The following is a 288,358-nucleotide window of genomic DNA, read 5'->3' on the forward strand; positions in this document are numbered from 1 at the left end:
AAAGGGTTTATTCAGCTTACACTTTCCACACTGCTGTTCATCAACAAAGAAAGTCAGGACTGGAACCCAAGAAGGTCAGGAAGCAGGAGCTGATGCAGAGGCCATGGAGGGATGGATGCTGCTTACTGGCTTGTTTCCCCTGGATTGCTCAGCCTGCTTTCTTATAGACCCAGGTCTACCAGCCTAGGGATGGCACCACCCACAATGGGCTGGGCCCTCCCCCCTTGATCCTAGTTGAGAAAATGCTTTACAGCTGGATCTCATGGAGGCATTTCCTCAACTGAGGCTCCTTTCTCTGTGATAACTCCAGCTTGTGTCAAGTTGACACAAAACCAGTCAGTACACTTTGTTAGAAGGGAACTTGAGAAGTCTGGCACCAGGAATATTGAGCCTGTATCCTTCTACTTTCTGTCCATGGAAATTTAAATGGACCCAACTACTTTAGACAGCAGCTCACCACTGCATTTCCCACAATGTATTTTGATCATATTCCTTCCCCTTCCTCAGACCCTCACCAACTTCATGTTATTTCTCTTTCTTAAATCCCCCAACCTGAACCAAACCACCACTGACAATAACAACAACACAACAGCAAAACACACACTCGTACACATAGATGCTCTGTCTTTCTTGAGATGGCCAGCTACTCTTGAACATGAGGTCTGCCCTAGAGTATGGTTGATCTTCCCAGTGTCGCTCCACTGAAGTAAACGGATTTTACTTTCCCCAGCATCTATCAGCTACATATAGCCTCTTGGTTAGGGGATGAACTATGCAGCCACTTTCCATTTCCTGTGCTTATATGTTATGTCTTGCACATGTATAGTTCTTATGCACGCTATCACAGTCTCTGTGAGTTCAGATGTTGTATCTGAAAATGCTATGTCCTTAGGGTCATCTATCATGACCGTTTGCTCCTTCTCTTTCCTCTTCTGCATTGGACCCAGAGCCTTGAGGGGAGGGGTTTGAAAATGACATCCCATTTAGGTCTGAGTGATGCAAAGTCTCTCACTGTTTGAACACTGTCTAGTTGTGGGTCTCTGTGTTAATCACCACCTACTGAAAGAAGAAGCGTTCCTGATGAGAACTGAATGAGTCTCTTACTTATTACTGTAGCAATATGTCGCCTTATTGGTGTGCTTGCTTAACAAAATCGTAGCAGGTTTTCCCCTAGGCCCTATGACCTATCTAGTCTTAGGTTCTCGGTCTCATCTTCAATGTCAGGGATGGGCTCCATATAACAGTCCGATCTCATACACAGTTCCATCTTACGGCCTAACAAAAACTGGTTGCATATTTTTATGACATTTGTGCCACTCCTGGGGCAGTCATTTTTGTAGCTCAGTGGATTTCTAGCTGGGTGATATTGATGTTTACTTTCCCCCCTTGATAGCATGTATAGAATCTCCCTGACACTATAAATCCTAGTTGGTAAGAGTGAAATTTCTAGTGGAGTGGCAGCTGTTTCTCCATTCTTTGATGTTTGATGTCAGAAGTATGTGGTAGCTTCAGCAATAGAGTCGGGTTTTATATAGTAACCAATAGCTTTGGCAAGAGTGCATGATGTTTTGTATATGCACTGCTCTGCAAGGCAGTGCCCCACCATTACCCCGGCCCTAGGCTGCAGGTGAGCACCAAGTCACCTCGGTGTAGATGGTTTTGTCAATGTCTGCCAAGTATAGTCAGTCTCTGGTTTGTAAAGTGGAGGAGTCTTTTCTTTTGCTAGTTTCCCTGAGAGAACCCCTGAATATTAGATGTTAGGTAGTGGTAGATCAACTGTTCAGCCTTCTTGCCTTTATATTTCTGAGTTTTATAATGTTGCCATCAGATTTATTTTCAATAGCAATTCACGGATACACCATTCAGGGGCATTCCTTCCTTTCCCACCCTACTCTGCTCACTGCTTTCTCACTGTGCTTCATAAACTCATGTACTCAAGTCTTTGTCTCAGAATCTGGATTTTGCAGGATATAAAGTAAAAATACCTTATGATTGAGCAGCTCCACCCCCAGATAAATACTCTTGTGAAAAGCTTGTATTAATAGCTAGGCATGCTGGCACTTGCGTGTCATATCAATATTTGGGAGACAGAGGCAGAAGGACCAGGAGTTTAAGGCAATCTTGATTGCTTAGTGAACTCAAGGTCAGCAGAGCTATGGGAGATCTTGTTTCAAAAAGCCTCCTCTCCCCAGCCCCCAATGGGGAATTTATCTTCAACTATAAACAAACAAACAAACAATGTCTGATTTGGTTTATAGGAGAATTTGATAAGAAAATGTTCATGAACAACTTTTAGTTGCAGAAGAATAGTTGTTTTCATTTGGACACTAATGTCCTTCATAGGCTAATATACACTGCTAGGCCTGTAGTTGATAAGACTGCTTGGGAAGGATTAGGAGGTGTGGCCTTGTTGAAGAAGGCAAGTCAGTGCAGAAGGATTTGAGGTTATAAAAGCTCAAGCTATTTCTAGGTAGGTCCTTCTTTCTGCTCATAGTTGCCATAACTTGTAAGCTCTCAGTTACTGCTCTAGTACCTTCTTTACCTGCCTGCAGTTACAGCCCTCATCATAGTGGTCATGGATTAACCTTCTGGAACCATGAGCCTCAAATTAAACACTTTCTTCTACAACTTGCCTTGGTTGTGGTGTTATGTCATGGCAATAGAAGAATGTCCAAGATAATGTTTGTAGTGACAATGGTTTTAGTTAAATACTGTGCACAAATAAAAAATAAGTTATCCTCAAATATTAGCCTCAAGTTTTGGAATCATAATATTGACTAGAGAAAAAACAGAGAATCCACACAGTAGGTTGATTGATTTTAGCAACATGCAAGGATATTTATTACCAAGAATTGGTAAATATATGTAGTAGATTTTTGAAGCAAGGATGTTGGTTATGTTTTATTCCTTGGTGAAATGGTAGGTCTCTGGACACTTGGTGTGACATCATGATTTATAGCTAATATGTTTATAAATGAAAATGAGAAAAGTAACTGACTTGTAAGAGACTATACAATTGTTTATTAAATCTGTTTTATGCTATAAAATGTGCATGATATCATATGCCACAGTGCATTAATTACTTGCTTATTACACCTAACAGCATTCCACATTTTTATAAGTTTTTGGGCTCATGGTTTCATATTGAAGCATATGCAAGATTTATAAAAAATGCCCCCTGTGGGAAACTCTCCAGTGAACATTTCTACTGATGTCATAGAAAAATCTTCAAATGGCATTCAGTATAGTGACTTAGATTGTCCTGATATATATTTTGTTAAGTGATAATATGTCTAGTATATCCAAATAAGTGATTTTTGAAAATTATTTCTTTTAATGCTTCAGTTTTACACAGTCCTGAATTGCATTTAGAAGTCAGCTTAAATTTCTCAATGGTAAGCAATAATCCATTTCATGTTAGGAGTGCAGCTAAAGTCCTGCAGAACACAATTACTTAAAAGGTACACCTTGACATTGGTTTTCTTTTTGTGCTACTCGAATGTATATAGTATTAGAATAAGTGCTTATATGGGAATATAGTCTTTTATAATAGTTATAAATTACTAAATTATATTCTGTAAAAAGATTGGTCTAAATTTCTAACAATAAATCATGTTTAAAAATCTGCATATATATATATATATATACACACAGAGATGATGATGATGATGATGATGATGATGATGATGATGATGATGATGATGATGAAGAAACTGAACATTACCACTATCCAAACCTGTGTGGCTGAAGCTACAAGGGAATTGCATGAAAACAGTAAATAAGTAGAAGAGAGTCTTTATTTGTTATCTGCTGCCAAAATACTCTTGCAAATCACACAAGGAAAAGGTCATTGCGCAAGTGTACTGTCTGGTTTTGTGTCAACTTGACACAGTCTAGAGTCATCAGAGAAAGGAGCCTCTATTGAGGAAATGCCTCCAGGAGACCCAGCTGTAAGGTTTTCTCTCAAATAGTGGTTAATGGGGGAAGGCCCAGCCCACTATGGATGGTACCACCCCTGGACTGGTGGTCCTGGATTCTATAAGAAAGAGAGCTGAGCAAGCCATGGGAAGTAAGCCAGTAGGCACCATCCCTCCATGGGCTCTTTGTGAGCTCCTGCTTCCATGTTTCTGACCTATTTGGGTCATTATCCTGACGTCCTTCAGTGATGAACTGCAGCAATGTAGAAGTTTATGATAAACACTTGCTCTTTGGTCATGCTGTTTCTTAGCAGCAATAGAAATCTTAACTAAGCAAGCCAATAAGAAAATAATAGCTAGCTTGAAAAATGGGTTTTACAAGGATAAAATAAAAAGTACACAAAGTAAAGACATGTAGTCTGAATATCTACCTATATAGATAACCCTGTCAGTATGTCGACACAATTAATTTAAAGTGAATTAGTCAGGAATTATAACCAGTTGGAAATCTTTTGTGTGTGATTTTAAGAGTGGTAATGAAACCAGGAGGAACCAGGAAGAGCAGGAAAAACTTCATGGTCCAGATGAGAATAACTTTCATTTGAATTCCAGAAGTATATAGATGCCCCTTATTTTTTTCTAAGCATAGAGGAGTTTACAGAAATTTACTAATTTCTATCATGTTTATGAGATTTCAAAAATAGTTGTTATTTTGATGTTAGAAAAGAAATATAAAACAGAAGAATTGCTTTGAGGCAAGAGTGCCCTTTGTTTGACATGGCGGACTTGTGCTAAGACAAAAAGTTTAGAACAGGGAGAGATAAATGACTTCCATTGTGTGCCTAAATCAAGGCAGGCACTATAAGACAATTTCTACATTTCTTTCCAATTTTCAATACAGCTGTGTAAAAATATGAACTTGAAGTGACATGCTATTAATGAGGATACCTGGTGTGCACATAAAACTTCGTAATTTATGAGGCAGCCCTTATCTGTGGGGAAGAATACTACCATTTATCCAATGCAGACACACTATGTGTAATATTCAGGATCATGAACATTTTCAGCATTAACAATGCATTCATGGTGTATGAAATAGAGCAGTGCTGTTTCTTCCATGTTTCAGATGAGAAAACAAAGATGTCAGAGAATGTGAGTGGTCTGCTGGAAGCTCTACCTGGGAAGCGTGGAAAGTTCTGAATCTGAATTTGTAACTGGGTAACTTCTCTGTAGACTGCCACTGAAGCTAGTAGGTTGGTATTAAGCCACCTAACATATGTTAATATACAAAAAGACCACAGGAGATTGTTGTCTGAGTCTCTGTGCTTTGTTTCCCAAAGATGCAAGACAAGTGCTTCACTCAATTTCATGAACACCTACAAAAAATGCATTAATAAAACCCACAATTCTGGATCCTGAAAAGGAAATATCCCTCACTTTCAATTTTGCAGATGAGATTCCAGTCTCTTTAGGGAAGATCAATGACTCATAATAGACTCACTCAAACCAGTTAGAAACACATAACAGTAGAGACAGACCTAACGGATTTGTCCCAAGGGAGGAAAAAGCCCATAGTACAGAAATAAACGGGCAAAACCTGTCACTGAGAATACTGAAGAATTTGAGAGAAAATGGGATGCAGTGTTCTGCTATAAATAATATTTGAAAACTGATTCATTAAAACTTAAGCACCAAATGTTGGCATTTTAGCATCTGTGCCCCTTATCTTGACAGTAGTGAATGCTTTGCTAGCATATACCCCAACTTGTAGTTCCAAATATTAATTACGTCAAACTTAAGGACTCACCCTATTGCAGAACCACTATCTGCACCCCATATAACTTAACACAATTCAAAATCTACTTACTGTATAAAAATGAGACAAGGTATGGTTTGAGTGTGTACTCCCCTGCACAGAGGCATACACAGGAGCCATGTCTTTAAATACTTACTCCCCAGCCCATGTCTGCACTTTAGCAAGTTTCTGGAATATTTAAGAGGAGGAGCCTCACCGAAGTAAGTAGATTACAAGATGGTGGGACGTGAGACTTTTTTAGCCCTGCACTACTTCCTGTTTCCTGCCTACTTTCTGTGTATGGATGTACTGTGGTCAACCAGCTTCCTGCTGCCAAATTATTCCAGTCTTGGGGTAAAGGTAGCTCAGGAACTAAAAGCTAGAATAAATCCTGAGTCCTGTAGGACACTTGGTCCCAGCCACAGTAAAGTAACTAAACAGATGATGTATCTCCTGTAAACAGACTCTTCTGGTAAAATATTTTGGAGAAAGTCTGTCATAATGTCTCCATATTTGCTGATGTATCTGGTCTTTCCAGTTAGAGTCCCTTCACTTTTATCATGTGGATTTACCTAGCAAAGAGGTTTTTTAAAAAAAAGTCTCCTCACTCTGATTAGAAATCATTCACTTCCATATTTGCCCAAAATTTAAGCCTAGGACATACAGGACTGAGGCGTACAATTTAAATTCCCATAGGTAAGTATCTGAATGCTACCTGCTTTGTCATGTGTATACATCACCTTGAAAGGAAATGTAGGCATGCTACTTTGTGTTTGATGAGCCAGCCATGCTTCAGTGGTAGAGGACCAGGCCACTGTAAAGTGACAGATACTCGAACCAGAGAGGCTGAAGGGTGACCTAGAAATCTTAATATCAGCAATCATAGCTGTAGCTGAATGCAAGTTTACAGCAGCAGGGGCAAAATTATAGTACAAATTACCGTGGTAGGCCCAGGAAATTATTCTCTGCTGCATGGTTATTAACTGATAGATAAATAAATAACACTCTAGGGCTGATTGACAAAAGAAGAGTGACCTAAAAGCTAACAGGGGCACCATGCAAATAGTAGTGTGTAATCACTAGGCATTTTGAATCTGAAATGGGGTTTGGCATAGCAGAGAAATCTAATGCTATCTGTGCTATCTGGTGAAGCTATGAGTAAAGCGATTTACTGGGAGTCCACAATCCCAAGGAGTGAGCCACCCAATGCCACATATTTATTGTTATTATTATTATTGTTGTTGTTGTTGTTGTTGTTTTAATTTTGTAAAATACAACTGAAGACCTAGGGCAGTGCTTCCATCAGAGTTGTTCAGAATGATGATACTTTCGTGAGGTGGAATTGGTTTCCCTTTCCTTCACAACTTACTTCCACATGGTGATTTCCTGGATTTGATGAAGTCGGGTTCCAGCAACAGATATTTATATATTCATAAGTATCTTTTGCTGTTCCAGCTAGAAGTACAAAGTTCTACTTAGCCCTGAATGTAATATTTGTACTATGAATGAAACTGTGTCTTTGTGTTTGAAACTAACCTCCAGGGACTTTGGTAGCCACCAGAGCCCTCTGCCTCCAGACAGCCTTAGAAAACAATGGCACAATGATCTGCGGTAGACTATGGGACCAGGAATGTCATGCCACAGGGCATCAAAGATAACTTCTTGAAAGAGCACCCAGCTACTGCCCACTTGTACTTCTTAAGTTTATCAGTATTTGATGTTATCCAGTGATATCAGAATTATTTTGTATCAATTATCTGAGCTCTGGGTATTACCAGAAAATTGCTGATTGCTCTTATTAACACACAAGTGTTTGGATATTTGGACAATGTTAATAACCCCTGCCTCTCCATCTCAATGATATAGTCGGAAATACAGAACAGACTTTTGTGACATCTACAGAGGCTCAATTAGGGGTCAGCATATCAAAGATGAGTCCTATGGTCCAGAGATATTCATCAAAGCAATAGTTCTAGATTAGCTTTCTCTGAGAGAAAACACATTCATTCTTCTGCAAGAGTTGGGTCTCATGGCCTGGCCCTACAGTAACAAGAGCAATAGGAAATGAATGGTTCATTAATTTGTCCAAAATAGGGAGGCTCTGAAAGGTCAGAATTACTAGCTGTATCTACTGTAATATAATATCAATCTTGGATTTAAAACATATCTGAAGGTCAAAGCACGCCATAAAATCATGTTTATTGAAACTTCCTCAATGCTACTGACTGCAGATTATCTTCCACAGACTAGCAAACGGTTTCAGGCTCTGCATCAAGGAGATAAGCACATCTGGAAAGCAGGAAGGAATGTTGTGGAATTAAATGATACGCTCAGCTACAAGGCCACAAGACAACTTGGGGGTGGGACAAGGGGGTCTCTCCTATGCCAAGATTTGGATAAGCACATAATAGAGTTGAAAAATCTACTTCAGTGCTTTTAAAGGACTCTGTGTGTGTGTGTGTGTGTCTTTGTGTGTGTGTATCTGTGTGTATACGTGTATGTGTGTATTGTGTGTGGCTCTATGTGTGTGTGTGTGTGTATGTATGTGTGTGTCTGTGTCTCTGTGTCTCTGTGTATATGTGTGTGTATGTGTTTGTGTCTATATGTGTATATGTGTCTGTGTGTGTATGTGTGTGTGTTATATTTTCTGTGTGGATTTATATGGCTGCACATACACACAGAGGCCCAAATGGGAGGCTGAATTTCTTGCTCTCTCATTCTCCTTATCTGTTTAAGACAGGGTGGCTCACTGTTCCTGAAGCTAGGTTGGCAGCCCACAAACCAGAAAAAAGAGGAACTGAGAGAGAGAGAGTGAGTGAGAGAGAGAGAGAGAGAGAGACAGACAGGCAGACAGACAGACAGACACAGAGAGGCACAGAGACAGAGAGGGACAGAGAGAAATAGAAAGGCACAGAGACAGAGAAAGAGAGACACAGAGACAGAGAGATACAGAGACATGGAGAGATACTGACAAACACACACACACACACACACACACACACACACACACACACACGTCTTTGCTCCACCATTTTCCAGTTTCAGGCCCTAATTTCAAGCTGCTATTAGTCTGCTGGTTCATAATTTTATTCTATCTATTTATCTGCCTGTCTATCTATCTGTCTATCTATCTATCTATCTATCTATCTATCTATCTATCTATCTACCTATCTCTCTATCATCTATCTACCTATCAATCTACCAATCATCTACCAATCATCTATCAATCACAATCATCTATCTATCTATCATCTATCTATCTATCATCTATCTATCTATCTATCTATATATCTATCTATATCAACCTACCTACCGACCTACCTACCTATCTATCACTATTTGTTTATCTATTTTTAGCTCACTTTCTTTCTTTGTATTCAGTTTCGCACCCAACCCATGAGATGATGATACTCACATTTAAGGTGGGTCTATTTATCTTAATTAACCCAAAGTAGAAACTCTCAGATACTCAGAAACATCATTTAAAATCTCGATTAATGAGATTTTATTCAGACAACAAAAGGAAAGTATCTTCCCTTCTGTTACCTGACTGTTCCTTCAACAGTCAGCATTACCATTTTTTTTGTATGTCTAAAATGTGGTCTTCAAGATTTGATTGATTTTGCGTTGAAACATTGATTACTGTTGAATACTGCTTCTCCCTTCACATCCTGTCTGGCTCTTTCTCTTTCCTTTCTCCATGGTCTTCCTAGGTCCATTTTTATCTGCTACATTTTCCTTCTTCCGATGAATCTGTAGTTGATAGGTGCTGGGCTTTCTGGGCTTTGCCCTTCTTCTCTTTTTTACCTGTAGAGCCTTTATTGAGTGTATCTAGTAAAGAAGAAGTAAGACTTTTCTCAGAGAATTGATTACAACAAGCTTGCTTTTTTAAAAAAAAAATTATTACATTTTTACATTTTATTGTATATTTTATATATTTACATTTAAAATGTTACCCTTTTCCCAGTTTCCTCTCAAGAAACCCCCTATCCAATCACCCCTCTCCCTGCTTCAATGAGGATGCTCCCCCACCTACCTACTGGAATCTCCTCACCTTTATCTTCACCTGTGTCTATTTTGTTCCCCCTTCTAAGAAGGACTGAAACATCCACACTTTGGTCTTTCTTCTTCTTGAACTTCATGTGGTCTTTGAATAGTATCTTGGGTATTTTGAGTGTAGGGGTTAATATCCACTTATCTGTGAGTGCATACCATGTGTGTTCTTTGGTAACTGACTGGGTCACCTCAGTCAGGATGATAGGAACTAACATGTGTGTTCTTTCTATTCCAGCATTTGATGTGTGTTTATACCTTCTCACAGCATGGAGTCTATTTCTTGAATCTTGACAGAATGTGTTCAGTGTACTCTCCTTCCATCCTGGAGCCTATCCTGTAAGTCAGGATGATCTAGACTGTTCTTCAGATTGAGAAATAAGCACAGAGAAGGTAGATGAATGAGCCTGCTCACATGGACACATGGACAGAGCTGTGCTCTAGAGTGGGGGAGAGAGAGAGAGAGAGAGAGAGAGAGAGAGAGAGAGAGAGAGAGAGAGAGAGAGAGAGAGAGAGGAAATATAAGCTGGAATTATTTTTCATGTATGCGTGAAATGCTGATTTCTATGGATCTATTTTGGGACAATTCAGCTTCTCCCACTACAAAACCTCCCACAGGCCTGTCAGTTCTCATTGCAGACTCCAGATAGATCAAAAAAAAATCCTTTCAGAGAACAAATCAATGGGCTGCTGTGAGGTCCAGGAAATGCTGTGTGGTGGAGGAGGGGGGACAAGAATCTGAAGGTTCCACATGTGGACACTGATAGGAATCCCTCTGTGGTCTTTCTGGAGCCTTAAGTCACCAGATTATCCCAGCATGTGGCTTTCTCTGTGGCCTGAAAGAGTGAACTGGTTGTTTTTGGTGATGGTAGTGATGGTGGTGGTGGTGTTGGTTTGGGATTGTTTTTTGTTGTTGTTGTTGTTTATTTCTGCTGCATGCAAATCACTATTCATCAGTGAACCTTTTTATTCTTCCTTCAAAATTTGGGATTTGTTGTCCCTGTTTAAGATTTATTTATTTATTTTATGTATATGAGTACTGTAGCTATCTTCAGACACACCAGAAGAGAGCATCAGATCCCATTACAGATGGGTGTGAGCCACTATGTGGTCGCTGGGATGAACTCAGGACCTCTGGAAGAGCAGTCAGTGCTCTTAACCGCTGAGCATCTGTTCGGATACTTGGTTTTATTTCTTAAAGATGTTTGTCTCCTGGTGAATTTTCTTTGCTCCCCTGAGTTTATAAGGGAGAAAAGAAAAGGAATGGGAACCATCTTCTTGGCTTAGTGACATTCTAAAGAGAAGTATTTACTGAGCCATGACCTACTGAGGGCCTCTCCTGGAAACCTCCGGATAGGAGTGTAGTTCCTGCAGTAGCCTAGGGTCATGACTGTTCATGATTCCATGTCACCATAGTATTATACTGGCCTGTGGGCAGATGGTGAGTTAGCTGTCTGGGGCATGACATAGAATTATGCACAAATATTAAATTGCATGTTAAACTTAAGTGCATTGGCATTTTAAAGAACTAAAGTAAAGTCTGAAGGTTCTTAGTGGGAGAAAGTTGTTCACTTATGTATAGTTTAGATTTGGGCTTATTTTCATTTAAGTATACTCTGAAATCAGAAGACAGCCTATTTAAAGAACAAAATAGGTTACCACCTACAAGTTCTAATTAATTAATGCAAATGACAATCATCTCTCATGCTGCACAACTAAAAATTGCACAAATAAACAGGAAAGAAGATCCAAGTCATTTATAAATATAGGAAGTAAAACATGGTTCTGTATTATAAATATGTATATAGAAAGGTATATGCCTATTGGCATTCATAATCAATTTCAAATTCTCGATTTGTTAAGGAACCCTCATGTCTTTTCTATTATCATCAATTTAAAGAGAAGCATCTTATCCATGTGAATTAAAAGTCAGTATTAAAGACGGCTCCTTGATCTGTCTTATGGACACTCTAGCGGTAACAGTGTTTTTCTTGGCCAGATAGAAGGAGAAGGAGGAGGAAGGGAGGGGAGGGGGCTGGGATAGGGGACCAAATCTCTTACAAATTAAATGATGATCTTTGATCTTCTTTCCGCTCTGCAATTTTATCATTGTAAGTCTCTCACCTCACTCTGTCTCACCTCATCTGTAAAATTGATATAATAATCCCTGAGCTTGGAGAATTATGAGTTTCAAAAACTAGGTGTTGTGTGAGGAGGCATACGTTTCTTTTTGATATATGATTTATTATTATTAATCAAATCTGAGGGCACATTTTATAAAGGGGAAGATCCACAGAGTTAGCCTCCCCCCGGTTCTGTCTCTTTTCTCTGGTAACATTTATGTGTTTCATGGCATCTGCATATCTTCCTGTATCTTTGAGTCTTAGCTCCTCTTGGAAGTTGATTCCCTCAATTGCTGATCCACACGTTGCTTTCCCCTAGGAGAAGCTCCTGGGTTAGAATTATGCAGTTGTTGAATTTCTCAGGTGTTCTCCCTCTTCCCACAAAGCTGGCAAAGAAAACCCAGTGGGGGGGGACTGCTTATGGTTCCTACTAGCTCCTGCTTCACGTTAACTGTCCTATAGGTGTATTTGGGTGCTAAGAACGGTCATCTAAGCTTGTCCCAAATATTCATGGGACATAACTTCTCATTTCACTCTAGTCCAGCCTATTGAGTCATAGCTGAACCTTTAAAACCTTCCCCACCGGTGATATGGGAATCAGAAGTTTTTGTTTCATATGGTTTTGTGACTTTTAATGGACCTGCAAGAGAGTCTTGTGGGTTTTAATGCAAAAAAAAAAAAACAAAAAAACAAAAAAACAAAAAACCCCAAAGGTCTCTCCTTTGTTTTTTTTTTTTTTTTTTTTTTTTTTTTTTTTTGTCCCAGGAGGGTTCAGAAGTGATTTGCTAGCAGAAGAAAAACCAGTGAGAGAAATCTTCCCTTCCCTTCTAGAAGTCCGTTAAAAACAAACACAAATGTTGCCAGTTACAGGGAAACAGTCACAGTGCAGTAGCCCAAATAGCCAAACACTCCAAAATTTACCATTTATTTTCCAGGAAAACATCCTGCATGGCATCCCTCTTGGTCTGGGTAGCTTCCCAAAGTCTGCATCCACGTTGTCATGGTGATGTCCATCCTGGATCCATCACTAGCCTAATGATATTTTGCTCATCCATCCATTTGAGGTGTGTTTACACTGTGGAATGTAATGTTAGCAGATGGCTCTCTGCCTTCATTCCTGATGGTGTGGCAAGGTTGAGAACTCTTCAGAGAACTGCAGTGCTTAAACACTAGGAACCTCTCTGTGTGTAAGAAACATGTCCAATATGCAAATGATGGCTGTTGGCATGTCTCATTTAGGGAAAACATTATGACTCCCATAGGCAGCTTCCTTTTAAGAAAGTCAAGTAACAACAAAACCACAGGAAACCTGATTACTGTGTCACAGAATGAAATATTGGATTCTAGGGCTGGAGAGATGGTTCTGAGGTTTAGACCACTGGCACCTCTTACAGAAGACCCAGGCTTGGTTCCCAGCATCTGCATGGCAGCTCACAACTGTCTATAAGTCCAATTTCTGTGGATCGGAGGCATTCTTCTGACCTACGTGGGCAGTACATGCATATGATACATCAACAGTGTGAGCCAAGCACCCAGACACAATCAAAATAAACAACAACAACAACAACAACAACAACAACAACAAAACATCTATGTTCCTTGATCCAGTTTTTAGGGACAGTATCCAATGAGATAAGCACATTGACCCCATGAGCCCAATATTACTCTTGAGAACAGAGGTGTCGGATACACAGGTCACTCCGACAGCAGTTGGATGCATGGTGACCACGCCTGCTCTTCAGATACGAACCAGATGGCTTCACCAACCACAAAGCCTCTGCGTTGTCTGGGAATCCTGGGTACTCTGCTTCAACTTCCATATTAATCGAGGAAAAATCCTCCACTTGACATTTTGCTGGGGCGCTATATTTTAATTCCATAAAATATTAAAAGATATTCAAAACAATTGACAATATTTTATATTTAGAGATTTTGGAAGTGGGAGTTATGGTTCTCAAGGCTCCCCATGGGTTCTTTATAGGCTCTTAACACACTTCCTTATATACAGAGGTTGAGAAGGTAGCTATCACCAGGTCTGATAATCTTACATATCGAGAATTAAAAATTACATGTGGAAGGCATGTCTCACCACAGGATATCATGAGTAACAGAGATGGAATTAGTGTAATTCCTGCTCAAATGCGCCCTAAGTATTAGTCTTAACTGATAGACAAATGGGCAGGTGCCTAATGCTCATTTGGGTACCACCACATGGTGTTGACAGTAGCTCTCTGAGTGTCATGATAACATATGGGACACTTCCCAGCTTGGGTCATTCAAAATTCATTCTTTCTATTGAAAGGCTCCTGAGAGTCTTAGTGTGCCCCCCCCACCCTGTCTTCCTATTCTAATCTTTTACAGGCAACCGGATATTAAATGGTTACCAGATTTTCTGGTAGATAAGGAACTCAGTAAGGAAGAGAAGAAAATGTGGGAAAGGAGAGAAAAAGCAGACCTTGTGGCCATGTCAGCAAAACAAAGCAGAGTGTGAGGATGAGATCACACTTGCTCTCAGGATGCTGTCCCTGTCCCGTAGCTCTTGTCCTTCCAAAACTAGTAGGGAATGTTGATGGTTTATTTCAGTCACACTGTACAGACTGAAAGGAGGCTGAAAGAATCTGATCTCAAGCCTGAACAGCTGATGCTTCATCTAACCTTTCATCTACCTATAGGTCTCACAGAATAAAGCAAAGTCAGTAAGTGCTATGGAACAACAGGCGTGTTCTGTGTTATTCCATTACTGGGCCTCAATGTCATCAGTGACATAGAGGGCCAGCTAAGCACACTTTATGCTTGTTGGAAGACATGGCTGAGCAGCTGCTCAGAGCACAGACCTCTGCAGCACACCAACTCAGGGAGTCAGTACTTCCAGACAGATGCCTTTGTGTCCCTTGCTGATAGGTTTTGAGAAAGTAAACTGTATCTCAAGTCATTCTGTAGGGATTCTGAGAAGGGCCAGGTTCGGGGGATGTTGGTCCTGAGTATCATATTTCTGAGAATAGTTTCAAGAGCTAGATAGTCAGTCTGCAATTTGTAGAACTATCTTCACATATAGTTTTCTATTGGTTTGTGTCTTAAATAGGGTTTCTATTGCTTGCTAGGAAGAGACACTATGACTAAGTCAACTCTTGTAAAGGACAACGCTTAACTGGGGCTGGCTTACAGGTTCAGAGATTCAGTCCATTATCATCATGGTGAGAAGCATGGCAGCATCTAGGCAGGCATGGTGCAGGAGGAGGTGAGAGTTCTACATCTTGTTCTGAATTCAAACAGTCGAAGGTTGGCTTCTAGGCAGGTAGCATATGGGTCTTAAACTCCATGCCCACAATGACACACTTTCTCCAACATGGCTACACCTACTCCAACAAGGACATACCTCCTAATTATGGCACTCAGTGGACCAAACACCTACAAATCATCACAGTTTGCAACTTTGAGGAAATATGCTGAACTTATATCAGGTGCTACGAGACCTTAGATACATTCATTTATTCAAAGCTCCATGCTTATTCTCAGCAGCATTAATACCACAATAATACCTACATGTTATGAACTAGCCATAAATCAGCTCATATAATCTGGATTGAGAAGGGTCAGGTTAGTCCAGAGAACATGGCATTGAGGAATCTAGGTTCAATATGTAGTTTCAAATGGATATAAAAAATTAAAAAGCCCCAATAGCCCTCTTGCCCTCTCAAATAGAAAGACAGAGACAAAGAGAAAATATAGTAAGATAAGTAAGATAAGATATGCACACACATAGAGAGAGAGACAGAGAGAGAGAGAGAAAGAGAGAGAGAGAGAGAGAGAGAGAGAGAGAGAGAGAGAGAGAGACTGAGACAGAGAGAGAGAGAGAGAGAGGGGGAGAAGGAGGAGGAGGAGGAGGGGGACGAGGAGGAGGAGGAGGAGGAGGAGGATCAGGGGCTTGTCTAAAGCTAGATAACATAGAAAAGCAAACAATATACTGACTCATGTGATGAGAAACCTAGGCCCTTTCTCTAACACCCTGTCAGGAACTGGGGATGGCCTGCACCATAGGCATAGCTTTAAACAGATCTTTAAACTTCAATGCATGCTATCAAACCCCTAAGAAAATTAAGTACTAACAAAAATATATTCATATTTATGCCAAAATGCCTTTAAAAATCTGTATATGTATCCCTCTTTTTTAAAAATAAAGTTGTAAGAGAGAGAAGAAAAAACACTTCAACAGAAAAAGGTGATGTATTAGGAAGCTCTTGAGTCAGAATATTCTACTAAATTAGCAAAATGCTGATTATAAGAAATAATAATGTTAAACTCATTTAATTTAATCTACATGAGTAAATATTTAAATTATATGCAATAGTCTAAGAACACCAAAATACAGACAAAAATGGGTAAAAGAATTATTTAAGTAGATAGTACCTACCATAAACCCATTTGAAACATAAAAGCATAAGTAGATATATTGTAAAGGAATAGAAAAGATGCCCCATATAGATGTTAATGAAAAGAAAAGGTTAGATGGTAACATTAATTTCAGACAGTAGGTTTCACAGCAAAAAAATTGCCAGAGATAGAATTATTTAATGATAATAGCGATTTAACAAAGCTGTGTAACATTCCTCCATAGGCCTACAACTGACAGTACATATAATAATACAGGAAGCAAAAAAAGACAGAATTTAATGGAGAAATTGATAAGGTCACAATTATGGATTATAGACACAATTCTACTCATATTTCTCAACAGAAGTAGAAGATAGGAAATCAACAGGAGCACAACATATGGATCAACATCTTCAACCAGTGGGCCTGAGTTTTACAAAATGTCACCTAATAGCAGAAAAATATAGATTGTTTTATCACATGTACTATGGTCTCCCATAAAGATAAATCTCATGTATGAAGGGAGGGAGGGTAGGGGTTGAGAAGACATCTTAAGAGGACTGCCTCTTCTATGAAAGTAAAGTAAGAGCTATACCAAGGGATGTAAAGAGTATCTTCAAGTCTTTGCAAACTGACAAAATCTTTGCCAAATAATCCACAAGTCAAGTAAGAATTAAGGAAACTAGGAAATGCACTGAGCTGAAACAGTTGTGTGAAAATTTGAAGGCTAGAGCTAGAGAAATGTTAATGAAATAAAGACACAAAACCAATAGGGGAATCAGTGAAAATTGACTCTTTAAAAGACCTGCAAGATAGGAAAATTTCAGTAATACTGGCAAATTATGAAGGAGAGAAGAGAAAAACTGCTTAGGCTGGGAATATATAAAAAGATAATTCTATACTCGGTGGTCACTAAAGTAATTATGAGAAAACAGCAAATCTGAAACACACCAAGTTGTTGACCACAAGGAATTTAGGTTAGATAGATCAATCGCTTTAAAAGCCACTGGTTTCTAAAACTCATCAAAGTTAGAATTACTCTTATTGTCCTATCCCAACTAAGGTAACTTAATTCATAACTTAAAAATATTAAGTAACACATTCCCACATACATGTGGCTAATTCTACCAAATATCTAACAAATAAATAATATCCACGTCATTTAGACAAAACAGGAGATATTTAATAACTCACTGAATGAAAATAATGTTACTCAGATAACAAGCCAGCCAGACGCATTACAAAAAAAAAAAAAAAAAAAAAAAAAATACTTGGAGGTCAGGGGTGTCTGCATCCAGTCCTCTCCATTATCTTTGAGACTACATTTTTTTTATGGAACCTGGATCTTGACAATTCAGCTAGAGCAGCTGGCCAGCAAGATCTTAGGATCCTAGGGTCTGTCTTTCTCTGATAATACCACCACCACCATGCACTGGGGTCAGGGGATGAGCCACATGAATCCACAGTCTATGTTGGTACTAGGGATTTGAACTCATGATCTCATGCTTGTATGTCAAGTACTTTATTGACTGGACATCAGTCTTTCTCTTTACTAGGATTGTGTGTGTGTGTGTGTGCACGAGTTTGCATGTGTTTGTACGTGCGTGTGTGCACATATACAATAAAATTGATTGTGAAATTTGTGGGTAAAGGAAGAAGGTAGAACAGCTAATATGGTATTTAAAACAGATAAAGTTTTGAGAATGAAATTACCCTTTACAGCTTGAAGTGACACTTCTGTAAAGCAGACTAGGACACTGGAGAAGGTATACCTGCCCCGATCGATGGAACAGATGGGAGTTTAGATGGAAATACACCCCAGTATGACCAGTTCACTTTTCAAAAGTATATAAAGGTTATTTAGTAAAAATTATAGTAGTTTTAATAAATTAAATTGGAAAGTTAGACACCCAAATGTGGACACAAAACAGTAAATCTTCATGTACATCCATACCACAGGTAAGAGCTGATGTGTACTAGTCAACTATAGAGCCTAATAGTATAAAATATGTAGAACAAGGCAAGAAATTATTTTTGATTTTGAAGCAGATGATAAATTTGTAAAGTGAAACAAAAACCTCATAAACCATGATAAAATCAACACAATGGAATTTATTGAAATTGAATGGTTTTGCTGTGCCTAGAGCAACAGGAGAGAAAATTTCAAATAGCCTGTTTACTGGGAGAAGATAGCTCCAAATCATATGTCCAATAAAGTCCTTGAGATGTGTGAGTGTGTGTGTGTGTGTGTGTGTGTGTGTGTGTGTGTGTGTGTGTTTGTGTGTGTGTGTGTGTGTGTGTGCAGTTGCTTGAGACGCTAAGGCAGGGTATTTATGTCTAAGGCAATACTGGACAATTTGGAGAGACCCTGGTCTCACAATAAGAAAATTACACGGAGGAGAGAGCAATGGCTCAGTGATTAAGAGCTGATGCCATTCTTATAGAGGACCCAAGTGCAAATGCCAGCATCCATATCAGACAACTCACAACCACCTGAAATTCCGGCTCTGGTGGATGTGATTCACACTTCTGGCTTATCTCAGGTGCCTACACTCAAGTACACACACACACACACACACACACACACACACAAACGCACACCATATATATATATGTATAATGGAAAAATGTAAGTAAGTAAAAAAGAGGGCCCAGAAATTGCAATCATCATCTCCTAACTCAGAGGATGCTCTGGGCTTTGTCCTTGGTTATGCAAAACAAGTAAACAAGCAAATTAAATAAGAAACAACCCAACTTAAAAAAATGGTCAAAGTATTTGAATGTGATACAGCAAACATCATGAAATTTAACTACACTCCTATGACAAGGTCTTAAAATAAAAGTGGAAATCTGAGACATGACTGGGAGAAGGTATAAACTCGCACACCCACAGAAGGAGCACAATTGGGAAGTTTCTCATAAAAATTAAATTTATGCTTATTCAGCCATTCCATTCTGTGTTGTGTACACTGAAGATTGAAAATAATGTTTATAGCTGCCCTATTCATAGCTGTCTAAAAATGAAGGAACAGAATTTCCAGTGGATGAATAGATGTACTATGGCACATGACCACAGATATAAACCATAGAAGACCTCCTGGGGAGTCTGTACAGTAGGTAAAGTGTTTACATTGCAGATCCCTAGAGCACACCAACAACCTGGCATGCTGATGGCTTCTATAACCCCAGCACTTAGGAAGTGGAGACAGGAAGATTCTCAAGGCTTGCGGGCTTGTCAAATCTGTGACCTCTGAGTTCAGTGAGAGATGTTGTCCCAAATATCACCATCAATAATAACAATGTGGAGAAGTGACTGAAGAAGATCCCTGTGTTAATTGCTCACCTCCATATGCACACAGGTTCACATACATATGTACCTAAACACACAAGCACACCTACCATCAGGAGCACACACACACATTCACATGCTCACACACAGACAGATACAGAGACACAGGGACACACAGACAGCCAGATACACACATGCACACACACAGACACACACACACACACATACAGATGCATGTATACACACATGCATATGTACACATACATGCACATGCACAAACACAGGCTACACACATACACACATGCATACACACAGACACATGCACATACATGCATGCACACATGCACATGTACCCATACATGCACATGCAGACACACAGGCATATACAAAAATACGCACATGTGTGCACGTGCAAGACTATTGACACTAAGTTATTTTTGAGTGGTATGTTACGAAAAGCCAAACACCCCATGCTGAATGTCTCCAGGATTTGACAGATTTAGGAAGGTGAACTCCAGAGATGGGGATGACATCATTTGCAATGGCTTAGAGACTTCCCAGAGAATATAACGTAAGGCCACATCCACACATCTACACACACACACACACACACACACACAGTCACGAACCAGTTTTGTTTTCATATTGTGATACTTATTTGACCCTATATCACCATTAAAAATCTCTAGGCCTACCCAAGCAAAACTTTTTACTGTTCTTCAGTCTTTGAAGTAAAACGGAAATTAAGGTAAAAGCTACATCCTGTGTAAGAACATATATTTTAAAATTAAAAATGGGCATGATCCTTTGGTCTAATGATGCTTGAAAACTCAACAACAACAACAAATCCTTGCTGAAAACCCAGCGACACTGAGGACTCTGATGAAAGAAAGCTGCTGAGCCGTGGCCCTTGTTCTTTGTACTTACCTGAGCTCGATGACATTCCTGGCACCGGTGGATGGGAGCACAGTGTCAATGGGTTGTGAATATGACAGGGCAGGTCTAATGCAAAGAGCTGCACAGCAGAAGGTCAGCAGGTGCTCTTGGGGTTGGCTCCTCTGCAGAACATGGCTGACCATGACGAAAACAAGAAGCTCTGGGCTTTGCACAGGTAGATCAGTAGACTCCAAAAGGCTTGGTCCGCTCATTTTAAAATTAGGAAATAATCTGTGGACAATACTGCTCTTCCCTGGCTCTCTGCAGATCAGGGTCTGGAGTAAAGGGGTCTAAAGACACCCCCAGAGCTTTTATGTAGGATGTGTGCATTTTAAAATAGCTCATAACTAACAGAAAGTCTAGCCCATATTATTCATCAAAGGGAGAAAAATACTTGCAAAGATATTGGTGGTGTGGACAGCCATATCCAGGGAGTTTAAATAAAAGAGACATATCTTTATACAAAATACATAACTTGGAGGCATACTTTAATTTATAAAATGTATACTGTGCAGTCATTATAGCAAATGAGACAGTTCTTTGTGTAGTGCCATGGAGATTTATGCTGCCTAGACAGGTCTGAAAACTCATTCCTGTTACAAACAATTTCACACAAGCCTATCCATAAATGTGTGCACTATTCTCTATAGGTAGTTCAGATGCTTGTGTGGGTGGGAGGTGAGCAGGGGATGGTAATAGGATGATCTCAGAGGTGGGCTTCCTTAGCGAAGAAAATAAACGGTGGAGAGGAGATCTTCTGCGCCTTATAATTTAAGAAATTACTCTCTCGTCCTAAATTTGAATAGCACACTTATAATTTCTTTGAAATGAGGGAAAAGACAAATGGATGGCCATCGGATGATAGCTGGTTAGCTTTGCCTCTCTTAGTCTGGTGAAATGAGCCGGAAACTTTTTCTTCTGTGATTTTCTGCATTGCCAACATTTCTGTAGTAAGTCTAAACGCTTTAGAAAACTAAAGCATTGTTTAAATTACCATCCAGTAGAACAAAAACCACACCGAGCTATATCAGTCCTTCATAGAACACCTCTGCTGTAATTAAGGATTGTATGTGCCTTCCTAATTCGACCCTAAAGATGTCTTCCTCCTTAACTTTTTTCAGTTTCAAAGGAGGCAAGCCCTCATGTTCTCAAACTCTGGAAGAATTTATTAAAATGGTAGAGGATGCACTAAAATCCGTGAATCAAGTAGAAAGTGTTCTCCAGCATCCGGAAGTCAGTTGACCCACTATGTCCCCGCCACCCTGTACTATAGGAGCCATATTCCTTCCCAACTCTGTGATTGGCTGACTCGTGGCTACTGATCATACATTTTGATAATTTGATCACTTCATAAGGAGCGCTGTGTCTGGTTGTATCCTGGCCATATGTCTCAGTATTTAAGACTTTAAACATTTATTTATTATGTAGAGGGGAGGAATAGGTGGGCCCACCACAGTGCATGCATAGAAGTCAGAGGAGAGCATGCTGGAACTGGTTCTCTTTGTCTACCCTGTAGGTGTTAAGAATAGAACTCGGGTTGTCAGGTTTGGAGGCAAAAGCTTTCCTCACTAAGCCATCACATCTCTCCCATCTTGAATATCTTAAAAGTTTGACTATCTACTCTGCACTCAGTACAAACATGGCTGAGGTCTTCATCCTTCCTGGGACTGTGCTATGATGTACATTTTTTCCTTTGGAATCTAGGCTGAGGGACATGTTTCTCTTTGTTTCTATATTGCAGAGATGGCACAGAGGAAACATGATCCCTCTCAGGGCTGGTGAAAGATATTCAGTGTCACACGTTGTGGGAGCTCTAGTCCTCTGTGTGTCAAAGGAGGTAAGACAACCACAAGCCACAAAAAAAGGTTGAAAATTAAATCCAACCATTTCTTTGGGAGAAAGACTGAAGAACCATTTTTGAAAACTAAATTAACCAGGTCAAAATTATATTGACAAGGGGTTGGAGAAATGGCTGCTGATCTTGCAGAGGACCCGGGCTTGGTTTCCAGCATTCACACAGTAGCTCACAACCGTCTATAACTCCAATGCCAGAGGATCAGGTGCCTTTCTCTGACCTCTTTGGGCATTGCACAGGTGTTGTATATATACATACATCCAGCCAAATCAACCATATTTATACATATAAAATAAAAGCAAACAAATCTTCTTAAAAATACCCTGCAATAAACCATTATGACTCCAGCAAAGTCCCAAGGAAGTCAGCCTATCACACCTGTTTGGCACATTACTGATTGGTTTCACATTGCATTAAAAATATTCACACTTTATCTATTGTTCTAAAATTGTTTTTCCTCCCAAAGAGAAATTTGACAGATAATGTTTCATTACTCTATATAGAAAAACCATTAAGCCAATTGACCATTTTCAGATAATAGCAATCCTAAGTCAATCTAGAAAAATATTAGAAGGATTATTTGTTTGCTAGATAATTAGAATTACTGTAATTAGCAACACATTTTGAATATTTGTATCGGTACCATTCATTGACCAAGCTATGTACTTTTCTCAAGCATTTTTTGAATGTCCCCTAAGAGCTATAAGCCAGGCATTTGAGATGGACTTTGTCTATTTGTCACTAATTCTGACATTTAAGCAGCAGAAGTAAAGGCTAACCCTGGTTTTTCTGTAAATAAGCAGAAGGTGGTTTCTGGATTGCCTTAGCCTGGGGCTTGTGGCTTAAGCAGAGCTCTCTGAATTTTAACACTGGAACTTAGCCAGAAGCTTAAAATTCTGCACAAATATGAAAATGTATGTGCTCATGGAAGTCAAGAAATTATGACTTGAGAGCTAATTCTACCTTCCTATAAAATATTGATAAGGTGTTATACATTCCTTTTCTGCCTGTCTATTCAAGAGAGACCTCACCAACTTATAAACTATGCTACTGTACACCTTCTTGTGGTCACCTCAGTTTTCTCTGGAGAGGTGTCCCTTGGTTCAGATGTGAGGGAACTGTTATATGATCCCTAAGGATTTGTCAAAGACTGGAGAGCTTCATTTATTCCAGATGCAAAGGAGCTGGAACTGGAGAGATGGCTCAGTCAGTAAAGTGCTTGCCAAACAAGTATTATGACCTAAGTCTACTTTTCAGCACCAATATAAAAAGCTGAGCATAGAAGCAGGGACACATAATGCTTTCTTTAGGGAGCGAGAGACAGGAGATTCTTCCAGGTTTAAGAACAAATGTCCAGCATCAATGTCTGCTTTCTCTATGCTTGTACATGCATGCTTATGTGCACCAGCATACACATGTATACACACACAAAACAGGTACAGGCATCACACTCAAGTGTACACACACATACACAGGCACCCAAACATACGAATATGCACACACACAATGTATGAGCATCCTGCACATAAACATTACAGTAACCAATTTCCCAAGAGCTTTTTTGGGTAGGTGATACTGTTGTTGTGTAGAGTCACGAATTTTAGTTTTAATTAGACCACTCCTAAAATGTTCCAGAGTCCAGTCTTGAAATCAATCATCAAACAATAGACCCTATTATTTGGGAATAATTTTTCTTTAAAAAAAGAACATCCACTGAATTAAAAAAAGAAATAATGGGAAATAATGTGTATCTAATTATTAATGTACTATAGAAATTAGCTTTTATATTGCAATTTATATTGCAATTACCTTCTTTGTGTTATAAAGCAGAACAATGCCAATGAAAAACTTCTTTATTAATGCTTAATAGCATGGCAATTTAAAATATTCAAGTTTCTTTAATAAGGTAGTATATGAAATGTTACTTAATTTGACAAGATTAATTATACAATTAATTTAAGACTGCTCTCAATTAAATTAGTAAAACTTCTTAAGCTTGCTGCTTTTGAAAAGAGTTCTGGAATCTAGCATGAAGTGAGATACCTATTAAATATGATATTAATTAGGCTGAGATAGAATAATGCATGTTTGCTTAGGATAAAGGGCATTGTCAGCGAGTTAGTAAAGAGCATTGTCTTATTACTATAATAGTAACAATGCCTTGGCTCTCTCTCAACAATACAGAAGTTTCCATATCAATACTGAACCACACAATGGCTCAGGAAGGAGAACTTTCAGAAGTACTCAAAGTAAAAGATATGAACAAAATGTACTTGCAAACTTGACCACCTGCATTTGAGGTTTCTGTTCAGATAAAGGTATGACCGAGGTACCCCAACTGCCCAATTATCTCACCAGATACCTTGCTGAATTTACCATGGGCCCTGATCTACACCTTAGGGTTTTAGGTCCATAGCTATAAGCTCATCAAGCCTCTATAGATGCTTTAATCCAAGTCTACCAAGAGATGCTGATTAAAATATTTAATTTACTGATTGCAATCACAGAATCCTCATTTGCTCATTGATAATGGACAGATCTGACCAACCTTTGTGAGAGTCAGAAGTTCTGATTTTCTAGGTTCATACTGAGAGTTTTCATGGCCGCAGATTACCTTAAAGTCCCTTCATTGACAATATCTTTGCCAAACAAAGCAGCATCAAGCGCAACTCAGCCAGGCGAGGGCAGAGCCCAGGTCCATTTCTATCTGAGCCCAGAAAACCTGTCTGGTTACCATGCTGTTCTTTCGCTCTTTCTCACCCTGTACCTGCCTGCAGGGGATGTGCTGTGGCAAGCAGACAAACTCCTGAATGGATGGGTGTTATTGATATGAACATACACATATGAAAGACTCTAGTGCCTCAGACCCACAAGGATGCAAAACTTTATCCAGGTCAGACTGAGAGGAATGGCAAGCCCTTCTGCTGGTCCAAGTGTGGATGCTGTGAATGACTGACCATTATCTCAAGCCAGTGTGTGCTGGAACTATCAACCTTAGCTTTCTTCTCTTGGATGCCTATAACCTGAAACGATTCCCCCTACAGAGACCTCCTATTGAAATTAGCTAAGCCCCTTGTTTTCATTCCACTATATACAATAAATCTGTTCTGATATATCAAACAAATACACTGAGTTTTGGGGCTACTGCTGGAGTATATCAATCAAAGAGCACTTCCCACCAGATCCCAGCTTTTCTGTACTGGTTCCTGTAGTTTCTTCATGTCCTTGTCACCACAGGCAGGATAAATGCCTAAGGTCAGAGGGATCTCAGCACAATGTTGCAACCCTTTGGCTGAAGGACAAAAGCTATGTCAGAAGTGGATGTGTTTGCTTGTCTACACTGAGAAATCAGAAAAGCAAAGGAGGGTTAAGAAACTTCTGGGCTAGGTATATTTCTAACAGTCTCATCAAATTCTGCTTGGGTTTTATGGCACACAATGGGTTCCTTTATCAGGTTTTATACTAGTAGGGAGACCCAGGGCACCACCATTTTGAACCTAGTGATATCTTGAGGTTCAGTTTGAGTGTGGGGAAGACACTGGATTCTCACTTGCTTCTGTACAGAGGACACTCTTAAGAGTGATAAAATGCTCATTCTGTAATCAGGTTATATACAGGTGGCAGACTAGGTTCATTCCCCAGACTTCTTGAATTTTAATTCTTCCTTAGGTATTGGTAAAAAAGTTTCTGTCCATGCCCAGGGAACAGAGACTAACACCCAGGACATCAGCTCACTGGAAAAAGGGTCGAGCAGGAGAGACTTACTACCATCACTGCCTCACAATGAATTCACCAGAGATAGCTCTTAAGAACAACAGCTAACACAGAGAAAGAAAATCACTATATATATATATATATATATATATATATATATATATATATATATATATATGTATATATATATATATATACCTTCTCATCAGTACTCTAATGCTCTGCTAAATGTATCAGCCTTTGAATGCAGGTTGCTCTCCATTGGTCAACTGTAATCAATAGTTCAGGAGAAAACACCTACAAACATCTCGTCTTTTCTAATTTCACGGTTTTTAACGACGAGGAAAATGACGTGCCAGTGGAGCTCACAGAACAGGGGTATAAGTGGGACTCGCACCAAGGCTTTCTGACACGTTTCCATAAGTATCATAACAGGGCCTATCATTAGCTGTACACCATGTAAACAATGACAGGTAGATAACCAACCCCCAGTTGCAAAAATTACTGGAAAATGTTTTTGTTGACATTATGCTCGCTGAAAGAGTAGTTGTCCCAAAATGGTGGTCATTGTGGAAAGAGATTCCAGTCATTGGGAGTCACTGTGTGTCTTTTTCCTGGGACCGATGCTTTGCTGTTGATGTCGCCTACTAACTGAGGCCAGGTTTCTTTCAAGACAAGTCATGAAGCTAAAATGTTTTTCCCCTTAAATGAAATTCTTAACATGTAGTAGAAAGAGCACCTCATTAGTATTTGCAGTCTACATACATTTAACTCTTCTATCCAGCCACTTCACGGGTGTTTAAAAGCAGACTGATTAAAATGCACCACACAGACACGTTAAATTTCCATCCTACAAGGAGGCTTCTCTGTCTTTACCTGAGCTGAATGCTTAAGTAAAAATAATATAATCAGCCTCAGTAAGAACTCAAATTGAAATAAATGGAGATGAATTATCTGTTATCCATCTGTAATCTATCTCTCATATTATCTGAATATATCATCTATTCATCCATTCTATCTACCTATCTACCTACCTACCTACTTATCTGTCTGTCTATCTATCTGTCTATCTATCATCCATCCATCCATCTATCTATTATCTATCTATCTATCATTTATCTATCTATCTATCTATCTATCTATCTATCTATCTATCCATCCATCCATCCATCCATCCATCCATCCATCCATCCATCCATCTATCTATCTATCTCTATCTATCTATCATCTATCTACCTGTCTGTCTATCTATCTATCTATCTATCTATCTATTATCTATCTATCTATCTATCTATCTATCTATCTATCTATCTACCTACCTACCTACCTACCTATCTATCTACCTATCTGTCTATCCATCCATCCATCCATCCATCCATCCATCCATCCATCCATCCATCCACCCAACCACCCACCCATCCATCCATCTATTCATATATCATCTTCTAACTTTACTGTTTGAAATAGAAATAAACACACACACACACACACACACACACACACACACACACACACACACACACACACATTGAATATTAATTTGGGGAACCTCAGTGTTTAAGAAAAATCCTATTACTCCACCACCAAAACTACTTGTCAGAGTCAGACTCAAAGATACACTATTTATACATATGAAAGGAAGACAATAACTCAAGTGCCCCTCAGCAAGGTGCTGACACACAATAATTCTGGGCAAACACAGAACTGACGAGTGAAAACCTATAGAAGCTGATGACATGATCTATCTTTTGGGTGGTCTGCTATATAAGAAAAAGAAAGACGAAAAGGAGATGCTCAAGTGTAAGATGGTTTTTTGGGGTTAAGATAGTGAAACACACACATCTCCTTAAAGTCAAGCTAAGTAGTATTGGAGAGGTACATAAAACGCTGTACAGAACATGGATAAGGAGCTAGGCCTGGTGGCATAGGCCTGTGATCCCAAATCTCAACTCTCTGTGAAGATGAGATAGGAAAATCCCAGTTCATGCCACCATGAACTACAAAGTAAGTTCAAGGCCAACCTGAGCACTAAGTGAGATTTCACTCACATGACTGAAAAAGAATTATAACATAAAATGAAAGCGGTTTGTACAGAACTGAGGCTCATAAAAAAACACATTGGAATTCTTTTAGATGTAAAACTAGTTGCCAAAAATTAATGAGCATATGCAAAAACACATGAATTTAATGCACGATTAGACACGTTGTGTTTATGAAATATACCCACCCATGCAATCACCTCTGTACATAGAATAACCTATGTCCATCAGCATAACCTTTTCTCTTGCTCCCTGTGCCTCTGACCTTTGCCATTCCAGGTCCCCAGTCCCCTAGTTTGCTTTGCACCCTTGTGACATTGTATTTTCTTTGCATATCATTATAACCCTACCATAGGCATTCATGTTGGGCTTCTTTCCCTCAGCATATTTGCCTTGAGATTTGCGTCTATCTTTGCATGGATTGATATTTCACATCTTTTTATTGCAGAGTAGTGTTATACTGTCTAATGACAACTTCCTGTTCGCCCATTCACCGAGAGCCTGAGGTCTCCTGCATCTCTCCATTCCTATATATTGACAGTCACAAACAATGGCGAGTGCAGCCATGATTATCAGTGTATAAGCATTGTTTACATACATCCATTGATTTTTTCAGCATAAATATGAAGGAGTAGACTCTAGGTCATATGATAGGTCATATGTCATGCTCAATAATTTTAAAAAATGAGAAGTTGAACCAAGTGATTTTGTTGCTTTAATTGTATGATCATTGTGCATGAGAGCTTCTATTGCATCCTGCCGCATGGGGAAGGTCAGTGAGCTTAGATTCAATTATTGAAGTAGGCATTATACAGAATCTCATTCTGACTCTACCTTGCATTTTCCAAATAACTAGTGATGATCATGTTTCTATATGCTTATTTAATGCATCTTTCTCTTTGGTGAAGTGTCTAGCCCTCAATTGGATTTCAATAACACTTAATGGGGGCTGGAGGCATAGTTCTGCAATGAAAAGGACTCAGGTTCAGTTCTCTGCACCTATGATGGCTTACATCCATCTTTAACTGCAGTTTCAGGGGATCTGATGCTCTCTTCTGGCCTCTACAGGTACTGCATGCATGTGATGCTCACTTATACATACAGGCAAACACACGATCACAGAATAAAAACAAATGAAACTGTTTTCTCAAAAACAAACTACTCCTTATTCTTGATACCACACTTTCATTAGATTCCTGACACACCCTTGCTTTCTCAGTACTTTTGTATTACATTTTGCCAATTATTAGGAATCCCACATAATACTATTATCATTTCTGTTAAACAGTAAAGGACCCTGAAAAAATAAGATACTTTCACTTTTTATACTTTATTGTATATGATTATACGGATACATCATTTTAAATGTAGAGTCACCATTTCTAGTGTTCTTTGATCTTTTCTGTAGATTCTTGTTTGTTTCCACACTCATGTTCCTTCTGTTTGATGTATTCACACCTAACCACTCGACATAGCAATAAGGCAAGGCAATATACAAACTTTAAGTTTCAGAAGTCCATAATGAAATCACAAAAATCATTTGAAAATACAAATAATGTCTTAAATAAGTGTATAACTTTTGTGTTTGGTCTCCATAAGCTCTCCTTGGCTGAATGTAGCCCAGAGGTGGGCCACAAGTTCATATACCCGATGGATGTCTTTGAACATTACTTGGAGAGCATTTGATTGTAAATAAACTAGAAATATACTTAATTAAAACAAAAATTTATTTCTGTTACCTAGTGTATGTCTTTGAACATTTCTTATAGAACATTTATTGAAAATGGACTCAAAATTCAATCAATTAAAACAAAGCCTCTATTTCTCTTGGGTTTTTGAAGGATACATTTGCTGGATATAAAATTTTGGATTGGCAGGTTCATCTCCACCCTACTGTTCCTGTTTAAAAGCCATGTTTAAGGTGTTAAATGCATTTTCATGCTTTTTCTGACCTCTTTCTTACAATGTCTTTTTTTCTTTTTATTTTCTATGATGTGGTTTTATGCAGTTTAGTTACACTAAGTTTTGATGTAGATTTATTTCTGGTCTCTGTGCTTGTGGCTTATTCTGCTTCCTGGATCTACATCTTATAACTTTCATAATCTTAAAACTTATTTATTTAATATTTCCTCAGCTACTTTTGTCTGAAACCCCACCACTACCATCTCCTTGGAGAACTTAACTGTATCTCTGTCTCCTGGTAGCAATTCCAGAGTTGGCTGAGGCTCTTTGTGTCTGTTTATGTGTTTATTATGGTTTTCTCTGCTTGTTTTGTTTTGTATAGCTTCTGATGCTGTGTCTACACCATCCTCTTTTACAACTTTTACAAATTAATATTTGTCATTTATCCCACTTAATATTTTAAATATCAAACCCTGTCCTAGACACTCAGTCTGGATCTATGTGTGTGTGTGTGTGTGTGTGTGTGTGTGTGTGTGTGTGCATGTGTGTGTTTCATATCTTTTATTAACTACTTCAACCTGCTATAAAACACAATTTAAAAAAAAGTCATAGGCCTTGGTTGTTAATTTTAATGCACTTGCCATTTCTATATCAGTTATAATTGTTTCTCTCCCCTCTGAAAATGCTTACTCTCCTCCTCCTCTTATTTTGAAAGCCTGGTAGCTCTTTGTTAGATACAGGAGATTTGGGCAGTTTGCTCTTCTGTGTGCCTCATAGTTTTGCATCCTCACCAATCGTGTGGAGTGTTACTCTGGGGTGCAGTTAAATTTCTTGGCAGCAGTCTTATGCTGCTGGATCTTGCTTTTAAGATCATGACATGGCTATAAAGTGTTTAGTTGTAAACTAAACACTTAATAGGATGTCATGTCCAGCTAAAAATCAAGGGAAGATCTTTCTGCAAACTGCACTGCTCTGGGAATTATGGAGCCTTGTAGGCTGGATGAGAGCCATCCCTCTGTGCACACTGATTGTACTTACTTCTAACTCGAAGAAGTGCTCCCAAGACCCTGCACTGTTCTCTGTCTCTCCTGTAAATCAGCCTAACGTTTGCAGGAGGAGCTGTGGGCGTCCACAGCCCTTGTGTGCATCTCTCTCTGCCTATGTGCTTTCCTTGCAGCTTTGCTGGGTTCATGGCTCTTGTTCACCAACTCATAGATTCTATCACACACTGCCTGGATTTCCCTCCTTAGGTAGTAAATTTGGTCAATCACTTCCCAAGTTTCCTTGCTATCTGTCTCTCCAAGATAGCAGGGATCTTTAAGATGTCCAGTATCTGTGGGGCAGTCATCATGTGCACCTTTAATCTCTGCTCTTGGGAGGCAGAGGCTGTGGGATATCTGTGAGTTCAAGGCTAGTCAGGTCTACAGAGAAAGTTCCAGGATAGCCAGGACTACATAGAGAAACCCTGTCTTGAGACACCAAAAAAAGTGAGGGGTAAGAAAGATATTGAGTATCTGAACAGCATCACTTCATGACTTTGTATATTTTGCCTATTGTCTAAAGGTTTCAGGAAACTCAAGTCCCTTTTTTTCCTTCACTTAAGTAGAATTATTATGTTACTTTGTTAATTAAAACTTAACCCAAAAGAAAAAAATCATTCCTAAAAGCTAATAGAGACTAAAATAAATGATCATAATTTCACACCAAGTGAAGGTCATCACAGTACAGAATAATTGTAGCAAGTATAAGAAATGACCAGTTGTGCCCTTCAGTTCTATATGGATGCAAGAAAACCTCAAAATCGTACTGAAGTAGAATTGTGAATGGCTGATAGTAATCCTATTTTAATCTAGCCAAATGTTTTAACATAGCACGAAGTAAAATATATGTTAATATGATTAGAGATCAAAATTTCTGGCATAAAAATTATAACAGCAAAGGGTTAATTTAGGAATAGTTTGACCAGAAATAAAAATATTAATAAGAATCTGAAATTATTTTTTTCCAAACATACATTTCTCCTATCTTTGTCTTGTTTTGAGGCCTAAGAGCAAATAGCAACCTATTTGTATTTCATGTTCCAAGGGCTCATATTTTGGATTCAGAAAGCCTTGGAGAAAAAGCTGATTCCCTGGGGTCTGGCCAGGTAAACAACAATAAAAAGAAGGGGCTTTGTTAGATAGGAATGAAACTCATGATAAGAACACCCAGGCCCCCCACTGGCCCATAATGAGATAAGTTGAGCATAAGAAAATGAATATGCCTGTCTGAGGTATAGTACCAACCCAAAGCCTATCTACTCATAATCAAGAAGCAAAAGAAGTCGATAGATTGATGGATTAATTAATTAAAATCCATAAAGAAGATAATTGTACTTTAATAAAAAGTATCGACCTCTTTCCCTTTAGAAATCTAGCAACAAAAGTGGATAGAATTAAGCATTTAAGAAATGGTATACAAACTATAATGTTCAGAGAAAATGCAAAATAAGGTAATAATGTCAGAATTCCCTCAAAGAAATGATTAAGTTCTTTATTTTCCCCACTGCTAACATTTTAAGAAAGGGTCTTTCTATACATCCCAGCATGACCTCAAACACGGACCCTTCCTGCCTCAGCCTCCTGAACTGCAGGTGTGTGTCATCACTGACTCCACAAGCTCTTAGTTGCTAAAGCCAGGACATTATACATGATAATTAGGTCTTGGCTACTTGAATGATAGTTGTCAGTGTACACGTTTACAGGATAAAGGGATATACAAGCCTTCACATACTCTTATGCAAATGCCACATTTACATAAGTTACAGCATCTATGTTACACACACACATACATACACTATGTAAAAATCTTTAAATTGTATTATTGAGACTCTCTTGTTTTAATTATTTATGTGCACCACTTTATTTATATTTCTGTATAGCTCTATTTTATGACCCTATGTTATAGAAAAGAAAATTGATGCCTAGAAATGTTTAAGTAACTTTTCCAAATTAGTCTCAAACCAGTCCTCAGCTGGCCTCCCAAGAGTCCTGTGCCTGAAACAGTATAATTGTCTGACCTCAAAGATCTTTTTAGGAAAGAAAATGTGTCTGATGTTTTGTTCTTTCTAGTCTTTTAGAGTTGTTCACCTTATTATATATATTTTTCATGTCTGGCTCTTACTTTATAAAGAACTTGGCTATTGGAATTTATCAAAATGTGACAGAGTTATATGCAAAACTATTTCTCTCATTTTTTTTTTCTTATACGCTCTTTGTGTATCTGCCTTGTGTTGGGCCACTGTTACCTTAAAGTCTATGGTGGACTGTTCAGATTGCTCAGACCCTCCAAAGGAGTGTTAGTTTCTGTGTGTTAGGATGCTTTTCTTTGCTACTGGTCTGCTTATCAGGCAGAGAGGATATTATATGGAGCCATGAATGGTTATCAAAGCAGAGAGAGAGTAGAATCCTAGATTTAAAGTAACCTCACCTTGGAAGAAGGAGCACCTTCATGATATCAATTGAGGGGGAGGAGGGAGGGGAAGAGGAAGGGTATAACATTTGAAATGTAAATAGAGAATATCTAATAAAATTAAAAAAATAACCTCACTCTAGTTCCCTGCAAGAGAAGGAAACCCTCTTAACTACTGAGCCTTCTCTCCAACTCCTCTCCCCATGTTATATACACTTTAGAATATGGTAACTTAGATATGGTTGCAGCTGTAGCTGGGACCATGAAGTGTTGTTCATTCATAACTTAAGGATTCTATTATGCAATCAGAGAAACCGAGTCTGCAGGTGAGCTGAAGCTCCTTCAAGAAGGAAAGTGTGGGATAAGGAGGGATTGCCACTGAGAGTGATGACGTATTTTCGTTGAAGATTGGAATGGCCTACGAGATAATTATTACTGTTGTCTTCTCTCATCAGTTTTCATATAAGACACTCTTCAATAGAGAGATCAAAAATAAACAAGAGAAAGAGTTCCTGGTCATGGCCAGATCCTGGCTCAGTAACCAGAATATGGAAGAAATTCTTTTCCTGCCCTCACTAGAGGGTCTTAGCGCCTTGTCTTTGATGATGATTCTTATTCACTTCTGTTTTCTGAGAAAGAGGTCAAGCCTGAGTCAAGGTCCCATTTCCCATTTCATGTGACTAGTACTCCCAACCCAACCCTCCATTATTTCCGCCAAGGTGTATGAAAGAATGAACGCCTTCATGATCTGACACCTTCAAGTTAAATCATTGACATCATGAAATTCCCTCAAGTAAGGATTGCAAAGGACTGTGGCTACTGCTCGTGTTGGTGACAACTTTGGTGGGTTTGAATTCCACCTGAACAGATATTGAGAACTCACAGGAGGATGATGGGCAGAAATATATGTATGTGGAGTCAAGAGCAGAGGCTAGATTGGTAACTGGTCATCAAAGAATTCTAAGACTCAGTAGAAACCATCATGATTCTATGAGCTAATAATTCTAAAAATTCCGAATTAAATATCTTAGGCTAAGAAAATGGTGCTATCCTGCACATTTGGTTCCACACTTAAAGCAAGAGAAGCCAAATCATTATTGACTAATAATTTCTAGACTGAAGGGCTGCATAATAAATCATTCCCAAAATCAATTTAAAGACATCTACAAAAGAACAGGTCACTGGCGTCCTTACAAATAGGTCAAGACTGATCTAATCTTCCAAGACAGGATGACAGGGCTGCTGGATTGAGGAGAAAAAGTGGAGACAATCTATCTTGAGCTCATTGAGAAATAGGTCCTACTTCATATGACATCCTCATTAAGAATGCCATCATGAAACCATCCATCTCTGCTTTCTGCTACACTGCTAACAGGTGTCTTCTGGTTCCTGTAGCTCTCTAGAGTGGTCCATTCCCCATGGTTCACGAATCCAGATGAGTCCAAAGGGTCCCTGCAGTTGATCGGGCTGCACCCCCTACAGGGAGGGTCCTGACTCACTTCACTTCCTTGGGCAGCGACAAAATTGCCAAGCTCCAGGAAGGGAGTCACTAAGGTTGATTGAGTATTATCCCTCTTTATTCCTTTATCCTATAGCTCTCTTCCTAGCTCTGTACTCAATGATAGACATATAGGCTCTTGACCACCATGTTTAAAAGCCATGGTACTGAAAGGGAAATAATGAATGTATTGGTTTTTGGCTCGAAGCTCTGTATTTATAGGTGAATTCCTGGATTGTGACTTAATGATATTCTGAAATGCTCTCAGCCCTATGTGAGGAAATATGTAAGAGATGAGGAATGTAACATGTGGTAGCACTGAGTTCATACACATAGATGCCGCCTAGATTTGGGGTGGCTAAGAGCTTGCACTCTGAACCCTGCATTATTGGGTCTGACTCCTCAAGCTACTTTACTAGCTCTGTGCTCTTGAGTACCTCACTCAACTTCTGTGGTCCCAGTTTTCTTTCACAGCCCCTGTTTCTAACCTTTATTTATACAGTGCAGCCCCTGAAGGACTGTCAGCTCCATTGGATTGACCCCGGAAGCAAGAACTACTGGATGAAGATAGAAAGCTATAGTCAGTGGTCTCAGCCATGATATTGCATCCTGAAGATCTTCTGTTGGTTAAGCTGGCACTATTAGAACTCTGTTATTAAACGATCTGGATTTATGCATTCCTGCCAGCAATGAACATCGTCTGTAATAGTATTTAAACAGTGAAATGGTAGCAATTTTTAGAACTTTCTTTCTCCTGAGGTGAAGTCTGCCATTGTAGCTGAGTCTCAGTGAGGTTAGAGATGTCACTTGAGGCAGAGATGATATGTCCTCAAGGGAAATCTTGTTCGGGACTGTTTTATCCCATGTGCAATTAAAAGCAGCTTTCACTAAGTAAATGGACCAGGTGTGCCTATTTTTAAAGGCCCCCACTTGGTTCTACTTTATTTCTTTTGGAGGTACAAAGTATGGTTTTCATAAACATGGAGCACCCTACACTCCTGTAGATGTGCAATGCTGATACCTCCAGCACACTCATCAGTCTTTGTGGTTCTGATCTCTACTGATTTGAAGTCTGACTGTATGCTTCCTACAGCCCTGCCCTGATGACAGAAGTCTTTCTCTGGCTAAGCCTAACTTCACCTTGACCTCATAGAACACCCTCTGTTTACTTGGAGCACTAGGGTGGAATCTGGATGCTGGCAAGTCTAACATCGAGGAATCATAGGTGTTATATTTGCTGCCAGTCTTTTCTTCCTTCCTTTCTTTCTTCCTTCCTTCCTTCCTTCCTTCCTTCCTTCCTCCCTCCCTCCCTCCCTCCCTCTCTCTACCTCCTTCCCTTCCTTCCTTCCTTCTTTTTTTCCTTCCTCCCTCACTTCCTTCCTTCCTTCTTTTCTTCCTCCCTCCCTCACTTCCTTCCTTCCTTCCTTTTTTTTCCTTCCCTCCTTCCTTCTGCTGCTTTTTGAGACAGTATCTTGCTATGTAGGTCAGGCTGACCTTGAACTTGTAACAGTCCTAAAGTATTACAGGCCTTCTGGGCTAGTGTGTGTGTGTGCATGTACATATACACAAGGGTATAGGTTTGTGAATGGATGCACATGTTGAGGCTAGAGTTCAATGTTCTGTGTCTTCCTCAATTACTCTCTAATCCTTTATTTATTTATTTCCTGGCATAGGTCTTAGAGTGAACCTAGAGTTTTCCAACTCAGGCCTCCAGCACCTTCTCAACACTGGGATTATAGATGCTAATGCTTGGCCTGGGTTTTTACATGTGTGATGGGGATCTGACTTCAGGTCCTCGTGATTTTGTGCAAAACAATCTTCTGACATCTCCCAAAGTTCTTCTACTTTTCTTTTAAATGTAAATTTCCTCTTTTAGAAGGAGTCTAGCTTTTCTTAGGAGTTTACTCTCGGTGGAAGGAAGTCTGTAGGTATTGATGATCTAGACACTGGGGGTTGGTGGGATTCTCTGGGGGCTTATTGGTTTTCTAGACTGGCCAGAAAATCAAAAGAATGGGCTAAGAAGTAGGACTTGGGAGGCAAGGTTGTGATATAGTGTACTGGTCTTGGAAGGAAGATAGAGGCAAAGGAAGGGAGAAAGTGCTGAGATCCATCTCAAAGACTGAAGCATCCCTGAAGGGCAATATTTCTCAGATCTTCGCTAATTAGCAGTGCATTCAGCTTTGTTCTGACTACAAGGTTTTGACCAAACATCTTAGCCTTTGGTTTTGAGAAGCCTATATGTAAACATTCAGAACAATTAATATTTTCCAAATACCTTAGCAGAAGTGATGTGCCCTAACCTTGGATGAATCTGATCTTCTGTTTACCACACCAAGGAGCATGCCACTGTTCCCACACACTGTGTTATACTCTTCCTGGTTAGTCTTGAATTTCCCTCTGCATGCCTAACCCACAGCAGGCCTGCTTCCCTTCATGTCCTGATGACCAGTGACATCATGAAATATCCCACAGGTGGACTGTGGCAGATGGTCACACTTTAATAGTTTTGGTGAGTTCCCATATGGCCCTGGATCCAGCAGCATAATACATTTCGAGTCTTGTGGTTGCTGGAATGCAACCAGCTAAGAGGAAGAACTAACAGTCACTGGTCAAGAAGAATACCACCACTCACTGGCAGTGGTTTCAGGAAAAGGATGAGTCTTCTAATACTTGAGGTACAATGATGGAACAGTTTCCATAATTCCAAGGCCTTCCAACAAGGTGAAGCAATGTTCATAAGTCTGGTCCCTCCATATGGTGAAGCAAGTGATCTTAAGCTCAATGCTTCCACATGGTCAGGCAAGATGGCCCCGTGGTATCTAGGATAAGTGAGTTCTCAATATCACCATTGATAAGACTTAAGTTGTCACTGGTAGTTTCAAAGTTTTCAAATGCGTTTTCAAATCATGTGATTTTTTAAAAATTCTTTGTTTGTTTATTGGATAGTTTATGTATTTATATTTCAAATGTTATCCCCTTTCCTGGTTCCCCCTTCTCACATCTCCCCTGCCCCTGCTTCTGTGAGGATGCCCCCCCACCCACTCCCAACTCAACACCCTGGCGTTACCCTACACTGGGGAAACAAGCCTTCACATGACCAAGGGCCTTTCCTTTCACTGATGCCCAATAAGGCCATCCTCTGCTACATATGCAGTTGGAGCCACAGGTCCCCTCATGTGTACATTTTTGTTGGTGGCTTAGTCCCTGGGAGCTCTCTTCTAAGAGGCTCTGCCAGTCTTACTGATACAGGTCAAGATGCTTACAGCTAACCATCAGACTGAGCACAGGGACCCCAATGGAGGGGTCAGATAAAGGACTGAAGGAGCTGAAGAGGTTTGCAATTTCATAGGAAGAACAACAATATCAAATGGGTTTTCATAACTTCATGCTTTATTCCTTTGTGTTTGTAAATGCACATCTACATCTACTTAAATAGTGCTCTCAATTCACGTGTTTATAAGCAAATATATTATCGAGTGAATATCCCTTACTAAAAATGCTTCAGACCAAAACTATTTTAAATTTTATTTTTTTTCAAATTTTGTGATATTTTCCTGAGATATAGTGGCAAGTGGGAAACAAATCTAAATATGAAATTTACTATGTTTAACATACTTCAAATGCACATATTTTCACATAACCTGAGGGTAATTTTACACATTTTTAGTGTACCTCTTTTTCTGACAGTAACCTTTCACACAAGGCCAGGTGTGAAGTTTTCTGCTTATGGTATTGTCCTGAAGCATAAACTCTTCCAAATATAGGAGCCCTTCAATTTTTGAGTCACTGAAGCCTAACTTGTGATATGATGAGCATCCTTCCTTTACTTTGAATGTGCTCCATCCCTAATTTATTATTTTACGCACATAATATGATTTAACAACTTCTGGCATCATGTCACCAATATAGAAAGACATATTGCTGGCAGAGGGAGACAATGAAAGAAGGTTTCTTATGAGAACTTCCTGTTCTTGTGCATTCATTAAAAGATGTTGTGGGCAAAACAATAATAATAACAATATAATAATAATAGTTATTATTATTATTATTATCCTAATCAATATTTAAAATTAAGTGTTTGCATAAATAATAAATAAAATAAGTAAAATTTGAATAAATAGTATTGTATCTAATTAACACTCATATTATGCGTATTAATGTATGCCAATTTGTAGACACATGCATGTGAGTACAGGCAGAGGCCTGAGGCATCAGATTCACCCCCCCCCCAGCCAGACTTATAAGTGGTGGGAGGAGCCTGATGCTAGGTATATGAGGACTCAACCACTGAGCCCCTTCTCCATCCTGCCCCGGGAACTTTTGTAAGATATACTGAAATGTAGCACAAAGGACCCATTTTTCCAAGTCACCTGTCTGGAAAAGGCCTTATTTAATTCTTCGAATTCTAAACAGGGAAATGTTGAATTGTTAGGACATTCCTTAAAGATCGGGATTTGATGTTTTTAAATAAAGCAAGCAGAACAGTTTACACGGAGGTTGTGTTTGTTTTTAGATAGTCCAGTTGCTTCAAAACTCGAATAAAAACCATGGTTTGGTTTTCCAGCCTTGCGCTTTGCTGTGATTTAGTTTGTAGCATAGACTGGGAGTAGTCGTCAGTTTCTCCTCTCTGAATCGGAAGAATCTCGCTGCAGAAGGTCACTGCAAACTGGTCTTCTGCTTTGAGGGCCTTCACTTTCTTCTACCACATCGGACCACATAAGATAAACTATTTATGGAAGACCTTGAATGTGAACATGTTTCAAAAGTGAAGAATAACTTTTTATTTCGGAACAACTACAGATTTCATCGGAATTTGGAAAGCTAAGACAGGAGGTCCAGTGTCCTGCTCTTTCTCATCGGCTACATGTGATTTCTGTAGACAGCATTAGCAAACAAATTTCAGTTTCTGCGGTGGCTTCCTAGAGAAATCTCAGATTGCCTTTCTTTTCACACATGCGCGCCCATGTCCTCGTGCACCCCATCCCCACACAAAGCACCGCAACGGCTCTCGTTGGAGGGCTTCAGCCTGGAGTTGTCTTCCATCAATAATAACAGCTTCCTCACGGAAGGAAGGAAGCTGGATCGCCTTTAATTGTGACAGCATTTCTCCTTGAAATGGAAGAGTAATTTGGAGTCACAGTTAAGACCCTTGATTTAATGCTTTCACTATCAATGGCCAAACAAAATGACCTGACAGATTGGACAATGTTTATGTGATGCATAGATTTTTGTTTTGTTTTGCCAGTATTCATTTCTACATTCACATTAAAAACAAAAAAGACAACACATAAACCAAAATATCTTTGAAGAGGCCTGGGTCCTTAGATTCCATTTGGAAATCAAGCAGTGACGCTGTCCTCCCCAGCCGGTTTGTACTGTGTCTGGGTTGCCTCTTCCATGGGGATTCTGGGAGAACAAGACAATTTTTAGGCCAGGATTTTAATGTTTTAATAAGACACAATCAGGAGCTACAGCTGGCTAGAGGGAACAGGATGCCATCCAGGGTGGTTAGTGCACTTCCTGACACATCTCCCTCCAGAGGCTTTACAGAGCATCACTAATCAAGTATGGGATTATTTCCCATTGAGCCAAATAATACCATCCTGCAACATGTCAAGCTTCTCCGACCAATTAATTTTACTTGTTAGAAATGAAACACTACGTGGATTCTAGAAGGCTTCCCTAAAATGTCTGGTTGGAAAATGCTTAGGAAAAGCGTCTGAAGAAAAAAGATGACGGAGAAAATTATTACTGTTACATGGGTGCATTGCAATGAATTAAATTTGACTGTTGCATGGGTGGAGCATTAATAATTCTGGGATGTTTCTTCATAGACCCATCTCTGGGTCCTGCTTTGGTAGGCATCACAGAATATTTTTTACTGAATTAACGAGCTGTTGACATGAGTTCATACTTGGTTTGGGTCTCATCTTTCTTCAACAGCATGCTATGGTATCAGAGAAGGAAGCCAGTTATGGGCTGGTTGCCCTTTCGGAGAAGGTGTAGACAGTGAGACACTGTCTGCATTCTCCAAGCTATAAAGTTCAGAAATATTTTGATTTGTCTTTGTATAAATACCTAATGGGAGACTAAGTCTGCCTCTCCACACATTTCATTTTTATCAATTCCATTTGTAGAGAAATTGCACAGGTAATGTCTTTATTACTGCACTAAACTCGTTAATTGTTAATCCAGTAGGTTTTTTTTTTTTGAAAACAGCACAGAACCTTAACAGAATATGAAATTATAAAACCAGTTTTTATCTACTAAAATAAGAGCATTTTAGGATTTTTGAAAATTTGAAATAATTATGAAAATTATTCTTTTAAAATACTTTTAATTTATTTTAAAATCATGGGCATTTATGTGGAAGTCTGCATGTGAATGCGTGACCTGTGGGGACCAAGAGAGGACACTGGTCAGATCCCTCCAGGGCTGAAGAGGAAGCAGTGAGCTGTCCCATGTAGGGTCACAGACCCAAACTCCACTGTATAGCTGCATGTGTTCTGATGCACTGAGCCATCTCTCCAGTCCCTAATATTATGCTTCATGAAATTACTAAATATGAAATTCTTCAGATTTCAGATTCAGAAACTGTGAATACCTTCTTTACTTTTACCAAAAGCAAAGACATGCTAAATAAAGGCAAATAGTTTAAAAAATATTAATCTCAGAAAGTTGGTGTATCCACACCTCAAGCACAAACAAGTGTCTCGTGAGTAAAATCGAGCATTATTTCAGGGGCCTGACATACAGGGTAGACTATAATATCTTCATGTAGATGTTTAAAGGGGGGAAGGTAGTTGGGAGACACCCATAATTCACAAAGTAAAATCTGTATTCTCAAACTAAGGCACTCATTTAATTTTTTTTTTCTTTAGAAACCCAATTTGAAGCAAACGTTTCTGTTAAATCTGGCGTGTATGCTACATGGTGGTCTGATAAACTGTTCTTGTATTTTGTTATATATTTTTGAACATGCCAAACTAAAAAAAAAAATAACATTTAAAAGAAAGCCCCTTTCTTGTCTGATTTACATAAGTTATATACATGTTTTTAAACAGGGTATATCAAACAGTTTGCTTCTGAAATACTACTTAGCCAACCCTTACGGATCTAACACAAATGACATCATTTTAAACATCATTTGGCTAAAGACCATGCTTTTCCATGATTGATACTCCATTCTTACAAAAGAAGTTTCAAATGTGGGTTTTGTACTGTCCTGAAGTATTTTGTTACCTTGGATGAAATGACTAACATTGGTCATCAGTTTGACCATATCTAGAGTCACCTAAGAGAGAAGCCTCTGAGCATCTTTATGAGGGATGTTCCAGATTAGGTTCTTTGAGGTGGGAAGAGATGCCCATTGTCATGGCATTGATTGGTGGGCTGAATAAAGAGGAGGAAGTGAGCTGAGACACAGCCCGCATTACTCTTTGATTCATTACTGAGAATACAATGTAACCAACTGGACCTCTGATCCTGCTACCCTGACTTCTTTGCCATGCTGAAACATGCTGGAGTAATAAAACAAGAAATGCTTCTCCCCTTAAATTGCTTCCGATGATGCATTTTGTCCCTTCAACAAGAAAAATAACTGATACAGAGACATGATATTGCTTAACATTTAAATAGTGCTTAGGAGACTCTGAGCACCCATTTCTACTGGGTGCTCCCTGAATAGAAACTGTGGTCAGCAGCTTTAAATCTCAGTTTTAACATTCGCTACTAAGTGGAAGATGGTACCTGTCCTGGGAGAACTTATTGTCCAGAATTTTCTAAATAATCCCACATGTTTATGAATTTAGAATTCACTCTAAGGAGGAAACTTAGAATAGACGGGAAGAGAGAGTTCAGGCTTTAGGAAAGAAAAACATCTCATTGTATAAAGTATAACACAGACTATGAGTCTCACTAATAGAAGAAGAAGAAAAAGAAAAAGAGGGGGAGGGAAAGAAAGGAGGAGAAGGGGAAGGAGAGGGAGACATACAGAAAGCCAACTGTAGAGGATGTTCACAAAGTATCTCAGAAGGAAATAATCCAGTAAGTTGAAGAAGATCAAAGCACAAGTTGGTCCATTCTGCTACACCTCAATATGACAGCAAGCATGCAGCCCAGTCATGGTGAATTCCACTCACTGGCTTCAGTGACATATGCAAGCTACAGAGGACAGATTTCTAACATCCTCTTAAAGTCCATTATAACTTTATCCTCCTGTTCTGGGCATGTGAAAGCTGGGTGTCCAGTCACGATGGAGTGTTGTTGCTAAGGAGGAGGACCATTTGAACTCAGCATCTGGGAGCTTGCTACAAAACAAGATGGAACACACTTCCTGAGAGGCTCATTTAAGGCTGGGTAACGGATGCTTCTCCAGGTCTAAAATATTGTAATTTATCATGTGTTTATCCCACAAAGAAATCTTCAATTAAATTCCAGTATTCAAGATAACTGCACTGTCATGCCCAAGGCAGTGATGAAGAGTTTTAGTTAAGTCTTCCCACAGACCGGAGCTTAAATATAGGCTCAGCATCTTGCCAAGACTTCATTCAGGCTGAGCCTCTCTCTGAGTTTCAATGTCCCCATCCATTAAGTATGGCTAATAATACATACTTGGATGGGTGGTTTGGTGGAAATAAATTATGTTGGGCAGGTAAGATTTTTTTTTACCCTGCAGAGATAGCATAAATCTACCCTCTGTAGCCTCATAATGGTGGCTGTTGCTCTGTCAGGCTGTAGTGGCGGTGACAACTGCCAGCCCTTATACTCCCAGCCTAACACTGAGACAGCAAGCCAGTTTCCTACAGATACTTCAGAGAAGGTTTCTCTGACCCACAGAGCCCATCTGCTCTGTCTACTATGAGCCCTCCATTCCATTTTATATTTAAATTTGGTTCATGGCGCTACCTGTCTACCGCTTCTAAGTGCTGGGTGCAGGGCACCGAGAGTGGACACTGGCAAAATGCTCATCCGGAAAAAGTGCTTTGAAGAGACATACAGAATGGTAATTTTCAAAATGCTGAAGGGACTATCATCATTAACAATGATCACATAAAATCCTGTGTGCATCTGTTCCCACAGTAGGAACACGCCAGGCAGTGGAAATTTGATGGTATTTGAATTGAATTTTAGCTTAGTGGATCATCCCGTTCTCTGAGATGGATATCTCAGATTCCACCCAGGCTGTGTTTATCTCAAAAAGAAAAAAAAAAAAAGCCAGGCAGAGAGGAACGGAGCACAGGGAGACCACCACGGCTCAGAAAAATGGAAGAAGCTGTGGGTATTCTCACTCATCCAGATTCTGGGCATCAGTACACCCACAGGAGAACCCTGTCTCTTATGCCACACTGATATTCTTGAAAGTGACATGGTGATGAGCTGTTGCTACAGCAACTGTGAGAGAGAATAGGATATGGGCTACGCTGTGAAGGCAGAAGTAGTCGGTTGTGACCACCGATTACCCAGGAGTAAATAATAGTCATGAGCAGAGCAAGGACAGAGCTTCTCCTCCATCCCAGCCCTGTATTCTCCTTTTACGAACTTACAGAGTGGGGACTGGGTATGACTATTAAACATGACACTGTAACAGTAAGGAAAAATGTCTTTATGCTAAATGAAAATACTGAAAAATCAAAACCCGAAACCTCTTTGGCTGGGGCTCTCAATCCTGGATTCCCAAAAGGATGTTTGTGACAGCTAACCTATGCTCGGGGTGTACCCAGAGAATTTCTGATCCTTCCTGCATGTCATTCTAAGATGAAGTAAGGCGTAAGAGTGACTATCTTCAGTCCTTTCAGGATAAACAATTAGTAACAATGAACTCATGAGACAATATATATTTTATGGTCTGTTAATAGATTTCCTTAATAATTTATGATGTAAACAACAAGAGGAAACGAGCCTTATCCTCACTCATCAAGATAAAGAGTCTTAAAGTACAAATTTCCCCTGGGGGTTCTATCACACACAAATGAGCATATAGGAGAAGAGAGAGCAGCATTAGAGTGACCATATTAGCAACCCCTACAGATCACATATTTGTGACATTTTGTTCTCCCCAACCCCATGACCAAGGTAGAGCTTGCCAGAGTCTACCATGTGTTGTACCTTGAAATCTCAGTCCTCACCTGCTCTCCTATCTCAATTCTTGGAAGATAAGGTGCGTCTCACACAGATCTTCCTAGGATGAAATGCCTAACAGTAGACTAGGAGAGCATAGATGGCTCTGTTCTACAGCGGACATCTAATCTACCATCTGGCACCATTTATGTCATACTGGGTCGATGCATGGTATCAGCTACTATCGGACCTTTGACGATGCCAGGACCGAAGAGCCCTGGAATTCCACAAGGAAGACAAAATCGGACTGAATTTGTCTTCCATCTGCCTTCTCAGACATCTGGGGTAATGCATGGGATCATTGTATGATTTACATCATACAGTCTTCTAAAAAGTAACCAGGCTGGTGATTTGCAAATTGAACTTGCCTTTTTTGTCGAGTCTAAATGGAATCTAAGATGTTCTGTGGGACGAAAGGATGACTTCTTTTGTATGTACCACAAGATCCTGATTCTTCACCTTACACTGGTCTTTTTCAGCTCTCCTTTGAAAGGACCATGGTGTCTTTCCTGTTTCCAAAATAGCTTTCCGTTGTTGGTTTTCTGTTGTTTAGTTTGTTGTTTGTGTGTGGGGGGTTGTTTGTTTGTTTTGTTTTGCCTATGAAGGATGTTTTCTTCAATGGTAATATTCTCTTTGTTGTTGTTGTTGTTAAGTTTGTTGTTGGTCAACTAACTAAAGCAGTACAATGTTTGTGTCAAGGTTGTAATCACCAGCATGCTATAGTTTATCAAAGATGGCCTGCTGCAGCAGTTACCAATAAAATACAAAGTGTAGGTCACTATCTCACCAAATAAAATTCTTTACTTTTTATCCATATGAGCCATACCTGAGGGAAATAGCCAAGTTTCAAGAGAGAAGACATTTCTGAATATATCTGAAACAGCTGCTGTTCTCAAATATCAAGAAGGCCAACATCTCAGCCTATGCAGAACTGAGGGTTCAAAAACCAGTAAAAAGACTTTCCATTTCAGCCCAGCAGGGCCACTAAAGTGACATTTCTGGGGAATAGAGTCAACTTCCAGTAAATTAGCAAACACACACCACAAATGGAGATATTCCATTGAATATTTATAAGAAATAAAAAATTGAAGGTATATTGAAAAAAATTTACTGTTGAAATGCCTTGTGTTTCAAGCTAATCATTTAAACTGAAAGGCAGGATGCTGTCCGGATGGAAGAATAATTAACATTTTATGAGGAACTGTGAGGAGGTGTTTGTTCATACAAAAAGAGAAAATAAAAGGAAATAACTCCCCAAGTTCACTCTGTTTATTTCATGTTTCAGAGGTGGATGTTTTAAGTGTGTTTGGTGGCAGAAGGACTTGGAGTCAGGACACCAGAATGTGACTAATGATCTTGTGGTCTTCCTTTCCTTCCTTCTTTTTAAAATGAGAATAAGGACTGAATTTAATGTCTTCTGCATGTGTTTGATTTTCATATGCAGCCTTTTCCTCAAATAGTCTGACTCAGTAGGTTTGAGGAAGGTAAAGTGTCTGGATATCCTATCCAAGAGACAATGGGAGGTATGTCAGAGCCCAGTTCACTATACATTTCTGAGGAGCTCTGGCCCATAACTTGAAAGGATCTCATGTGCTCCCAGGACATCATAGTAGGTAAGTCTATAATCTGCCTTCCATTATTCACCCAGTACATTTTAACCCATGAGTTTTAGAGTCCAGCTAGGGCCTATATTCTAAAGGATAAATAAATCTTTATTAATGAGATTTGCATACATAAAATGTTTGAAGACGATAACTTTATATGAAGAAAATGTTTACTTGTTTTAGATGCTGAAAGTCTGAACTTCAGAGCTAAGAATGAGTATCATTCCTTGGCTGCATGCATAGCTTCAGAATATGGGTAATGGTGGGAGCAGATATCAGGAGCCTAGGACTACATACAGAATGAGGAGGGAAGGAGAAAGGGGGCATCACATATTGCTTTAAAGACAATCCTTTCCAGAGAAATATCACCCAAAGGATTTACTACCTCCCCATAGCAACACTAGCCCAAACCATCAATCACAAAGAACTTTATTGAAAACTACCAGCCATATTTATAGCACAGGACTGCGTTTTCCCCCGTTTCTGTGTCCCCCAGTGTGCTGACTGTTCAGATTGCAAAGCTCACCTTTAGTCAGGACCTGTCAAATTTCATCTCAGGCTCCCACTGGTCATTCACCTGCCAACTGCCCCTCTTCACAGCCAAAGAAGGCTGTGTACTTTTGTCTAACCTAGGCTCCAGTTTGCTTTCCCTTTGAACATTTTAAAAATTAATTGATTATATGATGTGTGTGTGTGTGTGTGTGTGTGTGTGTGTGTTTTGTCTGCATGTATGTACATGCTTGGAGCCAAAGAAAGCCAGAAGAGGACATCAGAGTCTCTGGAACATAGCCACAGAAGCTTGTGAGCTGCCATGTTGGGGGGCTGGGGATCCAAGCTGCTCCTGTGCTAAAGCTCCAGGTGTTCTTAACCTGAGGCACAGTTGGCCTCAGTTTGCTTTTCAGTTCATCCTTTGGTGCATTTCGAATACAGGTCCCCGACTGACCACTTTCAGGTTCTTACCATGTTCTACATCACCACACTGCTGATCCATTACTTCCTCAAGAATGTCAACCATCCCTTCCAGCCAGGAAGGGCTCTCCAAGATTTGCTTCTATTCAGCATTGCTAATCAGTTCATTCAATTTTCTTCTCACGGCCTGTGACTGAGCCAAACAATAAATGCCCCATATCCAGAATTCTTCCCTCCGAGTCGTTCCATACTTTATCTACGCACTGGATTCCTCTTCCTCTTCACTGGCTCACAGAGTACAAGAGGTCAAACCATATAACCATAGTTTTCTAGCACAACTAATTTAACTTTTGTGTCCTCCCTTTACATGTGCTTTTTCTTCAAAATAGCCAGTTTTATATATGTCTACATTTTCATTGTAAACCCACTTGCTATATCATCTTGATAGATTTCATTTTTAATAGTTGTGTAACTCTCCATCTGATAGATGGGCCATGATTTACTGAAATGCATTCTCTGTGAATGGCTACTCATACCCTTTTTGGTTTTTTTTATTAGTCTTTTTTTTTTTAGCTGTTGTAAATATTATTGCAATTAATAGTACCGGGGACAATATTAGTTTTTGTCTTTATTACCTTTGGTTAACTTTCCAGGAGTGAAATTACTAATCTAAAGGTATAAAATTTTTATAGTCCTTAAAAGTATATTGACAAATTGTTTTTTAAAAATATACAAATATTTGTTGCCATTTCTAGCAAGCACACTCTTTTTTTTAAACTTCTGACTTAGAGGCTTAAAACAAAATAAAACTATGCCTCAATGCCATATTACGTTTTCAGTTTAGTAAATGTAATTCTGCTATACTCTCAGCACTATATTTTATGTAAATTGCATTTTGTTAGCTAAATGTATAAGTTTGAAAGGTCCACTGGCCATGTCAACTTATTGTCTACTTTATGGTACTTCAGCATATTAGTCTGTGGGGCATACTTAGTATTGGTATGCATTTTTGCTGTTCTAAATACTTATTTACTATTCGACTCTCTAATATTCTTGACTAATCTATGTGAACTTTTATAACTAGGAGTATTAATTTTGTCATCATTACAGCAAATGTTACCTTTTAATTTTTGCTTAATATTACCTTAGAAAACAAAAAAAATATATATGGAAAAAAACTATTGCTTTGGTTTTTGTTTGTTTGTTTGTTTGTTTTAACTACCTAAAAACTATAAACGTTCTATAAAAACACATGTAAAATTCATGCTGATATATACCTTCAGGTCTTTACCTATTGTGCCATCTTTTTACTATTTGAACCTTCTTTGGGAACAATTTTATAATCTTGAAGCAAGCCCTGCCCACTACGCTTTCCCCCACGTCTCGCTTGGTCACATGCTTGCTGAATCTACAGCCACTAAGGGCTCAGAAGCAAAGACTTTGATGTGGACTCCTGGAGCCTCAGCTTCCCTTCTATCCACGGGGGCTATATATATATTTTTCTCCTAGGCAGGAGGGATTTAAATTAACACAGCCAACACTCTGAGATTCAGGATTAAGTCACCATTGCTGTTATGTTGACCATAAGCCTCCTCATCAGCTTTAATGACAGAGCTCCTGCACAGGCTGGATGCTGAGAGCCTGATACTTTAATGTGATTATTTGAATAAAAGGATGCTTTGATGCAGACATTTTTATATGGCCTAGAAAAACAAGTCATTAGATTTTAGCTATATTTCCATCATTAAGAAAAAGTGTTCGATTGATACTTCATTCTGTCTCCTAGCTTCACTCCACCTGTCTGTCACCTTATTGATCACCTATGACCTTACCTGGGAGCAGAGCAAAATAAAAATAAAGATTCGGTTTTTAAAAACATCTTTGTAAGGTTCATCATAGACCTAGCTATTGAATTTCTGTTTTGTTTTCCATTACGGAATAATTTTAGTATCATAATTCACCAGTATTGGTTAAGGTTCTTCACAGAAGCAAAGGCTATAGAGAATAGAGACAGATTGATCCATAGAGAGATGATAGGTAGATAAATTTCAAGAAAGAGATGCATCATGGGAGTTGACTCTTGCAATTATGAAAACCAAGAAGCTCCATGTAGGCCGTGTGTAACCTGGAGAAGCAGAGGCTGTGGTGTGTTACCATCTGGGTATTAAACCTTGGGAATCAGGGTAGTGGATGGGGTAATTCCCATTCCACTTTGGGAGGGCTTTGGGAGATGTGGTAACTCTGAACGCTGGTGGCCTCACAGGTCTGCAGATAGAGAAGCACAAGTGGAGAAATTTTAAGCCAATCACTCCTATTGGGCCTTCTTGTACTTCTAGATGATCTCCAGTAGGTTCTATGATCCCTGGACAGATTGATGAGCAAGGATTTGATTGACTCAGCATACTTCTTCCTGAAGGCCCTCCCCCAGACACACCCAGCACCCAGCACAGACCTACACTGGCTCAGGTCATTCAGCACATAAACCAACTCTCCTATTGAATCTGTACAACCTTTCCTATCATTCCTATCCGAGTTGCTACCACACAAGCAGTGAGCCGACTCTGTGTCACAGTATCTTGTCCATTTCTAGCTGTCATTCTCAGCATCTTCTCTGACACCCGTTCTACTACCCGTTCCTTTGTGCAAGTCCATTGCACCATGTCTTACCTCTCTAAATTCCCAGGATAGCTGTATTTCAGCTATCCCTATACCAGAACACTGCTAGTTTTCTTGTGGAAATATTCTGGGCTTTTCTTAATCTAAGTGATTGGCCTTATTGTGCTTTATAATAAGGCACCAAAGCCCTAGTTCATTTCCATCTTTTGCCACCTGCTACCCCAACCAAAGCCACTTTGAGGTCATTTTTTTTTATGATCGTGATCTTATCTCCAATCTGCTGCAAAGACCTAGAAAGCAAGAGCTGAGACATTTTACATACGTGTTTTCCTAGGACGCATTAAAACACCTATGCTTTCATAAACAAAAACTGTTTCCATGAGTAATACATTAACTTTATCCCATCTTCCTTCCCTGAGCCTCCTCTCCCATCCTGAGTACTTCCCCACCACAGTCAAAAAGGCTGAATAGCCTGTAGTGAGAATTTTGGTTTCTTAAAATACCCAGCTAAGTTATGGGACTGTTATTTTTTCCCAGGTGTGGGATATGGGGCTGCTTCACATTGACTATAGCAGCTATGATTTGACTCATGCTCTGGCATGGGCGTGATTCTGCCAGTTGATGATAGTTTACCTCTGGAATTCTGGGCACTCTTAAGAGGGTATAAAAATGCCATACCTGAGAGAGGCTGTGCTTGCTGCTCTTCCTCCACCTCTTGCTTCTGCTGGCTGCTGTTGCTGCAGTTTGTCAAGGAGCCATGTGCAAAGTAAGGAGTAGAAGAAATCGGATATTCTGACAGCAAAGATCAAACTTACCCCCAAGGAATTCAACATCCTTAATTAGCAGGAAGTAGCCTCATAGTATTAATACCCCCTTCCCCTTTAACTTCCTTTCTCTTTTCATGTTGGGTGTGTGTGCATGTGTGTGTGGAAGGGATTGGGAAGAAGGGTGGTAGATTAAAGAACCCAATAAAGTAACCAAAAAGAATGGTTATACAGACTCCTTCCCCATCTTAGTTTATGTTGTTGATTCCAGGGAAAAAAGAACCAAGAGAGTGCAGAAAAGATAGCAACCTTTTTCCTCATTTCTGTGTGAGCAGAACACATCTCATCTCCCTTCAGGAGTGAGTGTCCCACCACCCTCTGAGCTTCAATTGACATCCGATTCAACTTTGCCTGCTGTTCATCATCAGGCTACATGTATCAGGCAATCCTCTGTCTATCCTCTTGTGCTCTGAAGAGTTGAAGGAGGTAGGCACAGGGCTGATACCTCCAGGCGGGTGTTGCTGTTGAGGGCAAGTTTTGCTTATCCTTGGTGGTTCATTTTCCTTTGTTAACAATAGTTTCCATGGCTTTGTTCCTGTTGCTTCCCAACACTTCCTCAGGTCAGGAATCTGACAAACCTCTGAGTAGAAGTGGGGCTTTAGGTAATAGATAAGGAAAGTCAGATGGCCCTTTGGGGGAAATAACTAAAGAATTACTGTAACACATCTTCCAAACTGACAGAAAAGTTCCTGTTCAACCACAGAAAATTCTCACCCATTAGTGGAACATCAGCCTCATGGTTACCAGGAGCCCTAACTGCAAATGATGACCAACCTGTGTGTTTTAGTTCCTAGCATTTGAGCATCAGAGATTTATTTATGAAATACTCTCTTGTTTCTTGTGCATCTTCTTTATAAACCCCAGAGGTTCTCAGTAGGCCCTGACTGGTAGTATTACATTATAGATTGCAATGGCCTGGGTATGCCGGCACATGCCTCTAATTTCAGCACTCAACTGAAGGGGTGAATTCAAGGCTATCCAGTTATGCAATGATTTTCAGACTAGCCTGCACTGCATAGTGAGAACCTATCACAAAATATCCATGTATGTGTGCACACATGTATGTATCAATCTACCTACTTATATACAGGTATATAGTTATTTTTCTTTCATGCTGGGTGCACAGTGCAGGGAAATGGAGAGACTTTCAAAACATAGAAAAACTGCTTTGCTTCCTGTATTCATGTGTTTACATTCCTTTTTTTTTAAAACATCTATTCAACTTGGGAGGAAGATGTTCTTGGTTTAATCAAAATTAGATGACACCCTCACAATGAACAGAAGATCACAGAGATTTCTCTTAGTCACTCTTCTGTTTCTATGGTCAAACACCATAGACAGAAGAGAGCCAAGAGTTTATTTTGGCTTATGGTTACAGAAGGATAAGAGTCTCTCATGGTGGGGAGCCATGTTGCAGACATGGGGAGAGGAGCAGGAAGCTGAGACCTGGCATCTTTCAGCATGCAGGAGAGACAGCAAACCAGAAGTAGGTGAGAGTTTATAGTCTCAAAGTCTGCCTGTGATGACATACTCCCTCCAGCAAGGCTGTTCCTCCTAAACCTCTCTTAACAGAGCCACCACCTGAAGACCAAGTATTCAAATACCAGGGCCTCCTGAGAAGCTCTCATCCCAACTACTATATTAGGCAAAGCAAAGTGGGGCAGGGAGTTGAAATAGATACATTCATCTTTGTTCTCTAGTGTCATGCTGGATTCAAGGGAAGTGTCAATCTTGTATTATAACTCTATTTGTGAAATGGCTGCCTGGTCTTAAACTGATTTGTTATGTAATATCAAGAAGGGAGGTTTAATGTCAGTAGAAAATCAGAACATACCAGATCCCAGGTAGTGAGTACCCACCACCAATGTGATCTTGAATGAAGAACTCATATCCCCAATCCTGATATATTCCAAGCTCTTCCTTAAAAATAAAACCTTCATACACTTGGTAATTTGTGTTTTCAAAAATCTCATTAGGGGTTTTAGAGATTTCTCAATAGTTAAAGTCATTGCTTACTACACAAACTTAAGTTGTAACCTGTTCTGATCCTCAGAATCCCCAAGATATTGGGTGGAAGGACAACCAACCTGTCATTCCATCCTTGGAAGGAAATGAGACAAAGGGACCACGGAGCATGAGATAAGGGAGACTGAACACGGGTGAATTCTGAGTTTGGTCAGAGGCTCAGCCTCAATGAATAAAGTGTAAGGTTGGCTGAGGATCTTCTGATATCCACCTCCAGCCTTCACGTGCAAAAAAGCACAGGGGCCCATGAGAACACATCACATGTGCCCACAAGCATGCACACACATGTGCAACACACATACACACACACACACACACATGAGAACCAAAACATTTCTACTAAGGTTCTCTCTTACTGAACTCTGGTATGTGTTTGTTAAGCAGTTCAGAGTTAATTTTTATATTTTAAAGCATTTTTTATATCATGTTGTTTCCTAAACACACTGCAGTATAAGCCAGCTGGATCATCAACCTTTCTTGAGAAGAAGGAGGGTGAGAGGCCAGGGTTTGGAGCAACTAAAATACCTGGAAAGAACCCGGGACTCTTACCAAAGCCTGACCACACTTCTATGTTCACTTTATTTTTTTCAGATTTTCCAGAATAGCCTTTGATTTCTGGGTAAACGCTGAAACAGCTCTACCTAGTCTACCTCACAACATTCTCTCATCCTGGAGATTTTGACATATCCTCCTTCTCAAAGGAATGTTGTTTTCTCCTGCTGAATGGGTTTCTTTAGGAATTAACATTTATATCCTCCCCACAAGACACTCCAGGGTGTGTATTGCAGACAAGCAATGATATGCCTTGCCAGTTAATGGCACTCAGTCAAAACTACCAGGGCATGTCATTATTAGGTCATAATACCCACCCTGGAGTGCCTTACAGCTTAATTGTTCCCTCTTCCATTCCAGAAACCAGCAAAAGACATATTTTGCTAATGTTTCTGCTTTGTTAATGAGTTCAGAATGGATGAACACATGTGTTCCGTGTCTCTCCTGCCTATCAAACTCATATTAGGAAATAAATGCAGGTCGCTCAATCCCCAATTCCAGCTTGCATATTTTACTACAATAAGTTTTGTCATGACTCTGATGCATTGGAAGGGAAGATTTAGTATGCAGAGTCTGTCTAAATATTCAGACATTTAAAACTCAGGAGGCGTCCCCTTCTGCTGATGTCCTTAGCATTTATCTCCCCGAAGCATCTGTTTTCCTGCTAAGAATTTCCATTAATAGAGTTATGTTTTAATCTGGATTAGAATCCACAATAGACTGCTCCCAATCTTTTTGCATACGGAGTTGGTGAAAGTCTGAATTAGGATGTAAGTGGAGGTGGTTTTCTATTCCTAACTTCTATTCTCTAAAGCTCTTCAAACAGAATGGGAAATTCAATACACACCTGAAAGGTACCATTCTTTTACCCTCGAGCCACAGCCTCCTGACAACAGCAGTTTAAAAGCCAAAGAGAAGGCTGAGAGGTTACAGAGAGAGAGAGAGAGAGAGAGAGAGAGAGAGAGGGAGGGAGGGAGGGAGGGAGGGAGGGAGGGAGGGAGAGGGAGGGAGGGAGGGAGGGAGGGACGGACAGACAGACAGACAAAGAGACAGAGAGAGAGGAAGAGGATAAGGAAGAGGAAGGGAGGGAGGAAGGGAGGGAGGGAGGGAGGGGGCATATGGCTGCCTAGGAATGGAAAGGCTCTGTGTTCTTCCCAGTAAGGACCAGCTACAGAGCAAAGGAACAACACTGAGAGGAGTTAGCCTGCAGCAACCATTCTTGGAAGGCTCAGAGTGAATAGAAAGCAAGTTTGGTTGAGTTTGTTCAATCTTTAATATAGAACAATCAATAACAAATAACAAAGAAAAAAGATTTACTTACCGTTTAAAACCTTCTACAAAGCCGGGTTTGGAAGACTGTTTCACTAGTGAATTCTTCCAAACATTAGAAACCTGGGACAATTTAGTCTATGGTCCTCTAGACCCAGAAAGAAGGGAAGTTCTTAATTTATCTTTGGAGGCCAGAAAGGTAGTTAGGAGCTGATATCGACACAGCTCTTATGGAGGACCAGAGTTTGGTTCCCATTACCTACAACCGTCAGTGTCTCCAGCTCCAGGATATCTGGTGCCCCCTTCAAGCCTCTGTGGTTACCTGAACTCAAGTGCACATAGCCACCTCTCCACCCTCACATGCACACAATTAAAAAGTAAATAAAATAAATGTTAAGATCAGGCAAAGTAAGGAATCACTGGACATGTGCTCTGTCTGGTAACAGCTGTGCACAGAAGCCAATGTAGCTGTAATAATACCATTTCTAATAGGGAAAGTGGATGATCCTCCCAGCCCTTGAAGCCTGGGAACAAGACAAAGACGTTTCTTATCACTTTTAGGTCACATTTACTGGAGATTCTTAGAAATCAGAAGTCTTAGCAAGAATACTATGTCAAAGTCTTCTACAAGCAAAGTATGGGGTTTGAGGAAACAGTTTTAAATGAAAGCAAAACAGGCCTCATCAGAAAACACGGAGGTGGTTCCTCATTGGTCATTCTTTGCTTCTATAGATCTTGATCTAAAGATTTCTTCTTGCAGTAGATCATCATTATACTCTAGGGTGGCCAAGATCATATCCCTCCTCCCCTAAAGGAGAGTCACTCATGGTGAGGTTCCTGGATCTTCTATTTCTAGGGCAGACCTTTTGGGGATCCTGGAGCCATCAACAAAAGCAAGCAACAGAGGCCAGGCAGTGGGTCCCAGCTCACTCTGTATGCATCCTAGAGTGACTTGGTTCTGCACTGAAATTCTCCCTTCATCAAGGTTATCCGTCCAGCATCAGTCACCAGCACTGAACCCTTTTATCAACCCCACTTGGTAATAATAACATATTTGCAATTAAACAATATGTTAATTCTCAGGCATCTACAAACAGCTTAATCAACTGAGCGCATTTTATTTTTTCTACTCTAAACATTATGGACTCACATGAAGTCTCGGAGATCAGTAAATTATCCTTGATGGTTAAACTGCTGCCAAACCAATCAGAAGTTTTATTCAAATCTATTAGACCTGCCACATTATTTAGCCAGTAAGATGGAGCAAAACAAGAAAAATAAAGAGGCAAGCTGGAGTCACACTGCGGAGCCTGCTAAGTTCCTGGGAATTATAAGCAAGAAAGCCATGTAAACTCAAGGAGAGCAAAAGTCACTGAAAACCTTTGCTGTTTAGTTGAAATTAATGTTAAGGTGGCCTTGGGAGGCATCTGGACATCACACCGCTTCTTTTCAGGCTGTGCTTGGCTTGTGTGTTCCCATATATGTGCATATGTGCACATATGGGCATGTCCTAGATGATTAGACCTGTGTTTTACATAGGCTTGCATATGCAAATGTTCTATTTTTATAGCAATGATATTGAAACGTTGGTTTTAAAATGCCCATTAAGACTTACTATATTCCCCAAAGAGAGCAAGAAATGATGTACCTTGACAGCATTTATCTCAGAATGTATCCAGTGACAGCCACAGGTTCCCGGTTACAAGGCAAACTTTTATGCACCTCAAGGCTCTTCCTTCCTCTGTTTTGAAGCTTTGTTTAATAATAATTTTAAAGTACCATTGAATATTCTGTCAGTGATTTATTTTTTTGTGACAACTGGATAAGGCTTGGAGAACACGTGCTACCTGTTTAGAATTTTATTTTTATTTTCTATGTATGAAGGTTTTGCCTATATGTATGCCTGTGGAGTGTGTGCATGCCTATTGCCCACAAAGCCAGAGAGAGCATTGAATCCTCTGGAAATGGAGGTGTAGTCATAAGCTACTATATGGATGCTAGTAATCTAATCTTTATTCTCTGAAAGACGGGCCAGTGTTTTTAACCACGGAGCCATCCCTCTAGCACCTAGAACATGTTGCTATGTACCTAGTTCAAAAAATCCTAGATCATGAAGCTCATCTGACTGAATAGGTTTAATCATGAACAGAAGATTAATGCAGATTTCTTGGTCTTTTCTTTCCCCTTTAGAGTTACAAGTTTCTAACTAGGAGGGCCACACATATTGGTTAGTAAGGTGAATTCTTCTTCTTTCTTTTTCTTGTTCTTCTTGTTCTTGTTCTTGTTCTTGTTCTTCTTGTTCTTGTTCTTGTTCTTGTTCTTCTTGTTCTTCTTGTTCTTGTTCTTGTTCTTGTTCTTGTTCTTGTTCTTGTTCTTGTTCTTGTTCTTGTTCTTGTTCTTGTTCTTGTTCTTGTTCTTCTTGTTCTTGTTCTTCTTGTTCTTCTTGTTCTTGTTCTTGTTCTTGTTCTTGTTCTTGTTCTTGTTCTTGTTCTTGTTCTTGTTCTTGTTCTTGTTCTTGTTCTTGTTCTTGTTCTTGTTCTTGTTCTTGTTCTTGATCTTGATCTTGTTCTTGTTCTTGTTCTTGTTCTTGTTCTTGTTCTCCTTGTTGTTCTTGTTCTTCTTCTTGTTGTTCTCCTTCTTCTTTTTCTTCTTCTTCTTCTTCTCCTTCTCCTTCTCCTTCTCCTTCTCCTTCTCCTCCTTCTCCTCCTCCTCCTCCTCCTCCTCCTCCACCTCCTCCTCCTCCACCTCCTCCTCCACCTCCTCCTCCTTCTTATTCTTCTTGTTCTTGTTCTTTTCTTCTTGTTGCTCTTCTCCTTCCTGTTTCTGTTCCTGTTCCTCCTCCTCTCCTTCCTCCTCTTCATCTAGAAACCCATTCAACTGTTACATTTAGCAGGGCATGAAAAAAATGATAATAGGGCTAAAGTTAGGGTTTTGCACATGCTAGGCAAGTGCTCTACCACTTCCATACATCTCCAGCCCTCCTTTCTTGTTTGTTAAGGAGTACTTTTTAGACAGGGTCACACTAGGTTGCCAAAGCTGGCACTACATTTCAAAATCTGATGTACCTGTCTCTGTCTCCAAAATAGCTGGAATTCTGGGCTTGTGTCACTAGACAGTACTATGAATATGTGCTAGGAGAAATGGAAAGTGCTTTTGAAAGTTCAGATGAAGGTACCAGTGACCAGAGATAAAACTGCTAGCATCAACACGATGTTTAAATTAAGACAATTTTATAAACCCCAACTTAGACACGCACATGGCAAGCTCTGCAGTGCTCCTGACTCTGCCTACTAACGTCCAGGTGTTCTGCTAACAAGTGTAACTCCTCATCTACAGTCTGGCATTTTCTGAGACTCGGTTGAGTGTTTTTCTGGCATGAAGGTCTATGCATCTGGCAGGTGCAGGGAATAAAAACATGATCCTCTGCAAGAATGACAAATGGTCCTAACAATTGAGTCAATTCTCCAATCTATCTTGTTTCCATACAGAATAGAAATCAAAGAGATCTGTGTGCAAGCACACGTTTGAAAGAGGGCCATGTGCAAGCACACTCTTGCGCACACAACCTCAAGTCAGACTTTCCAATGTGTAAATGTGACTAACAGGATGAGTTGAGAAGACTCTTGGATTCATTCCACATTTCTAGATGTTTGTATATAGTCAAGTTGTCTTAGAGTCTTTCTGTGTAGGATACAGGCAGATTGCTTTCTATTCATGGTCATGTGTATGGCATTTCTCCTGAAATTTTTTTTTGCTCTGTTTAGCAGATCTGAGAGACTTGGCCAAATTAGAATTTTCTTTGCAGATCAGTTATTTGAACTGGAAGAACATGAAAAATGTGTGCACTTCTTTTGGTCAGTGATTAAACAGAATGGGATTCCCAGCTGACTAAATCTCTGCCACAAAATGGGGGCGGAGGGAAAAACAGTGCTTTTTATTTTTTTTTAAATATCTAGGCAATGAGTTGTAGGCTACTGAAAGAAACACTGTGAATAGAAGACAGAGAAAGAGAAAGGTAAAGTTGTATAACCTCGAGACCAGATTTGAAGCAGGAGGCAGCCTGTGGCTGAGAAAGGAATGCTGGTTAACAAGGCTATTTTAAAGGAAGGCAAACAAGGAAATGACAGTCAAGTTCAAGTGAATAAAAGAGATGCCTTGCTAGTTTCATTTCAGTTAAATCCAATAAGTTTCAAAAAAGAAAGAAAAAACAAAAGACAGAAAAAAAACCCCTCTACACTTCTGCTAATATGAAGACAATATTAGGCTATCTATTGTGAGAAACACCTTTTAGCTCCTCTGTGTATTTTGTCCTAGGGACTTATTTCTAAGACCAATTTCATGCCATTAAACATTTTTACAGAATGGACTAGATGTGGCCAGTTGCTTGAATAACTATGTTAGGACTCAATATTTACATGAGAACCTAGAACGTGTGTTGTAACCCATGCAGGTTATTTTTATATACGTTATGAATAGACTAATTGGCCTAGTCATGGCATTAAAAACATCAAGAGAGCGCTATGGTATTGCATTTAATCTCAGCAATACAATCACCCTCCTGTTACAGAAAGAGTAAAAAATTTTGTATCATACCTTGAACCCTTAAAATTTTTCCATGAATGCAGGTGGAGAGATGACTCAGATATTAATAACATGGCTTGCTCACACAGAAGACACAGGTTCCATTCCCAGTACCCACACTGAGGTCTAACATCTACCTAGTGCCCGATGACCTGAGTGGCCAAAGAGGGGGGATTGATTCCTAGATCTGAACTACAGGCTGCAATAAGCAGCCTGATATGGGTGCTGGGAACAGAACTCAAGTCCTCTGTAAGAACATCAAATGTTCTGATCTGCTGTGTCTTCTCTCCAGCACGGCATACAAATGAACTTGCAATGGTCAAGCAATGAAGTATCTCATAACGTGGCTCAGAATTTACTGGATCACTCCTCAGTCTGTGTATGGTTAGTTATTTATGAGCTACGGTTAATGACATTTAGTTTTACCATCTAGTGTAGAATGAAGTCTCAGTCTTTCTTCTTATCATTCAAAATCCCCTAAATCTCAATACTTATTGATGCTTTGGGGACCCAAGACCCCGAGAAACAGTTAACATTGAAATGCTTGTTTCTACAGGCAGTTATCAGAGAGAGCACAAAGACTAAAGGATGTGGAATCTTCATCTTTGATACTATTGATGAGTTTGATTTAAAAGGCAGCGGCAGAGAGGCTTACAAAGTCAGACTCCTTAATATAATACTAGGAACAGGACAGTGTTCATAGACTTAAGTTCTTTGACAATACATAATAATAGAGTCTTAAAAGTGGATGTGCACTTTGGTTTAGTAATGATGATTCCAAGGATTATTCTAGTATAAAATTTGAATTATAAAACAAATGTATATACATATATAACTCAGGACTAAATGTCCAACAAATAATTAAGTGTTCAATAAGGAATGGTGTGACATAGTCTGCAGGTTTTCATTCTTTCCCAAATTTGAAATATTGAAACCTAATTGCCAATGTGATAGAATTAGAAAGTAGTGATTTGAGGAGGTGCTTAGGTCATGAGAAAGAGTACTTATAAATAGAACTTAAATAGAACTGGGGGTCCTCCTAAAAGAGAGTAAGATCAGCCCCAAATTCCAGTTTTCACCAGGTACTACATCTGGTGGCTACTTGATCTTGAATTCTCAGCCTCTAGGATCATAATTGTTCATAAGACAGGTAAGTCTATGCTTTCTTACAGCGGTGAGAATGGATGTAGATATTTTACACCTATAAAATAGACCACCTCATATTGATTATGCTTTTTAAATATACGAAGGGCCAGAGGAATGGTTCAGATAGTAAAGGCACTTGCCACTATCCTTATGACCTGAGTTTGACCCCTAGGATCCACATGGAAGGAGAGAACCACCCCTTCAGTCTTTCTCCTTAACTCCATATATGCACCTTGGCGCCTGGACATGCATACTTGTGTGTGTTCATGCATGCATGTGCGTGCTTGTTTGCACATGCTCACACACACAGACACACACACACACATCGAAGGAAAATAAATAAAAGTGAAACAAATATAATACTTTATAAAATAGAAACCTTAATGGTAGAAGGAAAACAAATTATGCATGCAAGTTAAATATTTCACTTACATATATATATTCATAATTACACCATTTATATAGAAACAGACTAAACAAACATATATTAACTTTTCTTCTTCTTCTGTGTTTTAATTCACAAGTTCTCTCTTTCAACATTGCCTCAGGAACACTACACTCAGAGAGCCCAGAGAAAGTACAACAGTAAAACACACTTTAAGTAAAGATTATATAGAGTATAATTTCTGGATGCTAAAGAGTTGAAATGTACCCATTACAGGTTGGATCCCAAATTAGACCAGCTGAGCATATAAACCCATAAGCAGGCATACCAAAAATTCAATAATATGCTTTTCAGTGAGGGTCTCTTTTTATCCTCATTAACAAACTGACTCAATGTTCACTCCTCTATCTAATAATTGATCTTGAATTCATAGATCAGATGTTTTATTATGTTAAAATAGCCAAATCAACGGACAATCATAGGAGAGGCTCTAAGAGAAGAGCTTGGCCCGTTCTCTGTCCTAGTTTCTTCAGTGTGATATCACTGGAACGCTGACCACGCTGCTCGGACGACTCACTACCTTCATGTTTGGCTCTGTGCACAATTGTTTCCCCCTAGGAGCACCGCAGTCATGTAGGCGCCATAACTTAAAGCCGCTTTTAAGAACTCGGCTTCAAATCTCACTTGCTGGTCTGACTCATAACAAGATGCTTATGGTGCGGTGCCGTTGCTTTCTGGAGAGATGGCAAAAGAACTATTAACGGCACTAATTAAGATGTGTGAACATCACTTAGATCCTCCTCCTTGCTACTTCCCCAAGTACAAGCTATGTTACCTAACACATTAATTGGTAATGATACAAGTGCATATCTCTCAACTACAAGGTCAGTTTTTAAAGCGTGGCTTTTATTATTAATGTGCTTTCCACTCCTACACAGGCCATGTAGAGATTCCATTAACAAACCTTACTGTGCTCCTCAAGCCCACTGTAGCCATAACTGCTTCTATTTACCCAGAATTCTTTGGTACTGTGGGCTCCACACCCCACACCTTTAAATGACCTTAAATGTAGACATTAAAGTACTCTATGTATGCCCAGAATCTCTTTGATTCATAGACTTTTGCTTTCTGCATTTTTAAATCTTCCCATTTCTTTGCAATTAGGAGCAGCCAAGAGAAAGTCAAAAGCTACTTCTTTGATGTACGCTACTTGTCTACCCGGAGTGAATTTTGTGTGTCCAAAGTAAAACTTAACACAGGTTTATAAAAATTAATGTATGGATTCTATTAAGTTAATACCCTGCTTGTAGATAGATACTGAGAATTCTCAATGACTTAATACAATAGAGTCAGAGGAAGATCCTGGGGAAAAAATAATAAAGGCTCCAAATGTCCAAGATCTCAGCCCAGGATGGTGCATCCCTTTCCTTTATTGAGATTTTTAAAATGTCATACACGGCGGTCCTGTGTTGTCTTTGTTTATGAAGCAGGATTTAGGTTAGTATAAAACCCATGAATACATTTTCCCTCTCCTTCCAAATATTGACTGTTTGCAGTAAGTGGAATAGCTCATTGTATCTCACAATGCATGCTTTCTGAGATGCCGTTGCTTACCACCATGTGGCTTGCTTTTGGGACATTTGTCTTTCTATCTGCATATTATTCTCACAAAAATCTGTTTCCGTTCATCCATTGAGTCTGAAAGACATAGGTCTTTACCCCCAAAATGTTCTTGTCAGTTAAACTTTATGATTGGCTTGCCCCCGCTCTGTCTCATCACCGTTCAGCTCATGTCAGCTTTTCCTCTAAATTTCACCTTTACCTTCATCCCCCACTTCTGTTTAACATTTATCACTCTAGTCTGCATCCTGGGGATGCTCAAAATTATAGTCCATATTAATGTTTCAATTTTCCAAAGCATCAGTTCCTTTCCTTACTGCTCCTGACATTACACTGAGTACCCACCCTTCACCCACTCCACCCCCTTTCAACACAGTTTTTCCTTACAGCTAAATTTTCCTATAGTTAAATCATAGAACTCATAATTTGTCTTTGAAAGTTATGGTATGAAGAAATTTGCTATATTTTTAGAATTTCTGTGAAGTTCTTTCCAGAACCTTCTCCCCAGTACAGAATCGTGTTATGATTATACCACATCAAGTCTTCACCATTCTTGTTTCTAAGAGAATGGGATACATCCACATTTGGGGGAATCTTTCCGAGGACAAGGCATGGAGCCTATTTTTGCTTTTCCTCCTCATTGTCAAATTGAAGGTGAATAAAATCCTACAGATTTCAGATTTTAGCCTTTAAGGACATGTTGTCAAGGTTGGTGCTTAACTCTGGTTTCTGGTCTAACTTTATATGTTTCATGCTTCATTATTGTTATAAAGTTAGGATAGAAGTCAAGTGTGTATGTGGGTTTTTTGTTTGTTTCTTTGTTTTGTATTTCTCAGAAAGACACATGTCATAGGTTTCTAATTTAATTATGCAGCCTGGATAATATTGGTGGAGGTAGATAGAAACAAACCGGGAGTACATTTAGGATGGGATGGATTATATATAGCACCTAGAAAACCTAAGAACACACAACTACAAATGGTTTTTAATGTGTCTCTCCCACATTTCTGAGCCATGAATTCTAAGTTTCCCTGGGTCTAGATGCTTCATACCATTTACCCAGAAGGCCACCAAATGACTTAACAGAGACTTGCGCAGATAGTATGTGAGCTGCAATGCAGGTGGCACCTGCATAGCTCCATGGGACAGCTTCGGTACATGCTACAGATTCTGAACTCTGCCTGGGACATAGGAAGCTCCCATCCTGCTCCTCAGAAAATAAGTTTGCCATTCCAAGCAGCAACCTTTGGGAATGAGAGAGTTTTCATAGATTCTTTTGCTTCTCTGGCTGTCAATACAAAGTTGATGTTGTTTTCTTTTCTTACTTACTTACTTACTTTATTTATTTATTTATTTATTTATTTATTTATTTATTTATTTGGAGAATTTTATTCCTTTGTGTACCTTCCTAAGTACTTTGGAAGGGGTGAGAAGCTGCCTCGGGAACTGTGAAGCACATGCCACATTGGTTCTAATTTTAGTCCCAAATCACTCAATTCTGTTGCACAGATAAATGAATTGTCACAAACTATTTACAGAAGCAAATTGAGAACACCCTCTCTCATCCTCACGGTTGTCTCCTGAATCAAATCTTTTGGGGGGCGGTGGGGGGGACGATAAATCTGGCTTTAGTCATTTCTTCCTCATTGTGTGAAATCATGTCAATATGTTGACTTTCTGCACATATTAGTCTAAAGCTTTCTTCTAATTAAGTGGTGGCTACAAATTAAAGGAACTCGAAGCGTTACTGCACAGACAGCGGAGACTTTATTCTAAGCTAGAATCCCAAGGGACACACAACCGAGGCTGCAACAGCAAGCCCTGCTTCCACGCTAGGTAGAAACCTTAGCTCTGTTGCTGTTTTAATAGGCAGGAGCTTTTATTCCGCATCCCAATGTTTCCAACTCTTGCATTCTTATAACAAGTAGCAAAAATAAATACGAAGCTCACCCACGGATTATACGACTAAAAACTGTGGGTTTCTAAATTTCCACCAAGCAGGTAAACCATTGTCCCAGATTATTCCAGAGATGGATGGGTCACAGATGACAGATTAATTTATGCCTAGCAGCCAGCCTGGCTCACGATACTCCCAGCAGCACCAGGAGAATCCAGCATGAAGACACTTTCCAAACGGATGGCTATCATGTTGCTGGGGGCGGGGGGGGGGGCAGGAAAACAACTTAATGACGTAGTCAACTTTTACATCTTTCTGAGGGAGTCCAATCAGATAAAAGACATTTTCCAAGCAACGTGGCAAACATAACCCGGTTCTCTGTATATTTTCTCTTAACTATAACATATCCCACAAACCTGTGTGTGTTTAACTTAGTTCACAGAGGATAAGCTTTGGGAAATTAGGGAAATTTGAACATGCTGAACACATCCAGCCCTCTGCAGATCTGCTTTAGTCATTTGATGGGAAGAGGTGCAAAGGAAGAGGTTGGGTTTGCCTGAGGAAGTAGGCTACTGAGACTGCGCCTGGAGGTCATAGCTTGCGTTGGTCCCTCCTCGTTCCGGTTTTCTGTTTGATGGAGACCACACTGTGAGCTGTTCTGTTTCACAGTGCTCCTCTGCCGCCATGATGTCTGAGAGACCCCGAACCTAAGAGCTAAAGTTGGTCCTCCTTTAAGTTGCATACTGTGGCGTTCAGTCACACGGAGGAGAGGAGTAAGGAATTGTACATTATGTTTACTGTGGCTGGAGGTTTGCAGAATGCATCTTCTCGGCTCCGCTATTTGATTTCCAGGCAAACATAAGTCCAGTTCGTAGAACAAAGGACATGATAAACTTGTTCTCTTCCCAGCTCTGGAGGACGAGGCTCACACTGGGTGCTGCTCAGAAGGCTGTCCCCCAGGTGAGAGCCCGGAACGGGTGTGGTCGGGAGCTGCCATGCTTGTAGGATAGGACATTCACACAGGGTTAATGAGAAGAGCCTCATTTCAGAGATGAGATAATCCCATCAAGGCTCCCCTTTAACTTGTAAACTAGCACACAAGAATTATCTGATTCAATAGGTTTTCTCTACTGTGCTTTCCAATAAATGGTATCTCTGAAAAGAAAATCCAAATAGTGGTTTTTAAAATGTAGTAATCTCTGCAAAGTTGTCAAAAATACAAAGGAGAAAAACGTTAACCTCTGTTCCAGAATTATCTGGCTGCAGACTCATGCCGCTGGAGGACTCCATCAGCTTTGTTAGAAGAGATGCTTTTCTGTTTATGGGGCATTTCATAAGTACAAAGAATATCAGTCGGCTTCCTTCTTCTTTTCTTCTTCCACAACCACAAAGAACTGACTCAAATCTTAGAAGTATTTTGTGGATGGTGCACATTTCTGCCATCCCATGAGCAGAAGAAATGTTGACATTAACATTTTAAACAGAAAAGAATGAAAGAAGAGAAACCGGAGACATGCCCCCACCCACCAAAGAAAAACAAAAAGAAAAGCATAGCTCCGGGCAGCTTCCTCAACCTGGAAAACAGTCCATAAGTCTGTCCCTTATATAGGATTTGCTCCTGGCAGAGAACCACTATTTCATTCAAAGGTTTTATTCTACAGAACTTACAATCATATTTGTGTTTAACCTTATACATCTCAGAGTAGTGATAATATTCACTGATAATCTACATAAATCAGAAGTTAAAGAAACCTGTATGCAGGTTTGCAGATGTGAGGGTGGGTGTATGTGAACATGTGCTATGTGTATATGGTAAGGTGTGGTGTGTGTGTCTGTATGTGCAGTGTGTGTGTACATGTGCTTGGCTGTATAAGTATGTGCTTGCATGTATGTGATTCCATCTGTGTTTGCATGCATGCTATGTATGTTTGTATGTGTGTGAGAATGTTTGTGGGATATGTGTACATGTGTTGTCATGTGTGTGGATGCATGTAAATATGTATGCACTGGGATTGCTGGCAGGAAATGTCTTCTATAGCTTTCCTAAATTTAGGCAATAAGAGAGAGGGTCCCTTACTTAATCAGGCATAAACAGGTTGAGATGAAACTAGAGAATCGACACCCTTCACAATAGTCACAAAGAATATAAAATACCTTGGGGTGACCCAAACCAAGCAAGTGAAGGATCTATATGACAAGAACTTCAAGTCTCTAAAGGAGAAAATTGAAGAAGATCTCAGAGTATGGAAAGATCTCCTATGCTCATGGATTGGCAGGATTGAAATAGTAAAAAATGTCCATCTTTCCAAAAGTAATCTACAGATTCAATGCAATCCCCATCAAAATTCCAACCCAATTCTTCATAGAGTTAGAAAGAGCAATTTTCAAATTTATTTGGAAAAACTAAAAACCCAGGATATCAAAAACTATTCTCAACAATAAAAGAACTACTGGAGGAATCACGATCCCTGACTTCAAGCTGCATCACAGAGCAATAGTGATTAAAAGTATGGTATTGGTACAGAGATAGAAAGGTAGATCAATGGAATAGAATTGAAGACCCAGAAATGAACCCACACACCTATGATCACTATTCTTTGACAAGGGAGTTAAAACCATCCAGTGGCAAAAAGATAGCATTTTCAACAAATGGTGCTGGTCTGCCTGGTGGTCAGCATGTAGAAGAATGCAAATCAATCCATTCTTATTGCCCTGTACAAAACCCAAGTCCAAGTAAAATCAAAAATCTCCACATAAAACCAGATACACTGAAACTAATAGAAGAGAAAGTGAGGAAGAGTCTTGAACACCTGGGCACTGGGGAAAATTTTCTGAACAGAACACCAATGGCTTATGCTCTAAGATCAAGAATCGACAAATGGGACACCATGACATTGCAAAGCTTCTGTAAGGCAAAGGACACTGTCAGTAGGACAAAACAGCAATCAATAGATTGGGAAAAGATCTTTACCAATCCTACATCCAATAAAGGGCTAATATCCAATATATACAAAGAACTCAAGAAGTTAGACTCCAGAGAATCAAATAACCCTATTAAAAAATGGGGTACAAAGCTAAACAAAGAATTTTCAACTGAGGAATATCAAATACCTGAAAAGCACCTAAAGAAATGCTCAACATTCTTAATCATCAGGGAAATACAAATCAAAACAACCCGGAGATTCAACTTCACACCAATCAGAATGGCTAAGATCAAAAACTCAGGTGACAGCAGATGCTGGCAAGGATATGGATAAAGAGGAACACTCCTCCACTGTTGGTGCTGTTGTAAGCTGGTACAACTGCTCTGGAAATCAATCTGGTTGTTCCTCAGAAAATGGGCCTAGCACTACCTGAGGACTCCTGGGCATATACCCATAAGATGCTCCAACATATAACAAGGACACATGCTCTACTATGTTCATAGCAGCCTTAATAGCAAGAAGCTGGAAAGAACCCAGATGTCCTTCAACAGAAGAATAGATACAGAAAATGTGGTCCATTTACACAATGGAGTACTACTCAGCTATTAAAAACAACGACTTCACGAAATTTCTAGGAAGATGAATGGAACTAGAAAATATCATCCTGAGTAAGGTAAACCAATCACAGAAACCACACATGGTATGTACTCAGTGATAAGTGGATATTAGCCTAAAAGCTCAGAATACCCAAGATACAATTCACACACCACAAGAAGCTCAAGAAGAAGGAAGACAAAATGCAGATGCTTCAGTCTTTCTTAAAAAGGGGAACAAAAATATTCATAGGAAGAAATATGGAGCCAAAGTTTGAAGCAGAGACTGAAGCAAAGGCCATCCACAGACTGTCCCCCCTCCCGGAGATCCAGCTCATATACAGCCACCAATCCCAGACAATATTGCTGATGCCAAGAAGTGCTTGCTGACAGGCAGTTGAGATAGCCATCACCTGAGAGGCTCTGCCAGAGCCTGACAAATACAGAGGGGCAGATGCTCACAGCCAACCACCGAACTGAGAATGCGGTTCCCAAGGAAGGAGTCAGGGAAAGGAATGAAAGAGCTGAAGGGGTTTACCCCATCCATAAGAACAACAATACCAACCAACTAGAGCTCCGAGGGACTAAACCACTATCCAAAGAGTACACATGGAGGGACCCATAGCTCCAGCTACATAAGTAGCAGAGGATGGCCTTGTTGGGCATCATTGGGAGAAGCACTTGGCCCTGCCAAGGTTAAATGCCTTAGTGTAGAGGAATGTCAGGGCAGGGAGGCAAGAGCAATTGAGTGGGTGTGGGAGTACCCTCAAAGAAGCAAGGGGATGGGAAGTGGGAAATGGGGTTTATGGAGGGGAAACTGGGAAAGGGGATAACATTTGAAATATAGATAAAATATATCCAATAAAGAAAGAGAAAGATATATTTATCTAATGATTCCCCTTCTCTGTAGATTGGGTAAAGACAAGATGAAAATAATAATATTAAAAAAAAAAAAAAAAAAAAAAACTCCATCAGAGCACTTAGCATAGTGAGAGAGATATATTTCAGCAAATTATTAAAATGTAAAATAAATATGAAGCTGTAGCTATTAGAAGATGGTAGTGACCCACAGAGATGAGAAATATGTTGTCTACCTGGGAATTAACTGGCCCTCTATAATCACAAGGTAACTTTGAGATGCTATTCTAGCTTGTCCACAGTCTCTTTGTTTTTTAAATGGTTTATTTGATTGCTGTTAGTCTGGTCAATGGGAGTCCTAATTAACATTGATTATGGACATTTTAACTTTGTCTCCTAGGGAGACAGGAGTCAGCAAAGAGGCAACAGGGGAGTGTTGGGAATATGTCCCTGCCACACCAAGAAGCTGCTCCCAGGTCTTCCAAAGTGCTGAACAATTGTCCTGCCGCCTGGGGTTGTTTTATTTTGATTTTTTTACTGTCCCTTCAAATGTTGTGTTTCTCAAATTGAGGAAATTGGACAGTGGGAGTTTGGGGGTGGTGTTGAGGGTAGGAAGGTAGATTCTTTTTTCTATGGGACATTTCACAATGCCTAGATTACATCCCCCAGGGGAGAAAAAAGGTTTGGCTTTCAGTTCCATATTACTGTCTATCATGAAAAAAAGTCAGGACAGGAACTCAAAGAGGGCGATAACCTGGAGCAGGAGCTGATGCAGAGGCCATGGAGGGGTGCTGCTGTCTGAATTGCTCCCCCTGGATTGCTCAGGCTGCTTTCTTAGAGAATCCAGGACCACAAGCCCAGTGATGGCTCCACCCACAATGTGCTGTGTCCTTCCTGAAAGGAGCCAGAGAGTCCAAAGACGCCACAAGAAAACATACAGAATCAACTAACCTGGGCACATAGGGGCTCACAAAGGCTGAACTATTAACCAGAGAGCATGCATGGAAGCAACCTACTCCACCTCACCCCCACATATGTACAGATGTATAACTTGGTCCTTGTACTGGCTGGTTTTGTGTCAACTTGACACAAGCTGGAGTTATCCCAGAGAAGGGAGCCTCAGTTGAGAAAGTGCCACCATGAGATCCAGCTGTAAGGCATTTTCTCAACTAGTGATCAAGGGGGGAGGGCCCAGCCCATTGTGGGTGGTGCCATCACTGGGCTGGTAGACCTGGGTTCTATAAGAAAGTAGGCTGAGCAAGCCAGGGGAAGCAAGCCAGTATGTAACATCCCTCCATGGCCTCTGTATCAGCTCCTTCCTGACCTGCTTGAGTTCCAGTCCTGACTCCCTTTGGTGATGAACAGCAATGTGGAAAGTGTAAGCTGAATAAACCCTTTCCTCCCCAACTTGCTTCCTGGTCATGATGTTTGTGCAGGAATAGAAACCCCGACTAAGACAGTCCTCATGTGGGATCTCTAACAGCAGAAGCAGGGGCTGTCTCTGGCTTTGTTGCCAGCTTTTGGATCCCTTTCCCCTAACTGGATGGCTCTGTCCAGCCTCAATAGAGGAAGATACACACAGTCCTAATACAACTTACTGTGCCAAGGAGGGTTGGTATCCATGGGTGACCTTCTTTTCTATGAGGAAGAAGGGAAGAAAATACAGGGTTATGGGGAGTAAACTGGATCATCTGGGAGAAGACCTGGGAGTGAAAGATCTGATCAGTAAATAGAGATTGCTTTTAATTGTCACACCCCAGGGACTGCTACCGTCACCTAGTGAGTAAAGGTCATTGATACCATCAAGTGTTTTTTTACAAATGCACAGGATAGTCTTACAGGAAGTATTTGTCCCAAATGCTAATAGTCTTGAGAGTGAGACACCCTTGCCATAGGTTGATACTACTCTAGGACAGAATTTATACTTGTATGTGTTGGTAAATGCATCTATTCAGTTACATATAGTTTGTGTTTTTATGGTAAGCCCATAAACCACCTAACCATTATCTTCTTAATGAGGAAAATCAAGACCAATTTCTCTGTATATTATATATAAAATGAACATTGTAACTTTGAGGAGATTTGTATGCTTGTGAGCATGTCACAGAGGTATTAGAACTTACTTTCAGTTTTTCTACTATCATCTCCTGGGAGAGATACTGAAAGCCTTAGGTACTCTGGATCTTGAGATCAACCCTCTGAAGAATTAAGTAAACACACTCTACAGAGAGGATATAGATGCCCCTCAGGCAGGAACCTGACCGACATTCAAGCCTAACTCACCTGCACAAAACTCAGCTTGGGACTTGTGTGACCCCAGCTTCTAGAACTTCCAAAACAATATTCAACCAAAGCCAAAAAAAAAAAAAAAAAAAAATCAGAATTCTTAGTTTTGAATTAAGAACTCAGTTCATGAAACTGGAGGGCTTGGTACCAACAGTCGTTTTCTTCTCTCTCTCTCTCTCTCTCTCTCTCTCTCTCTCTCTCTCTCTCTCTCTCTCTCTCTCTCTTTGTCTTCTTTTTCTTTGACACATGCTTAGTAAGCAGGCAAGCTTCGTTGGAATAAAGTTAAGTGAAATATGATCTGTGATAGATAAATGAGATTTCTGGTAATTATTCTGTGGCACATGTTCTCGGGTAATAAAGCCACCGTGCTCTGCATGGCTCTAGTCTTTAAGGCAGAGGAGGGAGGAGGAGAGGGAGGGGAGGAGGGAGAGGAAAAGGGAGATGGGAGGGGAAAGGGGGGAAGAGGAGTGGGGAGAGGGAGGGGGTTGCTCTATTTTGTGTTTAACTTTTTGATGAGCTTCTTTCCATTCTTGTAATGTTTTATGAATATTCTTGACCGTGACAATGGTGCTTTAGGCAGTCAGTAGCAATTCTACTTACTGAGAAGAACATATAATTCAAATTAGGCCAATATAGATTTTTCCCCATCACTTTTAATGTTCAGTTACCCAGTTAGATTTTAAACTGAGGATGTGACATTAAATAAATGATTTGTAGTAGATACTAGAATCGGAATTTTTTTTTTTTTTTTTTTTTTTTTTTTTTTTTTTTTTTTTTGCTGTTGCTTTTAATACAGAGGAACAACATAAAATGTGAATTCACTCAAAAGGTGCACTCAATTGAGATCACATACTTGAAGTTCATACACTGAGGTAGATTTCCATTTGTGCTCTGGAAATGTTAGGTTGGCACATTAGCCAGCAAATATGCAAGAAAAAAAATCACCAAGTAGTGAACAGTTAAGTAATTTGTCTTAATGAATAATAAATTCATGCACAGTTTAGGTTTGTAGCTGTCAATTTTAGTGATTTCAGAATGTAATTTTGAATACACATTATCTGTTATTTAGACATTTAAAACTGAAATAAGTAATTTTTTCACTTATAAAAGTCAAATGGAAGTTTATAGTGGCTGAGGAATGGTAAATTTGGACCTTCCCTCATGCATGTATTGAAGAGCTAACCCCGATAATGCTATATTTGGGAACAGGATCTTCAGAGACATAAATTAAAGTTAAACAGAGTTTCCACAGCCAAACTTTAATTCATGAGGAGAGGTACCCCTGAGAAGGGGAGGAGACACCAGCTCCCTGTACTTGCAGAGAGGAGAGATCATATAAGTTCTTAGAGAAAAAGAGACTGTTACAACAGACATCACTAGAGCTCAGCCCTGCCTGCCCTTGACCTTGAACTTCTGGCTTCAAGACCTGTGAGAAAAAGTTATTCATTTGGCCACCCAATCTGTAGATCTCTTCTCTGAAACTTGGGGGAGATTAGCCCAATGTGGCTTTCAATATACTCAGAAATGCCTCTTATCAAGCCACTACTAAGATCTACCAAATAGATTCTGTCACCATTCCTCAATCTAGGTAAATGATCAGTGACTTCCTAGAAACCCAGCAGGCATACCCCACCCTGAAGCCCCATAGGAAGGGCAGCAGCAATCAATTGAAGCTCAAGGCTCTCCAAGGTTCATCAGAAAAAAATATAGTGTCACCACAAAATTAATATGAACCATGTAACAAAAGCACTAGGGACCTTCTGGACTTTAATTGTAAACAAGCGGATAATATCAAAATTATCCTGTTTCCCCTTTCCCTTAGTGCCTTGGAATTGCTGGGTCTAATGATAGGGCCAATGAGATGTGTGGAACTCTGGCTGCATTGGTGAGCACGAGGCAATGAGGGCTGAGACAACTTCCTTGAATCTCAGTGTGCACTTCAAGGATGATAACAACAATAGCAGTGATGATGTTAGCCATTAATAACATCAAATGTTGATCAAATGGAGCCTTAAAGAAATTAGAGATAAGGACTAAAGACTAAGGGCAGTGCAATCATTTAAGAAAAATCAAAGGCTGTGATGGAATGCAAAGGACCAAAGCACTTAACTGTAGAAATTTATAATTGCAATTCAAGGTCAAAGTGTTAACCTTCTTGGCTACTGCTATCCTGATGATGTAGAATGACAGGCAGACATCTCTATGCCCAGTAAACTCAGATGACATAAAATTGCAAGGATTTCCAGCAGAACCCCTCAAAAGATACTCACCAAAATTTAGGGGTGATGACTAAAATTATGAGATCATTGAGAAGATTTTTGTCTAGCTCGAAGTCCTGATCATATCTTGACAAAATTCTTTTTGAATTTTGGCTGGCTTGGTGATGCTCTGGAGTTGAAATGGTAGGTCAATATGTGCTTATTTATCTGTTTGAGTTGAGCCTCACTGTGCATGTCTTAGGCAGTACAGATGGTGAGAGTTAGAGTCTGTGTTTATCTGGAAGACAATTCAAGTTTCTAGGTAGACTGGATGGGTATAGGCAAATGGGATTCGCAATGTGAAAAAAGACAGAGGCAAAGGATGACCCACATATTTGGTCAGAGTATCAGTAAGGAGGGTGACACAATGTGATAAATAAATATACATGTGAGAAAAATATATACATATAGATGTGTGTATATCAAATATATATCTGTATCAATCAAATCATGCTAATTAGCATTTCCATCTCCTTAGACATACATTATCTTTGGCCTGGTCAGACTACAGGATTCTTTCAATTTTCTCCTTTGCAGGATGTTACAAATTATCTCAGAGGGATATGGGAAGAATTAGATTTCTCAATTTCATAACTTCCTCTACCATTGCAAATGCATTCTTAACTACTAAGTGATAATAATTGCACTGGAATATCTGACCTAGTTATAGAAAAGGATCATAGAGAGGTGGACAGTGGCGTAGGGAGGAAAAAAGGAGAGTGATATGGGTTATATATCGCTTCCTAATGCCTAAATCCAAATGGGCTGGACAGAAGCTGACCTTTGAGATTGTGAGCAAGAGCCATCATAAATGTTGATATTTTCTCATATATCTTGGCAATTCTGATGTACTTTAAAGATATTAAAGATAAGAATATAATAATTTTATAACAGGCAGGCAGTTGGATGACTACTTGTCTTGGATCTTGGTCCTGGACAAGAGCCCTGATATATATATATATATATATATATATATATATATATATATATATATATATATATATGTGTGTGTGTGTGTGTGTGTGTGTGTGTGTGTGTGTGTGTGTGTGTGTGTGTGTGTGTATCTATACACACATATGTATATATATATATACATATATATAATTTTTTCTGGTGTTTATATGTATGCATGCATGCACACATATTCTCACGTGTATGTAGACACTGGAGGTCAAGTGTCTTCCTGGATTGTTCTCCATCTTATTTATTAAGGCTGGGTCTCTCATTGATTCTGGAGCTCTCTGATTCGGCAGGATAAGCTGGCCAGTGGGGTCTCTTTGTCTTCTTGTCTCTACTTTCCCAGTACAATAGTAATAGTTATGCTAGGTCTTGTTTATTTGTTTGTTTGTACACCTAAGGGTTGAGGGCTCTAAACCTAATCCTCATTCTCATTCAGCATTTTAAGGAACCAGCCATTTCTGTATCCTCCAGCCACTATGAATTTATGAAGAGGAATCATGTTTGCAGCTAAAATCTGGAAGAAATGGATGACTTCCTAGACAGATACAAGATACTAAACTTAAATCAGGACCAGGTAAACCATCTAAATAATTCCATGACACCTAAAGAAATAGAGGCAGTCATCAAAACCCTCCCAACCAAAAAAAGCCCAGGTCCAGATGGGTTTAGTGCAGAATTTATTAGACATTTATTGACGACATAATACCAATACTCTCCAAACTATTCCATAAAATAGAATCATATGGAAAACTACCTAACTCATGTTTTGAGGCTACAATAACCCTCCTTCCTAAACCACACAGAGACCCTACAAAAAAAGAGAACCTCAGACCAATCTCACTTATGAACATTGATGCAAAAATACTCAACAAAATCCTTGAAAACCTAATCCAAGAACACATTAAAATGATCATTCACCATGATCAAGTAGGCTTCATCCCTGGCATGCAGGGATGGTTTAATATACGGAAATCCATCAATGTAAGCCATCATATAAACAAACTCAAAGAAAAAAACCACACGGTCATTTCACTAGATGCTGAGAAAACATTTGACAAAATTCAACACCCCTTCATGTTAAAAGTCTTGGAAGGAACAGGAATCCAAGGCCCATACCTAAACATAATAAAAGCAATATACAGCAAACCAACAGCCAACATCAAACTTAATGGTGGGAAACTTGAAGCAATTCCACTAAAATCAGGGACTAGACAAGGCTGCCCACTCTCCCCCTACCTATTCAACATAGCACTGCAAGTCCTGGCCGGAGCAATTAGACAGCAAAAGAAAATCAAAGGGATACAAATTGGAAAGGAAGAAGTAAAAACATCACTATTTGCAGATGACATGATAGTGCATTTAAGCGACCCCACAAATTCCACCAGAGAACTCCTACAGCTAATAAAAAAGTTCAGCAAAGTGGCCGGATATAAAATTAACTCAAACAAATCAATAGCCTTCCTATATTCAAAGGGCAAACATGTGGAGAAAGAAATTAGGGAAAAGATACCCTTCACAATAATGACAAAAACTATGAAATAACTTGGTGTGACTCTAACTAAGCAAGTGAAGGACCTGTATGACAAGAACTTCAAAACTCTAAAGAAGGAAATCCAGAAAGACCTCAGAAAATGGAAAGATCTCCCATGTTCATGGATTGGAAAGATCAACATTTTAAAAATGGCCATCTTACCAAAAGCAATCTACAGATTCAATGCAATCCCCAACAAAATTCCAACCCAGTTCTTCATTGAGTTGGAAAGAGCAATGTGCAATTTCAATTGGAATAACAAAAGACCTAGAATAGCGAAATTCATCCTCAACAACAAGAAAACATCTGCGGGAATCACCATCCCTGACCTCAAGGTATATTACAAGGCAATTGTACTGAAAACTGCATGGTACTGGTACAGAAATAGGCACATGGATCAATGGAATAGAATAGAAGATCCAGAAATGACCCCTCACGTATATGGTCACCTGATTTTTGACAAAGGAGCTGTAAACATTCAGTGGAAAAAGGACTGCGTATTCAACAAATGGTGTTGGTCCAACTGGCACTCAGCATACAGCAGAATGAAAATAGACCCTTTCTTATCTCCTTGTACAAAGCTCAAGTGCAAGTGGATCAAAGATCTCCACATTAAACCAGGTATACTGAAACTATTAGATGAGAAAGTAGGGAAAACCTTAGAACTCATAAATACAGGAGAAAATTTCCTAAACAGAACATCAATAGCTCGAGCTCTAAGGTCAAAGATTGACAAATGGGACTTAATGAGATTGCAAAGTTTCTATAGGGCTAAAGACACTATCATGAAAACAAAACGGCAGCCAACAGAGTGGGAAAAGATATTTACCAACCCCACATCAGATAGAGGCCTAATATCCAAGGTATACAAAGAACTCAAAGAGCGAGATACCATAGAATCAAACAACCCTATTAAAAAATGCGGTACAGACTTAAACAAAAAGTTCTCAATGGAGGAATATTGAATGGCTGAGAAACATCTAAGGAAGTGCTCAATATCCTTAGCCACCAGGGAAATGCAAATCAAAACAACCCTGAGATTCCACCTCACACCAGTCAGAATGGCCAAGGTCCAAAACTCAGATGACAATAGATGTTGGCAAGGATGTGGAGAAAGAGGAACACTTCTCCACTGTTGGTGGGGTTGTAAATTGATACAACCACTCTGGAAATCAGTCTGGAGGTTCCTCAGAAAAATGGACATAGTACTACCTGAAGACCCAGTTATTCTAATTCTGGGCATTTACCCCAGAGATGCTCCAACATACAACAAAGATACATGCACCACAATGTTCATTGCAGCTCTATTTATAATAGCCAGAAGCTGGAAAGAACCCAGATGTTCTTCAGTAAATGAATGGATAAAAAAAATTGTGGTACATTTACACAATGAAGTACTACTCAGCTATCAGAAACAATGGCTTAACAATATTCTTAAAAAAAATGGATGCATCTAGAGAATATCATCCTGAGTGTGATAACCCAGTCACAAAAGAAAAGACGTAATATGCAGTCACTGATAATGGGATACTAACCCAAGAAAGCTCTGAACACCCCAGAAACAACCCACAGACTGTGTGAAGTTCAAGAAAAAAGAAAAAAAAGAACATATTTTAATTGAAATAGAACTGTATCACATCCCCCTTTCCTTCCTACAGTCCCTCCCATTTTCTCTCCTATCCCCTCAAATTAATAACCTCTTTTTCTATATTATTGTTACATATATACATATGTGTATGTATATGTACCCACAAATACTTAATTACAACCTTATAAAAATGTATTCATATACTTTTATGCAAAAATGCTTAAAAATCTGTACATTTATCTTTGTTTTTTAAAATAAAGTAAAAAAAATTATTGAACGAAAATGTAAACAAACGAAAAAAATATTTTCACATATGGGCATCATAATGAGTTGCAAACAGATTAGAGAAATTAGTGATACGTTGTCGTCTTATGATAAGAAGAACAAGATGCCAAGAAAGTTCAAATAAATAATTAACTTAGAATTATTTTGCTTCACAAAATAAAAGATTCTCAGCTCATCTTTATCTTTTCTTCTCACGCTGACCTCTCAGTGGTCTGCATTTTTTTAATTTAAATTTTATTATCTCTTCTGCCTATAAACAAAGTTGAAAAGGGAAATGCTGTCAAAGGGGCTTTTCCGTGAAACAGTGTACACATTTACCCACCTATATGTGTATTCTTTTTGATTCATACACCTTTAGAGACCTATTGTGGGAAATGACAGCAAAAGGTTTTGGATGAGTCCCGAACATAACAAACCGTCCCACCAAGCCACAATTTCTTTCCTCCATTAAGTCTTATACACAAGATTTGTATATTTTTGCTCAGTGTGTGTTCACACCTTGCCTGTGTCTACAATGTCTGTGTACCACAAGTGTGAGTGTTACGTGCCAAGCAAGAAGAGGATATTGTATCCCCTGCAGCTTGAGTCACTGGTGGTGTGAGCAAACTGACCAGGATGCTGGAAATAAATGGGGTTCGAAGCACCAAGTACTCCTACTACTGATCCCCAGTATCTGAAGCTTAGCTTTGGCCAAGAGGACTTTTACTAATTGGAAGGGCCATGGTTGTTTTATTAACTTGAAATATCCTGATTGTAGATATCAAGCCATTTGCAACATCTGGATGTGAATTTGACTAAATGATTAGCAGTAAGCTGATTTGGCACAAAAGCTTTTATTTTTTCATTTTGGATGACAGGTGTATTTCAGATAAGTCAAGCATGTCTATTACAGACTAAAAATCAATCATTTGAAAACAGTAGTTTTTTTTTTTTTCATGTAAGTGTGATGTGCATATGTGTGAGTACTTGTGAGTGTGCTTTCAAGTTTGATTTTTCTGTTGTGGTGATAAAAAAATAAAACAAAAAAACCTATGACCACATTCCTTGCCAGTTGTTAAGAACCAAAGATGTGCTTTCACAGATCCATGCCACTTTTTTGCAAAGAAGTATTTATTCCCTGAAAGTAATGATTTACAAAATCACTGTGTAAGATGTGCGACTGAAATGTGTGATATTTTCTGCTCATCACTTCAACCAACCATCTTTACCACACTCTCCTTTATATTTGACATACAACATGCCCTGGCCAACTGCATATGAGAAGAAGTGGTTCATGGGCCAAAAAACAAACAAACAAACAAACAAAACACAAGACACTCCATAACTAATGAGTCCCAAGCCTGCTCTGTTCATAGGATCCTGAGTGAATAACAAAGCTCAGGACTGGAGCCAAGACAGGAAAGAAGAAAGGGCTGAAGACAAATCAAAGAAGTACATATGAATATTAATAATTAGAAACATTTCTTTTAGAAACATTTCTTTTATAAACCACTAAGATTTATTGTCCCGTTACCTCAGGATAACCCTAGCCAGCATGGATTGATAGAAGCTCATCCTCACATATATGATGAACGGAAACAGAAATGAATGGATAGGATTAAAATTTACATCTTCTGAAATGTTCCATCTTGGCCATGCTCTGATTACTGAGATTCCATTCATCCTCAATAGCCATCTAGTTATTTCCAGCTATAATTGATGTTATCTAAAGCTCAGTCAAAAAAAGAAAGAAGGAAAGAAAGAAAATCTCTTCTGCATCTGAGATGTTTCTCTTCCAATTCAGGGGGAGATATTCAGAGATTGGGATTGCTGAATGGGTTTCTAAAAACACACTGAATTCATCTTTGATTGTTTCCTAGCAACTTGTTAGCTCCTCTGCTCACACATCATCACAGGAACCCACTCTATGAGGGATGTAAGTGAGGCCAGAACCTTCTTAAAGCACTTGACATTGTGAAGACAATGGCATGCAGCTTTTCCCTAGATAGCAGAGTGGTAGGCTCAAGGTAAATGCAAATGAACTATATCATAATAATACTGCAGGAGAGTACACACTTTTAAAATTATGTGCTACCTTCTCCACTGTGGGTGGGGTTGTAAGCTGGTGCAACCACTCTGGAAATCAGTCTGGTGATTCCTCGGAAAACTGGACATAGTACTACCTGAAGACCCAGTTATTCCTATTCTGGGCATATACCCCAGAGAAGCTCCAACATACAACAAAGATACATGCACCACAATGTTCATAGCAGCCCTATTTATAATAACCAGAAGCTGGAAAGGACCCAGATGTTCTTCAGTAGATGAATGGATAAAAAAATTGTGGTATATTTACACAATGGAGTACTACTCAGCTATCAGAAACAATGACTTTATGAAATTCTTAAGAAAATGGATGCATCTAGAGAATATCATCCTGAGTGAGATAACCCAGTCACAAAAGAACAGACATAATATGCAGTCACTAACTGCATTGGATACTAACCCCAGAAAGCTCTGAACACCCCAGAAACAACTCACAGACTATATGAAGTTCAAGAAAAAAAAAAAAAAGAAAATGAAAAACCATTATGCTTAATCTTTACACACCAAGAAAATTTTGACTAATTCTAGGTTACATCCTGTTTTACATGTACTTTATGCTCATTGTAACTAGTAAGATCTTAATGCACACTATCAAACCTTAAAAAAAAAAAACAAGCACTGACAAAAATGTATTCGTATACTTTTATGCAAAAATGCTTAAAATCTGTACATTGATCTTTGTTTTTTAAAATAAAGTTGTTCAATTAAAAAAATATGTGCTATCATTTTTCTATTTAACGAAGCATCAAAATTTGGTTTGTATTTCCCCAGATGAGAAAGAGGAGGATTATGATCATGAGAAAAAAAGGTTGAGTATAGCAAATGCCATATACTCACACCACATCCACCATACTCCAAATGTATTTTTATATAAAGAGAAATTGATGGTCAAGTTGTTTTTATGTATTGTTTTTCTACAAAGTTGTAGAGCAGAGAATACTCCCAGCATTCCTCAACTCTGAGTTCTGACTTGAATTTTCCTAGAAAGCATTTCTCTAGAAAGGTCTGGGAGCCAGGCATGTTGGCACATCTCAGGAATACCAAAATCCTCAGGACTGAGGCGGAAAAACTATGAATTAGAGGCCCATTTGGGTTATAGCCTGTCTTTAAAAAGCTGAAAAAGAAATTAAGAGGCTGGTGAGATGGTTTAGTGACGTACAGTGCTCCCGGATCCTGCAGAGTTTTCCAGTCCAGTTCCATTCACCCACTTCAGATGACTACAACTCCAGGTTGTCAGACACCCTCATCTCTCTGAGGACACACACACATGCACACACACACACACACACACACACACACACACACACACACACGTGCACAAGTTGAGAGGGAAATAGAGGACAGCTACTGAAAACAGATACACAAAAAATGCATTAGTAAAAATAAATCCTTTTAAGGAAAAGAAGAAAACAAAACAAGGGGGGAGATAGATATTTAGATAGATAGATAGATAGTCAGATAGATAGATAGATAGATAGATACATAGATACATAGATAGATAGATAGATAGATAGGTAGATAGATAGATAGGTAGGTAGATACGCCCCCCCCCACACACACACAGAGAGAGAGAGAGAGAGAGAGAGAGAGAGAGAGAGAGAGAGAGAGAGAGAGAGAGAGAGAGAGAGAGATTTGGAGAGCACCAATCTTGTCTCCATAGTAATCCCCATGTGTATAAAGCTTTTTCCTCACCAAAACATTCAGTATGGTCCCAGGAGTCACTGAACTGCTCCAAGGATTTTTCATGAGAGCGGGGAGAGGAAGCAAGGGTCCCAAGAGTAATACCTAGAAAAGGTGTCTCTGCTAGATTGAAAGTAAAGTAGTTTTTCTCTAAGGTTTGGGGTGGGGATAGAAAGTAAGTATAAATTGGCACGGCAGTGTTTGGGAATAATAAAAATGTGTAGTGAAATTATTGCTGGTAGTCTATAACTCAAAATTTACTAAAATATTACTGACTTACTTAAGAAGAATAAATTCTATATGAAAGTTACATGAACACACACAGAATATTATTATATATAAAGACATTAACAGATGCGCACACAGAGAGAAACATATATTCTATATGTTAAAGCTGGGCTTGTTCTTTCCTCCCTCATTGACATTCACTTATATTTTCTAGTATTGTCTCCTTAACACCTTACACAGCAACAGATAAATAAATGAATAAGTATACACTAGCCAGGGCCAGTAAGAACCATTTGCGATTGTATATATGTCTTTTTCAAATACAATCTGAGCAGTTTCCTTATTTTTAATAAAAATGTAGTAGTCAAGGCATCTGTATTGAGTTCAAGATTCACAACCAAACACCGGTAGTTACTAAAACCGACTTTCTCCAAATGATCTCCCTCATACTTTTCTGGGGGGAAACCAAGTTTCTATAATAAAATGACATTTCTGTGATTAAGATCTCAAGGATCTCTGCTCATAAATTCTGGATGGAAACTGTTTTACACATGAGCCTAATTTTCAGCTCTGACTCTGGATCATGCTCTGACCCCACAGAGGATGCTATTCAGTGTGTTCTGACCTGGCCTTGTCCTCACCAGCTCCATCACAGTGTGTTGAGGCTGGCAGCTCAGGACTGTGCTGTGTGCCCCTCAGTGATAAGTCTTTTCTCCTTTCTAGTGTTTTCTTTAACTCTTTGCATAGCAATGGTTAATAATAATATTAAATAAACAACAACAACAACAACAATAATGATAATAAGAAGTGACTGCATTGGCCAGAACCAGTATGAACCACTTGAGAGTTGCAGGCCAGCAACTGATTTAGTACTCCGTAAGTGATATTCTTTAAACATTTTCCCCAACAGTGTTTTAGAAGAAAGTCTGAGACTGGTAAACAGGAAGCAAAAAGAATAGAGAACTCATGATTGTTTTTTTGCATCTCCGCTCAAACTTACACAGTTCTCATGGAAAAATCATATGTTGGGGATAAAGGGATTCATCACAGGCTTAGACTATGTGTTGCTCTTTTCGAGGACCCAGATTTTATTCCCAGCACACACATAGTAATTCCAATTCCAGAGCATCTGACACCCTTTTCTAACCTCTACTGGTTCCAATGATACACATACATACACTTATGCAAATAAAAACTTAAAATCTAAAAACAATTCACTTATTATTTTTTAAATTATTTATTTATTATATATAAATACACTATAGGTGTCATCAGACACACCAAAAGAGGACATCAGATCTCATTACAGATGGTTGTGAGCCACCATGTGGTTTCTGGGATTTGAACTCAGGACCTCTGGAAGAGTAGTAAGTGCTCTTAGACACTGAGCCGTCTCTCCAGCCTTATTATTATTATTATTATTATTATTATTATTATTATTATTATTATTATTATTATAGTCTTTGAATCTAATCTGACGAGCCCTTAGTCTTTAGTCCTTATCTCTTAAATGTAATGAAACAGAAACCTGGCTCTGAGCCAATCAATGAGGCAGTCAGACTCAGTCACACCAATTGTTCAGTAGTATCTTCCTTTCAACCATGAATCCTTGGAGATTTTATCTACATAAATGCCCTCATCTTGTTATTACTCCGAGTCTCCTATAGAGAGCCTCCCCTGTTAGTGCTCTTATAGGTCTCCTTTGTCCCAGATCTAATTCTGTATTAGACTTCAGTTTCCATGCAAACAAAATTCCACATAAATCAAGTATGAGATACATGAAAGATGAGATGAAATCTAATAACCCATTGGCAATTTCCAATAAATTTGCCTTGATTTCATATGTCCACAACTGCTGAGTAATGAAATTGTTGAAGGCAACTAAGGGAAAGAGAAAGGAAAGAAAAGGCTCTGGGAAGCCGAGTCCTGTGGTGATTAGAGCTTCATTGGTAATAATGTTTTCCTTCTGCTCGCATATGAGTAGATGTATCTCTTGGTATTACATCCTTTCCAACAGGAGGCAGCCCAAGCTAAGACCATTTTCATGGTGAAAACAGATCAACATATCTGACAATTATAACTCCAAGTGGCCATTGAAGAAAACTATCCAATTTCCCTCTTAGTCAGCTTGTCACATTTCAATATATTTATTTTCTTTACTCAGGGATACAATGTCAGCTGGTTGATACTATGCATTCAAGGAAAAAAGCTGCAAGATTTGCATTTTTTAGCATTTTTCTTTCCTTGTATCATTTCAAGCACCATGTGGGGTTTTATGGTTAATAATGTGTTGTAACAGATGTCATTGTGATCAGGGGGGAAAATGGTGCTTGCTTCCAAATCATCTTGTCTTACGGCTCATGGAAAAGCTTCCGCCGTTCAACTTGACTGCTGCCTCCTGTCCTCTGAAAAGCTGACCCACTTATTTCTATAAAAGGGGACACTTAAAACCAGAGAACATGGCATCCTCTGCCTAGTGAAATTAGAAAGAATAATGGACACGACTGCAGGGGTTTGATACCTCTGAGCCCTTCCCCTGCTTCAGCATTTTAGGCTGTAACTCTAGGCTTCCTGCATCCCTGTTCTAGCAACTTCTGCCCTTCCAACAGCTGTCCCTCTGCCCACTGTTTAGCTAGGTGGAAAAGCCGCAAAGAAGATACGATCTAAGTCATTAACACTATTTTATCTACTCCCCCTTTTTACTTTCGGGTAGGAGAATGAAGAAGTAAAACATTCTGGAAACAACATACATGTATGTGTATTGTGTGTATGTATATATGTTTGTATTATAGTTTTATGGATAGCATTTAAATTTACTTGAACAGTATCCTTTGACTCTTTACCATGCATCTGCTGCCTTTCTATAGTGGAAAAAAGTAGATAAATAAATAGAGTAAAATAATAAAAAATATTTTAAAGAAATACTACAAAGGGCCAAGTCAATGAGCAAAACCAAATCTTTGTATCCGTCAAACCTTTACTATAAAGCTAGTTTTGGAACCAAGCTGTCGTGAGCATTGGTACAAATTAGAAATGTCATTTTATAAAGGAAACAATTCAAACCTAATTCATCTCCTCATCCATACATTTGAGGAGAAAAGAATTTGCCGTGCCAAAAGGAAGCTCAGTGCCAAAGCTGGAAGAGCCACATCCTCAAACATCTGGGCCAACACATCTGTTTATGTAGTTTCTAGCTTATGAAATGCTGAACGTAAAGCAATAGGACAGGAGAGAGGCAGGAGGCAAACTTTAGGATTTGACCATTTTTAAACATGCAGAGCAGGGTATATTTCTGTAGCAATCATTTCTTTTAATTGCCTACTGAGTAATACGGTGGGGGGAGGAGAAGCTTCACTTGGCTTCTTATATCTGGAGATAAATCACTCTTTGCTGAGTAAATTCTAGAAGTATGTAAATAGAAGTGTGTAGTTCTAAGTCCCTCTTATGTATCAGTCCTAAATGTACTGTGTAGATGCTGGTAATTGGGAAAATAATTATTTTCCAAGAGGCTTTTTTTTTTTTTTTTTTTTTTTTTTAAAGAAACAAAACTCCTATAAGGTTGGCAACTAATAGAGTGGCCTAGAGAATTGGATGATCCAACAGCTTTTCCATGACTTGGTGGAATGTGCATTACTTAAAAGTTTCCTTTAGAAAGCAAGGCACCCTATCTAAGGCACCTTAGCTGATGATATACATGTCTCAGCACTCAAAGTAAAGAAAATAACAATTAGTTAAACAATGGTGCTCTCATAACACATGAAATTAAACTTTAAAACATCAGCTTAAAAAAGAACTCCATAAGAAAATACCAAGCCAGATGTGTCCACAAAATATCTCATTCTCACTATTTCTTAATATTCTCCAAGAAAATAGCACTAAGAAATAGAGAGATATCCCAGAAAACAAAAATTATATATACAGTGTTAACGAGTACAAAGAATTATTAGCTCTTGTTAGTGAACAAGATCCATGTAAATGACCTTCTCCTGATTGACAAACAATAAATTTCACATAACAATGCTCTGGCGTGTATTTGGGTGAAGGATGGATTTGCAATTACTACTAGAGAACTAGAAACTTTCATATTTGTTCAGAGGGGACTTCGTGTTTGTTGAGCAGGCTGTTCTTAATTTCTGTGTCTACTCACTGATGTCTAAGTGTTTGAAAGGATAGACTGGCTCGAGTGAGCAAATGACCATGAATTCTGTTCATTATGCAGTCTGATTAAAGTCGAGGAAAGTGTCAGAATGATGTAAATGTCTGACAATAGTCAGTGTAAAGTCATGATGCAAATGCAGAAAATTAGTCATGATACATTAACAAGCAAAAAGAGGCTATAGTGACGTATATCAAGTATGAACATCTGGCTCTTAATTGCATACGTTGACTGTTGACACAAATATTCACATGTGTGTGTATGTGCACATATTTAAGGGGAGGAAGGAAAACAAGGGAGGGGACTGGAAAGAGAGAAACATACCCTAAATGGTTATAATAAGGAGTGCATTGTCATTGGTTGATTGGCTTTTGTTATTCATAATTTCAAATGTTCCTTTAATCTGCTAAATTACTTCTATAGCAAATTATGATGTCATCTTAATTTTGAAGTTGCTCCCAGGGAAACTTAGATGATATGTCCTAAGCAGAGAGTTGGCGCACGCTGCCCTGGAGGATTTGGCAGTAGGGTAGGCATGAGCATACCTGGTCGCAACTCTTTGCTGCACAGAAGGGTCATGTAGTCATGGCACAGCCTACTCTCCGATTTTAGAGCACAGACATTCACACTCTTTTTATTTTTCTAAAACTTTTTTTAAAGAAAGACTGCCTATCACTTGCAAATTAGCTCTAATCCAACTTTGGGTTTCCCCTGTCTTTATGGCTTGTGAAACTGTACTATTAACCATCTAATTTATATTCCTATGAAGAAACAATGAACATTGTACTTTTTGTTCTTATGTACTGAACTGGATGACATAAGCTCATAGATTATAGTTGCCTTGGGTCACATAAAGCAAAAGGTTTAGGGCATCTTTTATTAGGAACTGAAGTGAACTAAAAGCTTGTGTCGTCATGTTCCTGTATTGAAAACTTAACTTCTAATGTGATGGCATTTTAGAATGGAGTGTCTGGATAAGTGATTAAACCTGGAATTGGCCATAGGAGTAAACTCTAGTCTGATGGAATTAAGCATCTTTCTAAGAAGGGATACCAGAGTCCGCAAAGATGCCATGTGAGCTCTCAGCAAGATGGCAGCCATTGCAAACCAAGAGGAAAAGTCTACTTTATCAACATCTTTATTGGACTTCCCAGCTTCCAGAACAACAATAGATAAATATCAGGTACTTAAGAGACCAGGTCTGTGACATTTTGTTTGGACAGGCTGAGGTGACAAATCCTGAGGCACAGGTGCCTTTCTCAAGAGATATGGGTGAATGGAACCAGGAAGCTGCTGCAAGATGCAAAGCATCGGTGAGCAAGAAGGAAACCCAACCTTGACAGCTTCCCTTACAGGACAAATTTGCACAAAATGCACCTTACTTTCTTCTTGGAAGCTCAACTGAAAATAGTTTACATACTTATCATGTTTTTCTTCATATGTAACCCAAATTTGCATTACTTGTGCATTGTATATGAATCATAATTAGGTCATAAAAACCTTGGACAGAAGGTGAGAAAGTAGACCAATATCATTCAACATTATCACAAGCTTGACATAGGATTCTTATTGATGAACAGATGTATGTTGGATGCATCATAACAGATACATCTGAGTAATATATTCTGTAAGCAATCTGTGATTTGGAGAGCAAGACCATGGTTATAGACACAATAGTGACTCGTTCACATGATTTCCTCAGTACACAACCTGAAACAATGAGCTCAAAAGTAGTTTAAAAAAAAAGAATTCCCAAAATTCAAAAGAGAAGTCCCTATAATTACTCTTAAGATTGTAAGAGAGAGAGAGAGAGAGAGAGAGAGAGAGAGAGAGAGAGAGAGAGACAGACAGACAGACAGACAGAGACAGACAGACAGAGAGAAACAGAGAGACAGACAGAGACAGACAGACAGAGAGAAACGGAGAGAGACAGACAGAGAGAAACAGAGAGAGACAGACAGACAGAGAGAAACAGAGAGAGACACAGAGAGAGACACAGAGAGACACACAGAGAGACACAGAGAGACAGAGAGACAGAGCAGAACCTACAATATGCCCACAATGTTGTATGAAAGGAAACCTTACAACCATTGTCAAATGCTGATACCATTTGCACAGTTAAGACTGTAGTCCACAACCTTTGCTGAGTATCTCATAAACTTCCCCCCCTATTTTTTTTCCATTTCTGAGTTTTGCTTGATTCTGCTTTTCAGCATTTCTCCAGAATCCTGTACCTAACTGGCTGCTGGCAAATTTGAGCTCAACTCCCCTAGCAGTTGCCAAACACAGCCAGTGCAAGTTTGCAGGGGGGTCGACTATGCTAAGGAGATTTAGCTTGGTCAGGGAACAGACTGTACATCACTCATGGAAGAGATCTCAGTGAACTGTTACTTTGTATACGTGGCAGGGGCATTTGAGAACTCTCTTGAATGCTAGGTTTCTATTTCTTCAGACTCTACCCCAAAGGTCTACTTGAGCCACTGCAGTCTGTCTTGTTTAAAAATTAGCTCCTTCTCTTCCAAGTTCCTTCCTCCTTCTTGGTATAAAGCACAAACTCTCTGACCCCGTTTGATGGTCACATTGACCCACTTCTCTAGAGAATGAGCAGCCACTTGCCCCTCCAGGCTACTCACTATCTCTATGGATTACAGTTTGCTATCCTTAGAGGATACCAAAAGCCACAAATGTATGCGAGTATTCCATTGACATGTTATGGTTTAGATATGAAGTGCTGATTCTCAAAATATAGAAGGCTCAGCTCCTCATCACAAGTCCTGTTCAGAGGTGGATCTCTAGGCCCCACTGATGGCCTCATGAGAGCTATTAGTAAATCATTGGATTAGTTCTCCCGGTGGGTTCAAAATTTGATAGCACCAATGGAAGATGCTAAAAGCTAGGATGTGGGTCCCAGTTGGAGAAATCTCACTAGGAGCAAGCCTTTGAAGTAACTGAAGATACATTTCTACAGGTCTTGTTCCCCAAAGGTTTCTCTCTGTCTCTTTCTGCTTTCTGCACATCATGAGGTAACCAGCTTGCTCTGCTACATTCTTCTGCTTCCATTATATTTGGTTTCACCAGGAGAATAGTATGCCCATAGCAATGAAGCCAACCAATTATGCACTGGAACAGCCAAAGTCAAAGTTAGCTCACCTCTGCTAAGTGGTTTATGCTAGGCGCCTTGTTGTAGAGACTAAAGGTTAACGTGGCATTAAGCAGACTTCAGTCTGATGCTTATCTACAGCACAATATGTTTTATTAAAACCAAGCAATTCTAGTGCAGTCTTTTATTAGATAAGCCTTTTATTAGATAAGGTGTTTTAAAGGGCTAGAGAGATGGGCCAGTCAGGAAAGTGCCTACTGCACACATACACATACTAGAACCCTTGAAAGAAAGCTCAGGTAGGATAGTCTATACTCACAACCCCAGTGTTGGAGAGGCAGAGACACTAGCCCTGAGGCTTGCTGGCCAATCAGATGAACATAATTGGTGAGTCTCGTGTCCCCAGAAAAGTTATGGAGTGCTTGCCAAAAAGAAAAAAAACAAGCAAGCAAACAAACAAAAAAACCCAACCAATCAAAAAAAAAAAAAAAAAAAAAAACAGGAGCACTCACTGACTTAGATCCCTAGGACCCAGACAAAGAGTAGGCATTTTCTGTTAGTCCCAACACCAAGGAGACAAAGTCAAGGAGACCACTGGAGCTTGTTGGCTATGTACTTCCATTCACCAGTTCAATTTGTAAATGTATGAGTCCCGTGTCAAAGTGAGAGATTCTATCTCAAGATTAGGTGATTAGCCTGAAGAGCAACAATGTCCAAGGTTGATGTCTAACCTTCAACACCTGTGCGCGTACACACACACACACACACACACACACACACACACACACACACACTCGGTTACCTGGCAATTGAGACTTCCTTCTCAAATGACGCCAGGCTGGATCCTAATGACAATTGAAGCTCTCTAGTGCAGAGAGTGGGCCACTTTGTGAGCCACTTTGGTTATGCCTGAAATTATACATCAAGAGGTTGGTGGAACTGAGGGCTGTTTGCTAGTTGGGTTCAGTGCGTGTGCAATGTGATACCAATGGGGGTTTTCCTTGCCTTTTGAACAAATTATTTTGAAGAGAAAGATGTGGGAGTCAATACAAAAGTGCATGGCTTTAAAGTCAAATGAGGATTGTGGCTGGTTGAGCTGAATCATGACTCTTAGCTCTTTCCCAAAATAACTCAGTTAATGCCAAAGAGCCTAACCCTTTCTAATTAAAATAAACCCATGCATGGAAATGTTCTAAAATCTACAAAATATTAATGAGTATGTTTTTTTAAAGCATACCCCTTTTCTTTAAGAGAAATGAGGGAGAAAGAAAACAAAACAGGGACTGGTCATAGTTTCTTATCAGAGTTGCAAGTACTGCCTGCAGCCATCCCCTCTGATCCCTAAACTGGGCCATTTGAAAAGGAGGGATGGGCATCTATTCCAGAAGCTGACATAGGAGACACCCACTTCTGATTAATATTAGTAAAGCATTTCACAACAAGAAAGTTATTATTTAACAGTAAAACAGGTTCTGAGTTGCGTAAATCCGTAGAAATATACGGCTAGAATCCATAAGCACTTGAGAAAGTGTTGCTTAGTTTGTACAGAGAAAATGTGTGATTTGTACAGTACCTTATTCTATGTCTTACTTTTCTTTCTATTGCTGCCATAAAACACTATGGCCAAATGCAACTTGGAGAGTAAAGGGTTCCTGTTTAGCTTACAGTTATGATCTACCATGAAGGGAAGGCAGAGAGCAGAGGACATGAAGGAACATTGCTACCTAGCTTGCTCTCCATGGCTTGCCCAGCTTGCTGCTTCTTACAGCTCAGGACTGCCTGCCTAGCGGTGGCACTGCCCACGGGCACTGACCCTCAATCATTAGTCATTAATCACTCAAATGCGCCACCATCCAGTCTCCTCTCCAAGCCAATCCGACAGAGGCATTTCCTCAGTTAAGAATCTCTCTTCTCAGATATGTTTGTGTAAAGGTGGCAAAAATCCTTATCAGGCACACTCTGCTAGAGATGGTAAAATTGTATATTCACTTTAAGCCTGGATGAAAATATACTGGACATTGGAAACTTCAAATCAAATTGGCACAGGGAAAGGCTAAGGGATACCATAATTAGGTTTTATGCATACAATCTTCTAAATCGTAAATGACTCCCAAGGTATCAGGATAAAGAAGTGATTTTAACACTCACTGATTAGGAAACTCAGATCCTGTTACCTTTTAAAGGGAAAAAGCACACAATGGTAAAAAGGGCCCGTGAGCTTGCTGCTCGCATGGACCTTTCCCTTGCAAACCAACAACCATGTTTCCAACAGGAGGCATCTCTTGAAATAGGCCGTTTCAGAGCAGATCAATTACAGATAACCTTTCTTGCTCTGTGGATTAACAACTCCGATTGTATCTGCAACCACATAGCTCAGCTAAATAAGAGCTACTGGGGCGACTATATTAAATTTCTGTATGAGCTCACAGCCTTGCCTAGAAAAATCTGACTCCAGGTTTAAGGCAGCCGTGACGACAGTTTTCTTATAGGAACATAGAGTGTACTTGGTTTTCATTGATATAAATTCAGGTGCAAGAAACACAGCTCAGAAATAAGCCAGCAGACACAGAGTAGTCTTTAAGTCTGCAAGCCAATGATGTGTCATTTTTAGCGTCTCAATCCATGGAAAACATTCAGCAACTCTTTTGAGAATCTGCTGAAGAAGCAGGAGATAGCTCGCAGTGTGTGTGTGGCTGAGAAGACACAATGATTTCTCTATCATCCATGGAGAAAGTATAATTCCTGAGAATGGTAACATGTATGTCTGTGTGTGGGTTTGTGCCCATAAGTGTGGGCACCCGCAGAGGTCAGAAGAGGGCATTGAATTCACTGGAAATTGAATTGAGGTTGTGACCCACTTCGTATGGATGTTGAAAATCCAGCTAAGGTCCTCCGAAAGAGCAGCAAATGGTTTTAGTGGCTTAGCCATCTCTCCAGCCCTAAGAATAATACCTTCCAAAGGCACATGACAGTATGTGAAAAATATAGGGGGGTAATATATAGGTTTATCAATATATAAATTAACTGAAATCATTACCTTTGTAGCTCTGGATTCTAAGGTAGAAAGTGTAAAATACTAGACCAGCAAATCAAAGAAAAAGGTAAAAAAAAAAAAATAAATAAATAAACCCTTTGGTTTATTTGATATCATTGTTTCAAAACTCTTGTCCTCTTAAATGTCTATGAAGTCCACCATGTAAAAATACACTCAAAACATTTTAATATTGTCTTAGTCACAGTCCTATTTGATGTGAAGAGACCCCGTCACCAAGGCAACTCTTATAAGAGGAAGCTTTTCAATGAGGGAGGGCTTACAGTTTTAGGGGTTCAGTCCATTATCATCATGATGGGAATCACAGCAACAGGCAGCCAATGAGGCTACAGCTGAGGGCTACATCCTGATCCAAAAGCCAACAGAGCAACAGTGGGCTTGGTGTGGGCTTTTGAAATTTCAAAACCAACATCCCATGACACACTTTTTTCAACAAGACCCACCTCCTTCTCTTTGTGTTCCTTCTCAAACAGTCTCACTCCCTGATGACTAAGTACCCCATCCAATATACAGGCCTATGGGAGTCATTGCTATTCAAACTACCACAAACATAGAGATGATGTTGCTTAATAGGCAAAGTGTCCACAGATGCCTTAATCTCAGGACTTCAGAGGAGGAAGGAGGATCCAATGACGTCATCTTTAAAACCAATTAAAGGTCAACCTCAGCTATGTGATAGCCCATCTCAAAAACCAAGTCAAATAAACACAAGAGAATAGTTAGAATTTCAGGTTTGTGATTAGAATGCAATCACCGGGGTCCAGGTATTTAAAATATATGACTTTTCCTGTGAGGATTGGGTTAATATCTCCAAAGAGACAAATTAAGCGTCCCACACACAATAGTATTCAAGCCAGTGACTCCTATGAGGTTCTCAGGCTTGTGTGGCAAATGTTTTCCTCCCCAAGATCTTCACAACCTCTGAGGAAAGGTTTGTGTTGTTGTTGATGGTGGTGGTGGTGAGTTTTTTTTTTTGTTTTGTTTCATTTTGTTTAGAAAACCAACTGAGAAATAGGACTTTTCAACAACAACAGGGTAAGCAGGCATAATACATTTCCATCTTCACAATGCAGACACATGGCGCACATTTACCTGAAAAATCACTGGAGAACAAGGATACAGTACAAGATGAAGAATGTCACCACCCAAACACCTTATTCTAGAATGCTTTGAAGGACTCATCTCAAGAACAGCAACATGAGAGAGGAGAGGAGGAATTGTCCTATACACCAATGATAACAAGCCTGGATCCCATTAAATGAAAGGGAAACAATGAATATGTGAGCTTAAGAGAGCAGAGGAGGGTAAAGTTAAAATGCTAAATGCTTCCATCTGCACTATGAGACCAAGATTAGTGACAAACGCCCAAAGAGCTGTTTGTTTTAGAAAAAAGATATCATATGGATTCTCTTTAGCATTTTTAAGTTAACTGAGCGTGATTGTCTATCATGACATTCGGAGAAAGGAAAAGAAAATAGAAGTTAAGAAAAAAAATGAAAACCTCACCTTGGAACTAAAAAAGAGAAAACATGGTGGGGGCAGGGGAGAGGAAATGGAGGAAAATGAAGGAAAAATAGAAGTAAATGAAAACAAAAATTATTTTCAGAAAAAGTCATGAGCTAGAAGAACACAGAAGACAGGATGGACAATTTAGAAAACTTCAGAAAAGAGAAGAAAAAGAGAAACCCTTCACTCCTTTTACCCAACAAGGCTACTTTGTTGTTGTTGTTGATTATTTTTGTTAACCTTTACAATTTTTATTGAGATATAATTTAGAACCTCATAAAAGATGTAGTTCATATGCTTATGGAATAAAAAATCCAGTAGAATCTGGTGTACTCACAGATACATGTCCAGGTCACATAGTCAATTTTAGAATACCATTCCTCTCCTCACAATGACTGCCTACACAGTTAGCCACCATATCTCCGCCTTCCATGTTCACACATACCCCACCAGACCCACTGTGTATAAAGTATAGATTTACCCATTCTGGACTTCCATAAGAATAGAGTATTTAATGTGGGATCTTTCACACTGACATGTTTTCTTCTCTCATTCAGGTTCATTTTATGTTGCGGCTTTATATTAATATATCATTACCATTTTAATCGGTTCATGGTGAGGACGCACCATATTTTGTTTATGCATTCATCTGTTGATAGAGATATAGGTTGCTCCCATATTTAGGCTATTAAAACTAGTGTTTCTCTACAAAACCAACTTTAAGACCAAGTGTAATGGTTCATTTTGTGTCACTCGGACCACATTACACACATATTCAAAGGCATAACTTAGAATGTTGCTGTGAAATGACTTTTACACTGAATTCCCTTTTGGCCTTCAGATATGAAGTTAATCAGATTATCTGCTGTAATGATGAGGGGGCCTCAGCTGATCAGCTGACTTTCACAGAAGAAAACCAGTTCTCCTAGAAAACCAGGCAGCCCTGCTAATAGTCAGTCACCCCAGTACTCTAAATACTGCACTCCCCGGTCCTCAGCCTGCTGCCTAACTGACCAGACGCTAGACACAGCAAGCCTCAGGTGTCAATTATTGCCAATAAGACTTATCAATATATGGATGTCCCGCTGATTCTCTGAAGAACACAGGCTTCTATGCCAAGTGACACTAGGAACCCAGGAGGCTACATGAACACCAATTCCAGTTTTAATGTGAGGATATGTGTTAAAGAATGTCAAGTTCATCTCCAATGGTACATCAAAACGGTACTGAGGAGAAAGGACACCTGCCCTGAGAGTGTATGAACAGCCAGCCTTTGTGGGAGTTTGTAGCCCCAATTCCCAGAACTCAGATAAGTAGAATGCAGCCCTCAAGCCGAGAATTTAGTTTAGTTGTGTTGGTGTTGTTTCTTTCTGTTTTTCTTTTTTAAATATATAACTACAGGTCAGCAGGATTCCGAGAGAATTGTCTGGCAATGACAGGGATCATTTTGGAATAACAAACTCTAACAGTTTACAAAGAAAAAATTTAAAGGTGCAAAAAATTCAAGTACTTTTGTGAATTGAGTGATTGTCTTCATAATTGTAACTCATGTGCTAAAAACTTAATTTGCAATACAACAAACTTAAGGGGTGGAGCCTAAGGGGAGGCGTTTAGGTAATGAGGGCAGGACCATTTATGGTAGGACTGAAAACTACAGAGAGGGCTTACACCCTCCCGCCATCTAAGGATGCAGTACAACTCAGTCTTGCTGTTCCCCCATCTGTCCTGTGAAGACACAAGAAGGTTCCAGAACTTCTGTTGCTTCAGAACTGTGAGGAGTATTTTTCTGGTTCTTTGTAAATTACCCAGTCTCTGCATTTTATTGCAGCAGCATCTGAGAAAGACGGGCACAAAGCAAAAAGACACAAATTAAAAATACAGAACAAAAGCTGAGGCACCATGGACATCAAGAGGAAGTAACCGAACTCAAACACAAGAAAATAATAGTTATGAGACACAGAAACAAACACAGCAGTTATGGTTTCTAAAATAGGATCAATATATCAATAAAGAACAATATGATACATTAAACAATATGATACAGGACAAATAGATACATTTAAAGATAAACTGTTTTCTTTTTTTTATGATACTCTGTATTTACATTTGAGATGTTATCCCTTTACATCCCCCCATGCTCCCTTCCCCCCTCCCCCTCCATTTGCCTTCTCAAAGGTGCACTCCCTTCTGATCCCCCTCTCCTCTCCACCTCATTGCCTTGGCATTCCCCTACATGGGAAAACATACCCTCTCTGGAACTAAAGTCTCTTCTCACATTGATGCCAGACACTGCTATAAAGATAAACTTCTAAAAATGAAAAATAGAATTTAAACTTAAAACATAAAAGCAGGAGAAATCCTAAGTTTAAATAGTTAACAGGAAAAAGTCTCATCTATGTTCTGGGGATGACAATGAAATAAAGAAATGAAAAACTCTTGTGTCCTTTTATTTAGGATGTAGATCTGTGTGCATGTAAACACATGTGTATGTGGGCATGTGAGTGTGTGCGTGTGTGTGTGTGTGTGTGTGTGTGTGTGTGTGTGTGTGTACATGTGTATGTGTGGGTATGCATGAATTGTTTTTTCTAGTTGTGCTTTCTAAGACATTTTTTCCTAATGTTTGCAGAAGAATCTCTGACTTGGATTAGTCTGTGCTAGCTGGCCAGTGGGTCCCAGGGATCTTCCTGTCTGTCTCCACAGCACTGAGATTCCAAGTGGAGCACTTTGCACAGCTTCATATAGACAAACAAATAAACAAATATGCACAGAAGTAAAAAAATAAACTCTGATTTTTCAAGACAAGTCTTTTTATGGATTAAGACATCTCCTCAACACTCTATTTGTAACTTTAAAAATATTTATTTATGTTTATCACACACGTATACACACACACACACATACACAGAGAGAGAGAGAGAGAGACTGAGAGTGAGAGAGAGAGACAGAGAGACAGAGACAGAGAGAGACAGAGACAGAGAGAGACAGAGACAGAGAGAGAGACAGAGAGAGACAGAGAGAGAGAGACAGAGACACACACACACACAGAGAGAGGCGTTTTGCCTGCATGTAGGTTATACATCATATGTGTATAGTAGTATGGAGCTAGAAGATGTTGTCAAGCCCCTGGGACTGGAGTTGCATACAGTTGTGAGCTACTAAGTGGGTACTGGGAACCAAACTCTGCTCTGCTTCAAGAACAAGTCTTCATTTCTGTGCTGTCTCACCAGCTCCCTGATTTATAGCTTTTGTTGCATGACTCATCTTACCTTGTGTAAAAGTTACGTCATACACAAATTTCTCAAAAGTAAACACACAGAGCCTCCTAATTCGGTGCATTTTTACTATGTGTATATGATACCTAAGCAAAAATAATGCTAGGTAATATGTTTTAATGGTAATGTTGAAACATGCTTTTAGAAAGGAATGTTTATTTCTCAAAAAGTAAATGATTGCACACATTTATCATCATTGAATAAAAGTGGTGCATACATACATAACCCAAAATTGTAATGAGATTTTAATTATACACAACGTTTACTCATTCTATTTATCCCATCTTTATTTTAAAATTATGTTAGCAATTTTAGCTTGAAAATGTTTTAAGGCATGTAGATGGCATAAGATACAGGCTTTGAAAGTTTAACTTCATGAATTGCTAAAGCTCCTGCTTCCTTTAAGTGATGTGTGTTTAAATGGATTTCTTTCTCTCATGATGGATGGTATCTTCCCAGAAGGTGGAAGGTCTTAGATTCATAAGACAAGCATGTCTATAGAAAAACAAATAAATGAGTAAAGTCGAATTCTCAAATTTGGAAACCTCTACCCCATTAATCCTTTTATCCCTCAGCCTAAATGCTTGAGTAGCATGGAAAAACCATGCCCTGAAGCAGTAATGACTGGTGTGGGCTCCAGGACCACCCTGGAAATCCTCCCCTGGCAAGACTCTTCATGCCTTCCAAAGCAAAAGCGCATCCTGCATCTTCGAGGAACTCATTGTGAGGCTGTTCAATTAATAGCCCATGATCTCAAGAGGCCCCTGAACAATTGGAGTCACTGACTTTCCTAGACTAACTGGAAATTATCAACGATCCATGTTTTTGGACCAAGGACGTATAAGAGACAGAAGTGAAGAAGGAGAGGTCTGTTCATGTCTAACATGCTGTACACAGCAGGACAACACAAATCTAGGAAAATGTGAAGGCAAATGGGGTTTGACTACAGATGGATGAGGCTGTGGACACTGTTTAGAGGGTTAACCTAGTAACATTACAGAAGTTAACAAGAGAAATGCTTTAGTGTAGAATATATTTATAAATTTATGTCATCCAGTACTGTCCCAGATAAATACCTAAAATATGCATAAAAATTGGGAGTACCAAAGCTCTCTGGCATGGTTATTTGTAATTACAGAAGCCCAAAGACCATCTAAAAAACCACTAACAGAAGAACAAATAAATCAAAGTAATGCTTGTGATGCAACAGCACCTTTAATATATTTTTACAAAATTAGACATTTTTTTAAAAACAATCTCAAGGCTGGTGGGTTGTCTCGATGTCGAAGAATACTTGCTGCTCTGGCATAAGGCTCAAGTTTAATTACCATAATTTATATGGCATTGTACCTTCCTGTAACTCTAGTTCAAAGGAATCAGCACCCTCTTCTGGCTTCCAAGAATATCAGATATGCATGTGTTACACATATATGAGTGTAGGCAAACACTCATTGAAACAGAATAAAAACAAACAATACTTAAAAACACTCTTATGGTGTGCTAGTACAATACAGAAGGGATTGAAAGTAACTTCTATGAGGGATGCCCGTGAATCTTACTTTACCCAAGACAATATTGATCTGACTAGGACACTCCTAGTTCTCACCAATGGGACCAATGTTGTTACCCACAGTGACCTTTTGCAACTTCGAAATATTATAGTCTGAACGACAACAAAATAAATCTATGGTCATCTTGTAGTTTATGAAGTTCTTTGAAACAAAGCACATTATCTTTTCATTTTAAACTTATAAGCACAGTAAAAGTAAATATAAATGCCATCAAAGCTGTGAAGATTGAATATCAGCAAAATAGCTCAAACTTTTATGAAGAACTAAAAGTTGTTCTTATTGTTAAAATGTCTTAAGAGGTAAAATTATGACTTTTCGATCTTATTTAATTTGCTTGCTAGTGAGGAAGATAATAACACTTTAAGTGCAAAGATCAACAGAGCAAAAGCAAGCATAGGAGGTAAGGAGGAATGATGGGAGAAAAACTGGCCAATAGCAAAAGTACAGTAAGATGTATCATTTTGACTCATTTCTCTCATATGGAAAAAATATCAATCATATTCCCAAGGAACAAAACTTAGTTGCATCTCTGTGAACAGAACCTCATCATCCAAAAACAACTTCCGAGCCATCACTGGTCCTGCTTCTATCTATCACTGACCCTGATTCTCTTCATCACTAGTCCTGCTTGTATCTATCACTGACCCTGATTCTCTTCATCACTGGTCCTGCTTGTATCTGTCACTGGCCTGCTTCTTTCCATCACTGGCCCCATTTCTCTCCATCACTGGTCCTGCTTTTTTTTTTTTTTTTTTTTTTTGCATTGTGTTGACATAATGATTTCTTTCTTTTGTTAATCTTTGGATATATTAAAAACCCTTGGTTTTGAATGCTGTCAAATTGGCCAATTTGTGTCTCTCTGCTTTGGGCTTATGGCTACCACATCATAGAGTAAAGAAGATAATTGACCTATATTTTTCAGAATTTCCTTTTCAAATTCAAGTCTTAAAGCAGCCCAAAATTGAATTTAGTATGAAGTGATGCAAGTTGTCGGTTTTCTTCATGCACAGTAATGACCACTAAGCCACCTTTACTGCTCCTGCTTTTCACTCTAATTTCCAGGTCTCTGTTCTGTCACAAAAGATGTTTCTATGCATATATATTCATATCTCTATACAGCTATTTCTGTTTCATTAGAGATTATTTATTTTCTTTAACTTTTTTTCGTTCTTCCCTTTCTTCTCTCTTCTTATTTTTGAGGTAGGTATAAGATGACCTTGGAACTCTGATTCTCCTGTCTACCTCCACCTGCTAGAATTCTATGAATAGACCTTTGCTCTTGGCTTATACTTTTGTCTTTCCTATATCAGCAACACATGTACTCCACTGTTAGAACACATTCTGATGTCTGACAGGGCCAGCCCTTCTGCCTTGTCCTCTTTATCACTATAGGAGCACACTGGCCTTTGATTACGCATGTAAACTTTGCATTAATATTTTCATATCTTTTGAAAAATTCTTCTAATAGCGTTTCAATAAGTTTTCACCAATTATGGAAGAAACTGATGTATTTGGGATATGAGCACTAGTCATGACTACATTTATTTACAATTATTTAGGCATCTTTACTATCTTTCCATTGAACTCTGTCCTTCACTTCAAAAATATTATGAGCCCATTGTGTAGGATTAAATACTTGTGTGTGTATGTTCCTGTGTATACTATTACTATTCACTTTTGCACGGTGGTCATGTGTCACAGTCTTGCCAAACGCTTACTACTTAAGTCAAATGCTTTGAAAGAAGCTATGTTTTCTCCTTTGGAGCTCAGGTCTAAGGTGTGATGCCCACCTGAACGTCTTTTGATGACTGCTAGGATGTCAGAAGGAGACCACATGCCTAGTGTCATGGATGTTTCTGTTGACAAACATAATTAAGCAATATTTGAGCTTCCTTTGATATCTGTAAGAGGTTCCGGAGTCTGGATATGGTCTTCATGAATCAGGAAGTACGAATTCCATTCTCAGATTGGGGTACTACTAGCATGAATCTAAAGCCAGAAAAGTTCTTACAGGGTTTGTGAGTTAGTAGGACACTTCCTGATTACAAGACAAAAAAATAAAATACTAAAATCACTCATCAAAAATGTCTTCATAAGTAATACATGAAATAATCTTGTGGATTGAATAGAATTGATGAATTAAGATGCACTTTCAATATGGGAATAATCTGTACCCCTCTGTTCTTAATGATGACTCCAGTCATTCAGTTTCTTTCAAGGAAGAAGTAGGGTACATTTACCAACCCATTTTTGTGCTAAGGTTGGGGCCAAACTCTTCAAGCTTAGCTTGGAGAAGAAAGATGCTGTATTCAGTGCAGCCTTTGCTGCAGAGAAAAGCGTTGAACAGGTTGAAACACGCAGGCTTTCTTCGGCACCTGTGGCTTTTCCTCTGTTTTGCTGCTTCATGCAAAGTGTGGCCTTCCCCAAATTTCAGCTTTTTCTGCTAGTAAACACAGCTGCACAGGCCTTTGTGACTTCCTCAGCCATTCTAAATGTCTTTCAGACAAGTGGGTGATAAATACATTAGTTGCTTGCTTATTCTCTCCACATGGTGTATAAAAGCATCATATTGTGCCCTGGGACTACAAATCATAATTTCTTAAGTTATGTGTAGCTCATGACATCATGATAATCTTAAATGTGCACAATAGAAACAAAAATATTAATAATTAAATTGAAAAGCCAGCTTAATTTGAAACTTTACTTTCGATGTCATTCATGTCTTCTACAGGGCCAATCATTCTCTCTCATGGTTTCTGCTGCTGAACTTCCCCTAGGCAGAACGGATACCTGTATCTGGAAGCCCATGCATTAAAGGCTTGAGCCCCAGGCTTGCACAGTTGAAAGGTAGGGCCATGTGAGAGGTCAGCCACTGGATATGTGCCTCTCCAAAGGGACAATGAGCTTCTTGCCCTTTCTCCTTTCTCTTTTTGGCTTCTGTAAACATGAGGTGAGTGGTTTATTTCAGCTGTGCACTCCTATCCCCCCCTACGGGCTGCCTTGCTTCAGGCCCAACACAGGGGATTTCATTATCAAAATCTTCAGGTTTGCTGATACTTCCAAACTCAACAAAAGGTGATTAGGGACCTTGAGGATTTCACTTAAGAAGAAAGGACAAGGGATTGCTAGGTTCCACTTAAAACCAGGTAATACCTTGGATGGGGACAGAGTGTATTAAAACTGGACCCAAGTGTTCTGAGTTGAGAGAAGACAACAGCTTAGGAGTAGAAAATGTGAAAAAGTGTTTTCTAGATATTGCATCATTAAAAACAGATGCCCAAAAGCCAATTAATCCAGTAGGTGGATCAGGAAGCATGGGCCAATGGATCATACTACCTTAGAATTTATTGTAGTGGAGAACATTCAATCTTGGATATATTCAAAATCAAATAAGTCAGAAAATGGAGAACAGGACAGTTTCCAAAGCCAGGCTGGAAAACACATGGAGGACCTGAAGTATTAGTGTCTGGGATGAAACCAGATTTCAACACATGAGTTAATGCTGTGTTTTCTTGTGGTCATGAACAACTACTCATCCCAGATAGGACACCAGAAACAAACCAGAGGAACCATTCGTCTCAAGAACAACTTGGAGATGCACAGGGGTTCTTAAGCTTACTTATAAGAGAATCGGTGAGTTTTGGTGAGATGGCCCGGTTCCTAAAAGACTCGACCAGGGCAATGGGCAAGGGTGACCATGTCCTAAAGACCACATGGATGGAGTCCCTTCAGTTGATCACTCATCCCACGTTCTCTGTACTGCCTCCTGAGATTACTCACTGAGGGGAATATGTGTGTGTGTGTGTGTGTGTGTGTGTGTGTGTGTGTGTGTGTGTGTGTATTTGTATATATGGGAGAAGGTGACAGGGAAGGACAAGAAACCAGAATCTTATGTGATGATTTAATAACTTTTCCCCTATGCTATCTCTGAGAAAACATTAAGAAACACATCTTCCTGGGGCTTCACAGGGGAAGTCATAGCTGACCTGGTTAAAATAATAACATCCAGGCTAAGCCTCAAAGAGAAGCAGCCAAAAATAGTTAATTCTTATATCAAAGGGTCGAAGGTGACCCTCTCCCAAGAGCTTTCTCTCACCTGAAGTTTTGCTTCCTTCAGTTTTATCAGCCCACATCAACTGTGGTCAGAAGATATGTGAGAAATTCTAGAAAAAAAAGTAATTAGTTATAGATAACTGTTCAAGTGTACTGTTATAATGGTCATTCTCTTATGCTAAATTGATAAATTAAAATTTTCCATATGCATAGATGTATAAAAGAAACAAAAGTGTAAATGGAGTTTGGTACTAGACATCCACTGTGGTCTTATATTGCCCACAGATAAGTGTCACCCCTGTACAGATATGTGTAGTTAACATGCGATATTTTAACTCCAGCACCAGATATGAGGATTGAAATATTCATAACTATGGCCTAAACAAGATCTTTCTGATGTCTCTGAGGTCCAGGATAAGATCAGCCTCAACTATCAGGCATAGAGATTCAGGAGTGTTGTGCCTTGTATGGACAGAGACCTGGTAGAGAACTATATACCTTTAGAATGTCAGCTATCAGATTGGAACTGTGCGTTCTCTGGGGCCAGTAGGAAATAAAAATACCTACACATTGCTTCCTGCCCCCTCCCCCAGTCAGAGAATATTTATTTATGTTTTGAGCCAGGATCTTGCTATGTAGCCTAAGATAGCATCAGATGCCCACTTCAGCCTCCCAAAAACTAAGACCATAGGTGTGTGCAATCATGCCAGATATAAGATTTTTAAATAAAGGTGTATGGCTGCTCTTCTCTTCTCTTCTCTTCTCTTCTCTTCTCCTCTTCTCTCTTCCTCTTTTCCTTTCTCTTTCCCTCCCCCCCCTCTTTCTCTGTCTCTCTCCCTTCCTTTCTCTCTTTCTTTTACAGGAGAGTATCAGGACATCAGATTGTCCTGAGCCTTTCTTTATGGCTGTGTTCTTCCATATGCCAAGACACCTAGGCTTCAAACAGTAAACAAAAGAGCTGAGGAGTAAGAATAGCCGGGCCTGCTGCAACCAGACTAGCTACTAAATCCATCAACAAATGTTTACAGAACCCCCTCCACACTCCATTTGGACCTGAACTTTTTCACACTCTGTCTCCCAAACACATTTTTCTGTTGCAGATATTTTGAGTTCTCCCCCCCCCCCCCACACACACACACTTCTTCTCTTCAAATGGACTGGGGAAACAACTGGTTGGTGTCATGGTGTGTTCAGCTGGGAAAGTCTGTTGACGTTAGATGAGCTCATTCCAATGCAGTTTGAAGTTTGCTTTGGCTTTTGTGCTTACTCCAAAAAAAAGCAAAGAAAGTTGATTCATTAAATTTGGAAGTATGGATTTTGCGCGGCACTTGGACAGAGGGAGGTCGGGCAGGGTCAGATCTATTTGTAGGTCAGTAAGTGGTGCTAATTCTGGTTTGTCTCAGCACAGCCACAGCCCTAGAGTGTTCTGAAATGTTCTGTTTCTATTTAAGGGTCGGAGTTAAAAGAAAACATGTGCCCTGTTTGAACTCTGCATTTCAGAATTATAGCGTCACACCAGCCAGGCCAACAACTGCAGATATGTATGGAAAGAGAGAGGGGGGAGGGACACAGAGAGAGACAGAGAGACAAAAAGACAGAGAGACAGAGACCTCCAGAGAGACACAGAGAGAGAGAGAGATTGGATCTGGAAGTCACATAAAGGGGTTGAGCATAATGTTAAATTTCCATTAAAAAAAAAATAGCTGTGGGCTGGATATGTACCTCAATGGTAGAGAGCTTGCCTAACATGATCATCTCAGTTCCATCACCAGTATCACAAACCACACACACACACACACACACACACACACACACGCACGCACGGTGGGGAGTAGTTACGATTGGTACCCAAATTTTAATGTATTTTAATTAATATATTTTAAAGGACATTTATTTATTTTAGAACACCATCATAGGTAGCACACATCTGTCTTATCAGTTTTGTCCATCCGTCGTCTTCCTTTCATGTAGTCGGCATTAACGGAGAAGATCTTACACATCAGACAACGCAGAAAGCACCGCACAAGGAAACACCCGTTCTTTGCACTCTCTCAGTCATCTTCTGTGCAGACCTGCAACGCCCACTGCAGTCTCTCACTGAACCTCGTCCTCCCACTCTCTGATCCCTTTTGACCCTAGATTTGCGGCCAGGCCCAAATACTGCCCCAATCCAGCTGCTGATCATGCCATCACTATTCAGGCCTTCTTGTTTTCTCTAAGTAATTAAGCTCACTAATGATAACGAGGCATCATTACAATAATATTGATACCTGCTGTAATCACTAGCATCCTGGCTTTCCAATCCCCAGTATTTTCTTGCATCAGGTAGTTCTGTGCTAATGCAGCAGAAGGTCACCCGATGAAGGGGCTGATAGTAGAGAGGAAGGTTCCACTTAGCATGCAAAAGGAGCTGTGCTTTGCTGGCACCGGCTGGCTAATCTTTCAAGTTGTCCTTTTTTGACTTTCTCAGTTTAATCAGTTTAATCTCATCTTCCCTCTCCTCTGATTACAAGGATTTTCTGTAGAAACCTTGCCTCCACAATAAAGACCATGTGGCAATATATTCTCATATTGATTTCGACATTTTTCCCCTCTACCAATGGACCAATAAACAGGAAGGCAGGAGGAAGCTGGAGAAACCAAAACTAGAAAGAAGAGGAGAGGCTGTTCTAGTACCTGATTCCGTGGAAACACCACCGACTCTGAACATCCCGACCAGCTAACTTTGAAAATGCACAGAGAACAGAAATGGCTGTCAAAGAGGGAAGGATCTGCAGTGAATTACCATTAAAGGGATGTATACCATGGGCAAGCCTTGAATTCCACAGTCAAGACAGACAGGTGGACACACACATAAACCAGACAGACAGACATGCCCTTTGTGAAATCGGAGATGTGTGGAAGATGAGACACACAATTAACTCCCTAAGGATTTTCTAGATTCTCTTTCCATCCATTTTCCCTGGTCCCACCAAGGGAGTGAACAGACTCCCTCCCCCAGAGCCCTGGACAAAGACCAGGCATACAGCCATTATCTATTGAGGGGTAAAATAATGGAGGAGTTGCCCAAAGGAAGGTGGCGAACATGTTCTGTTAAGCATCCTTAGGAGATATGCAACTAGTGTAGTACAGTCCAGACTCTGACTGGCAGCACCACATCTGGGGATTCAGGGAGGAAATGGCAAGAAACCAGGGAGCTTGGCCTGTGGATACATGTAGAAAACAGTTGGCCCTGTAGATCACAGTTAATGGTTATATATTGAACTCATACAATTAACTGTGCGAGTCTTATAGATTTTAGCTACTGAGGGAACTTGGAGCCCAGGTATTTAACCACATGATGTGCACTGGAAAAAAAAAAGATTATATGAAATAAACTGGTTTGTTGTTGTTATTGTTACTGTTGTTCCTTACTAAGAAAAAGTCGAGTGTCTCTTTAGGCACTGAATTTACTGTAGGTCTGATGGGATGGTGCAAGATGGTGGTGTGGTGGTGAGGAAGGAGGGGACCGGGTAGTTCGGGAGCAGAAGTGTCCACAGGAATTCGTACAGGGCACATAACTAAAATGAATTGCTTCTGTTCGATTCCCAACCTCTTTCCACTTGTTCTGATGTGTGCTGCAACAATCATTAAAGGCTCACTGAGTGATGGAAACAGTTTTACTTGCAACGATTACACTTGGTTTTGAAAAGCATAAGCTTGTAATTTAAAATGGGCTGTTACAGCTTAAAGAGAAATGCCCCCCAAAGGCCTTGCGCTGAATGCTCGGTAGCCAGCCCGTGGTGCTAATGGGACAATGGGAGCTTGGGGTGAGGGGTGTAGCTGGAGGACGAGGGACAGGAATATATGCATTTGAAGGATGTATGGAAGGTTGGCTACTTCCTCTAGCTCAGCTTCCTGTCTGCTGTAAGGTTAACAGGTAACTCTTCCATGTTCCCACTGTCTCTACATCTGCCTCACCACAAGCCTAAAATCAACGGTGCCAGCTAACCATTGACTAAACGCTTTGAACCATTTAGCCAAAATAAGCCTCTATTCCATAAGCTGCTTTCCACTGAGCATCCTTGTCCCAGGGACAATTCTCTGACTTCATTGTATGGACTTCCTCGTTGCCTGGAATGGTACCCCACACTGACAGCAGCAAGCGAGCGCTACAGTTTCTCTGGGGTAAATACACCATTTCCACCCTCTGCAGTGCACCTTTGTGTTTGATCTCTGGGATTTCTGGAGCTAATGATATACTGTACCCAGCTAGAAAGAGCATCTGTTTTAGGAGCTGTGAACTTACAGGAGTCATTTGTCTCGCTGGTCTGTTCCTATTATTCTCTCTGCATCCTGCGCCTCTATATTTCTCCACTGATCAAATTTACACAAAATAAAGGGATGGAGAAAAAAAAAAACACCAAACAGCCATAATTTCCTCTCTTCTCCAAAGGCTACCAGGCACCTTCCTGTTAAATAATGCTTTATGCTATCAAACACTTTCATTTCTTTCTTCCTCCTTTCTTTTTCCTTTTCTCTTGGTAAGCATGTGTTTTCCTTTCTCTTTAAATGGAAGCCCTTCACTCACTGGGGCTTACGCGCTTAACGATAATGTGCTGGAGTTCGCCCAGGAGAACAATACGTCCATTAATCTGCCTCGTGCTTAATTGGTAACTACTGTATGGGCTGGCATTTCAAACACAGATTGCAAATGTACTTGAATTAGTTACTGTTTAATTGATACAAGTGCTACTCAGCTGAGAACCAGCGCCAGGCTACTGTAGAAGAGAGACTTGAAAGGAGGGGGGGGAGAAAAGAAACTTGATTGTGGCTCACCCTTTGTATGTTTATATCAATTATTCACAGAATATAATTACATTTCTGTTCACAGTGCTGTAGCAGGCAATAGACCAAAACAGACGGCAGAGGCATACCTGTAAGGCTTGCTGACATAGGGAGAGGCAGCCACCTCCAATTCCCTCGTCCACAGTCTTCATTTTATCCCTCCCCTTCCAGCGGTGGTTATGTATGTATGACTGAGGTTGGGCTGTGTGCTATTTATCACAAGATGGAATGCCTAAGAGGGTAATTTTGACAATCTCTCCAGAATAGCAGGATTTCAAGGAAATGGAACACTATCGTGGCAATAATTCAACTCTATTGCCTTACACACCACTGTTTCTTTGAACATATTTTTGACAGAGAAAAATTAATTCTTTGAGATTAATTCCCAAATAATTCTACATAGGCACGCCTTGCAAGAACCACTGAGCTTGCCTTTGAACTGAAAATGTTTTGATCTGGGATGTGTGCTAAGATTGGGTCTGGGATGTAGCTCACGGGTAAAGGATTTGCCAAGCATGTGCAAGGCTCTGGCTGTAGCCTAGGTTCTTCAAAGAGAAAGGTGGAACTCCCAGGCTGACTGTGTCTTGTACATCCAGACTTACACTAAGGCATTCTATGTATAGTTTCTTTTTTGCATATCCCTCCAAATAACCTTTCTTTATTCTCCAGTTATAATCTTTACATCATTTACTGAGGCCATGCAAAGTAACTAGACAGAAAAAAACAATCATTAAACCAAACTTTGTTAGAGTTAGCACATTTTTAGGTTTTAATGATTTTGGTTTACATAAGGCAAAATGCTGCTGTCTTGATTTTGCAGGTGGATATAGATCACAGAATAAATGAAGGCTTTTTATACTCAGAGAGTTCATAGAAAACAATCAAATTTATTTTGTTCAATCTTCAGTGAAAAATTCTGTCACTGGTCCAGAAAGTGGTTATTGAGTATCTATTGAACATCCAGTTTAGTTTGATACTATGAAAGGCTCATCTCAATAAAACTGCCAATGAGTTTCTAGCTGACACAGAGAAATAGTTTCTATATGGTTTAAAAGTTTATTTAAGGGTAGGGGAGAAAACTAAGCAAAATGCTTGCCATGCAAACACAAAGACCTGAGTTCAATCCCTGAATCCCAGTGCTCAGGTGTGATGCTCAGGTGTGGTGCTCAGGTGTGGTGCTCAGGTGTGGTGCTCAGGTGTGATGCTCAGGTGTGGTGCTCAGGTGTGGTTCTCAGGTGTGGTTCTCAGGTGTGGTTCTCAGGTGTGGTTTTCAGGTGTGGTGCTCATGTGTGGTTTTCAGGTGTGGTGCTCAGGTGTGGTGCTCAGGTGTGGTGCCACTTGCCATTATTCTGGTGAATTAAGTCTAATTGGCAAACACTCCTGGTCCTAGTGACAGATTCTGTCTCAAAACACAGAATAGGTGTGGCCCGAGAAGGAGTGATATCCAGAGTTGTCCTCTTGTCTCCCCATACACATATGTTCACACAGGAGCACACACACACACACAAACACACACACACACACACACACACACACACACAGCTCATTCTTCACTCTGTAGAGTATAATTTATCTTTGATCATGTCCTGTAGCATGAACTTGACATTGATTTACTTGTTTGGTTTCTCTAATGTAAAAGCCCATATGGTTTGTGTTTGGCCCCTCCAAGGGTTGCTTCTCAATTGCTTCTGGACGCATCACACTCCTCGTCCCTCTAACATTTAAAATTGGGATGACTGGCCGAAGAGATGACTCAGTGGTGAAGAGCATTTCTTTTTCCTGCTTCTGCAGAGATACAAATGTTTAGTTCTCAGCACCCATATGGTGACCCCCAAACCTTTGTAACTCTAACTTCACAGGCCCTGGCACCCTGTTCTGGCCTCCATGGGCACTGTACCATGTGGTGTCTATACAGACAAGCAGATTCAGATTATGCACTTTCTTTGCACAATCTCATGTTGGCTACTGACTCCCTGACTCCAGCCATTTAGCCCACTTATATACGAAAGTAAATTATGTATCATGATTCTCTCCTAAAAATTTTTTTAAAAGGTGTTTTAAAAGGCCACTGGAAAAAAGCTCAGATGAAATATCCAGTTGTCTTTTAGGTCCCTAGTTGGTACTTTGGTTATCTATAGCCACATTAATAAAACCCTGGTCTCTGCTTGGTGGTTGAATAACCATTAATGTTTATATGGAATACTCCCTTTTAAGGCAGTTATTTTGTATCTGTTCTTCTCTTGTTGAATGGTCAGTCCCCTTATTCAGTGCCAAGAACTACAAGCTCTTGAGAGTTGTTCTTGAATTTCAACTCCTACCTTCCTTCCTCGCCATGACCACTAACTTAATTTGGTCATTAAGTCGTGTCAATTATAATGTTCATGTATTTAGTTTATTACATTCTTCCTGGACTGGCAAAGTGTCTCAGCATCCATATAAAAGATGTGTTGAATGGCATATATCTGTAATTCCAGTGATGGAGGTTAGGCAGCAGAGGTAAGGTACCCTGGGTCCTTTGTCTAGTTGGTCTAGCTGAATGTGAGAGCTCCAGGCTTAATGAGAAATTCAGTCTAAAAACTAAGAGCGATCAAGGAAACTAACCAACATTGACTTCTCTTTCTATACATAGGCACATGCACATATGTGCACACCAACATAGTTTTGTAAATATCAAACACATACTTCCTCTCAATCCCAACTCCATGTTGTTGTAGGCCTTTCTTACTCCTCACCTGAAATATGGAATTGCCTGAAGCTAAAGATTGGGGTGGTTTGTTCTAAGGGTTTGTGTGATAGAGTTAGTCCTCAGTATGAAAGTACAAGGGTTTGGGATATTTCAGGAGCAGAATCTTGAAGGAAGTCCTTGTCACTATCATTAAAAAGAATTAAATAGTTCTAGTGCAATGGTTCTCAACTTGTAGGTTGTCACTCTTTTGAGGATCAAATGGCCCTTTCATGGGGGTGCAGATCAGACATCCTGCATATCAGATTGATATTATGATTCATAATAGGAGCAAAACTATGGTTATGAAGAAGCAACAAAAAATAATTTTAAGGTTGGGGCTTTACCACAGCATAAGGAACTATATTGAAGGGTCATAGCATTAAGAAGTTGAGACCCACTGTTCTAGTGGAATTCTCTTGAGGGTGAATGGTTATAAAAGAACAAGTCCACTCCTTTTTATTTCTATGCTTTTCTCTTTCATCCTGTTTCCATTTTTCACACCAGATCCAGACAATGATGCCATCACTATGATATGACTTGGACAAGGAGACCCTTGGAGAGCCAGGGCCTTGCCATCGAGACATTCAGCCTCTAAACCATGAACTAAAAACATCTCTTCCAAAAGTCATCCACCCTCAAATGTTTCATGATAGCAGCAGAAAACAGACAAGGCAAGCACGCCAGCTAAATGTCATGTTGACGCACTGCTCATCATTTCTCCAACCCGTTGTGTAGAGATGAACTCAAAGCATCAACATGTACCACCCCTTCCTGGAGACTCTTCAGACCTCCCAAGAGTTAGGGAAATAGACCATTATATTCTGTTCCTTGACTACTTCTCCACTGCTGTTCACCTACTGGAAGGTCTTCATCTGATTATTCCCACCTTTTCTTGCAGGCTTCATGTATTTGCCATCATTATAAAAAGCTTTCTAGCCTTCATTGAGTGTGGGTGGTAGGTCTTCATCCTCTGCAATTCCCTCAGATCTCCACAATACTTCTGTCTCCAGTTCAGCCACCTGGCTTTCTTGTTAGCCAATACTTTCATTTTTCTCTCCTGGATTTTTAATTGTTCTGTTACTTCTTTATATTTAAAAAGTCTTGTTGGTTTTTTTTTTAACATTTTAAATGAAGTACAAGACATAAAGCTGAGCATATAAACATTTATTCCTTTGTTTTCTTTTAAATTTCCGTTGTCATTAATTAGCCGAATGACATTGGGTAAATCGTTTGGCCTTTTTAACACAAGCTGATGCTTGTGTGGAATTATCTCCGAGGTCCTTGTTACACTAATCTTCATACTTCTGTGGTTCTGTCCACATTATATTGTGTAATTAGGCATTTAGTAAAAGTTTTGGTGGTTTTTATGGTTGAATAAAAGCGATCCCAGAAGTTCAGCTTGAAAGTGCTCTTAAGTGCTAATTTTTTGTCTTTACACTAAGCACACAGTTGTGGTATGTAATTTATTTTCATGCATCATGATTCTATTAACAAAATTTAAAGTGCCTCACATTAAGAGTATATCCTGCAGACAGTGAGAAGGAGAGAAATATGACAAGGTGGAATGTGAGGAGAACTATGCTCCAAGAAAAGAATGAATCAACCCAAAGTCAAAGCCAGACACCAATAAAAGGAGGTGTTTCTATAGCAGTGGTGAGAACTATAGAAAGGGTAATGGCCCCCTTTCAAATGTGATTCTCAGCTTCCTTGCATTCGCATGGAAAAGAGCAACCATCTCAGATGTAGAAATTATCATAGGGAAAACTCAGCTTCCCAGCACGAACTTCTTAAGTGAAGATTTCCTCTCTGAGTACCAAATACCAAATGGTGCACCAGATGTTGGCACAAAGGACGTATCTACAAACAGCCTGAGTATGGGATTAGCAAGGCTGTGCTTCCCAGCACATAAGACCATCATTTCCAAAGAAAGGACGACCCTGCATATGGGTCAATGACACTCTCCTTACATAATCTTCTGATGACCCAAAGAAAATCTGGAGGACATAATAAGTCTACCAAACATCATATTTTCCTATTTGTCTATATTCTGATGAGATCAACATAGTAGGCCAGAATGTGACAGTTGTTCTCTACTTCAAACTGAACGTGTGTGTGTGTGTGTGTGTGTGTGTGTGTGTGTGTGTGTGTGTGTGTGTGTGTGTAAGACATATATTCCTACTGAACTTAGAATGCATTGACTCAGCCACACTGGCTAGCTAGAAAACCATGGAAGCTACCACACCCTGCTCTTTCATGTGGTTGCTAGGGATCAAATTGAGGTCTTGATGTTCATAAGGCAAGCACTCTACCAACTCAGTCATTTTCTCAGTCTGACTAGCATTTGGGTGTGTATATTTGTATGTATGTATGTATGTATGTATGTACGTATGTATGTATGTATGTATGTATGTATCAACACTCTTCAGGTGTCTTCTCTTGGTTCACTATTAACAGGCTGTGACTTTGAACAAGTAGGTCAAGGTCTCTGCCATTTAGCTTCATTGTCAATGAAATGGAGTGAGTCACAATACTTAGCTCACTGAGCCGTCACAGGATAAGAAGCGAGACGACCATGCTCAGCATCAGGAAGTGCTGTCTCAGTAGCCTACGTTGCATTTTATCATCACAGTGTATGATTTTTGATAAGCTTCAGAACGTGGAGACACAAAATAAAAAAAAATGTGTGTTTGTGGCTCAGATTGCTTGTGTTTTTGTTTTACAGTGCTGAAGAAAGACCCGAGAGTTTTGCATGTGGCAGGAAACCATCCTAGGAAGTTATCACTGGATGTGATCTTGGATGCTTTGATAATTTAACATGCTATAGGAAGTATTTTTATAGTTCATATACAGGTAGGTCTTACCAGTGTGTTTTGCAACTGTGTATATGGGGATGGGAACAGCATCCATCTTTGATGCAGGCCTCTCACCATCCTGAGATCACTAAGTAAGACAGGTTAGCTGGCCAGTAAGCCACTTGCCTCTGCCTCCCCAAGCTGGGATTATACTTGTGTGCCACACACAAAGCTTTCCTGCAGTGTGTGCTCTGAAAAGGAAACTCGGGTCCCTTATGTTGCAAAGCAAGTGCTTTGAATTTTTAAAACACCGGCTGTAAGCATTTAGCACTCTGGTGCCTTGTGAATGTGTGGTTCCTTTGCTAAAGAGAGGAAGATGTCCTGTGAGCCTGGGAGCTTGACTTTAGTCTAGTGTAGCTTCCCACACGTTCATCCTGATCTGTGTCATGACAGCACTAGGAGAAGAGCACTGTATGCCTTCTACCTTCAAAATTCCTGCTTCTAAAATTTCTACTCGGGTTTCCCCCAGTCCCAGCATTTTTAAATTTAATTTTTTTTTTTTTTTAGATCAAGGAAAACAAATGCCTAAATATCTAGAAGTGAAATAGCACTTCTCTCTGATGTCTAGCCCTTATTTCCCTAAATTTCTTAACTCCACAGAGGACTGATGCTTTCCCAGTTAACTTCCAGCTCCCTTTGAAGTTCCAGACAATTTGAGGCTAATCAACCCCCGGAGGGTATCTTTCTAAGCACCATCCCCTGCCGCAAGAAGCATCTCTCTGAGCTGCAGACCTAATTTTTCTGAGTGTTCTCACCCCATTGAAGCAGAGGCAGACTTGCCATGCCTGGACCTAATCCTCTCTCCATTCCTATGTTTGATCAGGACCATGGGCACTGCCCTCTGGGAGAAAGAAGCTCACGGGATTGTGTCCTCTCTTCTCCCTTCATGTCTCATCTACCCAAGGAGGAGGCAAGATCAAAGACACCTTTTCCAAAGGGAGAAAGAATGGTGATCTGAATAGTTCCTGCCCTGGTGAAACTTTCTGGAAAACACAAGAGGGAGCCCCTGAAGGAAGAATGACCACAATGGGCTAGAGCCATTTGCTTTGTGGGAATGCCAGAAACCTCATTTTTATCTCCAAGTCTCCCAGTCTCTTAACTATGTCTCTTCCCTTCAAGAGCAGCCTTGGATAAGGCAGGATTTGAGCAGGTTTGCAGTGGGATGCTCAGCAGCCATTATGAGCTTCTGCATCGCCTTTCTCTCCACCACTCCTGGCTTCTTCCTACCATCATTGGAGATCCGCTTTACTCAATCTTTTCTTATTCCTGCATAGTAAGTAACATTAGAGACCTATATACAGGAATCAGGACCAGTGATTCACGGATGACTCCAAGTGCTAGCACAGAGTTAAAGATGGGGACCAAATCCAAAGTCCCAACCAATCAGGCAGTGGCTGGCCTGTGACCATGTGACCAAGATGACCTCCAGTACACATCTATGACAAGGAAGCACATGGTTATGTCTGAATTCTACAAATAACACCACAGATATCTTTAATTGTAAATGAATTTCCTAGTTACGAACTATAGATGACGTTAAGCCACTTTACAGTTTTTCTACTAGACAGGCAATTCCTGCTCTTCTTTGTGCTGTTACTTGTGGCCAACTGAAGTAGAAACTATCCTCCTTTGTAGCCCCTGCTTCTTTCCTGTCCACATTACATAGCTTACAAAGTTTACTGGGAAGCCAGATCATGTTTAATTCCCTGAGCCTCAGTAACTATGAGCACACCATCACAGTCTTCAGACACACCAGGAGAGGGCATCATATCCTACGGTTGTGAGCCACCATGTGGTTGCTGGGAATTGAACTCAGGACCCCTGGAAGAGCAGTCAGTGCTCTTAACTGCTGAGCCATCTCTCCAGCCAAAGCCTCAGTAAATAAACACTGCTGTTTTAGAAGCTTTTTCCAATCCTGTTCTTGTAAAACTTTTGGTTTTTTTTTTCTCCTTAATTGTTTTTCAGTAAAATCAATTTCTGAGCATCCTCATGGTAATTATTTCCAATATAATCTATTCTTTTGTTGACCAAATAAAAGTCTGGAGCATAGAGTCTTTATTCTGTAATTATCCCCTATTTTGCAAAGCATATAATAATCTTGTAATAAATATTGACTAGAAAATGGCTAAAAATCATAGAATGATAATTACAGGAAATATATGCATAATCAGTAAATATTCTAAAATATTCATTCTTCCTAGTTTAGTTATCACAAAAATTCACACTGAAACTACTAAATTGGCAATAATTTTAATATTTGATTAATATTACAAGAGAGCATCACAGAACATTGCTGAGAGATAAAAATCTTCCTGAGAAGCAATTTAACAACATGTTTTAAAGATCTTTAAAATTTATATTATCAGAAATATTTAACACCATAGAACATTACATAGAATGTAATGCTAACTTTATATTCTATTATTCAATCAATGTTTATCAAAGGTTCAATCTGTACTAGGTATTGTTATGTGTATATATATATATATATTCACATATATATTAAATGTATGTATATATTATATGTGCATATATAAAAATACATATATATAATACATATTATGCATATATGTATATGTGTATTATACCTTTATATATATACACAATAGTATACATTTACATATTTATACACACATATATATATATGAAAATAAATGTTTTCAAGGAATTGTAGCAAATAAAGTCAAGCTGACACATGACAAGAATACAGCTCTTGACCCCGAACAATCTCTAACAGCAGAACAGTACATTCGGAAAGTGAAGAGACATATTTTAGGCAGGGCAGTCTGGAGAGCCCCCTCTCAGAGATGGTGACCAGAACACAGACAGACATATGATGGAGTGAACCCCATGTTTCCCTGGACACAGCAGGGAACAATCTCAGCATCTAGGAGCACCTGACAGCTTTGAAGAACTCAAGTGTAGCATGTGGCTGGTATCGAGTGAGCAAAGTGGGGACTGGGAAGATTTGTGATCAGAAGAGGCTGAAAGTAAGAGACAACCTTATATAAATGTTCCCTTGACTTGTCTGGAAATGTGAAAGTAAATTTGAGCCATGTGGAATTCACCTTCATGGCTTGGCCTGGACAAAGACATTCCCTCTGCCTGCTTGGTAGTAAAAATAGCTACAGGAGCTTCCATGGGTGTGTCCATGATCGGAGCACCTGGGGGCAGTGGGGTTCATCCCTCTGGGGTGAGACCTGACCAACAAGAGGGAGGAACAAAGGCTCCATTGTCCACTATCCTTGTCAAAACACTTTTTATTTATGCTCTTTTAATTGTGTGTGTATGATTTGTGATTGTGTGTATATATGTGTGTATCTAATTTGCATGTTTTCATCTGTGTATTTGTGTGTTTCATATGTGTGACTAGTGTATGAATGCCAGGTGAATGCATGCCACAATGTGGGAGCAAAGTCAGAGGACAATTTTAAACGTCGGCTCTCATATCTCATTCTCATTTGCTTCCTAAACAGAGATTAATTCACCAAACCTTTTTATTAATGGTCAGAAGATGATAAAATGTCAAGGGGCTTTATTTTTAAATCTTTTGAGTGAGACACAGAGACCCACGTGAGCTGTACAGAGGGGAAACGCTATAGTGTTTGCTTTGCTCCCGTAACCATGACCAGTGAACCAGATTTATCGTTGGAGAAAGCCAGCCAAGACCAGTGTTCCATCTGTACAGGACTTTAACACCGCCCCTCACGGTCAGTGCTTGGTACCACCTGGGTACCAGGCATTCTGTCTTCTTGGCCATTTGCTTTCCAGTCATATCTGTTCCTAAGCCCTAAGATAATTTTAAAACTCCAGCATATTCTCACATATTTTAGGTTGACTTCTAAAATTTTAATTACAATTTCAAATTATTGCACATGGTTTGATTTCTTATAGGTTATAACTCGACTTTTTTTTTTTTAAAGAAAACTTGTCTATCAGTCTCTGAGCAGTATCAAATGGAATATTAATACCAGAGCAATTTTCTATCCACCATTATCAATTTGAAAATATTAACAAGCTGTTTCAGAGTCAGGAATTTTACAATGTTCATTTTTCTTCTGCTCTTTTTCATTACACCTAAGCATTCTTTCTGTACACAGAAGACATAAGACACAGACATCTGCATGTCTATATCTTCTCTTAGACATCTTAGACATCAGGAAGATAAGTGTTGAATAATATTTCTGCACATATTTAATATTATAAATCTCAATAGTTGTTAGAAATAAAGGTTAAATTTTATAAATGCTTCCTTTTGGCAGAAATCATCTCTGACCTAACATTACTTTTTTTTACATTATTTTGTAAAGGCAAGTGGTAGAAAGTTCTGTGGCCATCAATAACCAGAGAAGAACGGGAGTCTAATGTAGTGTCACTTACCTCTCTCTGAAATATGTAGCAAATGCAGCATACAGAATGACGGTGAAATACTTTTATGACAAGCTGAAAACTTGTTTAGTATATTCTTCAATTTTCTGGAAATAAAAGCATTTTAAAAAAAACTAAACATGACTTGCAAAAAGATTTTAAAATAAATTTGAAAGACTACCCAGATATAGCATGCATCTCTCTCAGTGGGAAACAAGTACATAAAGGCTTTATCAAGATTTATCAAATGACAATTAATTATATCTGTTATCCTTTCATTCTTGGAGGCATTTTGTAATAAATATTTATACATAATCTACTAAAAATATTTGTTTAAAATGTTTCATTTCAAAACTCTTGCTGACATAATGAGGCATTCCCTTCAGTATCACATGCTTTGAGCATATTTTGTCAATGTTTGGAGATTCATATTCAGCTCATTCAACGTATAAGAACTGTCCATCCTGTAAGCTAAATGACAAATAACTTTTCCTTGCCAAAGCCACCAGTCAAATCAGATTTCTACCTACAAAGCGTTGGCTGTACTTTTCTGTTCAAAGAAATGGATTGATATGTGCACCCTGACAACCGTCTCCCACCTGCATCCTAATTGTAGGATGGAGAAAAATGGCAGAGGTGAAGAGAGGGGCCATGGAACTGTTAAGTGCAGAGTGGGAAACCTCTGTGCCCACATGACTCAGCAAGTGATATGGGATGGAACTGTCCTGTGCATGCATGAACAAGCTCAGGGCTTTGCTTGGGCACTCAAGATCTTTTTACATGTTAAGGTGACAAAACAGAGTTAAGATGGGTGAGAACATAGTTTTTTGTTTGTTGGTTGGTTGTTTGTGTTTTGTTTTTTGGTTAGTATGTTAGCAGTACTTCTTCTGACTGTCACTATATATGTGACAGAAGCAACTTAAGAAAAGAGATGTTGACTTTGAGTCATGGTTTCAGGGGATTTTCATTCATAATAGGAAGTAAGGAGGAGGCCAGCTGACAGGCTCTGTGGTGGTCAAGTTGTGGAGCTTTTCTTCCTCACATTGTGACTGGCCAGGATGCTGAGAGTACAGACAGGAAGCAGGACTGAATGTTCCCATTATGACTTCTTTCTATCAGGCTGGCCCCACTTTTTAAAGAGTTTCCAAAACAGCGCCACCCACTGGGAGCCAATGACTCAAATGCATGTTCCTGTGGAGGAAATCTCACATTCAAAAAAAAAAAAATCACAAACAGTGCAATGAGTGAAGACAGGCAGGGAGAGGTGAGACAGTGCTCAGAACACCTCTACACCACACCCTCCTTTTTGGGGAGTTTGTACTCATGGCAACCAAGGACCTGGATACTGTTCCTTGATAAGCTCTCCATATTAGTCTTCATGTACAGACCAGTATTTGTCTATGTTGATGACAAGGAAGAAAGCTCAAGGCTCTCAAAGGATGCATCACTTAGAGGTAACATATGCATTTGTCAGCCTGTGATCACTCATTTGGATCTTGATGAATTCGGGTGATTACAGTTGGAACTGCCATGTGGGGATGGTATGGAAATGGCTCAGATAAGGATTTGTCTCACCATGGCAACAGTCTGGTCATAGTGTGTGGACCTAGAAGAGATCGATTGCAAAATAATTAGATTGTGGCACACAAGCCTAATGGATCTCATCTTAATTCTGAAGGCATTGTAGCTTATAAAATTACTGTGAAGAGCCCTTGAAAATGGCAGAAATCTGTAATCCTACCAATCAGTAAAGCAGAGACAGGAGGATCTCAAGTTCTGACAAACCTAGGCTAAGACCAAGATGTTACCTTCGAAGAACTGTGAGAACTAACATAGATCCATAAACAGCTGAGAGACTTTCCTAGTAGTAAAAATCTTATATATATATATATATATATATATATATATATATATATATATACACACACATATACACATACACATACATATACATATACATACACATACATATACATACACATACACATACACATACATACACATACACATCCACATACATATACATATACACACATATGCATTCAAATCTTCTGTATATGAGTTAGCACTATAACACATTGTAGACCCTCATTTATTTTCTTCACATACATGTGTTTTACAAAATATTTTGTGTCAGTCAATTGTTTGTACACCATGCTTTTTATAGATGATGACATGCATATATAAATGCATACACACATGTGTGCATACTAGGGAATAAGCCTAGATCTCAGGTTCAATCAGTACCTAATAGCATTCTTTACCATTAAGCTACACTATCATACCTTAATGTTTATATTTTTAGAATTATTGCTAAATTTTAGCTTTAATGGAGAATGTTGTAATTAAGAAATAAGCACAGATTACTCAGCCTCACTTGTTTTTAATTATGCATGTGTGATTTAAGGATTATTTTGAGAGATTATAGCATTTCACACAGATTATTGTTCACAAAATGTGTTTGTTTAACTTCAATCTCAATTACGTTAGGCATATTTTTTTAAAGCTTAGTAAGAAAGATGAAGCTAAGGAAACTCATTCTGTGAGTTTCTTTGCTTTCTGGTGATCTTGATAGGATTCTTCAGATACTACTGGCAACTCTTTGAGTGTCTCTGTTAAGTATCACTGTTCTGTGTGTGTGTGTGTGTGTGTGTGTATGTGTGTGTGTGTATGTGTGTGTGTGTGTATGTGTGTGTGTGTGTGTGTGTGTGTGTGTGTGAAAATGAAGGGAGCACAGATAATTACACCTAAGGAATTGTCTAGGACAGTATTTAGAATGAACCCCAGAGAAAACTGTAGGCTTAGATTTGTCAAAATCTACTTTAATAAGGGTTCTTAAATGCTTCAACCTCCCTTCTAGCACACCACCTACTAGAGATAGTGGGAAAGAAAGGTTAATAAGTCCAAGGGGAATGTGAGCCTGTTTATAAATCATTCTTTGGGGCTAACTAGTCTTGGCTGTTAGCAATCTATTCCTCTAGCAAACAGCAATCAGCAGCTGCAGTCTAGTCCACTCAGCAATGGCAGCTCCATCCAGAGGTAACCAAGAGGATCCACCAATTTGCCCAAGTCTGAGGAACCACCACGAAGCCTCAGGATCATCACTAGAAGTACGAAGTCATGACAAGTAAAGGTCAGCAATACAGTGCCAAGCGAAGCAGTGCAAGCGTGCCGTCATTGAACCCTACTGAGGCAGAGCAAGGCGAACCAATGCCAGAGCGCCCTCCCATTGTCTGTGAGGTCATATTTATACTCTTTCTAAATGTTACCCGTCTGCTTCAGCAAAGCATCCTCTCACCGGTCTGCCCCCAGAAAAACATCATATGGCATAACAGTGTTTCCAAAGAAACCAGAAGTGTCCACTTCAGAGAACAATCAGCCTGAGGTGACAGAGGCGCTGGTGAATTGGAAACCACAGATGTTTCTTGGGCTCTGCTGCTGAAGGTCACAATCCTTCAGAACTCTCTTGAGTTCAATTCCCTTTTCTTAGTAGTGCTTCTTCTCTACCTGACCTGGGGAGCCTGACTCCCACACCCTCTACCTGGGTATGCAGCCTTGGAGAGATTACAGGTTCTGCTTCCTTTCTTCCAATAAGAACCTGTCCAGCATGCACTGGGAATTCTTGCAGTGCCTCTCTATGCAAATGGGGCACTCCTCATAACCTAAACTCCAAACAATGGTACACATCCATCCTGAAAACCCTTATTCTCTTCCTAAAAACTATATAAACCTTGATTCATCCCCTAATAAAACTAAGCTGCCTTTCTGGAACTAATCTTGGAGGTCTTTCATTTCTTTACTATTCTTTGGCCATCTGAACTCTGTTCCCTTTGTCTCTATAGGATGGTGACCAACAACCATTGAGCAATAAGAGAAGACCACACACAGAAAGCAGTTTCTGTAAAGCATCCTCAGGCCTAAGGCTGGGTGTAAATGACCAGCAACCAGCAACTTCTTCACACATTGGGAGAATGGAAGAAGAGAGTGTTCGGAGGGCAGGGGGCTCTTACAGAACGTGACAGACTATAGCTAAGAGCTTCAAGATGGAGGTAAAGTGTGTGTTAGAACCTGGCTTCAGCATATGTGAGGCCCACCCACCAGTGAGGCTAGACACTGGACTGAAAGCAAAAGAGACAACGGATAAAAAGCCAGAGAATGTTCCTGACCGGGAACTCAGTGCATGCTGGTATATAAGAATATCAAGGGAGATTTAACATAGCAAGTTTTGTTTGCAGGGTATAAAATGCTGACGCAGCAAGAAGCCCAGGAGGAGTGGGCATTCCCTGGTGAGTACAATAGGGCATGGATGCTTTGATAGTACATTGTTCCTGCTTGACAAAATGAGTTCCTATAGGACTTGGAAATCCTTGAGCCAGTAAAGAATATCAGAAAAGGTATGGAGGCCTTTGGCAGGGCACAAAGGGTGTGGAGAATGGAAACCCTGCTAAGTTAGAGGTAGCTGTGTGAGGGATACCCAGGATGGGGAAGTAAAGGTTTCATATTGCATCTCTGTCTTAGATTTACATCCAATCCATACCCGGGAAAACCATCACTATAACACTCTGAGCCCCTCTGGGTGGTCTGGCTTGTTATCCTTAATCCCTGGATGAGAGACCAAGGTCTAGAAGGTTCATGATGACTGAAGGTCAAGAGCAGAGCACAAAGGAAGGCACAGGGCTTCCAACTCCAAAGACACTGCTTTAGCTTGCCCTAAATGCCTCCATCTGGCACAGGGGCGGTTAAGAATCGACTTCAGAGCCGATCAGAGCATGGTGTTACAAAACCAAATACATTAGTCACTGTCTCTCCTTTGAAAGTTCTCGGAGAAGAGAGGAGAACTTGGCCGTGACTGGCATATTTGTATCTAGTTCAAAGGTTCATCAAAGTCCCTCGAAGCTTTAATGAGTTAAAGCTTGCCTTCGACCTGGTAGGTAAGCAGCCACCTAATTATGTTCTCTGCATATCAAAGGCTGCAGCTCACTTTGCCTAAATCTAATTTAGATATTTATATACTTTCTAAAAATAGAAAATTGAGAATTATCCATTATCCAGAACTAGTCATTCAATTAACAAGGAGAAAGTACTGAAGAGCCTGGGTCCCAGTCATCAGAAAATGAGGGCACAGGGAGATCAAGGACAGCAAAGCCATTACCATGGTAGGGGAAATGTTGGTGACCATGAGACCAGCATTTCCTCAACTCTATTGCCTGTACTCTGCCCACTACATGGTTATGTTTTCTTTGGAGAATTACCACTGTTCCTTCATTGACAGAAAGCTACATGTGTCCACTGAGCAGGAAGCATCTGGATACCAACACACATGTTGCAGGGTAGGAAATTAAGACAGGAAAAGCTCTGCAAGCTAGAAGGCATGTCCTCTGCTGTCTGCATGATTAACAACAAAACTGAGACAAAGAGGAAGTGAGGAGGGATACTTGAGGTTATTGTCAGACACAGCATATGCACATATACATTAACATGCATTAACATGCACACACATGCATGCGAATATACTATACACTGAAAGGAACGAAATAAAGAGGGAATAAAGAAAGGGAGGAGGAGGGAGGAAAAAAGGGAGAGGAGGGAGGAAGAAAGGGAGAGGAGGGAGAAAGGGAGGGGAGAAGAAATAAGGAAAGAAGAAGAAAGGAAGGAGGGAGGGAGGGAGGAGGAGAGGGAGGGAGGCGGTGGCTATGTAGAATCCTATGATACTGACTCATAATTTATATCCCTGCTCACTAACAGACACATTTGTCCAAGGTGCCCACAGCAGTCATCAGCTTACTCACTCCACTTAATCCATCCACCTAATCCTTTAAGGAAGAAACAATGGGGGAATTGCAGAGATGACACCGCAGACAAACAAATTAACCCACCTCGGAAACCTGAGGACCAGAGTCCAGACCTCTAGAAACACACGCAAGATAATGAAAGAGCAAGGAGTCTTGTCTTGCTCCTTTCTGCTTCTTCTGCTTCCACTTCTGCTTCTTCCCCCTCCTCTTCCTCTTTCTCCTCCTTCCTTCTTCCTCTTCTTCTCTTCCTTCTTCCTTTTTCCTTCTTTCTCTCCTCCTCCTTCCTTCTCCCTCTTCCTTTTCTCCTTCTTCCTTCTTCTTCTCCTCCTTCTTCTTTCTTCCTCTTCTCTTCCTTCTTCTTTCAATTAGCAAAATACGAGTTAGTTCCTTTAAAATGTACATGTTCTTTTACAAATTCTCAGGTATTTGCTACAGGATCTGATAGGGTGGTGGCTGGTATGTCATGTGAGCACATGTTAATACAATCAGCCACTATGCAACTGGGCACTTACATTGAGTGGAGTTAGCATGCCATGATTTCTCCCTGGGGTAACAGAAGAGTCCTAATGCCATGATAATCGGTTGAAGGATACATATTTCAGAAGGGGCATGGCAAGGTGAGGAAGGAGTACTTAGCTAACTGAGGTTTAACCTTTTGGAGAACACAAATCATAATGATATAAATAAGGCAACAGGACTGGGAGATGGCTCCGTTGATTACTCGTGTGTCTTGCAAACCCAAAGAGCCCATGCTTAATAAGCCAGGCATAGAGGTATGTGATTATAATCCCAGACCCAGAGATATGAGGACAGAAGGATCCCAGGAGTCTCTGCTCAGCCAGCCTACTCACCTACTTTAGTGAGTGTCAGGGCAGCTAGAGCCAATTCCTGAACTTCCAAACCCCCACCCCCTTCAACACACAAGGAGACGGTATCTGAGGACAACATTCGAGGTTGTCCTTTGGTTTACACACAAGCAGGAACATACAGACATGCACACACACACATTATATACACTTGAACATGTGTGCATATGCACACACACACACACACACACACACACACACACACACACTCAGAAAGGAAGGCCAATGTTAAATCAGACAAAATTTGGTTCAAATATCACCTCTCTCTTGTCCTAGCAGCATGATTTCAGTGGTTTGTCTCACATGAAGCTCGGTCTTTACATTTTCAAAATAGTAAGTTCTTGCTTTTCTGTATTTGCTTTACGGAAGTTATTGAGGTACAACTGGAGTAATTTGCAAGGAGCTCCTAGCTCATTGCCTCCTGCAGCGAAAGGGCATAGTAAAGGCTGACATCCCTTATCATCCAGGGAGAAATCAAGCTACGAAAGGAATTCTAGCATCTACACAGTGTCTCTAAAAGTATCTTTGCATCTCACGGGAGAAAAGAGTATAGATGCTGGCAACTGGCTGATATCATCTATATTTAATGGTACATGATATAAATAAAAGTGATAAATATTTTTACTTCCATATAAATCAGAATGCTTTGGTCGTGGGTTATAGAGGCAATAATAAAATATGCACAGTGGTTTATTTGAAAGGCTTACTCTTTCAGATCCCAAATCAATTTGAAAGCCCAGTATTTTACTGCAGTTTAGCTCCTTTCAAATGTAGCTATTCTCAGCAACGACCATTTCCTAACCTAACAAAAACTTTAGTTTCAGTAAACACTTCCCATTAGACATTAAATTTTACCTCCCACTGAAAGAGCCACGTTGCTGGCAACTTCATTACCTGTAAAATCAAAAGATCAAAATGCTTTCTGGAAAGGCCCAGAGACCTCTATTACTGCTTCCTGGTTCTCAGGGTGAGCTACACCTACCGAGAGGACTGATGGGAAATAGATCTGGGAATCAATTAGCAGAACAGGAAGGTCAAACTGAGTCTCTTTCACTCAGTTAGGGGAGATTGTAGCCTCAAATCACAAGTTGATGACTAAGGCTTCATGGTTTTCGACATACTTCCAAGATCCTTGCTTTCAGTGGGAACGTTATATCCCCTATGCATTTCACCAAGGATAAGTGACCATTTTCTCCTTCGGTACTGATTCTTTGATGTAGGCTGCTTTGATCCAGTTGTAGACATTGTTGAGGCCCGCTCTCCTAATTCAAAATGGAGAGACTCCAATACTAAACAATGGGTGTCAAACCAGAGGGAATCTGATGAGTGGCTCGTTGTATTTTATTTTTATTTTGGGTTTATTGTTGTTGTTATTGGTGGTGGTGGTGGTGGTGGTAGATTTGTTGTTGTTTGTTTTCTGGTTTTAAAACTGTGTCTCATGTCTGCTAGGCAGGCCTTAAATTCATGTAGAAATGACCTTGAATTTCTGCTCCTCCTTCCCCAACCTCCCAAATGTTGGGATAACTACAGGTTTACGACAGTCTGTGGATTTAGCCCAAGGGTTGACTACCAAGTGAGATACACTCTCACAACTTGCCCATTTTAGTGTCAGCAAAATATGTACTTCAGTATTGGAGTAATATGGTTACAATTATTTTTAAACCATATAGCACCTCAAACTTGCTTATACATTCAATTTCTGGGGCCTTACTCTATATATCTAATGAATCACATTTTTCTGATTTATTAATTTAAATAGGAACAAATCAAGATACTGTACTGTGTAATTTGCCCTACCAGAAGACATTTTTTTTTTGTTGTTGTTCTAGACAGGTAAATGGGAATGCTGGTGAGAAAAGGGTTAGCTCTGTCTTTTCAGTGCAATGGGTTGAATTCTGAGAACCCCTTTGATAAGAGGGGTACAGTACCAGGTTCTATGTATAGTACTATAGAGTGTGAGAAATTATAGGCCATTTTCAATGACATACCATGACCCTGGTCAGCTCATCTTCTTCTTCTTCTTGAGCTGGTCTTCACTGACCCCTCTTGTTTTTCCAGAAGGGCGTCTTGTCTTGAAAGCAATCAAGTCCTCAGAAAGCTCAGTGGTGAAACTGGGATTCCCGAAGGATCCCGAAGAAGCAACTCTAAAGACCCCATTCAACTTGTCACAGGAAAGTCTGCTCTCGGTGCTCCCAAGGTTCTAAAGGCTATGAGTGAAATATTTTGCACTGCAGACAGTGGAATATGCTACCAATCGGATTTTTAATACTTTAAGTGGAGCTCCATTTGGCAGAATCTGTGTAGCCACTCTGTTAGTCTCAGGAATGCTTAGCAACACAGTTCAAATTCAAAGTTCAGATTTTATGATGCCAGTTTATTTAGAAGAGATGTACAGGGCCTGAAAGCTCCCATTTCCACCTTCCATCTTTTCAGGGCTGTTGCGTTATATTCATGAGTCATCTGGTCCTGTGGATTTTATGGATAAAAGAAAGCTGCTTGTGGCCAGTCTACTTTTTGAGACATTTTTCTCATTTTATGTTATGTAAATATTAAAATAATAAATCAATAAAAGGGAAAGATATATTGTAAGACTCTGGCTGTAAACTAGCCACCCCAAGTGCTTCAGATTGGTTTCAGAGCAACAGGGAGAGAGAGAGAAAGGACCAGAAAGAATTTAAAACGTGCCTGATTTCTCATCCTACGCAGACTCACACTACAGATTTGCTTTTGTTTATCTTTGTAGAGTAGTTTCATTTATGGCTATATCTAAGATGACAGAGGGAAAGGGGTACGGACGTTACAGAGATAAACATGTGAAGACATAACATGTGGAAAGAAACACTCTACATGCTAATGTGAGAGAGGTCATTGCTGGACAACTGAGTAATTCTGTCATTGGGTTTTCCAGGACTTCCCTAGTTTTCTGTGATAAGTACACTGCACACAGTTAAAAATGAACTGTGGAATTCTACACTTTGATGCGCAAGTGTGATTTTCATCTTTTCAGACCATATGTGTGTGTGTGTGTGTGTGTGTGTGTGTGTGTGTATCTTGCTTATTCTAAAAGGAGCTCTTTTCTGTACTTTGAGCCCATCTCCATTATACAGAGTACCTCCAGGCCTGCATAGGCCTGAGGCGGTGCAGATTGACACCACAGTGCAGCCAGGATGTGGCCAAAGCACCAGACATTCAGCTGATGCTCCAGGGAACCCACCCTATTGGCTATTCCCTGTCCTCTTCTGCATCCTGAGCTCCTGTTATAGCTGAATCAATTCCTGTAGCTTCATTTAATCAGAAAGACAAGTCTGTGAAGCAGTGTCTTTCTTCACCCCACACTGTGTGTCTTAGGTGGCCTAAGGCAGAACCACCAAGGGACCTCTTACCTTCCTATACCTGGGAGAACTACCAAGGTGACCTATAGCTGTACATTTCTTATGGGAGCCCCCTCTGTGCCTCCTGCCAGATCTCTCAGATCTCTACTTACCCAGCCTCTTGGTTTTCCTTCCCCTGGTCTCATGCAGACCTCTTACCTCATATACACAATTTCTCCCACAACCTGCAGGACAGAGTCTTTGGGTGTGGATGTATTTTGCTGGTACCATTAGGATGCAGAAATATGCATACACCACCTCAAAGGTATAATACCTGTATCTCAAAGGGTGCACACTCCATGCAAAGAAAAACAAATGCTGTTTAAAACAACTGCCTTCATGCAGCTAGAATAATTATCCCTTCCTCCTGAGTTCCATCATCTAGTCTTGGGTTAAAAATTGGCAATCCATCCTATTACACTTCCTGTTCCGGAGCATCTGGATACATATGCCATGCTTCCAGCTTGGGGTGAGAGAGGTATGCACTGTGTGAAGTGCACAATTACATGGAGTGGCCTTCTGGAATCCATCCAGGTTGTCTTGCACTCAAGGTATGTACCTACTTTGTGGTCAACCCCATGGAAACAGTCTCTTTCTGGACTACACCCGCCCTTTAGAAATGCTCTTTGGATACCTAATGAGGTCCACCCTCCCTTTCCGGTTAATTTGAGTACCTGCTGCCAAAGTTAATAATTAACAAGGTGTCACAATGCCTCTCACAGAGCTCTTTTCTTTGCTCACCTGCCTCTCTGCCTTTTCCTGCTGCTTCAAAATTGCCTGAACTCCCCAGGGATACAAACTCCCCATAATAACTCAAGGCACAAAGGCACAGACTTGTGTGGCTCTAACTGAAATTCAAAATCGGGCAAACCCAGGAGGCAATCACCTGGCCATTGCCCTAACCCACATGCAACCTCTGGGCTGCTGGAGCGCAGGTGAGCATGAAGCTTTAATGAGGGCTTAGCTGCAAAGGCATTGTGCAATTACTGTTAAGATGGGCGAACATTTGGCCCAGAAAGAATTGCATTTTAAGCAATAGGGTTTCCCTATTAGCTGTTCTCAGCTATTAATTCAACCAGTTTGTTTATGCATTGTGACAATTGTTCATGTGAAAGAGACCTGGGGATTTTATTTGGCCACAATTTCATTATGAGCTAAGAGTATGATATGGCTGCTCACACAAGTTAATGCAAGTTTAGGCTACATTCAGTGAATAGTCTAAATAAGGAGAAGGCAGAGTTCCCACTGTCCTTTACCCTGATAGGTTCATGGATCTTATTTTTCCAGACTGAAATTTGGCAAGTAGAATTGTGAGTGCAGAGACACTGGCATAAACCACTTGAAACAGAACTGTCCTCAAAGACCCAGAACTTGTGGGCTAGCACATAGAAGAGTCATCTATCTATCCCAACTTCTGTTGGCTCCTTTGTCAATAGGAGCCAAGCTGCTCATCTGACATATATGTTATGTCTGGATCATTTCTGCTAGCATATTCAACTCTGAATTGTAGACTCTGCCTCTTCAGCTATTTCCTTCTGCCGGCTCTATCCATTTGTCTCTCCTCATCTACTCTGTATCTCTCTGGCTTCTGCAGCATGCCCTGCCTCCCAGGGACTCTGGCATCAGGGACCTACTATAACCTCCACATGAGCATCTACTAACAACACTTCCTCCTCCTTAGTCCTCAAAGCCTCTCCTGGTCCATGTCTTCATCTTCCTTCTCCTCCCTCCTCTGTTGGATACATATCACCCCGGAGTTGACTGCTTTGTCTCCTATCACCACAAAAGCCACACTGGTGTGCCAGGAGACTCCTGTTGCCCTATTGGGCCTTTGTCACATGGAAAGGGACATCTTTCCTCTGTGAGATTTAGCACACTTCTTCCCCACAATTCTCTCAGCTACTTGGGAATGCCCTGGATTTGCAATTCTTGTCACTAGGACACTTACCCATCTGAGCCTTTTGTTCTCAGCTCCTTCCTGGAACTTCCTGGCCACCCATAGGAGCTGCTTACTAAGTTCCTCAGCTTCCTTACACCCTCCTAGGCCTGACATCCTTCCCTCCCACTCAGACTTGTTTGAAGCTCTGCCCCCCCCCCCCCGCCCCAGAGTCTCCTCAACTCCTTCTACCTACTCTGTCTCTTCCCATAAACCCTCCTAGGCTTCTACAGCATTGGCATGTTCTCTTGAGTAGAGCTCATAGATGTTATAACTCTGGTTTCTCTCAGCTTCCTTCTTGAAGTCCCAAAGTTTCTCTTTGCCCTCCTGAGCCTCCCCTCCCCTTGACATTGCTATCTCTTTTGTATGCCCTCATTGACCCTTCTGTCGACCCTCCCTCTGGCAGAGTTCATTTTGTGACCCATTCTCTCCTCTTCCTCAAACTCAAGAGATTTCGTTAAAGCTTCACTGTTTTATTGCAAATGGCTTGGCCTCATATCAGCTCAATCAGTGGCCAAAATTGGATACACATTCGATTTTCAAATCCTCTCCTATGGTAACAATTTCTGCTACCCCACAAACAAGTGACCTCCAAATCTCTTGTATCTAACTTCCTCTTCGATATAGTACCAACAGTATCTTATCTCTAAGGTTTTACTACTCTCAACTCTTAAAATCTTTTTTTTTCTGTATGATTTCTTTGCTCTCTACTCTCAAAAAAAAAAAAAAAAGAATCTCTTAAGATTATGCTATAAACGATTTCAGGATTTGTTAAGTTCACTGGGTATAGTTTTTAAGTCTGTAAAAAAATTAGTCGAAAACTTAAAAGGCTTATAGTTAAAAAAAATCTCTACCGGGCTCATCTTAATTTGCTACAACATACTGTATATGTGGTTCATTTCTTGTTTAAACAGTAGATTTGCTTACTGTATATGTTACTGGAATTCAATTCTTGTTTAGGAAAATAGATGTTTTAAAATAGCAACCAGGTGGCTGGTTTGTTGTAAATGAAACTTATAGATGGAGAAGGAACCACAGCCTTGAGAAAGGCAGGGTTGAAGAAGTGCTGTTTCTATAAAGAAACCTGACAGCCGGCTGGAGGTATGAAATCAGAAGTGTTATAACAGACAGTGGACATCAGAGGGCCCCAGGCAGAGGGAGCATGATTCAGTGTAGCTGCATTATCCATGCATGAAGGCAGAGGCTCCAGAGAGGCTAGTGGGAACCTCTTAGAGCTAAGGGATCACTTGATCTTTAAACACAATAAAGAAATAAATGCAAAACCAAATATATAATCAAAGCAAGCAAACACGTCTGCTATTGTATGTGACTGAGGGTTGTGGGAATACTCTTCTTGCAGTGAGTCATGGTGAGCGAAGGGTCAAGTTGTGAAGAGTGAGGATGGGCCATACAGACCATATTGTCTGTGCAAAGTCACAGTAAACAGCCCAGTGTGGGGAGAGGGAAGAAGGGAGGAGGAAGGGAACATAGGGGCTGGTGTGTCTGGTGTTGTATGTCTGAGCAGACTGTGTGTATATTACTTCATCCTGTGAAGGAACAAGTGAAGGCTTTTCAACAGAGCCACGATCCCTCTCATTTCTCCTCCAGCATCACAAAACACTTCAAATTTTAAGGGCTAAAAATAACATCAGTGTTTAAGCTGTCCTGATTCCAGGGTCAGCAAAGCAGTTCTCTTTGGGGACTGGGGCTGGGAGTTGGCTGGAATCTGCACAGCTGTATCCAGCTGGGGACTTAAGAAGGAGCTCGAAATCTAAGATGTCTCACTGGTGTTCAGCCACGGAACAGCTGGTGTGCCAGTTCCTCCTCTCCGTGCACTTGGTTCCTCCTTCGTTTATGTTGGAGGCTTTGGAAAGACGACCCCTCATGATCTTGCACTTACAAAGTCTTCAACTCTATCATAACAGTGAACATAGTAGCTGAAACAAGTTTACTGTTGTATCCCAGGGTCCATGCTATTTGTGTATTGGGGGTGACCAAGGTGACAGGCTTTCACAAACATGACAAGGATAGTTTTTCAATCTATGGAGGAAGGTATGACCTGGTAAAGGAGGATAGTATACTAGCTTTTTAAGTGAACATCAAGGGCTCAGATCCAAATAAGGCATAGATTACTTTCCAGAGAATGTCAGAATAGGCTTCAAACAGACCTAAAGCAGAACAATGGAGAGGAACACTGTGGACTGCTGTCTGCTGACATGACATGGCCTCTGCAATCAGGACCACATGGCAGATTTGCCTACCTGCACACAGACATGTACACACATACACATACACACATATACACACAGACACACATAAACCATATATACATACGAACGTACACACACACAGGTGAGACTAATTTGAAAGAAGGGTGGTAACAGGAATAAAGGAGTGGTAAGGTAGGGTAATGGGGTGAAAACCATTATAATGTATTATGCACACATACATATATGTGTATATATAATTATGAGTACGAATGAAGTTATTGCTACATTTTAGTAAAAAGTAAAGAGAAACTATATTTACATAGAGAATAATTTTGGCTATCACCATTGGTACAGTCATATAAATAACACTTGATGAAGGCCATAGAACATAGACAGTAAGAATAAACAGCTCCTTAAGAGATGCCCAACAGAGAACTATATGTATCAGCCTAAGAGTACTCTTAAAATCAAGGTGATATTTTGTAAATGATACATAAAACCAAGATAATACATTTGATCTTGGGGGGAAGGGGGAAGGGGGAAGGGAAAGCAACCATCAAAAGAGCCTGTGACAAGTACATCAAAGCCAAAGTCTCACTTTGGGAACCCTGAGTGCCATCAAGAAACATAAGGACTTGTATTGTCAAACATGAGATCAGAAACAAAAATGGAAATTTGCCATTGTGATGAGCAATCAGGAGGCTGATGTTTGGCTTTGAGATTCATAGCAGAGTCTTTGAAAATGACAACAAATTGTAGAGAACCAGAATGAATGGGCCATAGCTTCCTTGGCTTTCTAGGTCCTTGAGCTATCAGCTCTGATGTCCAAATTGGTCCAATCAAAAAAAGGATATGTAAACAGGGAGACTGAGATATCTACCTGCCACCGGATGTCAAACAAGTTGGGATGTGGTTCCCAAGATCATGCATCCAGTCAGCAGAGTAGGTAAGCAGACAACATAAGGTGCTACTTACTAATCTAAGCAGATATAGTTGAAGAGAGGATGGGAAAGTAAGGAAGAAAAAGAATGAGTTAAAAAAATACTAAGTAAGAACAATGTGAAGATTCGATGAAAGGAGTATGTAAAGCAGTTATGCCATTTCTGCTCAAAAGTCTGTACCACCACCTAAAGCTAAAATCCATGTTGACTGTTCTAACACTGTGACTCATTTAGACAGCCACCTGGTACGAGGGATGTGACATAGGAAGGCACATCGGTGAGCATCAGGATGTTTTATGAGGTAAAATCCAGTTAGCTAAAATGCCATTCCAACTGTGACCAGTCTTCTGCTCCCAAGTGGAATGCTAGGCTTTCTTTTGGACAGAAGTCTTAAGTGCACACAAATTCACACCCCATTGGCAGGGGAAGAATTCTGTCTGTTCCCCATACTCTACATTAAGTGAAGCGAAGGCCAAACAGAGGGTGTGGATGAGTGCAATTCCATTATCATGGGGAGGGCCTCCCCAGTGCTTCACTTACAGGTGTTATGGCCTGTGTGTCCCTTTCCCCACCCTTGTGTGTTATCCTGTCACCTAAAACTTCCCCTCATATTCTCAAGCATGTTCCAAGCAAGCAGAGTGGGGTTAACCCGCTTCAGGACCTCTCTACTCTCTGGCCTCCTGCTTCTTTAGGTTTCTTTTCTACTCTACGCTTATTGATTTCAATCCTTTATCCCTCCGCTGTAAAATTGTCAAATAAGCCCCGTGTAAGCGTGCCGGGGCTGGACCTAGGCTCCTTACACATTTGTAGCTTATGTGCAGCTTGGTCTTCATGTGGGTCCTCTACCAATTGCAGCAGGGGCTGTCTCTGGCTCTGTTGCCCAGCCGTTGCATTCCCTTCTCGTAGCTGGACTGCCTGGTTCGGCCTCAGAGGGAGAGGATGTGCATAGTCCTGCTGAGACTTGATATTCCATGGCAGGATGGTACACAAAGTGGGGGCTCCTTCTTCTCTAAGGAGGGGGGTGGTAATGGGGAGAGGAACTAATAAGCCTGGGATTGGGAAGAGAGAAAGACTTGATCCAGAATTAAAGTGAATAATTAATTAGTGAGCAAGACAAGATAGATCCACCTTGGAGGGTCTCCTTTTGGAGTCTCTCTTTTTTCCCTCCTCACACTGAGGTACTAGCATTCCGCACCTCTTTGTCTGAGACCTAATCCCATTCTCCATTTCTTCTGGCTTCACTCAATGAACCTATTTCCTGAGGGCTCGCATTGGGACCTCATATCCCTAAACAAAATACTTAGTGCTTCATTCCCCAATGAGGATAATCTCGATGACAAAGGGCAAAGTCAGCAACTAATGCACACCCATGTCACTAATGAATATGCACTAGCCGTTCAAAATCTCACAACTGCTGTGAGATACACACCAGAGAAGACCACCCAGACAATAGGAAAGTCTTCATTAGCTTTTCCTGTGACTACAGGAATGTTAGGAAGCCAAAAGCCGTCTGGAGCCTTCCTCAGGGTGGCATTTGACCATAAAACGCACATCCCGGGTTGAAACATCTCACTTAGCAAGAACAGTCACAATACTGCTGAAATCTAAAAGCTCAGTACATCTAGGGACTTGCCCAGCACTTCGGAGTTTGATGGGTTAAGCCTTTGTTTTGGTGGGCAGGGCTGCTGATGCTCTGGGTGTAGAGGCCCAAATGGAACTTCCATCATGGTGTTGGTTGAGTTAGGACCTGGGGGCTTACTAAAGTCTGGGGGCCTCTTACACAAATTTAAATATTTATTTCTTGAATGTATAATGTCTACGCCTCCTTGTCTTCATGTGCACTGTGTGTGCAATGCTCACAGAGGCCAGAAAAGAACACTGGCTCCCATTCACCTGGAGCTGTAGGCATTTGTGAGCCACCATGTGGATGCTAGGAAATGATTTCTGGGTACTCTGCAAGATCAACAAGTGCTCTTAACCACTAAGATATTTTTCTAGACTCCTGGCGATTCTTTTTTGAGAGCTGTATTAAACTTTATAGCGTATCATTTTCAATAAATGTCATTTAGTCTAAACACTAAAAAATTAAATAATATAATAATTTTAAAATTAAATAGATAACCATGTTGTAGCAGTCTGTAAATAGTGACATGTGGTCAAATTAAATGCTTCATATCCATGTGTATATAAACTTATGGATAAGTTCAAAAAATCATTCATCAGATTATGGGCCCAGATTTATTATTTGGAAAGCATGACCATTTTGCTGGTAGTGATTGTGGTTTAAAAGTACGAAGAGGCCAGATTGGAAGCTCACACAATAATGTCTCTGCTTCTTCTTTTGCAGAAAGAAACTAGATAAACATAGATTATAGTGTCTTATAACTAATATCAAGCCTCACCTCCAAGAGCCACCCACCTAGAGCAGTAAAGAGCTAATAGGAACAGTCTCTGACTTACACCAGTTCGGCCTAACACCTTATAGACTTTGTAATGATGCAAATGTGTGTCCAAACAGCCTTGTGGTTGTCACTTTCAAAAATAATATTCAATCATACGAAGTATCCAACATTTTATTATAAAATAGAACATGCTGTTCAATTGTATCCAGTTGACAGCTAACGTAAAGCTCGGGGCATATCTAAAGTGCACTAAACTCTGCTATGGTATCTGGAAGGTTATCAAGTGTACTGTGACTCAGTCCAACATTAGGATGGATTTGTCAGAGCATGGCATACAACCATGTGCCATGAGGAATGTCGCTACCACTTCTGCAGCTCACACAGCCTTCACGAAACCCCAGAGACCCTGAAGTTGAATTGTAGTACTTCCTTCTTACACAAAGATACCACACTTTGGGAAGGCATACAAAACTGTTCTCAGCAGTTTCTCTAATGCTAGTGAAATGTGTGACCTCTGGAGTGGAAAGAGAGGTCTCCGTTCTGCCTCCAGCACATGAACTGGGGTTCCAACTTTAAACATACTGCTTAACTTCTCTGTGTCCCAAGGTTGATATCTGGAAAACAGCTACACCTGCCTCCATTGCTTATTGAGAATCCTAAATGAATCCACGTGGAGAACTCCCTCAGAAGAAGCCTTGGCAGTGGTATGTACTCATTGAACTCTACCCTGCTGTAGCTGTTTCCAGATTCCTATGAAGAGGCAATTTCAAAAGGTAACATCTGAACGTGGTTTTGGTCTTCCACAGTAATACAGATAAGAGCCTATGTAGTGACATCTATCTGATGAACATTTCATCAGGGCTTTGATATTTCATTTATTGCTTACCTCCAGCAGCATGAGGAACCAAGGGAACACCAAACGCCTTGGGCTCTGGGTGGCTTCTGCAGTCCAACCTCCTCAAACATGGCAGGTGCTCCTCAAGCTCTTAGACCCAATAGCGTGGGCCACCTGCCTGGGTGTCTTCTTCAAAGGACACTGGTCACATGCTTGTCAAGGGGTACACTGGGTCAGAGAATCTTGCTGACATTTCTGCTTGGAGCCTCAGAATTCAAATCACATGTTACCTCAAAGCAAACTTTCAGGATCTTTTCTTATTCCTAACCAATAAAATACTGTACTTAGAATAGGCCATTTCTTAGCACTAATTTTTACCAAAGGGAGTGGACTGCATTCTGTGAAGTAAATCTTTCTTTTCCAGGGTATTATAATAGTGTGTGTCTTAGGGTTGGGATTATAATTTGCTGTGAGTTTGTTTTTAATGAGTTATATAGCACTTTCTATTAATTATGAAATATAAATCGGCAATCAGAAAAACTAATGTTAATAAAATGATCAGTGGCAGATGATAATTATTTTAAAACATTTGTGCATACGTTCAGAATTATTTATGGTCATAAAATATTTTTTAAGAATTTTACATTTGCAAACAATATATTTTGATGAAATTCACACATGCACCCAATTAAGAATGTGACCCGTGTAGGTTGACGATGGGAACCCTAGCCTTGTACAAATAGACAACACCAATTAGACTCAGTGGGCTATAAAAAAGAATATAATTAATTCTTACACTACATACCCGCTAATATTCACACTTCCCATGATTTTTAACTGTCTTCATTTACATTTTATGTAAAAAAAATCATGAGCCCCTAAAAAATGGTACTGAAGTACTATTGTAAATGTCAGCATTTTCTGGGCATGTCACTCCTCACGGAATCGGCTGCTTGAAATGTTTATGATGCAAAAGAGGTGTTTGTACACACAGGAACTTAAATTTAGCTGTATTTTACCATGTGCCTTTGTGTGTGTGTGTTTGTGTGCATGTATGTATGTTTATGTATATGTGCATGTGTGTGTATGTGCCTATTGTTTCTATGTGTGTGTATGTGTGTTTATGATGTATGTGTATGTCTGTGTGTTTATGTGTGTGTATATATGTATGTGTATATATGATGTGATGTTTGTGTGTGTGCATATGTTTGTGTATGTGTATGCATATGTGTGTATGCATGGTTGTGTATGTGTGTCTACATACATATTGATACTTATTTGAATACAAATATGAGGAAAATGCAAACCCCTAGCACTTTTCTGGTTATGCTGATAAGTATCATTAGGAGTTTAAGCTGAGATTCATTAAGGCTTCTAGCTTAGAACAACACATTGTTTTTACTTTTTAAAGAGTCACCTAATAATAGCTTCCACTTAGTACAGTAGCTTCCTGCAGAAGGATCCCCAGGAGCTCAGCCTGATGCATAGAATTAGGATCCCTCGCCAAGCAGAGGGAGGTCACGTGGAATCCAATAGCCATTCCTCACCTGCCTCGGCCCAAAGCCCAACGCAGTTCGATTTAAGAGTGTGATCAGAGTTACTTTTCTAACTAAGTCTCCGGGGAGACATAGGGTGGCAGTGTAATTACCCAAGTTAGAATTTAGCCAGCCACAGAATTAATGCTACCACTATGCTTGTAGGAAACGGAGAAACGGGAGAGAACCTGCAGGACTTTTATGGCCCAAAGAGGTCAAGCCCTTGGTTTCATATTTCACCCTAGAGACACGTGAGATATTTCCTCCATGACCAGGATGCCATCCGAGCCTGCCCTCTTTATTTCTTAGCTTGACTGGAGAAAATGGTCATTATTTTAATAGGATATTGACCTTGTATCACAAAGGTCTCCCAGAGACTACACGGTCCTAAGGGCTAGGTAGGTAATCATAGTGGAAATGACAGCATGGTCCCTCTACCATGGTCATGGGCAGAGTTGACTCAGTCTACAGCGGGGCCTTCATGTTGGACAGAGGAAGACACAGAGTCCAGGCATGTTCTTGGCATGTGAAACGATTTATCTGATGTCACTGCCTTACCTCAGAACCTTTTGTATCAGATGCACATTGGGGGTGGCTCCTAACAGCAGCAGTCACTAGAGGCAGGCTAGCTGCTGTCTCTTCCTTACATGCTCCTGTTTTATAAACACCCACATGTCAGCAACTCTCAGGGTTGAAGAACTGAAAGCTGAAGCTATAGGGTTAGCCCCGTTGCTGCCTTCGAACAGTAGCTCTGAGCTCAGAGATACAGCTACCAGGGCTCTTGGAAGATGCCCTATGAAAGTTGATCAAAACTTTTCAAGTATTCACACATCCTTAATTAGGAGCACCATGGGAACTCTAGCAAGATACAGGATGTACTTGTGCCCTCAAGAGAAGCAGGCCGGATTGAGGCATGTTCTTCTTCTAAACAGGGAAGGTCTGAAGAATAATTTTACAATTAGATACCATTAAGGATGATGAAAGCTAGAGAGTGGAAAGCAGGCAGAATTAATTACTTACTTGAGGGTCTGCTCAGGCCTCTTTGGCAGTGTTCATGCTGATGGCAAATTAACCCTTAGTCCCCAATTCTGAGAAGGCTCGGGGCCACTGCAAGCTCCAGGGCTCCTCTGAGTAGAAGCAGCCAAGCTCCATCTGTTTCTTCCTTCAGCCCGTATCCTGATCCCCTCTTTTAAGGCAACCTGAGCATCACCACCATCCGCCCCATCTCCCCATCATCATCATTCTCTTGTTAATTTCATTTCTGTGTGACCGTCGTGTGCATGTGCCACTTCTGCAAATTAGACTGTCAGCAGGGAAGGGAAGGAATTCCACCCTCCAGCTCTGTTTCCTGTTCAGTTCCCTGAAGGCTTCACCCCAAAGTCCTCCTGCAGTAGATGAAGTTCTGAATAAATGCTATACAAAGCCTAGAAACCCCTTCTGCTCTGCTCGCCGAAACACACTCGACTAATATTGACGGTGTTCTGCGCACCAGGGCTGTGAAAGAGTTGTGAGAAATTCATGTGTATAATTATGAAAACTCAGGGAATGTGCTCAGTGACATAGACCTGTTTCTAGCTCAGTACACAGCCATGGTTGACATGTTCTATTTCAGAAAATGATGCATGTTTTCATAAAATATCATGATACTACATACCTGAGGTATAATTTTATGTATATATTCAAGGTAAAAAAAAAAAGTAATCCTTTAGAGAAATATGGGGAAATAATTACCTTGGAGCCCATGACGTTTATAAAAGCCATTTTGGAGTTCAGCCGATCCAGGAAGTCAAAAGTTCTGCACCAGTGCTGGGCACTGATGAATGTCCAGTGTCTGGATGAACTGGGTCAAAAGCAGTGTTAACAGTACCGAGATACAAAAAGATGGAGCCATGGTCACTGGCCTTTCAGAAGAAACTGGAAACAACTTAACTTTAAAAAGCACCATAAAACACAACAGTACATGTTTAATTGAAAACTTATTATGCATGTGATAAGAGATAGACTTATATAGGAAAACCTATATCCTAATGTATTAGTGCTTACCTATGATTCCAGAACTTGGGAATGAGGAAGGACAATCTTAAGGTCATCATGAGACACTATGTCAAACAATCCAAAGAATCTACCACTACATAATTTCATTATTAAAAAATAAGTTCAGGCAGTCAATTTGCCTTTATCAGCAGTTTGGAGGCTGAGACAGGAGGATTACCTTGAGTTTGCAGTCCATTTTGGCTACAGAGTATGTTATAGGTTAGCCTGGGCTACAAAAAAAAAAAAAAAAGAAAGAAAGAAATAAAGAAAGAAACACAATTAGGAATTAAATTAAACAACAAATTCCCTGTATCCAAAGAAAAATTTGAAACATAATAAGAATACAATAGCTATTTCACAATGCAATATTTATATAGTTACTAAGAACTTGTAAGTTGCCTTTCTTCAATGAACTCTGAAAACAGGAGTTCAACAATTGTGTAAAATGTGCCTAAGAGTTTTTAAAAATATTTTTTCTTTAAATTAAGTCTTAAAAACCTTTTGAAATAAGACAAAAATTTCACTAAACTTAGATCAAACTAGTAAGCAAACATTTCTTCAAAAAATCATGTCACAAGTAGTTAATTAAGCATGCAGAAAGATAGTAGTGTTCATTTATCAAGGAAAGATAAATTTAAGCTTCAATAAAATATTGCCTTATACCTACTCTAGTGGGTAAAAATAGAGGCCTCAGGCTTGGCAAGAATATAGAAGAACTTGACCTCTCATTCATTGCTGGTAGAGATTCAAAAGGGCAGACCTTTGGAAAACAGTTTGAAAATTTTTTTTAAATATAAATTTAAATATCTTTTCTATTTATTTGACCAAAAAAAGTCTACTCTGGGGTAAGAGAAATGAAGATGTGTGTCCCTACAAAGCCCTGTACATATGTGTCCTTAGTAACTGGAATTTAACTCAAGGCAATGAAACCTGAAATCTGCCAATATCACAGTGTAAAACCAAGGATAAAATATCTACTGTTGATAAATATTTAAGGATAAAGTTCTCTCTTTTGACCCTTTTAGCATTGCCATTCCTAGAAGAAGCATAAACCTAGTGTCTCAGTTTGAGTTTTAACGCTGTGAACAGACACCATGACCAAGACAACTCTTATAAGGACAATGTTTAATTGGGGCTGACTCACAGGTTCAGTGGTTCAGTCCATTATCAAGGTGGGAGAATGGCAGTGTCCAGGCAGGCATGGACCAGGAGGAGCTAAGAATTTTACATCTTCATTTGAAGGGCAATAGAAGATTGGCTTCCAGGCAGATAGGACAAAAGTTTTAAAGCCAAGACTACAGTGACACACTTCCTCCAACAAGGCCACACCTACTCAACAATGTCCTACTAGTGCCACTCTCTGGTCAAGTATATTCAAACCACTACACTAAGCAAAGAACTATCTGTGAATAGTCCTACATAGTAACCAGTCTCACAAAGATGTTTTACAGCACAGAAAGCCAGCAAACCAAGAGAAGTAGACAGCAAGACCCTTTGAGGACTGTATAGTGGGTAGTGAGGAGAGATATGTAAGAGTTGATCGGAGATATGAAGAAACAGAAGGAAGGAGCTAAGAAATAATTTGTGTGTGCCTGGCAGAAGAAACGAAGAGGAGAGTGGAAGACACAGAGGAAGGAAGTGATGTGATACCCTGGGTCAAGAGAAGACATCTTGGGCATAAGGACCACAAGAAGCAAGTCAAGCATAGGAGGAGAAACAGATGCTTTAGGGCCCAGTAAGTCTTGGACAGAAGGAGAGTGGCACATCAACAGACAGGAAGTCATCATTTTCTTAGTGTGTTACGAATATTGTCCTTCCAACTTTAGTCTTCCCAACTTTAATACCATGGCAGTAGACCTTATGACAGAAACATGTGTTTGAGCCCTGTAGCCCAGAATGACATTGTGGATTGTGTTCTCCTAAAGCAACAGTGTCCAAACGCATCTTTGATGCTTTCTGTGTAGTTTATTAACAGTGAGCAGTTTGGTGAAGCAAAATTCAAGAGTAGCATATACTTTCTGATTCTCCAGGAACACTTTCAAACCAGCTACCACATCTGTGGCAAGTTGGAGACTTTTTACATGATGTGCTGTTGCCATGGCAACGTTAACACCACTCCTTCCAGCAACTGCAAGAGCAAGGTGTCGACATAGCGTGCTTTAGTGATTTTTCCCATCTCCTGGTGTAAGGAGGAGTCCAGGGAGATGTTATCTGAAGCAACTGTCACTTATTCTTGGGAAAACAGTCTCAGAGGAATACAGTTCCTAAATCAGTTCTTCATTTTCTCTTACTTAAAGAATGCTATTACTGTTCCTGTCCCTTTGCCTAAGATCTACTGTCTTTGTCCTCCCCTCTTTCTCTCAACCCTTGTTCTTACCTATTTAGTAACCATTTACCATATGTGTAAGTTGTGGAGTATCTAAGTTCTAGAAATAATGTTGAGGATAAAGCCAATGAAATTCCTATTCGTTGCACTTACATTCAAATTAGAAAAAAAAAAAAAACAAGGAGTGTAAGTAGGGTGGTGATGTACATAATCAAATCATATCATATAAGCAGAGAGATATGTGTAAGTCTAGGTTAAAATTTAGATACGATAATCAGGGAAGATTTTCTACACATTGATGTATAAGGGAGAGCCCTTTAGGACTGGATGGAGTAAGAAGCTAATGTCTAGAAAGCAGACAATGAGCCTGGATCACACTGGAGTGGTACAATGCCCAGGGCAATCGGTGAGAAGACCAGTGGGGTGATCTAAGCAAGAGTCCATCAGATAGGGACTTCTCCTATCTCGAAATGACAGAGTTCATTTTTGTCGTGGCTGTAAGATGTCATCAAAGAATTGGACTGCTGACTGGGAGAGGTCAAGATTCCACACACATTTTTAAAGTGTCACCAGATGGCCATTTTTTTTTTTTTTTTGGTAAATTTTGAAGTGTTTGAATGACATGAAGGACAGTCTATCAGGAATATGTTAATCTTAATATAGAAATGAGACTATAATAACTTAACCACATAAGGAATTAGATTATTTTCTTATGAAATAAAACATGTCCAGAGATAGGCCTTCTGGCAACCCAGGCCTCTAATTCAACTATAATTCTAGTTACTCAAAGGGCTAAAGTGGAGGATCTCAAGCTCAAGGCTAGTTTGGGCTACATGGTTAGTTCACTCCTAGCCTAGACAATTTAAAGAGATTCTGTATTTGGAAAACAAAACAAAACAAAAATCAAACAAACAAATGAAGGGCTAGGCTTGTAGCTTAAGAGTAGTGTACTCTGGTGTCATGGGTAAAACTCTAGGTTTAATCCCAGTAACGCACAAGATCAAAATATAAAAATCTGAATAGTGCTAATTTAGCGGTACAGTATATTCTGAGTATACCCGTGACCCTGGGTTCGATCCCCAGCAACAAAACAAGCAACAAGACAAACTAAGCAAACAAAAATATCTGAAAATATTTGGTCTAGAATAGGAATAATCATTCAAAGAAGCCATCAAAATCACAGGCTCTCCTAGGCTTCCAGTCTTATTATCCTTAGCACAGGTGTTCCAACTGCCCAGTTGCCCAGATGGCAGCTGCACCCAGAATGGTTGCTCCACCCAAGGATGGTGACCCTGTCTCAAGAGGACAATGACAACTGCACCTCAAGATGGCAACTCTGCTTCAAGTTGGCAACCCCACCTCCAGATGGCAGCTCTGCCTTAAGATGGCAGTTCCACTTACAGGCAGAGTGACTACGTTCCTGCAAGAAAGAATGAGAAAACAGCAAGGAGAAGAAGATGGTACTCATTCTATTACAAAATTAAAAATACCCAGAAGCATGAGGAAACGTTCACAGCTGCTGTGTTGGCCTGAACTACATGATATGTCTAATTGAGGGGCCAGCAAACTTTGGAGATGGAGATGAACTTATGTCCCATTCTAACACAAGTAGAGCTCTGGCTTTATTGGTGTGAAGTGAGGAAAACCTTAATTACCTGTAAGCAACTAGTAATGTCAACCATGGAAGATAAAAGGTCAATGGGTGAGGATGGTGTGCAAAAGGAATTGATCACTTAAGAGAAAGCAGACCCAGGAGAGGCTCATGGGAAAGTAAACAACAAACAAACAAACAAATAAAAAAAAACATGTGGCCATTATAAAGTACAGAGTATTAGTCGCAGAAGTTTGTCCGTCATCCACTTGTCTGTATTCGGGACGGCAGGAACAATTCGATTACTCTAGAAGTCTGATTGAAGTCAGACAGTGAGGGTGTTAAAGGCCCCTGGACTTCATACAATAGGCAAAAGAACACCACTGAAAATTCAGAAGCATTAAAGGGAAATCAATAGAATGTCCACACAATACCAATCTGTAACCTCAGGGCACTAGTAAAGACACACTGAGATAATTTGTGCAAAGTGCTTAGCCCTGTTCCTGGTACAGAGGAGCAGAGGCCGTTATTATAGGGATACACTAAACTGGAGAAAGACCATAGGTAGGGAGCCCAATTAAGAGGCTTTTGTAAAGCACAGGGAGGAAAAGCAGCCAGAAGCGGGAACTGGATGAAAGGAAGGTTTTCACCGTCCTAACAGCAAATGTGTAAGAGCCACTAGACAGGCGGAACATGTGGCTGCTTCTCACACACTGCCTTGGAGGAGAAGGCAGAATCAACAGCGTTTGTTCTGATCTGTCAGAGAGATGCTGATATCAGGTGGCAGCAAACTTTATGAATATATTAATCTGTGTTTTGTTCTAACTTAGGCAGGAGCACATAGGACACGTTTTCCCAGGGGCATACCAAGAACTCTTTGTGTTCTGGAGTTGTCCTCTCTAAACTGTGAGAGTGAGGATGAGTTGTTTGTTGTAGGGCCAAAGCCTGAATCGAAAACACAAGTTGATCTTGCATTCATGGTTTATTGGAAGGTTAGATCTATGGAGGAATGTGTGGGCCGGGAGTGGAAGAGTTTAAGCCAGAGAGGAGAGAGGGAAGAAGAGCAAGATGCTGGGGTCCCAGAGATATAGGTGCTTCTGTTCTCCCAAAACTCCATGGCCAAAGAATATGCTTCTGGGTAGATGGCACATCAGAAGAACAAGGTTGCCAAAGTTGCTCTGTGGGAGGTAATGCAGAGAGCCAGGTGTCACACCCACAGTCTTTGCAGGAGGAAGAGCTGGGAGAAACCATGAGGTGACAGGAACAGATGTTTAATCATGGCTCCTGAAAGACTGAAAGGTGGGCAAGGGACATGTCTTATCCTTGTGATTCAGCAGCAGTATCCCATCAAATGGCCCAGCATCCAGGACAGAATTTGGGGTTGGAGAGTTTTATTCGGGGATTACATTCTCACCTTACTGTATTCAAAGAATAATTAAAAAAAAAACCCTCTTCAGTCTAACAGATTCTGAGTGCTTTAGCCAAGCCTTCATTGCCGGAGAACTAGTCAAGAAGTCCAGTGGAACATGCCCAAACCTCTGTACTATCCTACCAGCCACCAAATGGAGGCATTCGCCTTACCCTGTCACCTTGCCAGACGTTAAGGATGATAAGTGTGAACGGCCAGCTTACCTTAGGGGGCTGGTGGGTCGTGCGTCTTTCCATCAGGGAGAGCAGATCCGTGTTAGAGAGTCCAGATTTAAAATGTCATTTTAAGGTTTTATGGTCACGCCATAAAACAAAACAGATTTATGATATAAATAAAAGACAGCTCCTTCCCTCGGAGTCTGGTCACAAAAGCCTACTTTATTTATACTTGGTATTAGACTTGGGGGCAGGCCCTTTGTCTAAAAGGAGAACACGTGGGCCTCCTACCCTATGGGAGAAGGGCACGAGCCTGCTTGCTGGTTCTGGTTTTTTTTTTTTTTTTTTTTCTATTGGGGTCTCATTAATTGGTGGCAAGCTGATTGGAGAGAAAGAGACAGAGATTCTGGCCTACAGAACTGACTTCTATCACAGTTGAGTGGCTGGGGAATGCTTTAGGGAGGTGAAATGCCTCACCCCACAGCAGGGAGAAAGGTCTCTTTTAGCCCACATGCCCAGTACAGGAAACCCAAGATGGAATAATCCATTTTTCTCCAAAATGAAAGCTATTGCCCAGGTGCCCCATTCACTCGGCTCTATCCTTTTGCTCTCTCGCTAATTGCACTTCTCTTTTGTAAAACCCATCGTCCTCGCTTCAGGCTGGCAGACAGCCGTGCTGCTGGTGGCAGCTCACTTCCATGTCTGAATTGGCTGCCAGAGCGGCTGCAGTCAACTCCTTCTTGAACTCTCTGTATGTTAGTTCAGAGAGCGCTGTTCCTCCATCGTCCCACCATGGTACCTCCAAATGGCTGCATATAATTGGGTTCAGAGGAGTTCAAAGCTATGCTCCAGCATCCTTGTGCCAAAGCTCATTGAGTCACGGGGGGAGCCGCGAGCTGACATGCAGGCATGGGGTGAGGAGAGTTATTAGGGGGACACATTCAAATCTGTCACACTAGATTCCTGGGTACACAGCTGATCTGGGGTTCAGCCTTTTCGAGTTCAGGTGAGGTCCTCAGGAGACGGCTCCTATAATCGGTATAAAAATATCTCATCTGGACTAATGCACCTCGTCCATTTCATAGCATATCCTTGTGAGACTAATTTACATTTCCTTAAATGTCAAAGCTTTCTCCGGAGATTGTTCACTTATTATATTTATTTTCTCGGACATGATTTTAACAAACCTTCCCCTGAAAAGCTCAGGGCTGTTAGCTTGACTGAACAGTTACATCCGAGAGAGTTAAAGGCAAGTGGTCTAGGAGAAAGGATCATGCTTCTGTGACCCAAATGTATTTGTCTGCCTCCAAAACTTATTTCATTGGTTCTTCATTCATGGGCCATGAGCTGCAAGAGTGACAGCAGGGACATTTGTCCCTCGCCAAGATGAATGGTAGATTTCAACCTAGGCTAAATACTGTAGACTGGTGTATTCTGACTTTAGCAGGCCATGTTATGGGAACTTAAGGGCAGAAATCATTTCAACAGATTGATATGAGGCAGAGAATCAGGGAGTCTCCACCTCATGGGGTCTGACAGACACAGGATGTACCTTCATTTAATCAAAGCATTTTCTATCATTTGCAGTTGTCACATCCCTAGCTTCTACCTGGGAGAGTCTCACCTCTCAGCACGAATCCTGGCTACCTTCAATGACATTCACAATATCATGAACGTCCCCCGCCCCGAACTCGTGACTCATTAGTGCAGCATCTTCTAGTGCACAACTGATCAAGTTCATCCTGGGTTTAGTGGTCTCAGCACCTGGATGTTTATTTTCACTGAAGGCGACGCTGTCTTGTATAGCATGTGAATCATTATGTAATGCCCATCTCTAAAACTGAGTCCGGTTTCTAGGATTACTGCCACTTCCTGATACCTCTTAGAACAACGGCTGTCGCAAAGAATAGCTCTTTTACCTTGGACTGTGTGCATTTATATCATACGTTCTCCACTGATTGTTCCACAGGTCCTATTGAGCAATTACACCAGGTCTAGGCTGGCTGTGGACTGTGATGTTGGATCTGTAGGTATTCTTAACTCACACACCTCAGAGCAGGTTTTATTTTCTCCAGAGGAGAAATTCCAGCCATGCTTAATTTCTGTGTCTCCCTTGATTTACTTTTCTTTAAAAGAGAAAGCCCCACAAAACTTTATTCTTTCTAAGTAAAGAAAGCAACTACCTTTCACCTCTACACACGTACTCTAACCATGAGCCAGTGCCATGTGTTGCTGACACAGGTATGCATTTACATTGTATCCTTTGGCACTGCCTAGTCAGCATTCAGGGGACACACTCTTATCTAAAATATTGCTTGTGTTAAGGAAACATAGTCCATCTGCTTTGAAATACCAGGGTGGGAAGGGACAAGCCAGAGTCAGGAGATAACTACCCTAACCAATAAAAACAACCCCATTTCTCCAACACCAGTGGAAGGGTCTGAACTTTGGGTGAGATGCCTTTTCAGAATGTGTCTTCCAGTAGGCCTTATACACACCAACTTTCTTCTTCTTAGCAATCCTACAGATCTTCAAAATCATAGCCATGGATTGTTTTATCCCCATGGACATATTGATAATATGATACATTCTCAATTCAGAGTCCTTGGGAGATTTCCCTAAGTAAAGTCAAAGCAGATGATGCAAGAAAGGCCATGTGACAGGTGAGGAAAGGGTCTTGATGTCCCTTCTCTTCATTCTCCACCAGGGCCTGGCACTCGTGATACTGCCATGGTTTCAGTCAAGAGTTCTCTTTGCAGTGACCTTCTGGAACATCCTTCATCTGAAACTAAACAGGCAAGAACTGGCAAGTTGGCCCAAAGTCCATGGGCATGACCCAAAGCCTGATTATCTGAGTTCATTCCACAGGACACACATGGTGGAGGGAGAAAACTCCAGCAAATTTTTCTCTGACTTCCACAAGCCCAACAACATGACATACATGTCCACACACATATACATCTGAGCATGTGCAAGAAAGAATTACTTATTCAATAAAAGTGTAATAAAATTTAAAGTAATAACAACAGCATAATCAGCAACATCTTCTTCCTGACTAATTTTCCTAGAACTTACAGGTGAACTCACATTACTCTCTATTGATTTATTTGCCTACTTCTATCTCTAGTTGACAAAGATTCCTCTGTAGATATCTCTAGTCTTGGATTCCAAATCTAGAATATATTTTCATTTTATATACAGAAACACAAAGGATTGTGGCAAATGGCTTTTATAGATTTCATGGCTAGAATCTAGCATATGGTACACACAGGGAGTACAGAGTTATGTGTGGTGGTTGAATATGCTTGGCTTAGGGAGTGGCACTATTAGAAGGTGTGGCCTTGTTGGAGGAAATGTAGCCTTGGAGGAAATGTGGTCTTGTTGGAAGAAATGTGACCTTGTTGGAGAAAATGTTGGGATAGGCAATAAGACCCTCCTCCTAGCCATGTGGGAGCCAGTCTTCTCCTAGCAGCCTTAGATGAAGATATAGAACGCTCAGCTCCTCCTGCACCATGCCTGCCTGGATGCTGCCATGTTCCCACCTTGATGATGATGGACTGAACCTCTGAACCTGGAAGCCAGCCCCAATTAAACATTGTTCTCATAAGAGTTGCCTTGGTCAGGGTATCTGTTCACAGTAGTAAAACCCTAATTATGGCATTAAATTAAAAAGTCACATCTGGGTTCAATTATGACTTCACCAAACCATAGCACAAACAACTTAGCTCTTACAGAACTGCTTTCGTGTTTCTTTATCATGGCTATAAGAGAGTTACAAGATTGAATGTTCTTCACGTGGTAATCGGATACCCTTAGAATATTAGATGTAGATTAGCAATTAGATATACCAAGGAAATACTATTTTCCATCATTATTGCTTTAAAGACATTCATTTTACATTGAGGAAACGTACAGAGAATTGGCGAACATTTTTGTGCATTACATAATATGACACATTAAAAATAAATAACAAAGCTTTGGAAGGATGGTTGGACTGTGGTGAGGGGAAGGGAACACGACAAACAGAAGTGGTTGGGGCGGGGTCAGAAGACTGAAGAGAAGAAAGGACCATGCCCGTGGTGGTGAAAACCTTTTACTGATGTCTGAATTCAGACCTTGGAAATCAAACTACCAGCCTAGGTTCCTTGTGTTTATTTAAGAGCATTGCTGGTCAGGAGCAGCCACAGCTGAAGCAAAGCAGTGTTAAGTACCATGCAACTGATTTTCGGTCCCCATTAGCCAATTGATTTAGGTTCTTGGTCCTTTCCTCCAGGACAGGAGTCAGGTTGGGATCACCGAGATAAAGCCTATACCAGAGTTCCCCGGAGGATCTTGGGGGGGGGGGTATATATTAGAATTGAAGCCAAGGTGGAATGAGTTTTTAATACAGGATAGAAAGGAATGAGAGAGGAAGATAAAGCAAATAAAAATAGGCCCAAAAAAGAGAATCAGGAAAATGTAATGTGAATAAGGTTAGGCATATTAGGACATAGACACACTTTTTTCTTGCCACAGATTTGAAAAGGAAGGAGTTAGACTAATCTTTTAGAAGTCTGAGCTCATGAAAGAATCATGACTCAGATTAACAGGGCCAAAGATGGAAAATGGAAAGCAATATCATCAGAGCAAGAGTGGCCAGACCCAAAAGCAAAAGTTCAACATACCAGATAAACCTGAATTTTAGGTATACTTTTATTACTATAAATAGACCCTCTACTATACTATAAACACACACACACACATTGCATATTAAAATATCCAATGTGGCCTGGCAACCTCAGGAAAGCCTTGAGCAAATATCTGTGTCAGACTTGAGATTGTGAGGTTAAGGTACAGCGAGAGACGAAAATGTTTGTCACAGAGTGTGAAGTGGATGCTTCACTGTCAAGTTTCAGGACCATATGGTCACGTGTTCCCTTTCTGTGTTCCTGCATTCCCAACCTTGATGCTCAGTACTCTACTGCTCGCTATTTAGACAGAGGATCACACCATGGAGAAAGCTTTGAAATGCCTGCTGGGCAGATAGCAATCCTTCATGACGTGGGTAGATGAAGATGCAATGTATGCACTGGTACAATATGGAGTATGCTAAGGGGCAGGAGTGTTTATGAGCTGCCTGGAGCCCTTCTCCCAATAAAGATTCACAATGGAATCAGAATCTCTCCGCTTTCATAAATGCTTCAGGTGGCACCTCAATATTTAGAACGAACTCATCATCTACTGTGTGGTAACAGGATGTGTATCAGTGCATGTACCTCAAGAAAAATAAATAGGAGCCCAACAGAAGGCTGATGGAAAAGATGACGTGTTATGAGACACGACTGATACCAAGCGAGGCGGAGGGATTCATCTAAGCCTCACGGTCACTAAATGTCTCCTACTAAAGTCTTCAGATTTGAGTATGGCTCCATTCCCACAACAACCAGACCCTGTGTCCTCCAATATCCGTTAAACAGGCTGTGTACCATGAATTTGTGGATATGCATCATTTCAGCAACATATAGGCACAGGATTTAGCAAGGATGGGACAATGCAATGTGTACAACAGGTTTCAATCTTGCCAGGAGGAAGGCGTGACCATCAATCACAGTGGCTTAGTAAGGCTGATAAAAGAAAAAAAAAAGTCTCTGCTCAATACTCTGTTTGACTCAGTGTTGAAAAGGGACTTTTTTTTTTAAAGGCTCATGAGACCTAGCTGCCAACAGAAGGTGCTCTTGGTTCACAGAGCAGTCCTCTTGAGGAGCGTGCAGACACAATCACTGTGCTGTGGCACACATCACTGCAGTGGACGAACGGAAGTAAAAGCAAGTCCTCTCAGCATCAGCAGCATCAAACTTCCTCCGCTCTCCCAGCAAGACTTGATCATCCCCATTTTATGTCTGGGAAATACAACCAGGGAGATGGTTTCACTCCCATTTTACAGAAAAAAAAAAAAAAAAAAAAAAAAAAAAAAACGAAACCAAATGGCAAATGTCTATCCAAGACACTAGAGCTAATTAGTCATCAGAGGGTAAATGACATCTTTTCACATACACTGAGAGATTACATAGAAATTTTCCTTATGCTTCCCCTCTCTGGAATACCACACTCTTCCTAACTATTTCACTTCAGCTACCAGACCCAGGATTGCAGGGGGAAAAAAAGACGTCTGCTTCTAGCAGATTCGGTATAGAGTAAGAATGGTTAAGGTCCCCTTGAGCAAAAGGACTAATGAGACAAGAAACAGCTGATGAACCAGCTCGGAGGGGGCATGGGTGTGCAGGTGTCTTTTACGGGTCCAGGAAGACCTGATCTTTATTTCGGGCTCCCACCACTAATATAAACTTCCTTGGTCAGCATCATGAGCATTCATGTTTGAAGGGCCTTCTCTGTTGGTCCAGTACATAGATATAATGCCTCTTTTGAATCGCTTTTGAGATTCTTTTTATTTCCGTTTAAAAATCCAAAAGAGTCTATAGCTCAGCTCTTCTAGAGTACTTTCTAGCCTCTAAGGACCTTGTGTTTGATCCTTACGACAAAGTTTTTTTTTTCTTAATCCCTCCCCCAAATTTAAATTTACCAAGTCTGACAGCTATGAAAAAGTCAGAGTTATAGCTGAATGTGAACATTAACCATGGCATATCAAATAAGCCGAGATTATTATAAGCCAAGATTATTTTAGTTTCATTTGGTTTTTTTTTTTACCAGTTGAGCTTTATAACTAACTCATAGGAAATATTCATATATATATATATATATATATATATATATATATATATACATACATACATACACACACATATATATATGTATATGTATATATAGACACCCCCTTATAATAAACACAGAAGCACACTGCTTCCAGAATCTCTGGCTTGGCTGAATAAAAATGATGATATTCTTAGCTCCTCACATGAGGGGTGGAAAAAAAAAAAAAAAAGGCTCCAAACACTCCAGTCTTTTTATAGCCCTGGCTGCTGGGTACTGCAGTAGCAGCCCTGGATAGCAAAGGAGCCAAACGATGCTAATGGGGCAAACAGAATGTAATTGCTTATGTGTGCTGGTTATATCCTGAAACAAATTGTTTCTTAATGCTGAGGTCAGACAGGGTTTAATTAGGAGAAATACAATTGGTGTAAAATTCTGCAGCAGCCTGCTTGTTTGGTGTCATGCCAAGTCAACACCTAGTCTCTCCAAATGGAAATTTTCATTAGAGGCCATTGGCAGCTCTAGTTAGGCTGAGTTTCAACTTTTCCAAGTCTCCTGGTAGTGGAAACCTGAAACTCAGCATATCTACTGCCTAATAAAGGGCCGTCCCCCTTGCATTTACAAACACTTCAACATGTGCACACTGTCTCTCTCTGGCTTTCACACACACTGATGGCCCCGTTCCCTCACTAACTATGTACACACAGTTCCCACGGGAGCTGGATGAACTGAAGCAATCTACTGTTCTCCTTGGCTCCTCAGCCTCCCCCCACCACCCCACTTCTCCCAATGCTAATAATACTTAATCTCGGATCAGCACATTATTCAGAAATATTTTCACATGCACCACTTCATCCAATCTCGCCAATAAACTGAGTGGTTAGTGAGTTTTATATTTATAGATAGTGACTTGTCAAAGGTCACATCTCCGAAGGGCTAAAAATAGATCCAGCCTCCCCCCTGCTTGTTGGCCTTGGATTTAGGCTAAACCACAGATCCCAGGGCTTATGCAGACTTTCAGAAAAATCCATATTTGTCCATGTGAATGAAACACTTGCAAAATGCTCTCTGTTGGTTCGCTCCTTTTGGATTCGTTTCATGCAATAGCAATAAAGTCGTACGGGCAAAGGGCGCTATTATTCAAAGCTGCGCAAATTTCCCCAAGATTCTGCAAACACCCTTTATGGCACACAACCTGTTCTGTGTTTCTCTGTTCTATGTTCACCTCCTCCTGCATTCAGCGGTCTGGATTAATGCCTGTGGCAAGAGCACTGTTATTTACATTAATTTTAAGAGCGTGGGCCTTCACACCTTCAAGGACAAGGTTTTATCAGTGTTCGTAATATAAGTCTTGTGTCCTGAAAAGTGTTTAATTTATTTGGAAAATTCTACTTCGAGGCCGCTATTGTTTTCCTCTTCCTTCTTCATATATATATATATATATATATATATATATATATATATATATATATATATATTTCCTTTTCAGCTGAAGGCAGTTTTCATTACAGTGACAAAAAACCCACTATGTTAAAGAAAATTGCACAGAGAGTCCCCTCCCCCCCAAATCCATCTACCCAACAAAAATCTAAGTTCTTTCCCCCTGCAGTATCATATCAGTAGTAACCGTCATGGGTTTAAAGACATATGGGAGCAAGTTTTCATTTTTATATGTGATTCTACATGCTGAGACCTGAGCTCCTGGTGAGTTGAGTTGCACTTCATTTAGGTGCTGGGCCTCTGGGCCTGAGGTAATGTGCCTGGTTAGGGTCAAGGTAAAGCTAGACAGGGCAAGCAATTACTAAGCCATCCTTCCTCCTGGGCCCTGCTGAGGCAAAAGGCCATGGGGAATCGAATCTCACTGTGAAGGATTTTTTTTTTTCAACAGCCCAGGATTCAGTTCCAGAGAGACTGAAAGTTACTGAGAAATTCTACCTCGCACTGTCTGCTGCAGATTCCTGGCTGATATTCAAGTGTTCTCTACCCCTCTCCGCCAACACACGCACCTTCCCCTTCAGACCAGGGCTGCCTCTCTTCGATGTCAGGCACACACCAGAAATGAAAAGACTCTTGACTTGGCCATACTTACCTTTTACACGTTTGGTGATTAAAGGTTTCTGAGTCTGAAACGATGGCTTCCTGGCTCAAAGCACTTGCTGTACAGACAGACCCGAGAACCCGGGTCCAGATCCTTGCACCGATGAAAGATGAACCCGGATGTGATCATGCGCAGATGCCCATGATCCTAGTAGTGTTTGAAGTAGAATTCGAGGGATGAATTGATGGGGTTTGCTGGCCACCTGCCTCACTCCAAGTTCACGGAGAGAAGTGCCCCAAAGCATTAGGTGGAAACTTTGAAAGCATTGCACTTGACTTCCTCCTCTGGACCTTATGTGGGTGTGTCTACATACAGACAGACACAGACACAAAGGAAGTCAATTTTACCATTGTACAGTTAAGTCCTCCACAGGCTTGTCCTGAAATGGGGAGCTCGTCTAATGAAACGGATGTGCTGGGAAGCTATTTGAGCTTAAGTGTGCATTTTGCATTTGTAGATACTCAGTTGGGTCCCCGAGAAGCAGAAAATCGCATCCAGTTGAACAGCTCCGTTCGGGAATCTTGGTGCTCTCGCCTCAAACGTCTCCCAGCCGCCGAGGCTCACAGCATAAGTCAACCCACGAGGCCACGCTTTATAATTCTTTCACGTTTGATAACTTTGTCATCAAAACAGAACTCGAAAAGGAAAACAAAACAAAAGATTAAAATCAAGCACACATTGGACATCTCAGGCTTTTCAATGTGCCCTGATTCAAAATACAGGAGAGAGAGAGAGAGAGAGAGAGAAAAAAAAAAAACTTCAATAGAGATTGCTAGATCTAGTGTCTTCTTTAGATGCTAGTGATGGTTTTCTAGTTTCAAAAACAGGGCTACAGTTTCAGATCCATAAAAGAACTTCCAGCCATGGAGCAAAGCTAATTAAAGAAAAGGGGCACATGGCACATTAACTTTCTAGCTTTGATAACACAGGTATCTGTTATAAATATTGCCTTGAAAGGATTTCATCTGACAGACAGGGTACTATGTTCCATGTTCTGAGCCTGCTGGACATGGCTTGGCTATGACATTCAATGCCTATGCTTAATCAAGGACAAGGAACCACGCAGCTGTGTGTTACCTGACACACACCACATCCCATCCTAAATGTGAGCCTACAATACACCTGAAGCCATGTTAAATTTTATTTTGCCTTTGACATATTAATAGGAATATCTGATTACCAATTTTCCTCTTACATCTATGGTTCTTCTGTTATACTGTGTGCTTGTTTAGGGACACATATATCCACTATAGTTTAAGTGACTGCTTGATCATTACCTTGGAGTGACCACAGTCATCAAGTATCTAAAGAGACATAGGCTAGTCGTGGCCAGAACTGAATTCCCTGTTATCAGTTTTGCCTTCAGGCCTTGTCATCTAAGTTAATTGGTGACTCTTTCATTTCTTCAGCATAAATTTCCAGCATTTATCCTCTGTCCCTCCCTCATCTCTCAGCACACTCTCGTGACTCCATTCTCAGGATCTATCCAACTGCCAGCCTTTCTACCGTCACCTCAGTTACTCAAATGGCTTCTAACCCTGTCTCCTTCCTCCACTTGTGACTGAGCCACATTCCTTAGTGGAGTCTATTTCAAACTCAGGTACCAAAGTGGTCCTTTTACAGCATGTCAGATATCACACTTCTCAGTGCAGGACCGGCGTTGCCCTTCCCTGCCTTGGACTCTGTCTTCCATCTGCACCAACGTTGCTTCCTTTGGCATATATACTGTCACATGGGCTATCAGGGCATTGCCATTTCTCTTGTGAACATGGTGTGTTATTCTTCCAATGCTTGTCCTTTCCTAAAATGGGATTCTCCAAGGCACCACTTTCTCCTCACATCATTTAAACATGAAACACCTCTGGCAGCCTGGCTGTTCCCCACCTCTGTCTTCACCATCTAAAGAGCCCTGTGATTCTGTCCTTTTTGTTGCTTTTCTGCACCGCCTTCTTATATTGGCACATAAATTACCCAAGGACATGAGTTCTATCTGTCTTATTCCCTGTCCTATCCCTAGTCTCTAGAACAATGCCTGACACCTCATATGTGGCCAAGGAGTATTCGGTGAATAAATGAGCTAAGCTGTGAGAGGTCAAACAGATAAGCAAAATGGTTGCCTGGAGGCTCTGTGTAAAAACCGACAATTCAACGCACTCATCCATGTGTTGCATGAGACTAGAAAGTCCTCTGTCCTGAGATTGTCTTTGGGAGCAAAGTTTGCCACACCACAGTAAATGCTGACGTGAGGGACTAGCACATCACTTAGCTCTCAAGAAGGGGAGACCTCTAAGGTCCTTTATTACAGTGGAAGTCTAGGACTCCTGTTATCCCCATTCAATTTCCCACCATTTGCACTTTTCTATCAGAAGATCTGGAACTATGTTCATATCTTTTCTTTCAGTGTGATAGTTAAAAGAGGAAAATTAAAAGCTCTAATACATACAAATTGCAAATAATCTTCCTATAGACTGTCTATCATCTGCCTCAAAGGACCTGGAAAAGCAGCAAGTAGGACACTTAAAAAAGCACTTTGGGAAAATGATTCACCCAGCAGAGATAGGACATAGATAAACAGAGAGAAAAACAGGTGGTTTTGCAGTGTGCTCAATCTGTAATGTCTTTATTGTTAATATATGCAGCTTCTTTATAGCAGAATGAAGTCACCACTCACAGACTGGTAAGGGACAATCACATATTTTTTTCATATCAAAGTAATCATTCGGAAAACCCATTTTTTATAAGGAGAAACATTTTTGTATTGTGTGGGGGGTATTTGTAATGATCTGATGGTGTTACTCCAAACCATGCCCCAGATGGCTTACAATTGGTTCAGTATAAGTTTAATATCAGCTTAGTACCAATGTCAATTTGGATACACTATCAATTTTTTTTCAAACTAACTTTGACTTTCAAAAGAGAAAAACTGTTTTTTTACTACCAAGATAAAACTTGGTCTGAGGAGATGGCTCAATGTGTAAAGCACTTGTCACGAAGCATAAGAATCAGAGATTGGATCTAAATTGCACGTGTAGGTACCAAGAGGGTGTGGTGACCATTTTTAATCCCACCTTGTGAGCAGCCAGACAAAAGACTGATAGAATTACACTGGCTGAACTGGTGAGTGAATTTGCATGTTAGACTTTGCCTTGATGTTTGAGCAGAGTGATAGAGAAAGATATGGGACATCTACCTGTGAGTTTTCATACACATATACAACATATATCTAGAAACACAGACACACACATGTGAGAACATATATACCCACAGGCACACTGAATGATGATGATGATGATGATGATGATGATGATGATGATAATGATGGTGATAATGAGAAAGAGGATGAGGAGGAAGAAGAAAAGAAGAGGAGGAGGAAGAAGAACAAATTCTGAGATACAAACAAACCAGGGAAATTCAAAGATCCTAGAAAGCCAGGAAAGTTTTATTTTACTCTAACTTAGTCTGCAGGGTAGTAAGATTAAAAAAACAAGCAAACAAACAAATAAAAACAAAAAAAGCAAACCTTTGTGGGCCAGGGTAAAGGCTCAGCAGGTAAAGGTGCTTGCTGTCCAGCATGACAACCTGAGTTCAATGCCTGGAACCTGGGTGATGGAAGGGGAAAGAAAATTCCTGCATATTGTTCTCCTACCACAGGTGTGCCACAGCATACACATGTAGATAAAATGTGCCAGCAACCACAGGGAGACAGACAAGGAGATAGGAAAATAGATAATAGATAGGAAGTTGGACAGCTAGGTAACTAGACAGACAGACAGACAGAGAACAGAAACAACAATAAAGAAAATCTCATTCTTAATCTTTCTATTGCTTTTTTGCTGTTTTCTTTTGGGGGGTATTTTCTATCTGATCTCAGTTTTTCAAAATTCAATGGAAGCATCCAGATATACTCCAGAGCCCCCAGCTCCTCCAGCTCTCCCAGCTCCCCTGATCCCCCATCTCTCCCAACTCTCCCAGCTGCCCCAGATACCCCAACTACCCCAGCTTCCCCAGCTTCCACAGCCCCCCCCCCCCAGCTCCTCCAGCTCCCAGGACCGACTTCACTAGGATGGATTTCTATTAAGACTCAGGGAAAGAAAGTTCAAACACGTTCTTGGGACTTGTTAGGATTTGGATACATGCCATCCTAAGGCCCATGTATGAATGCTTGGCCTCTGGTATTCACACTAATGTGTGTGTGTGTGTGTATGTGTGTGTGTGTGTGTGTGTGTGTGTGTGTATGTGTTGGGGGTAGGGAGGTGGAAGAATCCAGTGGTGGGGCCTGGTGGAATAAGCTAGGCTATTGACCTTAGAACCCTAAAGAAAGCCACTATCAGAATCTTGGTACCTCCTTTTCTCTTTGGTTGCTTCCAGGGTACTATGAGCTAAGTAGGCTTGTAGAATGTTTCCAAAAAGGATGCTGTTATGAGGCAAAATGGCCAAGACCATAGACAAACACCATGAATCAAAAGAAGCCATTGCTATTTATATAAAATGTTAATTTATTTGGGGTTCTACATCGATTAATGTGGGAATTAGGTGGGACTTAACGTCATTCTGAAGATTTTTTTTTAGAGAACGTACACTGTACCCTACTTTGTGTCTTTAGATGGTTAACCTGCTTATGGGGCTGCTTTTTACAGTCTTTGCTACCAGAGAGAAAATAAGCTTTCTCCTAAGGTAATAATATGCTATAATATTATCACAGCTCTGTTCATTATCAACCAGCAAGAACGAGTCAGAACATTCAGCATGTTCAGCTGAATGTAGGAGAAAGAGGGAGGGCCTGTCGCCTTCCAGAAGGCAGAAGACTAAGACAGACTAATGACCACGGGGAATGATCTCTGACAAAGCCTAATGGTCACTCATCCACAGGCCAGGGTTGGAGGAATGTCTATTAACAGCCTTCCCCAGAAGACAGGAATCTGGAGCTAAGAAAAGCTCCAGGAGCCTGGGCGAGCAATGGAGCCCAGAGACACTCCTATTTGCATTCAGTTCGGAGAAAGGAGTAGATGTTTAAAGGCAAGGGAGGATTTTTGCTTCACTGGGAGCTTTGGCCTTTTCAGGGGAGACACCCAGGAGACTGCCTGTCAAACAGAAGTCTCACTAGAACTGCGTAGCTGAGAAAGCTGAGGCTGAGGCATCAGGAAAGGCAGGAGACACGATGGATGAGAAACAGGAAGCTCCCCTCCCCCTCCCACAACAGTCTGAGAAAGATACCGAGAAAAGGAAGGGGGAACCCGGGCTCAGAGGGAGGAATAAAGGAATTCATGAACAGACTGTACACCTCCACATGCTTTTCCCCCTGGACAGCACAGTGTGGTAACTCGTATTTGTTAAAATATATATATATATATATATAATATATATCATTAATTCAGTTTTACATATAGGAAAGTAGGATTTTTGCATTTCCCCTGACCCCATCTTCCCTGTTCTACTTCCTCTCCATCCGATCCTCACGGCAGCCAGAACGGAGCTGTGCTGAGAAATTGTGGGTCATGTGGCTGCTTCTCGGCTTTTCTCTTCTCCACTTTAAAAAAATCCCCTCAAAGCTCCTTTCCTTCCATAATCCTTGGTAGTCCCCCAGGAGCTGAGTTAAGATTTAATTGTGAAATTTGCATAGTAACTCAGCAAATAAATTCTCCCGTCTCTCCTAGACCTTTCACTGCAGAGGGCCATTTTAGTTATAAATCACTTATTTCGAGATCTTGACTGCATCAGCATTTCATAAAGAGAGCGGCAGAGTTGGCATTTGGCATTCCGATCTCTGTGTAGGACCCATAGGACTGTGAGAAGCAGAGACTGGTGACAGGGTAGCTAACAAGGGTGGGCCATCTTTGTCCCTTCTGTTCCTCTCAGGACAATTTGCCTGCTAGCAGCCTGGTCCTCTGGCTTGCCTTGGGAAGCCATGTATCTATCTCTTTTCCTGGGCATCTACATGCCAGAAAATTCAAACTTCTGACTGACCATGGCAGCGTTCTTGTTCAGCCTATATAGAAAATAAATGCCCACAGCTACCCGAGATCGGTAAAATGTGTGAGAACCAAATCTGTCATGTCTTCCAAGAGTGTCTTCAAGATTGCAGAAGAGAATCTGTCCAGTTTGGTGGGCTGGAGATCTGGTACTCAGTCTAAAAAGGAGGTTTGTTTTGTTTGTTTTTCTTTCTTTATCATCTACCAACACCATGGCTGAAGAAGGTTCTAGAATGTAAACCCAATTTTTTGTCGTTGTCGAATCAGATTAAGACAATTGCACTAGAGTTCAATGCTCCTTTTTCTTTTAAATCTGCTTGTGTCTCCTTTCTGTCACACACCACACAGTCATGTGACTTAGATGACAAAGGGCCACCACAGGGCTTTGAGTGGGTACAATAATTGAAGAAGGGAAACTGAGGAAGAAGATGCAAGTTCAAAGAAAAGGGAGAGAGAAGTGTCTTTAATTGTATACCTGGAATCCAGATTCATTCTTCACCTTCCTTCAGCCTTAGTGCATGCCCCCTTTAAATAGTTTCTATATTTTAGTTAACTTACACAGTAAAAGGTTTCCTTGTGGTATTTAATATATCCTGTTAGTGATTCCCGCCCTCTCTCCACCCACCCTGTCCTTCCACCCGGCCATGCTGTACCTTTACTCAGTCTCTTGTCTTAATTTACTTTCCTTACCCTCCGTCTTGAAGGCCTTGAAGGCATCTGCTCCCCCTTCTCATGGGGGCCCTTGCCAGTTTCTTTGCTTCTGTTCACATTCACCCACTGCTGGGTACCCACACTGGACGGTCAGAACCTGGGAGCTGAGTGTCAGAGACAGCATAGACTGGTTGTTCTTCTGAGCCTGGGTTTTCTTAGTCAAGAAGTCATTTTCCAGAAGAGTTGATGGTCTCCTCTTTCTCTAGTGCTGAATACAACTCACCACCCCCTTCAATTTCACTGCCTTCAGAAGACAACTCATGCTGAGTGGAGGCTTCGGCTGAAGCACAAAAAGTAATACCCATTGAGCCCTTAAATGGTGTGTTCTCTGGTTAAGAAGGCAGCTCACTGGGTAGTGCCTACCATATAAGAATGGGAAGCTGGGTCTGAATCCCAGAACCCAACCTGAGTCTGAGTCCCTAGAACTCATGGGATTCCAGGCATGGGAGTAAACATCTTTAATCCCAATGTCGTACCATCAAAATGTAGAGGAGAGACAGAAGAATCCCCCCAAACTTGTCAGCCTGCTGGCCTGGCATATTCAGCAACTAACAACAAAATATGTGCCAGAAACAAAGTGTCAGGTGAGAAATGACCCTAGGTTGTCCTCTGACCTCCGCCCATACATTGTGGCATATCCTTTCCCCCAAGACACAGATTGATTTTTATTTATTTATTTATTTATTTATTTATTTATTTATTTATTTATTTATTTATCTGAGTTCTCTAAGAAGGAAGCCATAGCAAACCTCTTTGGGACAAATCCCTTATCTGGATTACTAGAGGTTAAACTCCTAATAAGCCAAGGTTTTGAAACCTCACTCTAAAGAACATTGCTACTCTTTAAGAAAAAGTTTCCAAAGAGCAAACAAGGAGTTTTATGCAAGTTTAACTTGCTTTCACCTAAAAAATCTGAAGATTGCTGATCAAACGCAAGCCCCGTAGTCATATCTCCTTCAAACAACTGATTTCAGCTCCTTATTTATTCTGTAGCTGATCAAAACATAGTGCCCTCATTTTCAAGTTACGCTTGTCAGCCCCAGGAGATCAGTGAAAATTTGAATTCCATAGATGAATCAACAAGCCAGCATCTCGCTGCACATGGGGCTCTTCCCCCTCCCCCAACATGCACCACGGAGTCCTCTGTGCAGGACCTTCTTTCTTCACTCTCTGGTTTGCAGCAATGGAAGATCCTGGGGATATATTGGAGATAGCTTTTCCCCTGACTCCAAGAATACATCAGCAATATGATACACAAATCAGGGAAAGGAAGTACCATCTACTCTTCCCTATGCTCAGAGGAACTACTCTTTTGGAAATTGCATCATAAAATGGGAGGGGGGTCGGATATGCAGAAGCACCATCATAGGAGATTTTGTAAAATGCAATTATATATGTTACCATTTCATACTTTGTATAGCTTCAGTGACATATGAGCAGATACAGCCCAGAAATCTCAAATGAAACATCCAAAAGTATGCAGGTTCGTAGGTTTTAACTGACTGGAAACCCAGCGCTTAGCCTGGTGTTCCATCTTTCCCATCATACCCCCTGCACTGGTTAGATTCTGTTGCTGTGATTTTGTGCCGTAGCAGGAATAGGGGAAGGAGTTGGAGGCTGAAAGATCACATCTTTAACCATAAAAATAAAAGCAGAGAACGAACTAGACCTGAAGCAGGGTTTTAAACTCTCAGACCACACCCCTCTGTGACAAACTCTATGGGTACCGCACCTCCATATAGCTTCTCCAATCAGCCTGACCAACTGGAAATGAAGTATTTAATGCCTAAGCCTGCAGGTGACAGCTTTCATTCAAACTACCATGACAGTCCCTGTGTAGATACATCCTGATACACAGAGCAGATGGGCAGCCAGTCTCTCAGTGCTTACATTGCAACAAAGCACCTAAGTATTAAAGTCACTGTCCATATACTTTACACATAGACTATGATGTCCTTCCTCTCAGGAAAAGGTGAAAGGTCTCGAGTTAATAATGGAGGAGAAGAAAAATATGCTGAAGTTGTTAAGATTTACAGTAAGAATGAATCATCTTTTTTCTTTCCCCCGTGAAATGATGTGGAAAGAGGAAGAAATTCATTAGCCATGGGGTCAGAGCCTTACGGCAGAAGTTATGGTAGCAGCTGCTGAGAAAGGCTCAGTGGAGATACTAATGGGATTAAACGGTAAGTTTCTTATTGCACATGGAGTCAGTCTTCCACCAGTGTCTGAGAATGCCCACCCTGTTGATAAAAAGGCAAGTAGGAAAAGACTTCATGCCTACAGTCCAAAGCAATTCATCTAAAACCAATAAAGCATCAGTGTCAAGATAACAAGAAAGTCTGATAAAAATAAAGCATCCCATTCATTCGTCAGTGTAAGCAAAAACATCAGGATAACAGGAAGAAATGGCACAGGAAGTTGCATCCCAAAATGACAGCATCGTCATTCCAACCTCAGGAGCAGAGATGAGGTTAAGCCCGAAACAGGATGATCAATCAAACCCAGAGTATACATGGAATCCTTTGCCTCTCACTGATCATGAGAATAACTGATCATAGTCAACTGCTCTAAGCATCAGAGCAACAAGCTGACAGGTGCCAAATACCATCACAGCTTCACAGAATTGTCAGATTTAGGATTTTGTGGGGTCCATGCCCCTCACTCTGGTGACCCCAAAGTTTAAGTGCCACTTTTCTATTCCACTGAAGCTGCTGGTCCCTAGCTCTGCCTGTGTTCTGGATCAAAGAGGACAGGAGGGCACATGACATGTTGCCTCATCTAATAATTCTTCCAAAGTAGCGTGAGAAACAAAGAAGAGGGAAGGAGGAAAACCTTGGTAAGTCAGTAATCAGCAAAGTGAAGCAACGAATAAGTAAAGAAACCAAAGATGTCGGAGAAATGATAGCTTTACTAGAATCCTTGGATAAATTAAAGTTTTAATTAACAAAATAAAAAAATAGTATAGCAAACACACACATACACACACACACACACACACATACACACACAATGGGAGGTAGGAGATAGCATAGTTCACAAAATGTTCGCTGTGCACTATGCATTGTACACATGTGATCTTGGTCACACATATGGACACATACACACAGGCAAAAAAGAAAGAAAAAAAGAAAGAAAGAAAGAAAAAAAGAAAGAAAGAAAGAAAGAAGGAAGGAAGGAAGGAAGAAAGAAAGAAAGAAAGAAATAGGAAAAAAAGACAGGGAAAGAAGTAAGATACTAGTAGTAGGAAAACAACTTTAAAGACAAAATTTTGGAATAATCGAAAGGTAAAAGTGTCCTTGTACTCAGGAAATGGGATAAAAAGAAAATAAGATGAGAAATGATTGTAATGAAACTGGTCAATAGGAGAATTATAAACAAGAATAAAGGGGAAAAAAGGAAATGCTGGAAAAGCAATACAAGTCATATTTCTTAGAGGGCTAAAAAAACTTGAGTCTTGAGAAGGACAGACCCACCGAGAGCCCCAAGAGCCACTGTTGACTACGTACACAGTCTCCTCAGGTCCCATTGGCAGCTGCTGGGTCACAGAATTAGTGATTACACTAGTATCTGTTGTCTTATCAATAACCTTTATGGAACCTGAACTCTGGAGGCCTGACAAAAACCTACATTTAATGTGAGATTCTTTGCCCAGGCAACCACATTTCTCCCCCCCCCCCCCCACAAAGCAGAAGACTGGAAAAGACACTCTTCGAAAACATTAAAACCAGATTATCTTCTGGCTTCATAAACATCTTGGGCCTCTTGGGCCACAGTAGCAGCCATCTCAGAAACAGAAATAAGCGTACACACCAATCGTGCAAAGCCCTTCTTATATTGTCTCCCAGAAAAGGGAGAGAATAGAGAAGCTTGTATCTTACAAGTGTATTCTCATTAACCTTCTGTATATCATCCAAAAAAAAAAAAAAAAGAGGCAGGCTTCTGCTCTAGCTCCCCAGAGAGTGGGGCACTAGCCAGGGAGGTTATGCTTTGTCTTGAATCTGAACAGACAGGATCGCCAATCATCCCATGGAAGCTGCAATATCAATGATGGGCAAACACAAAACCAACCAAGTCAAGATGGATTTGAAAACAACAAAATGATGAAAACAGAGGAAAATGGGGTGAGCACTTCTAAAACGGTACCTTTGGGGTGCATGGAGACATCTATCCATCAAATAAATCAGTAAGCTATAAAATTAATGGAGAAAAGTGTTCTAGATCTCAAAATATGACATAAAATATAGAAAACATGCCCAGAGAAATGATGGCAAAGAGTCTTAAGAAATTTTCCATGAGGTGGAACAAAAGGAAAAGAGGTGGCCAGTGAGAAGAACATATAATTAGATCCACGCAGAATGTTTCAAACTCTAAAACTTAGAAATTGAGAAGAGAAATGACGGGATAAGAAAGGAGATGGAGTAAGAACTTCTTGCATGTGTTTGTCTTAAGAAGTCCGGGGGAGGGGCCAGTGGAGATGGCTCGGTGGGTAAAGCACTTGTCTTATAAGGACTTGAGTTTAGATCCTCAGGATGCATATAAATGTCAGCTATGTTAGCACATGTCTGCAGTCCCTGAGCTCTTACTGCGAGCTGGGATGCAGAGACAGAAAGATCATTGGAAACTAATCTGGCATATCCATTGGTAAACAGGAAACACTTTATTACAAACAAGACAGCAGACAAGGAGAACACTTGTGATTGTCCTCTGGTCTCCACAGGCACACTGGGCAAGAGCCATCCAGCACTCAACACATGCATATACGAGGTGTTCATGTGCACATGCAAGTTCACACCCATGCTGTGCATTAATAAATTATCATGGAGCTAATTACATTAAATTACAAACTATTTTCACCCATTTATATACTTTCAGATAGTTTTGAAACACATAACAGAGAAAACAATCTTAGATATGTCCGGGGTGGCTGGCTAATACAATCTACATGCAAAGGCCTAGGAATGTACATTGTGATTGGTAACCCACATCTTCAAGTCACCACTGGAAGCCAGAGCTTGTGAAGACATCCCCTCAGATCTGTACATTAATATATTTCTAAGCTAGAACTCCCATGTCTCCAAACCTCTCATGTAGAAGAGCGTAGAGAGATACTTTTGGATGCTCTTTGTGTGTTAATAAGATTGGACTTTGCAGAAACTGTGCTTCCTGGATCAAAACCACAAATAAAAAGAAAAAAAAAAAGACACAGTAGGACTCAGCAGATGCTGGAGGAAGGCGAGGAAAGTTTCCAGATGAAGCTCCAAGGAAGGCTCAGGAAGACGGTTACATGGGAGATGCAAAGAACCGTAGGACTGTTTAGAGCAGGAAGACCTCTGTTGCAGGTACTTGGAAATGGCTTACAGTTGCACTTGTAATGCAGAAATGAGGCAATGAGCTGTTTGCATGGAAAAGTAAAAGCGAGAGAAAGCTCCAGAGGCAGTTGAGTTTTACGAGCAGTTTTGAACCTGTGAGTCAATATCAGCAGTGTTTTGTGGGAGCATTGATCAATTCTGGGGTCAAGGACTTGAGTTGCCCTCATATCTGATAGTTCGTTTCTTATGCTTCTTAGCTGGATCATGACTTAAGCACTTGCCACACCCTGGTACAGGACATGACTGATTTGCCCTCTCTGTCCTCTGCTCCAAGTAGAAGGCACCACCATTGCTTTTCCTTCCATTAATTGTGAAAATGCTGGTGCTTAGAATAGTAGCTGGAACTAATCAGATAAACAGCAGAGAGACATTCAATAAAGAACATAAAATTTATCCTACATGGGACTTTCTATTGTTTTAAGCAATTGGTGTTTAGTTATTATAGGCTAATTCTTTCTGGAATTATTGAAAAGCAATTGACATACAACATTTGTAGATGTTTAAAATACATAATGTGGTGATTTGTTATACAGTAAAATCATTACTCCTGTCATATTAATCAACACTCTTATCATCTCTGTCAGAATTACTACAGTTTTTTGTGGTGGGAACATTTTAGGATCTACTTTCTCAGCAAATTTCAACTTAATGACACTGTATCTATAGCTCGAGTCACCAAACTGTAAATTAAATCCTCCAAACCTGTTCATTTTATATTCAAAGGCTTCTTGCATTTGACTGGGATCTCCTTGTGTCCCCAACTCTTAGCCCCTGGAAACCACTGCTCTGTCCTCTGTTTCTGTGGGTTCCAGTGTTTAGATTCCACATTTATAAATGAGATAATTCAGCGTGTCTGTACCTGGATTATTCCATATTCAGAGACAGGATGCCCTTCTCGAAAAGTGCTTGAACAGATTTCACTGCATCTGTATATTGCAGTTTTGTTGTTCATTCCTCTGACCATAGATTTTTGGCTCATTTCTGGATTGGCTGTTGGGACTGATGGTACAATGAGCTGGTGCCTCTTAAACCTACTTATTTAATTTCTTCTGGATACAGAGGTGGATTTGCCAGGTCATACAGTCATTCTGCTTCATGTATGACGAAGAACTTCCTATAGATGCTGCAACATTTTACATTCTTACATGGGGGAAAAGACTTCTTTTTCTCCACTATGGCCAATGCTTGAGATCTCTTGCACCTGTTAACACAACTGTCACAGCCTAAGAGAGATGAAAAGGCACATGACTCTGACTTGCATTTCCTTAGTGATTAATGATGATTGACTTTTTGCATTCACTTGTTGGCTAGTTACATATGCTTTTAACAAATTTTATGTCATATCTTTTTGCCCATTTTTTAACTGAACTTTCAGTTCTACAAAAAGGTTATTTGTTTGAATTCCCTAAGTATTTTGGGTACCGCCCCTAAAGACACAATCTCAGGGTTAAAATGGTTTCTCCCATTCCATTGGGTGTTTTTTCATTTGATTATTTCTTCTGCTGTGCAGAAGTTTTTTTTTTTTTTTTTCCTTTTTTGTCTCTCTCATTTATTTTTGGTTTTATTACTTGTATTTTTGGTGGTATATGATTTTAAAAATTAATGCCAAACCAATGTCGAGGAGCTTTCTCCCAGTGATTTCTTCCTGAAGTTTTACCGTCTCTGGCACCGCATGTAGGTCTTTTGCTTATTTTTCAGTTCAATTTTTGTGCATAGAGTGAGATAAAAATCCAATTTCATCTTTCTCTCTGTGGTTATCTATTGTTCCGAATGCCGTTTAGAGATACTGTCATTCCCTCCCTGCACATTCTTGGCACCCTTGTGGAAGAAAGTTCCAACAGGAGGTATGACATTATCTCTTGACTACGTTCGTTCTATTATTCTATGTATCTGGTTTTATGTTAGTCCCAGTTTTATAAAGTTATTTGTAATACCGTTCACCACCATGATTGCTTAGTTCCTTGGATAGATTTGATCCCTGAACGGTTACATGCAGTTTTAGGATTTTTTTCTTTGTTTCTATGAAAATATTGATAAGGTGATCACATGAGTCAGTATGAACATTTTAACAATAGACATCCTTCCAGTCCACAAAGACAGGACATATTATGATTTGCTTGTAATTCCAGTTTGTTTTCATTAACGTTTTATAGTTTTCAGCATACAAACATTTCACAGAACTAGCCAACTCTGTTCTTTCTTAAACACTTGTAAATGTTGCTGTATTCTTTGACTCCATTCAGGAGAGTTTGTGCTTAGTGTCGGTGGTGTGGCTAATTTTTATACTTTGGACTGCATCTTGTAACTTTATTAAATTACCTTGTTACATAGAGTGATTTAGCTATGAAAAGATTTAAAGTTTTTTTTTTTTTTTTTTTTTTTTTTTTTTTTTTTTTTTTTATAAAAGACTGCCATGTCAAAACACAGATGATTTAATTCTTCTTTATGGTTTGGGTTCAACCCTTTTCCATGCCCAGCTGCATTGACTAGGGTTTGCATTGCTCTGTTTAATAGAAGTGCAAACCCTTGTCTTATTCCTGATCTTAAACGGGAAGTTTGTAGCTTTTCTCTGTGGTATCTGACATTATCTGTGGGGCGATAATATATTGCTTCATTTTACTGATGTGCATTTCTTCTAAATCTGGCATTTTTTTCACGATTAAAGGATTTTCAATTCAGTAAAATGCTTTTCTGTGTCTATTGGAATGAACAGGTGGATTATATTCCTCATCCTCTTAATGTGGTACACCACATTTAATGATTTCCTTATGCTGAAGCATCTTTTTATCCTAAGAGTAAATCCCATTTGATCATAGTGTGTATGATCTTTCTAATATGCTGTTGAACTCACTTTGTTAGCATTTGACTGGGGCTTTTGTACCTATTTTTTTTATCAAGGATTTGAGAGTATAATTTCATTTCCCTGCAATTTCTGACCTGGTTCTATTTGTGTGAAGCTGGCCTTATAAAATAAAATTTGGAAGTGTTCCTCCCTTTTCAAATTCTTCGCACTTTGTAAAAGATTGGTATTAATTCTTCCTTAAATATTTGGTAGGGTTTATTTATGAAATTTTCTGGTTTTGGTTTGGGGAAGGATTTTCAATGCTGGCATGTTCTTGGTAATCATGTTATTGGTCTGAGGTAATTTCTGTTCCCTATTCACAGTCCAGTCTTGGCAGGTTGATTATGTCTAGGCTTTGTTCAGTTCTCCTATGCCAACATTTTGATTTATAACTGTTCACTGTGTCTCCCATGAGCCTTTTTACATATATGTTATCAGATCCGATGTTTCTGCACTGATTTCAAACTGATTTGATCCTTCATTTTCCTTTTCTTAATTTAGAACGTGTTTGGGGACTTTCTGAGTCCTAAAATTATACTCTCCATTTTCTAATTTCTTTGCATTTTTAGCCTCTCTTTCACTTACTTCTCTCCTAATATGTGTTATTTCTTTCCTCTGGTGACTCCCGGCTTCCCCTCTCTCCCCTTCTCTAGTGACTTGAGGTGTAAAGCTCATTTAAAATCTGTCATTAGCTCATGTTGACACTATTCACTATAAACTTCTCTCTTGGAGTGACCCACCTGCATCCTGTCAGTGCTGTTAGTCATGTTTCTATTTGTACATGTGTTAAAATATATTCCATGTCTCTCTTTTTTTTTAACATACTCTATGGCCTGGTTGCTATGAAAGAAACAAGAAGTTTAATTCCAGTGTATTTGCAAATATCCAATTCTCTTTCTATTACTGATTTCTATACTTTTATCATTATGAGCAAGAAGGACACTTACTTGACTTCAATCTTATTGAATTTGCTAAGTCCTGTTCGGTGGCTCGGTATATCTGCATCAGGTTTTAGTATGTGCATTATAAATTACTGTATAAAGTTATGTTACTGTTTATTCCTATAGCACATGTCTTTTATTTTGCTTGTGGAGGCAGATAAGAAATGTAAAACTATAATTTGCTCTTCTTCAACTGCATGACTCTATGAGATGAAAGAAAGCCACACACTTCCAAACCTCAAAGGACTATCATGAGCTATGTCTTTTTAACCAATGCAAGTCCATGTCTAAATATCTGCAAAATGCCAAGCCAACATTGAAAACTGCAAATTTCTATTATGAAGTCCTTTCAGAAGTTATATCAAAGCACTGAAGCACTTAGGAATGGAAATGAGTCGCATCTTCTGATGACACACTTGCACGCTAAACAATATTTACTAAATGCATGAGCTCCTGCCTTCTGCTTTAAAGATTAAACTAGAAGAACAAACAAAGGAATTTTGATAAAAGCATCTTAGACTGATGTTAGGGTGGGTGGGTGGAGATAAATCCTAGACTGGCACAGATCTGCTCAGCTAACCTTTGTGACAAGAACCCAGCTCCCATGTTTCTTGAGGAAGGCAATTTTTTTTGTTGTTGTTGTAATGTTCTATCAAAAAAATACTCCTAAAATTTATGAACCAAAAAGCAAGTTCTAAATGCACACATAATTGGGGAACATGTTTGATTATGAATGTGAGATTGTTTGACTTACATGATTTTTACCTCAGTATCTCAGTAATTAGATAGGGACAGTCTTGACTATGATGAGCTTACCCTACTTGATCTTCGATTTCCTATGAGACACATTAATTAAAGGAAATCTCCTTTCTCAGGAACTGAAACCTTGCAAAGATTAAGTTTATCTCTCCCACCCTCATCCTATCACAGACTCAGCACCAGCACTTTTCTCTTGAGAGTGACAGAAAAATGAAGAAAGAAAGAAAGAAAGAAAGAAAGGAAGGAAGGAAGGAAGGAAGGAAGGAAGGAAGGAAGGAAGAAAGGAAGGAAAGAAAAAAGAAAGAAAGGAAGAAAGGAAGAAAGGTAAGGTATAAATAGCCCTGATGTTGGCAATGTTGTCTGGGAAATTTTAGGATGCTCCAAATAGTACAGAAATGACTATGGTGTTTTGAATATGCTTGGCCCATGGGAAGTGGCACTATTAGGAGGTGTGGCCTTGTTAGAGGAAGTGTGTCACTGTGTAAGCAAGCTTTAATGCCTCTTATGCTCAAGCTTCTCTCAGTGTAGAAGAGAGCCTCCTCCTGGTTCCCCTTAGATCAAGATGTAGAACTCTTCTCCAGTACCATGTCTGCCTGCCTGCTGCCATGCTTCCTTCCATGATGATAATGGACTGAACCTCTGGAACTGTAAGCCAACCCCAATTAAAAGTTGTCCTTTATAAGACATGGCTTGGTCATGGTGTCTCTCACAGCAATGAAATCCCAACTAAGACACTGACAAATCACCAATGGCTCAAAAGCATGTGCTATGATGGTCTATAACCACAGAGAATTATATCACCAAACAAACACTTTATAAATGCAAATGCACAAGATCCCATGCAAAAGATTGCAGCAAGAACCCTCTTATAAACAGAGGGATTGAAGTTTCATATTTACTAAGAGCTATTCAAAATAAGGTATTTTGGTATAGTTTCATCTCCACTTCCTTCTTGTTTGCACCATTACAATCAACATTCTCCTTAAAATGAACACGCGTGCTTGAAATATTAGGAATAGACCACCAGGAAAGAGGCAGCTACTTAGGAAGAACATGACATTCGCCTAGGCTTGATTCCTGTTTCTTCTGAGTTCTCCATGGTTTCTTAATTTCTAAGCATGTCTCCTCATCTTTCAAATGTAAATAATGATATAGACTTTTGAGCCAATAAGGCAACACATAAGATGTTTCTTGAAGCATCCTTTTCTACAGTAGCTATTCATTACAACCAGCTGTAATCCCCTTGGCCACTCAATATGTTTTTAAGGTTAAGGATGTTTATAAAGAGAGATGGAGAACTTTAGTTAATCACCCATTCAGCAATGGAAATGGAAAATTTTTAATTTCACAGACATGTATTGTTAGCTAAGCCTAAAATCATCACTATTTTCCCACCCTTCAACCTTGTCTAACAAGTCCATAACAGTACTAAATAATTACAGTATTAGTCATTTTCTGAGTTTGATTTCTATTCCTGTAGTCCATTACATAATCAAAATCAACTTGGGAAGGAAAGGGTTTGTTTAGCTTATATTTGCAGACAGAAATCCAGGGAAGTTGGGGCAGGAACTCAGGGCAGGATCTCAGGTCAGGAACTCAGGGCAGGAACTGGAGCAGAACTACAGAAAGATATAGCTTCCTGGCTCGTTCTCCCTGGTTCACTCGGCTAACTCTCTTAAACCACCTACCTACAAGACCCTCCCACATAATCATTAACATAGAAAATGAGCCATGAACTTGCTTATAGGTCACTCTAATGGAGGAAGATATTTTTCAATCAGTGCCTTTCATTCCTGATGACTATAGCTTAGGTCAAATTGATTGAAACCTCATCAACCCAGGTATAATTTGGGCTAGTGAAATTAACTTATTCATCGTATATATTGGGTTGATATCTACTTTGTTTTATACTAAAACATATATAGGAGGCAGAGAAAATAGAGAGAGAGAACTGAAAGAAGAAGCCATCCTGTCTAGGAAGCTGAAAGCCAAATCAGCAATAATTATTAATCCCTGGCATATGTCTCTCATTTCCTGAAAATGTATATGATTATTAAACACAGATTTATTTTTTAAGTCTGGAATAGGCATTAGGGGTGCTGAGTAGTTAAGACTCAAGTAGCATTCTTCAAGGAATTTTCTGAATGTTGTACAAATCAAAAGTAAGCAAATTAAGGTTTCAGTGCCTCACCACCCACTCACCAAAAACAAAGCTTGGGCAGAACCAGCGAAGACTTCTGCTGCTCTTGCTAATTCTTGCCGAAGCCTCCATATTTTTCCTTGACATTCGCTCACTGTAGTTCAGGAACCAGCAAGAAATGGCTGAACCACTTTCAGAAGGACCCCTGGAAAGATCCATGTGAATGGTCTCTGGGTTTCATCTGAGAAGACCCGGTTCTGCCTTACACTCTATTTCTGTAGTGATTTATGAAACAACTCTTTTTTTCACCAAAAATTTTTCATTGGATATTCTCTGCATTTACATTTCAGATGTTATGTCTTTCCCACAATACCTCCTCCTTCCATTGCCTCAATGAAGGTGCTCCCTCTTCCAACCACCCTCTTCTACCTCAGCACCTTGGTATTCCCCAAAACTGGGAAAATGAGCCTTCACTGAACCCAAGAGTCTCGTCTCACTGATGTCAGAAAATGCTATCCTTTGCTGCATATACATCTGGAGCCATGGGTCTCTCCATAAGAACTCATTGGTTGGTATATTAGTCCCTGGGAGCTGTGGTGGGTTTGATAATTTTGTTCTTTCCATGGAGTTGCAGACCCTTTCAGCACCTTCAGTCCTTTCTCTAGCTCCTTCATTGGGATCCTCATGTTCAGTCTGATGGTTACCTGCAAACATCCTCCTCTGTATCAGTATGGCTCTAGCAGAGCCTCTGAGGAGGCATCCATATCATATTCTTTCCAGTAAGCACTACTTGGCATCAGCAATAGTGCTTGGGTTTATTGGGTGCATATGGGGTGGATTCCCAGGTGAGGCAGTCTTTGGATGATCTTTTCTGCAATCCCTGCTCCTCTATTTGTACATTTATTTTCTCTCATGAATGTTTTGTTCTTATTTATAGGAAAGACTGAGGCATCCACTTTCTGGCCTTCCTTCTGTTTGAGCTTCAAAAGTTCTGTGGATGGTTTCTTGGATATTCTTTGCTTTTTGGGCTAGTATCCACTTGTAAATGAGTACATATTATGAGTGCTCTTTTTTGACTGGGTTATCCCACTCAGGATGATAGTTTCAAGTTCCATCCATTTGCCTAGGAATTTCATGAAGTCATTATTTTTAATAGCTGAGTAGTACTCCATTGTGCATATTACCACATTTTCTGTATCCATTTCTCTGTTGAAGGACATCTGGGTTCTTTCCAGCTTCTGGCTATTATAAATAAGGCTGCTCTGAACATGGTTGAGCATGTGTCCTTGTCAGATGTTGGAGCTTCTTTTGGGTGTATGTCCAGGAGTGATACAGCTGGGACCTCAGGTAGCACTATGTCCAATTTTCTGAGGAACCGCCAGACTTTAAATTTTCTTTCTTTATTCTCTTCTCATAGGATAAAATTACACATTGTCATAACCTTGCCTCAGAGAAAGCCGTAGCAATTTTAGAGGAAGGTTTTGAACCCTCAGGAGAATAAAGACTGACAGGTGATTGAGGGCAAGATGCTGGCTGTTGTGTAGTTGTATCTCCTAGAGACTGAGATACACAAATTAGTAGGCTCTGAGGGAAGGCACATATCCCTCATTAACGCTCCATAGGGAAACCAGGATCCTCTCACAAATATAACCCAAGACAGGCAGGTTGGGTTTGGAATTATGGTATGAACTATCCTCAAGAGCTTGTGTTGAAGGCCAATCTCACAGTGGGGTCGATTCAGAGGAGGAAATTTTGAGGACGATTCCACACTACTGAACTGCTTCTTCTCTATCCTGATGCTCTCCTTACTGCAGGCCCACAGGGACCATGAGACCAAGGCTTAGAACTGGTAAGACCCTGAACCAAAACAACTATCTCTCTCTTTAACTTGCTCCTTCCAGGTATTTTGCACAGCACTGGGAATGTGAACATAGTCACTCTTACCAAAACTGTTGTGGGCTGAATTCAACTGGTTAAGAAAACAAGAATCCATCCAAAGTGGGAGGCAAAATTCCTGGTATGGTGTTAAGTGAGAGCTGGTGCAAGCTGCCTGTCCCTTAGCTTGTTCAGAGTCTGGGAGAAGGTGATTCTGGGAAGGCCTTGATAAGACTTAAGGGGCTTATTGTTCTATCTCTGCCGACTTTCTCACCCCTGCTGTTTGCCAGGATCAGCACACTGCAGGCTGGTATTCCCTCAGTTGATCTCCCACTGCAAATGGCTTTTGGCTCCAAGTCAAATTCATGCTGATGCTGAGAAAGAGATATCGCTTGTCATAAAGCTATGCCAAGATTGTTTCCAAGCTAAACATTTCTCTTTTCTAAGTCCAGGCACCTGGATTTGGGATGTTCTCAGATGAAGAGTGACAAAGATGAAAGACACGCAGGCTGGCGGCTGCAGAATTTCACATTAGACAGACATGATGTTTCAGAAACCTTGGTAAGGGATAGTAAATTCAACATTCTAAATGCCCCGGGCTCTGTTTATTTCTAAGGATCTTTGGGGGGGGAGGCATGAGTCTATAAATCCGTTTTTCTGCTTCCTTAGCTGGGGGTTCAGGGACATGTTAACTACCTCTTGGAAGCACGCCACAAAATAGGCCTTCCTTGGCTTTAACTTGTACAACCTGGGGGGATTCTAGGAATACAGGATGGCAACACTTGTGCCATGAAGCACCTTAAAATATGTTTTCTATTAAAAAGACACGCTTATTTCTGCATTCTGAGGTTGGCAATTGTTTCACTTAGAGAATTTTCTAGAGATGTCTTTGAGAGAAAAGGGAGCTGAGTGGAAAATGAGTACAATAATTATTTTTTAATTGGGCCTTCTAAAAGGATTTAGTGACTCTTTCACAGGGAAATTTGGGGAGTATGGTATATCACAATATATAAGCCCCACAGTGGGTTTTTTTAGAAGTGGTAAGAAACAGAAAATTGGGAACAGAAATCAATGGTTATTTCTCAGCCTCCGACTAAGTCAATAGCTGCTACCTTAAGAATCTGATTCGAGCTAAGAGTCTAGCACTAATTTCCTTCAACATATTTATTAACAATCTCAAAGTGTAAAAGATGCTAATATAAATAATTACAAAGTTCGTCGTGGCCAGAAGGGATTGGGAAGGATACAGAAGTGAGTCACCAAGAAGAGAGATACAGCCTAGCTAAGGGAAAGAGGCGCCATACTAAGGACCATTTCCAATCATCTTCCCCACACACGTTAAAATGAGTAAGAGATGTCAGGTTAGACATGGTGGAAAGGCAGAGGTTATCTTGATTCTAAGGGCCAAGTTCTGTTTTTAGCCAGGTTAGCTTCAACCAGACATATCAGAATTCAGAATTAGCCTGAAAAGTAATAACTTAGAAACTAATAACATAGAAAACAAAAAAAGCAAAAGCTTAGACTTGCCATTCTGGAACGGGACACTGGCAGATACTAAGCTGGGCACAATGCATGTGGCCCTAAGAAGTGGGGTGAAAACTGAACACAGTTGCTGTAGACTACATGTGCCTTAAATGGTTCTTAGAGAGCGCGGCGATTCCAAGGTACTAGACTGTGCTGACAAAACTGGGTGCTTAGTTCCATGGTATTTTTCTGCTAAGAATCAGTCATCCACAGAAGAGAGAAAGGCTTGAGGGCTCACTGATGCAAAATGTCTCATGCTAGCATCATTCTTAGCACTTCCCAGAAGGACCACATTCAAGTTCTCTACTCTCCACCTTCCTTGTACTGTTTAGTGCCTATAATATTGTTTTGTTTTTAACCCTCTGACTCTACAACTGACAGCACTAAGCAGTGTTTCCTGGTTTAGGAAAGAGAAAGATAAAAAGTAAAACCGCATACACATAAATGGATATCACAAATAGTGGGTTATTTGTGAAATCACATATAGTCACATTTTTTTTCTGTAGGTTGTACCCAAAGACAATAGCATGCATTACTAATAGAAATATAAAAAATAAAATTTAAAAGAACAATGCCACATCAGAACCTTGATTTTATTTTATATATATACACACATGCATGCGCACACACATAAATACACATACACATATATCTATAATTTTTAAGACTATTATAGTACACTGTCTTACCCTTGTCTTTTCTAACTCCAAGTCCTTTCATAGACTCTTCCTTGGTCCCTTTCAAATCCATGACTTATTGTTTTTTGTTATTTTTATCAACTGTTACATGCATATATGTGCACATATACCTACATATTTCCAAACACATCAATACAACCTGCTTAATCTGTATGTTTCTTATACATATATATTTTCAGAGATGACCACTGAGTATTTGATAATCAAGTTGTGTTCTCTTCCCTGGAGAAGATTATTTCTCCCCCTTTCAGAATTTCTTAGTTGACACAGTTTTTCCCAAGGGGTTCAGGCCTCCAGAGATTTCCCTTGTCCATGTGAGTATGTCTTTTATTGAGCAGGGATTAGGTCCAAATGGAGAGCTGCTGGTATGTGTGCTATCATTATATCCTCAGGGTTGTTACGCCCTGCTGATCATTGTTGAGACAGAAATATAACTTTCGATTTTTACAAATATCCTATTTATTCCAGGACACTGTATTTCTTTGCTTTTATTTTAGTAAAAAAAGATCTCCACTTTTAAAAATTAAATTTAAACCAGAATAGTTTGGTTTTTAAAGAAAATATTTAGTTAAGTTTCAAAGCCAATGCTTGGAGGACCTCAGATTTTAATTGCAAAACAATGATCATTCTCAGTATCTTAAAAACAAGCTCCTCAAAGTGTTCTCTGAAATCTCACTCCAGGAAGCTAATTCCTTAGTATTCTAATGAATTTTTCACTTTCTCTAATATTGGTCACTGAAACTGTAGGAAGATTTGGAGAGAAGCTAAAGGCCTAGGGTTGTGAATAATGCCTGCCAACCTGATTGAACCGAAAATCCTCAGACGATAAGTAAAGCATTCCTCTGTGTGTGTCTCTGAGGACATTTTCAGAGACGATTTTAGAACTCAGCAGCACTATTTTTTACACTGTGAGCTTAGCTATATTAGAAGGGATATTATTAGAATGGAGAATATTCATCAGCACAGTAGCAATTTTCATGTGTTCCTAGATTACCACAGTGGTGTGAACTGCTTTGCTGAGCAGCAGTCTCAACAACACTGTCTCAACTTTGCCAAAAACAACTTCATGTAGAAACTTCTTGTTTACCTTACAGTTCCAATCCATGGTTCATCATCATAACCAGGTCAAGGCAGCCAAAACTCGGAGCAACTTTTAATATTACACCCATAGTCAAGAGCAGAGCAATTGATTAATCCATGCATGCTAGCGTTCATCTCTCTTTCTCTACTCTTACAGAGATCAGGACCCTTTTGTAGGGAGTGATCCTGCCCACAGGGACAAGGCCTTCCTACTTCAATCAATGTAGTCAAGATAATTCTCACAGACCAGGCTTGCAGGTCAACCTCATCTAGATAATCCTCCATTTAGACTCGAATCCCAAGTGATTCTTGATTGTATCATTTGGGAATTAAACAATCAAGCATGATGTTCAGAAATATATGTAACAGTAAATGTAAGTAAATCCTCTTCCTTCAGTGTTTTTATATCAGTGATGTAAAGACTGGATAGAATAAGGGGAAATCTTGGCTCCAAGAATATGAGAGTCAACTTTGAAGAAGTATGCTCAGAGTGCAGTGGTTTACCAGTCAGTCCATCATTAAGACTGAAAAAATAAAAAAATAGCATAGGGACCACTTGGATAAAATGTTCAGTGTTAGAGAGAAAGGAGAGAGAAGGAGGGGAGGGGGAATAAGCAAGAGAGTTAATTTTTAGACTATTATATTATCTTCTTCTTCCTGATCCTCACTCTAAATTCTCCCATATACTCTTCCTTGATCTCTTTCAAATTCTTAGCCTATTTTTTATTAATTCTTCTTATATGTATATGTGTGTGCACACTCACATGAAGTGGGAAAATAGGTAAAATATGCTATGATAAAAATAAAAATGAATCTGGTTCTACCCATCCCACGTGGCTTTACTCCGTTGTAGCCACTCCAGTGCTCCTGGACACCCGGTCTCTTTCTCTACCATAGGGTCTGCCATCCACTGGCCACTGAGCTGGTTCTGTGCACCCGGGATGTTCCTCTGTCACATGGTCCTCAAGCTGCCCTCTCCCAGCTGTCTCTCTTTTATTAGTCCTCTCCACCAGATCCCCTAGGCAGTTAGTTACCACACCTGGCACACACACACATCTCATTTTGCATGCCCTGTGCAAGATCTGCATGCTCCAGCTACATCTCAGCCATTGCTTTCACACACTGTCCTCCACAGCAATGACCCAACAATCAATAATTTAGCAATCAGATTTATATGCTAAATTCTCAATCCACAATACATCCACACAATAAGCTTACAACCACCTGACAATGATATAAATCTCCCACATAGATAAGATAAATTGACCTAAAGAAATCCATCCCTTAGAAAGTATACTTAACTACCTATGGCTACCAAGAGCTTCACAAACAAGATGGGCCATCTGTGTCTTCCATGTTGAATCTCCTCCTTCCTCCTCCTCCTCCTCCTCCTCCTCCTCCTCCTCCTCCTCCTCCTCCTCTCTCTCTCTCTCTCTCTCTCTCTCTCTCTCTCTCTCTCTCTCCTTACTGAAACTCTGTCCCTGCCCCACTCTCTACTGTCCAATCATGTATTGCCTTGGCATCAACATACAGAAATAAACCATATTTGGTTGGGACACAAATGCTGGCAGATGAGAAGAGAAGATGGCACAGTCTGAAAGCATTAACTACGGAGTGTATCAAACAGAGAGAGCAAAGAGAGTATCAACCCATGGGCTCGTAGGCAAACCTCAGGACCCACAGAGACGCTGAAAAAGCTGCTCAATATGTCTGGGTGGGATCGCTCACTACCACTCACAGGCACTGTGCTAATGTTCCAGAAATGTCATGAGAATATCAGCAGCACCCACATGGATCCCAGCATCACAAGCACCATCTCCCAACATGGTATCTCCACTGTGAGGGTCAGAGAGTGATATCCTCAAATTAAGGTTTTTAAAAAAAAAAAAAGTGATTCAGGCAAGATGAAAAGTGGTCAAGATGGTTGGGGGAAATGTTGAATTTATACTAGTGTCAAATGCTATCCAGAAAGAAAGGGGATGAAAAGAGACATTCAGACAGGAGAAACAGAAGGTTCACTACGGTGTAGACCTTTGGTAAGACAAAACAGAAGGTGCCTTATTCAATAGAAGCTCCTGAAAGGAAAGGGTCTTATAATTCTTCTACCCTGTGCTGTCAGCCCTTGGCATATTTCATTCAGGCTGAGATACATTAACAAAAAAGGAGAGGCATCCCTCAGGGCCTCTAATAACATTGGCTCCATGCATCATTTCCTCCTAGGAATAGAACACAATGTATTTCACATTCCTGGTATGTCCTGGCTCAGAAATAATGGCCGTGCTCACCTGCTTAGTCCTGTGTGTTTACAGCCCTCCTAAGCTTTGTTTGTCTTCTGTGTGCTCTCCATATGCATACCACAGTGCACAGGCCAATGTAACAGGGGACACAGATACAAGACGTGTCTGTGGTGTGGCAGGGAAGGTCTTTCAAATCTTTCATGGATGCAAATGGAGGAGGAATCGAAAGTAAGCAAATGTCGGTGCAGCAGACACCGAAGTGAGCATAAATAAGCAAAAGCATCAGGGATCCTCAAATTCCATCAGAGCAATTTGTCCTAGACATATATCTGGCCCCTGGATACCTCTTCTTGCCAGAGTCAGCCAGGGGCTATCTGTGCACCCATGCCTGACCATGACAGAACACACAGATGTCTTCTTGTCTTCCTGTCATCATGGTAACACAGTTGCCCTTCTGAAGCCTGTGCCCAGAGTTAACAGGGAAGCTCCCTATCCCCAATTCTTCATTCTTTATATTTACCAGGTCTAGGCGCTAGAATCCTGACAAGCCCAAACCAGGCCTATGCTAGAGAGAAAACAGAGGAATTGGTCTTTCTGTGCAATCTCAAGAACTGTCTTCCCCCAGCCTCCATGATCACAGAAATCCCTGCCAAGCACTCAAAGGCTTCTAGACAGTGGGAAAGCCCTTGCTTACTCCAAAGGACATAGAGCTCCATCCATCCAGTGCCTCACCTCACAAAGTGGCAAAACTGGATTCAAGAGACATAATATATGCTCCTGGGCCAGGAGTCCCTGTCATGATGAGAGAAATGACTATGATAAACTGTTGGATGAAAAGGGAGAGTGTGGAACTGTGCTTCCATTCTGTGACCACCACATAGGCATGCGCTTATTTGATAGGCAAACCTGAAGAAATGAAGAGAGTCACTCATTTAGCGGGTGAACCACAGGCCAAGTTTTGTTCTTTCATTTCAATTTTCATTAGCATATTATAATGTTATTTGCATGGCATGGAGAATAAATGATGTGTCTGGTCATGCTGAGATGCACAGAGGAGTTGGTGCAGCTGTAAACGGTACTTGAGATTCAATTTCCTCCAACCAAAGACACATGTGCAAAAGCATTACTCAACTCAACTCAACTCAACTCAACTCAGCTCAGCTCAGCTCAGCTCAGCTCAGCTTAGCTCAACTCAACTCAACTCAACTCAACTCAGCTCAGCTCAGCTCAACTCAACTCAACTCAACTCAACTCAGCTCAGCTCAGCTCAGCTCAGCTCAACTCAACTCAACTCAACTCAACTCAACTCAGCTCAGCTCAGCTCAGCTCAGCTCAACTCAACTCAACTCAACTCAACTCAGCTCAACTCAGCTCAGCTCAGCTCAGCTCAGCTCAACTCAACTCAACTCAACTCAACTCAACTCAGCTCAGCTCAGCTCAGCTCAGCTCAGCTCAGCTCAACTCAACTCAACTCAACTCAGCTCAGCTCAGCTCAGCTCAACTCAACTCAACTCAACTCAACTTAACTCAACTCAACTCAAGACCCTGGCTACAGATAGAGCTAAATTCAACTCCTTCCATCTCTCCAAACCTCTGAGGTCCAGACTGTCTCTTACCTGACGCCCATATTTGTCCCAGAACAGAAGCATTTGTCCTCTGCAGTCTTCCAGCACACACCCAGACACATGCCAAACCTTTGGCAAGTGACTGTGTGGATATGGAGCCGTGAGCTCATCATTTATTAATTGCCTGGGCTTATTTAATATTAAATTAAGTCTCATGCTGGCAATTTTAAATCAGCTCAAGAAGACCTTGAATCACTCACCATAGGCTCAGAAGGGCAAAAGGTATTGCAGGAGACTCAAATGCAGTAAAAGAAAATAGTCCCTGGCCTTGCCTATGCCCATCCACTGTTAAGGAGAGAGGGAAGGCTGTGTTGTCATGGGGCACATTCTTCCCACAAGAAGCCTATGTAAAGTGTGGCACACTTTGTAACAGGAAGTCCCCGGTCTTCCTATGCTGTCCCTCACTCAATGGGCACATGCTTCATGGTGCACGAGGATGAAGGGGTTGGAAAAGTAGGTATTCATGTAAGCCTTAAAACAACAACAACAACAAAAGACTATGTGAGGCATGAACTAAGTAATTCGATTGAGAAAGAATTTGTCTAAAGATGGAAAGATTTACAGCAGCAATCAAACCCTAATTCTTCCACCACCGAAGGCAATGCTCATGATGTCTCTTAGTAGGAGGCAGGCTTTTGTCTCCTGGCCATGCAGCATCTGGTGCTTATTGATTAATAATTGGGAGAAGGGCCTATTAGAGGTTTATTTGAGTTTTGTTTTATTTGGTTTTATCATCACAAACTATCCTGTGTATATAGTACAAAGGGTTTAGAACGATTTCTTCTCTACCCCAAGTGAAATGACCTGGTCACTATGTTTAGTCACCTCAGCCTTCCTACATATCCCCACTCTGCCTTACGAAGTATTAGAAATATCTCAAGAGTCCAATCAGACCCATGTCCCTGGAATGAGTGTTTGCTGTTCAGCATATTCATGGCAAGGTCATGGGAGTAGCCTCTGGCCCAGAGGTTGTTGGTCTAAGCTGTGGCAAACATGTATGTATAAGAGTGGTGTTTTGTCCTTCCTCCCAATGGCAATCTTCACAGTCCTGTGACCATCAGCCAGGAGGACTAAGCAAGTCTCATGAGTGAGGTTGGCATACCTGGGAGTGCATGAGCTTCCTTTCCAAATTGTTCCCCAACTGCCAACTCGTGAACTCTCCCAGCATCTCTTTAGCTGTTTCACTCTCAAGCTTGAGCTTGCTTTGTAAAAGAAACAATGGTTTCAAATGTTTCTAGACTTAATGTGCACACGATTAACATTGGCACATTTTGATTTGTGCCCTCTGCTCCTGCTCAGGATTTGAATGCTTTTTCTGCACTACAATGAAATTAAAGGATAAGTGTTTCATATGGGAAACTCTTTCATCCTTAATAAACTTTCTAGTTGGACTGTGAAGTCTAAGGGAAGTTACACTTTGACATGATGTAGAGAAAAGGTTGTGCCTTATGAGAAACCTGAGTGGGCAACAGTGTGGGGCCATTACCATGAGAATAGGGTTTTTTTTGGATATTCTTGGTATTTACATTTCAGATATTATCCCTTTCCCAAAATCCCATTCTCCGTTCCCTTCCCATTGCCTCCATAAAGGTGTTCCCTCTCCCAACCACCCTCTCCTACCTCAGCACCTTGACATTCCCTTACACTGAGAAAATGAGCCTTTGCTGGACCAAAGGGTCTCCTCCCACTAATGTCAGAAAATGCCATCCTCTGTTGCATATGTACCTCGGGCCATGAGTCTCTCCATGTGAACTCATTGGTTGGTGTTTTAGTCACTGGGAGCTGTGGTGGGTTTGGTTAGTTGATAATTTTGTTCTTCCCATGGAGTTGCAGACCCTTTCAGTGCCTTCAGTCCTTTCTCTAGCTCCTTCATTGGGGTCCTCATGTTCAGTCTGATGGTTACCTGCAAACATCCTCCTCTGTATCAGTATGGCTCTAGCAGAGCCTCTGAGGAGGCATCCATATCATATTCTTTCCAGTAAGCACTACTTGGCATCAGCAATAGTGCTTGGGTTTATTGGATGCATATGGGGTGGATTCCCAGGTGAGGCAGTCTTTGGATGATCTTTTCTGCAATCCCTGCTCCTCTATTTGTCCATTTATTTTCTCCCATAAATGTTTTGTTCTTATTTATAGGAAAGACTGAGGCATCCACTTTATGGTCTTCTTTCTCTTTGAGCTTCATAAGTTCTGTGAATGGTTTCTTGGGTATTCTGAGCTTTTTGGACTAGTATCTGTTTATAAGTGAGTACATACCATGAGTGTTCTTTAGTTACTGGGTTACCTCACTCAGGATGATAGTTTCAAGTTCCATCCATTTGCCTAGGAATTTCATAAAGTCATTGTTTTTAATAGCTGAGTAGTACTCCATTGTGCATATGTACCACATTTTCTGTATCCATTTTTCTGTTGAAGGACATCTGGGTTCTTTCTAGCTTCTGGCTATTATAAATAAGGCTGCTCTGAACATGGTTGAGCATGTGTCCTTGTTAGATGTTGGAGCTTCTTTTGGGTATATGTCCAGGAGTGGTATAGCTGGGACCTCAGGTAGTGCTAAGTTCTATTTTCTGAGAAACCATCAGACTGAATTCCTGAGTAGTTTTACCAATTGACTACCCCACCAACAGTGAAGGAATGTTTCTCTTTTTCCACATCCTCACCAGCATCTGCTGTTATCTGAGTTTTTTATTTTAGCCATTCTGACTGGTGTTAGGAGGAATCTTAGGGTTGTTTTAATTTGCATTTCCCTGATGACTAGGGATGATGAGCATTTCTTTAGGTGCTTCTCAGCCATTCGATATTCCTCAGTTGAGAATTCTTTGTTTAGCTCTGTACACCATTTTAATACAATTATTTGATTCTCTAGAGTCAAACTTCCTGAATTTTTTTGTATATATTGAATATAAGTCTTCTATCAGATGTAAGATTGGTAAAGATCTTTTCCCAATTTGTTGGTTGTCATTTTGTCCTTTTGACAGTGTCCTTTGCCTTATCGAAGCTTTGCAATTTCATGAAGTCCCATTTGCCTATTCTTGATCTTAGAGCATAAGTCCTTGGAATTCGGTTCAGGAAATTTTTACCTGTGCCTATATAAGCTCTTCCTCATTTTCTGTCCTGTTAGTTTCAGTGTATCTGGTTTCATGTGGAGGTCTTTGATCCACTTGGACTTGAGCTTTGTACAAGGAGATCAGAAAGGATCAATTTGCATTCTTCTGCATGCTGACTGCCAGTTGAACCAGCACCATTTGTGAAAGGCATACTCCCATCAGGGAAAGCCTGAGGGTTTTTGACAGGAATTGACACTTGTCCCATAATTAGATTCCTACTCTGAGAGTCAGTCCCAAGAAAGACCCCATAAAATGCAAGGGAGAGTGAAAGCCCACCTGGAAAAGAACAAATGTTCCTTCCCCTTGTTCATCCAGGCAATTTAGTCACAGACAATTCTGTGTCATGTTCAGTTGTACCCATTGTATCCATCCCAGCCATGGAAACAAGGCACAACTGGAACTCCTCATTGGTAGTGTTAATTGGTGTCTATCCTGTGGCTGCTATAATGATGCCCCCCAGATTGAGATCTAGGTTGTTGAAAACAATGGAGATGTGTTTTCTCACAGTTCTGGCTGTTTGAAGCTCAAGCCAGTAGCTAAAATTAAGGGGTCAGCAGAACCATCTTTATTCTGCCCCATCCTTAAGACAAACTTCAGCTCTTTTTCTGTTTGGTCTTCACGTGGGCTGTCCTCTATATATGCTGTTAGCTCTCTAAGCATATTTATAATATAATTTATGGCTCAACTGTTAATCTAGAAAAATATAACCACACCAAGCCATCATATTTTTTCATATATTTTAATTATATCTATTTATATTCCAGATACATTCATCATATTTACCATTCCATCCTTCTATCCACATCCCTCCCTTTTTTCCCTCACTCCCACCCTTCCTCTTTCTCTCACCCTTTCCAACATAAGGAATCATTCCTGGAGTTCAGGTATTAGAACACTAATGTTTCATAATAGCATGTTCAACTTGTCATAGAGGGCAAAAACAAACAGAAAAAATAAACAATAAAACAACAGCGTTTTTAAAGGAGATGATTTCGAGACATGTCCTGGGAGCAAGGTAAAGGTCCTCTGTGATCTTAAAAATGGTAGGTGGAGATTTGTTAGGGACTCTCCACCAGCCAGTTGCAGGCCTTCGTGGACATGGCTCAGGCTGTCCAGTGAGATACTCCAAGCAGAAACCACACTCCAGAGTGCCTAGAGTAGGAAAAGATAAGAAAAAAAAAGCAGAGAAATTATTTTTATAATGTAATGGTGGCTTGGCTTTATGTTTCTTCCAACCTCTGAATAATATTTTCTCCCATACCCATTGTCAGGAAGGGTCTTTGTGTGACCTCTAGTTTGGGCTCCATTTTTCTCAGTTACAGCCCCTCCCTCCCTCCCTTCTTTCTCTCAGTCTTGCTCCTCAGTGACACAAGGCTTCCTTTGCCTGTGTCCTGACAAGGAGTTCTGAATATCCAGTTTCTATCATGCAAGACCCACAGAAAAGAAGAGCCATGAGTATTAGGAAGGAGAAAATTGCAAGAGTAAGAAACCTTTATTTATATATTTTTTGGTTGGAAGAATTAAATTAATTGATAAATAGAAAGAAAATGGTTTCCAAGCTGTTTGGCACCAGACACAGATATACAGATGCAGTTAAGTATGTGAAAAATGACAGGCGAACTTGAAGGCAATAATTAGAATAATACTTGAAAAATCTTCACAAAAACCTGTTATCTTTTTCCTCATATATGACTTAGGAATTTTTTTTTTCTTACAGAAAATTAAAACTTAGTAGTGTAACGTAGCCTAATGTACCTATCTTATCATGGAAACACCAAGAAGAGCCAAGCATGGTGTCATATGCCTCCAATCAGGAGGCTGATTCAGGAGGATCATGAGCTTAAGGCTGCCTGAGTTATACAATCAGATCATTTCTGAACAACCGCAAAAGCAATAAGAACAAGACAACTAAAGGAAATATGCAAGTTTAATAAGTTTACATCAAAACAAACAAATAAAGACAACTTTTGTTGCATAGAAAAAAGAGCGGCCAGGGAAATTTAAATACCTGTAGCCATTTTAGTCATTCCAAATCTTTAACAGCTAAGCTGTCCATCAATTGGTTGGAGGACAAAACAAAAGATTATGGTGCAGAGGTGTCATGGAATGCCTCAGTGATGCAGAGAAATAAGTCATCAACAGATACACTATGGAGGGACCCCCAAACACACTGTTGAGCTGGAGAAAAGCATGTCTACAAGCACATATTCTGTATGATCAAATTGACAGTATTTGTACATGTAGATAAAATTGACACAAACAGTATGCGTTGGTGGTTACCTGGTAGCCAGTGGTGTCAGGGACATTGACTAGAAAGGCACAGGTGATTGGGAGAGATGAAGTGTTCTGTTTCTATTGGAAGACCCTGCTGTTAAGTCAGCAGTCCACTATGTCTGGATAACTTTCTGAAATTGCCACAAAATTGAGAACTCCTTTCTCAGTAGGCTTGCCCTTATCCAGTGATCTTACCTGGAAAATACCTATAAGGGAAGGTGCTTGGCTTTATCTGGCAGATGACCCTCCACAGAACTTTCTTCAAGGGCTGCATTATTGAGCTTATACGTTTCTCTTAGCTTTTAATGGCTATTCCTGGTTGTCAGCTTGACCATAATTCAGAAATGGAGGGCTCACCTGTGATCCAGATCTTGAGGCAAGAAGACCCAAGTTTTTGACCTGGATCTTGACATGAAGATCTTGAGGTATAGTAACCATGAAAATCTCAGGCCAAGGCAAAGTAGTGCACACCTTTAATCCCAGGAGACCAGGGCAAGCAGATCTCTGAGTTCCAGGTTATCTTGGGATGAAGCAAGTTCCACACCCAGGCCTGGGGGTACACACCTTTAATTTGGGTCATATCTTCTTCTGGGGGGGCTACATAAGGACACTGGAAGAAGAAAGATTCACTATTCTTTGACTGCTTGTACTTACTAGTCAGCACATTGTTGGAAGCTATATCTACAGAAGACTAGCTAAAACAACTAGCCCTGTGGAACTAGGAAAATACTAGATTCTTGGACTTCCCTATATCTCCCTATTGTTTGGTTAGTTAGACTGTAGACTGTAAGTCATTACAATAAATTCCCTTAATATATATAAACATTTCATACATTCTGTGACTCTAGAAACCCTTGACTAATTCACAGTCCTTCCCTCTGTAGGATAATTAGGTACTGTGTTATGACCAATCAGCCCTTCCTGCTCAGAATTCCAAAATCCTAATATACAATACCCTTGGATCAATAAAGTAGAGCTGTCTCACTGAAACTATCTCTTAAGGTCCTTCCATAATACTCGTGGACTTCCAAACCCTGTTCCCTTTTTCTGCTCTCTCTGCCTAGTGGCCAGCAACCCCCGAGGAAAAGGGAGACCTATGTATTTTAACTTGACAGTGGCTACATGAGCCCAGAAAATTTGTCAAAGCACCTCTGGAAACATTTAAAATTAGTTTGCTTTATTATGTTCAAACGAAAATTTAACTGATTAGATTTTTAAATCTATTTAAGGTACAGGTATAGCTTAGTAAAATGTTAATGGTTTCCTTCCACTTGGAAAAGATAAAGTAATTGGCTGCTTTGAGTCAAACTGAAGGGATAAAACAAATGTTTTACCACCAGAGAGGTAGGGGAACTGCTACCATAGGAACCCCACACTAAGCTGGACCACATCCTCCATTCCCTGAGTTGAGTTTTTTTTACAAAGGTCAATGTCTACAAACATCATCTACAAAACACTCTCACAAAATAGGCAAAAAGGAGAATTAACATGACTGCTTTTATAAACAACCACTGGGACCTTCAATGGCAACAATAATAGTTTTATAAATAGTTGTCCCATCAGACATGGGACAGTCATTTGTGCCGACATGTGCAGCCCATGTTACTTTAAAATCCTGTCATTACACTGAGCTGAGAAACATGGAACAAGCAATGAGAAACACTCCTCTCCTGAAAAGCTGGACTTAACAATACAGCCAGTAAAGTCCCCAGAATAAATTAGATGTTAAGAAGCGAAAATTGGGGCTTAGGGAATGGCTCAGTCAGTAAACTGTTTGCAATGCAACCATGCTGACTTGAGTTTACATCCCCAGGACACATATGAAACAAGCCGGGTGCAGCAGAACATGCATGTAATCCTAACACTTGGGACACAGAGATAGGGGAATCTCTAGGGCTTGCTGGCTGGCCAATCTAGCTGATTTGGTAAATTCCAAGTTCAGTGAGAAAGCCTGTCTTTAAAACTAAGGTGGAAATGGGTTGGGGAGGTATCTCAGATAATAAAGTGATGTGACAGAAGTATCGTGACCAGAGTTTGACAGATTTGCCCTACAGAGGGAGGAAGTAACCAAAGCAACGCTCAAGCTTACTAGCCATCCAGGAAGCTCCAGATTCAGTGACTCTATCTTAGGAAATAAAGAAGGAGGCAAGGAGTGCTACTGAAAATGTCACTCAGTGATGACCTTTGATATTTGGCTTCCACACACATGCGAACATGTACACAACACATATATGCACAAAAAGATATATGCCTTATTAGCCACAAACGGATATAAAACAAGGACCTCTAGGCAGATACAAGAAGTCTAGTCAGAGTTATCTGAAGTTATCCATAGACATGATCATAAAAGAAGACTGCTCTGTCTTCATTTACATTGGTTGAAAATGTATCTTGATCAAAATCAATATCGGGGAGGAAGGGTTTATTCGGCTTACAGTTCCAAAATGTCAAGAAACCAATCAGCTAGTCAGAACACAGTTAAGAGCAAAAAGATTGAATACCTTCTTGTTCACTAACTTACTTGAGCACGTATACTCATCCAACTTTCTTCACTCATACAAGGCCTAGCCTAGGGAATGGTACCACTCACAGTGAGCTCAATCTTTCTACAACCTCTCTAGATAATTTTATATGAAGCGTCTCTTTCCATAGAAGGGGCTTCTAGGTTGTACTAAGTCTACAGTTAAAACCATTCATCACAGAGAACATACCAATTTTCACAGGCTGCTCTCACAGTGGAAGATTCTTCAAAGTTGTGCTGCGTTGTAGTACAGGAGACACTGCTTTCCTAGCTTGTTGGAAGTAGGTTGACCTTTGAAAGGGGCATGCCTTTTAGCTGAGGACAATTCCTAGCAATCTACTTTTTGTTCAGACTTTTCAATAGCTGAGAAAATAAACCCCTTGGTTCTGAAATAGATATAGGTAAAGACATCTTATTAAACAGTTATTTCTATCACTGCTATTAAAGCACACTCATGCAGTGTATATAATGATGTTTTAGTCTGTCTTTCCCAGAATGAATATACCAAAACCTAAAAATAAATCCCTGGAATTATTCTTTTAAAAGTGTCTGCTTTTGTGTGGCTCCTAGGTTTCAGTCTACCCTATTTAATTGGCCTGGGAATACTGAAGTAAAGAAATCAGTACAAAGGCATGTGCAGGCTGGTAAGTCCCTAGAGTATCAGTCCTAGGCAAACAGAGAGTCCCAGGGGAAGGACACAGCTTCAACCCAGGCAGCAAGGGAGCCACAGAGATGAGGCACCCGAAAGCAAGAGCTTACAATGCAATCTGCCATGGCAAAAAGAGCAGACAGAATCTGCCACAAAATCCACATGACCAAGCTATTAATGGTAGGTAACCAAAGCAAGGTGCCCAGTACACAAAAAACTAATAGTAGCTTTCTAAACTAAAATTAGGAGAAAGTCAACAGACACAGAGAGACCAACATATGTGAAGATGTCTTTTTAAATAATGGAACACGAAAGGAAGAGGCTCTAACTTAGAAATTTCTAGAGGACAGTAAATGGGAAGGAATAAAAAAATGTGTGTGATTATGGATTCAGGTTTTCACAAAGGGTGAAATAATGAGTCCAGCAATCACAGGAATCACAAATAGGACTGGTGTGACAGTTCAGTGAATTCAAGTGCTTGCTGCCAACTTAAAGACCTCAGTTTCATCCCTGACCTTACGGGTCCATAAACTGGAAGAAAGAATCAACTACTGTAAACTGTCCTCTGACCTCCTCATCTCTGTCTCTGTCTCTGTCTCTGTCTCTGTCTCTCTCTCTTTCTCTCTCTCTCTCTCTCTCTCTCTCTCTCTCTCTCTCTCTCTCTCTCTCTCTCACACACACACACACACACACCAGTAAATAATAAACACATAAATAAAACATTAAGTAGAGATTTTAGGAAGTCATCAGGATCATTTGCTGATTTTCGCAGAGGACCCAGGTTCGGTTCCCAGCACCGACAGTGTGACTCACAACTATCTTTATTTCCAGAAGATCCAGAGATATCTTCTTCAAGGTACCATGGGCTGCTGAACTCACATGTTGATCTTACATTCATATAAGCCTACATGCATAAAAGTAAAATAAATTTTTAAAAATATTTTTTATTTCAGAATGAAAAGAAAATATGTCCAAAGTAATATTATCAAAGCCAAAGATCTTAGGAGAGCCAGAAGAATGAGAGGATGAATCTACTTACACTTAAAAAGTAATTAAGGAGAAGACAGAAAGATGGCAGTGCCCATAGCTCTTTTAGGAGTGGCTAGAGGCTAGTGGAAGCTTGACAGGCTCTGGGCAGGTAGTTCTTCTGGCCTGTCCCTTGAGGCTGTGCCTTCAAGCAGCTGGTCTCCATGGCACCTGTTGGGCACCTGTGTCTGCAGCAGCCACCACTGATAACCAAGCCACTCACCTCATTGCAGAAAGAGATGACGGTTTATCACAGCAGGTAGAGACAGAGAGAAGCCTATGTTCAGACCATGAGCCCTGTGCTCTGGGTAAGGTTCTAAGCTCTACTGCTCACTGGAGACTTTGTGCAGGCTGGGAAAAATAGTCTGCCATGTGTGTTCCAGTAAGGAAGAGCTAGGTGACTATCTCCAGCCCAAGTACCTAGCTCAGGTCAAGCTATTTCTCCTGGACTTCTGATGAACTCAGGTGCCTGTGAATGTTGCTCACACAAGTCAAGTGTCGGACCTCAGGAACTATGTTGATGGACCATTTACAGGAACTGTCAAGCAGCAAAGTCAATTCTGAGTATTAAATGGCTCTGTCATTGAGTTGGAACAAAGAAATTAAAATACTTTTCATAGCAGTGACTAAAATGGAATGTGGCCAGTGATGTATATTTCACACAAAACAAACAGCTAAACTACATTTCAGATGCATGGATGCTGAGCATGACTTACAGCTGCCATGTTCACTGGGCTGTATGTTGTCCCAGAGAAAGTCTTGTCCATGTAGACATTTCCTGTGCTTATCAATCACTCTCCTGGGGTTGTGATAAAAATACCTGGTTAAACGTATTTAGAAAAGATAAGTTATTTTCCCTCAAAGAGTTTAAGGGCATAAAGCAGGAGAGGCAGCTTTTGACTCTGGTGGCTGTTGCTCACATCTGGGCTGGTTAGAAAGTAGGGACATTGAAAGTAAGAAAGGACGAAGAATAAAAGTGAACCTTTCTCCACATAATCCACTTGCCCCATCAGGGAACTATCCTCCAAAAGTCTACAGCCCCCTAAAACAGTGCCACAGGCTGGAAACCACATAGCTAAACACTTGAACCATGAGGGGTAGGGTGGTAACTTTTTACCCCCATATAGATGCAAATTCTAACAGTATGTGGCAGTGGGCATAGCCATCCACAACAGTCCCATAGAATACTACTTAGCCAGAAACATTGCATGTAACCAGATGAACATCTAGAAAAAAATTCTCAGAAGGGGGTGTTCAGTTCCTTCAGGCTACACATACTTCATGGTATAATTTAAACAATATCACAGAAACAAGAAAACTATATAAACCACAAAAAAAAAAAAAAAAAAAAAATCAGAGTAGTGGCTGGCACCCAAAGTTTGTGGATGAGTAGAGGAAGGGGTAATATGTTCACATAAGAAAGACTGTGATGGAGTTAAGTATGTTTATCTGGTGGGGTTCTATGAAGCTCAAGTGTTGAGGTTTGGAATTTTCCTACAGATTGTAATGTTAAATACTGGCCCCCAAAGTCTGGTTACCCCCAGGGATGAGGACCCTCATATACACCAAGTGATACTATGTAACCTTTCTGAATAGAATAAAGATGCCTATACCCTCTTTGCTTTCTTGCTCTCTTCCCCTTCTCCTTCGTTGTCCCTTCTCTCCCCATTCCCCCATCTCAAGGTGCTCATGGCCAGCATCTACTCTCTCTCTCTCTCTCTCTCTCTCTCTCTCTCTCTCTCTCTCTCTCTCTCTCTCCTCCCCCCTGCCTTTCTCTGCCTCTACTATCTTCTTGACTCCCCTCCCCATGCCCTAAATAAACTCTATCCTATACTTTAAGAAAAGATACCTATACCTTATAGCTGTACAGAAGAGAGACAGGTGGAATATCAGTTGCCAGCCTTGGGGTTTGAGGCAGGAAAATAGGAGAGAAAGAAGGTGGATAGAGAAGACACCATGAAATTAAATAAATACCACAACACCAAGGGGCCGAGGGAAGGATGGGAGAAGAAGAGGAGGAGCAAGAGTAGGAGGAGGAAGAGCAGGAGAAGGAAAAGGAGGAGGAGGAGGAGGAGGAGGAAGAGGAAGAGGAGGAGGAGGAAAGAAAAGAGGAAATAAAGCACACTGGAGCAATCTGAATGCATTCTGGATGAAGGAGTTTGCCATAATGCCTAGTGATCTGAATTGTAGCACTGGAACCCATGTGGTAGAAGGAGAGAACACACACTCCATACACAAATGAATTTTTAAAAAGATAATACAAAATTTAAAAATAATGCCATGGTGGAAAAGGAAATGTCCATATTGTTTAAAAAGCAAACAATGACACTTTTAATATTATATTAAAAAATAACTAACAAGTCCCCCCCCCCCCTGCTTGGTTTCCCCTCTAGTCACCCTTTTGGAATTTCACTCCCCAAATGTTGAAGTGTCACCTCTTCTCTTCTTCCATTTCCTCAAAGGAAAAGAAGTTTTAAAGAGCACAGAGCTCTGCTACCAGAGAGATGGGAAGCCAGCAGGCATGAATCTTAAATGGCCAGGGCAAAGAGGGTTAAACATCGGTCCTGAACACAAATAGCTTTTATAGGTTAACAGTGTTATGTGCACAAGAAGGCTTTTTTTCATCAAATTTTACCAGCATCTGTGCTGGAGAGAAGCGAGGACGGGCAGACAGACAAAGAAAGGAGGAGAAGTACTAGAGAGAGGGGGGGAGGGAGGGGAATAGGGAGAGAAAGAGGGCCAGAGGGGAAGTGAGAGAGAGGGGTGTTGAACTTTACCTGTGATCAAGCCTAGGACCATGCTACCTGTAGTAACATGCATTAAATCTCCAATACCTAGTGGAGGTTTTTCAGTCACACATCATTCCTTGGCTGAAATGGCTCATACTTTTTTGCTGTAAGGCCCCAAAGCCATTTTCTGAGGCTAAGAAATTATCTTTAATATTTCCTTTGGACCTACATTCATTGGTCCAATGGGAAACCTTGCCACATTGTCTGTACACCCTTGGAAGCCTAGGCCTTCTTTCTGGTTTTTATTTAAAAAAAAAAAAAAATCCATTTTTCTTAGAAATGCCTTGTTCACAATTTTGTTGCAAATTACCATAATTCCCACAATTAAATTTTGAGATTTGAGACCATTAGTGGTTTGGTCATAGTCTCTTTGGAAATGCTCATATTTCCTGCAATTGAAACACCAGGCATTTTGATGTCAGAGACCCCTATAGCTTGACCTATTTTATTCACATGGTACTATCCCTTATTCATTCACCCACAGACACTGTTCAAACCTTTAATGGTCCAGTAACATTTTTACATTCAGTATTCACATTTAAAATGCAAGATTTCTATCAAGACTTGTCTTGAGTCAGGGTCTGATAAGACTTTGCTCACAGTTGAGACTAATCTTTGTTTAAAAAAATATATCAGTAAAGCCTTCTGCAGAGCCTTGTACAACCTTTGTAAATGAGGTGGACTTTTTCCTAAGCTCCTCAACTTGTCCTAAGCTCTTGAAGCCAATAAACAACATTGGACTATAGTAATGTCACCAAACTGAATTGATTCTTATATATCAGAGTATCACCTAGCATCTGGTCTTTTAACTGTATTCATTCCCCTCACTCTATTTTGATTGTCAGTATTGGGGCCTCTTTCTTCCACCATGATAACCATTACAACTATGGACCAGCCTCTAGTATAGCTGTTACCAATTTCTTCTGGTCTTGGGGAATAATTCTATTTTGAGTAGCCAAGTTATTTAAAATTTGTTTCACATAAGGCAAACGCATCTCATATGAAATCATGGCTTCTTTAAGGTGCCTTAGACCTATCAATTCTATAGGATCCCATCTTATCTCATCATAACCTTGCTACACATTATTATCAGACATCTGCTGGATGGCTACTGGGAAATCTGATGGTAATCTCATAACCCCAGGCCTCTGTTCCTCTAACTGTGGCAGTTCAGTTGGTTCTAGATTAACTTTTTCTTTTGAATGGGACTGTCTCATCAGATTGTTCTCATGTTTTTACAGCTTTTGTCTGACCTGGCAACCCTCTGGTACAGTTTCTTTGCCTCTTTCCTCCTGTGGGAAACGCCTACAGTCACCAGGAATGAGCCTTTTTATTTTATCTGCTCTAGTATTCCTTGATTCCTGAGACCTTTTGTCTCACTCCATCTACAACCTCTCCAGTTGTACACCCAACTCTGTAACCCTTTCAAACATGAGAAAGTAGAGTGACCCCTTTTGCTTTACCATTTCAGCCATTTTTGTTTGTGTGTTTGTTTGTTTGTTTGCTTGTTTCTCAGGCCCCTTCATTTCCAACTGCTCATCAACTCTTCCAACATTTTTTTTTGAAATAGGATATATGAAGAAGAAAAAAAAAAAAAAAAAAAAAAAAAAAAAAAAAAAAAACCAGAACACCCCTCCCCAGGAGCAAAATGAGAGATATCCCAGTGATAACAGCCACAATAAACACATGGTCTCTTGAAAAAAGAAAATATACATTTCTTTGTCCTCTGCCATTTCCTCTATGAAGTTTGAAATACAATTTCCCATTGTTTCTTTATTGAGCCCCACCTTTGAGTGCCACTTGAAGTTGGTCTTTGCCTCTTTGTGAGTTCTTCATTTTCCCAGTCTTTATCCCAGGTATTACCCTCTATCACTAGAAAGGAAAGGATGGATATACAGGGGAGAAAGATAAAGATTCTTGAATCCACTTTCTTCTTGTTTTTTCCTTTGACCATGATTTACCAACAAATTGCATACAGCCCACTAAACAACCAACCATCATCAACCCCACCTGTGGAGGCCCTGTGAATATTCCCCAGAATACCAAACATCACAAAATATTTGCAGCTGTAAAAAAATAAATAAATAAATAAATAAATAATTACACCCCTGCTAGAGCATGAAGCAAATCATAGTCAGCTGCTCTGTACAGCCTGAAGCAGCCCCATATCCCTATACTGAGATTAAAATGCAAACATATAGTATTTGTGTGTTTTTAAAAGAAACCAAATTCCAGAGTTCTCACTACAATGAACAAATGCTTATTTGGGTTAAGGATGATATCCAAGAAGCATTCAAATAGTAAACTCAGCAAATAAAGGATAACACAAAATGCCATAGCCTGAATGTGCAACTCTACCTCAATTCCTCTGCTAAATCTTTAAAAATCAGGGTGAGGTCATTGGCTGCTGACACTGTGAGGAAGTTATTAGTTTGATGAGATCAGGATGGTGGAGTCTTCATAAATGGGGCTTCTACCCTTATGAATGAAGATCGCCTTATCCTTTTGTTATGTAAGGACACAGCTAGAGGTACTATCCATGGGCCAGAACACAAACCCTCATTAGACACTGGGTCTTCACATGCCTTGGGGCCTTGATCTTGAACTTGCAACCTCTAGGCCTGAGATCTAGACTTTTGTCAATTATAAAGTACCTGGCCTAACCCATTCTTTTAAATAACTATTGATGTAAAGATTTCATAAAAGAAAGGAGTAGGTAACAGCCCCAGGTATACTGGGTGTATCATAGATTAACACTAATTACAAAAGCATCTTCTCACAGCTGGTAGGCCATGTGTAGTAGAGTTTCCCTAGCCATTCTGTATAAACTTACTATGCAGTACCCTTGATATCTCACCCAAAGATTCCTGAAGTGGTACCTACACAGAGAGACAGCCAGACTGAGCAAGATCATCTCATTTATACAACAGCAAGCAGCTTTGGATTACAAGCCTAGAGGATCTCAAGCCAAGGTGACACCTACAACAGCTAGAAGCGTCCCATGGGGTCCCAAATATAAGAAGCCCTTCTCTCCCTCAGGGAGGATGCCATGGTAGAGGCTGGTGACTGCACTGGACCCAGCACACAGGACACCAAGCATCATCCAGAATGATTGCTGGTCTCTGTGGGTGACCCTGGCCTGTTCCGTTTTAAATATAGCAACTGCATTTCATAGCTGGAAGATTTTGTCCCACCTTTCTCTACTAGTCACAAACAGATTGTATGAAAGTTAAATACTTTTTCAGAGCAGAGGAAGTGATTGACAAAGGAAGGGACAGCCTATAGAAAGGGGGGAAAGCTGTAGGGACTAATTTAGAGAAGATGGATATCAAAAGAACACACAAACTTAAATATCAGACTAGCAATTACAAGATCAATAAATGTTCAAACACACTCAATAGATACTTTTCAAAAGGAGTACAAATAGGCACTAAATATATGAAGGAAATGGTAAGCATCTGTAGCCATCAAGGAACTGTAAATCAAACTACAGTGAGGTTCCCTCTGTCCCCAGTCAGAAGGCTATCACCAAGAAAGCATTGAAGAAACGATGACAAGAATATAGGGTGAATGAGATATCATCCGTACACTTCTGTTGGGAATGTAAACTGTTGAATACACTATAGGAATCAACACAGAAGCTCACTAAAATCGAAGAGTAGTAAGCTCAAGGGACCCAGACATATGACTCCTGGGAATGTCCCCTAAAGGAATCAGGGTCAGCATGCGACAGAGAAGCCTGCACACATGTCAGCCTAGTTGTTCATTGATGATAAATAGATAAAGAAAAATGTAGTGTGAATACACTACTATTAAAACCTTAAGAGAAAGGAAACCAGACCCTTTGGAAGAAAATGTGCCCACTAAGCAAAATAAACTAGACTCAGAGATGCATAAGACATACACCAAGTGTGTTCCCCTGTAGATGGAGTCAAAGATGAAAGAAAAGTATTAAAGGAGAAGAGGGACTCTAAAGGAAGATAATGCAGACCAAAGGGAAAGATGGAAAGAGGAATAGAAGGTAGGGAGGGTAGATATAGTCAAGATATACAACTTGCATATCTGAAAGTACTAACAGAAGTCATTATTTCATATTTTAATACATGCTAACTTAAAAGACACAGAGACAACCCTCCCTGGAGATCCAGTACAGTACAGGAGTTTGGTTTAGAATGGATGTTGTCAAAGGGACCCTTCTAACCCTTGCCTCTGAAGGACTTACGAAGGAACTGTGTTATGGAACCCTCAAATTCAGCAAGGGTTAAATAGATTTCCTTCCCAGGCTTCATCTTTCTTCATTTGTTCTTTCCTTTCACTGGACAGCCCCTTCCACCCACACAATCCAGATGCTGGCTACCAGCCTTCCCTTGGTACCACCTATTCCTAACCACATCCCACGGGCCAACTTGCTCTCAAACCTGTTAAACCATCCTCCCTCCTTCTCAGCTTTGCTTTCTGTTTTCTCTCCTAAACAAATTCCCTTTCGGTGTCTTCTCTCTCTTACCATCTTCTTCTCTCCTACTATCAGTTGACTGAGTTCCAGGTGACAGAAGTAAGCCATGTCCACCCCCTCTTCCTTGCTCAGTTCTACAGAGCCTTCCCTCATGCGATCAGAATTCCAGATTGACAAAAAGCCGGACTTTGATTATCTGACCCTGCCTGTACTATTTATTGATTACTGCAAATCAATGGCTGGAAGACCAAACTAGTGGCAGAGTTATCAGGACTACTGGTTCTTCATTTATTTGCAGCAGGTCCTCTTCAGGAATGCCTATCCACGGGGCTTTCCTACTGGTTCATTCACAGAGCATTTAGCAACTGTTTCCCTAGCCACCTTGTCAAGGAAGGAAGTTGCTTCACCATTCCACAGCACAGAGGGACCTGTATTCAGCTTGTGCCTTGGTCTAGCTGAGCATCTGACAAACGGTGTTGAAACGATCTATTAAAATGATTTTCTGTACTGCCATGTTTTTCTTTTTTCATCTTGTTCTTTCCATCAACTGGCATGATTAGGAAGCACCTCAGAGTCTAGATAGACATATGTCCTGCACAGTTTTGGGCCTTTCATGTATGTTTCCTTATTTATGTAAATGCCATTTACCTGCTGGGCAAGCTCTGTTATTCCACCTTTGAGAAGAACTAACGGGAATCAGGAAGAAAGAGAAAATGGGTCTCAGCTGCTGCCTCCTGACTGCAAGAAGATCCTAGATGCCTCCCACATTCCTGAATTTCGACGTGGGCTGAGGTGGAAAAGGGGAAGAAGCACAGTCGAAATAAAAATGGTTAAGTTAATTAATTGCAAGCTTGCTTGTAGGACCAGCACGTTTATTTAATCAGTTGCCTAGTAACCTGCCTGCGTATGATGTGAATCTGATCAGCCTGCCTGGGGGACAACCAATGGGCCATTCTTTCTACCAGCATTTCTTGTCTGGATCCTTGTGCTTCGGGGCTGGAAAAAAATCTAAATTCCCCTTCTGCCCACGGAGTTGTGAGGTGGAAGCAAACACCTGGCACTGTTGTCTCTGTTCTCATAGTCCCCCACCCGCCCCACACAGCCAAGGAAGAAGGTCTCTGCAAAAAAAAAAAAAAAAAAGTGACCTTTCTGGTGCATCTGAGGTTAAGAAATATCACTCACTTCCGTTTTATTCCTGGAGTGATGCATGCACCAGTTGCTTAGCTCTCAGACCTCTTATCCTATATGCACCTAGTAGGTTTCCACAGAACATAATAAGTTAAGTCATCTGCCTATGGCAGAATAAGGAAGGTGAAATAAATGGGGCTTCTGCCTGTTGGCTTCAGTTACATAAGTTGTCTTGGTGCCCGTAAACAGAGAGAGAGTAGATGCTGAGTTTGATCACTCATGGCCAGCCCAGGATCAACTGGGCTCTGTTGTTTTCTGTCTGGAGAGAAAGAGGAGTCAGACGGCAGCAGGCTCCTGAACACTTGACTCCCTGGCTCTAGATTTATTGGAGGATTTTAAGACAAGAATTTGTCTGTTAGGTTCCCACCTCCCTTCTGCTGTTTCCCTAGCTGGTTATTTCGGAAATCCCCCCCCAACACCCCTCCCCCGTCTTTGTTCCCTCTCCCTGTTTTGAAGCCAAATGAAGAGGAAACATTAATGAAATTAAGGCTGTTTCTCCTTTGATACATCATGATCACATTTCTATACTATTATACAGTAGGAATTCTTTTTCCTATATTCATCAGGCTCTCTGGATAAAAGAGTCCATCTTCCATAAAGAAATCCCATCAGATATCTTTAGAAACCTTCCATCAGAGAGATGCTCTGCTCTCGTGCTGTGCAAAAGCTAATCTAATTAAGACAGGATCTGCTAAATTTAATAGCCTGCTATGAATTTTTACAGACATCTGGTAGCTGGAAGCTGGAACATCTCTGACATATAAAATTCACATTGTCCAGATGACCAATATCAGGGTCAAATATTTCTTTTCTTTTGGGAACTGAGATTGTTTGGGCACGATGCTCCTGCCAGACTGTGATGTCCTACAGGTAAATGCCATGGCAGGAAACTTGGGGATCGAAGTGCCTGCATCTCGGCTTCCCATCTGCATAGTAAAAACAACCACGCTTCAAGGTACACACGGGGCTTCCTGCACACACAACCTGCACTCAGATAAGCAAGTCTCACATTTGCTGTAGAGTGCTCTCTTCTAACCGCTCACGTTTTTTATTTTATACTGTTATGTACCAAGTTCTACATTCTTTGCATGATGTTTGCTGTGAGGTAGACATAAAAGAGAGTCGAGGCTTGTGTTCATCGTCTGTTCCTTCAGATGAAATTATATAGATCTGTCTCCTCTTTCTAAAGACAGCAATTTCCTAATTCGTGGTCCTACGTGAACATTCCCGACTTTCCCTCCACCAAAAAGGCCTATATCAAATTATGTGGCATAAGCAATCATGAATATATGTATATAATACATATACATGTATATGGTATGTTATATACGTGTGTGTGTGTTTTCAATTTAGTATGTACCTATAAGTTTGTATGTATATAAAAATGAGCAATGTCCAGAAATGACTGTTTCTAAAATGTAAGACAGTTAAGAGCGGTTGGGTTTTGGAAGAGGAATCATTTTTTTATCTCAGTTTATTCATTTGTTTAGTTTTCTGTGATGTGACTATTCGATCACCTATATGCATGTGTGTATAAACATGCATGTGTATATGTCACACATGCATATAAACTTGATTTTGTGGCTTCGATCACCCACTGACCCATATGCATGATTACACAACACCCGAAAATTTGCATTTGTGCCAAGATTTGACCTTGCTATCTCATAGGTGAAGAAACAGAGGTCAGCTTCTCCTAAATCCCACACTGTGTCCAGAGTTCAAAACCAAAAGGTGCCACTTTAAACTAGACACTTAATGAGGTCATTGAGGATTTCCTCTGACTCCCTTTCTGTTCTGTGAGAGGAATTTATGCCAGTGTTCTCCCAACAAAGACCCCCTGCCCCACAGAGCCTCCTGGGGAACCAGAATGCATGTATAAAGGCAGTCAACTTTCCTTGTCTAGCACGAACTAGGAAAGATGGAAAGACCCATTATGAATATGTGATCTAACAATATTTTCCTCCAAGGCTGCTGAGAAACAGGCTAATAGGCTTTAAAGAGAAAAGTTGAATGCACACAAAGAAAATTTTCTCAGGTGTCTGATGAAGCACAGACACACCCCATACACATTAGACCTCAGTGTAAATGACCTTGTGCAATGACACATAAGCGATCCCCTCTCCTGTCAGTTTGGGTAACCACCATGTTTAATAATTAAGCATGTGGTGTGAGTTTATGCTCAGCACTTCTATTGCATTCTCTTCTGCACCCAGGGGTGAAGGGTGGACAAAGGCCAGGCTGACTAGCCAGTTTAAAGATCTGAATGGTAAAGAAATTCAGACCCTTTCATCCAAACAGTCTGTTGCCCTGCAATAGAACCCAAGATAATCCCTAAGAAGAGGGATACAGTTCCTTTGGTATTGATTCTCTCCTTTGCAAGGGGGCAGCTTGGTATTTAACACAAACAGGGAGATGAGGAGAGAGCAGGGTTGTTTCTGCTGCTGCTGGCTGCCAGGCAAACTTGTTTTTCCTGATTCTTCTGCTGCGCCACATAAAAGACTGCCTAGGATATTGGCCTTCTCAACTCCTCTTGTTCCTTACTGCTGTTTAGCTCTAGTCTGTAGGGGACCAGACACGATCTCAGTGCCCCAGAAAAGAGCTGCAGGATGTCAGAAGATCACCATGTGCACAGAGGCTCCCTTGGCCATCGATGGATGCAGGAGGATAGAGATGCAGGTCACCTGCTGATTACCCCAATCTCTCCCAGCTGTGCTTCTAGGTATTTTGGCCCTTCTTATTTGCCATAGCATCCAGGTTAGGGCATCCACCCTGCTGCTGTGGCTGGCAGGTCCTGGATCGGCTGTGCTCTCATAAACATTATTGTCTGTGTGTCGCTGCTGACACCTGGCAGCATTCGAATGCTCTGTGCTTTGCTTGGCTCACAGTCTGTTTGTCCTTCCCAGCCAAGCCTGGATGGAACACAGGAAAGGCACCGTGGGTATGTTTAAATGAATAAATCAAGACAGTGACTGGTATGATTCCCCTCTGTGCTAAGTGGCCCAGGGTACTTTTAACTCTGGGCCCCATCTGTTTCAGCCTGTCCCTTACTGCCACTTCCTTCCTCATAAGCAGGCACAATTGTACTGTCATAGGCCACATAGGAGACATAGTGTTAGCAATGAAGAATGAGGGTCCAGGAGCCAGATTCTTGGGATGGGATTCCTGTATGGCCCGTGTTTCATCTTTCTATGTTTCTATGTCCTCATCAGTAAAATAGAGATTATGAACGTTCCTAAATCGTGTGCTGAAATAGAGATAAAGCAGTTGCTATACTGAGACACTTGGAGTAACACTAGTACACTATGCTTGGCACTTGCATGTTGACTGAATAAATTCATCGCTGTTGCTAATTCTTGGGTGAGGCTTTAGTCTAATAGTGAACCTGTGTGTGCTGGCAGGAGACATCTGAAGCCTTGTGAGGAAGTTCAAAGCCAGAGTTGGATTCAAGTCTTATCTGATGATGTCAGCCAGGACTGCCAATGAAAAAAGCTATACATCCCATTTCTGCTATTAACCCACACACCTATGGTTTTGGTCTTTGTGCCAAAGACTCCGTGAAGCAGGTCAGCAGCTGAGCAAACTTGAATAACTACTCTAAAAAGAATGCTCATGTGCCTAATATTATGCTAAGTCCTGAAACAGAAGAAACAATGGAACAGTCACTACACACAAGGTGTTTAGAAACCAGAAGTCAAGGGCCTGAAAATGTTAACTTAAAATCAATGGACAGTAATGGAGGGTAAAACACCAAGCAAAGAGGTGGCAGCTGATGTGGTCCAGAATGGGACCAAATTTCCCCCATGTGGTTGATACAACCAGGTCAAACGGCACAATCTATTAAGGATCCAAACACTGAGCAAGAATCAGCATTTATACCTTGTTCTCTTAGAGAAGGCAAATGAGCAAGATCCTATTGGCCACCCTGGCCTGGTGCCACCAGACAGATCCAAGGTAAAGCATATGGAAAAGCAAGCCAGAGCCTGGTGCCATTGCTGAATGATGCAGGTAAAGACAGGAGATGACATACACTAAGCAGTTAAAACTGGAGAGCTGAGCATCCAACAGAAGGGAGCTCCACTGAAGGAAAGCTGGGGTATGCCAAGGTTGGCCTTGGATGCTCGGCTGAGTGCTATTTTGTTTACAAATTGTAAAATATGCTCAAAGACGTAACAGAAAATGCAAATGGGGTGGGTAAAAGAAAGCACCCAAATTGAATTTCTAGAAGTGAAAGCAAAATGTCTAGACTGAAAATTGTTCAGGTCGGTTTCCAACATATCTTTAATGAATCAGTCACCCTTCAGATAATATGGAATCCCTTCATGGGGAGAGCATGACATGAGAGAGATGTGGGTCTGTAAGGTCCATGTGTGCTTTGTTATAGTCTATACTTCTGTGTTATAATAAGTCATTTTGCTTTTTTAAGAATCTAACAGGGTTTTTAGAAATTATGAACAATAAAATAAATCTATTCTATTTATATAAGTATTTACTGTCTGGTGCAAAAAAAATCATTATTTTTTTGTAGATTCTCTTTTGTGATTTTTCCTGGGGAAATATGAGCAAATATCCATTCATTGCAGATGCACCATTAATACAAAGGAATGGTCCCTCTCGAGTTGGGAAACCAATGAGCTTTTTGGTGTTACTTATAGGCACATGAGATTACTTATAGGGCCATGAGTGTCTTAAAGGCACCATCACTCCCTCACAGGCCACTCCAGCATGGGTGACAATTCACAAAGCCTGTGTTTAGAAAGCTGCCGGCAGAATTTGCAGACAGTCCCACTGAAGGGTCTCCTACCTACAATTACCTACTGTTTTTGTAAGGATGGAGAGAGGATGGGTGAGTCCTGAGTCTTGCTAACGCCACTCATTCATTCAGTGGAGAACGTTTGAATTGGAAGAAAATAGCCGCACGAGACATGCATAACTCCATATGGAATAAGGTCTGCCATGCTTGTACATGTGTTCTTCTTAAAGATGCTTTCGGCGGGTGTATTTGGTGAATGCTCACAGGTTCAGTTGTTCCTGAAGTCTTTACTTTGCCTGTCTCTTTAAAAGGCCTTCTTTTTATGTATATGTTATGAGTCATACCTGGGGATGTACTTATGGGAGTCTTCTTCTACACTCCATTCTATTCCTGTACCACACCTCCCCTCCACCCCAGGGCATTCGTTTTTAGTCAGATCTATTTCGATTCCTACAGAGACCCTGATATTTTCTTCTCCAGTGTCTGCTTCATCCAGTAGTTCACTGGATATTATTAAAACAGGATTATTCATTACTTGACTAAGACGTAAAGAAAAAATGTGACTGGCATTTGGAAGACACTGCTTCAAACAAAAGACAGCATTGTCTTTTCCAGTGCATGTGAAACACTTACCAAAATAGATCTTAAAGCACAACAGAGCGGAGATTAAAAGCAGAAAAATCTTGTCACTCATCCACATTGAAACTAAACTACAAATAATAAAGGACATGTTTCTTAAAGCTTCCGAAATACAGGAAATTTTTCAAAAATTCTACAAATAAAGTGAGAAATATTTTTACTCGATAAAAATGGAAAAAACACTATGTCCAAAAAAAAAAGTGTTTGTGGGAAAATTTATTTTATCAAATCTATCATTAGAAAAATTTTAAAAATCTCTGATGTCAGTTACTTAAGATTATATGTGAAGTAAGAAAGGCAACTGAAACACAATGCAAAAGAAGAAGGAGAAATAACAAGTATAAAAAGCAATATAATAAAATATTATGAAAATTTTTAGCATAAAAAGCTTTGTTTTTTAAAGATCATTTGAAGTGGAAGTTTCTGGGTGTATCATGTGATAAAGTATCACATGGTATTTTGCTGGGGCAAGACCTATGGGAGGACACCTGATATTTGGAGAGAGTATAAATAGGACCCAATAGACAGGGACAGGGTCCTTGCATAGCTAACTTTGCAATGCTTTGTTGGTTTTGCATCTTTGCTGATCTCCTCTTTGTTGAGAGAAACATGACAGAGAATTTCTGGTGTCTGTGTCTGATCCTGGTGGTTCCTGCTGACTCATGCTGATTGGCAGAGGCCTGGCAGTTTCTGCTGGATCCTGACACTACAGAACTGGACTCCTGGTATCCTTCAAAAGGATAGGAACTACCTCAAAGAAGCATTTCTAAACATCCCCTTGTCCTAGTAAAAGTAATTTAAAAAAAAAAACAAAACAAAACATGTAAACCTACAATCATTAAAAGAGATTTAAAGTGAATAAGAAAAATAAACAACTTATCAATATAAATAGAAATAAAGATATTGCAATGGTTTCTATATATAAATGAGAGAATGTTATGAATCATTAATTAGCATGAAAGGATACAATTTAATGTCAGTGTTTTTGGGAAGTTGTGTCAAATATACCCATATTCCCTAAATAAACAAACTAACTAATACATTCCAAAAGAAATAGACAAGTTCAGTAATTCTACCTGTTGAAGACATTAAACTTATGGGTAGATTGTTTCTCTTCAAAGGAACTTCTGGATCTAGGTGACTTTCTTAGTGAATTCTCACAAAGAAGCAATGAACTGATTCCATACACACTTTCCAGAAAGCAGAAAAGATAGGAACATATTCTAATTCACTCCGCCTCATGGAAGGCACATCATGTATTTAGAAACTGGAGCAGTTATAAAAATATATAAAATCCAACTACAGTACCAAGGAACCACAGTGACAAATGAACTCAAGTTTTTTTTTAAATTGTTATTTTATTTACTTAATTTTCAAATGTTATCTGCCTTTCCAGTTTCCTCTGTGCAACCTCCACATATGTTCCCCCTTCCCCTTCTCTGAGGGAGCTTTACCACCCACCCACCAACTCCCATCTCACTGCCCTAACATTCACCTATGCCGGGGCATCAAGCCTTCACTGGACCAACAGTCTCTCCTTTCATTGATGCCCTACAAGGTCATTTTTTGCTACATATGCAGCTGGAGCCATGGATCTCTCCATGTGTATTCTTTGGTTGGCTTTTTTTTTTTTTTTTTGTATTTTTTTGTTTTGTTTTTTTAAACATTGACATGGATCTGTTTGCACAAAACACAAGCCCAGCACTCAATGAAGTTAAGCAGGGGGATCCCAAATTCAAGTCTAGGCAGAGCTACAGAGTGAGACATTGTTTCTCTGTTGTATTAATTTTTAATAATTTGAGTTAGGAGGTAAATGAAGACTTGAAATAATAAGACAAAGTGGGGTGGACTGGCTGGTTTTGTGTCAACTTGACACAAGCTGGAGTTATCACAGAGAAAGGATCCTCAGTTGAGGAAATGCCTCCATGAGATCCAACTGTAAGGCATTTTCTCAACCAGTGATCAAGGAGGGAGGACCCCGCCCATTGTGGGTGGTGCTATCCCTGGGCTGCTAGACCTGGGTTATATAAAAAGCAAGCTGAGCAAGCCAGGGGAAGCAAGCCAGTAAGTGACATCCCTCCATAGCCTCTGCATCAGCTCCTGCTTCCTGACCTGCTTGAGTTCCAGTCCTCACTCCCTCTGGTGATGAACAGCAATGTGCAAGTGTAAGCTGAATAAACCCTTTCCTCCCCAACTTGCTTCTTGGTCATGATATTTGTGCAGGAATAGATACCCTGTCTAAGACATGGGGTTTATATAAAAAATCAACTGGAAGGTTAGTTTTGTTTTTTTAATCAACCCTGTTTGTTCTATGAATTGCTGAGGAAATATTTGCTTCTATAGATGCAGTAAAAGGAGACAGAGGCTGTATGTTGGTGGTAATGACTGTGCTTTATTTCTAGTACAACCAACATATTGAATAAATATCCATGTCCATTCCTGTTAAAAGTATCAGTGAAACAGCACAGAGAAGCCTTCCTCGATCTAAAATGGGGCAGTTATAAACCTCATCCACTTGACAGTAGGCTAAAGAGAGGGAGTGTAGATTCTTCCCTGCAACTGGGTACAAGTTTTCATTTTCTGCTCTCAGTACATATATTGAACACTGTGGTGGAGGACTCGGTCAGTGTATAAGGCAAAAAAAATAAGAGGTATTAAATTGTAGCTAATAAGCAAATATGCAAGAACACAAGGTAAACATTTCAATAAAAATGTTGATCCCATTTTTATATTAGTAACATGGAATCAAAAATTCAAGTAAAGAAAATTCTATAAAATGATGAAAAATATAAAATGGGATGAACTGAACAACACATGAGCAAATGCCTTGTAAATCATAAAATATGGCTATGAGTCACATAAAAAATATCTAAGCAATTGTATCTGACTCATGACTCTGAAGGCTCAAATGAATAAGATGTGTTTTTGTGGATGCCCCCCCCAAATTGATATATAGGCTGAACAGAAAGTTAAAAATTTTCATATATTTTTTGATCCTTTGAGAATTTTAGATGTGCACAAAATGTGTTTTCATCATGGTTCCTATTCATACCTATAACTCATCCTCAATCCACAACCCACCCCTCCCAACTTAATGTCCTATTTTGTATTTCTTTTGAATAACTTAATGAGTCTACTTTTGCTACTCATATACACATGGGTGTGGGGACATCAACTGGAGCATGGTTGACATACCAGGGACCACACCATTAATTCAAACATATTCTTCCTCCCCAAGAAGCCATTAGCTGTCAATATCCCTCATCTCTGTTTGGGGATATCCCTTCACTTGCTCCCCGGATCCTTCCAGAGATGTTCACTGATTTCTGTTGTAGAGATCTTATGCAAGCAGGCCCAGCTAGTGTGAGTTCATGAGTTGGGCAATCCTGTCATGTCTAGAAGATTCTGTTTTGATTGAGTCCTTCCTCATACCTGGCTGTTACAATCATTCCACCCCCTCTTTCCTGATGATCCCTAACTCTTGGCATATAGAGTTGCATCAAAATTCTAATAACATCTCTTAATGTAGACATTAAGAAGTTAAGTTTCTAATTCTAAAGAGTATACATAAGTACAAAGGGTCTAAGCCATTCTTCAAAATTTGGACAATAAAACTAAAATAATATTTTTAACAATACATTATTTTATAATATATTTTAGGACAGTTCGCTATGGGTAAAATTTACAAATATATAGATCTATATTATAAAATAAAAATCCAGCAATAAACCTATAAATATATGGCTAATTTTAACAAAAATGATTCAGTGGATGATAACATGCAATGACACAAGGATAATTTTCTTCAACAAATTCTGTTAAGACAATTAGATGATCAGAAGTGAGCCAGCCTCCCAATAAAGCCCTGGTGACATTTATTTGTTCGTTTGTTGTTTTTTTTAGGCCCTTATATAGATTTGTCTCACTAGGAGTTGATTTATCCGAGCATCAGAATGTGGAGGAAAGAAGGTGGGTTATGTCCAGGAAGGAGTCATCCTCGGAGTATGATATTAGATCATTTTTATTCCCTTGCTCTAATATTTGAATAACTTTTTACTTTACCCAATGAGACTCAGTGTCTGTCTTGGCTTGACAAAAATGTTTTATGGCTAGCTCTCTGACCTTGTTTCCCACCTCTGCCTCCCTTACTCTATTGCCACATGGACTTCACTCTTTCTCAAAACCTTCCTTGACCTCGATAACTGGAACTTGTCATCTAACAGGCATATGGTCTCAAAATCCAGTTTCCCTAAAATGATATTATACCTTCCATAAAAGGGAATACATACATAATTTAGGCTCTGCATTGTATCTGATGCTAGGTTTCACTAGGACAAGTGATACGCTTATTATTGATTATATTACACACACAAAATATATTGATTATATAAAGCACTATCTCTGCACGTCTGGGGATGGAATTTGTAACCTTCATATTTATGCCAAACCTGGATGGATACGGTAGCCCACCCATAATGCCAATCCCCACAACAAGCCACTTAGCTATACTTGCCAGATTGATCCAATCCACATATAGCAAGAGACCTGACACATTATAGAAGGTGAAACGTGATGGAGAAAGATACTGACATCACCTTCTGGTCTTTATACATAGGTGTCCCCACATATATGAATACACATAAACATATGCATGTATGTCACATACATGTATGTATAAAAATTATCGAGAAGTGATAGAATTTAAGCATGTTAGGAATTAAAGGCAGAGGGTATGGAGGTCTTCGGCTCAGCTTCTCTCTTTGCTCTGTTGTGTTTCCTCGGTACTTGGGGTATATTATTCAGCACAGAGCACTTGATGCTATCCCATTAGTACCGTCCTCTCATGTCAGCATGGGGAGTCTGCAGAGCTGACAAAGTCTTTCTTCCCAGCATTCTCAGTCTTGGTTCCATAAAGCTATTTCCTATCTCCACAAACCATTACTGAGTAATGTGTTTCCCCAACTCTCAAATCATGTCCTTCCCCATTAGCTCAAAAGGCTGTATGCTAAAGACTAAATCATACCTCTATGATCCTACAAATAGAATGTCTGTGGTTCAAAAGCCTCAGCGAGGAGGTGCTTGAAAATAACCTCTCAGCAGGAACAAGAGTGGTACTGGGCCACATCCTCTGTGAGCCCCAAGGGATAGGTTTCCTTCTCAATCTCTGATTCTCTCCCTTCAAAGAAACCCGTGCTTAAGATTCCCAACTTCCACATCAGTTGCAGAAATCTCCAACAGACACATGGAAAGAAACCGTCTTTCTGGCTGTGATGTACTGTGATGTTTACCATTTTGAAAGAGTCCCTTCTTACTCGGCTGCACAGTAAATCACCCATTTGCTTCACTCAAATCACGTCTCATAAGAGAAGACTCCTGGAGATGCAGCGGCAATTCTGTCACTCCCAGGTGACAAGCTGGCACAGGACGATTTATCTCCACCATCCGCCAGTATGAAGAGCAGTGGCTGTGCTTTTTAATATGGAAAAAAAAAAACAGCAAGAAAGTTTCGGGTCTGGCTTATGAATTCATCAAGTGCTGACTTCGTGAAATGTTAATGAAAACATTGAAGCAGGGACTGGGTATAACACTTCAGGCACACCAAAGTACATTTACGTCAACACAAAGGGAAAAGGAAAAAAAAAAGAATCTAAATCTATATAGTCTAAAAATTTAGTCAGGGCAGGCAAAATAAATAGTATCATTTCATATCCAAGTCCATTTGTAGACACAGAGAGAGGTGTAAGGAGACAGAGACAGAGGGGCATCACTCAGAGACAGCAATGTAACGAGGCACTACAAACCTTTCTGCAAGGACAATGTCCTAATCTCATAGAGTGCCCTGACAGAGGTAACTTTAAGGGACAGAGTTATTTGGCTTGCAGTTCTAGCTTGAAGTCCTCCACCATGGGAAAGCTGGGGTGAGAACTTGTAGTGGCTGGTGATGTCCACGCTGAAAAGCAGAGAGAAGTGATTACGTACAAACTTGGATCTTAGCCAGCTGTCTCTACTTACGTCATCCAGGGGCTAACATGGGGGCGGGGAGGATGGTACTGCCCACTCTTGGGTTTGTCTTCCCAAAGCAATTAACACAATCAAAACAACCCCCTTCAGATACACTCACCGGCCAGCCTTACCAAAACAATTCAACTTTGAGACTCTCTTCCCTGGTGATTCCAGTCTGTGTCAAGTTAACAATTAAAACTGACCATGACTGAAGCCAAAAGCTGTCCTTGGATTGGCTTAAACTAAGGCAAGAGAGGCTTTGCTCCAGGTTTATGGTGGCAATCTCTTAAACAGATATTTTCCCTAAAATATGGAGGTTGCAGAGTTTGGAAGGGCTGTGTGTGTGTGTGTGTGTGTGTGTGTGTGTGTGTGTGTGTGTGTGTATTTCCTGGACAAGGCTGCTTTTCTTATACTCATAACCCTAACTTCTGCCAGCCTTTCTCTGCCAGTGTCCCTGAGTGTGCTCTATAGAATAGAATGTTCTTCTTGGACTTCCAGGAGACTGCGTTACATCTGGCTCACAGTCAGGAGAGATGAACGCCTGACAGAGGTTTCCAGCACAGGGAAGCAAGCCAGTGGAAGAAAGCTGTTTCTCCCATTTGCCATGGAAGTGGCTCTGGGGGACCCTTCCTATCCTTTTCTTTCCCCCCAGATGAAAAAAAAAAAAGATCCAAGACTTGGCCAAATGACAGGCTTGCTCATACCTAGCTCGTGGGGTGCAGAGCCAAACATAGAGCCAGAAGGAAACTTTCTCCTTCAAGATTCCCTACATAACACATCCCAGGGCTGAACTATTTTTATTTTGGTCTGGTTCTGAAGTCCATGGGGAAGTCTCCACTCTGGTCATACTGTACACAGCTCCTTCTGTAACCCTCAAACTAGCTGAGACTCAGCATGGTGAGTGGATGTAAAGTCTAGCTACTAAGGAGGATTAGGATTGGACTGAAATAGGTTCTGTATCTACAACCATAGGTACCAGAATGTCACAGCTCCGATCTCATTCAAGCTACACAGACAGCAGGCATGACTTTCCTAAAATTTCCTAATTTTCACACTGGAGACACCACACACACATAGCGGACAGACACAAAACTCGGGGGATACCAATTGTGCTATTTGAGCCAGTGGTCATTTTATCTTTCTATAAACATTTTATTATTAATTCCATTCTAGGAAGCTTTCATTTGGAAGGACACGGAAAAAAAATCGCACCCACCTGTGAGGTAGGTAACTAGGAGAAACATAATAGGAATAGAAGTGATCACATTTTGGTCACATGTGGTTAATTTTTCATAGATTAGAAACACTGAGGAATCCAGTATGGAAATGTGAAAATTGCCTCAGAGTGAAAAACTCAATTTGAATATTTATGTGCATGTTTCAAGTTGAGGCAATCCAGAAAACTGTTTAATAAAGACAAAAGGATTCTGCTGTTTGTGCATTTTAATTTACAAAACAAAGAACATCCCATAAATGTGATTTAGTTATATTATTACACACTTCAATTTATTATTCATGCATCTTATTTTCCATAACCCAAACAACAAGATGCATGTTGCAAAATATCAACATTGCCACAAAGCAAACCTCTTGTAGCAAGATGTGGGTTAACTGGTATACCTCCAAATGGAACAAGGGCAAGTGTATACATAGACATGTGTGTGAGAGAGAAGAAGAATATTTTTATCAGTTAAGATAAAAATAAAGTTAAATGGGCCAGAACTGTGGGATACATTTAACTTGTTAAGTATTTTGCCACTGCCAGACAATTTCTTGTTTAATGTGCTTGTTTGTCAACTCAAATATACATTCTGGAAACTGAGGCCTGGCTGCTCCTGTTCCTCCTGCTTCCCATTGTCTAGCTTCTTTGTGGCTGCTCCTCTCTCCAGTATACAGAAGACTGTGTATGAGGGTTCTCCCTCTAGCCCTTTGTATTTCTTGGTCTTGCAATTTAATGACCAGTATAGATTCTAAGTATTACAACCCTATTCCCTAGACTGCCCCCTTTTTAATGTATGGTTTTGTTTGTTTGATGTTTGTTTGAGTTATCACTGTGTGTATGTGTATGCATATACACATGCAGGTGTGCATATGTGAACTTTAAACAAGACAAAATGCACAGGCCAATACATTAACTGTGGTAACACTGTCTTTTGATCTCTAATAACCATGGCCAGGATGTTCTTCAACTTGCAAAACTGAAACATTTAGACTTAAGCATAAAGCACCAATTCTTGCTGGTCCCAGACAACCACCATATGACCTTTCACCTCTATGATTTTGTGCATACCTCCAAGACGGCATCAGACCAATCTCACACACATGTGAGGCAATGTGCTATTTATTTTTTGTCACTAGATCACTTAAGTAAACATAGCCACCTGGATTCTCACCTATCTCCGAATCTCCTTCTTTTTAGGCTTCATAATGTCTCATTATATGTCTTTGCCACATTTTGTCCATGTGACCTGGGTCACATGTCTCTTGATGGTAAATTTCACCTTAGGTTTTTCTGTTTGCTCATTCCCATTTTGACCATCATCGAACATAACAGGTCGTCTCTAGGTCTTCAACCCTCAGCAACATTCTCATGACTTTACCATGGAGCAAGCCTTCCAGTGAACATGATGTTATGTGGATCAGAAATAGGAGTAACTAATCTTAGAAACTAAGTACCAACTCAGAGACAGATTTCTTCTTTACTTTTATCGAATTTGGGTGAAAATTTATGAAACACACCCTTTTCCAGCACAGTTCTGACCCTTTATATTTAACAGATTGAGCTGAGGAGTATCTAGCTCTGATACAAACTCACAGACTGTTTTCTAAACTTGGGTACTAAGAACACCTTCATAGAAATTAGGTAGATTCCCTTCACTCTTTTATCCATTCATTTTATAAATCTGTACTGAGTGCTTACAGTTTATACCAGGAAAGAAGACCCATTACCCAAAGCTTTGACCATCATAGTGATTGTTATTATTATAATTTATTATTATTATTATTATTATTATTATCAGCCAGATCACAGCTAAGCAAATAGTAATATAATTTTAACATGAAAATGTGCTGAGTATAATGAAAACTCTAAAGAGTTGGCCACTATAACAGCAAGAGAGTCTGATAGTGATCCCTACACAAGGGTGAGGGAGAGTGGTAGGTAACAAGAGAATGGGTATTCCTCTCTTACACTGGTCAAGAAGGAGTGTGGAGAATTAGATACAGAAAGGGGAGTGGATATGAAGCAAGTCCTCAGATCCTTCCTTTGCTTTCATGCCTTCAGTCGGCCAGAGTGGACCAATTAAACATTTCATTGTACATATATTTACTACTGAAAGTAGAAAGCAGTAGAGATATAGTGATAAGACAAACATGAATATATTCCACTGGGAAGACACACAAAAAAGACAAAGTAAAAAACGAAAACAAAATCTTGGCATATGCAGATAATTAAAAAAAAAAAATCTTAACACTCTGAATGATGCTACTTTGAGGAGACCACGTTAAGCAGGGTTGCCAGGTAAGGTTTCTTGGAGAAGCAAGTATTTAAACAGAGTGGGAAAAGATGAGAAAGAATGGGTTGTCCACTGGAAGGGAAGGAAAACTGTGTGACCAAAAGCAAGAGCATGAGCAGATCCAGGAATGGATGTGGAAGACCAGAGACTAACTACAAACCAGTTTGTCAGAACACAAGATTTGTATCCTGGCAACATCATCCAGGCCTTGGCAATGGCTTCGGAGATCTTTGTTTCCTTTATTTATTTCTTCATTTTCATATGGTTTGTTACATAATCTGAGACATGATAAGATCTGATTCGAATCAAGAATGTCTTGTCTGCTGCTGAGTGTCTCGTGATTTAAAAAGCCAAAGAAAAACACGCCCAAGGAGGAGATGATATGTCTTTGGGGTCATGTTTCTGTTGGGTGACCTCAGACCATAAGCTCTATAAAGAGAGAGCTCCTGTTTGTTTTCTGTTCCCCAACTGAATATCTAGGGACTGATTGTACCTGGAATGGGAGACATAGACTTGACAAATATTCCTATAACAATGGGTCATTGGCCCTTTGACTAATATTCTTCATGTGTTGAAGACAATGACTAGGGTAGAGTTGCTGAGATGATATCCTTAGCAGACTCTTCTTGTTCTAACTAGACCTTGGAGTTCTCTTGACTGTGTACTCTCAATCCACTCTCAGGAAACATATGAGGACAGCAATGAGGTGGCATGTCACTACAGCCTCGTTGTCGTTTCAAAACAGACTACAGGGCATTTACTTGTGTGCTCTGCAGGATCATCATAAAATTAAACCTCACTTGTCTAAACAAACAAGCAAAGTAAATTCCAGGAGGCATTACCCCTTCAACAGCAATTGCATTATTTTTACAAGCTAATTCATAAAGCAGATAATTCATTATGGACCACCTCTTTGTAAATTGGATGTGTGACTCTAAAGCATTCATACACCAATGTAGGAGTGTAAATAACTATACCAATCCCTCAATAAAAGTGTTTTACTTTCATCACTGTTGGGTAAATATACCACCTGAATAATTTACTTTTTAAAGTTCCCTCATGGGAGTAATATTCTAAGGTAGATCAAGTTTTGATATAGAAAACTGAGAAAAGCTAAGTGGTATTCAAGTCTTCCAAACATTAAAGATTGAGATCCTTCTCTCCTCTCTCCCTCCCTCCCTCCCTCCCTCCCTCCCTCCCTCCCTCCCTCCCTCCCTCCCTCCCTCCCTCCCTCTCTCTCTCTCTCTCTCTCTCTCTCTCTCTCTCTCTCTCTCTGTGTGTGTGTGTGTGTGTGTGTGTGTGTGTGTGTGTATGACATGTATGTAAGTATCAGAAGAGCCCAGAAAAAGGCACATTTCCTGAAGCTGGAGTTTTAGGTAGCTGTAAGTCATCTAATATGAATGTTGGGAAACCGGACCTGCATCACTTGGAAGTGATGTGCTCTTAACCATTGAGCTATCTCCCTAAATTTAAAATGAGAATATGCATAACTATTAGCCATTCAACTTATAATAATAAAGCCTTTGCTATGGAAAGCTCAATGCTTCACATTCTTGAGACCATTAGTTGCCCAACCCCCAGCAATTCCTGACTTTGGCACTGTTCAAATAAAGCATCTCGGTGAATGTATTTTTTTATTTTTGTTTTGTCTTTTTCTCATGTAAGTGGCTAATATTTTAAGTTATTGCAACTTTTAGAAAAGACAAGTACTTTCAACAGGGTCCTTATTCAAAACATGTTTTGATTTGATTTAACATCATAGCAAAAAAAAAAAAAAAGAGCCTGTTAGATATGTAACTTCTCTTCCAACTTTGAGTTTCTACTGGATGCATAGTATTGGGCAAGTAAATTACTGATGCTGATGTAAAACAATGCTTGGGATAAGGGTCACAGGGTCAGTCTCAGAAAGCTGTTGGATCCTCACAAGTAAGCAAATAAAAAAGGAGCCAAACTGATTGAGATTCTTCCTAGTTAAGTATCAATTTCACTCAGCCTAGAGTCACCCCAGATGGAATTTTTAAATGAGGGATTGCCCATCTCATATTGGCCCGTTGGCTCGTCTATGGGAGATTGTCTTAATTGTTAACTGATGAATGAGGAACAGACCTCAGGAGAAGTTCCAGGCCCACCTCAGCATTCAGGAGAGACTTGGGTTTGAACAGACTCAGGAGTCACCTCAAGGCTCAACATTCCACATGTCCATCAGCTAGCTTACTCAAGTCGAAAATCTAATCTGAATAGCTACTCTTGGCCCTTCTCAAATTTTAACTCCAACTTCAGTCAGCTTGGAGGTTTAACAACTGTGGGATAATTCGAGGAAGACCAATTTATCTTATTTCTGCCAGGGGAGTCAATTAGCCTGTGAGCAGAGGACATGTCCTGGCTTTGGAGCTTTCTGAACACAGGGTGGGTATAGCTAGCGGAGAGGAAAAAAACAAAGCTGATAAATGCCTTCATTTACCAGCCAGGGGACCTCAACTGAACCTCCATGCCACTAATTAGGTGACAGAGCTAGGGCCTGGCATAGGAAATGAAGGGTGGGGAAATTGGAAAGTGTCCAGAGGACACAGTGCCAGTATTCCACAGGCTACAGGAAGCAGTGATATTTGCAAGGCAGCTAGGAGACATTATTAAGCACCTGTACCAGCAAAATGAAGAGGAGGACCAGGCAGAGGGGACTGACAGGGTGAGGTGGAAGTGTCAGACAGCAGAGGGCAGGGTTATACTGCTTCTGGAAGTCATCACTTGGGCTTGGGTAGGTCATCACACTGGTAGAGGTGATTCTATTACTGTCCAGCACAGCAGGTCTGGACCACAGAGAGGTATGACTAAAACCCGTGGGAGTCACATGTCTCCTGTCACAGTCCCCTAAGGTGAAAAGGGCATCTTTGCTCTCATGTTGGCCCCACTGCTGAAGCCTTCTGGAGGACTCTAAGCAGCAATGGCTGTGTCCCAGAGCCCAGAGGGGAAAGCTGGCTCTCAGTGAATGACAGGCCCAAGGCACTCGCTCCAGGGGTTGCCTTTAAAAAAATTAATAATAAAAGAAGTGCAGAAATAATTCATACATAATTCAAAAGTTAGGCAGAAATACATAAAGTATAGAATAGCAATGTCCAATATGGTAGTCAGAAGCCCAACATGTATCTTCCCAGCACAGGGGATGCTGCCCAGTGCTGTAGACCTAATACATCTGGATTTCAAAGTCTCTGGAGGCAAGAATAAGATGTAAAAAAACATGACATTAATAATCATTTTATACAAACTGTATGGAGAGATGATAATGCCTTATCTAGATTCTATTCAAATATAAGCTATTAAAACCGGCACCATCTGCCTCTATTTGTTTTTCTAATGCGGCCATGAGAAAACTTTAAAGTCAATGTGTGGTTTAGATTCCTTACACTTTGACTGAGTAGTGATGAATCAGGACACAAAATGAAAGTTGCCCCTTTCAGGATTTCTATCCCTGGAGAAAAGCACTTGACACATCTTATCTGTTCTTGCAGATTTTCCTTGAGATATGCACATATGAAAACCAACCTGGGCTGGGCCGATGGCTCAGTGGGTAGAAAGCACTTGCTGGACAAGCAAGAAACTGGAATTTGGCTTCTCAGATTCCACGTAAATGCCAGTTGGCTGTGCTGGCTGTGTGTAATCAGAGTTCACAAGGAAGAGGCAGGGGGATCCTTGACCAAGCTGGTTAACTCAACTAGCTGTGTGCATGAGCCTTGGTTACCGGAGAGACTGTGCCTCAATCAATGAGACGGAAGAATGGCCAAGTAATTCCATGTGGATATTAGGTTTACACATACATATAGTCACATGCAGTACATGACACAAACACACAAACACACACACACACACACACACACACACACACACACACAAATACATGAGCACACTTTTTAAACATTTCCTAAGTATTTTACTGAAAATGAATTTGTTTCCTCCTAGCAGTCATTCTAGATGATGGCTTGATGTCAGTACAATTCACACCTCTCACTTCAGTATGGTGACATGGAGGTTACATTACCATGTTCAAAACTCACTTAACATTAATCCTTTTTATGGAAAATAGATTTTCCCATAGTTTTTACTTTGTAGTAACATTGATGCAGGACACTTGTAATACAAGATCAGAGGTAATAAAGACTTTTTTCCCCTTTTCTTTTTTAATGTAGACTACCTATGTTGCCCAGGCTAGCCTAGAAATTGCTATGTAGCACAGGCTAGCCTTGAAGTTAGGTTGATTATCTTAGCCTGCCAAGTGCTTGGATTACAGTCATGTACCACTATGTAAGGTATGAAAATTTAAATTTCAGTAAGGAAACACCTTCAAAAGGTATTTGTTAAATTATATTGCTCTCTAGTATGAAAATATTAAATTATCTATACTTTTGCTGAACTTGGAGGGTTTTTCTCCATTTTTTTATTTTTTCATTCCATATTTGACATTGATTACTTGTCACTTAAATTCATTTTTTGTTATACTTATTGGGGTCAGATAACCTAGCACCAAACTAGCCCCAGCTTATAACTGTTGAGGTTGGGTGCCTTCTCTCCACCAGCCCCAGTCTAACTAGTTCAACTGTTAGACAGAACAAACACTATCCATTCTCAAACCTTGAGTTCAAATCCCAAGTTAGCATTCTGACTTTTCATATTTTTTTCTATGTCCTCACTCTTTTTGGATGAACTCTCTATATAAATAAGTAAATAAATTAGCTCTTGCCCCCAGTGAGTAAGAAGCAGAAATCACCCATCTTTCTGCAGTCACTGGAGCAACCATGCTTCAGAATGAAGACTTTCAGTGCCAACTCAGAAACATAGAACCGTTTACTCTGACATCATCCTCTCCTTTTCCCAACCCTCAAAGGCCCGCCTACCCCGGTCTGTCCCTTTGCCCTTCACATCACAGTAACTCATGAGTTGCTTACAGTCTTTTATGCTGAGCACCCACAGAAGCTCTTTGAATAGTCTAGACATTAATTCTTGGCTTAATATACATACATATATATAAACACATATATATGTATATGTGTGTGTAGCTACAGATATAGATATAGAGGCATATATGTCTGTAGATATAGATGTAGATATAGATATATAATATGTGTTTCAAATATTTTGTCCTAAACTTCCACGTTTTTTCAGCTTCATATCTTTTTCCAAATATAGGCTCTGAATGTTGATTTATCAAGCTGTTCTTGACTTCTGTGGTTTGTGTGCTTAGCAGAGCTTCCGATACTCCAGGAGCACAGAAATAGACTCCTATTTTTATTTTCACAAAACCATTATTGAGATGTAATTCACATACATTAGAATCCTCAGACAATCAGTGATTATATCTGTATGCATGTATGTGTGTAATATGTGTGTGTATATGGAGAGTGTGTTTGAGAGTGTGTGAATGTGAGTATGTGAGTGTGCTCACATGTGTGTGTGTGAGTGTGCTCACGTGTGTGTGTGTGTGTGTGTATGTGTAATGTTGACTTTTTTCTGTATCCTATATTTCTCTTTATTTACCCTAGTTAATGAGACAGGGTCACCCCGGGGCTTAGGGTCTGACTGGAGCTCACAATATCAGTTCTACTAGCTGGTCAGATAGCCTCTGACACCTGTCTATCTTCCTTCCTAGTCCTGAAATTACAGAGCTGTACCCCTGGGTCCTGAGACCCCTAGATCAGATTCTTGTGTTTATACAGCAAACATTTTACCCACTGAACCACCTTACGGGTTTATAATACAGATTAAGTTACTTGATTTCTTTTAAACCTAAAATGCTCCAAAACCCCAAACTTTCTGCACAAGTGGAAAATTCCATATGTGACTTCACATGGTAGCTTGCAGTGAAAATGCAGACACACACACACACACACACACACACACACACACACACACACACATATATATATATATATATATATATATATATATATATATATATATATATATAGTGAAGAATTGCCTCAGGCCATGAGTTTCCAGGACAATCAGAACACAAATGCTGTGTTCACATGTATGGTCCACTCCAGGAGAGTTCTTCACACCAGCCCAGTGCAACATGTGATTTGCTAGTTGCTTCTTGCCATTCTAGTTGGAGGTATTTGTGTTCTAGTAATGGCTAAAAGTGTCAAATATTTTGGCCATGTACCAAGTCCTCCCTAGGACATTTCATGATATACTCGACTATGCCAACATTTAAAACAAAACAACCACAAATATGTCTGTGCGTTTGAGATAGGGGTTCTTCAGCCTGCATGTTTACAGTTTTACAATTGTCAACACAATTTTAGGACTTTTTAACCACCTTAAAAACACACACCTCGGCTGTCACTTCCCAACCTTCCTATCCTCTAGTCCCACACAAACACTGGCCTATCAGTATCCATGGTGCCCAGAAGAGCTGACTTACAAACAGAATCATGTAACATGGAGTATCATACCTGGCTTCTTTTGATTTGAGTCTTCAATGTAACTCCATGTTGTGGCCTATATCTCATCCTTCCTGGCCTTGATAGCAGGTTTTCACTCTGCTGTACAGATTTACCACATTTAACTCACACAGCCATCAGCGGATGGGCATTTTGGTTAGCTCCACTTCATTGCTTTTATGACTAACATCACTACAACCATTTCTGTATACATTTTGCTATTGTAAGTAAAATTGCTGTGACGATTTGTGTATATGTTTTTGCAGAGTGCTATCACTTTAACTTCTCGGTTGGGTCCAAGGAATTAATGGGTCGGATGCCAACTCCAAGCTTTTGAGACCCTATCAGGAAGTTTTCCCTGTTACCCAGGTCATTCATTGTAACCAACAGTACGTCAGAGTTCCAGTTTCTCCCAGTGCTTGGGACACTGACTGTGGGTTGGCATTTTGACTCTAGCCATCCCAATGTTTATGATAAGATACCTCACTGCAGCTTCAACTCCAATCCCTGGAAAGATGTAAAACGTTTTTATCACATGCTAGTTTGTCATTTGTATATCTTTAGAGAGAAGTCTATTTGAGATATTTACCCATTTGTTTTAAATTGCTCTGACTTTTCGTCATTGAGCTGTAATATCTCTTTACATTTTCTAAACACAAGCTTTTTTTTTTTTTTTTTTTATCAGATATACAATTGGAAGATAGCATTGGGCATCTCTTAACTTCTTTGATGGTATCTTTTAAAGCACCAAAACTTTAACTTAAATATACAACCCAGTATATCTGGTGTATTATTTTATCATTTGTACTTTGGGTGTTAGATCTAAAAGCAAACTCATAAAGACTGAATCCACTGTTCTTTTCTGAGAGAGTTTACGGTTTTAGTTTTTAGATTTACATCTTTGATCCATTCTTGCTTTTGTGTGTGCTTCCAAGGAAGGGTCTCAAATTCATTCTTTATATAGACTCACTGAGCTGTACTATCACCACGGGTGGAAAGACTGATCTCTTCACGTCATCTGAACATAAACATAAAGCAGAATCCACCTTCTCTTGCTTTACAGATACTTTTAAATTAACTTCTCTGAAAGTTCTGTACAGGTATGCGACATTCTGGCAGCACCAATCCTTCCACCTTTCTTAGCCTCTTCCAGTGCTTGTCAACTCCACTCTCTGGCCACCAAGTCTCCATTCCACGTTTCCATGCTTCTTGCCTTTGCACTGTGACCCACTGGGCTCAGCCATGGCTGCCCCTATAGGAACTCCACAGTGGCTGCATCACAGAGAATGACTTCCTCTTTCCTAGCAATCTCCCATACCACTGACTATCCTGGGTGGGACCAGGACTAGTGAACCTCTTTTGCATCTATGACTGAATGTTTACTGGCTCAGTCTTGTGTGGCTTTCATACAAGCAACCATAACTGTTGTAGGACCATGAGTGTCATACCATAGCACGCACATAAGAAAGTATTCATGGAATTATTATTTAGCTCTTAGATTCTTTCAATCTTCTGTGATATTCCTTGGTGATATGGATGTCTTGTTTAATGCCAAACACTCCGCAGTTACTTTCAACACCCCATTGAGCCATTAGCTTCTGCCTTCGTTGTGTCTTAATTCAAAGAGAAATTTCTTTGACAAATGCAAAGGACAGTGCTAGTCTAGAGGTATAAGCATAAATAATTGAGGGGCAGTTTGACAACATGTACAGTTAACAAGACAAAAACAGTGACTCCACCCTAGTTTCTATGACCTCCTTATCTGGGACATTTGACCAGGTACATCATGCCAGGCATAGACTCCTTCCTATCCAGTGAGACTCAGATGTGATCAGAAAACCAGCTGGTTACTTACTCCACAACCGCCATGACACTATTGGGTCATCAAGCATCTCTTGTCTAGCAAATTGGCGCTATAGCAGAAAGGAGACTATTGCTGACTTTTATTCTCCACACCCTGCCAATGCTTAGAGGTTAGCCAGCAGGGAAGGAAGCTCTCTTTGAAGCTGTAAGCGAGCTGAACTGTTCTATTAGTTTGCAAACATACAGCTAGTTGCTACAACATCATAAATGAAGCATAGATTATCTTTCTTTGCTAACTTAAATTTATTTTCTTCATCATACAGCATTTCTCTCCAGAACTCTGATTAAAATCTCCCAGTAGGAAACTTTTAGGTCCAGGTGTTTATAATCTTATTCTTGTTGACTGGCCTATGAGTTAGGCTTATTTCAGCAGCATCTCTTTTCTTGTTTTCCCTCTCTATTCTCTTCTGGAAGAGATAGAGAATAGAACTTTGGACCTAGCCTTTATACCTTAGCTTTCATTTCATGCTTTCTAACCCTCCATGCATTTCCATTATTCTCTGGGAGAATTCTTCAATTTAATTTTGCACTAATTTACTGTTCATTTGTGCTTTTGTCTGCTATTTCAAAATCCTCTATTTGATTTTTTTTTTTTCACAAGCGAGTGAATGCAATTTCTCCTCGCATCTTTCTGAGGATATTAATTTATTGTAAAAGTCCATGGGCATGCCTCCGTAGCAGGCTTCTTTCTCTATGCCCATTTCTCTCCTTATTTTTAACTCAAAATATTCCCAAGACAATTGTCAGTGCCTGTGTTTCTCTGCTTGAGGGCTTTCTCTGGCCTCTGAGGCCAAACTCTAGGGAGGAATTAATGAGGAAGGAACTTGCCCCGGAGCATCCCTAGCCAATGACTCTGGAGAGTAGGTATAACCATTGGGTAGAATAACTCTGACTCCATGGTCCCACCTTGGTTTCTGGATTCCAGTGGACCATGGTGGTTATGTGCTCACTCCGATACACCTTATCAGCTGTCTTCCCTTCCTTGCCCTGCCTCCTTTTTCTCCCTCTCTGTCTCTTTACTTTTCCAAATGCATATGCACTCTTGTAATTTTGTCTGAGGCTCCCTTTCCCTAGAACCAGAACCATTCTCAGCCTTTTTCTCTGTTAACTTTGTTCCCCAGTACCTCACTTCTTCCATTTTCTATGTTTTCTAACAATCCTTTTGGGAATTGCCGTGGCTTATCTGTTTGTTTATCTTGTTATTTGACATCCAGTGATAACCCCTCTGTTTATAATGGGAAGTTCATTTTTGACACCATTGATCTTACTTTCCTGACTTCTCTAGCTCTCTTCTAAACACCAGCTCCTTAGTTACAGTTTCTGACACCTCTCTTTTCGATGATGTCATTATGCAGCTAGGCTGATCCAGCCTATCATTGTGGATAAAATATTTACATCCACTACTATGCTGGCTTCCAGCTTCTTCCCCTTCTACCTCTTGCTCTGGCTCTCCTGATTCCCCTTGCTTCCTTTCCTCCTCCCTCCTTCCTAGACTTTTCCTTGCCTACCCTTCCTTCTCATCAAATGACAGGCTGAACCTTCCTAGCTGCATAGTGACATAATCTTACACACCACCCTTTCTGTTTAATTTAAAAATAAACTTTTAAAATCAAATATAAGCTGTGTAAAACTGTTACCATTAGAAAACCATCTAGACAACTATGTTTCCTGAAAGTTAATTATCTTGGGTAGGCTATGAGATTAAAATAACTTTCAACTTTGTCAGAAATCTGGGAATGACTAATAGTACCCAAAATTATGAGAAGCACAAAAAGGAAATAGCTTCCAAAACTTAGCCAATTTATAGAGACCACTGATCACCTGGACAGTCCCTTATTCCTCAAAACAGTGGAGCATCAGTCTTCAGCCTTCTGGCCCAGGATCATCTGACAGACCTTTGTAATGCAGAATTTTGTAGGGCTGATATTTCTGGCTGGACAAAGATTATCAGTGGACTATTCTGCATAACGTGTCCCTTTCTGGACAGCATTTGTCTGTAGATGAATTGAGGCAATTCTTGCCTAGCGGCTGTCTTGACACAATTGGAGCAACTCCACTGATGCTCAATTTCTTCTGAGAATCCAAGAAGGGGTGCTGGCAGAAGCAGACAGGTCTCTAGTCAAATGATCTTTAACAAAGAAATGTCCATAAATGTCATATTCTTTGGACTTCTGACACATTTGAAGATTATCTACCTATACAAAGCATTTCTGAACTGTTAACCCTTAACTACTCTTGGCTATTTCTAATTGAAATATCTCAAAAACAACCTTTTAATTGACTTAGAACTATGAGTTGGTTTTCTGGCCCTTAATTCATATGGTTTAATCAACTGAAAACAGGGTGTAATAGCAGTTATAGGACTGGGTCTAAGCCTTGAATTCTTCTTCTTCTTCTTTTTTTTTTTTTTTTTTTTTGGCTCCCATTTTATATATTTTACTTACATTTCAAATGTTATCTCCTTTCCCAGATTCCCCTACAAGCCTCCTATCCTATACCCTTCCCCCTGCTTCTATGAGGGCATTCTGTATCCAAGTACTCTCAGACCCAGGTGGCCAGTGGGTCACCCCCTCCCTGCCAGCTGAGAACTTGCTCACATTCCCCACACACCGCCTGGTAAAATCATAACTCAATAATCAATGATTTATCAATCATATCATATGTTAAATTCTCAATCCACAATACATCCACACAAAAAGCTTACAACCAGTTGACAGAGATATAAACAGCCTACCCAGATAAGACAAATTGGCCTATAGAAACCATTGAAAATATTCATATCTACCTATCATCAGTTAAGATCACCTTGGGTCTAAATTTTTTTTCGCCAGCTATCTGTTAGCAACATCAAAAGCCAGGAAGTTTAATGTGACTGTCAAGAAAGTAATTTGGTGATGGTCTCCCACTGTGAAATATTCCCTCTGACTTTTTGCAACCATGCTATTTGGTGGGCCCTGCTTTGAGCTCCTACTGCAAGCTTCCAAGAATTGTGGTTGTCCTTGTTGTTATCTTGGTTGTGGGGTGGGACACTGATGTTTAGGGGCTCTTCCTAGGCAGAGTCAAATCAAAGCTTCAGGTCAACTGGTAAATCTAAAAAATTCACTGGTTAAAGAAAATTACAAAACCCCATCTGAGCAAGAAGGAAAACCTGTGCTTTTTCAGCAGAAAAGCATAGCCTTGTACCTGCATGGCCACCCTCTAAAGTCCAATGAGAGGTTTTGCAAATCTCCCAACTTCTCAAACATTGTTCAAACATTGGCCCCCTGGGTCTACTATCTCCAAATTCTAAGACAAACATGACAGATCATCCATTGTCCTTCTGCCTTGCTTCTAGTGAAGTACAAAGCAGATCAATGTCTTTGTGTCTAAACTTCTACGAAAACTAACTCCTTTGGGGGCTTGATTTGAGCATCTAATTTGAGAAAGCTTTGCCTACGTTAGCAATGATCATAGTTTGGCTATGGAAAGTCCCCCTAAAGAGTATTACTAAAGGCTTTGTCCTCAAGGAGGTGCAGAGGAAATTTACCATAGAGACCTTTAGTAACTACAAGTGTTCTCCCAATAAGGATTGTGGCACCTTGACCTCTCCCCCTTTCCCTTTTGTATACCTGATATGGGGTGAGCAGTGCTTTCCAACATGTTTCTCCATCTTACATATATATCAGAGGCCCAAAATAATGTGGCTGTTGGATCTTGAACTAGAATATCCAAAGCTATGAGCTTATGGAAATATACCTTTTGTCTTTATAATTAGATTATCTCAGATATTTTATTGTAGTAAGAGCATTGTATTCAATAATGATCAAATTAATTTTTAACCATTAATTTTTAATATGTATTCCATACTTGGTACTTAAATAAATCAATGCATCTATGTTGAGCTTAAAAGTCACCATGATTTTCGTAGTTCATGAAAGGAGCAGATTTCAGAAATGCATTCTTCAAGATATGCCAAGGTATTTGCTGTTCATCTTTGTTTTCAGATTACATCTTTCAATGATAGAGAATTTAATTGTCTTAGAATTGTTTGTTATCAGAAAACTAGTTTCTAGCTTCTCTTTGTTTTATTGGATATTCTCTGTATTTACATTTTAGATGTTATCCCCTTCCCCCAACCCCCTCCCCCTCCCCTTCCCATTGCTTCCATGAAGATGCCCCCTCTCCCAACCACCCTCTCCTACCTTAGCACCTTGGTGTTCCCCTACACTGGGAAAACGAGCCTTCCCTGGACTAAAGGCCTCTCCTCCCATTGATGCCAGTCAACTGCTATCCTCTGCTGCATATGCACCTGGAGCCATGGGTCTCTCCCTGTGAACTCATTAGTTGGTGTTTTTGTCTATGGGAGCTGTGGTGGGTTTGGTTGGTTGATCATTTTGTTCTTCTCATGGGGTTGCAGACCCTTTCAGCTCCTTCAGTCCTTTCTCTAGCTCCCTCATTGCAGTCCTCACATTCAGTCTACTGGTTAGCCGCAAGCACCTTCATCTGTATCAGTGTGTCTCTGGCAGAGCCTCTGAGGAGGAATCCAAATCACTAGCTTCTCTTTGGCTGATCAGATAGATGACATGCTTACTTTAGGAGTTGCCACCCTGCCTCAGAAGCAAGTCAAATCAGGCATGGAGAAGAAGTAGCCTTAAATGTGGAGAATGGACTAGACATGGAGACATACTGAAAAGGGCAAAGATTTGACTCTTGTTCCTTCAGCTGGTAGGTAAACTGCAAGGGCAGTAGGAGATGCCCAGGTCATGAACCCTCTATACCATGACATCTGGCACTGAGTAGGAAAAGCATCCTTGCATGAAGATACTTCATGGCCCCAGCTACAGAGCAGCCGTTCCCACAGAAGAAACTTGCCATAAGGAGGGCATGAGATAGGGTCCCATGTTTCCCCAGTCCCCAAGGAACGTTAAAGGGATGTGGCTCTCCAGACCAATGACACACATTACATGATGCAATATTCAGATTTCCCTGGGACCGAGTTACAAATAGAGGAATTTCAGCCTTAAACACAAAGAAGTTGGCATAAAGCTACAGGGTTATTCTAAGACAGTGATGTCTCCCTAGGAATTGATCCTACTTGAAATTCTTGCTCTGGACACAGTGTTTCATTGTAGTACCTCAACCACTATTCATCTGTTCCTTGCACTCTGTGTTCCAAGGAGAGTGCTTCCAGTACCTAGTGCAGGAAGAGCTGAAGCACAGGACCAACCTACTGACAGCAACACAGGACCGGATGTACCAGCTTCCACGGGAGACCAGCTAATCTTGCAAGTAGACAGGGAACACGGTGATGATTCAAAGGAGTGTTGACCAATATAAAGATCAAAGGTGTTGGTCACGCTAAGGAGACGTTCTGTGTCACTTCTGTGGGAATGGCAGGATGGACCCTACTCTCAGCAATACAGACAGGACCCTGCTTACCTGAAAGGACCACAGGAGAATAGGCTACTGTGAACCCAGGCAATAGTCTCTTACCTAAGAGGAACTAAAAGGGCTCAAGGGGATCTTAACCCAGCATCTATTTGCAGGCGGCTTTCACTCAAACTATGTAATATGAGACATGCAGAAAGAGACACATATTTAAAAAAAAAAATTAAAAAGTCACATTCTGGTTTGAGACAAAAGTCTATCCTCACGTAACACCAGCCTCACTGTTTAAAAAAAAAAGAGATGTAACAGGTACTGTGAGACTCCGCATGGCTCTGTTCTGTTCTCTCTTTAAACTTCAGACGGCGATTCATACATTGATGATGAAATGCCCCCTATCTAGTGTCACGAGTGCCTTGAACATACAGACCCCTTAGCTTTGCACCTGTGACCAGGATCTGCAGTGGCGAGGAGAATGCAGTATGGAGTCACGTGGTTCAGCATGGAAGGCCCCGCGACGCTGCTGGTGACCAGTTCCTTTACTTAACAGCAATTATAGTGGGAGACCAATGCTTTTGTCCTTCTCTTAGCCTCGCATTTGCCCTTGCTCGGAAGGCATCAGACAGATGGGCACTCTTAGATGCTGCTGTGGACCGTCTCCCCTCCAGTAAAAGGCTATTAGTAGGATTGCAGGATGGCCAGAGTGAGCACAAAGTGCACCTTGCTGGGAAGGACATGGAGTTCTCTAATGGAATTGCATTACAGGCATACACTCAGTGCGGGATTATATGTATTTAAAGATGTCAAATGAAAGACACCCGGTTCGGCTGGGCCCTGGTTCTTCAGGTCAGGGCGGACCGTGGTAACTGCTCAACCTGCAGGTGAAAAAAAAATGGTTCTGGCCAATTAAGAAGACAGGGAAAGCTGAACTGATAGAGGGAGAGAGATCATAATAGCTAGAAGATGAAACCATTAAAGCAGGTGAGAGAAAGAGAACGTGATGGGATTGAGGAGGAAACACTATTAGAGAGAAAGTACTCTATTTCAGCTCCGTTTCACAGGGGCCCAGCAATAAAAGCAAAAGAAAATAAAACCAAAGTGTGGCCTTTCCCCTCTCCCAACCCCCACTCCTGAAACAATCACCTAGGACTTCTGCAAAAGAAAAAGCAACTGAGTTTTGTCCCTGGAAACTCACCTTTCATATCTTACCCCAGGGCACCCTTTCCCCCATATGCAGAATGGCTTGCTGGGAGCATCGAGCTGAGTATTTCCTGTCCTTATGTAAACTCAAAGACTGGTGGATATCAGGGCTCATCTGCCTGCTTACCATTGCTCCAGCCCCATCTGTTCACTGTCGTGGGATGGCATATCTTATAAGCCCTCAACTCTTGCACTGGGATTTGAACGTGAAAGGCTTTCCGTGGTGGGCTCCTCTGTTTAAACTCATGGTTCTCAGCAGGGAGCCCTCAAGTGGGCCACTGGGAAGGGGCTTTGAGCTATTGTAGCCTGGGGCTATTTCTTATCCACTCTATAACTCCTAGTCCACCAAGATATGTGGAGCAGGGCATGCCAGCTACCCAATCCTACCAGCATTCAGCTACAGCCGGCAGCCATGATGTCGCCTTCCAGGGTGGATAACATACTTTCAAACTGTGAGCTAAAATAAGCCTACTCTCACCACGTTCTTTTTCCCCCCCATTGGTCAGGTATTTGGACACAGCAACAAGAGAAATAACTAACGCACACATTGAAAGCAACATGAAGACACAGAGTGAGCCAGAGTGAGCAGGTTAGCAACAGGACCACACTCCCCGTCAGAAATCCCCCCAAAACTAGGAGTCCGCCGAGCATCTACATCATAATCATAAAATAGACCTCCACCTCCTTCTGCTTTGCCAAGAACTTTATGAAATTTAGCAGATAATAAGTTGAATACATAACACATGTTCCCTAAGTTTGGCCGTAGAGTTGAAGGGTGAGTTTTAGAACATGGGACAGAAAAAGTAGAGTTCCAGACAAGAGCTTCATACCAGAAGAGATCAATGTGCCTCTAAAATGTGCCTTGCCTGGTGTCTTTGTAGCCAGCCTTCTTCAAGGCTTCCATTTGTACCTGAGCCCTAGTGAGACTTTGGGATTAGCAGGGCCTGACCTAGGTATCACAAGCAAAACATGGCAAGTGTCCTCAGCTTAAAGAAACCCAAAGGAATGGGAGCTACAGAGTTTGTGGAAAGCAGCCAGAAGGGATGTCTCCAGGCCCATCTGCTATGGAAAACTAATTCTGTGCCAAGAACAATGGTGAGCATTTTTTTATGTGTAGCTGATCTCATATTTCACCAGTGATAGGACATAGTTATTATTTTTATTATTTTTTAATTTTTTCAGAAGAGTGTGGTGCTAGGGGAAGTAGAGAAACTTGTGTCTGCTCACACAGATGCACTAGACAGTACTAGATAGCTAACCTCCTCCTCGGGCTGGTTCCCAGGCATAGGCTCATAATACCTGTACCGTGGAACCATGGTCCACCATTGGCATTTTGAGCAATCCTGTCACTGACTTTGGGTTGACAGGTGTGAGGCACTTTTACACCGTGTCAGTGAGGTAGTGAAGCCTAGACACATGGGACTTGGAAAAAGTAAAATTGGGTTGTGTGGTATACAGGGACAGCTGAACCCTGAAGTCAGAAGGGGAACAAGGACCCAAGGCTGGCATGCTCAGTGGACATTAGTGTGACTCCTGGAACCAGAAGGCTCAGGTTAGCAACAGGGTTTTCACCAACACCAGGTCCAGGAGGAAGAAGCACTATTAGAGGGATAGTACTCTATCTCAACTCTGTTTCAAATTTATTATTCTATACAAACCAAATCAATGACCTATAAAACATGGAAGACAATATTGCCCATGTTAACTCTATCTGCCTCCTTGCTTTGAAGATGACAACGATTGTTTTAGCCTATCTGAGCAGTCAATGGGTCCCAGGACAGAACCTTTTACTCTCCTGTGCATGGTTTGGGTGTGATGTCTCCCATGGCTGCCACGGGCTCTCACCAGCTCCTGTGTTTGAGCACTTGCCTCCCAGCTGCTGGTGTAGTTTTGGGGAGGCTGTGAGACTTTAAGAAGCTGATGCTCAGGTTATAGAAGCAGGCTCACTAGGGCCAAATCTCTAGAGTGATAGCGGGACCCTACTTCCATCTTTTCTCCAGCTTCTGTTGGCTGTGGTCATGTGACCAGCTGCTCAAACCCCCATCCACTACAGACCAAATGGCGCTAGCTACTATGCCTCCCACCATGATGGACTGTGCCTCCTCAATTGTCCCTCCTTCCCTTCCTCCCTGGTTTTCATCAAAGGGGGGCAGGGTGAGGATTATTCCTTTCTTTTTTTTTTTCTTTTTCCCTCTTTTGTCTTTTTCCCTTCTTCTTCTTCTTCTTCTTCTTCTTCTTCTTCTTCTTCTTCTTCTTCTTCTTCTTCTTCTCCTCCTCCTCCTCCTCCTCCTCCTCCTCCTCCTCCTCCTCCTCCTCCTCCTCCTCCTCCTCCTCCTCCTCCTTTTCTTCTTCTTTTGTTATAGCACTGAGAAAAACAAATATATTCCCATAAAGGAAAATGGATTTTACTGTTTAGGCAAATGCCCTACATTAGCTTCTGCATTTCTGTCTTTGTTCTGAACCCCTCCCAGGAACATAGCATAGTATCTTCCTAAGGGATGAGGTCAATGGAAATACTTGGAGGAACGTATTTTCACCCTCCATGGCCAAAGGTGACTATTATAGCAAACACTTAACTGTTGTCCGCATTAGCGGCTAAAAATGGGAGATGTCAGCGACCAGTAGATCTTGAACTTACTGTTAATTATCCGGTAGCATTATAACATGGTAGCATTATAACATCAGTGGCTTTGTGTCTGCTTTTGGTTCAATCCTTTCATAAGCTCAGCCGAAAAGGCAACAGACCAAAGCCTTTAATGTGATTTTCCTGGGAGCCCAGGTCTACTCAGCATTTTTCTTTATTCCGGTTGTACCGGGTCACCTGCTGCTTCAGCAGTGCGTCCCGTGCCTTTGATCAGTGCCCTGATGGGGCTTCCATAACACTTGATATGTATAATCAGAGAGCCGCATGCGGGTTATTGTCACATATTCACAAGTGTGCCTCTCCTTCCACTGAGAAGGAGAATATGCCCCCTGATAACAATAAAAGTGACGGAGATACTCAGCAGAAGAAGTGGGGTTTAGAGGGGACCGCCTTGCGTTTAAGCGTCTGGGACAGGTTTTTGCACTGCCTGGGATGATGGACCCATGGTATCTGCGAAGGAGCAAAGTGAAGCGGGAACACATGAAATGCAGGCAAACTTTTATCTACTACAGAGGCGGAACCTCCTGGGAAAATACAGGCCGGCTAGGAAACGGTACGGGCATGAAAGGTGATTTATGTTTCCTGTAGTCAGTTCTGAACTAATTCCCAGAATGGCATGAAGGGATGCCAATTTGAACAGAAGACAAACTGTGCTCTCTGCCCATTTGAAACCATATCACCTACAAGGGGAATACAAATGGCCGGGAATTTTTTTTTTTTTATATATAGTCACTTCTAAGGAGGTCCAAGGGCTTCCTACCTGTGAGCTCATTTACTAGCATGCTGGGAACACGGTTCCCCATGTGCTAGAGAAGTACCACTTCCCTGGGTAGAAGAGAATGACACAGTTCCTCTGTTCCCCCTCGTTCTACTTAACCCTCTCTACATGAGCCAAAAAAAAAAAAAAAAAAAAAAAAAAAAAAATCGTTGGCTGATTAGGTCCAATGCACCCATAAAGTAGCAGGAACGTTCAGGCCTAGGATGTGGCATATAACCCCAGCTACTCTAAAGACTGAGGCAGGAGGACTACAAATTTGAGGCCAGCCTGCGCTAAAGAGTAATTTTAAAGCCAACCTGGGCAATTTATTGAGACACTGTCTTTAAAAAAAAAAAAAAGAATTAAGATTCTGGAATATAGATCAGAGGTTGACCTGATGCCCTGAGTTCACCCCCAGCATCCAGAGACAACCAAACAGTCCAAAGCAGGGTTTATGTTTTTCAAGCCAGGGGATAGCTGTGAGTTGGCGCCAGGTGAACCTCACCAAGTCACTGTACCTTTCTGAGCCTTGGTTTATTTTGTCTGTAAAATGGGTACAGTGATTACCACCTTTCAGGACTATGTGAAACGCAGCTGACACAGGCATGCGACAGGTGCTCTTAAGCATCTGAGTCTAAAGCCAGCATCGTGCCTGCTCCTCATCTCTGCTCGCTCTCCCGCTTGCCCCGCCCCCTTCCCAGCCCACTTTGTGGAATAAATTTAGCAAGCTGGTGGAGCCTGGATGTGGCTCTCCCAACTTAATTGCCAACCATAAGCAGGTGCTGGTGTTCTTCTTCCAGTTCTCTCCCATCCACACTCCCAGAGCCATTTCCCTGCTAATTCCTTGCCCATAGCTGTCCCAGAAGTACAGACAGCTCCACGACCAAGGAACTGGTCCAGCCGTGACAACTGCCTTGTGCAAGACGAGTAACCAACGAATCCGTGTGGCCTGGAGACTCAAACCTGTGTCCCGGCTCTGTAGCCGTCCACTTCCTAGGTCCCTGTCATATGCAAACCACTACCCTAGACTAGCTACCAATACCTCTTGGAACCTATTTGGCACTGTGGGGAGGATTATCTTATACTCCAGTGACTCCAGTGAGGGGGACTCCTTCAGGGGGTGCCCTCCTGCTTCCTTTGTTAGCCAGCCCAGCTGGCTTCAGAATTGTGAGGGTGAGCCTCAAAACCCTTTCTGTTGTCCTATATTCAAAATGACGTCCTGATATTTTTCTTCACGAGGAGAGGGACTGTTATCTTTAGGAAAACGATGCATCTAATAACTCTACCTTTTATTTTTCCCCCATTACACTCCCCCCACCCCCCGGGAATTACAGAGTCGTTCTCCCACTACTTTTTAAAGTCTCCTGAACTTTATAAATGCACAATGGATGACTTAATTCTCCGTGCTAAAAAGCGCTTTCTACAGTTTAAAACGGGTCTTAAAATGAAAGCGTATTCCCACACTTTAGTACCACATAGAAAAATTGCTGTGAGTTGTCTTTTTTTTCCCCCTTCCCATTGTAAGTTTCATGGATTGTCTTTTCAAACCAAATATATTTATTTTCCCAGGGATGAAAATAAAAATTCAGTTGTTTCTCATGTGCCTTCACTGCAGACAGAGCATTTGCCCTGAAAATCATGCTGTAGAAATGATTCATAACAGACACACTTCTCTCTCGTGCAGGTGTGTGGGGGCCATTCCCCAAACCCTGCTAGAAAATTCTGTAGTAAAGTAAACAGCACCTCCCTCTCTGTTTGAATGTATCTCGGTGGGAATCTACCCTGCCACATTTCAAGCAGACAGTGTGAGAAGGACGTCTTGTCTGCTTTGGCTGGTTATCATTCTTGTTTCTGAACGGTTTCAGGAGCGACCGGAAGCTCGACCGTGACAGAGTGAATTTGTGATCTTATCCAATCATCTGGGCTGTTTGCAGAGCTTCAGTAGGTGGCAGCGTTTTGTTGATAAATGTTTTGTTAGCCAAGTGATCTCATTTAGTGCAACTGTTGCAATATTAATAAACTGAACTTATGATCGTGTTTGCCAGGACTGGAAATATTGCTGTTTCTATGCAGCAGGAGCTCTTATCTGAACTGACAGCAACATTCATTGTGTTAGAGATAGAGTAGGGTGCCTCAGAGCGATTGTGTGGACGCTGTTATAAAGGGGGTGATGGAGGTAAGGAAGGGAGTTGGTGAGCAAGGCCAACTTGCTCACCAAGAAAGAGAACGTGGAGGAATTAAGGTAAGATGTGTTGCCCATTATTGGCTGCTGTCATGAAACCCTAGGGTGACCCCAATGGGCATCCCTTCCCTAGATGCCCCCATGCAACTCTAAACGACCCTGAAGGTAAGGCTGGAAATCCCGAGGAAACTGGACCAGAATCCTTGGCCTAGGGAGCAGCTTGTGTGCCCCGAACACACCTATGATAAAGCAAGTAAAGATAGCGACACTTTCTCAAGGCAGGGACAGTGTTCTGGTTTTTCTCCAAATGAAAATACTTCAGTCAACTGAACAGGAAGACAGCCCTAGACTGGCGGCTAGAAACAGAGGGCCTAGAGGCCCTTGAACCAAAGCTCTGGTCTGTCACTGCAGCCTCGGCTCTGACCATCCCCATCCCTATCTCTTCAGACCTCATTATTCCCTTGTGGGACCCCCACTTTGAAGGTTGCGAAGACCTGGCTGAGAGACAGAGAGCGGGGCTCCAGGTTGGCTCTTCCAGCATCCCAGGGTGTCTATGTGGAGATCACGACCTCTGAGCTCAGAATATACGGTGACAGTTTCCGCTGCACTGCTTGTGGCCCCGTTCCGTCATCTCCATGTACAAGAGAGACAGAACGCATGAGCTGAACCAAGCCTTTCCCCCGCAATGGCACCTTGTCAATTGGAAAGGCAGCACTTTTACCATTGTCCGCTGCAAAGAATTCCCAGGCTAAGCTGCATGGTCTCTGTTGTCTTAAACCGGTGAGGTGTCATCTTCCCCCCTGGATTGCCATCCCTGGCCAGACACACACTTCGGAAGCCCCATTTAAACTTGTCAGTGCATACTGCGTGATCCTTCACATCACACCTGCTAGACCATTGCACACGCCTTGTGTCATATAAGAAACCATCAGGATAAAGCGGATGTCTTCTCTTATCTCCAGGTTGTAAGCCCCTTGCACACAAAAGCCTATCACAGGCACCTTTGTTCATTCCTAGAATCCCGAATGGTAGCTTGAAAAGGGATTTTTGAGAACTAATTGGTGAGTTGATGCCTTTGTATTACACCTGAGAAGGGTAGGTCCAATCCTTCTTTTGTGTGTGTCTAAATCCATTTGCCTGTGATACCCCCATTGCTTTCTTTCACATGGAGAGACACACGTGGACCATTTCATCTCCTGAAACCTAAGATTTGGTCCTCTGAGTGCCTAACAGTTTTGGTAATTCCTCTTATTAAAATTTATTTTATTTTTAATTAAATAATGATCACGTCGTTTTCCTTCCCCTCTCTTCTTCCCCCAACCTCTTTTATATTTCACCTCTGTTGCCTCTCAAATTCGTGGCCTTTTTTCTCCAGTTACTGTTGTTATCTCTACAAAGAAAGAAAGAAAGAAAGAAAGAAAGAAAGAAAGAAAGAAAGAAAGGAAGGAAGGAAGAAAGGAAGAAAGGAAGAAAGAAAGGAAGAAAGGAAGAAAAAAAGAAAGGAAGAAAAAGAAAGAAGTGGGATCTGCCGAACTGTTTTTAGACTTGATCACTAGGCATTGGATAACCAGATAGGGAGCACATCCTGGGAAAAGCTAATCCCTCTCATCTCAGCATTTGCTCTTTATCTAAGAGAAAAACTCTGTGAGATTTCCCCACACATCCCATTCATTTGTATGAGTTTTGTCTACATGTGTGTACATGCATGCATGCCCAATGTCCACGAAGGTCGACGAGGGTGTCTGATCCTTTGAAACTGGAACTAGAGATGATTTGTGCTGCAGAGCAGGTGCTGGGAAATGATCCAGGAATCCCTGCGGGAACAGCATGTGCTCCTAACCACAGAGCAATCTCTCCAGTTCCTACTTACCAACTCTTAACCTTACCACATGCCTATGAACATTTTGCTAATACTGACTTATCGAGGCCACTCTGTCCCGAGTGTTTGGGGAAGTAAAGTGTCTGACACTCCATTTGGGGTAGCATCCATATGTCCACACAATTTCTAGTAGCACAGAGAGAAGTTAGAAAGGATGCTATGACTTAGAGAAAGGGTTTGGGTTCAGAGTGGAGGGCATACTCATCAAGCACCCCCTATTTCTAACCAGTCCTTTAGATATGAAAAGCCAGGCAAGATGGTAAAAAAGGGTTTACATTACTAGACCTCCAACTATCCTTTAGGTACTTCCAAGAGCTGTTGTGACCTAGCTCGTAAAACCATCTCAGAGGTGTGGGGGTGGAAAAACAATTATTCTTCAACTTCTGCCCTATACTGTAAATGTCTGGACATCACACTGCAGACAATAGCCTCTCCTCCCTCCATCTCCTCCATATCAGAAAAGCATTGCCTGCGTGCATACATGCTACATATACATCCACAAGGTCATGAAAAGCTGGAACTCTGCCATAACAGAGACGCTTATACCTCTCCGCATCCACACTTAGATACAAGTTGGACTTTGGAATAAATCCCCACTGGCGTTTCACATGTCTAGAAGAGCCAACTTAGCCTCTCATTCATTCTGATTCAGCAATATTCATTCTCTTCCGGACACCCAGGTTGACTCACCTATGGGCCACTTCAGAATGATCACTGGTGTTGTTGAGCCCCCATCAAGCAATTGGGCACAACACTCATGGAGCAACCCATGCCTCCATTCTTCTATGATCCCCCCCAACACACACACACACACACACACACACACACACACACACTCCAAATTCTAACTGCGTCAGCCAATCAAGTTCCTCTTGTGGAATGAAGAGGAAGCACATCACACGAAGTGTACACACACCACTTCATCCCATCCTGTCTTAGGGGAGACAGAAATAGGCTGTATAATTATAGACAACCACACAGTATTTTTTCATGCTTGTCTCCCTAATTATATAATACACGATAGTAGGCTACTCCCCTGTTTTCCCATTTGATGACAACTGGCCTAATAGAAGATTCAGAACTGACATTGCTAATGAGATGTGAGTGGACACTGGCCTATGGGAAGTACTACCCTTAATTTTAGGCAGCCTCACGAAGTATGGACGGCAGGGGAGGACTTTGAAGATTCTTACTGCTCAGTGATGAAATTAAAATCTGACATCTCTGGTACTTGTCCCAGGTCTCATTATTTAAATGACTTATTATTAGAGCACTGACCATCCAATAAAATTAATTTCAAATCTGGCACATAGTGACACTGCAAAATTCATTACAAGAACCACTTTCCCCTCACATTCGAGAGACTCATAGAGTTGTGTTGAATCCAGGAAGCCAGTGACGGAATGTGCCAGAAGGGGCAATGGGAAGGAGACTTAGATACTGGTACTAGCTCTATTCTTATTCCAAATTAGATACATTTATGTAGACCACTTCTTTTCTCTTGGCTTCTGTTGTCATACTGGCAAGAAGAGGTCAGACATTTGCTAATCGCCTTCCAGCCTTCACAGTCTACAAAGCTGTTAGCATTTTGGGATACTGGCCCATGATGCTCCAGGAGATCCCACTGTGTTTTATTTTTCATCTTTTTCAAATAGATACAAGCAAAGAAGGAGTATCAGAGTGATGCCCACAGATGAACGTTGAAAGGAAAGGCCAGGACTGTTGAGGATGGATGTATAAAAGATGGTGCTTGTATACCAATCCTAGAGAAAGCAGGGCCACCATCTCAGGTCTCCAATATCATTAGAGTTGAAATGCATTTGGAGCAAAATAGACTTGTCATAATCACTTTTCTACATTCATCTTGTATTTTCACTTCAAATTCCTGATCACTGATGGTTTCAAGTAAATTGTAAACACTGCCCCCAAATCAACTTAGATGACCAGACCACTGAATCATCTCCAGACCAGTATCTCCTATCTTTTCAAACTGCTGACCCTCCCTAACTAGTTTGCATCTTCATCTAATAACGCTGCTCCCTACCCAAGCTGAAAACCCCTTGCTGAGAGCTGCAGCAAGCTGTCACCTAGCTTGTCTCAGTGTCATTCCTGTGGATGGCCATTAAAATATCCTGTCAAAAAACAACCTAATTCAGGAATGGTTTATTCCCCCAGACAGTCCCTGGTTGTAGTTCACCGTGGCAGGAAAGTCTCAGTGGGAGAAACTTGAGAGAACCCATATCATTATGACCATAGTCAGAAAACGTGAACAACACATATATGCATGCCAGAGCTCAGCACACTCTCTCTTTTACATACAACCCAGGACCCAACTGTTGAAATGAAGAAGCTCACATTTAGCCGAGGTCTGTTCACCTTAATTAGCCCAGCAAAGAGAATCCCTCACAAACATGCCAACAGCCCATCCAAAGCAAACAAACCTTCACTGAGATTTCTTTTCAAGGTGACCTTCAACTCCATCAGCTGCCCGAATATTCTGCTTCCTCTCTACATCACATAGGTAGAGAGGTCCGAGCAAAGACTCACACCTCCTTGTTCTCTACCAGGTTCCAGCTGTGGCTGGTCACCCACACAGTGGCTTTTCTTCAGCAGTTATGTCTTACCTGTTTCTTGCAATGGTCTTCTCTTCTTGGTTCCTTGTCGTTACAACACAAATGAGTTACTGTCCCACAAAAAAAGGGGAACGCACTTCATTTTTCTGTCTGTTATTTGGATGGTCTCCTCTGCATCTACGTCCCCCGAAAGACTTGTCTATGTTTTGTAGTTCCAGTCACTATTCCTCATTCTTACAATTGTTTAAAGCAGGAGTTGACCTCCACCACTGCTCTCCACTGCACCCATGTTCTTGTCAAAGCCAGCAAAACCCTCCAAAGTGAGAAACCCAAGGCCTAGCACATTTCCTCCTCTTAAATAACGTCTCCACTTAGATTTCACCACACACACGACTCTTGGTTCCATTGCCCACTCATGACATCTCCACTTAGATTTCACCACACACACGACTCTTGGTTCTATTGCCCACTCTCTTTTGATATCTCGCTATTCTTCACATTTCTCCGTCTCCCACTTCCATTCTTATCAGGGATGTACTACAAGGCTTAGTCCTTGTGGTTTTTCTGACGCACCCTTAAACTCTGTACCAGGATGAGTACCCCCTAATTGTTTCCCCAGCTAAGATAAGATGCTGTATTCCACATCCAAAATTTTAAGCTGCTTATCCATGTATGCATACATAGCAGAATTACTGATTGGAGATCTTCAAAATTAAACTCTCGATACCCCTACTTAAGTTTGTCACATCTCAGTAAGGGCTACTCTCTCCTTCCAGATGTTTAGCTAACATAATGATCTTTTCTTGACTACTTACTCCCTTTCTTACCCTCTAAATAGTCAATAAACAACGCTGGTTTTACTTTCCAACTTTGTCTTGAATAATATCACTTCTCAGCATCTCTACCACAACCATCCTAACTGGCTCCTCTGACAGGTTCGCCTCTTTGTATCTTTGCCCTCCATGGTCTGTTATTACAACCTCAGCTGTTATTGCAAGCGGCTCTCAGATGAAGTAAGTTCCTTTTTAGGACCGCCTATCATAATTTCCTCGCACTCGGATTAGAAGTCAGAATCTTCTTCCTGGCTATAAGCCGCTCCATACCTTCCTCCTCGCTTTCACTTTCCATCGTATCTCGCCCACTGTGCTCAGTCATCTCTGTTCACTCACCCACCGTTCAGGCCTCTTTGCTCCCTCTATATGTTCAATGTATTGTCACCTTTCAGTCTGGTACCAATTATTCTCTTGGCCTGGGGCTCTGTCCATGGATTTATTTCTTTGCTTTTAACCCTGTTTTTCACATATTAGCCAACTCCTACCTGCACAGGGCCAGGGCTGCACAACCGTCTACTTCTGTTTTATGATTTCAACCCACCCATTCCACTTGCTGCATTGCTCATCCCTACTTATTTTATCTGTAAATCAACATCCTTCTGCCAAGCTACATACTACGTTACAGAGGTACACACTGTTTGCTGTAATTAGCTTCACTAGAATGTAAGGTTTATAGAAACTTTGAATCAGTAAGGATTTTGTGATTATTGCTTTGGTTCAGGGGTGGGAGGTTTACTTATGTAATGCTGTATCTCCAGCCAATGGGAGATTTCCTGGAACATACTAGACATTTAATATTTATCAATAAATGAATCTCTACTCTTCTGTTTTCCAACAATATCCAAGTACTATTCTGTATGATGATCTTCTCTAATATAAGTTGTGGAAGGCTAGTGACCATGCTACCCTGAGTGTGACCAACCTCGTCTATTAGTAGTTGTGAACTAACCAGAGAAGAGACCAGTACCCTTGGTTTGTATTTTAGTTATAGTGATTAATTTAATTTCATTGTGAACAGTGGAAAGGCCTTAAATTTGAAGCCAGGTAAGACCGCTGTCAAATTCTGGTCATGTCCCTTGTCACCTAAAAAGTCTTCAGAAAAATTTCATAGCCAACTATGAAATTGATATAATGAGGGAGCCTGCTCCCACTCGAAGCTTTGGAGAAAATGATATGCCCCAATTTATAAAGAGCGTGTAGCACAGTGTCAGGTACAGACTGGCTTCTTGATACAAGTTGTTTTGAATGTTTGAATTGCATGAATTAATCAAGAGTGCTAAGGCTCATGTAAGGTTTAGTACTTAACCCCTCTCTTCCCAAGAGAGCACTTTGATCCAGGGGAGAAAACCTTGCAGGAGAAATTTTTAGCATCAGCAATAATGAAGGGTATTTTCACCATCTGTGGAAGGAAAGGCAAAGGAGAGGACTAAGGTGGGGAGGGTATCTCCCAGGACTCCCTACACTCTGTGAGAATCCAGTCTCATTAGAAACCCACATGTCCACGTGTCTAGGTGCCTTAATAGAGTGAGAGACTCACTCAAGAGACCATGCCTGACTTCTATAACACAGAGGCAGACTGTCTTTGAAGATTAAAATCCTAACAACATGCTCCCCACAGAGATAAATGCCAAAGGGGAGAAAAGACAGGCAGAGGAAGGGCAGGGTGAGGAGAAAGAGATGAAACAAAAACTAGCCATCATTTCTGCCGTAATAATTGCTAGATTAATACCTGAATGGCTAACACACATGCCCGGTGGCGTGTTAAATGAGAAATTTCAAAGATTGTAAATAGAGAAGAATGATAGGATTACTTGACCCTAGCAGTTGGGGTTCGCAGGCAAGCAGCAGTTGGGGTTCGCAGGCTCCTATTCCCCAGCCCACACACATGGAGAGAAGCTTGCACCTGACATCCCCTTCCTTTAATAAGCCAATAAATATTGATTCTGACCTGGCTGCCACTTGTTCTCCTAATGTCTTCTTTCATTCCAAGGCTTCTGGAAACTATAAAAAGCTCATTTCCAGATCCCAGCTTGGCTAGAAGGGCTTTTTTTTTTGTTGTTGTTTTGTTTTTTTTTTTTTTTTTTTTCAATCAGATCTCCCAGAGGTCTGATAGCAATCATTATGAATGAGAAAAGGCATTTTGTATTCTTCTCTGCTTGTGAGCAGATAGTGGGGGAGGGCGAGTTACAGACTAAGGCTGAACTGGAATTGAAACCCTTGTACCTCTCCTCACCTTGGGAGGAACACAGGAAGTGTGGGCCAGCCATGGTCTGACATCTAAGAAGTGGATCACTTGGTGCTGTAAGGTGGCCTTTAAATGAGATTTATGAGCAAGTGCTAAGTAGGGAATCTTCCTCACCCCTATCAGGCATCTATCTTAGGCAACTCAGTTCTGAAGGAAATGATTTTGAACAACATTCATGGTGGTTAGACTTGAGCTTTAGAAAAATATACAGCCCAAAGGGAAGACTTGACCTTATGTTTTGAGGGATTTTTTCTTTTTTTCTGTCTCAGGGTACTAGTATTTAATAGTTAATGGGAATGTGCTAAAGACCCACTAGATGCTTAATATTGATGGACCAATATTAGGACAACAGACAAGAATTGTTAAGAATTAGTTTCCTTACTCTGAAAGACTTCACTAATTAAACAGAGAGAGGGGAAATACAGATGTTCTCTAGCTCCTAAAGTTTGGGGGAGTCAAACCCCCATTAGAGACTCTAGGATATTAACAAAACATTATAGCAAGAATATAAACCTACTCCATTTTAGAGGCTGCCATCCTTCCTGGGACCTCCAAATCCCCGGGTTAATGTGAAGTTCTAGGCACATTTTCCTACAGCCTTTCCTCATTCTTTGGGAAAATATGCTTTCATATCATTATCTGTCCAGAGAAATCTAGAGACTTCTGTCCCATAATTATTTGTGAGTTAAACAAATGGACAAATGAGAAGAAAAGGGTGCAAGTGACACAGGGCAAAGGGGGTGTGTGGAGCCTACCTGGATACAGTGAACTACAGATGGAAAAGGTGCATTGTATGGAGACATTGGGAATGTTGCTATGAGAAAATTTAAACTTAAGTGTGACAAAGGGACAGGAAGTTTATGACATGACAAGCAAAAGGCAAGGGACATCATCAGACAAACACCAGCGAGGGTCTCCTGCTAGAACAATGTGGTATCCTAGAAACGGTAATCAGCTTATCAGCTGTCCTTCTGAGCTGGAGAAAGAATCTATTTGAAGAGAATAACTGGGGTGCCTGGGATACGCCATAAAGACTGGGCTTGGGATGCATGTGGGACCTCGGAGGCACCAGAGACTTGCAACTTAGGCTGTGGTCAAAGCTGCCCAGGGTGATGATGGAGCCCTCCTTGAAAATGTACTTTTCCGTGTGTGACAAGGCTCAAGCTCTTAAGGCAGCAAACACTCACTGAATAGGCTCAGGCTCCCCGAAAGCCCAGCTGTGTGGGACACCCAGAAATAAGAAATGCGGAGGTCATAGTGATGGGTGCAGTGAAGGAGGTATCTAACCTCTAAAAGTCGACATGCGGAAAAATAGCTATGAATTTGAGGAAAGCATATCACTTTGGGATTTGTAAAAACTGTCTCTTGTGGTCCTCACAATGGTACTTATATAATTATATAATGTGGCTAGGTATAGAGGACAGGATTTGAACACTCAAGCTTTAGACTGCTGTCCACACTTAGTTCTTCACCCTGAGACATACCGAAGAGAAGAAGTGAACGGGGAATCTGTGCACCCTATAGAGAAAGATGGCCGACTCCTTCCTAAGAAGTCAGTTCTCTGTCCTCTGGTCTGTTCTCCTGCCCCATGGTTTCGTCAGTCTCCCTTAATCAATACCTAACACCCTGCTCACTATTCCCAAAGCCACCAGGAAAAAAATGCTTTTCTGGTTGTTTTCTTTTCTCTTCTTCAAAGTGCAGGCCAGCTATTTATCCTTGGGAGGGCTTTCTCAGACAGGACCCAGGTAAGCCATCTCCACTCCATTAAACACTCCATGCTTAGCCTCTAGCCAGCCATTGGAGTATGGTTGAGCCAGCATCCAAGCTCACATAACACAGACTAGGAGTGCACATTTAATTTAAACATCTGAGAATATTTTCTCCGACACTTCTTAGAATTTCAGAGTTCCACCCTTCTCTCTCTCTCTCTCTCTCTCTCTCTCTCTCTCTCTCTCTCTCTCTCTCTCACACACACACACACACACACACACACACACATTCCACCCATGATGATAAAGTAGGATATTCACATTGCAGCAGCCTTAGGATGTCCTCTGGTTGGACAGGGTGGAGACGGGTTAGTCCTGGACACTTTCACCAACAGTCGCCATTTCTGATGATTATACCTGACTCCAGAGAGAATTTGCCATCCTCACCTTTGTTCCTATGTGACTTTCCTATCTCTAAAGCTGGAGACCACAGAGATGAGCAGTCGCTGAGAAACAAACATGGGAAACAAGTTTCAGAAGAGCCTTACTCTGCTTAGAATTTCTCCCCTATCATCACTTGCCAAGCCTTTCAATTACTCTTCCCACACTTTTTAGACATCAGCACATCGAATACCAAATTGCAACCATTCTCAGAACTGCACATTACTTAACAGACAAGAATAATTCTTAAAAAAAAAAATCCCATCTACTCTTAATGGCCTTTTTCTCCAGTGAAATTCCACATATAGACTCTAAGAAACTTTATGGAGAGCAGCAGGTCTCATCCCATAAAGAAAGCATAGCCTCGTATCATTTGTGGCTAAAAGAGAACAGGCTTGGGCCAGAGGTGAACATTCATAACAATTTCCTACCATCTTCCTCTGTATCATGTTCATATCCCTGTATACATTTTTAAATTTAATCAACTAAGACGGACACCATCAGAAACATATGGAATGCCGGAAAAAAAAAAAAAGACATAATCACTGAAGCAGGGAATATTCCTCACGAACAAGGCTCATGATCACTCACAAAGATGTCGATGTCCTGATGTCTATTCATTTATCTGCTGAATCAAAGGGTTAGTGGAAGAGGGGGGGGGATGGGAAGCCAGGCGTGATTAACAATAGGTACAAGGCAGGATGAGCTAGATTAAACAGCTCCATATGCAAATCATGCAGGCCTGATTGCATCAAGCCATGCACAGTTTAATGAGGATAGTAAGATGCCTTTATCTCTGCTTGGATGTGTTCCTAAAAGGAAGGCTGTTCTCAGATAAAGCACACTTTAATAAGGAGATTTTTCATTACAGAGTCGATGTGCATTTGCATGTGTCTCCCTCTGCTTTAGGTCTCCTGCTTCACCCCCCAGTCCCCTTCCATCTCTCTCTCTCTTTTTCCTTCTCTTTGTCAAGCTCCCTCCCTTCTGATACACCAGCCCGAGTCTCATCCACAGGGCTATTCTGGGTCCTCATTTCTCTTTGCCGTTGTTGTAAACGGAAGTTGGTAAACATTTGCATGTTGTTGGCATCTATTTTAGGAGCATGTGTATTCAGTGAAAATTGAGGAGAGTTCTCCATAGTTGAGATTAAAATCTTCAAAATAGGATCTGAGAGGTTATTTATCTCTGAGGAGTTTCTGTTTGCTTAGCATTCCATGTTTTTAGTGTTTTTTAAATGGTTACTTGGATGTGTCAGGGGTAGTTAACTAGTGTGTGTGTGTGTGTGTGTGTGTGCTGTGTGTGTATGAGATTTACTACAAATTCATATGTATTAAATACACCGTAGTATATATTAAATATGTGTGTAATTACTTTGCTTTTTAATTTTATTTTACTGTATACTGTGCTGACTTAAGGCAGATGTTTAAAACCCAGCCTTGGAGTTTAAATCCCTGATTTACCTTTCAGTAACATTACTCACTCTCAGATAAAGCAATGTCTTGAAAACCCAACATTTTTTCAGATAACCAAGTAGTACCTACAAGTCACTTCCATAAGCTTTTCCTGAGCTGAAAGCATACAAGAGGCAAAAAGCAACATCCAATTTATTGCCCTATCCATTGAACCACACTACCCTCGATAAATATTTTACATTACAATGGATGCATCAGAAGGATTTCAGAGGAAAAGTATCCTGGTGTTAAGTTAAATAAAAAGAAAAAAATGCTTGCTTTAGGTGTGAAGTTATATACATTCAGTCATGTGCCCACCACCATGTGTCTTTGTTATTCTTTTGCTATTGTGGTAAAATGCTGGTAAAAGCAATCTAAGAGAGAGATGGTTTACTGTAGCTCAGGTTTCCAGGTTATAGCCATCAGAGCTGGGAGGTCATGAGAATAGAATATTGGGGGAAGCAATCATGTTCTATCCACCATCGGAAAGCAGCGAGCTTGAACCCAAGCATGCTAGTACTTGGCTTGCTTTCTCCACCATTTTGCAAATCAGGATCCCTGCCTAGGGACCCACAGTCATACTTTACTTAACCTAATCAAGATAATGTTCCTAGACATGCCAAGAGGTTCACTTTTCAGATGAATTTAACTTCTATCGAGTTGAAACTAATCATCACACAATGAAGTCATCACCCTTAGACGTGCACATAGCCATTGTCACCTAAGTCCCCATCCATCTATTCCATACTCCTTTTTCTACTATCTTTTCTGTTTCTCAAGAAACCATTGGCCTGCCTCCTGCTGCTAAAATTCTATAAAGTCCTACAAATTAAATAAATTAAGTGCATGGTATCTGGAATTTCTCACCGTACATATTTACATGGGCATTCAATCATGTCATTCTAAGTATCTAATTGATTGCTTTCAAGGCTGAGTAACATGATGATATAAAAATACCATGTATTTGTTTATCCATTCACTGAGCAATAGGCTTGGCTGTTTGAAAATAACACTACTACAAGTCTTGTACAAGCATTTCTGTTTCCTTTCTCTAAAGTAGATATCTTGTAATAGAATGGTCAAGTCAGAGTATAAGTATATATTCAAAGTTTTGTGTACAGATCATCACTTCCTTTATCTTTTCCAAAAGTATCTCACCAGAGTTTTAAATCATTCATATCCTCACCATTCAGTCTTTTCAAAGATAGACATTGTGATGCATGTGCAATGGGTTCTCCAGAGACAAAGAGGCAATAGAGAAGATGGGCAGGATGACAGGTAGATGAATAATAGATAGATAAATATAAGTGATAAATAGACAATAGATAGATAGATAGATAGATAGATAGATAGATAGATAGGAAGGTAGGAAGGTAGATGATAGATAGATAGATAGATAGATAGATAGATAGATGATAGATAGATAGATAGGCAGACAGATGACAGAAAAAGACAATTTGCTAGGCAAATGGTCTCACAATATGGAAGATGAAAAGTTTCATGACAAGCCATCTCAACACCCAGAATCCATAGGGCTTCTGGTATAAATGTTGTTCGATGACTACAGAGTCCAGAATTGTAATTTTCTAGGGAAAAAATCCAGCATCTTATCTCAAAGAGTGAGAAAGAAAAATGATCATTTTCCTCATTTTAAAATTTGTTCCCATCTAGGTCCACATTTAGATGGCATCCTCGCATGCTGATGGGAGCTCACACATGAGCCAGCCCCATTAGACACACCCTCCCATAGATACTTAGAAGCAATGCCTTACCACTTCTCTAGACAGCTCTTAATCTAGCCTACTTTGACAAGCAAAACTAACCATCACATTTCCTTTCTCTCCTCTCAGAAGATGAAAGTCAAGACTATTGATTGGAGGTTTTCACTCACTACTGTAGTAATCTGCCGTCTAAACACAGCCCTACATCCCACCACTATTGATACTACATCTCAAATATTTTTAAATCAAACGACTTTCTAACTCTCTCTAATTCCACTTTTGCTTTCATCTCTAAACCGCAGTTTGTTTAGAACTGTGTTATTTGGTTTCCAAATATTTGAGGATTTTCCAGAGTTCTCTCTGTTATTCCTTTCCAGAGCAAGTCAAGTATGCAAAGAGACCTGCTTCATGTGGCTCATGTCTGATCAGATGCACAAAGGGTTGTCTGGTAGCCTAGAGTCACACATTCAAGATCCCTTGGCACATCCTTGATGTACCCTTGAAGAAAGTGATCACAGTGATGTTCTTTGGTGGAATTCTGGGAACACTAATTTGATAAAGTTGGCTGATGGAGATTTTCAACTGTTCTGCATCCTCATGTACTTTCTTTCTATTTAGTTCATGAGTTATGGAGAGAGGGGCATTGAACTCTCTGCCTTAGAGATCTGTTTATTCTTGGCTAAAGCTGCCAGGTTTTGCACCAAGTAGTCTGAAGCGTTGTTATTGGTTGCACGAGCATCTGGCATATTGTGCCATCTTTATTAATTGGCCCATTTACTGTTATGAAATGATTGTCTTTGGCCTTAGGAATCATCTTTGCTGTAACAAATTTTATCTGGTGACAGTAGTCACTATTTGTTTCCTTTATTATCTTGCTGTAAATATTGTCTTTAATGTTTATGAATCTTACATTTTTACCTACATTGACATTTTATTTAAAATGTTTATTGCAGGTACCATCTTTATTTTGTATCAAACTTGACAAACTGTGTGTGTTCTTCAGCCCACCAGTGAGCACTATTGTTTTCTACAGGCTATGGGCCCCTTCCTTCCTATTTGTTTTATATTTGTTCTATCTGATTTTTGTTCTCTTTTTCTTTCAGAATAATTTTATAATCTTATTGGCTTATCAGTGGTAGATATTTTAACAGGGCCAATGGTTCACACCACTCAGTTCATCATGAGTTCTTGTAAAGCAGTGTTTCTCGACGGTCCTAATGCTGTGACCCTTTAATGCAGTTCCTCATTATTTCATTGCTACTTTATAACTGTAATTTTTTGCTGCTTTGAATCATAATGTGAGTATCTGATAGGCAAGGTGTCTGATAGGAGAACCCTGTGAAACGGTCTACGGTCTTTTGACACATGAAGGGGTCATGGCCCACAGGTTGAGAACCACTGATGTTAAGTGATCAAGTTCTACCCTGATATTTTATTTTCAGTGTCAAACTTCCTTTCATTTCTACCACCATACTATCATGACTGAGTGAACAGGGAATCCAACTAGGATTATTGGACCATTGTAGAAGCCCAAACAAGGTTTTAAAATGTAGTTAATCCTTTACACAAGCCCAAAGGTTAAATTGTAGCTCTTTCAAATGACTGCAACTCCAACACCTGTGAACAAAATTTACCCTTGCCAAAGTCCACAAAATTAAAATGTTATGCAATCCAGCAAAGTGTGTGTGTGTGTGTGTGTGTGTGTGTGTGTGTGTTTATCATGTTATTCTTTGAATGATAATTTAGATAGCTATGCGATTAATAAGTTTGAAACCCCTTATACATGTTCAGTGTATGTAACCTTAAAGAAATGTAGTCTACCAGTTTCAAAGTAAGATGAGGGCCAGGAAGAAGGCTCTGTATGTAAAAGCACTTAACACAAGCCTAGATAAATCCCTAGGATGCATAATGTAGAAGAAAAGAACTGATTCTCACAAATTGTCTTGTACCTCAACATGTACATGGTAGCTTTTGCACACACACACACACACACACACACACACACACACACCATCTCACATCCTCTAGTTTCAGAAGTTTCTCTGACTTCTTACTTCTTTCACTCACTGGGTCTCTCTGCTCCTATCTTTTCCCTAATTCAACATCATGAATAACTGAGAATTCAGGCTTGGATTAGAAGAAGAATGTGGGGACATTTGCTTTCTTACTTGGCATGGGCGAATTGTGTCTCCTATGGCTCATGAGTAGGAAACATAAAGTACATTGTGGCAGTATTTTCGAGGTTCTTTGAGAGTTTGATATGTTTAGTACTGTTGTTCCAGGAGTGGGGTTTTAAGACTGAACTTGCTCCCCCCACACCTTTTTTACCACTTCCCATTTCTTCTCCACATATTATGACAAATTTTGCTTTTGCCAAACGTGAGTACTGTGCCCTTCAACTTCTCATGTTCTAGAACCTGGGCCAAATAAATGGTGTTCCTTTCTAAGTCGCCCTGTCTGAGGAATTTTATTAAAGTGTCACAAGGCAGACTCATGCAATACTATACAGATACCCAAACTATAAGTTATCAACCATGGACAACTTTGTAAATTTTGGCTGCCTACAACAAGAAATTAAGATCCGACTAATAAGTCAGTCGGCTTATCTAGATGGTTCAATGGTATTAATACTTCAGTAGCATCAGGGCTGTTACCCCCACACACACACACTACCAGTTCACACCATAATGAACCAAATTCCCAGGGCCATGATTCAACAGTTACTGCCGCTCAATTTTTATGCAAGAGGACAGCAAGCAAGAGGGCAGACCTTACGCAAGAACTATCTCTTACAGTTTTTAAGCAGTTGGAAAAAAAGGCAAAAGAAGAGTAATATTTTCTGACACACTGAAATTACCTTTCAATTACAGTTCAAATTTCAGTATCCATAAATAACTCCCATTGGAATTCTGCCATACACACTCCTTGCTGTGTTTGCACTCTGACTACAGAAGTGAGTCAAGACAGACCCGCAACTCATAGAGCCTGAAATAGCCACTCTCTGGCCTTTTTATAGAAAATGTTTGCTGACCCCTACTTGTCTCCTAACACTTCCATGTCATTTGGTTCAGGAAATTACACTAATGTCTCCTTAATATTTAGACAGCAAAAGGTCACTGGGAGAGGCTAACGTGAACTTTTCCATCCCAGGGGAAAAGAGAACACTACAGTATCACTGGCCTGAAAACCTCTGAGCCTTCAAGTGGCTAGGCATATGAAAAAAAGTGTATATTTATATGAGAAAATCCTGCCCTGTATGCTCTGGTTACTATTTTTGTCTTTATAAAAACAGAGTTAAAGACATAAAAAACATTTTTTAATAGCAATTTGCATGAATGGCTGTCTTTGCTCTCTTGACTAGGTTCCTAATGTCCTTCCATTATCCATCACCAGAGAGGCCCAATTGCCTCCTGCTAAATTATGGCCCCATGCTACCCTAGAGAGAGAAGCACTTACTGCACGAAAGGATGGGATAAGAATGAACAGACGCAAAGTCAGCTTCCCCCATTCCAGAAGAAGATGGTTGCATCAGGAAAATACAATGTCTTCCTCCAGTACCGAAGCCCTACATTATATGCATCTCAACTTGTGAAATTGTTCCTGTTTCTCCCTCTCCTCACTTCTGCAGACTCCTCCAGATATGAGTATGTGGGTCCTTCATGTTAATCTTATCCCCTGCTTGTGCTCGCCCTCACCCTTGTCCCTTAAGTCACTTGAAATTGTTCACCAACCCTGCCTTGGAGTTAAGGCTGTTCCGAGGATGTCAAGTTTACCGATGCAAAGGCTGTTTTTATTTATCTATTTTTATCTGCCAGTCGTGAGACAGAGAACACAGAATGGAAACTGCATTTTACACATTTCCCTGTGCTTGGAAGAAACACTGGAAGAGGAGGCAATACGATTTAAGAAGTTTTCTTTTAAAAATACTATTCTGTTAATAGTCTTGTTTATATCAGCACAACATACATAAATGCATAGTAAAAGATGGATTATTTTTAAAAAGGATAAACAGAAAATATACTTCTATTAATGCATCCAAGAAGCCATTGGTTAACACCAATACTCACAGCCGGGGAAGCACGTGAAATTATGAAAGCAGAAACTCTTGATATAGAAAGAGAAAGGGAGAAGGAAATTCTCTAGTTTGAATAAGACTTGAAGCTACTACCTTCAAATGGAATCCATTTTGAAATCACTGGACAAGCCATGGAAGAAACCAAAGAGTTCAGAAATAAAAACAAAAGGAGATTAGAGGCTTGGTGTGGTGTGTGTATTGTGTGAAGAGTGTACAATCACTAAGTCACCCTCCATGTCCCCAAGGACTCATCCTTTCTCTAAGAAGTTTGGTGAGAGAAACACATAAACATACCAAACAGGCACCTACACATGTGCGTGCACGCACACGCGCATGCTCACACGCACTTGCATGCTGCTTCAGCTTCTGGTCCAAGACTGCTAGATGGATGACAGACTGTTTGTTTTGATGATGCGTCAGAGAAGCTAGCATCAATCATGACCTGACCAGTGGTCATCCACTTCACTTTGGATGAGTGGCACAAACCCAGCTGACATTCAGAGGCTGTGAATCCTCAAATCTCAGTTCCTCACACCATGACCATATTTGAAGATAGAATCTTTAAAAGATGGGAAAGCTAAAATGATGACAGGGGTCCTAATCCAACTGGTCTAGAGTCCTTGTAGGCAGAAACTGAGCACAAGAAAAGTCTCAGGAATGTACACTTACAGAGGACTTGTGGAGAAGGTGTATATCAGGGGGTCCTCAGGGGAACCCTAAGATAGGACAACTTAATCTTGGGTATCATAGTAAAAGCTGGATTAAAAAAAAAAAGATGAACAAAACATATTCCTATTAATGCATTAAAGAAGCCACTGGCTAACACTACATGCTTGGGGGGGTGCATGTGAAGTTATGAAAAGCAGAAAGGAACATGATTATTATTATGAATTGTGTATGATTATTATACTGGCTATAATTATGGCTCCTCTACAATGAAGGGACGACAAATGCACGTTGCTTCATCTCTCAGTATTGTAGCAGCTTAAACATATTTAGTAGGTTAATGACAAGAGAACAAAGCAGAGATTGCTGTAATGTGCCCTGGTCTTGGCTGATTGCCCTACCCCTGGCCAGAAGTGAGAGATGTTGGGAAAGGTATCTTTCAACCTGGTCTAGAAGAACTACAAAAACACCCGGGTGGCTCTCACTGTGGAACTATGGGATCGTGGCTGTGTATGTTCTGAAACTGACTATGGATGCCTATGGGCAACACACCCCATGGCACATGGGACATAAGTGTTTTGGAAATGAGTTAACAGTCATGGAGCACAGGCCATGGAAAATCTCAATACCACAGGGGACATTTAAAAATATATGACCATGATTATTATATTTTAAACATGGTTGCACTATGATCATTGTTACTTGTTATGATGTTGTTACTTATAATAATGCAAAAAATAATTTTCTACTTTTATGGGTAAAGATTTTCACTTCCCAATTCAGCATTCAAAACATGTTCCTAAGAAGTATTATGACCTGTAATTTCTTCAGTATCCTAAGATGAAACACTTTTTTGGTGATTTCATTTCTGTTTAGTTTCTAAATAACTATCAGGTCCTTCTTTGGTCTTTCATATTTTTGGCATCTAAAATTACTAAATCGAACATGGTTTATTGATAGCAGAGTAGGATTCAAGGAGATCACTTGAGTCTAATTTCTTCCCCATGACCCTCATTCTTCTGGGATGGATGAATTGGTTTTGATCCTCTGAGCTCAAGTTTCCATATCATTCAAAATCTATGCAATGATGCCAACCACAAGTATGACAAAGACATTGAGATTTTTTTGACTCTGGATCTTTCCTCTGGTCAGTTAGGACAAACTAATTAATCACCACATGTGGCTCTTGAGGTCCTCATTAGAAAGATTGTCAGACACATAGTATGGTTTGGGACTATACAAGGACATCGGGCCAGAGAAGTAGGGTTTGAAATGTGGATTGACAAGATTTCTCAGAGGGTAAAGGTGCTCACTGCCAAGCCTGACAATCCAGGAACTCATATGGTGGAAGGAGAGAACCATCTTCCAAAAATTGTTCTCTGAGCCTCACACTGTGGTGTGTACTCTCTAACAATAAATAGACAATTTATAAAAATAAGAGTTGAAACCCTCTCCCCATCTGGCCATGTGAACTGGCCACACAGACAGCACCTAAGGTGGGAAGGGTTGCAAATGACATCATCTTCTCCAAAGATGTTTCCGCCTCTAGCAGACAGACATTTATCTCTCTATGCACCAGTATGTGGATTATCTGCAACCTAACTCTTGGTTCATTTTGTTCCCAATTTTGGTTTGAAGATTATATGATGAAAAAAAAGTTCCTCAACTAGGGTTATATCCTTATAAACATTATAAGTTGAAAATATTGTGATTCATAAAGTGCATTGGTTTAATCTAATATACTGAGCAAATCACAGATTATCCTAGCCTGCCCTAACATGCTCAGAACACTGACGGTAGCCTGCAGTCAGGCAAAGACACCAGTCTCACAGTGGATTTCTCACATCGCCATGGATACCATTGATGAGCATATTATGGACAATGGGGTATGGAACATAAACTATTAACACAGCCCAGAGAGGACTACTGTTTCTCCTAATGATCATGGAGATGAATGGGGACTGTGACTTCCTACCTTTGTCCAACAACATGGGAGAAGAACACACTAAATACACAGAAAATGCAAACTAAAAACACACCAACACAAGAAAATAAAAGTTCAAATTAAAAACCCAAAGCATGGCTTTGACCAAATGCATTCCGCCATGCTATCAAAGTCAAAAGATCATTAAATGGGACTATTCCTGATTCAAAAACAAGTTTCTAGGGAAAATTGTCCTTACTCAGTTCTGCTTCTTCTGTGCTTAAGAAATAGAAATTAGAGACATGTGAAAGTAATCAGGATCCATTGTAGAGTAAAAAAAGAGGCAGGACAACATATAAACATGAGAAAGAGCTGGGGTTAGAAACAGATAAAGGTGCACTTCTCAAGTTTATTACTAACTATTTGGTCTTGGGAAAATTGTTTGTGCATTCAGGATAGCAGAGGTAAAAAAGGCTGGTGTAGAAAAGGCACAGGGAAAAGGTCTACCTGTGAACATCAAGTACATGCCCTAGCTGATAACACCAGTTTTCTCTGGTGGAATCTTCTCCCCTCCACTCTTGCTGTCTCTTCCCAAAGCAGCCTAGCTCCTCTTCATTTCTGCTATAAATGTCATGGCAGCCTCTCAAGAGGTCCCCAAATTCTAGGCAGCCCCCACTCTCTCAAGTCCATTAGGGGATTGTCCTACCTAGAGGACAGCTGTGGCTAATGTAGGGGTTCTCTCAGCGTGGCTTGCAATAGATTAGCCTCAGTGCCTACCAGCCTCACTAGCCCAATACTCTGTCCTAAAGCCACATTCCAGCCCCCAGAGAGTATCCGCCACACCCTTCTGCTCATCTCTATCAACCTCGCCAGCTTACACACAAGATCTAGCTTCCATTGCACTTTTCATGAATGTATTATGCCAGAAATAGAAGCAAACATGTTTATGTCTTCCCACAATCTGAGAATGTACTGAATAACAAAAAATCACGAGCTCTGAGTCTCCATGCAGCAATTTGCTAGATACTCTTCCTTTGATAACCCTAGTCAAGCAAATAGTTTCTTTTTCTATCTTAATTATTAATATTGACTCTCGGTTCGCATGTTATACTCACGCAATAAATAGATCTGTGTGGGTTATAGAATGGCTATAAAGAGTTATGAGTCTGCAGAATTGAAGAGATTCTGAAAGTGTGGGTCTGAGAAGCAGAGAAGCTAAAAGAAATGTACATAGAATCCTCATTGATTAAACAACCTAAGCCAGCTGCTGAGAATGCAGAGGACTGCTGAGTGTGTTGGCTGCTCATCATAGACAGACGAGGGGTGCAGGTTCAGAGTTGAGCTTTGAGAGCATGGTGAGTCAAAAGGCAGGATGGATGCATGTTTGCATGGGTGGGTGGGTGGTGGCAAGTCAAGTCTACATTAGTAAACAAGAGGATAGGCAGATGGCAATTTAAGGATGTCACATCAACAGTTGTGAAGTTGTCAAGCCAAGTTGAAGACCCTGAGATAGTTAGGAGTTCTCTGTCGGCCAGTTCAAGTTGTACGTATTGGTGGTTCGATGAGAGTCAAGGAGGGCTGTTGCTAGCTTGGTGCTTATGTTTCCTCCCCTTTGTGGGGCCTGAATCAAGGAGTTCTGCTCTTCCTTTGGTGTGTTGTATTCAGTAAGTTCTAAGGCTTAGTTTTCTTCACATGATGTACCAAGCCTCTAATGTCCCAATTCACCATGATAAATATACATGCTCGTATCCATTGTGCTCTCAGAAACAAATCATTTATCAGTATGTGCTGTGTGGCTGATTCCAGACAAGTAGTGTTATTCGTATAGATACCCAAGTACAGAGACACCTCTTCTCCTGGTACTAGACACAAATACTGCTTGTGAAATGAAATATCTGCCAAAGCATTGTCTGTCAAAGCTTCTCAACTAGGATTATATCCTTATAAACATCCCAGGTTGAAAATATCACAACTTACAAAATGTATAGATTAAATATAACATATTGAGCAAATCACAATTTCTCCTAGCCTATCGTACCATGTTTGGAAGATGGTAGCCCAAGGACAGGCAAAGACATCAGTCTTAAATAGTGCAGTGATAAAATCACCATTTTACATGGCGTGGAGTATCTTAGGACAAGACACAGTCTGATCTCATTAGCACCTCTCTATTGCCCTAAATGAGCTCTGTGACCTCTCCCCTTTCTGCCTCCATCCGTGTAATTTCTCCAAAGCTATACAGATAGCAACTGAAGTTCAGAATTGAACCATAAACACCTGGCCCTCGATTCTAGGTCTTTCTTTTGTTGTCGTGCCATTTTGCCTTTTTCATTCACCAGACTTGATTTTGATTGGTTTTATGAGGTTGAACTTGTCAAGACCAATTTTTCCAATAAGCCTGGTTTTAATCTCTGATATCTGACACTGCTGGAATTTTTGAATTTGTCTCCTTCCTCTTCCAGTGCACTGTGTGGAGACTGTGTAGGAGTTATGCCATTTATTTAGCCCCACTCCCAGTTCCTAATAGGCACACAACATATTCTATAGGTGGAAGCCAGAGGTGATGTATTTCTGTGTGGTCATAAAATGTGGTTGAAAGAGTGTTACATTAGCTTCAGAAGTGATTCTTTTACTGAAGGAGCAGGGTATACAAATTTCCACAGACCACACTCACATTTAAAGCTGTTTATCCTGTTAAGAGGGAAGATTGTACCTTAAACACTTTTGAATGTCTATTAGCATCTATTACAAAATAGAAGTTCCAAAAATAAAGGCAACTACTTCCGAGTTTTGAAATAAAATTCTATATCCCCTAAATAAAGAAGTAAATGCAAGAACCAACATTAACTAGCAAATAAAAACAAAAATAGAGGAGCAATATTTTTTTGATAATTTGTAGCTCAGAGACTGTAAAGCACAAGAGTGTGTGTCTGAATATCTATATGTCTGTGTGTGTGCATGTGTGTGTGCATGTGTGTGTGTGTGTGTGTGTGTGTGTGTCTGTGTGTGAGTTTCTGTGTCTGTGTCTCTGTGCATGCACGCCATCTCGTGTGCATGCTTACATATACATGACAGCAACTGCCCTCTGAGGGAAAACATTGAGATGATGAAATATTTGCAACAAGTATATAATCCCACACTCTTGCTTTTCTTTCTTTTTTTTTTTTTAAGCTTAGAATGTTTTTTTTTATTTTTTTAAACGACTTTAGTTTACAAAACAAAGATAAATGTACAGGTTTTAAAAAAATTTTGCTTAAAATTATACATTTTTGTCAGTACTGTTTTTTCAGATATTAAAATAATTTTTACATAAAACTATGTGAATATATTTTTTAGTCAGTACTTGATTTTTTCAAGGGCTTGACAATATGCATTGAAAACCTAATAGTTACCATGAGCGTAAAGTACATGCAAAACAAAATGCAACATGGAAATAGTCAAAGTCTTCTTGTTTTGTAAATATATTTTTTTTGTTTTCTTTATTTCTTGGACTTCATACAGTCTGTGAGTTGTTTCTGGGGGAGTGCAAGCCTTGGGGTTAACATCCCAATATCAGTGACTGCATATTATGTCTGTTCTTTTGTGACTGGGTTATCTCACTCAGGATGATATTCTCTAGATGCAGCCATTTTCTTAAGAATTTGGTTAAGTCATTGCTTCTGGTGGCTGAGTAGTATTCCATTGTGTAAATGTAGCACAATTTTTGTATCCATTCATCTTCTGAAGGACATGTGGGTTCTTTCCAGCTTCTGGCTATTATAAATAGAGCCACTATGAACATTGTGGTGCATATATCTTTGTTGTGTATTAAAGTGTCTCTGGGGTATATGCCCAGAAGTGGAATAGCTGGGTCTTCAGGTAGTACTATATCCAATTTTCTGAGGTATCGCCAGACTGATTTCCAGAGTGGTTGTATTAGTTTGCAACCCCACCAACAGTGGAGAAGTGTTCCGCTTTCTCCACAGCCTCTCCAGCATCTGCTGTCATCTGATTTTTGGATCTTGGCCAATCTGACTGGTGTGAGGTGGAATCTCAGGGTTGTTTTGATTTGCATTTCCCTGATGGCTAAAGATGTTGAGCACTTCCTTAGATGCTTCTCAGCCATTCGATATTCCTCAATTGAGAACTTTTTGTTTAGCTCTGTACCCATTTTAATAGGGTTGTTTGATTCTCTGGTGTCTAACTTCTTGAGTTCTTTGTATACCTTGGATATTAGGCCTCTATCAGATGTGGGGTTGGGATTTCCTAATCTGTTGACTACCGTTTTGTTTTCTTGACAGTGTCCTTAGCCTTACAGAAACTTTGCAATTTTATTAAGTCCCATTTTGTCAATTTGACCTTAGAGCAAGAGCCAAAGATATTCTGTTCAATAAATTTTCTCCTGTGCCTATGTGTTCTAAGATTTTCCCTATTTTCTCTTCTAATAGTTTCAGTGTACCTGGTTTAATGTGGAGATCATTGATCCAGTTGCACTTGAGCTTTCTACAAGGAGATAAGAAAGGGTCAATTTAAATTCTTCTGCATGCTGAGTGCCAGATGGACCAACACCATTTGTTGAAGAGGCTGTCCTTTTTCCATTGAAAGTTTACAGCTCCTTGGTCAAAAATCAAGTGACCATATATGTGAGGGATCATTTCTGGATCTTCCATTCTATTCCATTGATCCATGTGACTATTTCTGTACCAGTACCATGCAGTTTTTTAGCACAATTGCCTTGTAATATAGCTTGAGGTCAGGGATGGTGATTCCTGTAGAAGTTTTCTTGTTGTTGAGGATGGATTTTGTTATTCTAGGTCTTTTGTTATTCCAGATGAAATTGCACATTGCTCTTTCCAGCTCTATGAAAAATTGGGTTGGAATTTTGATGGGGATTGCATTGAATCTGTAGATTGCTTTTGGTAAGATGGCCATTTTTACAATGTTGATCCTTCCAATCCATGAGCATGGGAGATTTTTCCATTTTCTGAGATCTTCCTTGATTTCCTTCCTTAGAGATTTGAAGTTCTTGTCATACAGGTCCTTCACTTGCTTAGTTAGAGTCACACCAAGGTATTTCATATTGTTTGTGACTATTGTGAAGGGTATCTTTTCCCTAATTTCTTTCTCCACATCATTGTTCTTTGAGTAGAGGAAGGCTACTGATTTGTTCGAGTTAATTTTGTATCCAGCCACATTGCTGAACTTGTTTATCAGCTGTAGAAGTTCTCTGGTGGAATTTTTGGGGTCACTCAAGTACATTATCATGTCATCGGCAAAGAGTGATGTTTTTATCTCTTCCTTTCCGATTTGTATCCCCTTGATCTCCTTTTGCTGTCTAATTGTTCCAGCCAGGACTTCCAGTACTATGTTGAGAGTGGGCAGCCTTGTCGAGTCCCTGATTTTAGTGGGATTGCTTCAAGTTTCTCGCCATTAAGTTTGATGTTGGCTGTTGGTTTGCTGTATATTGCTTTTATTATGTTTAGGTATGGACCTTGGATTCCTGTTCTTTCCAGGACTTTTAACATGAAGGGGTGTTGGATTTTGTCAAATGCTTTCTCAGCATCTAGTGAGATGACCATGTGATTTTGATCTTGAGTTTGTTTATATGGTGGATTACATTGATGGATTTCCTTATATTAAACCATCCCTGCATCCCAGGGATGAAGCCTACTTGGTCATGATAAATGATCGTTTTAATGTGTTCTTGGATTCGGTTTGCAAGGATTTTGTTGAGTATTTTTGCATCAATGTTCATAAGTGAGATTGGTCTGAAGTTCTCTTTCCTTGTAGGGTCTTTGTGTGGTTTAGGTACGAGGGTTATTGTAGCCTCAAAAAAATGAGTTAGGTAGTATTCCATCTGATTCTATCTTTTGGAATAGTTTGGAGAGTATTGGTGTTATATCCCCAATAAATGTCTGATAAAATTCTGCACTGAACCCGTCTGGACCTGGGCTTTTTTTGGTTGGGAGGCTTTTGATGACTTCTTCTATTTCTTTAGGTGTTATAGGGTTATTTAGATGGTTTACTTGGTCCTGGTTTAACTTTGGGATCTTGTATCTGTTTAGGAATTCGTCCATTTCCTCCAGATTTTCCAATTTTGTGGAGTATAAGTTTTTGTAGTAGGATCTGATGATTTCTTGAATTTCCTCAGTTTCAGTTGTTATGTCCCCACTTTCTTTTCTGATGTTGTTAATTTGTATACTCTCTCTTTGCCCTCTAGTTAGTCTTGCTAGGGGTTTATCAATCTTGTTGATTTTCTCAAAGAACCAACTCTTGATTTTGTTGATTTTTTTTCAATGGTTCTTTTTGATTCTATTTGGTCTATTTCTGCCCTAATTTTGATTATTTCTTGCCGTCTATTTTTTTTTTTTTTTTTTTTTTTTTTTTTTTTTTTTTGGGTATATCTGCTTCCTTCTGTTCTAGGGCTTTTAGCTGTGCTGTCAGGTTGCTGATGTGAGCTCTCTCCAGTTTCTTTTTGGAAGCACTTAGGGCTATGAGTTTTCCTCTCAGTACTGCTTTCATTGCATCCCATAGGTTTGGGTATGTTGTGTTTTCATTTTTGTTGAATTCTAGAAAATCCTTAATTCCTTTCTTTATTTTTTCTTTGACCCTGCTATCCTTTAACAGAGCGTCGTTTAGTTTCCAGGTGTAGGTAGGCTTTTTGTTGTCTTTGTTGTTGTTAAAGACCAGCCGTAGACCATGATCTGAGAGGATGCATGGGAGTATTTCAATCTTCTTATATCGATTGAGGCTTGCTCTGTGTCCAATTATGTGGTCAATTTTCGAGAAGGTGCCATGGGGTGCTGAGAAGAAGGTGTATTCTTTTACTTTAGGATAATATGTTCTGTATATATCTATTAATTCTAGTTGGTTCAAAGTCTCTGCTAGTTTTGCAGTGTCCTTGTTCAGTTTCTGTTTCCCTGATCTGTCCATTGGTGAGAGTGGGGTATTAAAGTCTCCCACTATTATTGTGTGGGGTGAAATGTATTTTTTGAGCTTTTGTAGGATTTCTTTTTTGAATGTGGGTGCTTTTTTATTTGGAGCATATATGTTAAGGATTGAGAGTTTCTCCTGACCGGTTTCCCCGGTAATGAGTAAAAAGTGTTCTTCCTTATTTTTTTTGATAATTTTGGTTGGAAATTTACTTTATTCGATATTAGAATAGCCACTGCAGCTTGCTTCTTGGAGCTGTTTGCTTGGAAGTTTTTTTCCCACCCTTTAACTCTGAGATATTGTCTGTCTTTGTCTCTGAGATGAGTTTCCTGTATGCAGCAAAATCCTGGATTTTGTTTATGTATCCAGTCTGATAGCCTATGTCTCTTTATTGGGGAGTTGAGTCCATTTATGTTAATAGATATCGAGGAATAGTTGTTTCTGTTTCCTGCCATTATTGCTTTTGTGGGTTGAGTTGTGTCTGTGTCTTTTTCTTCTTTTAGTTTTCTTGTTTAGGGGTTTTCTTGTTTTTACTAGGCTGTATTTTCCCTCATTGTATTGGGTTTTCCACCTATAATTCGTTGTAGTGCTGGGTTTGTGGTCAGATATTGTGTAAATTTTGATTTGTCTTGAAATATCTTCATCTCTCTATCGATGGTGATTGATAGTTTTGCTGGGTATAGCAGCTTGGGCTGTCACTTGTGTTCTCTTAGGGTGTGCATGATGTCTGTCCAGGCTCTTCTAGCTTTCATAGTCTCTGTTGAGAAATCGGGTGTGAGTCTGATTGGCCTGCCTTTATATGTTACCTGACCTTTTTCCCTTACTGCTTTTAGTATTCTTTCTTTGCTTTGGGAACTTGATGTTTTTACTATTATGTGTCGGGAGGTATTTCTTTTCTGGTCCAACCTATTTGGAGTTCTGAAGGCTTCTTTTATGCTCGTGGTCATCTCATTCTTGAGGATAGGGAAGTTTTCTTCTACGATTTTGTTGAAGATATTTACTGTGCCTCTTAGTTGATACTCTTCTCCCTCTTCTATTCCTATTATCCTTAGGTTCGATTTTCTCATTGTGTCCTGGATTTCCTGGACATTTTGGGTTAGGAGCTTTTTGTTTTTTGCATCTTCTCTGGCTGTTTTGTCTATGTTTACAATGTTGTCTTCTGCCCCCGAGATTCTCTCTTCCATCTCTTGTAATCTATTGGAAATGCTTGCTTCTGTGATTCCTGATTTCTTTTTTAGGTGTTCTACCTCTAGGGTTATCTCTTTTTGTGTTTTCTTTATTGTGTCAATTTCCGTTTTAAATTCCCTCTTCCATTCCTTCATCTCTTTGATTCTGTTTTCCTCTAGTTCTTTGAGTTCTTTGAGTGTTTTTCTTGTTTCCTCTTAAAAGCTTCTGAATCTTTTTGCTTCCCCCCCCGTTCTTGTTTAAGTATCTGTATCAGCATCTTGAGGTATGATTTCAGGTCTGTGTCTTCCTTTTCTGGAGTGTTTGGAATTCCTATGTTTTCTGTTATGGGAGAGCTGGGTTCTGGTGTTGCCAGGTTGTCTTGGTTTCCTTGGGATATACTCTTTCGCTTTCCTCTTGCCATTTTGTTGTCAGTGATATGTTCTTGCCTTTCCCTTGTATCTGGTCTGTGTCCCTGGATCTCCACTGGTCCAGGTGGCAGATGGGTCAAGCCCTGTTCTATGCCTCAGAGTCGCCGGGTGGGAACAGAAGTTCCAAAGTTCTATTCCTGGTCGCTGGATTGGGCAGGGCAGGGCAGGGCAAGGGAGGGGGTGCACTTTCCGTGTGCACTCCACAGAGATCTCTCTGCTCCCTGGCAGCCCAGGTCTCCCACCCACCAGTTGCTCAGCCTCTACAAGCCGCCGTTCTGGGTGGCAGATGGGCCAGGCTCCACTCTGTGTCCTGAAGTCGCCTCCGGGTGGAAACAGAAGTTCCTAAGTTCTGTTCCAGGTCACAGTTGTTCAGCCTTTACCCACTCTTGCTTTTCAAAGGAAAAAAAAATTCAAACCAGTTTTGATGGCTCATACATAAAAATGGCCGGATTTAGATGATTTGAAAAATGTTCCTTTAAGAATAAGAAAGCAGAATTCTCCAGCTAAAAAGTCAAAAATGTGACTTGTTCTACCTGCCCCATGGAAGAGAGATCTGAGACCCTAAATTCTTCACCCAGAGGATTGGGCAGGAAATCCATGACTGGGAGAATGAAGTAGAGTGCCAAGGGCTCTACTTGTCAAGTTTATAGCCTTGATGCTCACAGATAAAGGCAACAGCCCAGCCAACTTGCTAAGCCATTCACATGACAACTCTTCCTTTGGGAATGCAGAAAAGATTCTACCAATCACCAAGTGGATGGAAATCCAGGCATCTGCAGGAGGAAGGAACCCAGACTTCATCTGTAGAACTCATGAAACAGGTAGAGTTCAAGGCACCTGAGCTGTCTTTGCAGGAGTGAGGTCTCATGAGACACATAGCCCTGGCTAGTCTTAGCTTCTTGAAAAGTATAAGGAACCAAAATTCAGAGGAAAGCTTACAAATTCACATATCTAGGTGGTCTGCTCTGACAGTATTGATGGTAAACCTGTGAGTACTGATCACATTGATCTCACCTTCTAGAAGCTTATGTACCTGAACAGGGAAGCTTTGAGTCTATTTCCTGGAAGAGTTGGCTATGTACAGAGTGGCAGGACATCAGAGGAGATCGACTGTGGACTGATGCATCTCTTTGTTCTTTAGTGCCTACATTTGGATCACAGAAAAATTAAGCCACTTGAGGTGGGGGGGGGGTTAGACCCCTTAAGAGCTAAATAACATCTTTTGCTTGAATGATTTAGAAGTGAACTTTCCATGGTTAAATAGCCTCCTTACAGGAACCTGACCTACTCATAGAGTGTGGGAAAGATATTGAATGGGAAAGGCAATGTGTAAGAAAACCTAGAAGGCTTTCTTTGTGAGAAGAAAGACTCCAATGATCTGAGTCAGAGGAGGAGGAATGTAACCACTGTTGTGGAGTCTCCTCCATCGACTTATGAGGTCTTACTGCCATCAAAACACAAAGGAAGAAACTGTGGACTGTGAGTCTCCTGCCCAAAATCACAGAATTAAATCCTTTGAAGTCTAATTTAAAAGTGCCTTTGTCAACTTGACTCTGCGTCTCACCTTTCTATCCATCGGGCTCCTAGACCCTCTCTTAGACAACAAGCCAGACTCTGATTTATTTAACAGTGCCTCTGATTTTGATTCATTAATCAGAGCGGAAGCTAAATTGAGCCCAAAGTTTCCTGTCAGCTCTTAATGGTCAATTCACCATCTGCTGGCAAGAATCGTGAATGTTTGAAGATGCAAACGTCCACCATCTCTCGTTCCCATTGCTCCTATGGCAGCCTTGGCTTCCCTGCAGTTTCTCATCAAGCCTGTTAAAGCTTTGTGTTTCATCTTCTGCCTCCAGCCACACTGAAGAGAGCCTTGAGCTGCAATGCCAACAACTTCAATCAGCTCTCTTTATGTTCTGGGGAACAGTAACAATCACAAAAATAATAACAGCATCTTTCCACATGAATCCTTTTTCCCTGTAAGTATTCAGAATCACATCGGTTTGAGTGGCTGAGAAACTCTGAAGACTTGCCATAGTTTAGATAAATTGTGGTGGGGGAAAAAACAACAGAGGCTAGCATCTTAATTTAACATACAAAGAGCTATATTTCAGTTCTTTCCAATTAGCACTGTTCAATATTATTAAAATCTGTTGACAAAAAAGTAACAGATGCCCCATTCTCCTTGAAGCTAATTAATCAAGTTTATAAAAAAAAAAAAAAAGAAAAGAAAAGAAAACCTACAATTTTTGGAGAAAGTGAATCTTTTATAATCACATAGTCTTTGCCTACACAAATCTACATACGTCTGAAACAATATGTGTGTCGATATTCAAAAAGGCTAATTATCCTTTGAGCTCTCTGCATCTGAGTCTTCTGACTGAAGATGGGGGAGAAGATTCCATGGACCAAACAGTGACATTAACACCTGTGGGAAATGAGTAACTCTTTATAGAAGAGACAGCTCATTGCTGCTGTTGGTTAATTAGAAGATTATCATAATCCTAATAAGGTAATCCAACCCATTTTCAACCTAAAAAGAAATTTTTGTGACAATGTTGATCTTTCAATTTCCCTTTATTATAAAAAATCAAATAGATATGAAAGAACACATTGAACCCCAATCATCTATTATGCAACTTTATAAAGACCAAATCCTAGACTTCCTTGCTTTTGTATGCAGCCTTACACATTTCCCTGTCCTCAGATATTATCAGTTCATGTGTAAGCATTTCAGTGTGGGACATTAAGGAAAGGGATTATGTACTGAAACACCAGAGAAATGTTTCTATTCCATCCCACAAATATGACGCCAGCTCTTAATGCTTGTATATAAATCCCACTGATTATCTCTAACTGGCGGTTTTCTTTGAATCAGGAGACAAATTAAGTTTATAGATTACATTTGATTATGATAAACTACACCAAAGCCTCTTTTGTTTACTCAGAGCATTTATGTCTTTCCAATGTCACATTGGTACTGCACTGGTTACACTGGACATGCTGAATGGGTATCTGCCTCCAGGGCTGTGTTCTCAAGGAAGACAAAGTATCTTTGAGACAGAGAGAAGAGAGTCAGGGCACTGGAGACTACTGTTTGGACTAGATACATGAGCATCAACTCAATGACCTGAAGACATTAATGGTCATATTTAGAAGGGCTTCCATACTAATGCCAGTGACTTGGGTTTCCTTGAAGGTAGGGAAAGCGAGTTTTAAGAGGTCCACTGAAGGTAAATGTAATCTAATAAATGAAAATGTTACTGAACAAAGGAGACTCATTCATCCTCATAAAAGCTTGACATCATCAATCTTATGCAATCTACCTTTGCAAAAGCCAAAATACCAAACTGTGATTCCGAGTTCGAGTCCATTCTCCCCTTGACACTAATCAGGATCCTCAGCACCTCCTAGTACTCATCCCTTTGACCTTGGATAACTCACGGTGGCTGGAGCTTTAAAGGAGGTCAGCAGGCGTTGCGTTAAGGAACATGAGGCAAGAAGTCAGTGACCAGAGAAAGTTAGTCCTGACACCAAACTAAAATATTTTGGGAGATCCAGGGACGCAGGCCTGATGGGACTGCGCTGCGAGTAGCTGGGGTGCAGAGAGGTCTGGGCTGAGCACGCACAGAAAGCACCCCCCCCCAGTGGTTCAGGGGAGCAAAAACTCTGCCATAGGGACTTGGTTTCCACCGGGAGGGCCTTTGAGTGCGGAAAAATGCTCAGGCCATCTGCCACCAGAAACAGCGGAGATCCAGGGACACAGACCAGGTACACAGGAAAGACAGGAACCAATCACTGACAACAAGATGGCAAGAGGAAAGCGAAAGAACTTACCCAATAGAAACCAAGACAACCTGGCAACACCAGAACCCAGCTCTCCCATCAAAGCAAAGAGCGGAATGCCAAACACTCCAGAAAAAGAAGACTCAGATCCAAAATCATATATATAAGGATGATGATAGAGATCCTTAAACAAGAACTGGAGAAAAAGCATAAAGAAATAGAAGCTTTTAAAGAGGAAACAAGAAAAACACTCAAAGAAATCAAAGAATGAAAGGAAAACAGAACCAAGGAGATGAAAGAATTGAAGAAGGAATTTAAAATGGAAATGGAAACAATAAAGAAAACACTAAAAGAGAAAACCCTGGTGGTAGAAAACCTAAAAAAGAAATCAGTAGTCACAGATGTAAGCATCTCCAACAGACTACAAGAGATGGAAGAGAGAATCTCGGGGGCCAAAGACAACATGGAAAACATAGACAAAACAGTCACAGAAGATGCAAAAGCCAAAAAGCTCCTAACCAAAAATATCCAGGAGATCCTGGATACACAATGAGAAGACCAAACCTTAGGATAATAGAAATAGAAGAGAGTGAAGAATATCAACTAAGAGACACAGTAAATATCTTCAACAAAATTGTAGAAGAAAATTTCCCTACCCTTAAGAATGAAATGACTATGAGCATAAAAGAAGCCTACAGAACCCCAAATAGATTGGACCAGAAAATAAATTTCTAAACACCCCACTCTCATCAATGGAGAGATTATGGAAACAGAAACTGAACAATGACACAGTGAAACTAGCAGTTGTTATGAACCAATTGTAATTAATAGACATCTACAGAACATATCATCCTAAAACAAAAGAAGACATCTTCTTCTCAGCACCTTACTGCACCTTCTCCAGAATTGACCATATAATTGGTCACAAAACAAGCCTCAGTAGGTATATGAAGATTGAAATACTCCCATGCATCCTCTCAGATCACCGTGGTATAAGGCTGGTCGTTAATAACAAAAAAGACAACAAAAAGCCCATACACACACAGAAATTAACAATACTCTGTTAAATGATACCATGGTCAAAGAAAAAAAATAAAGAAAGAAATTAAGGATTTTCTAGAATTTAATAAAAATGAAAACACAACATACCCAAACCTATGGAATGCAATGAAAGCAGTAATGAGAGGAAAACACATAGCTCTGAGTGGTTCCAAAAAGAAACTGGAGAGAGCATACACTAGCAACTTGACAGCACAGTTGAAAGCTCTAGAACAAAAGAAAGCATATACACCCAAGAAAAGTAGATAGCAAGAAATATAATCAAACTCAGAGCAGAAATTGACCAAATAAAAACAAAAAGAACCATTGAAAGAATCAACAAAACCAAGAGCTGGTTCTATGAGAAAATTAACAAGACTAATAAACCCTTAGCCAGACTAACTAGAGGGAAAATAGAGAGTATCCAATTTAAGAAAATCAGAAAGGAAAGTGGAGACATAATAACTGAAACTGAGGAAATTCAAGAAATCATCAGATTCTACTATAAAAGCCTATACTCAACAAAGCTGGAATATCTGTAGGAAATGGATGAATTCCTAGACTGATACCAGATAATAAAGTTAAATCAGGACCAGGTAAACCATCTAAATAATCCTATACACCTAAAGAAATAGAAGCAGTCATCAAAAGCTTCCCAACCAAAAAAGCCCAGATCCAGATGGGTTCAGTGCAGAATTCTATCAGACATTCATGGACGACCTAATACCAATAATATCCGAACTATTCCACAAAATAGAATCAGATAGAAAACTGACTAAATCATTTTTCCAGGCCACAATAACCCTTCTTCCTAAACCACACAAACACCCTACAAGGAAAGAAAACTTCAGACCCATTTCACTTATGAACATTGATGCAAAAATACTCAACAAAATCCTTGCAAACCGAATCCAAGAACACATCAAAATGGTCATTCACCATGATCAAGTAGGCTTCATCCCTGGGATGCAGGAATGGTTTAATATATGGAAATCGATCAATGTAACCCACCATAAAAATAAACTCAAAGAAAAAAACCCACATGGTCATCTCACTAGATGCCGAGAAAGCATTTGACAAAATTTAACACCCCTTCAAGTTAAAAGTCTTGGAAGGAACCGGAATCCAAGGCCCATACCTAAACATAATAAAATCAATATAGAGCAAACAAATAGCCAACATCAAACTTAATGGTGAGAAACTTGAAGCAATCCCACTAAAATCAGGGACTCGACAAGGCTGCCCACTCTCTTCCTACCTATTCAACATAGTACTGGAAGTTCTGGCTGGAGCAATTAGACAGCAAAAGGAAATTAAAGGTTATAGAAATTGGAAAGGAAGAAGTAAAAACATCACTGTTCGCAGATGACATGACCCCAAAAATTCCACCAGAGAACTTGTAGAGCTGATAAACAAGTTCAGCAAAGTGCTGGATATAAAATTAACTCAAACAAATCAGTAGCCTTCCTATATTCAAAGGACAATGATGTGGAGAAAGAAATTAGGGAAAAGATACCCTTCACAATAGTCACAAACAATATGAAATACCTTGGTGTGACTCTAACTAAGCAAGTGAAGGACCTATATGACAAGAACTTCAAATCTCTAAGGAAGGAAATCAAGGAAGATCTCAGAAAATGGAAAAATCTCCCATGATCATGGATTGGAAGGATTAACATTGTAAAAATGGCCATCTTACCAAAAGCAATCTACAGATTCAATGTAATCCCCATCAAAATTCAAAACCAATTGTTCATAGAGCTGGAAAGAGCAATGTGAAATTTCATCTGGAATAACAAAAGACCTAGAATAGCAAAATCCATCCTCAACAATAAGAAAACTTCTATGGGAATCACCAACCCTGACCTCAAGCTATATTACAAGGCAATTGTGCTAAAAAACTGCATGGTACTGGTACAGAGATAGGCACATGGATCAATGGAATAGAATAGAAGATCCAGAAATGATCCCTCACATATATGGTCACTTGATTTTTGACCAAGGAGATGTAAACTTTCAATGGAAAAAGGACAGCCTATTCAACAAATGTTGTTGGTCCATCTGGCACTCAGCATGCAGAAGAATTTAAATTGACCCTTTCTTATCTCCTTGTACAAAGCTCAAGTGCAACTGGATCAAAGATCTCCACATTAAACCAGGTACACTGAAACTATTAGAAGAGAAAGTAGGGAAAACCTTAGAACACATAGGCACAGAAGAAAATTTATTGAACAGAATATCTATGGCTCATGCTCTAAGGTCAAAGATTGAGAAATGGGACTTAATAAAATTGCAAAGTTTCTGTAAGGCTAAGGACACTGTCAAGAAAACAAAACGGTAGTCAACAGATTAGGAAAAGATCTTTACCAACTCCACATCAGATAGAGCCCTAATATCCAAGGTGTACAAAGAACTCAAGAAGTTAGACACCAGAGAATCAAACAACCTTATGAAAAATGGGGTACAGAGCTAAACAAAAAGTTCTCAATTGAGGAATATCAAATGGCTGAGAAGCATCTAAGGAAGTGCTCAACATCATTAGCTATCAGGGAAATGCAAATCAAAACAACCCTGAGATTCCATGTCACACCAATCAGAATGGCTAAGATCAAAAATTCAGATGACAACAGATGCTGGCAAGGATACAGAGAAAGAGGAACACTTCTCCACTGTTGGTGGGATTGTAAACTGTTACAACCACTCTGGAAATCAGTCTGGCGATTCCTCAGAAAATTGGACATAGTACTACCTAAAGACCCAGCTATTCCACTTTTGGGCACATGCCCCAGAGAAGATCCAACATACAACAAAGACACATGCACCACAATGTTCATAGCAGCTCTATTTATAATTGCCAGAAGCTGGAAAAAACCCAGATGCCCTCAGTAGATGAATGGATACAAAAATTGTAGTATATTTACACAATGGAGTACTACTCAGCTATCTGAAACAATGACTTTATGAAATTCTTAAGAAAATGGATGCATCTAGAGAATATCATCCTGAGTGAGGTAACCCAGTCACAAAAGAACAGACATAATATGCAGTCACTGATAATTGGATACTAACCGCAGGAAGCTCTGAACACCCCAGAAACAACTCACAGACTATATGAAGTTCAAGAAAAACAAAGGCCAAAAAGAAAAAGAAAAAAAGAAAGAAAAGAAAATGAAAAACCATTATGCTTAATTTTTACACATCAAGAAATCTTGGACTATTTTCAGGTTAAATCTTGTTTTACATGTACTTTATCTTCATCGTAACTAGTAAGATTTTAATGCATACTTTCAAACCTTTAAAAAAAATCAAGTACTGACAAAGATGTATTCATATACTTTTATGCAAAATGCTTAAAATCTGTACATTTATCTTTGTTTTTTTTTTAAAATAAGGTTGTTCAATAAAAAAAATCTGTGAACACTATTGGGTTAAACCATGATAGGTTGGCACAGGTCTTCCCATGCACCATGTGAATGAGTCTCAAGGTTGTCCTGTAACCTCTACAATCGCCCATGTACACAGAAATAAATGTATGCAGATACACGCACATCCACTTAGTGTGTGCGACACACACCAACACTCCAGGGTTCTTCAATTCGAGTCTTGACCTGTGTTTTCCTTGTTCTATATTCTTCTCTCCACACAGCTGGAAGTATCTGTTCCATACCTTCTTCTCGTAACTCTAACCAAAAGTTTTAAACCATTTTATTGGTTCTAATATTGCTTCTGAATACCACTAATCACCAAAATAAAAAGGAAAGACTTGGGAAAAATGCTGCTTCTAAGCTTCAGTTTCAAACGTTATGACCTCACAGGTCAATGGGGAATGATGCCTAGAGATCACATTTGCTTACATTGGAGTTTGTTTTTTTTTTCTTGTTTCTTCCTTTGTTGTTGTTGCTTCTTTCCCCTAGAGCTTTCTAGGTCAATGCCATGAGCACCAAGTTTTACAACCACTAGCTCACCCAACAGGGTCCATTTTCACGAAGTGGTAATGGCTAGAAGACAAAGCAACTCTAATTTGGAGAATGTCTAACATCAGAGTTTGGGACCTACAGACATCCTTCATGTGACCATTAGTTATTAAAAGAAAAAACAAAACTCTAAGCTGTATTCTCCTGAACAATTCCATCCCTAGCAAACCCTTGAGAATGGGGCATCATGGGAACTGTATAAAGCTAAAAACCTGTGACTGGGGCAGAAGGAAGGGAAAAACATAGCAGCAAAGAAATACGATGTCTCCCTCCCGTGTTCTTTCCTGGAGAATGGCTGTAACTACTAAACTGTCCTGTATCAGCAGACAGCTCTTCTGGGCGCTGATTAAATGTGGACGCAGAGTCTTACCCACTGGAAGTAGCAGCTACATTTACACTTACAGTCCAGTGACTCAACAGATGGGAACCAAGATCGAAAGAGTATCTCATTCAAACGACAGGCTTAGGGGTTGTCCCCAGACAACTGATACTTGAAATGGTTTTTAGTCTGCACAACTCAGCTTGATGAAGGAACAGCAGTAGAACTTACCTGATGGAAACTAGTGAAGACGAAATGGCTCATTATAGACAGAGCATCACTCTATGGATGCTAGTGTTGTGTATCATGCCTCTTGCAGAGTATTAGCACGTGTGGAGAATGAAACAACCATATTATCCAGACATCATAGACATGACCGTCTTAAATGATTTTTGTTTTGAGGCTGATGCAACGGAAGACAGAAACAAAATAGTTTGGCACCGAACAGGAACAACAGGAGGCTGCGGTGCACGCAGTTCTGAAACTCTAAACTTTGCCTTCTGTCAGATGACACATCAGTTTGAGAGTCTGAGTCCGATTGATGACATGAAAATGACGTTTCAGATGTCCATGATCGTCTCTGCCTGAAGAACAGGAGTCAGTGTCGGCGAGAACTTGCAGCTGGGGTCGGTTTCTGCCGGATCCAGGGTGAGGGGAAAGCAGAGATAAGGCCTAAGCTATTTGTGCTCAGGCAGCAATTACTCTCCAAAACCTAGAACCTGACAGTCACGCTTCCAACCCTGCTTCCTGAGCTGGCTGCTTAATGTCTCTGAGGCGATGGGACCTGGAGGGAGCACGCCGCGAACAGGTGGTAATTATGACTGACACAATGTCGGCTTGTGCAGGCATGCAGCCACACAACAAAACACCACGGTTAGCTAACAAGAACTCGAAAGGCTTTCTGCTGGCACTGTGTCTCTTTGCCTGACACAACTGAACCAGGGAGGAGGGGGATGAAGGCATTGTCAGCCTGGGCGTTCAAGGGGATAATAGGCCACCTGAGTTGAAGGGAGCGCGCTGAACATTTGTTCCTGTAGCTCCATTCGATCAGCCGCTGTGCCCATGTTGATTTGTTCCGGGTGTTCTTTGCTGGCTTGTTTTCCCCCTTTGAAAACAAGTCCTTTGGATTTTTCTAATGCTGTGCAGAATCACGCACACCTGGCTTTTAGAGCAATTCTCAGACTGATCCCATATTTCTCCACATTGTGTTTCACACTATGTACAAAGATGTTTCTTCCCAAGGAGCATCTTTCTCTCCCTCTGCTTTAAAGGACTCGTGGATATGAGGTGTCCCTTCCTGAAGAGAAAGACAAGAAGGACCTGGGTGTGTTTCCTCAGGTAGCATAGCAAACCTTGAAATCCTCGTGTCTGGGCTTGAGAAATGGTGTTACAAGTTCCTGAGCACCCATTGAATGGGACTGAAGACATCTTACCAAATTCCAAATTTCTAGTTTTCCTTCAACAACACTTATCTGATGTCCTGTGGTAGCTAATCTAGTTCACCAAACTTCGAGATGTGTGGCTAGATGTCAGCTTATAACCCATGTCCTGGTCCACCCACTGAGCAGCTCTTTAAGGGAAGGGCAGTGGATATGTCCTTGATTTGGGACAATGTTTTCTTTGTCCCCTTTTGAGGTTTGTTTGAGGTTTTCGCTTATTCATTTGTTTATTTTGGTTTTGTGTTTGTTTGTTTTATCCTACCCTAGAAATAATCCACTAAAAACTCTACCTGAGGTATTTAGCACATGTTTTACAAAAGTTAAATGACAATCCAGATTAGCTAGAATGGTTGCCTAGCATGTACCCAGATTCTACCCCAACACCGCATGAACTAGACATGGTGGTGCAATCCTGTAATACGAGCGTTTGAGGGATCAGCAGTTTGAGGTCTCTCTCAACTTAATAATAACTTTGAGGCAAACCTGAACTACATGAGACCATGTCTGGAAAAAAAAAAAAAAAAAAAACACAGGTAGGACTTGTGCTTTGTGAATAACTTGGCAGAAGTAATGCTTCTCATGTATAACTGTAACTACTGGCTTTGGTCTCTGCACACATCCATGGGACGTATTCTGAGTCACTCCCTTATGCCTGTCTGTAAGCGCCCTCAATACTCCCCCTTCCTTCTCACCAACGTCCATCCCTTTCTCTACTATGCTGTTTTACTCTCTCAATGCAAACTCATTATCTACGTTTTATGGCCTGGGTGAGGATAATCCCCCATCTTCCAACTTGTACCCCAACACTCAGACTGTGCTTAGATTACACATGTTGCCTTGATCTCAAATAACATGTTTTCAGAAGATTCCTCCCAAGTCTTCCAATTATCACTCCTAGCTGAAATTCATTCTTCCATTGTTTTCTCAAAGCCTTTCCTCAAACCATACAACCACCAGTCTCAACTTCAATTCTCTCTAAAGTTTGATTGCTTCCCTCTTGAACTTCACCACAGCAGAAACTCACAGTGGGAAAGAGTGTAAAATTGAGATAGATAGTTCTACAACTATGTATATAAAATATAAGTATGTATATAAGTATTATGTAATATATATTATATAATATATATATATATACATATGTATGTATGTATGAGTGAATGTATGTATCAGTCCATGTAGAGTCAATTTTCAAATAGTGGCCCAACCTTCACCCTTGCAGAACTGATGTCCATCAGTCCATATAATGAGGTATTCTGTAACAAATTGGTGGGCCAGGAGCTATTCTAATGCTGAAAATGCAATCAGAAATGTTTTCCTCTGACCTGTCAGGGATGAGGGGCTAGTGGAGGTGATCAAATGTCCTCCAGTAACTGAAGAGCACTTTCTACTGTAGAGCAAAGATTCGGTCAGAGAATTATTATTGGAACACCACCCACAGATATTCATGTAAAAGGCAAATCCCTCAGAGAAGCAGAGAAGCAGGAAGTCACCTTTCTTGCTCTTGCCACATTCCCGCAGGTCTCTAAAAAGACATCACTTCCTGCAACAACACTAAGTGGACAACCCTGAGGATTCTTGGGAATGGTCCGTTTGGATGAAACCACAACACCGTGTACCTTACCAGATCTTCACACTCACCTTGTCCTTACTGGCAGGTGACAGGAAGCCACATTTTGCTTAGTCTTCACTCTGGAGAAACTCCATCCTGTGTAATGCAGGTGGAAGTCCATATCTCCTCTACCATATTTCAGTCAAAGAAGCTCTCTGTGCCTGCTAGCCCTAAAGGAAATATTTATCTCTCCTTGGATCACATTCAAGCAGTGATGTTGGGAACAATACCTTCGAAAAATCCTATGGGTTGGTTCACTCAGGTTGGACCCTCATTTTATCTAGAGTTGGGTCTTTACTCTGGTACTGACATATACTTCTCCCCAGAGATTCATATTCCACATTTTTTTTGTATCACCATCCAGCAGGTCCTTCTGCAGTATTCCAAACCTCGTGGGGACAAAGCATGTTATAGTATATTCTGTTTCATGCTCCCTTCCTACTAGCTTTATTTGCCAGTTAGCTTAGAGAGAAGTAAATATGTCTCTTCTGGCAGGATCCAGAATGATGCATCACATGTGTGACACAGGCACACACGTGATTTCTAATTGGGATATTCATGTCACAGTATCCTTAGGTTTTAATATTCAACTAAATGAAAGTGAGAATCTTCATACCTGATACTCACTTATGTAAGATGATGTCTAAATTAGCCAGATCAGACCTTATGAACTTGCATAAAAGAGTTTATCATTTTGGGTCATAGGATCTATATCTATCTCTATCTGTATTTATATTTATATCGATATCTATATAGATATAAAACCAGATATATATTCACTTTCAAAAATATTGTTTTTAATACAAGAGCTTATCCTTTTGAGATGCATCTAATATAAGCTGGCCAAATGCCCATATCAGTATCCCTCAAAATTCCTACCTTCATGCCAGATGCTCAGATTTTCCAGAAAAGACTTAACCAATTCAAGAGTTCGGTGGATTTGAACAGACTTTTCTAGAACATTTTATTTAATTCAGACATTCAGAAATAGAAATCACCAACCAAAGGGTACACATGGAGAAACCCATGACACCAGACGCATTATGTAGCAGAGGATGGCCTTGTCTGGCATCAATAGGACCTGAAGCTCTTGGTCCTGTGAAGACTCATTTCCCCAGTGTAGGGGAATGCCAAGGTGTTGAGGTAGGAGTGGGTGGGTGGCAGGAAAAACATCCTCATAGAAGCTGGAGGAATGGGCTGAGAGAGGGGCGGAGCTGAGAAAAGGGATAGCATTTGAAATGTAAATACATAGACTCACCAATTTTAAAAATATTAAAAAAAAAATGGTGGCTAGAAGGCCAAAAAAAAAAAAAAATAGAAAATTTCAAGAAAGTGCTTTAAGGCCAAGACTCTTAACATTAGGACTCTAAGATTGACCTAACAATCTATACAGCAAGAATATGCATACAATTGAACAGGTTAGATAGATCTGGTACCACTAACATTATATAAGCAAGACCTAAATTTTCAGGTTTTGTTTTCTTTTTTAATGAGTTTGAAGCAAACAAAAAGTGGGCCAGAATGGAAGACTGTGGGGAAGGTACCGAAGATAATTATAAGTCCTAGATTTCAAGTTAGTAAGAAGAACGGAGTTGGATAACAACAACAAAAGTTTAAGTGTTTGGGATTTGGAGGTCAAACTGTGTTAAAGGCATAGCTGGTGAGATGGCTCGGCAGTCAAAGGCACTTTCTGCCAAACCCAATGACCCTTGGGTTTGATCCCTTAAACCCACAGGGTAGAAGTTGAGAACTGACTCCTAAGGTTGTCCTCTGACATCAATATGTGTGCTGTGTGCATACAAAGCAAATATGATAATTTTAAACATACAAAAAACAAAAAATGATAATAACTCCATACAACAGAATGCCAGAAGAGACTTTACAGAAGCATCTTAATTCATGAGCCCTCATCACTAGTACACACAAGGATGTGAAAATGGCATTCTCCAAGAGCCCAGAGCCTTCTGGTCTTGCCCAACCATTCCTAGCTGCATTTGACACCCACACCACCTCCTTTCATCCAGGAACCCACCATCTCACTGTCTTGTCTAACGCCAGTGTGCCAGGGATTTCAACTTTGCAAGAGGAGAATCTAAAAGCTCTAAGGTAGAGAAGTTTCTTACTCAATGTTTCTTACTCAAAAGCTCAAATATAAATGACAACCTCGAGAAACTCCCTGTAAAGCAGAGAAGAGGGGGAACTCAGTCTGTAAAGTTTTAATTGTCTCGTGTTTATGGATTTTCAGACATTTGGAAAGTTACCTATACCCTTCATAGAATGAAGTCACTGTCTTAATTGGCTTACTTCTAATGAAAATCATGTCTCAACCTTTCTCTGCCTGTGGAGAAACTGTATTCCATGGAAGGGAATAAAGATTGGAGCCTCTGTCCTAGGGAGCATATTGCTTCCTTTTTATGTAAGCTGAGGGAACGTGTGTGCCAGGATCATCATGCATGTCTGATTATTGACAGAACATATTCTTAGAAATGTATGGTGAGGTGCCAGTCACCGTGTGGACTCCACAACATGTGCTTATGAAACTTACATAGTATACTGTCAATGTGCATCATGGTCCTAGGGGATTATAGCTCATGTTGTATGTTTGCTACTGCATTTACCATGCACTCATTGCATGGCATATAACTATGTAAGACACAAAACTGTATACATATGCTACCGGGCACATACATGAGACTGGGTATATTCACATGACAGTCTATAGGCATATAGTCATATTAAAAACACATAAGAGCACAAATGTACATGACAGTATACATGTATATGTACACAATAAAATACATGTACATGAGAGTTTGCCTGCACATTCAAAAATTTACAAGTTTACATGTACATTCAAAGGACATTATATGTAAAGAAAACTGTGTGCATTCACATACACATGTATGTATATACATACACAAGATTGTATAGGCATATAACACATGAAATATAACACATGAAAATATACATTAGATGGCTATGTTCAAGCACATGGCAGTATATTGCATAAACACAAGTAACACATGGCATAAGACATATCACATGACTATATATACACATATATGAGTGTTCCTTTGACTTGTTCCTATCCACCCCAGTGATCCTCAGCCATCCACTTTAGAATAACTTGGAAAAATGTTGAGCAATATCTTTGTCCCAACAGCAAACCATTAAATTGCAGTCCCAAGTATTAAAGAACATTTTCTTGGAGAAGGACTGAGGCATCCCTATGTTTCTAAAAGTTGAAAAGTGGTTATAAATCATAGCCAAAATGGGACTCAACTGAAAAATCCCCTATGCATTTGTGTGTGTGTGTGTGTGTGTGTGTGTGTGTGTGTGTGTGTGTGTGTGTGTCTGTGTGGTAGAACTCACTGGAGTGTTTGAGACCTGCTGCCTGTACTGGCTGGTTTTGTATCATCTTGACACAAGCTGGAGTTATCACAGAGAAAGGAACCTCAGTTGAGGAAATGCCTCCATGAGATCCAGCTGTAAGGCATTTTCTCAACTAGTGATCAAGGGGGGAGGGCCCAGACCATTGTGGGTGGAGCCATCCCTGGCCCAGCCCATTGTGGGTGGTGCTATCCCTGGGCTGGTAGACCTGGGTTCTATAAGAAAGCAGGCTCAGCAAGCCAGGGAAAGCAAGCCAGTAAGTAACATCCCTCCATGGCCTCTATCAGCTCTTGCTTCCTGACCTGCTTGAGTTCCAGTCCTGACTTTTGGTGATGAACAGCAATGTGGAAGTGTAAGCTAAATAAACCCATTCTCCCGAATTTGCTTCTTGGTCATGATGTTTGTGCAGGAATAGAAATGACTAAGACACAGTCTAATACACAGCCAGTAGCTACATGTAGTAAGGGAGTCCTTAAGATGTAACTGGTTCCAAAGAAGGACGCATACAAACATAATAGATTTTCTAGACTATGAGGGTTAGACATAAGAATACAAAGGACCTCATTAAATTTTTTACATATTTATTGCATAAAATTATTGCTGATAATATTTTGAATAGCTTAGTAATAATATTTACTTTTAGTATCCTAATAACTCTAATGTAATAATGACATATTGTTTTAAATTGAATATATTTTAGACTTTGGATAATATTGAGTGCAAAACATTTCAGATATTCTAAATAAAATGTATTATTATAATTCATGTCTCTCTTGTGGAGAAATCTGTGTATGTGTATATGTATGCTCACAAATGCATGTATTTGTGGAGGCCGAATGTCAATGACAGGTGTCTCCTCAGTTGCTCTTTGTCTTATTTTTTTGGAGCATGATTTTCAGTGAGCCTGGAGCTCACAGATTTAGCATGAGGAACTGACCAGCAAACCCCAGGGATCCTCCTCTTTGCCCCTCCCAACTTTGAGGGTACAGGAGTATGTTAGCATTTGGGTGCTAGGGAGCCACATTCTGGTACTTGGGTATTCATGGCACACACTTTACCCATGGAGTCATCTCTTGTGCCCATGTGCTTGGTTGGTTGGTTTACTTCTATATGAGCTAACAGAAAAATTTAAACTACAATGTACTTCATGGTCAATTTTGATTAGTCACTACTACTATAGACCAATGTCTGTTTGTTTAGTTAGTTTTAATTTTTACTCTTTAGGGTATTTTGTGGGAGTGCTATTGTTTTTGTTTTGTTTTAAATAAAATCTCAGTGGATATCCCAGGCTGTCATCAAAGTTGCAAAGCTCTGCCCCTGCTTCTCTGCGGTAGAATGGTTGGTGTCACTGTATCCTATCCCTACATAGATGGTTCTTAAAGCCTAATATCTCTGCATTCCCACACCTGCAGATTCAACTTGGGGAGCAACAAAAACTATTCAAGAAGATGGTCTCTTCCCGGAACGTGCACATAGCTCTCTCTTGTCCTTACTCTGTAGCTCTTCACGAGGCATCTATATGGTATGAGCCAAAAGTAACCTAAAGCATCCTGGGGCCGTGCAGAGTCCACACAAATCTGTGTGATCTTATCAAAGGATTCAAGTATTCACACACCTGGCTATTAAATGGAGCAGAAGAGAAGGCATAGGTCCAGTTTTCTCAAGAATTCTGAAGAGGACACAATGAGTCCACATAATCGTCTTTAGCAAGACCTACAGATGACCCTGGCATGGGTTAATTCAAGAACTACTCTCCTACATTGCTGTCAAACTTGCATGCCTGTTAAGTTGTGTCTCCCTCTGAGCTTGCAATCTAATCTGTCAAAAATTTGAGAATAAAATAAAAAAGTTGTTCTTCTAGACCTTCTGGAGAGACTGGAGACAAGGGAACTGTGTGTCTGAGGACAGATTTATTAGTAGCCAGGTGAGATACTTTCATTGAACTAAAACATAAAAGATATAAAATCATATTATGAGTTAAACATTAAACTTGATGTTCTTGGATTTCTGTTCATTCCTTTCATGTTTCTCTCACGTAAACTTGGTTTAGAATTTGTTAAATATCAAACAATGAGGCAATCATTAGAAAATGAAGTTTCATGTAGTGACATTTGCAGTAGATAACAACCATCAGAGTTTAGATTGAACCATTCTAAAAGCAATACCACTTGCCTCTGGCTTCTGTACTCATTCCATACAGATCTGTACTCAGGACTCCTGATGGTTTTTCCTGAGTGTTAAGTCTTAGTAGTCAACTCTTTGGACATCTCTCTTTCAAAAGGGGAGAGAGAGAGAGAGAGAGAGAGAGAGAGAGAGAGAGAGAGAGGGACAGAGACAGAGACAGAGACAGAGAGACAGAGAGAGACAGAGACAGAGAGGGACAGAGAGAGAAGGAGGTAGAGAGAGAGGGAGAGAGAGGGAAGAAGGTAGGAAGAGAGAGAGGGAGGGAAGGAGGGATTGAGGAGAGAAGGGGAGAGAGAGAGAGAGAGACAAAGACAGAGAGACAGAGAGAGACGACAGAAAGGCAGAGAAAAGGGAGGAAGAAAAACAGAAAAGAAAGAAAGAAAGGAAGGAAGGAAGAAAGGAAGGAAGGAAGAAAGGAAGGAAGAAAGAAGAGAGAAAATGATTAAAGGTATTCCCTCATCATGATTTGACCTAATTTGTCTGAAAGGAGATTTGAATTCTCAAAAATAAGCACTAATTGTAATCATGGAATATTAAATAATTCCACTGTAGACATGGGAAGGTTGTCTTCCCAGGATATGGGTTCCTTACTCATTGCCTGCATCCTGTATAGTTATGGATGGAACAAAGCGGGTGTGTTGAGCTGTTACCAATGAGAAAGTACTCAATCAAAGCATACATATTATTTTGACACACACAGTTCTAGGTGTGCAGCTTCACATGGTCAGTCTGCATTTCTAGAAGCACACATCCCAGCTGGGGTTATTTGGACCCTTTAGACACACCTGGAAGGTAGCCCTACCCTCTTGCCCTTTGAAGATGGAAAAAAGACTTCCTAGATTCCAAGCAACACGGTCATGGTCACACAAGTGAGAAGATAAGAGAGTCAAGGCTTCTACTCCAGATCCAATTGGCTCTAAAATTTAGTTTTTCTGTGCCATACAGTCTACTTAAAATTCTTAGCACTGAGGGAAAAAAGTCCCACTCTCGATTTCTGGGGGTGGGGGTGGGGAGAAGATAATTTTCAGTTTTATAGATAGAAAGTTTAATTTTAGCCAGAATAAGTAGAAGTTCATTCTGTACCGAAATGAGTAAAGGTTTTTATTTCTGTTTTCCATTTTTTTGTTTGGCGACCCTGAGATGTACAAGCCTCTAAACTGTGGGCAGATACTGGGTTCCCTCTAATAGGAGAAGGGGAAGTCTTCATGAGATGTGGTGTATCAGAACAGATGCCCCCGGCTGCATATACATTTGATTTTAACAAATAGTTTTTTTCATAACTATAGGATTCTTCTACATTTATTAAAAGAACCTGGCACATGCAAAAATACCAAATTGTGCTACCCCCTCCATATGTGCCCGTTATCTATAAATATAAAAATGCAATTAATTATCGCTAGAACTGCTACTTGTTAAGTTTTTAAAAACATAAATTAGGAATATGAAGGTGAAGAAATATCTTAAGGTCTTTAGAAATAGGGAAGGATCTAGCCTCACTGCTGCCTAGACCCGATGTGACCCAAGGGCCACTTTTTCCAGGTAAGTGTGTGACTCCACACTGCCAAGAGGATTTTAAACCTTCACTTAAAAGCCCCTGATGATGCTTTGTGCACTTCCTAGAAAGACATTTCTGTGCAGCCTGCTGCTCTTCTTGTTGACAATGCCTTCCTTATTGTTACTCAGAATCTGCTAACACCAAGGCTTCCTCTATGGATCCACAGCTATGTGTAGGACACTGTACTGAAAGGCATCCCATTGTTGTTTCTCTCATGAAATCAGCCTTGCAGCCATGTGAGATATTCACATGTTACCACACAACATCAGTCAAGGTGTGAATCATGGCAAGGTTTATACGTAGGCCAGTCTGTGTGTCACGAAGCCTGTGTTCCTTCCCCTGCACAGCACGGCTCGCTAGTGACAAGCTATGGGTGACAGTAAGTGCCATAGGGTGACACGGGGCATTCTCAATCCACATCTTAAACACCGTATGCGTCTCCATGAGTACTGTCTCATTCGGTATAAATAGTCCCCAGGATTCATTACTTTATATAGTCTCTTCACTCCTCCCAGACAGCTCTGATCTCTAAGTCATTAATGTCAGGTCCCAGCATGATGCAAACAAGCTAATGGAATGAGGACTAAACTCAACGGTGAGGAGAAGACAGCATCCACCCGCCCTCTCTCTGCACATTTGCCTTCCATCATGGAAGACTTAGTTTTCATGAACACAAGGTAACCAGCAACTACCCACATCTTTAGAATCCAAACCCTGACAGCCCCACCCCCAGTCTTTGTTTTGTTTTCTTTTGCTTTTCCATACTCTCGTTCTAGACAAATTATAGCCAGGGCCTGAGAAAACTGCTCGGTCAGTGAGCATGAAGACCTGAGTTCTGGTCTCCAGAACTCCTTTAAAACTTATCCACTTTTTAATAACATAAAGCTGGCTGTGCACACACCTGTAATCTCTGTGCTATGGAGGCAGAGACAGGAAGTCATCTGAAACTTGCTAACAAGTCGTACTAAATCAATAGAATGGCCCTTGACAGAAGTAGACACTGCCTGGTGGAAACCCCTGGCTTCCATGTGCAGATTCACATGAATGTACACATATACATTAAAACATAAACACTGACCTTTTATTTGTCCACCTCCTAGTCTTTGGCATTTTGCTTCCAGTGATACTTGACCAAGGACAATTATAATCCTTCTTGGGAATTTAATTCATGGAGGGAGAAAATTGTGTCCTCTACTTTAAGTGTGAGCCATGATTAGGGGCCAGAGTTCCTCCTTTTTAAAGAAATCAGGAGAATCATACATGGCCCACCTGCCCATGCACAGTAAGTATGAGATTAAAAGTCAACCATGATTTGCTCACAAGAGCCCAAACCTCCCTCCTATGTGTCCAAACAATGGAAGTTGGGCCTCTCTCACTTGCAACCACAGGAATCCTCACTAAACTATGTCTCTACCCGGCATCAATGGATGCGTCTTCAATGGTCCAAACACTAGGCTCAGTGATGCAGTTCATATGTCCAGATTTTTTTTAAAAACTGAGGATCTTGAGTCTGTTGTTCTTTTCAGCTCAAGTCTCCTATAAATTCCATCATTTAGTTAGCAGATATCCAGGATAATTGAAGCAAGCCCAGGCTGGTGAATGAACTCTCCATCTGCTATAGAACTTCTCAGTCAAAGCTGACCTTGTCAGCAATGTTCCCAGAGCTCAGCTTTCCAGTTAAGAGCTCAGTTCAAGATCATCACATTGAAATAGCTTAGTGGGTAAGATTATTATCCACTAAACCAATAATCTGAGTTCAATTCCCAGGACCCAGATGGTGGAATGAGAAAACCCAGCTCCCAAAAGTTGTTCTATGATCTCAATGTTTGCAACAATACTTGTACAAGCATTCATATGCATGTCTGCATGCATGGTACGCACATGCGTGCACATGCACACATACACATTCATGCATGTGTATAATGAACAAAATAAATTAATATAACTTTTAAAAATAACTGATTCAAGTCCAAATATAATATTGCAATATAATATTGCATTCCTGCTAAAGCAGGAGTTTGTAATGAGTTAGAATCTAGCCTCTTGTAACAATGAGGTTCAGACTGCCAAAGCTAAATAATAAGACCATGACTCAAAAAAATTAAAAAGTAAAAAGTGTATAAAGAATAAAGTTTTTGTTAACTAAACATTGTAGATTTTTAAATACACATTTTACATAACTTTAATACCAACAAACAAGGAATAAAACAAAAAATGAATACAAAATCTGCACAATTCAAAATTTGTAAATTTTACTTTTTAAAAAACCCAGACAATGTTGCTGATGCCAAGAAGTGCATGCTGACAGAAGCCTGATATAGCTGTCTCCTGAGAGGCTCTGCCAGATCATGACAAATACAGAGGCTGATGCTCACAGCCAACCACTGAACTGAGAACAGGGTCCCTAATGGAGAAGTTAGAAAAAGGATGGAAGGAGCTGAAGGGGTTTGCAACCCCATAAGACCAACAATACCAACAAACCAGAGCTCCCAGGGACTAAACCACTATTTAAAGAGCACACATGTACAGACCAATGGATTCAACTGCATGTTGTAGAAGAGGATGGCCCTGTTGAGCATCAATGGGAGGAGAAGCTCTTGGTCCTGCCAAGGCTTGTCAGGGTCGGGAGGCAGGAGGGGGTGGGTGAGTGAATACCTTCATAGAAGCAGGGGGATGGGAAGGTAGAGTAGGGAAGTTAAGGAGGAGAAACTGGGAAAGGGGACCAGGCAGACTAGTGATTTCTCACTGAAGGTTAGCTCCAGTCTTTTCCTGCACTATTTAAGCTTCTGGAGCCAAGCGGCCAATGCCTTCTTTCTAGTACCTGGCCTACTGAGTCTAATTAAAAGTTTTTCCTCTGAGCTTGGGTAAGAGGCTATTTACTGGAGCAAGGGCAATTTGTTAGTGGTTACAACACTGAAGAAAGTGACCCTCTCCCATCTCCAGCAACAATCTGTAATAGCCAAAATAGTCTCTCGTGGAGCAGGGGGACCTTACGGATCCCTTCCAATGGAAATATTTTGGTTTGGTTGTTTTTCCATTGGAAGCAGGGGGGAGCTGGTAAAGGCATAAGGAATAAGCAAAGATGGACTGAGCAGATTGCAAAACTGCAGAGGTAACTTCTCCTGGATGTTCTCCAGTTAAAGATGAAGCTGGTGGAAGGGAAGGGCTGTTGAGAAGAAGCATTTCAGAGGGTGTAGTAGAGGAACATGAGATGTAACAAAAATATATCATACAAAGGTCTGAAATTGTCAAACAAATAGAGAGAATCGTGGAACTGTGAAAGGCACTCTGGTTCCTGGTTGAGATGAGGCTTGAGACCCCAGTGACCCTGAAAGGGACAGTAGGAGTTTCACTTTATTCCTGAAACCAGGCCCTGTCACTCGCCACAGCCCTCCATAAATTTGTGGCCATCAGTCAGGTAAGGGCAGGTCACCTAAGCTCAAGACAGATCTTTATTATAATGAGGTACCTAAAGGCCTGGAGACTTAGCCAATTAGCTTTTCTTCCCAGACACTCCTTCTTGAAAAAGGTATTTAATCTCAATACTACCCTGCAAAAGAAGGGGATTGTTTTACTCACCCATTTCCCTCCATGACAAACACCTTAAAACCATAGGTTGTCCCTTTTCATCGCCAACCACCGTGGGGAGCCATAGAGAAGCCTTTCACCTACAGAGCCTCAGGCTAATCTCCTGAATTTCCCTGTGGCTTCACTTAGCCCTACACCCACCTGGAGATGGCCTGGGGTAAGCATGGTCCAACCTCCTGCATCTTGTCTCCCCCAGGAGCCTGAGCCCCGGTGGCAGAGTCTTAAGTTACAACATAGAAGAAACTTGATGGAATTTCTACTATGTGACACAAGCTAAATACAAAATGCCCAATGTCAATATGGCGGAATTCCATTGATAATTAGTCCTGGAGTCAGAAAACCCAGAGACCTATAGTAAGATGAAGCTTTTCAAGAGAAAGGAGAGGCGAGAACAGAGAATTATAGGGTATTGAATGGAGAATTTCAGTTTAAAGGGCTTGAAGTACTGGGGAGAAGGATGGTGAGAAGGGATTCTCAGCCATGTGTATCGGCTTAAAATGGTGACTTTTATATTCTGTATCTCTTGCTGCAATAAATAATGATGACCTGTAAAAGAGAAACTGTACCTCTTACTTCGATAAATACTGCCCATCTAGAAAAGGTAAATTTGGAGATAAAGGCACAAACTGTGCAAGCTTGCCATCTCAAGTTTGATCCTCAGAAGCGACATTAAAAAGATGGAGTGTTCATCTGCACTCTTAGGGAGCCGGCTGACAGACACAGGACCAGCTCCTTGAAGCTTCAGGACCAGCTTTCCTGTTATACCCAATGCAGCAGCCAAACAGCAAGAGAGACCCTGCTTCAACAAGACAGATGGCAAGGACTGAGTCCCAGAAGTCCTCTGACCATCAAACACATGCCAGAACAAGCATAAGCTGTGTGCATTCACAAACACATACACACACACACACACACACACACACACACACACACACACACAGGCTCACATGCATTCACACATGCACAGGCACCACATGCAGAAATGCACACACAAAATAAAATTTTAAAATAAACTCCCAATTTCAAATTAAAAGTTTAACTAGAAGGTGTGCGAGCTCTATACCTAACCCATCTACAAAATCCTCAGACCCAGTTCTATTAGAGTCTTACATCACTGCCTCTTGGCAGGCACATGGTCCAACCTAAAGGCAGCCGGATGGCTCGCTGTAGGTTTAGCCTGAAACCTACTTGCTGTGCCCTACATAGCTGCCTTCTTTCTAAGCTGAGCTGTGTGAGTGTGTGGGGCTTCATTCTTTTCCTTCTTCGGTGCTGACATGAAGCCCAAGAAACAGCAGAAATAGCACATTTTTACCTTTTATGTCTCCTCATTTGATTTACTCAAATTTTTCATTTGTAGTAACATTTCTATCATTGTCATAATAAAAAAAAAAATGTTGTGCTAATATCTTAATATAAGGGAAAACCTTTTTCGGTGAAAATCTCCTTTATGGTGAATGTCTGAATCTTGTGACTCATGGTAATTGGCAGGTGCTCTATACCCTTAGCACCTCCTATGTGTCTTATTCGACTGGCATTTGTCACCTGCATTGTATGACATATCTTTTTTTGTTCTCTTGTATTGTCATCTATCACTGAGTCAGATTCAGTAAATTCACTAACAAAACCTGACATCACCATTGCCTTGGGGTTGATTGAGCACCCCTTGGCTACAGTAGGAAAACACAGGTGACAAAACACAGGTGACTTTTGCTGTTATTGTTCAGCATATTTTCCTTGGATTTGCTGTCTAAACCAGCGTGATCTAAATTGCCACTTGATAATTGAAACCAGCTTCTCTCTCTCTCTCTCTCTCTCTCTCCCTCTCTCCCTACGATTACTAGAATTGTCTCTATTAGAATATGAATCTGGTCGTGTCACTTCTGTGCATGGATATTATATCCTTTCATTATTTATTTGTTTACTACTTATTTTAGGGGCAAAGACTAAATGGAATTGTGCCATGTCCTGGGTTTGTTGTCAAAGATGCAGAGAAGACATATCTGCCTTCAAGAAACTCATTTAATTGCAGAGGAGGGGCACATCATCAGCTGCAATAAAGTATGATTCGAGAGATAACTGATGCAAGCTCAAGACACCCCAAGATGTGAAAGAAGCTAAAGACCTGGGACGTTACAGAGAATTGGACAATGACTCAGTAGGTTAATATTCAAGTTAAAGGGGGCGTGGGAAGATATCCGGAGTTCATGGCTAGCAAGCCTAGCTGTAAGTTCTTTGAGAAACCCTGTCTCCAAGAAACTAAGATTGAAGACAAATGGAGGAGATATGTAACGCTGAACTCTGGCCTCTGCATATAAATGTGCATGCACATACATGAACACACACACACACACACACACACACACACACACACATACTAAATGCATACATACAAATATAGAAGCCTTACTTTTGAGACAGGTGAGAGTCTGGAAGATGTATTTGCAATGTCAGTTTGACAAAGGAGTCTTAGCATAATGACACCATTGCTGCAAACCTCTAATGACCTCAACTCTCAAAATAAGCAAACTCTTGAACAGGTGCTTCATAAAGGACCACTCAAGTGTTTAGTGTGAGAACAGGAAAAGATGTTTGAGGCAGGATGTCTGTGTTCATCGGGAACACAGGGCTCACACCGAAAGCTGTGACTCAAAATAGTAAGGTGTGGTAGAAACACAACCAGATTACTCCATTGCTGGCAGAAATGAAGCATGTTATAGACAGTAGAAATCCTCCTAGGCTGTGAACAAGAATCACTTGTGATGGGAGCAGTCTTTTCTGGACTTGAAATGCCTGCGCATCAACAGTCTGAATGGGTAAGTACATCTGCTGTATCCACACAGTGGACTCTAGACTGAACAATAATTAAAAA

The sequence above is a fragment of the Micromys minutus genome (assembly GCF_963924665.1).
Source record: "Micromys minutus genome assembly, chromosome: 30".
Lineage (NCBI taxonomy): Eukaryota > Metazoa > Chordata > Mammalia > Rodentia > Muridae > Micromys > Micromys minutus.